Genomic DNA, 288358 nt, shown 5'->3' with positions numbered 1-288358 from the left:
GAAGAAGAAGAGAGGCCAAACTGCAGAAAGTGAGGCGAGTAAACAAAGTCAAGCCAGAGACGTCAGCGCCTCAGGTATCTGTCACTAAGGCCCTTCAGTTCTGACAGGCACTCCTCCAGGCCCTGAATGTGTAGCACTTCTTTAAGCCAATCTGTAACTGTCGGAGGGGACAGAGACCTCCATCTTCTAGGTATAACTCCCCTAGCTGCTGCCAACAGTAGACCCGTCACACCTCTCATCAGTGACCTAGGAGAACTAGGGAGCATCAAAAGTAAGAGAATCTGGGGTGACTGATCCAACCTAACCCCCGTAATAGTGTCAATAAGGGAGTAAACATCCCTCCAGAAGGCACTTAATAGTGGGCAGGAGAGCCAGATATGAATCAATGTGCCCCCCGCTTGACCACACCGCCAACCTGTGTCCTGAACAGCAGGGTAGAACCGGTGGAGCAGGGCTGGAACCCTGTACCAACAAGACAATAATTTATAATTGGTCTCCTGCAGAGCAACAGCTATCAAGACCTTATGACACATCAGAAAAGAAGTGTCCCAGTCCGAGGCGGTGGGGGTGTGGCCAGAGCCAGCAAATTTAATAAAACATGTGTTCAACCGGAGTACCCCTTTAATTCACGTTTGTTACTCATTCACAGTGGTTGAATTGGCACATGGCTAGCCATGTGAGCAGTAACGCCACGTCAAGGCTTCAACCAGTGTTACTGACCATTCACCCACCTTTCATATCTCCCATACAAACTAACATCCACCTACCTTTCATATCTTACATTCAACCAACAATTCACCCACCAAACTTAAGTCCATTCAAAAAATACCTTACCTTGCATACCATCCTGTAAATCTTAAAGCAAAAACATTGACAGGTTAGCAGAGGAAGGAAGAAAAGGTACACCAAGTTAAGAGGGCACAAATAAAAAGTGACCGCACATGATGGTTTAAAGGGGTACTCCACTGCCCCAGCTTTCAGAAAATTTAGGTCCAAAACCTGAGTGTGTGGTTGTGATATCACGGCCAAGCCTGCTCAATGCAAGTCTATGGGAGGGGGCGTGGCAGAAATAAATGGGCTTTTGGAACTAAATGTTTTAAACACTAGGGCAGTGGAGTAACTCTTTAAACTCTCACATGACAGACAAGTTGTTCTACTGCTATTTGTAGATTGAAGGCTTCTTACCACCAAAGGCACCACATTCTTCCAATTTCAGTGCATCAGGTAGGTCTCAGAGAGACCACGGCAGAGGCAGGCAGAGGGAACAGAGATTAAAGAAAGCCAGAGAGTTAGAAATTTTTTTTTTTTTTTTTTTTTTTGGGGGTTCTTTTTTTTATTATTTTTTTTTGGGGGGGGTCTTTTTTTTCTTTTTTTTTTTTGGGGGGGGGGGGGGTTAACAGTTTAAACTGAACAGAAAACACATGGCAACAGGACAATATTAAAGGGGTATTCCAGTCCAAAACTTTTTTTAATCTGTCAACTGGCTCCGGAAAGTTAACCAGATTTGTAAATGAATTCTTATAAAAAAATCTTAATCCTTCCAATAGTTATTAGCTTCTGAAGTTTTCTGTCTAACTGCTCAATGATGATGTCACGTCCCGGGAGCTGTGCATGATGGGGAAAATATCCCCATAGAAACTGCACAGCTCCAGGGACGTGACATCATCATTGAGCAGTTAGACAGAAAACTTCAGAAGCTAATAACTATTGGAAGGATTAAGATTTTTTTTATAAGAATTCATTTACAAATCTGGTTAACTTTCCGGAGCCAGTTGATAGATTAAAAAAAGTTTTGGACTGGAATACCCCTTTAACTAAATAGAGTGAATAAATGTCAACAGAGCAATATATATATATATATATATATATATATATATATATATATATATATGCAAACAAGGCTTCTAAGAAGCCAATAGTATGGTACATCAAATGCACATTAAACTATGTTAAAACAAAATATGACATGAGAGGCAAAGCCAATAGTAAAGAAAAAGGGGGGAGAAAAGGAGAGGAACAAAAAAAGGGCGGTACAAGAAAAGAGAAGATCACCAGGTTTATCCAAGGGGAGGACATAGAGCATCCTTCAAGTCCAGGAAATTCTTGTTCAGGTTTTCTCCCTATAAAAAAATAATAATATCATAATTAAAAGTTTAAGAGAATCCAAGTACAACTAAATGATTTGACTGTCATCTTATAATGAATTAATACATTTCTTGATATATTTTATGTATTACTAACATGGAATACAGGAGAAGGGAACTAGCTATGTCCATCCTTGCTTTTTTAACAAATTCAGAAGATGTCTCCACCAGTGTCACTGGAATGTTCAGCAGATAGTGCTTTGCAAACTGTGAAAGAAAAAAAATTTGTAAATGCTACTATGAAACGTAAAAAAAAAATAAAAATAAAATCAAAAAAATTATAAGGTTTTCTACCATCAATATCAAAACGCCACAGCTACTAGAATCCTTCTGCTTCTTGTGCTTCATCTTCTTAATTTCCCACTGGTTTTCCTCTTCCTGCTTGGCATACTTACCCAAGAATACACTTAAAAAAAAAAAAAAAAAAAAAGAATATATTATATATATGAAAAATATTTTTTTTTATTATTTAAAAATAAAATATATAATATTAATAAAAAAATGAATAAAATATATAGTAGAAACTGATAGATATTATATATCTCACTCTATATATATTACATTTTTTAATTTTTTTTTATTTTACCTCCAGTTTGGTTTAAGGATGGACGCATAGTAATCTTCATTGCCGAGTGGATCCATCAGTAGGAGCTCCTTTTGTGACTTCCTTACGATCTGAAATATTAAAGTAACAAAATTTAAATTCTGGAGCCAGTTGATATCTAAAAAAAAAGGTTTTGCCTGTAATAACCCTTTAAGATAGACCATAGCATCTGATTGTTATACTTTAAGATGCAGCCAAATTATGGGTGCTGCATCAGTATCAGTTTGTATAATAACAATATGTTGCCATTTTATTACATATATTAAATATTGAAAAAAATTATCTACCATCAAAATCCAATGACTCTTGTGGTTAAATGGGCAAATCCACATATCCTCTTCTGGAAATGGCATCTGTTAAAAAAAAAAAAAAAAGTATATATATAACAACTTAGGCATTTCTTTAACCATAAAGGACATTTGTTTGTCATTGAAATATATTAAATTAGGACAGAACAGACAACTAACCTTTCCAAGTCTTGCAATTTCACCCATAAATAAGGATGTAGCAGCACAGGCGCATATCTGGTGAACCGGTAGCTGTTTGAAACGAATTAAAGTGAGAATACTTCATTATAGTGCAATGAACATATAAATTAAACATACAAGCACGTTACACTTACTTGATAATGTGAAATTACATGCCATATGTATGCATCAATGACCTGTAAAATAAAATATTTATTAAAATATTACTATTAAATATATTTAACTCATTTCTATTAATTAGTCGTAATCCCTTACCTCATCAGAAAGCCACTCTGTCCCATGCAGAGTTTTAAAAGACGACACATACAGTTTGTATGGCCCCACCACTGCTTCCTCGGAGTCCTGATCTTCTGAATTCCACAGCGTTTTAACTTTTTATTAGTTATTTTTTAATGGTGGGGAGGGGGGTGGGGGGTGGTAGAGAAAAATAAACAATGTTAAAATCCATGTATGTTATTGTACCTTTCTGAACTCAACCTAATACAGGCTCCTTTCTGATAGAAAAAATGACAGGTTCCTTTCAATGATGGTGTAGTGGCAGGATAACTTGAGATTGAAGCTAACTGAGGATGTAACGAGATGTGACAAGGGATTGGAAAGATCAGTTTGTAAGATTTATTTTGAAGTCCGATAGTGAATTCTATGTAAATTTTTTGGTTACATTATATACTATGTTACATCAGATAACCTACTACAACATCATTGTTGGAGTTACACTGTAGACAGACAAAACAACTGAAAAAATAAGATAAAATAGAGCATTATGCCAAACGGTGGCAACGTCTAACTTAATGGCCAGCCAACAGGGCACGGCAAAACAAATGACCCAACTTGCAAAATAAATGTTGGATTAAAAAAATAATAATAATTTCTGCCAAGCAGTGGCAACGTCTAAATAGCCAGCCAACAGGGCATGGCTAAACAAATGACCAACATGGTCAAACTTGTAACCTTAAATACCGACTAATCGCTACCTCTTTCTTCCATGCTTTGTTTGGAATTCAAAGCTGAATACACCTTTAAGTTACAACATAATTGAAAATCAAAAATTAAAACAGTTCACTTAATATGTAACTTTATAAAAGTTGTAACTTTTTTTTTTTCAAAAAATTTATTTTCAGTGTCTGATTGACATTGTGAAGACTAAATCTTACTTTCTGCTAAAATAAACTGTATTCTATTAATTAAACAAAAATTTGTAAATTATTTAAAAAAATATTATTGTTTTATATATACCGTATATACTCGAGTATAAGCCAAGTTTTTCAGCACGATTTTTCGTGCTGAAAACACCCCCCTCGGCTTATACTCGAGTGAACTCCCCCACCCGCAGTGGTCTTCAACCTGCGGACCTCCAGAGGTTTCAAAACTACAACTCCCAGCAAGCCCGGGCAGCCATCGGCTGTCCGGGCTTGCTGGGAGTTGTAGTTTTGAAACCTCCGGAGGTCCGCAGGTTGAAGACCACTGCGGCCTTCAACATCATCCAGCCCCCTCTCACCCCCTTTAGTTCTGAGTACTCACCTCCGCTCGGCGCTGGTCCGGTCCTGCAGGACTGTCCGGTGAGGAGGTGGTCCGGTGGGATAGTGGTTCCGGGCTGCTATCTTCACCGGGGGCGCCTCTTCTAAGCGCTTCGGGCCCGGCCTCAGAATAGTCACGTTGCCGTGACAACGACGCAGAGGTGCGTTCATTGCCAACGTACTTCTGCGTCATTGTCAAGGCTATTGTCTATTCCGGGCCGGAAGCGCGGAGAAGAGGCGCCCCTGGTGAAGATAGCAGCCCGGACCACCTCCTCACCGGACCACCTCCTCACCGGACAGCCCTGCAGGACCGGACCAGCGCCGAGCGGAGGTGAGTACTCAGAACTAAAGGGGGTGAGAGGGGGGCTGGGTGATGTTGAAGGCCGCAGTGGTCTTCAACCTGCGGACCTCCGGAGGTTTCAAAACTACAACTCCCAGCAAGCCCGGACAGCCGATGGCTGCCCGGGCTTGCTGGGAGTTGTAGTTTTGAAACCTCTGGAGGTCCGCAGGTTGAAGACCACTGAGGGCGAATGATGAGAAGAGGATGATGAAGGGGGGTGTGGGGATGATGAAGGGGGGTGGGGATGATGAAGGGGGGGGGGTGTGGGATGATTACAAGGGGATGATGAAGGGGGGATGTGTGGGATGATAAGGGGATGATGAAGGGGGGATGTGTGGGATGATGACAAGGGGATGATGAAGGGGGGATGTGCGGGATGATAAGGGGATGATGAAGGGGGGATGTGCGGGATGATAAGGGGATGATGAAGGGGGGATGTGTGGGATGATGACAAGGGGATGATGAAGGGGGGATGTGTGGGATGATGACAAGGGGATGATGAAGGGGGGATGTGTGGGATGATGACAAGGGGATGATGAAGGGGGGATGTGTGGGATGATAAGGGGATGATGAAGGGGGGATGTGTGGGATGATGACAAGGGGATGATGATGAGGATGTTAATGACGGGTCTGGATGATGACAGGGGGGGATGAGGTATTTCCCACCCTAGGCTTATACTCGAGTCAATAACTTTTCCTGGGATTTTGGGTTGAAATTAGGGGTCTCGGCTTATACTCGGGTCGGCTTATACTCGAGTATATACGGTATATATATATATATATATATATATATATATATATATATATATATATATATATATATATATATATATATATATACACAGCGACAGAGAGACATAAGGGAGAGGGGGGAGAGAGAGAGAGGGGGAGAGAGTCAAAGACAGAGACAGAGAGAGAGAGAGAACCTAATTAGTCACAAAAATGAATATATTGTACCTCCATAGTATCGTTAATGAAATTGATAATAGAGACACGATGTTTTGGGCAGGGTGGACTGTCCTCAATCTTCTCAGGCAAGGGTGGACTGTCCTCGATCTTCTCAGGCCAGGGTGGACTGTCCTCGATCTTCTCAGGCCAGGGTGGACTGTCCTCGATCTTCTCAGGGCAGGGTGGACTGTCCTCGATCTTCTCAGGGCAGGGTGGACTGTCCTTGATCTTCTCAGGGGACTTTTCTTCTTTTTTGACCACGAGGGCTGAAGTTTTGAAGCTCCTTCGGAATGGTTTAATGTGGTCCAAGCTTATTTTTGTTTTTAAAGTCTTCCCATCTGAAGTCGCTAACTTTACAATTTTTCCAATCACCTCCTGGATGGTATAAGGCCCCGTGAAGTCTGGCTCCATCCTTCCTCCTTTTCTGCCACGCTTTCTCATGTTATAGAGAAGGACCTGTTAAAGTAGTATGGAAAATCTGTGTTAGATATATAATTAGGGCATACTGACATTGTTTACAATTTAACACAGGTTGGAATGTTGGTGTGTTCCTCTTATATTTTACTTAAACATAAAAATTATTATTTTTTACTAACCTCATCACCAACATTGTAAGTTACATTTTTATACTTTTTTAGCACTTTCTTAGCGTGAGCCTCCTTTTGCTTTGTTTGGGCCTTCTCTATATTGGCCTTAGTGGCTTTGTGCAGCAACACTTGGCCAGCTTTCTTTTCTTCCACAAATGTATCACAGCTGTCCTCAGTGTGAAGAATGATGTTCGAAAGCTGAACAAAAAAATATAGCACAATGAATAAAAAAATAATAATAATGTAAACCTGGCATTGTATTAATGAAAATGTAAGATGTGGAAGAAGGACTAAATTATTACACAGACTATGGGCAATAGGTAATATTTTTCTTTAATTTATCAGATACTCACTGGAAGATCAAGTGGAACCTCAGACGGAAAAATTGCTTCCCTCCCGTACATAAGTAGAAACGGAGAGTACTTCGTTGTTAACTGCATCTTTGATCGCAAGGCGAATAATGTTGCACGGAGATAGAAGTCCCAGTTATTCTGCCTGTCATTAACAAGCTTCGCAAGTGCCCTGTAATAAAAACAAACACATTTTTTTAGAGTATCAAACTAGACATTAAGTTTATAAAAACACAGGAAAAAACTTACCTCTTGATGTTTTGATTGGTTTTTTCATCAAGTCCGTTAGTCTGAGGGTGGTAGGCAGCAGTAACACTTCGTTCTACTCCCAGGATAGAGCAGATCCCATTGTTGAGCTATTATAAAAAAAAAAAAAAAAAATTGGTACAGATAACATTTTTATTTACATTTTTTTTTTTCATATTTGTACTTTTAGAATACTTACTTGGTTGACAAACTCTCTACCCTGGTCCGAAAGAAACCTCTTGGGGCAACCATGGCGATAGATCAGGGAACAGATGTGCCCTGCCACCTCTGGAGCAGATTTTGTCTTCATAGGATAGGCTTCAACCCATTTCGAAAAATAATCAGTTGCTGTGAAAATGTACTGATAGCCTTCCACCGTTTTGGTTAAAGGTCCTATCAAGTCGATGCCAACAAGTTCCCAGACTGCAGACACCTAATGTGATTTGAAAAAATAATTAGTAAAATATTTTAATAAAGTCTACGTAAATAATCATTTCCTACCATACTGCACAAAAACACACACACACACACCTTAAAAAATACACATGAAAACGCTGGTATTGCCAAGACTAAAGAGGCATTCTTAACTTATCTTCTAAAAGCACACTTAAAAATAGCTTTGAAAAGCGGAGTGCGCAACATCATACAACTATATTGTATTACAGTATGTGATATATAATTTATGTTACTGCTATGAATTTTATGCATCTGGATTTATACAAAGCATTAGATACGTTGCAACATTATAGGTGAGTACATAGAATGAGAAGGAATGGGCTGGGGGAGAATGTGTGTACGTAGGTTGGTAAACAGAGGGTGGTTAATAATGGTACTTATTGGGTGACTGTTACCAGTGGGGTACATTAGGAGTAAGTCTTCGGTCGTATTCTATTTAATATATTAATTAATGACCTTGTAGAGGTGTTGAATATTAAAGTTGCAATCTTTGAAGATGAAACTAAATTCAGTAAAATGGTTAACACAATAGAGGACAGTGAACTGTTACAAATGGATCTGGATCGGTTGGAGGTTTGGTCTGGGACGTGGCAGATGAGGTTCAACACAGATACATGTAAGGTTATGCAAAAATGGGGATAAAAAATCCAGGCTGGTATTATGTACTAAATGGGAGAACAATTGGAACGACTGACATGGAAAAGGACTTAGGAGTCTTAGTTAACAGTAAATTTAGCTGTAGTGACCAGTGTCAGGCAGCTGCTGCCAAGGCAAATAAAATCATGGGGGGCATCAATAGGGGCATAGATGCCCACGACAAGGAAATAATTCTACCGCTGTACAAATCACTAGTCAGACCACACATGGAATACTGTGTACAGTACTGGTCAGACCACACATGGAATACTGTGTACAGTACTGGTCAGACCACACATGGAATACTGTGTACAGTACTGGTCAGACCACACATGGAATACTGTGTACAGTACTGTTCATAGCACACATGGATTAACTATGTGCATATAAGTTAGATATGCACATTGGGTTTAGGTGTATGATAAGTTTACCTTAATGCACTGTAACGGTTGCGTTGAAATGAGGGGCCTTCCAACCTTTTGGCACTTCTCGCATTCCATAATCTGTGGGAAAAAATTATATTACTACCAATACACATTTAATTCTGTAAAAAATATGTAAATCATTAATACATACCCAGTTTGTGACATCTATTGTCATTCTCTTCCAATACCACCTGTTAGAGAGAGTAGAACAAGTTTTTTTAATACCTGAATGACCACCTATGGGTAATGCATGTACCTCTTTGAATAAGGCGAAGGCTTCCTCCTTTGATTTCACAAGCTTTTTTGTCCCAAAGTAGACCTCGCCATCTGGAATAAAACATACATTAATGAAAAATCTATTTATTTAAAGCCATTTTGAAAAACAAGTGATATATTAACGGTTTTAGATAGTCACCCTTAAGAGAAAATCTGGCACAGGACCGTTTAAAGTTGAATTTCTGTGCAGTGTTGAATCCGGATGGTGTTTCACCAGTGGTGAGGAATTTGTAGATATGTTCATATGTCTCCTCCATGTCTATAATATTGAAATGCACATTTTATGCTATTCATATTTCAATCTTTGAAAGCCATCCATAACTCTGGGAATGCAATTTTAAACATCAGCTCTACCTAAATAATTATCATACAAATATAAAAAAAAATATTAATTTTTTCATAACAATATTAAAATAAAAAAACATAGTGTAATGTATCCAAATACTTAACCCTACAATGTTATGTATGTTAATAAACATAGGAACATGTCAAAACAATAGAGATTTTACTCACCGACTTGAAATATCTAAAATACAAAGCACTGATATAGATGAAATCAAATCCTAAAAATATGAAAGTAAAAATTATTTTCTTGATAAGAATAGTTACATACATTGTGCCTAGGGAAGATTATATCTAATATGATACAGTGTGTGAAAGTGAATTCAGAAGATACAGCGTCTGGCAGCATTATATTAAAGGGGTATTCCAGGCAATAACATTTATTCTTATAAATCAACTGGATACAGAAAGTTAAACATATCAGTAAATTATTTATATAAAACATTCAAAATCCTTCCAATAGTTATTAGCTGCTGAAGTTGAGTTGTTCTTTTCTTTCTAACTGCTCTATGATGATGTCATGTCTCAGAGCTGTACATGGAAGGAGCTAATCTCCATATTAACTGTATGGGAATTTGCCTGAAATACACCTTTAATTTTTCATATAGAGGGTCAGCATCCGCCAACAAAGTGAGGAGCCATCTGGCCATCAAGTTCTACACAGAGAAGATTTACCTTGAACAAGTCACAGTTGTATGTACCCTCTTAGACTATAGAGAACACATGAAGAATTGTGAGTCACTTATATCATAGTGAATTCTCCTCACGATGTCCTATCAGAGCTGTAGTCACTTATCATGGTGTATTCTCCTCACTATGTCCCATCAGAGCTGTAGTCACTTATCATGGTGTATTCTCCTCACTATGTCCCATCAGAGCTGTAGTCACTTATATCATTGTGAATTCTCCTCACGATGTCCTATCAGAGCTGTAGTCACTTATAATGGTGTATTCTCCTCACTATGTCCCATCAGTGCTGTAGTCACATGTAAATTCTGCAGTGATGATGGGTAAAACCACAACTCCTAGCATATCCTTACCACTAATTAGGTGATACTGTGAGCTGTACTCTAACATATTAACAACTACTTTAGCCCCGTGTGTTTAATTTCAAAATGGTACTTTTGATTATTGCATCCATCAATCACAACAGGCTTGAAAATGACTTGGGGAGGGGGGCATGCTGGTTGTTAGAAATATTAAGGACCAGCATGCCCTGAATCAGACTATGGTTCTGCAGCTTAACCAAAACAACAACTTTAAGCATGTTGCACTAAATAATAGTATAATAAGGGTTATAGTGGGGTTATAGTGCTACATGCTTGCTGTAATCGTTTTTGCCCTGAGTCAGAGCTATAGGCTAGATCAAGGAATGCTTACAGTTGAAGTTACTAGCTACAACGCCTAGCATGCCCTTATACCGCATATACCGTATATGGGCTTATACTTTAGCTGACCAAAACTACAACTCCAAACATCTTGCACTATATAGTAGTTCAATTTAGATTATGTTGAAACATGATGGGAGTTGAAGTTTTGGTTTGGGGCAGCTGAAGAACCATATGCTAAATCAGGGCATGTTTGGATTTGTAGTAAGTTAGTAACTAACTGCAGCATCCAGCATTCATGCCAAATTACAGCAAATAAAATTAAGTATGAAATGATGCACAAAAACTGGAACAACAAAAATTGTCTGAGTCCTTAAGACCAAAATGGGCTGTTTCCTTGAGATTTAATGGTTTTTCCTATATTTTCTTTATTATATGTGGGTGGAGCATCTGTATAGGTGTGACTTACATAAGGTTGGTGACACAGGGGCCCCGTCATAATCTTTTGCCCGTGGGCCCTATGATACAGCCCTAAACAAAATGTTACATTTTTACAAGGAGTAATAGTGGAAAATACCCCCAAAAATGTGTTACCCCATCACTTCTGAGTAAGGAAATACCCAATAAGTGGACGTCAAGTGCACTACGGGCGAACTACAATGCTCATAAAAGAGGGATTGCCATTGAGCTTTTGGAAAGTGAATTTGGCCATATGCATTTACAAAGCCCCCCGTGGGGCCAGAACAGTTGACACCCTCACATATGACCCCATTTTGGAAACTACACTCTTCATGGAATTTTATAAGGGGTGCAGTGAGAATTCACACCACAATGGCATTTGACAGATTTTTCGAACAGTGGGCTGTGCAAATTAATAATAAAAATTTTCATTTTCAATAAATACTGTTCAAAAAATCCGTCAAACACCTTTGTGGTTTTAAATTTCTCTATACCCCTTGTTACGTTCAGTGAGGGGTGTAGTTTCCAAAATGGGATCACATGTGGGTATTTATTGTTTAGCGCTTATGTCAGAACCACTGATAATTCAGCCACCCCTGTGCAAATCAATCACCAATTTGGCCCTCAAATGTAAATGGTGTGCTCTCCCTTCTGAGCCTTGTAGTGCGTCCGCAGAGCACTTTGCGTCCACATATGGGGTATCTCTGTACTCAGAAGAAATTGCATTACAAATTTTGGGGGGCTTTTTTGTCTTTCAATGCTTGTGAAAATTAAATGTATGGGGCAACACCAGCATGTGAGTGAAAATTATTACTTTTTTTTTTTATACACTAACATGCTGCTATAGAACACAGCTTTCTTTTCTTAAGGGGTAAATGGAGAAAATGCCCCACCAAAATATGTTAGGCAAATTCTCCCAAATATGGCGATACCCCATATGTGGCCCTAAACTGTTGCCTTCAAATACGACAGGGCTCCAAATAAGAGCTCCATGAGCATGAGATCTAAATTAGGGATTGCATAGGGGTGGACATAGGGGTATTTTACGCCAGTGATTCCAAAACAGGGTGCCTCCAGCTGTTGCAAAACTCCCAAATACTGGGAGTTGTTGTTTTGCAACAGCTGGAGGCTCCATTTTTGAAACAGTGCCATTCCAGACATTTTCAGTTTTTATTGGGGATGGGGCTGTGTGGGGGTATGTGTATATATAGTGTTTTGTACTTTTTACATTAGTGTAGTGTAGTGTTTTTAGGGTACAGTCACAGGGGCGGGGCGGGGCGGGGCGGGGGGGGGGGGGGGGTCACAGTAGTTGCCCGCTGAGAGTTTGAGCTGAAGCTAAAAACTTGCTGCATCTCCAACTTTCAGAGCGAAACTCAATGTAAGCCCCTGCCCATGTGAGTGTACCCTGTACATTCACATTGGGGGGGAGGGGGTCAAACATCCAGCTGTTGCAAAACTAAAACTCCCAACATGTAGGGTGTATCAGTGAATGCTGGGAATTGTAGTTAGTTATGCAACAGCTGGAGGCAGACAACTAAAACTCTCAACATGTGCTTTGGCTGTCTCGGCTTCTTGGGAGTTGTACTTTTCAAACTGTAGCCCTTAAGATGTTTCTAAACTACAAATCCCAGCATGCCCAGACTGTCCAGGAATAGGCAGTGAGTTGTAGTTCTGCAACATCTGAAGAGGCAAATGTTGCAGAACTACAACTCACAGCATTCCTATACCGTGGCTGCATCTTTAATTGCCACAGCTGTCCGAATACAGTCAACCCAAAAATCATAGGAGGGAGGGTCATAGACTTGCTTGAATCGGTGTGGAGGTAATAGGTGTGTGGGTCACCTGCTAGGTAGAGGCCTAGCAGGTGACCCACACACCTATTACCTCCACACCGATTCAAGCAAGTCTATGACCCTCCCTCCTATGATTTTTGGGTTGACTGTATTCGGACAACTGTGGCAATTAAAGATGCAGCCACCCCAAAATATGTACCAGCCCGATTCACTAACAAAATATTACATACATGAACCCAGCGTCATACGCTCGGGCAGGTCACTCACCACGCTACAGCTTCTCCAGGTTATATGGAAGATGCAGACTGCGCATGGGCAGCTGGCCTCCCTACGCAAATTGCGTATGGAAGGACAACTGAGCATGCGCAATACTAACTTTACCCCTACGCTATTTGCGTAGTGCTGCGCCTGCGCAGTACCAACTTTAGCCCTACGCTATTTGCGTAGTGCTGCGCATGCGCAGTACTACTTTACCTGCGCCCGATGCTCTACTTTCTGTTCCCCGCTCCCTGAGCGTTAACGGGGGACGGGGAGTAGAGCTGCGGGCGTGGGGCGCTCGCGGGGAGGCTGAGTGATGACAGCGCCATCGGGCATAGAGATCCCGATAGCGCTGTGGATCGCTCCCTGAGCGTTTTAATGGGGGACGGGGAGTAGAGGTGCGGGCGTGGGGCGCTCGCGGGGAGGCTGAGTGATGACAGCGCTATCGGGCATGGGGAGTAGAGCTGCGGGGGACGGGGAGTAGAGGTGCGGGCGTGGGGCGCTCGCGGGGAGGCTGAGTGATGACAGCGCCATCGGGCATGGGGAGTAGAGCTGCGGGGGACGGGGAGTAGAGCTGCGGGCGTGGGGCGCTCGCGGGGAGGCTGAGTGATGACAGCGCCATCGGGCATGGGGAGTAGAGCTGCGGGGGACGGGGAGTAGAGGTGCGGGCGTGGGGCGCTCGCGGGGAGGCTGAGTGATGACAGCGCCACCCGATAACGCTGTGGATGAACAGTACATGTCATAATACTGTAAATGTATATGAGGCAGCCGTATGAGCTGCGTACATGTGTGAACTTCTGTCGGGCCACAGAGGCCATGAGAGCTCCGTACAGCTTCACCTATCACAGGGTGTGGAGATCCTCTCCCTGTGATAGCCACACTGAGACTGCTGTGCGCATCGATGCGTGACGTTTAAATATGTCACGTGACAAGAGAGAGCCAATAGGATGTGATGGAGGCGGACCATCTCATTCTATGGCAAATCTCATTCCACGGCAATGCACCGGTCCTTAAGGCCAAAATGGGCTCCGTCCTGAAGGGGTTAAAAACTGCAGTAGTTTGAAAATGACAGTAGTTTGGTAACAGCAGTGTTTTTTTTTTCTTGGTAAGTCCTTGTTTTCACTAATCATAAATATGTGTGGTTTGGTGCAGTGGAACACTTGTTTGGCTTCTGTTTTCTGTAGTTTTCTGTTTGTAGTTTATATGGTAAAAATTTCTTGGCTTCAGTCTTTAGTCTGTACCCTTCAATTTGAAGTGGTAAGACTATTCCAACCAGTATGTCCTGTCAAGTAGCCCTGTAAACAGCCACCAGTTCCACAGAAGGTTTATGTGGACAACAGTTGTTTCAGCGAGATTGCAAGTAGTGCAGCACCAACTTAATAATTATAATAATACTAAACATAGGGGGAGATTTATCAAAACCTGTCCAGAGGGAAATCTGGTGTCTGGGGTATTGCAACAGTGTAGCAGGGTCTGATGGTATTAACCCTGTGGGGTAAGGTGTTATTAACCCCTGATTTGTCTTGATGCCAGGATGTGGTTGTTTTCTGTAGAAGGCCCTGCCGACAACCAACCCAAAACGGCAGGAAATAGCGGAATATCCACAGCAAGAATTATGAGATAACTTAAACTTCTTATAGAACAGTCTTTACAATTATGCCATTTCTCTAGAGGCAACCAGGATGCAGGATACCTCACAGGCTTGCTGGGACTTGTAGTATTAAGATTTATGCAGGCCACTGTGCTACTACTTGTATGCTTGAGTTGAATAGTAGTCACTAGGAATTTGTAGATAGAGCTTGGTAACTCACGTTTTAGTGGCTGCAGGATCCTTAGGCTTTGGCCTAGATGAGATTAATTTAGTATATGCTGATTGTGCTTGCTTGAGTGCCAGGAACAAGAGAGCAGGAACAAGAGAGATAATCTAGAGACTACAGACCCTTATATAGTAGGGGGGATGGACTAATCCCATTGGTTGTCAAGCCTGGAGGTCCTGTACCCAGGAACTCTGGGTGCATCACATGACAGTCTCACATGACCCAGGAAGGTCCTATACATTTTATACATTTGTACATCCTTTATACATACTGAACAATATGTACAATACACTTACAATGAATTTATATAAGCAGTTACTGATGAATAAGGGGTGGAAGCCCTGCAGGAGAGCCCTGTGGACTGCAGGGACTCTTCCTGAGGGGACCTAGGACAGAAAAAGGACAAGGTTGTGTACCGGGACACCACAGAAAGTTGTCCAGTTTCCCCTAGCAACCAATCAGATTATTTCTTTCATTTTGCAGAGGCCTTGTTAAAAATGAAAGAAGCGAGCTGATTGGTTGCTATGGGAAACTGGACAACTTTTCCTCTGGACAGGTTTTGATAAATCTCCCCCTATAGTGTCAACATCCTACAAGCAATCATGAAAGCTGTGACTTTGTACAGATAGGGGACTCTGTGCCTGGTGTGGGAGTGGTGAGTCAGAGGCAGGTATTATTATTTTTTTTTATTATTGTTATTTACTCTGTGGAGGGCACAAAGAGCGCTATCTACTTTGTGGGGGGCGCAAAGTATACTATCTGCTGTGTGGTGGGTACAAAAGAAGCTATCTACTGTGTGTGTGTGGGAGGGGGGGGGGGGAATTGGCACAAAGTAAGTTCTATTAGCATGTGGGGCTTTATTGCCATTTGGGACACTATGGGTGGGAAAAATCTGAAGATGATGCAGGAAATAAGTAAAGCCTAAGACTTTTGTCTGGCAAGTTCTGCAGAGACATGGCTGGAAGAGGTCATCATGGCCATCTTGGCTGGATGTAGGGTAAAAGAAAGTGAAACAGAATAAGTCCATAAAAACGTCACCTGTGAGGCACTCACAATCACATGCCTGGTTCAAAATATTCCCCGTGACCCCTAGAACTCTAGTTATACCCTTGTACAAGCCAGATGCCATGGATACGACAAAGATAAATTTCTAGATAAAAGCAGAATTTGTCTTCTAATCCCAGACAACTATTTTAATATGACATATTTGGATTAATATGAACCATTATATATTTTATGAATGCTGTCTGGAGTATACAGAGAAATAATTACTTCTCCAATATAAGAACGGTGACTAGAAAATTACATGAAGGATTTTACAATCTGAATATATGGTACTAAAGGAAAGTCGTCTGCCAGCTCAAATAATTGTGTAAAGGTTGTTACTGTGAAAATGGCCCTGGCAGTACAACAATTTTATAATGATGTTGTGCACTGTATAATATTTAGTTTAACAGCAGTTTACAGAATACATTGTAAATTCATGATGACCAAGAATGGTTTTCCTGATACTTTTCCATTTTACTGGAAAAATATGCTCTGTGCTGAATAGATTCAGTCTGATATCACAGACTGTTAACTGTCTCTAGTACTGCAACCACTCTCCATAGTGCTGTGTTATGTAACTATGGAAATTTATGAAATGGGCCTTTAAAAACTCAAAAATATGATTTTAGCCAAGATGTTATCTGAATGTTTAGAAACAAACAGTTACTGGCATCTGTAAAACTCACTTGTTCTCCCAGCCATTTTGTATTAAATGTCTTGTATTCGATATGCACAAAGGGGAATTGAGAAGACTGTGAGAATGACTGGAAAGTTGCATGAGAAAATGACACATCTGGACTAACTGCCTTAGTAGAAATTCTAAATGACTTAAAAGTAAAAAATAAAAATATATTATAAATATAAATATATTTTTAACATAAATATATAAAAAATAATATATATACAAAAAGAAGAATATTTTAACTGTTATTAAACAATAAAATAAAACAGAACAACAATTAGATTATACCCATGAATGGACCCAAATATATACAAGGAAAAATATACACAAGCAGGAGAAACTGACTGCACAGAGGCACATTCATAGTGTCGAAAGAAAAGTGGAAGGGGTCCAGCTCCTGGGTAGAAGTATCCAATAAAACTTAACCTTTAATGGCAACTATTAAAACATGGAAAATCGCCACTAGGTGGCAAGTGACATGTCACTTAAAAACGAAACAAAAAGAGGGTGAAACGCTGACGCGTTTTGAGAAGTTGCTCTTAGTCATGGCGTTGGTCCCTTGTCACACGGGGGTTTAAATACCCACTGGCATATGGTCGGGTCCCACCGTGGAAAAAACTCCCCGCCTCCGTCAAACAGGATGTGACGTGGCATATGGAAGGTAGCCAAAAAAGAAAAGCGGGTGCAGCCAGGTAAGATCTAATTAAGTCAAAAAAGATGGCCGATTAACCCATGAATACCCTGTTTGTCATGTGAATATACGTGTAATAACGCCTAATATATACAAACAGTACAGCATTACTTCACAAAGACCTCTCGTGGGGCATATCAGAGAGGTTGTGCATATTTAAATTGGTACGGACTGTTATAACATAGTCAAAAAGGGGAAAAACCCCGAGCACAATAAAAAAAGATATAGTAGTAGATAAAACGCATGTTGTGAACCCCAACCTATATGTGCAAAAACTGCATATGAGTATAATGATATACATGAAAATCTATCCCATAGCAGAATATGACAGTTGATACTTAGAAAGATATATATTTAGATTAGGCGGGTTAAATGCTCGAATATCTGATTTGCAACCAATATGGACCGTATAACAGTCCAGACACAAGGATAAAGAAATGAAAGATTTTTTATGTAAAAATGTAGATAAGCAATAAATACAGTATAAATGAATATGTAAAAATGTGAATAAGCAATAAATACAGTATAAATGAATATAGTTATAGTTATAAACAGAGACGCACAAAACGCACAATGTGTATGAGACCACAGATAGAGAAAATACATATGTACATATACCAAGGCTATCATGAAAACGTGTTCTCGGAGACACAATATTTCAGTATACAGGCACACGGAAACCAGCAGGTAAGCATGTATCTCGAAACATAAAATACTAGCATAGTATAATATTCATTTATACTGTATTTATTGCTTATCTACATTTTTACATAAAAAATCTTTCATTTCTTTATCCTTGTGTCTGGACTGTTATACGGTCCATATTGGTTGCAAATCAGATATTCGAGCATTTAACCCGCCTAATCTAAATATATATCTTTCTAAGTATCAACTGTCATATTCTGCTATGGGATAGATTTTCATGTATATCATTATACTCATATGCAGTTTTTGCACATACAGGTTGGGGTTCACAACATGCGTTTTATCTACTACTATATCTTATGCACAACCTCTCTGATATGCCCCACGAGAGGTCTTTGTGAAGTAATGCTGTACTGTTTGTATATATTAGGCGTTATTACACGTATATTCACATGACAAACAGGGTATTCATGGGTTAATCGGCCATCTTTTTTGACTTAATTAGATCTTACCTGGCCGCACCCGCTTTTCTTTTTTGGCTACCTTCCATATGCCACGTCACATCCTGTTTGACAGAGGCGGGGAGTTTTTTCCACGGTGGGACCCGACCATATGCCGGTGGGTATTTAAACCCCCGTGTGACAAGGGACCAACGCCATGACTAAGAGCAACTGCTTGAAACACGTCGGCGTTTCACCCTCTTTTTGTTTCGTTTTTAAGTGATATGTCACTTGCCACCTAGTGGCGATTTTCCATGTTTTAATAGTTGCCATTAAAGGTTAAGTTTTATTGGATACTTCTACCCAGGAGCTGGTCCCCTTCCACTTTTCTTTCTTCAGTTTCACGGGGAGTGGCGGCTCCCTGCCTCCGTGCTCCGGGACTATTGCCTGATGCTTGACACATATGGACTTTGGTGAGCTGATCTATCTCTTTGTTGTTTCTCTACATTCATAGTGTCACCTTACCATGGTGGGATGGTCTAAACAGTGAGTGAAGCACCTCAATTATTCATTGTAGCAATATAGCATTTCATGATTTATCTGTATCTTTGTTCTAACAGTGTGCATGGACCTGGCCATGCAATAGTTTGGTATCAGTATGTTTTAACCAAGTTATCCTTTTTTGTGTTATACATATGAGGTGAGTGGCTACCTCCATGTTGGTTCCTGCACCCCACCCATCTTATAAGGTGCTGGATGTCTCAGACCTTACAAGCCTGGTAACTGACTGCACAGAGGCACATTCATAGTGTAGGGGCCATCCCAATGAGGTCCCTTTACCGTGGTGGGATGGTCCAAACTATTTGGCCAAATGGTGAGCGAAGTACCTCAATTTTTCATTGTAGCAATATAGCATTTAGTGTTTTATCTGTATCTTTGTGCTAACAGTGTGCTTCTGTATTCTCCTGCTTGTGTATATTTAGCCTAGCAGCATGCACCTGTATGCCGGGTCCATGCAATAGTTTGGTATCAGTATGTGCTGGCGAACTTATACTTTTTTGTATCTATCTATCTCATATCTATCTACCTATCTATCTATCTACCTATCTCATATCTATCTATCTATCTATCTATCTATCTACAAGCAGGAGAATACAGCAGCACACTGCTAGCACAAACATATATATGAAATATGAAATGCTATATTGCTATAGTAAAAAATTGAGGTACTTGGCTTACCATTTGGCCAAATAGCGTGTACCATCCCACCACGATAAGGTGACCTCATTGGGATGGACCCTACACTATGAACAGCCTCTGAGCATTTAGGATCTATCTATCTATCTTATCTCTATCTATCTTATATCTATCTATCTATGTTTGATTCATTTGAGGACATTGGCCAGGTATGAGTAACCAGTTTATTCTGTAGTTTATCTTTTCCTGAGCCCAGTAATTTACTCATGTAGTTCACCAAATGTGTGAGATTCCAGGAGAAGTATTTCAGCTGGACCTTTCAAACTCAGGAAATACTTAACCTCAGAGGCCATATCTTTGGAATCCCAATGGGTTCCCTCTACATCTATCACTGGTTCTTACCATATTGAAGCCATCAGGTTGCCCTTTACCTAACAACTAGCATGAACTCTAACATCATCAGAAGAAAGTTCAAGAAATAAACCCAGCAGAGGGTCTGTTTGTAATGATTCTTACTGCATATCAAAGGAGGACAAGAAAAGTTACCCTAAATACTGGTTCTTTCTTACTACTGTTGTTAAATTATATATTGTGACAGTGAACACATGTATAATAAAACCATCTTATTAAAGTCTAGTTTTGCTGACAACTACCACCATGTATTTTGGTTGAAACTGAAATATACCATCTTAATATACAATTTAGGTTATAATGCTGCATAAACACCAACAATCTTTAATCTGAGGTTAAATTTAAAAAAAAAATTACTTTGGGGGAAAAAAAATCCTCTAAAACTGTCAAAGATGTAAGCGCCAATAAGAATAACAGATATTTATATGTCACATAACAGGGTTGCAGATAACTGTTTTGGTACGATAATCATTGTTGCAATCTACAATGCTAGACGTAGTGGTTGTCAGAGCTCCTCCTACCCAACCTTCTGACAATACTATCCAAAAGGAAAGTCTAGAATGAAATTGTCTTTTGGCTCTGGATCTAGTTCGCCTTGGCTAACCCTGGAGCCTTATACTGTAAATGTAACAATGTAGTTTAAATTCAAATGAAATAGAGAGTCATTCTAAAGAATCTCATGTTCATTGAGGGGGTCCTTATTTTTTTTTTTAAACCTCCTAGCCAGAACAGACAAAGGAGCCACATAGAAGACCTTTTACCATAGAGGACCTTGACAAGTCTATACTTCCTGCATGCTAGTGGTCTCAAATTGTGGCCCTCCAGGTGTTGCAAAACTTCAACTCCCAGCAAGCCCGTTGGCTGCAGCCAAAAGCTCTTTGGGCATGCTGGGAGTTGAAGTTTTGCAACATCTGGAGGGCCACAGTTTGAGACCACTGCTGTACACAGACATCAGTAAGCGATATTTACTGCTGCCCTTCTTAGTGGGTGCCAAACTGCAACTCCCAGCCTTTGGCTGACTGGGCATGCTGGGAGTTGTAGTTTTGCAACATCAGGAGGGTCACAGTTTGGAGACCACTGTTACAGTGGTGCCCAAACAGTAGCCCTTTAGATGTTGCCAAACTACAACTCTCAGCATGCCTAGACAGCCCAGGCATGCTGGGAGTTGTAGTTCTGTAACATCTGTCCCTTCAGATTTAGCAATTTTCATTACATTTTTTTAAATTGCTGCTCTACTTTGAAGTCCTCAAATAAAAAAAAAAAAGTTAAACTATGTCCATTTTATGATGCCAACATAAAGTGGACATATTGTATTTGTGAATAAGAATAGAATGTATTTGGAATATCCATTTTCCTTACAAGCAGAGAGCTTCAAAGTTAGAAAAATGCAAAATGTTCAAAATTTTCATGAAATTTGGGGATTTTTCACCAAAAAAGGATGCAAGTAACGCCGAAAATTTACCACCAAAATAAAGTAGAATATGTCACGAAAAAACTATCTCAGAATCAGAATATTCGGTAAAAATGTTTTAGAGTTATTAATGCGTAAAGCGACGGTGGTCAGAATTGCGAAAAAGGGCTCAGTCCTTAAGGTGAAAAAGGCTGCGTCCTTAAGGGGTTAAGGACCAGAGCGTTTTTTGCACATCTGACCACTGCCACTTTAAGCATTAATAACTCTGGGATGCTTTTACTTATGTATTTGATTCCAAGATTGTTTTTTTCATGACATATTCTACTTTAACATAGTAGTAAATTTTCATCGATACTTGCATCATTTACCATTTAACTTTGAAGCTCTCTGCTTGTAAGGAAAACAGACATACCAAATAAATTATATATTGATTCACAAATACAATATGTATATTTTATGTTTGCATCATAAAATTGACGTGTTTTTACTTTTGGAAGACATCAAAGGGCTTCAAAGTTCAGCAGCAATTTTCCAATTTTTACAAAATTTTCAAAATCAGAATCTTTCAGGGACCAGTTCAGGTTTGAAGTGGATTTGAGGGGTCTTCATATTAGAAATACCCCATAAATGACACCATTATAAAAACTACACCCCTAAATGTATTCAAAATGACATTCAGTAAGTTTGTTAACCCTTTAGGTGTTTCACAGGAATAGCAGAAAAGTGAAGGAGAAAATTTAAAATCTTTATTTTTTACACTCGCATGTTCTTGTTTTTGAATTTTTACAAGGGGTAAAAGGAGATAAATCCCCCCAAAATTTGTAACCCAATTTCTCTCGAGTAAGGAAATACCTCATATGTGTATGTGAAGTGTTCGGCGGACGCAGTAGAGGGCTCAGAAGGGAAGGAGCGACAATGGGATATTAGAAAGTGAGTCTTTCTGAAATGGTTTTTGGGGGACATGTCATAATTAGGAAACCCCTATGGTGCCAGGACAGCAAAAAAAAAAAACACATGGCATACCATTTTGGAAACTACACCCCTCAAGGAACGTAACAAGGGGTTCAGTGAGCCTTAACACCCCACAGGTTTTTGACGACTTTTCGTTAAAGTTGGATGTGTAAATATTTTTTTTTTCACAAAAATGCTGGTTTTCCCCTAAATTTTACATTTTTACAAGGGGTAATAGGAGAAAATGCCCCCCAAATTTGTTTGTCTATTTCTTCCGAGTACGGAAATACCCCATAAGTGGCCCTAAACTGTTGTCTTGAAATACAACAGGGCTCTGAAGTGAGAGAGCGTCATGTGCATTTGAGGCCTAAATTAGGGATTTGCATGGGACGGACTTGGATGCAAGAATTAGACTTACCTTCAATACCAAAATTACCGTACGGCAGTGTTTCCCAAACAGGGTGCCTCCAGCTGTTGCAAAACTTCCAGCATGCCTGGACAGTCAATGGCTGTCCGGCAATACTGGGAGTTGTTTTGCAACAGCTGGAGGCTCTGTTTTGGAAACAGTGTCATGCGGGACATTTTTTATTTTTCTTTGGGGGGGGGGGGGGGGACTGTGTAGGGGTGTGTGTATATGTAGTGTTTTACTTTTTATTTTGTGTAAGTGTAGTGTAGTGTTTTTAGGATACATTCACACGGGCAAGTTCGCAGCGAGTTTCCCGCTGGGAGTTTGAGCTGCGGCAAAAAATTTGCCGCATCTCAAACTTGAAACTCTCTGTAAACCCAACCATGTGAATGTACCCTGTACATTCACATGGGGCGGGGGGCAGGGGGGACCTCCAGCTGTTGCAAAACTACTACTCCCAGCATGTATGGTCTATCAGTGCATGCTGTGAGTTGTAGTTTGCCACAGCTGGAGGCACACTGGTTGCGAAACACTGAGTTAGGTAACAAACTCTCAGTGTTTCACAACCAGTGTGCCTCCAGCTGTTGCAAAACTACAACTCCCAGCATGCATGGACAGCCAAAGGACATGTTGGGAGTTGTAGTTTTGAAACATCTGGAGGGCAACAGTTTGGAGACCCCTGTGCAGTGGTGTCCAAACTGTAGCCCTCCAGATGTTGCAAAACTACAACTCCCAGCATGCCCAGACCGTCCAGGCATGCTGAAGGGCCAGATGTTACAGAACTACAACTCCCAGCATACATGGACTGTCTGGGCATACTGGGAGTTGCAGTTTTGCAACATCTTAAAGGCTACAGTTTGGACACAGTGGTCTCCAAACTGTGGCCCTCCAGATGTTGCAAAACTACAACTCCCAGCACGCCCAGACAGCCTTTGGCTATATGGGCTTGCTGGGAGTTGTAGTTTGGCAACTCCTGGAAGGCAGCAGTGAAGGTCATTTACCTTTACTGCTGCCTCCGCCGGTCCCGCCGCTGCCTCCCGTGATTGCCCTGCCTCCATCTTCCCTCCACTCTGCAACGACATCCAGGGGTGGGCAGAGCAGGGATTTCAACTTTGACCCCCCGCCCCCAAACGCCGACCAATGACAGAGGATAGGAGTGAGGTGGCACCGCTGCCACCTCGCTCCTATCCCTTAGGATGATCGGGGCTGTCTCTGACAGCTCTGATCATCCCTATTTTCCTAGCGATCGGGTCACCAGAGACCCGATCAGCCTGGAACCGCCGCGAACCCCGCAAGTCCTTGTCCTTGGCCGGTCACTTACTGACTGGCCAACGACAACGATCGGCAGCAGGGGGACCATTCTGTTTCGTCCCCTGCTGCATAGTGTCATCGGTCAGCTGTTCAATAGCAGAATCAATAAATGTTTATATTTTGTACATCTTGGCCAAACAATAACTCTTCTTATATACTTTATAATAATGTTATCATCTTTTTATAGAAATCATGGCTTATAAAAAGGCTTATAAAAAAAAAGACCACTAGGGGTCCCCATGCCATCCAGAACATAATCCTGTCCAGCTGCAGCATCATCTTTGTCCAAGTTGAAGCACAGGCTGGGACAAAGCCCAGAAAGTAAGGGTGGGACTAGCACTCATCTGTGCTCACTCCTGTCCTGTCCTGTGTATCAGACTTCAGTCTGAAAACTGAAAGGAACAGGTTACAGAGCAGCCGCAGTGATTGAAGTAAGAGACCCAACACATCACTCAGGGCAGGTGGGCAGAGCAGATTCAGAGCAGATGTGGATGCATGATGAGTGAGGGAAGGCTCAGTGCTTGCCTTAGACATGCCCCTTTCTGAGCAGTGGATGTCAGAATGAATGAGCAGCAGAGCAGAGGGATTTGTGAGCCAAATACAGAAGCCAGACACATATACTAGACACGTAAAGCATCTGCATGACCTAGTGAGTAAGTGAGTAACATATATAACCATTATGGCTTCTGTGATAAGGCAGCGTGCTTTTGTGTGATTAACCCCTGACAGAAGGTTGTGTTGTCTTTTCTGTTTGCTGTTGTGTCCAATCAGTTTTCCTCCTGGTTTGTTTCCTCCTTTTTAGCTCTGCCTCTCTTTGTTTTTGTAGTGGCTGGAGAGCCTTCTCTTTCTCAAAGTGCATTTTCTCCTTTTTTTGCGAGGGAATTAAGGCGTCTACTACTCTCCCTTACGGCTCAGAAAAATGTAATGTTCCTTTACTCCCGCTAATTTCCCCCCTTTTTAATGGACAATTTTTTACATGAGGATTTTCCTCCTGCTCCTTCTAGGGTGTCTGGAGAGTGTAGTCTATTTGCCAGCACTAGGACTGCTACCGACTCTCTACCACCCCACCAGGGAGCATAGGTGTAGTTTCCATTGCTCCTCCAATAGGCATAGGAGGCAGTCCCGCCTACTTTAGGAAGCTCCCATTTTTCTACTCGGTCCTCTCGCTGGTGTTCTACAACTCCATCATCATCAGAGTTTTCCAGCTCTTCCAGTTCTTCTGGTGGTCATTTCAGTCATTTTGATCAGAGAAAGGAGGGTTTCAGTTGTTAATAGGCGGTAGGCCGGCCTTCCTCCCACGCCCCTGGTGGTGTTGTTAAAGTCCCCTTAGCATCCTTTACTGCTAGTTCTACTTCTGGTATTGCTGAACACTGTTTTTCTGGGGCCTGGGGGTCTGATTTGGCATAGTCCCAGTATTAAATGTAGCGAAACAGCTACAGCCGAGGTCAGGAGCAGGACAGGTTTATTTTTTTCTATACTGCAGAATGGCCATTCTTCAAGAAACTAAAAAAAACTCTCCCACCAGAGAACCCCTAACCCTTTAAGGACACAGCCCATTTTGGCTTTAAGGACACAGGCAATGTTCATTTTTTCGTTTATTCCTGCTTACCTTTTTAGTTCCATATGAGGGCTTTTTTATTATGCAACCAATTGTACTTTGTAACAACACCTTTATTTTACCATAAAATGTGCCACAAATCTAAAAAAATTATTATTTGCAAGGTGAAATTGAGAAGAAAAGCTTTTGAGGAGTTTGGTTTTTACCCAATTTATATAAGTTTTCTATTACTGTACTACTTTAACCCCTTAGGGACGAGCACCGTAAATGTATGGCGCTGTTAAGTGTCACTTAGCACACAACACCGTACATTTACCACGCTGCGTACCGTGACCAATGTATCTCCAGATGCGGTGATCAAGCTGGCATGGCTGCTATTATCTAACAGCAGCCATCATGACATTTTGCCCAGGGAGGTCCTGAAAATCCCCCCTTGTCGGCGATCGCCGTGATTCGCCGTCCAATTCTGACCGACGAATCACAGCATTTCTGGGCCAATCAGGTCTCTGGTGACCCAGTTGCCCAGAAAATATGGGCTGTTGGTGCTGTCCGAAAAAGCACCAATTACCTCTATCCAGCAGGAGTGAGGTGGCACTGAGGCCACCTCACGATCTCCGTGATTGGTCGGCCCCTGCTGGGAGGTGCACCATCTCTGCCCCAGTCTGGAGAGCAGGTGCCAGAAAGATGGGACTAGCGGAGGGACTCACCGGCAGTGGCAGGGACTTGCCGGTGACGGGAGGATTCGAGCAGCAGCAGGAGGTGAGACCTGAGTGCCTCCTGCTGTTGCAAAAGTGCAACTTCCAGCTTGCATAACCAAAAGGCATGCTGGGAGTTGTAGTTATCCAACAGCTGGAGGCACATAACTACAACTCCTATCATACCCTTTGGCTGTCTGTGCATGCTGGGAGTTGTAGTTATGGATGAGCTAGTGGCACTTTTTTCCATTAGCTCTTGCATAACTACAACTCCCATGTACCACATGCACGGACAGCCAGAGGGCATGCTGGGAGCTATAGTTGTTTTCCTTCAGCTTTTGCATAACTTTAACTCCCTTCAGCTGTCCGTGCAAGCTGGGAGTTGTAGTTTTGCAACAGCAGGAGGCACACATTTGATAGAAAAAAGTCCAGCTTTTGCATAACTACAACTCCCAGCATGCCTGAACAGTCAAAAGGCATGCTAGGCATTGTAGTTGTGCAATAGTTGAATGCACATATCTACAACTCCCCTCATGCCCTTTGGCTGTCCGTGCATGCTGAGAGTTGTAGTTATGCAAGAGCTAGTGGAAAAAAAGTGCCACTAGCTCCTGCATAACTAAAACTCCCAGTATGCACGGACAGCCAAAGGGCATGCGGGGAGTTGTAGTTATGTGCATTCAGCTCTTGCATAACTACAATGCCCAGCATGCCTTTTGACTGGCCGTGTATGCAACAGCTAGAGCACATGTACGAGTTTACAGCAAGTTTCCGGCACCGAGTTTGAGTTGCGGAAAATCTGCCGTGGCCGTGGCTTGTAGTGGGAAACTCGGTGTAAACCTGACTTCTCCCACCGGTGCCATCAATTTTAAAAACAGCTTGTATGGCACTGTTTTTTGAATGGAGCCTCCAGCTGTTGCAAATCAAAAACTCCTAGCATGGTCAGACAGCCATTGTAGTTTTACAACAGCTGGAGACACCCTGTTTGGGAAACACTGCCATAGGGTATGCAAATCCATATGTCCTCTCTCACTCCGGAGGCAACAGTTTGGGCCACATACTCTGGAGAAATTGTATTATGAATTTTGTGGGCTTTTTCTCGTTTTGCCCCTCATAAAAAGGAAAAGTTGGGGGTTACACCAGCATGTTAGTGTAAAAATGTTTACATTTTTTACACTTACCGTATATACTCGAGTATAAGCCGACCCGAGTATAAGGCGAGACCCCTAATTTCAACCCAAAATCCCAGGAAAAGTTATTGACTCGAGTATAAGCCTAGGGTGGGAAATACCTCATCCCCCCATGTAATCATCCAGACCCGTCATTAACATCCTCATCATCATCCCCTTGTCATCATCCCACACATCCCCCCTTCATCATCCCCTTATCATCCCACACATCCCCCCTTCATCATCCCCTTATCATCCCACACATCCCCCCTTCATCATCCCCTTGTCATCATCCCACACATCCCCCCTTCATCATCCCCTTATCATCCCACACATCCCCCCTTCATCATCCCCTTATCATCCCGCACATCCCCCCTTCATCATCCCCTTATCATCCCACACATCCCCCCTTCATCATCCCCTTGTAATCATCCCACACCCCCCCTTCATCATCCCCTTGTCATCATCCCCACCCCCCTTCATCATCCCCACACCCCCCCTTCATCATCCTCTTCTCATCATTCGCCCTCAGTGGTCTTCAACCTGCGGACCTCCAGAGGTTTCAAAACTACAACTCCCAGCAAGCCCGGGCAGCCATCGGCTGTCCGGGCTTGCTGGGAGTTGTAGTTTTGAAACCTCCGGAGATCCGCAGGTTGAAGACCACTGCGGCCTTCAACATCATCCAGCCCCCTCTCACCCCCTTTAGTTCTGAGTACTCACCTCCGCTCGGCGCTGGTCCGGTCCTGCAGGAATGTCCGGAGAGGAGGTGGTCCGGTGAGGAGGTGGTCCGGGCTGCTATCTTCACCGGGGGCGCCTCTTCTCCGCGCTTCCGGCCCGGAATAGAGGCGTTGCCTTGACAATGACGCAGAAGTACGTTGGCAATGAACGCACCTCTGCGTCGTTGTCACGGCAACGTGACTATTCTGAGGCCGGGCCCGAAGCGCTAAGAAGAGGCCTCCCCGGTGAAGATAGCAGCCCGGAACCACTATGCCACCGGACCACCTCCTCTCCGGACAGTCCTGCAGCACCGGACCAGCGCCGAGCGGAGGTGAGTATTCAGAACTAAAGGGGGTGAGAGGGGGCTGGATGATGTCGAAGGCCGCAGTGGTCTTCAACCTGCGGGCCTCCGGAGGTTTCAAAACTACAACTCCCAGCAAGCCCGGACAGCCGATGGCTGCCCGGGCTTGCTGGGAGATGTAGTTTTGAAACCTCTGGAAGTCCGCAGGTTGAAGACCACTGCGGGTGGGGGAGTTCACTCGAGTATAAGCCGAGGGGGGTGTTTTCAGCACGAAAAATCGTGCTGAAAAACTCGGCTTATACTCGAGTATATACGGTATATGCTGTGTTGCCTCATACTTTATATTTTGTAAAATATAAAAGGAGAAAAAAAAATTTGTACCGCAATTTCTCTCAACTTCGAATATACCCCATGTGGACATAAAGTGGTCTGTGGGCGGACAACTCAGGAGTTAGAAAGCGCCATTTACCTTTGAGTCCTAAATTGGCGATTTGCACAAGGGTGGCTGATTATTGCAGCAGTTCTGATATAAACACAGAACCCCCCCTCATGTGACCCTCTTTTAGAAACTAAACCCCCTCATGGAATGTAATAAGGGGTGCAGTGAGCATTTACAGGTGTCTGACAGATTTTTGGAACAGGGGTCCAAGAAAAAGAAAATAAAATAGTTCATATTCACAGCCTACTTTTACAAAAAATTGTCAAATGCCAGTGGGGTGTAAATGCACACCTTGTTACATTACATGAGGGGTTTAGTTTCCAAAATGGTGTCCCATGTGGGTGGTTTCCACTTTCTAGGCACTATGGGGGCTTTATAAATGTGACATGGCCCCCAAAAACTATTCCAGCCAAATTCTCTGTCCAAAAGCCAAATGGCGCTTCTTCCCTCATGAGCCCTGACGTGCGCCCCCGGAACACTTTACCTCCCCATATGAAGTATTTCCATACTTGGGAGAAATTGGGTTATACATTTTGGGGGGCATTTTCTCCTATTATTCCTAGTACAAATGAAAAATTAAATTACACCAACATTTAAGTGTCAAACATCTGAGGGGTGTAAATGCTCACTGCACCCCTTATTACATTTTCCAAAGGGTTGTAGTTTCCAAAATAGTGTCACATGAGGGTGGTTTCCACTGTCCTGGAACCATGGGGGCTTTGTAAGCCCCCAAAAACTATTCTGGCTAAATTCTCTCTCCAAAAGCCAAATAGCGCTTCTTCCCTTCTGAGCCATGCTGTGCTCCTGCAGATGTCAAGATATGGGGTATTTCCTTACTCGGGAGAAATTGGACTACAATGTATTTATTTATTTATTTATTTATTTTTGGGGTGGGTTCTCCTATTATCCCTTGTAAAAATGAAAATTTTATTGAAAACAAATTTTAGTTTTTCATTTTCATGTCCCACTTTAATGAAAGTTCGTCAAACACCTGTGGAGTATTAAGGCTCACTATACCCCTTGTTATGTTCCTTGAGGGGTAAAGTTTCCCAAGTAGTGTGCCATGTTTTTTTTTGCTTTTCTGGCACCGTGGGACATGCCCCCCAAAAACCATTTCAGCAAAATTCTCTCTCCAAAATCCCATTGTCGCTTCATTCCTTCTGAGCCCTTTAGTGCCCACACAGTACTTTACATCCACACATGAGGTATTTCCTTATTCACATGAATAGCAGCAAAGTGGAGGAGAAAACTCAAAATCTAATTTTTTTTACACTAACATGTTCTTGTAGTCCCACTTTTTTCATTTTTACAAGGGGTAAAAGGAAACCGTTCCTGGTCCTGTTTGTCCAGTTAAGTCAATATCTCTGTAAGAACCCGAAGGGTTAATCAGCATTGAGAGCTTTTGTTTATTCTTGTTGCTGTGGTTACACCTGACTGGTCAGCTGACTTTGATTTGAGCTGGCAGTCTGCTCTCACACCTTGCCTGCAAAAGAGCTCATACTCCTAGCTAGCGTTTGTACTATAGCTTGTATTTCTGGCATATTTGACCCATCGGCTCCGCTCTCTGACTCCACTCCTGTTTCTCTGATTTGGCTTTTCTGTTATCTCTTGGTATTGACTTGGTTTGTGTACTGTGACATACTTTGTGTGTATGTTTAGTTATTATTTTTGTTAGTGTACAGTGGGGCAAAAAAGTATTTAGTAAGCCAACCAATTGGGCATGTTCTCCCGCTTAAAAAGATGAGAGAGGCCTGTAATTTTCATCATAGGTATACCTCAACTGAGAGACAGAATGAGAAAAAAAATCCATAAAATCACATTGTCTGATTTTTTAAGAATTTATTAGCAAATTATGGTGGGAAATAAGTATTTGATCAATAACAGAAGTTAATCTCAAAACTTTGTTATATACGCTTTGTTGCCAATGGCAGAGGTCAAACATTTTCTGCAAGTCTTCACAAGGTTTTCACACACTGTTGCTGGTATTTTGCCCCATTTCCCCATGCAGATCTCCTCTAGAGCAGTGATGTTTTGGGGCTGTCACTGGTCAACACAGATTTTTAACACCCTCCAAAGGTTTTCTATGGAGTTGAGATCTGGAGACTGGCAAGGCCACTCTAGGACTTTGAAATGCTTCTTACGAAGCCACTCCTGCGTTGCCCGGGGTGTGTGTTTGGGATCATTGTCATGCTGAAAGACCCAGCCATGTTTCATCTTCAATGCCTCCTTTGCTGATGGAAGGAGGTTTTCACTCAAAATCTAATCATACATGGCACCATTCATTCTTTCCTTTGCACAGATAAGTCATCCTGGTCCCTTAGCAGAAAAACAGCCCCAAAGCAAGATGTTTCCATCCCCATGCTTCACAGTAGGTATGGTGTTCTTTGGATGCAACTCAGCATTCTTTCTACTCTAAACACGACAAGTTGAGTTTTTATCAAAAAGTTCTACTTTGGTTTCATATGACCATATGACATTCTCTCAATACTCTTCTGGATCATCCAAATGCTCGCTAGCAAACTATAGACGAGCCCAGACATGTACTGGCTTAAGCAGGGGGACACATCTAGCACTGCATGATTTGAGTCCCTGGCAGCGCAGTGTGTTACTGATGTAGCCTTTGTTACTTTGTTCCCAGCTCTCTGCAGGTCATTCACTAGGTCCCCCGGTGTGGTTCTGGGATTTTTGCTCACCGTTCTTCTGATCATTTTGGATGAGATCTTGCGTGGAGCCAGTGGCGTTGCTAAGGTTGGTGTCACCCGGTGCGATATAAAATGGTGTCACCCCATACCTACCCCCCCCCCAGTAAGTTTTTAGCCTGTTGTGATGGCGCCACTGATGTAGAGCAGTGTGAAAAATTCCAGTATAATAATCAAATATACCAATTGCCAAAGAATGGGAAAGCGCTAAAAAAGGTTTCACCAATTAAAACTACAGCTCCCAGTGTGACCTAAGCAGTGGTGAGGTTATGCTGGGAGCAGGCCCGATGCTGTCATAAGGCAAACCATGAGTCCGCTTGAGGGCGCATGGACTCGCAGCTGATGGGGGCGGAAAAATAAGGACTTTTTTTTATTCTAAGAACCCCACTTGTGCGCCCCGCCGCCGCACAGCAGAGGTCACTGCTACCACTCCACCCTCTCTGGTTTTATTGCTGCGGCCCACCGAGATTCCCAAAATGGAGCTTCGCTTGTGTAGGCAGAAATCCTTGCAGCGGCCCTGGCTGGGAGTTGTAGTTTTACTCATCACAACTGCAGAACTTACAAGTGACTACAGCTCTGATGGGACATAATGAGGAAAATACACAATAATATCAGTGACTACAAGTGACTTCTCTATAGTCTTTCCTTATGCACCCTCATCATACATAAGGAGGATCATCCTCCTGCCAGTGGCACCCCCATCATCCAGGATGGTGGGGGTGCTACTGGCAGAAGGATGATCCTCCCAATGGATTATGAGGGTGCTACGGTCAGGATGATGGGGCTGCTACATCTGCAGGAGCATCCTCCTGCCAGTAGCACCCCCATCATCCCGGAGGATGATCTGCTGATGGATGATGGGGGTGCTACTCACAGGAGGATGATCCTGCTGATGGATGATGGGGGTGCAGCACCCCCATCATTCATCAGTAGCACCCCCATCATACATAAGGAGGATCATCCTCCTGGCAATGGCACCCCCAGAGCCTCTCAGCACCCCCTTTCTCCCTGTTACATTAAAACATTAAATCAGTGTTTCCCAACCAGGATGCTTCCAGCTGTTGCAAAACTTCAACTCCCAGCATGCCCGGACAGCCAAAGGCTGTCTGGGCATGCTGGGAGTAATAGTTTTGCAACAGCTGGAGGCACCCTGGTTGGGAAACACTGCATTAAATACACAGTTTTGCAGAGAGGTCTCACCAGTCTCTTGTCTTCACTTTCTCCTCTCCCCGGGCGGCTCCAGGTCCAGGAATGTCCGGGGGTTGGGGAGGAATTTATCACCCATGAATCCTTAGAAGACGCGGAGCACATGAGGCAGGGACACGTCGGGGGAGGGAGCAGACGTGCGCACGGCACTTCTGTTCCCAGAAAGCATTGCAGGTCTTAAAGAGGCAGCTTCCTGGGGCTGGGGGATAGGATTGTGTCGGGGGCTGAAACTGGAGTGCGGCAGCCTGCAGGTCATGAAAGAAGCCTCTTCTGTCTGGGGATGCTGCAAATACCGGCTGAGTTGAGTGACGGTGTGCAGGTTGGGGGGGGGGGGTGCTGCCGGCCATGGTGTCACCCCTCCAGGCTGGTGTCACTCGGTGCGCTCCGGACCCCCCACAACCGGGTCGCAACGCCACTGCGTGGAGCCCCAGATCGAGGGCGATTATCAGTAGTCTTGTATGTCTTCCATTTTCAAATAATTGCTCCTACAGTTGATTTCTTCACACCAAGCTGCTTGTCTATTGCAGATTCAGTCTTCCCAGCATGGTGCAGGTCTACAATTTTGTTTCTGGTGTCCTTTGACAGCTCTTCGGTCTTGGCCATAGGGGAGTTTGGAGTGTGACTGTTTGAGGTTGTGGACAGGTGTTATTACTACAAGTAATGAGTGGAGGACAGAGGAGACTCTTAAATAAGAAGTTACAGGTCTGTGAGAGACAGAAATCATGCTTGCTTGTAGGTGACCAAATACTTATTTTCCACCATAATTTGTAAATTCTTTAAAAATCAAACAATGTGATTTTATGGATTTTTTTTCTCTTATGTCTCTCATAGTTTAGGTATACCTATGATGAAAATTACAGGCCTCTCTCATCTTTTTAAAAGGGAGAACGTGCACAATTGGTGGCTGACTAAATACTTTTTTGCCCCACTATATGTGATTCCATACAGTGTCCTGACCTCCATCTGTATTGTAAATTAAATTTTTTGACGTTTTACTCCCTGCACTTATTCAGGCAGGGACTGTCACTGTGGTTGTGGACCTATCGCCAAGGGCAGGTACGCAAGTAGGCAGGACAAGTGGGAGTCGGTGAGTTCAGGGCTTCAGTTTTCCCTGCCCATACGTGACAGTCTCTATTTGCATCTGTTCACGTGGCAGCCACCAAGGCTGCCAGGGCAGGTTTACTTGAATCTGAAAATCAATGTGTTGGAAGGTGGCATTCTGCATGTTTTGTTCACTATTTTAGGCTGGAGTTGCTTTTGGGCATTTAATTTTATTTTCAGGTTCTACTAGACCACTGGAATGGATTCTAGGCCATTCTTTCTTATTTGGGGCTGCTCAACAAGCAGTAGTTCATCCTGGTGGTAGAATCTTAGGATTTTGATGAGTTGATGTCATCTGCTATTAGTTGGTCAGTTTTTGGACCTGTTGTCCTAACCATACATACAGGAAATTATTTCTATCATCTTAAACTAATAGAACTCTTAACCATTGCCTTGTCTTTTTACCTATTAGGAGAATGGGATGTTATTTAAATTTTGGTATGCATTTTATTTTATCAGTCAGAGATGTTTGCTCTGTAGGTGTCCTTCCATGGAGCTAAAGCTCTTCTATTCTGCTGATCAGTTCAGTCCTAAACCATCAGTTCAGTCCTAAAGATGAAAGGGGTATTCCGCCCTTAGACATCTTATCCCCTATCCAAAGGGGGCCCAGCACCCCGGCGTTATGAACACTTATGTTCAGAACGCCAGGTGTTCTGGGCTTGGGCAGCCGTGGTCATCACTCCCCCTCCATCAATGTCTATGAGATATATATGGAGGGGGCGTGATGGCTGTGGTCGCTGTGGGTGGAGTTCGCTCCAGTAGATTACTGGGGTGTCGGCCTGAGATCATTTTGGAAAGGGAATACGATGTCTAGGGGTGGAGTACCCTTTAATGACCTATCCTAAAGACAGGCCATCCATCCCATTTATTAAAACTATATTATTAAGTTGGGCTATTATTTCGTCATAATCCTATCTGTCATAGTTTTACTGTGTAGAAAATTTGCTGCAAATGTATCTTGTTTTGTTGGAAGACAAATAAAGTCATGAATATACATACAGAATTCTTAAGCAGTATCACCAAAGTCAATGAATTCTTTCCATGTGCTATCATCAGTTCTGGCTGTAACACATCTGGAAAGTATGATACATATAATACGTAACACTTTTCTTCATTCAATGCAGGAGAAACTTTAAACCTCAACAAGGATGTGTGAGAAATTTTCCACTGATTTTTTACCTTTCAGCGTTTCCAAAGAAATGTGTCTTTCCTTTCTTTTTCCTGCATGAGGTGTACAAATTGGAATGATAATGGGAATAGCTGAAGATAGATATTAGGAGGGTGACAATTTCTGAATTGACAATGGCAATGAACTGACAATGGTCTTTGCGCATTCTTGCTTTCAAAACATCATAAAGCTAATATTTACCCCTTAATGACGCAGGACGTATATTTACGTCCGGCGCCAGCTCCCGATATGTGAAGCGTGCTCAGGGGCTGAGCGTGCTTCATACCCGGCAGGTCCCAGTTGCTATAGTCTCAAGCAGCAGAGCACCGATAACACTGATCAATGCTATGCTATGTCAAAGCATTGAACAGTGTCTGCAATGAAAGGATTGCATGTAATAGTCCCCTATGGGGACTAAATAAAAGTGTAAAAAAAGTAAAACAAAAATGTTAATAAATGTGATTTAACCCCTTCAGTGTTAAAAGTTTGAATCACCCCCCTTTTCCCATTTCAAAAATAATGTAAATAAAAATAAACATATGGGGTTTTGCCGCATGTGTAAATGTCCGAACTCTAAAAATATAATGGTAATTAAACCGCACAGTCAATGGCATACACATAAAAAAATTCCAAAGTCCAAAATTGCGTATTTTTGGTCATTTGTATTCCCTAAAAAATTTTATGTATAAAAAGCGATCAAAAAGTCCCATCAAAACAATTATGGTACCAATAAAAACTTCAGATCATGGTGCAAAAAAATTAGCCCTCATACTGGCCCGTATACAGAAAAATAAAAAAGTTATAGGGGTCACTAGATGACAATTTTAAGATAACTAATTTTGGCACATGTTGTTATAATTTTTTTAAAGTAGTAAAATAAATTAAAAAACTGTATAAAATGGGGATTATTGTAACCGAATGGACCTACAGAATAAAGATAAGGTGTCATTTTTACCGAAAAGGAAAGTGGAAAAATGAAAAAACCCTGCAGGACCGGTCACTTGATATCTATCAGCAGGCACCTGGCGCAAACCCCTGGGGGGGTCCTGAGAACCCCCCCCCCACCCGTCAGCGATCGCTACAAATCGCCGGTCAATTCAGACCGTTGATCCGCAGCGATTCCGGGTCATACAGGTGTCCGGTGACGCGGTCCAAGACACCAACGATCCCCCGGAAGGGATAGGAGTTATGTGGCAGGGGTGCCAACCCTCCTATCCCTGCTATTGGTCAGTCAGAAGCGACCGACCAATAGCAAATCGGGGGCGGGTTAAAGTTCGGTTCCCCCGTTCTGCCCACTCACGGTAACTGTGAACGGGGGAACTGTGGCCTGACCGGCGGCGGTGATGGAGGTCCCTTACCTGGCAGCGATCGGCAGCGGCAGGCGGCGATCCTTTCCCTGGTGCATCGTGCTTCAGACTATGAAAGCTGGGGAGTTGCCTAGCAACATATGGAGGGCTACAGTTTGGAGACCACTATACTGTGGTCTCTAAACTGTAGCCTTCCAGATGTTGCAAAACTACAACTCCCAGCATGCCCAGACAGTTGTTTGCTGTTTCGGCATGCTGGGATTTGTAGTTTTGCAAAAGCTGGAGGGCTACAGTTTGGAGATCACTGTGCAGTGGTCTCTAAACTGGCCCTGTAGATCTTGCAAAACTACAACTCCCAGCATGCCCACACAGCAGTTTGCTGTCTGGGCATGCTGGGATTTGTAGCCTTGCAACATCTGGAGGACAACAGTTTTGAGATCACTGTGCTGTGGTTTCTAAACCGTGGCCCTCTAAGTCTGGCAAAATTATAACTCCCATGCACAAACAGCAAACGGCTGTCTCACCATGCTGGGAGTTGTAGTTGCGTACCTCCAGCTGTTGTATACCTATATCTCCCAGCATTCCATTCGGCGATCAGTACATGCTGGGAGTTGTAGTTTTGCAACAGCTGGAGGCATACTGGTTGGAAAATACTGAGTTAGGTAACAGAACCTAACTGAAGGTTTTCCAACCATTGTGCCTCCAGCTGTTAAAAAACTACAACTCCCAGCTTGCACGGTCTGTCAGTGCATGCTGGGAGTTGTAGTTTTGCAACAGCTGGACGTTTGCCCCCCCCCCCCCCATATGAATGTACAGGGTACATTCACACGGGCGGGTTTACAGTGAGTTTTCTGCTTCAAGTTTGAGCTGCTGCATATTTTCTGCCGCAGCGCAAACTCCTAGCAGCAAACTCACCGTAAACCCCCGCCTGTGCGAATGTACCCTAAAAACACTATACTACACTACACTAACACATAATAAAGGGTAAAACACTACATATACACCCCCTTACACTGTCCCTCCCCCCCACCCCAATAAAAATGAAAAATGCATCGTAAGGCAATGTTTCCAAAATGGAGCCTCCAGCTGTTGCAAAACAACAACTCCCAGCATTTCCGGACAGCCACTGACTCTCCAGGCTTGCTGGGAGTTTAGCAACAGCTGGAGGCACCCTGTTTGGGAATCACTGGCATAGAATACCTCTATGTCCACCCCTATGCAATCCCTAATTTAGTCGTCAAATGTGCATGGCGCTCTCTCACTTTAGAGCCCTGTCGTATTTCAAGGAAACAGTTTAGGGCCACATGTGGGGTATTTCCGTACTCGGGAGTAATTGTGTTACAAGTTTTGGGGGGATTTTTCTCCTTTTATCCCTTGTGAAAAGGAAAAGTTGGGGTTTACGCAGCCTGTTAGTATAAAAAAATGAAAACATTTTACACTAACATGCTGGTATTGCCCCATACGTTTTATTTTCACAAGAGGTAAAAGGAAACAAAGGAGTGAGAGCACACCATGTACATTTGAGGCCTAAATTGGTGATTTGCACAGGCGTGGCTAATTTTACAGCGATACTGACATAAACACAAAAAAATTAATACCCACGTGTGACCCCATTTTTGAAACTACACCCCTCACGGAACGTAACAAAGGGTATAGTGAGCCTTAACACCCCACAGGTGTTTGACAAATTTTTGTTAAAGTTGGATGGGAAAATGAAAAACATTTTTTTTTTTTTTAGAAAAAAAGCCCCCAAAAATCTGTAAACCCATTTCTTCTGTGTAAGAAATCCATATGTGGATGTAAAAGTGCTCTGCGGGATAACTGCTCAGAAGAGAAGGAGCCCCATTTCTTCTGAGTAAGAACATACCCCATATGTAGATGTAAAGTGCTCTGCTGGCGAACTACAATCCTCAGAAGAGAAGGAGCGCCATTGGGCTTTTGGAGAGAAAATTTGTCAGGAATTGAAGGCCACGTATGTTTACAAAGCCCCCCGTGGTGCCAGAACAATGGACTCCACCCACATGTGACCCCATTTTGGAAACTACACCCCTCACAGAATTTAATAAGGGTCACAGTGAGCATTTACACCCTATTGGTGTTTGACAGATTTTTGGAACAGTGGTCCATGAAAATGAAAAATGTAATTTTTCATTTGCACAGCCCACTGTTCCAAAGATCTGAGTCCACTGTTCTAGTAGCATGGGGGGCTTTGTAAACGCAAAAGGCTCCCCGGCTTCCATTCCAACCTAATTCTCTCTTCAAAAGCTCAATGGCGCTCCTCCTCTTCTGAGCATTGTAGTGCGCCAGCAGAGCACTTGACATCCACACATGGGGTATTTCCATACTCAGAAGAAATGGGGTAACAAATTTTGGGGGGCATTTTTTCCTATTACCCCTTGGAAAAATGTAAAATTTGGGGGAAAACACGCATTTTAGTGAAGAAAAAATAATTTTTCATTTACACATCCGACATTAACGAAAAGTGGGGTGTTAAGGCTCACTGTACCCCTTGTTACATTCCTTGAGGAGTATAGTTTCCAAAATAGTATGCCATCTTCTTTTTTTTTTTTTTGCTGTTCTGGCACCATAGGGGCTTCCTAAATGTGACATGCCCCCAAAAAAACATTTCTTCAATATTTGCTTTCCAAAAGCCAAATTTGACTCCTTCTCTTCTGAGCATTGTAGTGCGCCCACAGTGCACTTGACGTCCACACATGGGGTATTTCCATACTCAGAAGAGATGGGGTTACAAATTTTGGGGGACATTTTCTCTTATTATCCCTTGTAAAAATTTAAATTTTGGGGGAAAAGCAGCATTTTAGTGAAAAAAAAAATTCATTTACACATCCAACTTTACCGAAAAGTCGTCAAACACCTGTGGGGTGTTAAGGCTAACGGTACCCCTTGTTACATTCCTTGAGGGGTATAGTTCTAAATAGGGGTTTAATTTTGCTGTTCTGTCACCATGGGGCTTCTTAAATGTGACATGCCCCCCAAAAACCATTTCAGAAGAACTCACTCTCCAAAATCCCATTGTCGCTCCTTCCCTTCGCAGCCTTGTAGTGCACCAATAGAGCACTTGACATACACATATGAGGTATTTCCTTACTGGAGAGAAATTGGGTTACTAATTTTAGGAAGATTTCTCTCCTTTTACCCCTTGTAAAAAATCAAAAACTGAAGATGAAGATTTTGAATTTTCTCCTTCAATTTGCTGCTATTCCTGTGAAACACCTAAAGGGTTAACAAGCTTTTTAAATGTCATTTTGAATACTTTGAGGGATGCAGTTTCGATAATGGGGTCATTTATCGGGTATTTCTATTATAAAGGCCCTTAAAATCCACTTCAAAACTGAACTGGTCCCTGAAAAATTTCGATTTAGAAAATTTGGGGAAATATTAGAAAATTGCTGCTATACTTTGAAGCCCTCTGATGTCTTCCAAAAGTAAAAACATGTCAACTTTATGATGCAAACATAAAGTAGACATATTTTATATGGGAATCAAGATATAATTTATTTGGAATATCCATTTTCCTTATAAGCAGAGCGCTTCAAAGATAAAAAAAAATGCAACATTTTCAAATTTTTTCATCAAATTTTGGAATTTTTCCACCAAGAAATGATACAAGTATTGACGAAAATTTACCACTATCATAAAGTAGAATATGCCACGAAAAAAAACATTCTGGAGTCAGAATGAAAGGTAAAAACATCCCAGAGTTATTAATGCTTAAAGGAGTAGTCCAGTGGTGACTCAGTGGTGAGCAACTTATCCCCTATCCTAAGGATAGGAGATAAGTTGCAGATCGCGGGGGGGTCCGACCGCTGGGGCCCCCTGCGATCTCCTGTACGGAGCCCTGACAGCCCGCGGGAAAAAAACTGTGTAGAAACCTACTCTTAAGCTGTGTTTTCACTGGGCAGTGAGTATATGTCTTGCTTTGGCCAGCTTTCGGATAGTTTACATACAGTTTTTTTTTTATAGAAATGTAATAATGTTATGTGCCAAATTTAATTTTTTAAGTCTTTGTATAGAAATAGTAAATTCTCCTCTACAGCCTTTTCTTAAAGGACATTTGCAGCAAAAAACAACTTATCCCCTATCCATAGGATAGGGGATAAGTGTTTGATCGTGGGGGGACCGACCACCGGGACCCCCCCCGCGCCATCTCCCAAATGGGGCCCCGCATTGCCGCACTATGTGAGCGGCTATTGCATGTAGCGTCGACCTCTCTCTTTTAGTGCTCTGTTCACACTAACTGACTGGCTACTATTAGCTTTTCAGTTGTTGTACACACCAGTGCTGCAGCATACAGTCACTGTGTTCTACACCCAAATTTGCACTTTCTCTCTCAATCTCACTCCCTTCCCTATCAGTTCTTCTAGACTGGATTTGGGCTTGTGGTGAATTGCTGCTGTGAGAAAGCTTTTCTGTGCAACACACTGCTCTCTGTTCCTTTCTCTCTGTAATAGAACGCTGATGTGACACTGACATCACAGGGGTGGCTGGCTGCTGATAGGCTGCATTCTGCATGTGATTCAGGGTCATACCGCCGACCCTTGTTCCCTCCTTTCCAGGATTCCTTGTCCCATGTCCTCCCATGTGGATCCGCCATCTTAGATGCTCTGGAGCCTGGTCCGCACTAAATGGAGTTTAATTAAATGATTCACGAGATCGAATCGCGGCAATCTTCGCATTCGTTGCAAATCTAATTTTTCCTGAAATTCGTAACAAATTTGGATTTGTCAGATTATATTCGCTCATCCCTAGCAGTGACCATGACATTTTTATTTTATTTTTCAATAATTAATTAAACAACAACTTTCCCCAAAAAATAAGAAAAAAAAAACTACAACCATTTCTGGGATTTCTACACTAGCAAAAAGCTGGTGTGAAATTTTTGATGAAAAATTGACTCTGACCCCTGAATATCATGCAACACATGAAATTTAAATAGCCACATCCACTTTTGCAAGACTGGTGTGACTAGTGTAAATCTTAGATAATTCTCTGATGTAAACTTTTTTGTGGCAAAATTTTGGCATGAAACGCTGAGTTTTTGATGTGAAGAGTTTTGAATATGATTAACCCTACCATAGGTAACTTACCCAGTCTTATCTGTGTTTGTTAGTACTGGATGGTACACTGGACCTTGGTGACCACCAGTATGCTTACCACTTTTTAATTCCTGTGACTTTTCTGACCGATCCTGACCCCAATAACTCAGACCCCTGACAAATCCATGATAGTGGAGGAAATGCGTAGGGTAATAGCATAGGGGATAACAGTAAGAGTCAGAGGTGTTGATACGGACAGGGGCCGCCCTTTCAAAGGCAGGAGCCCAGACAGACCTTATGCAAGAAGGGATAGCCTCACCACATGGACTTTTAGGCATGGTTGTATAGTGGACATTGTAGAAGGTTGTGCATATTCAGCCCTTTCTCGCTTCTCTGAACAGAAATCCCTAAGTTCAAAAGTGAAGAAAGATGGGCGTCACTCACCGGTCTATAGGTAACGGAATTCTTTATTAAAGTGCAGACTTTACGAGGTGCAAACATGGACAGATCTTCAGGGTACACCGTAGGTCAGCAACAAGTCAGGTGACAGCTGTTTGCGCGTTTGTCCGCACGCATCCCCGATGAAGCGTGCGGACGCATGGGCGAACAGCTGTCACCCGACATGTTGCTGACCTGCAGCGTACCCTGAAGATCTGTCAATGTTTGCACCTTGTAAAGTCTGCACTTTAATAAAGAATTCCATTACCTATGAACTGGTGACTGACGCCCATCTTTCTTCACTTTTGAATTTGGAATTGTTGTTCTGGGGCATTAGAACCATGGTCCATGGAGCTTATCGGTCTCACAGAAGTTGGTAGCCTTGTTTCACCCATGGGCTGTAGGGAGCATGCTTAAGTTTAGAAAGTTTGGGGGTAGTAGTGCCAACTGCTTGTTTCTTTTTTGTTAGAAATCCCTATGTACTGGAGTACTCTCAACACTCAAGTTTACTATCTCGCTGCAAGCAAACCTGCAAGATTAGGTGAGAACTCCTTCCTTATTATGTTTTTGTTCTTTGTTACTGTAATTAGGGGGCATATCTATTACACCATTACATTGCATCTCAGGGACGTAGGTGTGTGTTTTTTTAGTGTTGTGCACACAGGGGAATTTTTTGACATGTGTGGGCATGTGGGCATGGACAAATGTCCTTTAGTGCACAATACCCTAACTCCTGTGTGGATATAATCAGGGGTCAAGTCCTGGAAGAAAAAGTGTGGGAACTCTTCCACATAAGGGCTGGTCCTGCAGGACTCCTGCTAATGTGAACGGTGTTCTTGCTGTTAAGAAAGTGCAATAACTCGGTTCCCACATGTTCCTGCTGGACTTGAGCCCTGGATATAACACTTTGTACTGTATGTTTGTTGGGTACTTTTAAATGAACGGATTAAAAGTTATGCTTCTGGAGCGTACACCCCTATGTGAAATATTGATATATAAAGTGACCAAAAATACACAATTCTGGACTCTGGTATTTTTTTACGTGTACGCCATTGATTGTGCAGTTTAATAATAATAGATCGAACATTTAAGCACATGCCAATACCACATATATTTATTTTATTTTATTTTTTTATACTTTTTAATTTAAAAATAGGAAAAGATGGGTGATTCAAACTTTTATTAGGGAAGGGGCTTATTCACATTTATTAATTTTATTTTTGTTTACATTTTTTACACTTTTTTTTATAGTCTCCATAGCACAGCATTTATCAGTGTTATCAGTGCTCCATTGCTCCTAGTTGCCATGACTCCCTGAAGCATTGGAGCGCAGTTCGGACAACGAGGACCATCTGACTGAGACAATTTGTTGCGGTTATCGCTATCAGCTGACTGAGCTACGTTGGGTGAGGTTTTTCCCGTCCTTGACACCACGATCCTTAAAGGGGTACTCCGATGGAAAACTTTTTTTTTTAAGACAACTGGTGCCAGAAAGTTAAACAGATTTGTAAATTCCTTCTATTAAAAAATCTTAATCTTTCCAGTACTTTTTTTGGGCTGCATACTACAGAGGAAATGCTTTTCTTTTTGAATTTCTCTTCTGTCATGACCACAGTGCTCTCTGCTGACCTCTGCTGTCCATTTTAGGAACTGTCCAGTATAGCATATGTTTGCTATGGGGATTTTCTTCTGCTTTGGACAGTTCCTAAAATGGTCAGCAGAGGTCAGCAGAGAGCACTGTTGTTGTGACAGAACAGAAATCCAAAAAGAAAAGCAATTCCTCTGTAGTATACAGCCGCTAATAAGTACTGGAAGGATTAAGATTTTTTTTAATAGAAGTAATTTGCAAATCTGTTTAACTTTCTGGCACCAGTTGATAAAAAAAAAATAAAAGTTTTCCACCGGAGTACCCCTTTAAACCCTTAAGGACCAAGGACTTTTCGGTACGTCCTGGGTCCTTTCCCTTTCTAACAACGTCTGGGACCCATGGCTAATAGCACGCGGCACTGATCGTGGTGCCGCGCGCTATTAACTCTTTAGACGCGGCGCTCAAAGTTGAAAGCTACGTCTAAACTGAAAGTAAACCAATGCTCAGGGAGCTGTTCGGGATCGCCGCGGTGAAATCCCGAACAGTTGTAGGACAGCAGGAGGGTCCCCTTACCTACCTCCTGTTGTCCGATCGCCGAATGACTGCTCAGTGCCTGAGATCCAGAATCATTGATTAATGGTTTCCTATGAGAAACCATAGATCAATTTAAAAGATCAGTGTGTGCAGTGTTATATTCCCCTATGGGAGCAATAACATTGCAAAAAAAAGTGAATAAAGATCATTTAACCTCTTCCCTAATAAAAGTTTGAATCACTCCCCTTTTCTCATTTAAAAAAAATGTGTAAATAAAGATACAAATAAACATATCTGGTATCGCCGTGTGCGTAAATGTCCGAATTATAAAAATATATCGTTAATTAAACCGCACATACAATGGCGTATGCGCAAAAAAATTCCAAAGTCCAAAATAGTGTATTTTTGGTCATTTTTTATATCATGAAAAAATGAATAAAAAGCGATCAAAAAGTCCGATCAATACAAAAATGGTACCGATAAAAATTTAGATCATAATGCAAAAAAATCAAAAAAGTTATAGGGGGTCAGTCGGAAGATGACAATTTTAAACATATAAATTTTCCTGCATGTATTTATGATTTTTTCCAGAAGTACGACAAAATCAAACCTATATAAGTAGGGTATCATTTTAATCTTATGGACCTATAGAATAAAGATAAGGTGTAATTTTTACCGACAAATGTACTGCGTAGAAATGGAAGCCCCCAAAAATTACAAAATGGTGTTTTTTCTTCCATTTTGTTGCACAATTATTTTTTTTTCTGTTTCGTCATTGATTTTTGGGTAAAATTACTGATGTCATTACAAAGTAGAATTGGCGGCACAAAAAATAAGCCATTATGTGGATTTTAAGGTGCAAAATTGATAGAGTTATGATTTTTTAGAGGTGAGGAGGAAAAAATGAAAGTGCATAAACGGAAAACCCCCTGGTTTTTAAGGGGGGGGGGGGGGTTAATCTTCTATAGTAAATATTTTAAACATTCATTACAGGGGTGGGCCAGAGTGGGGAATATGGAGGAGGCAGGGGAATGAGGTAAGCCGGATCCCCGCCTCCATTGTGCAGGGCCGTGCAATGCAGCTGGAAGATTAAAGAGCTAAAACCCCACAATACTTCATTAATACAAATAAGTGACCCTGCAATTTAATGCTGTTAATGTGCACTATAACCCAGTATATTGGGTTTAGTGCAAGTAAACAGCCTGTCAGTTTCACTGTAAGGGATTAAAAAAAGAATCTCTAGATTTATTTATTTTTGCCAGGAGACCAGATGTGGCATCCTACCAATGCCACAGAAATGCCAAAATTTCACTATCCCGCCCTATGCTCCTGATGGCCCAGTGATGTATTATGTGATATGCCCATGTACAGGGGTGTAATCATAAGAATATGCTTTGAAGCACTGTTAAAATTCTTTCATTTTAGCGACAACAGCCTGTGCCCTTCCCCTAATGACCCCACCCAGGGAGCAAGTGCAGGTATACCCTACACAAAATAATGCCTTTAATGAGTCACTTGTGCTGTTCAAGACAGGTTTGGGATTCTGGTAATATTTTATCAAGTAAACACACTAGATATGGAATCAAAATGTACAAGCTCTGTGAGAGTGGTACACAAAGTGGGTACACTAACAGGCAAATTAGAACCCGTGCCAGTGTCCAATACTAGGTTCTGGCCAAAGGTTTAAGTTTTCTGGTGTTTGGCTGAAGAGTCATGTGTTGCTGTGACATTGCCCAGACCAATCACTCCCTTCCACGTCCACACCCTTCTCAGGTCGATATTAATTCCCCACTAGCCTGTCATTCCTTTCTTGTGTTTGTATCTGTGCTTGCTTTTGTTTGGCTCCTGGCTTTTGCTATCCTGTGTATTTTTGACCTTCGGCTATTGTCATCTGGCCATTTTCCTGTCTTCTGTACCTGTACTGCATTGTTCTCTCAGACAAGCCCTGCCTGTTAGACTCAGATTTTACGTTTGATGTGCATTCCTTGTTGGTCTTTTGTTTTTGGTTCTGTGCCTGTTTATCCTTTGTATCCTGATCTGTTCCACTGACTTAGGTATAGTTCTGTTTATTATTTTGACTTGTGACGCCCCTGTACTTAAATCTAGCGCAGAGACGGACATCTGGATATGGATCCACTGTCCAGGGCGAAGTAGAACAGGAAAGTTGTTCTGGGTGAGCACAGAGCTGCACTATTTCCTGCTCTATGTGACACCAGTACTCAGCTTTCCTTAGATCCTGACCATTTGCCTTGTTCCTTAACTCTGACTTTGGCTGCTTTTTTGGACCTGGCTTTACCCTACTGGTTTAACCTGCCTATTTTGTATGTATGTGTTTTCTGTTTCTGATTTTGTCCTTTAGGTTCCCATTTAGTATCTGTCCTGTCTCACTTCTCCCTGTGCACATAGTAAAGTTTAGGCTCCTTCGTCTTGTTGAGGGCTGTCTTTAAGGGTACATTCCCACACAGCGTATTTGCTGCTGCGTATTTTATTTTCTCTGTTGAAGTCAATGGGTAGGAAAATACGCAGCACCAAATACGCAGCAAATACGCAGCAAAATACGCTGTGTGGGAACGTACCCTTAGGGCAGATTATCCAAGTAGGTAGGGACAAAGGCTGAAGTGAGAGCAGGGTTGCATTGTTCCCTACATACCGTGATAAGATAGTAGAAAATGGTAAAAATGAATACAGCATTGCTAGAAGATCCACATTTTGCATTCAGATGATTATGCTGTTTCATGATTCCTTTTAGAAAAAACTTTCCAAATCGTATTCCAAACAGATGGTGGCGTGTTCAGAGAAGCATCTGTGCAGTGCAGGTGTTAGCAAATTGCAGATAAGGGAATTCTTTTTTATCCAGAGACTTTTTGAGCAAACATCTAAAGCACAAAGCAAACAGACCCTGATATATCTATATGATGGCACATTTTATCAGGAGTGACTATACAACCAAAGTACCAAAATTAAAATGCAAAGCCAATTAAAAAAAGAATAAGAAAATAATAATAATAATAATAATAATAAAAAAAAAAATATATATATATATTTTTATACATATATATATATATATATATATATATATATATATTGTGGCAGTGTGGCAAGGAAAGGGTGTATTTCGCTTGCTAACTCTGGAGAATGCTCCACCTGTGGCCTGATTAATGAGGTATCAGGAAGAGAAAGTGTGTTTAAAAGGAAACAAAACAGAATAGTTGGGGCTCTCCCTTGGTAACAGTATGCTGGCTGTTAGATGGGGAGACACAGGGGCCCTGTTTAGGTAACATGCAGAAGGCGCTGCGAGTGGTCCATCAAGTGGTGTGAACTGTGAGTAACAGGTTGCAGGAGTCACATGTTTAACTGGCTAGGGTAGCTCACCAGTTCGTAGTCAGGGCATGCTGATATGTGTAGTCAGTGACCAGACGGTCTAGGACTTTATTTTGTTCCTGTTTATGTTTTGTTTTACCTCCAACCTGTGGAAATAAAGCTGGCGAGGAGCCAGCCTTGTATGCCGAACTGTGGTCTGTGGTGTTATTGTGAGGAACGTGTCCCGTGGCAAGTGACCAGGACGATCCCAGAGCTAATCTCCAACACGGGTCATCACATTTTGGTGGAGGATGCAGGCACGTCGTTGCTAAGGGCAACCCGTTGCCAAGGGCAACCAATGGGCGAGTTGGAGAGGAGCTGTTGCTAGGAGCAAGCCCCTGCAAGATTGCAAGTCGGAGGAGCCCAGCAGAGGAGTTTATGCACAGGATGGAGTCTGTGGAGGAACGTTGCTAGGGGCAACGGATCGAGATTTTTTTTTTTTTATCTGGAAAAAGGACATCGGCAGGCAGTTGCTGGGGGCAACCAACGTGGGCCACAACCGGTGGTCGTCAGGATGAAGCCGAGGTCCCGTGAGGCGTTGGTGGGCGAAATCCCACTGTGGGTGGACTTGGATGGATGTAAGACTGTGTCTCAGATAATGCCGGAAATAATTCCCTTTGTGAAGTCCCGGCCGGAGCCCGGTAAGACTGTTCAAATTACCTTTGATACATGTTTTGGGACAGTAAGCCATATGATGGAGGTATGTGCAGAACTTACAGATAAAATTGTACTGGGCAGAGACTTTCCGTATTTCTGGCAGCTGTGGGATGCTGAGAGTGCACCTGAAAGTTCGCACACAAAGGTTCCGCAGGTAGTGAGGACTGAGGTGTCTCTACTGGACTGTGTGAATGGTGCTGTATATTGTGAACCCATGAAGGCTGATAATGTTTTTCTTGAAACACTTATGTTAATGTGTTCTGATGTAAAGAGTACTGTTGCCACCTCTCGCAGGGCAAAAGAAAACCTGTGTGAGCTGGAAATAGAAAGTAAAAAGATGATGGTTTTGTTAGATCCAAAATGTGTAATAAGTCTGGTAAAGACCAGCTGCAGAAAGCCAGACCCTGCTGTAATGTCTATACAGGCCGGTATTTGGGGTTATAAAAGAGTTAATGTGTGTATATCTACTCCCTATGGTACCATAAGTCACAAGGTTGCAATAGAGCCTACCTTAGAGTATGAAGTAGTGCTGGGGAAGGATTTTCCATTTTTTCAGCAGTTGTGGGAAGGTAGTCAGGTGACTAGAGCAGGAACACCTGATAGGCTCACAACACTTGGTTTTCACCACATAGCAGGGGACAGTAACTCGGCAGAGGCTGAGGACGGGGAGTGTCAGCAGACCCTAGGTATATGTCAGGTGGGAGTGTGCCAGACCACTAGGGGAGTTGAAGAACAGTCCACGAGTCAAGTTAAAGAGGAGACTGGAATAGAAGCTACGTAGATGGCTGTGGAAAAATCTGGAAGAGAGTACCAGTGGAGCTGGGGGCTGTGCTTACGATCACAGACAGAGTCCTAAGTGAAGGAGACTGTGACAAGGCAAAAGAAAAGTCTGCCAAGAAGCCGAGAGACAGTTCAGAGGAACTGATCGGGAATCCCCCTGACTCGCTGGTGCCAAGAGCCATTGAAGTTGTTGCCAGGGGCAACAAACTTACCACCAAGGGATTGCCGGTCCGACGGGAGTGTTTAGCAAGAGTCTCCAGAGTTGCCAACGTGGTGGGAGAGGAAGAGTGCCAGGTGTCTGTGGCACCTGTTGTTGATGATAATAACTAGGCACAAGTGGCCGCAACCTCGAAAAAGGGGGAGACTTCATCTAGAGATAGAGAAGAGCTGGGTTGAGTGTCTGACAGAGGACCAGAGGATGTCAGAGGAGGAGGTCTAACAGCGAGAGTGAGGAGACCGCTGTCAGTAAAAGGTCTCGGAAAAGACGAGCTGGCCTTGGGAAAAAGCTGGAGCAGATCCAGAATCGGGAAGAAACCCTGAAGATGGTTTCTATGAAGTTGATGGAGAAAAAAAAAGAGGTACATCGCTTGACAGAGGAGAAGGACAAATCGCTTGCTGACTTTAAGAAAGAGCAAGAAGCGACGCTTCAGCTGGAAAAAAGTCATGGAGCACCACAGAAGTGAGTTCGTGGCTCTGCAGGATGAACTGTCCCACTCCCAGGGTATTGTGATCAGCAAGGAGAGTGAAGAGGAGAGTCTGGACCAGCGGATGTCATTCCAGGAAGAAGAAGGGAGTCTTCTACATGGTGCATATCAGGCTCTGCGGCGTGATCACAAGGCTAGGCTGGTAGCCATGGAAAAAATTGAAAAAGAGAAGAATGAAATGAAGATGGAAGTTGATGCTCTTGCCAGCAATCTGGAGAGTGTCTCTAAAGCTAAGAGACAACTTGAGGAGGAAGTCAAGGCGAAGAATGCTCTTGCACATGCTCTTCAATCTGCTCGTCTTGACAATGACTTGCTCCGTGAGCAGTATGAGGAGGCCCTGGAACAAGTTGAGACTCTGAAACATGAAAACAAGAATTTGCAACAGGAGATCTCAAATCTATCTGAACAGATTGGTGAGAGGGGAAAATCTATCAATGAGTTAGAGAAGACCAAGAAACAGTTGCTGGACAGTGAGAAGATGATCTCTGCAAAGCTCAAGAGTGAGCAGCTGAAACATAGAAAGCTGGAAGATGACATGAAGATCTTAAAAGAGAGCCTGGAAGCGCAGAATGAAACACGCAGAAGGTCCCACTTAGCTGCCTTGGTTTTTCTGGGAGCACAATTCTACGAGCAGGTGACTGTGCTGGCGGACAATGAACAGTTGAGGAAACAATTGCTGTCTTTGGAAGATACTGTCAGGGACTTGACAGAGTTACTTGACAGTGAGAGGATGAAGTCCGCTAAACTCCAGTGTAAGCTGCGAAAATGTGAGAAAAAGGAAGAGGACCAGGAAGTTCTAAAAGAGAGCAAGATATGGTGGAATTGGCTCAAGAAAGGCTTCTGGGGCAGAAGTTACGGGATACAGGGATGCTTTCTCTGAAGCCCGGTAAAAAGTCCTCCAATGCTAAGATTGAGGTGAAGCCCTGTAAGAAGTCCTCTGAAGCTAGGACTGAGCTGAAACCTGGTGTGAAGTCCTCTGAAGTGGAGACTAAGGAGAAGTCAGGCGGGAAATCCTCTGAACCTGAGCAGACCAAACATTCTGAAGGTAATGCTGAGGCAGAGAAATCCTCTGAAGCAGAAGCTAAACCAGAGTCAACCTCAAAAGCTATGAGTAAAGAGAGTGGCACAACTGAAGCTACAGGTGAAGAGAAGAGTAAGCCTGAAGAAGCTGCAGAGAAGAGCCAAATAGTAGTAGAAGCTGATTCTACACAAGAATCTGAAGGAGCCAAAGACTCTGAAGCGAAACCTGAGGAAGCTGGTGCCCCTGAAGAGAAAGCTGGAAGGGATGAGGTGAAACCCTGTGAGAAATCCACTGAAGTCAAAACTGTGGTGAAACCAGGTGGGAAGTCCTCTAAAGTTGAAACTCAGATGGACCCGTGTCGGAGTTCCTCTGAAGCTACAGAGAACAAGACAGTGGTTGGTGAAGCAGAGGCAGAGGTCCGGCAGGCCAGAAGAAGACAAAGGTTAGAAGCATCGGTCCTCTCTGTCCTTGATTTCAAGGACCCTGGCCACACCAGGGTGAAGAACCTGGTACTGGAGAGGTGTGACCGAGAGACTTGCAATTGGTGGCTGGTAAAAGTCCGGAAGAAAAAAGTCAAGGACTTCAGAGACTGTGGGACAAAAGATGTCCAAGAGAAAGGAAAGGCAGTTGGACTCTGCCTTTTGAATACAAGTGCTCCTTACCGGTGGTCTGAGCAAAGGGGGGGGGGGAGATATGTGGCAGTGTGGCAAGGAAAGGGTGTATTTCCCTTGCTAACTCTGGAGAATGCTCCACCTGTGGCCTAATTAATGAGGTATCAGGAAGAGAAAGTGTGTTTAAAAGGAAACGAAACAGAATAGTTGGGGCTCTCCCTTGATAACAGTATGCTGGCTGTTAGATGGGGAGACACACGGCCCTGTTTAGGTAACATGCAGAAGGCACTGCGAGTGGTCCATCAAGTGGTGTGAACTGTGAGTAACAGGTTGCAGGAGTCACATGTTTAACTGGCTAGGGTAGCTCACCAGTTCGTAGTCAGGGCATGCTGATATGTGTAGTCAGTGACCAGACGGTCTAGGACTTTATTTTGTTCCTGTTTATGTTTTGTTTTACCTGCAACCTGTGGAAATAAAGCTGGCGCGGAGCCAGACTTGTATGCGGAACTGTGGTCTGTGGTGTTATTGTGAGGAACGTGTCCCGTGGCAAGTGACCAGGACGATCCCAGAGCTAATCCCCAAGACGGGTCATCACAATATATATATATATATAAATATACAAGAGAAGGGTGTATTTCCCTAGCTCACCCTGGAGAAACCTCCACCTGTGGCCTAATTAATGAGGTAGCAGAAAGGGGAAGTGTGTTTAAAAGGAAGTCAAACAGAATCATCTGGGCTCTTCCTTGAAGACAACAAGATGGCTGTAGGGAGAGGCAGGGGTCCTGCTGAGGAACACACAGCCCAAGCTGTGAGTGACCCCAAAGAGTAGCGTGGACGAGACACACAGTAAAAGGACAGCCTTTTTTTGTCCTAATTGAATAGAGATGCTCTCCAAGAGCATCTCTATTCAATTAGGACAAAAAAGGCTCACCTCGTGTTATTGATCATATTTGGGAAATACATAAAGGAGACCCCTCAGCCTTACAGTTTTTCGGGATCGAGAGAGTGCACAACCGAGATGGTATAGATAGACGCAACGCCCTCCTTCAAATGGAGGCGCGCTGGATTATACATACAGATGCTCAAGGAAAATGAGGCTTAAACAATAAATTAGATTTAAGTATATTTGTTTAAATTGTAATGCTTTGCATAGTATTATCTACCAGCATAACTTTGATTTTAATCTATTTTAATCCACAAGTGCACTGTATATGTTTTGGTGACGCTACAAGCTTGTAGCTCCCGTCCCCTGGTGAGGTCATTCAGGTACTTAACCTGGGCCTCGCCAGTGGGTGTGATGGTCTGACGAAGTACGGAACTACGACACAGCTGTTACCTGCACGCTGAGGCCCTCTGCGTTCCTGTCCATTCACCTGTCTGACACCGCCACTGTGTTTATAAAATAAGGAACTTTTGAAGCTACTATCCTGGGTGAGTGCCATCCTCTATTCTCACTTCATTTATTGCTAGATTTGTAAATTACTTCTATCTTAATTCTATCTTAATTCTTCCAGTACTTTTTAGGGGCTGTATACTACAGAAGAAATGCTTTTCTTTTTGGATTTCTCTGATGTCATGACCACAGTGCTCTCTGCTGACCTCTGCTGCCCATTTTTGGAACTGTCCAAAGCAGGAGAAAATCCCCATAGCAAACATATGCTGCTCTGGACAGTTCCTAAAATGGACAGCAGAGGTCAGCAGAGAGCACTGTGGTCATGACATCAGAAAAATCCAAAAAGAAAAGCATTTCCTCTGTAGTATACAGCCCATAACATGTATTGGAAGGATTAAGATTTTTTAATAGAAGTAATTTACAAATCTGTTTAACTTTCTGGCACCAGTTGATTTAAAAAAAAAAAGTTTTCCATGGGAGTACCCCTTTAAACAAGGTGACATATTCTGTTAGAGTAGTCCTAAAGACTAAGGAAAGAAAAACTCTTGTAGGTCCTCAGTGGAGTTAACTTGACAACTATGACAGTATGTAGTCATTTTTTTACATTCCACACTTCCAGATGGCAGTTCGTAGTAAAAGCTTATTATATAAATACAAAGAAAGAAACTTAGATCATTGGACTGCACATACAAATTGTACGCAGATAATGTACAGGCTTACTTGGGAGCTTTTCAGTTTTCTTTTAGACTGTTTTGATAAATAAAGATATTTATGGACATTTATCAACGGGTTTAGTCAGGTTTTCTTTACTATAATTGTCGCAAAATTGTCGCAACTGCGACTACGTGATTTTTCGTGCGGCATTTTGACTGGAGAGCGAGAAAAGCAAGTTTTCCCAAAATTAACTACGTAGTAATAATTTTAAAATGGACTACGGGTAGTCAGGTATTTATTAACTGCGACAGTCGCAACTGCGCAAAAAAAAGTCGCAACAGGGTTAAAAATTGACTAAATTTACTCCAGCTCAAACATGGAGCAGAAAAAGCTACTACCAAAGTAAAAAAGGAAAAATTGCTTATGTGAAAGAAAATTATCAACAGGCTGAAACCAGTTGATAAATAAGTCACACATAAGCAAAAAAAAAGTAAGAAAAAAATTACAAAAAAAAAGAATAAATAAGCAAACATTGATAAATGTCCCTAATTGATCTAGGGATTTATTTTATTTGCCATATTTGGAGGTGGGGAGGAATTCTAAGCTTCAATCTTTTTATATTCTATGAAGTTTAAATCCAGGAAATATCTTAATAGTGCCTAATATTTTTTGCACCAGTTAACCAAAGAGTTAAAGATGAATTGTTGTCCCTGTCCAATAACTTTTACCATCTGTTGATGAATCATGAGGTTCTGCAGCAATAACTCATACCAAGGGAGGTCATAAAAACCATTACCATTGTTACTGATTATAAGCATATTTGGCTAGAGTTTTAAAAACTAAGTTTTGTTCCTTCCACCTCCCTGAGCAGAAAACCCAAACCACTCTCCACTGAGTTAATGGAAAAAGCATCTTAAAAGAACTCCCATACATAGAAATGATTAAGTGTGAGCATCTCTGCTTATGTATTTGAGGATCATAGGGCCTCCCCATCTTTTCATATTATTTGCTTTAGTTCTGTGGCTGCTAATAGATGAGTTGAGTCGGAACAGAGTCAGACAGGTAATGGTTCCTGTGGTTCTCCTGTGGGTCTGTCATATCCAAACTTAGGGTATGTTTACACAGAAAAATATGTGGCAGATATTTAAACCTTTAAGGACATAGCCCATTTTGCCCTTAAAGGGGTACTCCGGTGTGAATTTTTTTTTCAAGTAAACTGGTGCCAGAAAGTTAAACAGATTTATAAATTGCTTCTATTTAAAAATCTTAATCCTTCCAGTACTTAGCTGCTTTATGCTACACAGAAAGCTCAGAAACTGTGCAGAGCAGGAGAGGTTTGCTATGGTGATTTGCTTCTACTCTAGATAGTTCCTGACATGGACAGAGGTGTCAGCAAAGATCACTGAGATCAGACTGAAAAGAACTCCAGAAAGCACCCAGGGCGAAACGTGTCGGAAGGGTGGTTGGTGACTGGGGAACCTCTGTATAACTGTTTTCTAGCTGGTCTTGGACAGCTTCTTCTTTTCCCAGCTATTTGCTATTTCTCATTGTGTTTGACACTGGTTTGGGAGACCATTCCTATGTACTCATATGTATTTATTTGTCACAGTGCACTTCTCTTGCATTTTTTGCACAATTGCACTTATCTATATTTCTACCTAGTCCTGCCATACACATCTGTGTGGGACTACTGTAGTATTATTTTTGTTTTGTATAGCTGCCCATGACTTCTTATTAGTACTACATAGCCATTATCATATTTGATTCTGTACCCCTCCTTTCCCTAGTCCCCACTTTTTTCTGTGTCAATTTCTCTTGCTTTTAACTTATTTTTTGTATAATTTTCATAATAAAGATGAACTATTTTTATATATGGTCCATTTTTGAGTGGTCTTTAACCCCTTAAGGACCAGGCCATTTTACACCTTAGGACCAGAGCGTTTTTTGAACATCTGACCACTGTCACTTTAAACATTAATAACTCTGGAATGCTTTTAGTTATCATTCTGATTCCGAGATTGTTTTTTCGTGACATATTCTACTTTAACAAAGTGGTAAATTTTGTGGCAACTTGCATCCTTTCATGGTGAAAAAGCCCAAAATTTGATGAAAAAAATGAAAATTTAGCATTTTATTAACTTTGAAGCTCTCTGCTTGTAAGGAAAATGGATATTCAAAATAATTTTTTTGGGATCACATATACAATATGTCTATTTTATGTTTGCATCATAAAATTAATGAGTTTTAACTTTTGTAAGATACCAGAGAGCTTCAAAGTTCAGCAGCAATTTTCCAATTTTTCACAAAATTTTCAAACTCACTATTTTTCAGTGACCAGTTCAGTTTTGAAGTGGATTTGAAGGGTCTTCATATTATAAATACCCCATATATGACCGCATTATAAAAACTACACCCCCAAAGTATTCAAAATGACATTCAGTCAGTGTTTTAACCCTTTAGGTGTTTCACAGGAATAGCGGCAAAGTGAAGGAGAAAATTCAAAATCTTAATTTTTTACACTCGCATGTTCTTGTAGAACCAATTTTTCAATTTTTGCAAGGGGTAAAAGGAGAACATTTTTACTGGTATTTGTAGCTCAATTTCTCTCGAGTAAGCACATACCTCATATGTCTATGTAAATTGTTCGGCGGGCGCAGTAGAGGGCTCAGAAGCGAAGGAGCGACAAGGGGATTTTGTTGAGAACATTTTTCTGAAATGGTTTTTGGGGGGCATGTCACCTTTAGGAAGTCCTTAGGGTGCCAAAAAAGCAAAAAAAAAACACATGGCATACCATTTTGGAAACTAGACCCCTCAGGGAACATAACAAGGAATTAAGTGAGCCTTAATACCCCACAGGTGTTTCATGACTTTTGCAAATGTAAAAAAAAAAAAAAAAAAATTTACATAAAATGATTGTTTTCCCAAAAATGTTACATTTTGTAAAAAGGGTAATAGCAGAAAATACCCCCCCAAAATTTGAAGCCCAATTTCTCCTGATTCAGAAAACACCCCATATGATGGTGAAAAGTGCTCTACTGGCGCACTACAGGTCTCAGAAGAGGAGTAGTCACATTTGGCTTTTTGGAAGCAAATTTAGCTCTGGGGGCATGCCGCATTTAGGAAGCCCCTATGGTGCCATGACAGCAAAAAAATCCCCACATGGCATTATATTTTGGAAACTAGACCCCTTGAGGAACGTAACAAGGGGTAAAGTGAACCTAATACCCCACAGGGGTTTCACGACTTTTGCATATGTAAAAAAAAATATATATATTTTACCGAAAATGCTTCGTTTCCCAAAAACTTTTCATTTTTACAAAGGGTTAAAGCAGAAAATACCCCCCAAAATGTGAAGCCCAATTTCTCCCGATTCAGAAAACACCCCATAGGGGGGTGAAAAGTGCTCTGCTGGCGCACTACAGGTCTCAGAAGAGGAGTAGTCACATTTGGCTTTTTGGAAGCAAACTTTGCTCTGGGAGCATGCCGCATTTAGGAAGCCCCTATGGTGCAAGGACAGAAAAAAAAAATAAAAAAAAAACCCACATGGCATTATATTTTGGAAACTAGACCCCTTGGGAAACGTAACAAGGGGTAAAGTGAACCTTAATACCCCACAGGGATTTCACGACTTTTGCATATGTAAAAAAAATATTTTTTTTTCACTAAAATGTGGGTTTCCCCACAAATATCACATTTTTGCAAGGGTTAATAGTAGAAAAGACCCCCCAAAATTTGTAACCCCATCTCTTCTGAGTATGGAGGTACCCCATAAGTGGACGTCAAATGCACTACGGGCAAACTACAATGCTCAGAAGAGAAGGAGTCTCATTTGCAAACTTTGCTGAAATGGGGGGGGGGGGGGGGGGGACATGTCGCATTTAGGAAGCCCCAATGGTGCCAGGAAAGCAAAATACCCCCCACATGGCATACCATTTTGGAAACTAGACCCCTTGAGGAATGTAACAAGGGGTAAACTAAGCCTTAATACCTCACAAGGGTTTCACAACTTTTGCATATGTAAAAAAAAATATTTTTTTCACTAAATGTGTGTTTCCCCCAAAATTTTACATTTTTTCAAGGGTTAATAGCAGAAAAGACACCCCACAATTTGTAAATACATTTCTTTGGAGTAAGGATATACCTTATTTTTTGATGATTTAGGCTTAGCGGGTGCAAAGCAGGTCTTGCTTGAGTGGGAGCGCAGTCAGGGACCTTGAGCTTGATATGGAGCCAGGATGTGGGACCCCCCCTCAAGGAGCATTAATGGGGGGAGCACTGAGCCCTAAAATAGGGGAAGACTATGGGGGACAACGGGCCGTAACTGGGGTAGACAGGTGGGATACAGAGGCCAGTAATATGGGGTACAGTGGGCCAGAAAATTATAAAACAGGATATGTTCCCAGAAGGATGACCCAGAGCATAGCCAAAACAAAACAAAATATTCCTGCCCCAAACCCTATGCTCTGAATCATCATTCTGGGAATGTGATGTGTGTGGCCGTCCCTAACCTGTTGCCTCAAATGCGCACCCGCTCAGGTGGAGAGAGAGCGCTGCACATTTGAGGCCACATAAAAAAGTCCCCGATGATAGTGACTCAGTGACATATGACCCATTTTTGACAAAACACCCCCAGAGGTCTTATCAGGTTATTTTTTTTAATTTTTTAAAGTTTTTTTTATGGGGATTATATTTTGGAATGTACTCTGGACTTGGTACATTGGTCAAATTATGAAAAATTCTAATAAAAAGGGAAAATTTAGGGCTCCATGGAAGTGTGATACTCCCTGAAGCAGCCTATGCAGAGGCCCGGATTATCTGGGCAAGTGTCACACTGAATGGTGGTGTCCCTCCATCTCCCCTTCCTGTAGCACACTCTGCATTTTTTCTGGGATTGTTCCTTCTTTCCACTGGGGGGGGGGGGGGCTCACCTGGAAAGTGTTGGCCTGGGACGATCCTGGCACCTATAACTCCAGACCCTTGGGAAGTCCGGCCTGATCTTTCCCGGTCAGCAAAGATCAGGAACCTTAGGACTTCTTCTTGGTACTGGAGGAATGTCCCTGTGTTGCCAGCGTACTGGGATTGTACAAAAGCGTTGTACATGGCAACCTGCACCAAGTAGACCGCAACTTTTTTGTACAATGCCTGTGTTTTCCGCATGGCGTTGTATGGCTTGAGGACTTGATCTGAGAGATCAACTCCCCCCATATATCGATTGTAGTCCAGAATACAATCAGGCTTGAGGACCGGTCCCACGGTACCTCGCACAGGGACAGGGGTGCTGCCGTTCCCATGAATAGTGGTGAGCATAAGGACATCCCTCTTATCCTTATACTTCACCAACAACAGGTTATCATGGGTGAGGGCACGGGACTCACCCTTGGGGGATAGGCGTCTTAGCAAAATTTAGAGGGAGGCCCCTCTGGTTCTTCCGCACGGTCCCACAAGCGGACGTGGATCTTGCGGAAAGGGATTTGAACAGAGGGATGCTGGTATAAAAGTTTTCCACGTACACGTGGAAACCCTTATCCAGCGATGGGTGCACAAGGTCCCAAACGAGCTAACACCCAGAGTGGGGGGACATTCTGGGGGTTCAATACGGGAATCTCGTCGCTCATATACTCTAAACTTGCAAGTGTACCCGGAGGTACTCTCGCAAAGTTTGTAGAGTTTCACACCATACTGCGCCCGCTTCGAGGGAATATACTGGCAGAAGATGAGTCTCCCCTTAAAACTGATGAGAGACTCATCTACCGAGAGGTCCCTGAGTGGTACGTAGGCCTCCAAAAATTTGGCCATAAAGTGATCGATGACCAGCCTCACTTTGTAAAGCCGGTCATGGGCAGGATCACCTCGGGCGGACATGCCGCATTATCTGCATAATGCAGGCATTTCCGAATGGCCTCGAACCGCCTCTGTGTCATCGCCATACTGTAAATCGGGGTCTGATAGAGGACGTCCCCGCTCCAGTAATGACGAGCACTTGTTTTTTTGTCCAGGCCCATATGCAGCGTGAGGCCCCAAAATGTCCTCATTTCCGCGGCATCAATGGCGCGCCATTCATTGGGCCTGGCCAAAAGCGAATCGGGGTGGTGGGCAATGAACTGCTGGGCATACAAGTTCATTTGCTCCACCATGTGATTGACCAGGCTGTCACTGAAAAAAAAAGTATGTAGTGTGTGGTGCTTGGTTTAAAAAGTGTAATGACAGTAATAGAAAAAGAAAAAAAAAAGCTGCGGCCAAAAATAAAAGGGGTGGCAAACGCAGCTCCCTGAACCCCTAATAGGACCCGGGGTAAGGGATCAGACCCTAATAGGACCCTGGGGGACCTATTAGGGGGTCGGGGACTTTTTTTATTTATTACTTTTTTTAAACTTTTTTTTTACTTTATTAAATCCTACCTATCCCTGCAATCCGCTGTCCCTATTCTGAGGCTCCTGAGGGGGGCTCCGGAGCTCTGAGGGGGGATCCACGGTCTTCTCCTCACTGCTGCACCCGCTGACTGAACACAGAGAGCGGGTGCAGCAGCGGGAAGGGACCGTTAACCCCTCCTCTGCCGCACTGCTATTGGCTGGACGATCGCCGGCCAATAGCAGCGTTGCTGGGGCGGTGACAGTATTGTCACCGCTCCCCAGAAACGGCAGGTGATTGGCGGTGAATTGTACACCGCCAATCACCATTTATTACCGGGTCATCGGGTCACAAGTGACTCGAATGACCCGAATCACCAAAGATCGCTTGCGTGATTTTGCAAGCGATCTCCGGCGATCGCCGACATGCGGGGGTCCCGGGACCCCCTTAGGCATTAGCTCGGCATGCCTGCTGAAAGATTACAGCAGACATGCCGTTCCGATCTCTGCCTGGCGCGCGGCAGAGACCGGAGAAACACTAGGACGTTCTGGAACGTCCTTGGTCCTTAAAGCCCAGGGTGCGGGGACATTCCAGAACGTCCTTGGTCCTTAAGGGGTTAAGGTTGATAGGTTATTACACTTACAAATCTGTTTAACTTTCTGGCATTAGTTGATGTAAAACATTTGTTTTCCACCGGAGTACCCCTTTAAGGACATTTTTTTCATTTAAAAAAATGCATAACTCTTTTATTTTTCCACCTATAGACCCATTACATGACCAATTGTACTTTGCAATAAGATCTTTCATTTTACTATAAAATGTACTGCAAATCCCTCCAAAAATATTATTTGTGAAATATATAAGAAAACTGCAATTTTGCTACTTTTTGGGGGTTTGGTTTTTACGCAGTGCACTTTATGGTAAAAATGATATATCATCTTTATTCTGAAGGTCATTGTGAATAAAAAAATATACAATATTATAGTTTTTATTGGTACCATTTCTGTTTTGATGACACTTTTTGATGGCTTTTTATAATTATTTTTTCTGATATATAATGTGGGATCATAAACATTAAATTTTAATAGTTTGGACAAATACACGCCAAAATACCAAGTATGTTATTTATTTATTGTTTGTAAAATGGGAAAATAAGGGTAATTGTATTTTAATTTTTTTTTTATTAGGGGAGGAGGTTTTATATAATTTTACAAAAATTTTTAATTTTTTTTAATTTACACTTTTTAAGTCCCTATAGGGGATTAGTATATACTATCATTAGATTGCATTCACTGTATAATACTATGCCATAGGCATAGCATTACACAGTATGATTGACGATCAACTGGATAAACCAAGCTACATTAGCGGATCTGTGATCGGCAGCAGGAGGCAGGTAAGAAGACCACCCTCCGCAATTTTAGCTCACGGAATCCCTGTAATCACGTTGCGGGAGTTCCATGAGCTCACTAAATGACCATCAGTGGTGGGATTGCTGCTTCCAGTCATTAACACTGAGTGTCTGGCTACTGATAGTAGCTGACACTCACTGCTCTGAAGCGAGCTCAGCTCCTACACACATGTAAAACCTGCTTAAGGATTTACGGTGTACGCCCTTTCTCGTTAGATAAATAGTGTAGTGGAATATAACTTATCCGCTATCTGAACAAGTTATAGATCGTAGGGGGTCCAACTGCTGGGACCCCCCATGATCTTCTTTATGGGCTGCAGCAGTCTGCTGGAAGAGGGCGTTCTGTCCCCGCATGATGAGATGGGCGACACGCCCCCTCCACGTATCCCATAGAGATACATTGAGGGGGCGTGTCTGCAACAGTTTCCTGCTGGGGACGGCACAGCGCTTCCTGCTGCGGCCTCGTACTGGAGATTGCAGGGGATAAGTTATATTACACTACAGTACTCCTTTAAGTACCAAGACACAAGGGCCTACCTGTACGCCCGATGTCCTAAACGGGTTATGGTGTGTTCTCAGATGTCTGCCACATAATCATGCTCTATTGGCATGAATGTTTAGCCCCATTCAATTCCACATATTGGCCACCCATGTTTTCCCACATGAAATAAGTGATATTTTTCTTATATATTTTGATTTAAAAAACATGGCAGATAAAAATACACTTGTACTAAGAAATTGTCGCATCCAGACTGAACAGTGGCTGGGTCTTTGTAAACTTCAGCTGCAGCATTGCCATGCCTGTATCATAATAGGGTGCATTCCCATCACAATTTTGCTATATGGTTGCTGTATATGGTTTTGTGTTAGAAAAATTGTATACAACCATATACCAAACTGTATACATTGATGTGGTGGTGCAGTACAGGAGATATTACACCGTGCTCCTGCTGTCCTATCAGGCAGCCTCCTTCAGTGTCCCCAAGGCCCCCTGCACTTGTTTCCCCATTGTAAATATGTTTTACCATGTAAAGTGTTATAAAATGTAATGTTGCTTTAAGAGTTATACCATGTGATATGTCATGTGATTGTTACCCAGGAAGTACCTGCTAGTCTCCCCATATAAGACCTGGGTGGATCTAGCTTCTCTGTTTTTTTTAGTTCTGCTCTTCTGCTAAGCTGAGGTCCAGTGCAGTCGTGCCTAGTGTGTGTGTCCAGAGTGTTGGAGACCTCAATGTCAAGTTCTGCAGCCACGAGGAAGTGACGGCGGCATGAGCTAGGGCCGCGCGCTCCGGGGCTCCGGCCCCGCCCCCTGAGCCCTCGGGACGGACGTGGAGCTGATGCCGACCCCAGGATGCCGGGATACTCACAGAGTAACGCCGCCAGCACTATTTGCCAACCCGGATGCCCTGTGAGAGCTGGGGGCGCTGGATTCGGTCGCGGGAGGAGGGAGGAGCGAGATGGTGGTGGCGCGACCCGTTGCTGGGCAGGACGGGAGGCAGAGGTGGCAGGGTGGAGGTCTTCTCCCCCCCACGTGTGCTGCGGAGGGAGACGCCGGAGATGAGGTGAGAGAGAGGGAGGTGTGGACTTTCGTGGCCAGTAACAGAGAGGAGTTTCGGGCCTGCTCCGGAAGCCCATATATGGTGGCACCTGCCTCACAGCGCGGTGTAGCGGCGTGGAGGTGGTGAGGGGTACATGTGGTGTTCCGCTACTCCTTGCTGGGACTAGATCAGGCCGGACCAGATCCCTTTTTTTTGTGGAAAGGAAAGAGGAATTGAGAAAAAGACCTGATGCTACATGTGATAATTATCTTAATAGCCGTTAAGCCGGTGAGTTATCGCTTCCTTTTTGGGAGCAGGACACTTAAGTAGGCAGTCTCCCTGGATGGAGGAGTCTAATATGGGGAAACTGCTATGAAACCTACTCACGGATTTCCTTTAATAGGTGAAACCAGCTATTAATACCTCGGCAATATTTTGAACAGCAGCAGCCCCCAGCACTGGTCCCATGTGGAATAGAGAATACTGGACGCCAGACTCCCTGCCTGGTCACTCCTTCTAGCGACTTGGTGAGTGATAGCCGTGGCAATGGATATGACCAGGTCCCCCCCTTCTCCCCCCTGTGGTGGTTGGTAGGGGGGGTTACTTGGTTGCTACATATGGGAAGGGAGTTACAATATTCCTAACTACAGTGGGAGTGATGCTCCTGTCCTGCTTATCTGGGCTAAGCCCTAATGGACAACCGGGGGCTTGGGGAACTGAATGTATTGAGCGTTGTGGGACTGGCGCCCCCCTCCCTCCTCCTTCTAGGCATCCTTTGCTCTTAACCATGGAAATTCTTTGCCCATAATGAAAATCTGCATGGACTTTGAGGAGTATGGGCGGTATAATTATGGCCACGCAGATGCATCTACGGCCTATCCTACTGCTAAACTGATGTCTTTAGAGGACTTATTCCTCCCTCTCTCTCTTATACAGGAGTAACCTGGACTCACGGACTAAATCGAACAACTTTGCCCTAGCAGACCCGCTCTTCCATGGAATTGGACCCTCTCCCTGGACCCACTAAGCTCAGTGACTCTGGGGGGATATCGGACTGTCTATCAGGGGGAGCGTGAACACGCTAACGATTTTTTAGTGGCATATTAGTATGCTATATCTGGTGGTGGATACTGCTAGATCAGGCTGTGGTATCCTCTGCTCAAAGCGCACCCCAGAGCTGTGTGGGACTACGAATCCTCACCCTTGTATGTTGTAAATAATTGGATGTAAATTACTGGGTGGGTGGGGCCTATGGTGCATAAAGTCGCTAAGATAATAGGTGGCACCCTGGTGGCGGTATGTACACCTCATAAATATAAAGCGAAGAGATAAAGCAGGAGAAATGGCCCCCAAGGTGAACCCCAGAAGATCAGGGGGTAGCTCGCCACAGAAAGATAAGGGGGCTGTGGGTAAACTGGATAAAATATGGAAGTCTCCAGCTGTGGGTATTAAAACTAGAACCCAGAAGGATCTCTTCCCTAGTAAAACCGGCTCTAGGTACTCGGTACTGGAGGTGGAAGAAACTGAGGATAGGCAGACTGTGCCCCCTATGGGAACTCAGATGTTGGAGGAAATCTTGGGATTTCTCCTGGGAGACCAAGAGGAATAGGGCATCCTTTCGGGAGATAAAAAGGCGATTAAAGAATGCGGGGGTCCCCTTTTCTCTTCTGTTTCCAACGAGACTCCGGGTAGAGCATAAGGGAAACGTAATAATATTTGGAACCTCACAGGAGGTCTCGGATTGGATGGATAAAGAAGGCATGTAGTATAGGATATTATTGCGGCACCAGTTGAGTACTAATCCTGCGTCTGAGGGGGGGGGGGTGGGGGTGGGGGGTTTGCGGGGTGTCACTAGGATAGAAATGCATAGTAGAAATACGGTGCATTATTGGGAGGGAGGAAAGGGGGGTGTGGGTGGGGGGAGGAGGGGAGTGGGAAGGGGGAGGGATGGCGCGGGGAGGCGGGGGGGGGGGTAGAGAGAGAGGGGGAAGGGGAAATAATTTATTTATTTATTTTTTTTCTTTTTTTTCTCTCTCTTAGATTAATATGTCTTCGTTTAAGATGTTAGCCTGGAATGTGCGAGGCATGTCGGATAGAATTAAAAAGTGTGCAATTTTTGATTATGTTAGGGGGTCCCTTCCTGCTATTATATGCTTGGTTGAGACCCATAGGTCAAGAGATGAGCAGATATTACCCAGGAGGTGGGCTAAGGAAGAATTCCACTCCAGATTTTCTACATACTCTGCGGGAGTCTCAGTATATGTTCATAGGAAGGTACCACTCGAAATAAAAGATTCAAAGGTAGATAGGTATGGTCGATACGTATTTCTTTATGGAATGTGGGAAAGTAGGGCTATTATCTTGGCCTTTGTATATATTCCTCCACCCTTTAGAGTGGATGTTCTGAGGGATCTCGTGAGTTATAACGAAAGGAAGACATATGCGGCATTATGGATAGTTGGGGATATGAATAACGTAATGGACCATAGTATGGACAGATACAAACTAGGTAGGAATGTAGGGGGGAGTGAAACAGCATTGGCGAGGTAATGTGGAGAGATGAATTGGGTTGATGGGTGGCGGAAACTAAACCCAGGAGTAAGACAATACTCATGCTTTAGGACTTCATATAACACTGCTTCCCGAATTGATCTCTGTCTTTGTGATAAGAACGCAATGATCTGGACCAGTAGAGTGCAGTATAGAGCTAAAACCCTGTTGGACCACTGTCCAGTGGTGGTGAAAATTGGTGGTAAGGCAATGGATGGAAAAAGGCTGGGCTTTCGGCTCAACCCCCAGTGGATAGAACTAGTGGGAGACCAGGACTGGTTTAGACAGGAAATGGAAGCATTCTGGGAGATTAAATATAATTCTGCGAGTCCTCAGATAGTATGGGATGCCATGAAGGCATTCTTGAGGGGCCTATATATAGGGCGAATTAATAAAAAGAAAAAGGAATTTGCCCAGGAGGAATCAATGCTGAATAGTAAAGTGGTAACGTTAGAAACTGGGATAGACGAGGACAGCGGGGGTGAACGGCTGCTAGAGTTGAAGGCAGCCCAAGAGGATTACAAAGAATATCTACTTAAAAAGGCACAAAACAAACTATTCTTTAGTGGGCAATTTAACTTTTTTTGAGAAAGGGAAACCAAATAAGACATTGTCAAGATTACTTAAAAATCAAGGTGAGGAAGGTGGTATTGTCGCTCTGAGGAGGGTGGATGGTAGTATAACTACAGAGAGAGAAGAAATAGCTCAAATGGTCAGCTCCTTTTTCTCCAATCTCTATATAAGTAGCAATATTAATAGGGCTGAAGTAGTGGAATTTCTGAGAGGAATTAATATTCCAAGTTTAACAGAGGATGCCAGAGATGCTTTGGATGATCCAATCTCCCTCCAGGAATTGGAGGACGCACTGGCATCAATTCAGGGGAATACATCCCCTGGGTCTGATGGTATTCCATTTCAGATATATAGGATATACTCAACCCTGCTGCTTCCAAAACTGCTGGGTATTATTAATGAATCCTGGAGGGGGGGTGTTCTCCCTAAATCAATGTGTGAAGCTAACATCAGACTTATTAGGAAAAAAGATAAAGATCCCTTGGATTTGGGTTCATATAGCCCCATCTCCTTGCTTAATACGGATATAAAGATAATAGCAAAGGTATTGGCAAGGAGATTAGATAAAGTGGTGGAGGTAGTGGTGGGGAGAGTCCAGGGGGGATTCAGGGCAGGAAGAATGGTCCACGACAATATCCACCAGGTATATGAGGCAATCCAGAGTGGATCCCGGGGCCCCCGCTCCATTCTGTCACTGGATGCTACTAAAGCCTTTAACAGGGTGGAGTGGGGATACCTTTGGGAAGTTTTGAGGAAGGTGGGGGTGGGCCCGAGATTTTTGAGTTATATTCAGTTATTGTATATTAATCCGGAGGTGAGTGTAGTGGTGGATGGAATTCCCTCCTACCCATTTAAACTTAGTAGAGGAACAAGACAGGGCTTCCCCCTCTCACCCTCTTTATTTTTAATTTATGTTGAATCCCTAGCGGCGTGGATAAGAGCTAATAATTTCTATGAGGGATTTGGAGTAAACGGAGAAACAAATAAGATCGTGTTATTCGCAGATGATATCCTCCTTTTTGTAACTAACCCACAAGAAAAAATACACCGGATTATGAAGCTGTTCAATATATTTGCCCCTTTATCCGGGTTGGAGATAAATTGGAATAAATCTACTATGCTCCCCCTAGATGAAGATATGGGGGAGACGGTGGGAAGATTATCCGTGTTAAAAAAATGAATGTTTCCCTTATTTGGGAGTAAAAATTGCAGCCATAAACGATAGATTTGTGATTAATAATTTACTCCCCTTATTAAATAGTCTAGTGAAGAGAGTAGAAGTATGGATTAAAATGCCTTTCTCGATGTCAGAAAGGATGGCGATGGTAAAGATGGTGGTCCTCCCACAGAACCTGTTTTTCCTTAGTGCCTCGCCAATGTGGATTGGCAAGGGTTGGTTCCGGAAGATAGAAGTGATACTGGACAGATTGCTATGGGGAAGAAAAAGGGTCCGTTTGAAGTACAGATATTTTATGGCCCCCGGAGATAGGGGGGGACTGGATATGCCCAACTTTCTTGTTTACTATTTGGCTGCGCAGTTGGTACGAATTGTGAACTGGAGGAATTCTAGATATCTGGAGAAGATTGTAGTAGATAAGGAGAAAGAGAACATATATGAGGTGTTGGAATTGGATGAGTATGATGAGAATGGTTCAGATAACACGGTGTTATTGCACAAATTTAAAAAAGTATGGGAAAGATTAAAAGAAGAATTACATATAGAAAATAGTTTTGGGTTCACACCTTTATGGGCTAATAACAAATTTAAAGAATTGGTTAATTGTGAGTCAACTTTTTGGGATAGTAAGGGTATAAAACAACTGGAACAAATATTTGATAAAGGACAACTTTTTTCATTTGATCACATAAAAAGGGTGTATGATATTAATGATAATGATTGGCTGTATTATTGGCAGGTTAGTCATGCAGTCCATAACACGATAGATAAGGAGGTATATGTAACACAGAAACACAACTTTATAGAAGCACTAATCCAAAAAGAGCACTTTAAAAAAAAAGGAATTTCAATTTTGTATAAGAAATTAAATAAGGTTATTGGAATAAGGGGGATTGATAGAATTAAAGAAAAATGGTCTCGGACAGTGGGTACTGTGTCTGAAGATGATTGGGACATTATGGCCCAAAATATAAGTAAGGTTTCTCGTAATATGGAACATAAAATCACACAATTTAAGATATTACACAGGACCCACTACTCCGCGCTTCATTTATATAGGATGGGGGTGAAGATTACGTCACAATGTGTTAAATGTGGTTTGGATGAAGCGGATTATCTACATAGTTTTTGGTCGTGTGAGAAGATATTGGTTTTCTGGGAATCTGTAATAAAAGAGGTAGAAACTAGAATCCCTGTGAAGATACCTCGTACGATAGAGTTTATACTGCTGGGAACTATTGGTAATACGGGAAAATACGAGTGTCTGTTACAACGGACTCTGTTCTTCGCTAGATTGATCATACTAAGGAACTGGATATCCCCTAAAGAACTGCAGATAGAGGAATGGAAGGAGGGGCTAAAAATCATGAAAGATAAGGAGTTTAGATGGATGAGGAGTAAGCGGGGTCAAAGAGAATGTAGAAAGATTTGGAATATATGGTAGACTTGAATCTAAATTGCGTTTCCTTTTTTTTTTTTTCTCTTCTCTTCTTCTCTTTCTCCTTTCTCTCTCTCTCTCTCTCTCTCTCTCGGGGCCAGAAGGTGGGGTGGGGGGTGGGGTATTAATAATGAGTAGGTATACTTTTTCGGATGCAGACTAGTATAAGTATGGCTATATGGCCTTCTTCTTTTGATTGGTGTTGTTATGTATATCTGAATCGTATACTGTATTTTTGTAAATTTTATAAAAGATATTTTCAAAAAAAAAAAAAAAAGTCCTGCAGCCACCATCAAGTCAAGTAAGCTAAAGTCACAGCTTTATGAGTCAAGTCAAGTTAGTCCCTGTCATCTATCAAGTCAGCGTGGTCTCCATTCAATTGTCCAGTCCTACTACAAGTTCCAGCAAGCCCTTAAGGTCTCTGCATCACTGGTCACCTCCTTGGGCCCTGGCTGAACTGCATAGACTTTACCAATTGTCTACCCTCAGTAAAGCTACCATTGTCCGTAATTTGGCATCGGAGTCTTTATTGCCCCCGTGCCTAGCCCAGAATCCAGCGGTATATCTTTGGATGGATGTGGGCTAAACTACGCCCTGGCGTCACGAATACAAGGGGTTAATGCGATCTGCCCCTAGGGTAACAACATCTGCCCTGCACCACATACCCCGCCACCACATTGACCTCCCATACAAAAATGTACACAAGATGGTGTGTCCGGTTCTGTACGTTTTTGTCAAAAACCAATCCCAGTGGGTAATATGAAGTTACAGTGCAGAGATTTTATATTCTTCACATCACTGGCTGGCTGGGGAGCGAAGTGGCATGCCTTCGGCTTCACAGGCTTATAATTTTGGATGTCACCGGGTCTCAGGAGTGAGATCTGCTGAGATCGGTCCTTCAGAACCTGTACTACTACTCCCAACATGGAACAGACTATGTTTCATGATGGGAGTTGTAGTACCCATGCTCCCACAGAGTCACCACAGCCACCCACAGATTCCTGCAGCCGGAGGATGTGCAGGAGCTGCACCTCAGTGCTGCGGTACTATTACTTCTATCATGAAACAGAGTCTGTCTCATGATGTGAGTAGTAGTTGTACCACAGTACTGAGGAACAGTTCCTGCACATTCCCCGGCTGTGGGAGTCCTCAGCAGCTGTGGAATGGATTTTTGACATTTATAAAAAAAAAAATTATAAACATACAATTACATATAGTTTTGTAAGTTTTTTGTTTCCTGTTTTGGGAAAAAAGGTACAAAACTGTACATTTAAAACGTGAATGTTATCCATACGTTGTCAAGAAAGACTTGGCAAAAATGTTGTGAGTAAATGCTACATGTTGCATTTGTCTTAATGTATTGAAAGTTTATCATGACAGTTGTACCCCATAGACGCACGTAAAAGAACAAACAAAAAATACATGCCACAGTTTAAAATGTACAAATAGGACACATAAACATGCAGTTTTCTGAACATACCCTAAAGCAGCATACGGGTCTTCCAACATTTAGAGTGGAAGAAATATTCTCCATAGAGCTACCTCCACTATCCACACAATCTTACCTTTACTAACCAGAGCTTTCTTAGTTTAGGCTTTGTTTATGTCTGTGTTACAACACAAGCTAACACTCTGTGATAGATCTGTTTTACAACAGACCCCATTGACTTATAAAGGGGCCCCTAGAGTTCTGCCGATGTGTCTGTTGGATTCATTTTAGTGATGAACTAAGGACATTATGTGAGTTCAAATAGTCATAACAAAACCCTGTCACAAGGATATGGCACATTTATCAAGGGGCTGAGGAGCTCTGTAAATCCCTGCAAACCTTTTAGTCTACTCCAGGTCAGGGCGGTGCTGAGCACTTTATTAGGGCTACTCTACAGTAATGCTTATCAAAGGATTTTTGGGTAGAGAATGTGCCAAAGGGGTTTTTCCCCTTTGCCATAGTGATACATTCTTGCATTTAAACCTCATAAAAGCAATTGATGGCACATCCTAGTGACAAGACAGGCCTTTATTAGGTGTGAAAAGTACTTTCACACATATTTAAAGAGTTACTATCACTAAATAAACTATCCTAAAGTAACTTAGGCTATGTTCCCTAACTACACCGCTCTTTAAAAAAATTAAGAGCTTTAAAAAGCTCTGTATCTTACCTGTGTCCTTGCTCACAGAGCACAGAGCTGCCAGCAGGACGATGTGGGCGTGTCCCAGCAGGCGTGACATCACGGAAGCCTGCTGGGGGGACCACTTCCCTGGTTCCCGCTGGTGTCCGGAGCAGGGGAGATGCAGTAGAGAAGCTGCAATCCGGCTGATAGAAGGTGAGAACTTCTTCCATAGCTCTGTCACCTGTCTCCAGCTGGCCATTGCCACCATTGCTGCCGGCACAGCACTCGCTCCTGCCGGTCTGATTGACAGGCAGGGAGCAGCACTCTGCTGGTCATGTGTCCTGGCTGCAGTCAGATTTCAGACTCAAGCCAGGTCAGCAGCATGAGTCCAAAATCTAGCGGCCAGGACATGCAGGGAGACCTATAGTGGTGGGTTTTCCCAAGTTAAATTAAGCATTTTTTTTTATAACATATATTTAGAAAGTTATTAGAAATAGCTTTAACATACAAAAACTTTTAATGATAGGTACCCTTTAATATAGGTTCAGAAAGACAAAATTATCTTGAAGCTTCAACCTAAGACCTCTCTGCAAGGAAAAGCAAAATAAAAACCTAAAATCCATAGAAAGAAATGTTGTAATAAGTAATAACACAAATGATCAAAAAGGCCTTTGTCAAAAACATTATATAAAATGTCTTCCTTTAATTCCTAAAGGCCCCATTGACTACAGGATACACTTACTGATAAGTCTCATTACTGGGTAAATCTTCCGTCCACCTTTACTGTCTCCAGATTAGTGAAAGGAGAAGAAACAACTGTGGGTCACAAAATGACTTCAAGTGTTTGTTATATTGTGCTGCCGAGATAATTTGTGTGTAGGTTAACTTGGGGTAAGTTAGGGTAACCAATATCCTGAATGTTATTTCAATAGTTTAAAGGAAAACTGACAGCAACATCACCCACACTAACATGCTCATACTAGTGCAGGTGATGCTGATTCCAACAGTGTTTCCCATCTTTCGATCAGTGGCCTGATTCCTGAGAATACAAATATGTGAATTACCTTCTCAGTGCACTGGGGGTATTTCCAAACCCCTTGTTGTAATGTCTGCCCATATAGACCACCCAGGCCTTGTGATATAGAAGATACATGCTGTACCTTGACTGCACTGAAGCCGCCCTGCTCCCGGTCTCCAGGTGTAGCAGTGAAGAGGCTCATGCACAATCCATGTATGTGCCATACATCATGCCTATGTCACAGCATATATCTGCTGCAGAAAGCCAACCAATTTATGAAGGGTGCTATATCACAGGAGCAGAGCAATGCACCAAGAAGGTAATTTACAAATTTATATTTCTTTTTGTGTATAACTCGAGAATGGAGCCACCAATAGGAAAACGAGAAACGGTTTTGGAATCAGCATCACGTGCACTATTACTCCACATAAGCAGGTTAGTATGGGTGATGCTGTTGTCACTTTCCCTGAAAGTGTTAATGTTTTTAGAAACAACTTTAATTTAACACTTCTTTAGAAACTAAGCATTTTCTTCATTTACTTCATAAACATATTTGGTTTTTAAAGATGTGAAATAAAAAAAAAACAGCCAATAGGGGTCTCTGTCTCTTTAATTTTGCAAACAAATGCTGGTATACAAGCCTTTTTGGTCCTAGCAAAAATAAATTTGGACACATTTGCTAAGGGGAGGAGGGAAGGGGAGTGTGGTTCCCTGCTGTGCCTCAGTGCGGTACATAATCCAGCTTTCACCAGTGTGAGCTGAAACTCTGGGAGATCCAGACAGCTTGCAGCTATTTCTGAAGAGGAGCATTCCCATGCACAGTGACAAGCAATACAAGGTGCTAAATTATTATTTATATGCAAAATGATTTCTCTTTGGTCATTTTATGAACTAATTTTTTTGTGTATTTGCACCACATAGGTTCTACATGGCTGCTTTTTGGTTATATAAAGCATGATTTTTTGGCACAAAGCTTTGCAAATGTAAAAATCTTTATTTTTGGCATAAAATGCAGGTTTTTCTTGTGTGTGTGCACCATATAGATACCACATGGCTGTATTAGAGTTATAAAAAGCATGCACTTCAGGCACAAAGCTTTGCAAATGTTTAAAATGTTTTTGCAGACCTCATGACAAGAGAGAGAGGGGGAGAAGGGGGAAGTATAGGAGCTCATCAAGTTCATCATGCATTTGAAGAAATGCCCACAGCTTCTAAGAGACTGAGCAAGTAAAATATAGACCAAAAGGTATTTTACAGTAAATTATTATATTATGCATACAGGTCTTAGGGCACATTACTACACTGACTTGAGCATATTTTGTAAAATTTTCTTATTAATGACTGTAACTGTTCCACCACTGCCTTTAGCAGGAACATACATAGAGCCCCGCACCCCCCAAACACAAACACACACACACATATATAAAAATCTAGCTCCACTACCTCTTTTGATAGACATATGGCACTTTTACTTGCATGAGAGTACTAATGCAGTGTTCCACAGCAAAGTCATCTTTGGCTATTCTGAACACAGTTTGGGTGGCTGTTGCCTCTTAACCTCTTAAAGACTTAGGGCGTACCTGTACGCCCTAAGCCCGGTCCCGGTGTGAAAAACGGGGTCACGCCTTGACCCCAGATCACACTGGGTAGGTCCCGGCTGCTAACGATAGCCGGGACCCTGGGGTAACAGCGCGTGGCATCGATCGTTGTGCCGCGCGTTGTTGACCCTTCAGACGCGGCGATCAAAGTTGACCGCCACATCTGAAAACAAAAGTAAACGGTTCCAGGCAGCTCAGTCGGGCTGATCGGGACATCACGATAAAATCGTGATGTTCCAATCAGCTGGGACGCAGGCGGAGGTCTCCTTACCTCTTTCCGCGGTGTCCGATTGGGGATTGATTGCTCCAAGCCTGAGCTACAGGCTTGAGCAATCGAGCCCCTATCTGACTGATCCCTGCAAAGCTATGGCTTTGCAGGGATCAGCATAGGAGACCAGTGTGTGCGGTGCTATAGCTCCCTATGGGAGCTATAACACTGCAAAAAAAAGTGGGAAAAAAAAAGTTAACAAAGGTCATTTAACCCCTTCCCTATTAAAAGTTTGAATCACCCCCCTTTTCCCATAAAAAAACAAACAGTGTAAATAAAAATAAATATGTGGTATAGCCGCGTATGAAAATGTCCGAACTATGAAAATATATTGTTAATTAAATTGCACGGTCAATGGCGTGCGCGCAAAAAAATTCTTGGTCATTTTGGTCAATTTTTATATCATGAAAAAATTAATAAAAAGCGATCAAAAAGTCAGATCAATTCAAAAATGGTACCGATAAAAACTTCAGAACACGGCACAGAAAATGCGGCCCGCATGCGGAAAAATAAAAAAGTTATAGGGGTTAGAAAATGAGAATTTTTAACATATAAATTTTCCTACATGTAGTTATGATTTTTTTCCGAAGTACAACAGTATCCAACCTATATATGTAGGGTATCATTTTAACCGTATGGACCTAGAGAATAAAGATAAGGTGTTATTTTTACCGAAAAATGCACTGCGTAGAAACGGAAGCCCCCAAAAGTTACAAAATAAAAAATTTTCTTCAATTTTGTCGCACAATGATTTTTTTTTCCGTTTCGCCGTGGATTTTTGGGTAAATTGACTAATGTCACTGCAAATTAGAATTGGTGGCGCAAAAAATAAGCCATAATATGGATTTTTAGGTGCAAAATTTTAAGCGTTATGATTTTTAGAAGGTGATGAGGAAAAAATGAAAATGCAAAAACTGAAAAGGGATTAAGGTCTCCTGCTGTATCTCAGGCTTATACCTTTAATATATATATATATATATATATATATATATATATACACATCCATGTTTTACTATATCTTTATATGTTTTTTTTAGCATGCATTGAGCTTGATATAAGTGAAAGGGGTTAACTGTCTTCACCCAAAATCCTTATCTTCCCCAGTCAATTAGGGCCTAAGGGCCTTCCTGTGTCCACCCAAATCCCCAGGGGATAGGTAAGAGCCAAGAGCACCTGTTAGGAGCCTAGTCCTGGCCTTTGGTGAGTGAACATCTGAACAGCTGCTCGCACACCTTCAGAGAATTTTCCCAACAACAACATTATCAGCACAAAGCAACAATTCTTAAACTTGTCCCGCTACAGGGATAATACCATCACAAGTGGATGCTTTGGGGACATGAGTAAAGCTGACGGGTCCTCTAGCAAAGAAAGGAGTAGGTTCGGGTATCTTCAGGGCTGGCTTGTCCAAGCAACAGACTAATTTCTGGGTATTACTTTTGGATATCCTCAAAGATAGTTGTTAGTGGGAACTTTTATTTAATCATGAGGTTGTATCACTTCTGCCATGTGACGGCTGGAACCCTCATTATCCACCATTTACTGAATCACAACCCTACTTTTGGCATCAGAAACCTGACAAACTGCCAGCTAAGTATCCTTCACATTGTTTTCTTACCACTGGTAGCCACAGCAGCATGGTCTGACACCATTATTTTATAGCCATATTAACTTCAGTGAGCCTTTCGGGTTTAGGACTCTGTCACTATTTACTGGTTGCATTTTTAGTTGGTACTAACTACTGCATACTGGGAATACCCACAAGACATAGGGGGAATTTATCATTGTTTTTACAGTTTTTGTGTTGTTTACAGACTTTTCATTGCGACTTTTGCTTTAGATGCTTTTTCTAAAATTATGTAGCTCTGCCATAGTCTACTTTACTTTTTGCAGTGATCATGAATTTATCATAGGTGATTTGCCACACAATTTGTCCACAATCTACACCAGCCTAGACCTGGCTTACAAAACTAACTAAGGGCAGCATTTGTAAAAAGTCCCACATTTTGGCACAATGGGTTAAAGAGTCACAAAAAAGTTGCTGAGGAGGAACTGTAGAAAGTGGCGTACTGAAGTGTTATTTCAAAAAAATGTGAACAAGCACCATATTTATCACATTACCACCACACAAATTAAAGGTGTAGAAAAATAATTTACCTACACCACGCTTGATAAATTCCCCCCATATTATTTTGAAGGTGCTTTGACTCATCAAGTGCTCCGAGTCGTCAAGATATCCAAATTTTGCTCAGTTCTTCACAATTGCAATTTCTCCAATACTGTACATCAACTTTAAAAACTGTCAGGTCATGCACTAGCTTGTAATGTAAAGGGGTACTCTATCCCCTATCCAAAGGATAGGGGATAAGATGCCTGATCGCGGGTGTCCCGCCGCTGGGGACCCCCGTGATTTTGCACGCCACACCCCGTTATTATCAGTCCCCGGAGCGTGTTCACTCCGGGTCTGATTACTGCCGATCACGGATCAATGCAAGCCTATGGGAGGGGGCGTGACAGACCCCTTTAAGGGCATGCAGGACCCTTTTGAAGTTGTTCAATGAATCAGCCATACTTCCATGGTCTCACTGCTCTTACAGTAAAGAATCCCCATCTGCTATGATAGTAAAACCAACGTTCTTCTAGAGGATTGTAGAGGATGCCCCTTTGTCATGGTTACTGGCCTAAGTAAAAAAAGATTATGAGGTCTTCACATGTTGGGTTTTTATGTTTTGACTGATCAGTGTAGAAACTAAGATAAATATAGCATTGTATAGAAAATAGGAGAGGCTCCTATCTGCTAGTTGCCTTGATCCAAGCAACTCAAATGGCACCTATACCCACGGTGTCGGAAAGTAAAGTGATTAAAAGGAAAATTGAGGCTCAGGATCTTGAATACTGGCTAGACATTTATTAATTAGATGCGACCACCTATAGCAGATCGGGGGCGGGGGGGGCTAACTTTCCATTTCCCAGTTCTGCCCACGCACAATAGGCGGGGCAGAACGGGGAACCGAAGGGGGCTGGCGCCGAAGATTCACTTACCTGTCCGGAGGCAGCGGCGACGGTGAGCGGCAGGCGGCGACGTCGTGCGGCAGAAGAGGACGGCTCCCTGGATCCTACGGAAGCCGGTAAGTTGCCTAACAACATCTGGAGGGCTACAGTGGTCTCTAACCTGTAGCCCTCCAGATGTTGCAAAACTACAACTCCCAGCATGCCCAGACAGCTGTTTGCTGTTTGGGCATGCTGGAATATGTAGTTTTGCAACAGCTGGAGGGCTGCAGTTTGAGACCACTATACAGTGGTCTCTAAACTGTATCCCTCCAGATCTTGCAAAACTACAACTCCTAGCATTCCCCAAACAGCTCTTTGCTGTCTGGGCATGCTGGGATTTGTAGTTTTGCAACATCTGGAGGGTCACAGTTGGGAGATCACTGTGCAGTGGTCTATAAACTGTAGCCCTCCAGATGTTGCAAAACTGCAAATCCCAGCATGCCCAAACAGCAAGCAGCTGTCTCGGCATGCTGGGAGTTGTAGTTGCGTACCTCCAGTTGTTGCATAACTGCATCTCCCAGCATGCCCTTCGGCGATCAGTACATGCTGGGAGTTGTAGTTTTGCAACAGCTGGAGGCACACTGGTTGGAAAATACTGAGTTAGGTAACAGAACCTAACTGAAGGTTTTCCAACCAGTGTGCCTCCAGCTGTTGCAAAAGTACAACTCCTCAGTCAGTACATGCTGGGAGTTGTAGTTTTGAAACAGCTGGAGGTTTGCCCCCCCCCCCCATGTGAACGTACAGGGTACATTCACACGGGCAGGTTTAGAGGAAGTTTCCTGCTTCAAGTTTGGGCTGCAGCTAATTTTTCACCGCCGTGCAAACTCCTAGTGGGAAACTCACCATAACACGCCAGTGCAAATGTACCCTAAAAACACTACACTACACTAACACATAATAAAGGGTAAAACACTACATATACACCCCCTTACACCCCCTTACACTACATATACACCCCCTTTATCTCCCCAATAAAAATGTATTGTATGGCAGTGTTTCCAAAATGGAGCATCCAGCTGTTGCAAAACAACAACTCCCAGCATTTCTGGACAGCCACTGACTGTCCAGGCATGCTGGGAATTTAGCAACAGCTGGAGGCACCCTGTTTGCAAATCACTGGCGTAGAATACCCCTATGTCCACCCCTATGCAATCCGTAATTTAGTCCTCAAATGCGCATGGCGCTCTCTCACTTCAGAGCCCTGTCGTATTTCAAGGAAAAAGTAAAAACATGTCAATTTTATGATGGAAACATAAAGTAGACATATTGTATATGTGAATCAATATATAATTTATTTAGAATGTCTATTTTCCTAACAAGCAGAGAGTTTCAAAGTTAGAAAAATTCAAAATGTTCACATTTTTCATAAAATTTTTGATTTTTTCACCAAGAAATGATGCAAGTATCGACGGAAATTTACCACTAACATAAAGTAGAATATGTCTCGAAAAAACAATCTCGGAATCAAATTTAAAAGTAAAAGCATCCCAGAGTTATTAATGCTTAAAGTGACAGTGGTCAGATTTGCAAAAAAATGCTCCCGTCCTTAGGGTCATAATGGGCTCCGTCCCCAAGGGGTTAATCAAATATAGCATTGTATTGAAGTATACATATTCACATATTTCTGTATAATGAACCTTTACAAAAATGAAAACTATGCGTTACTATACTGTGACATTTGGTATCTGAGAGCAGACTTATGATGAAGCGTTTCTAAGTACTATTAAATTCCAGTCTGCAGAATTATCCGGCCAAAGAAAACAAGCATTAAAAGACTGTGGCTATAAGATTTTACAACCATTTGTATTTATTGTGTGTTTGTTTTACTAAGAAAAATACATTATTTATGGCATTTTAAAGCAATGGTTTTACTTTAAATGCCTATTAATTTAGTTAGCTTTGTAAACATGTATTTATACAATAAAAAGTTTTGTACTGTCTTAGAGAAAAAATCTGTAGAAACATCAAAAACAATACTTTTGTCCATAGTAACCAATCATAGCCGTTTTCATATCATAACAGCTCTGGTAAAATGAAAGCTGTAATTGATTCTTATGGGCAAAACCAGACTGATTTTGTTTTCCGAGCTATTATTTAACTCCCCCCAATCCAACACACACACACACACACACTGTCCTGCTATCCATACATTTCTAGGAGGAATAACAGAGGAACTGTACAATGCAAAGTTTTAATAAAATATGCTACAAAATTATTTTAGAATGAGGAATACAATAATATACAGTAATAAAGCAGACATGTCTGGAAATCTGTCATGTCCTCCTTAAACCTTTGGCATTTCAGTGTTCTTTTCATATATTTTTTACTGCTGCAGTTTGTTACGAGCAACAAAAATGTCATGGCAATGAGACTAGTTCAACAGAAATACTAACAGAGAATAAAATAACAATAGGAACATAAATTTAATTAACAGCTGTTTATTAAAAATAACATGAGACAAAGTTTAAAATAAGATAAAATAACACAAACATTTATCATAATCATATTGTGGTTCAGTTTAAATGGAACAATACTACTTGATATGAAATGAGATAATTTTCTAAATGTGCCCGGAATATAATGCACACTAAAAGAACTGCATATGTATGGTATGTATTACACATTAAAGGATAGGTGTCATGCAAAAAAACATATCCCCCTATCCAAAGAGTGTCCGACCGCTGGGACCCCCTACGATCTCCTGCACGGGGACCCCCGCCGGGAACAGAGCGTGTTGACCCTCGCAAGAAGCATCGGCAGACAAGCCCCCTCCATGTATCTCTACGGGAATGCCTGAAATAACTAAATGGCTCTCCCACAGAGATACATGGAGGGGACGTGTCGACATGCCTCCTTCCCGTGAGAGCCGGGGCCCCCTGTGCAGCAAATTGAGGGGTGTCCCAGCAGTCCAACCCCCTGCAATCTAAAACTTATTCCCTGTCCTTTGGATAGAGGATACATTTTATTGCATAATATATCTCTTTTAAAGTAAAGTCTCTCAATAGAACACACTCGGCACTACTATGTTGTGTGCACAGATTAACCATGGATGACCGACACAACCACTTCCATATCCTGGATACCACAACTCTGCAGCCTAGGGTGCTTCACTGATCACAAAGTAAAGGCAACGTCACGAAAACTGTCCGTAAGAAAGAATGATCATGATACTCACCACTGCTGCTAGGTGTAGTTTATTGAAGATCCAGGTGACACATACATGAGCGAGACAGACAAACGCTAAGGCAGGGGTGCTTATTTGGGCGACGGTGTCCTGAGAGAGCATGCATGCTCATGAATGCGATGCAATAAAGGACGCTTAGTTTTACTCCTGTAAAATCTGGGTCCGGTAGGAATTAATGATAGGACAGAGCTGAATGTGTTATTGTAATTAGAGATGGGCGAAGTTACAGTGATTCGATTCGTCATGAACTTCTCCGCTCGGCGATTGCTGACTTTAGCCTGCATAAATTAGTTCAGCTTTCAGGTGCTCCGGTGGGCTGGGGAGTCTCCTAGGACTGTATCCACCTTTTCCAGTCCACCGGAGCACCTGAAAGCTGAACTCATTTATGCAGGCTAAAGTCAGCAACTGCCGAGCCGAGAAGTTTGTGACGAATCGAATCACTGTAACTTCGCTCATCTCTAATTGTAATGTCTCTCTGCATTGTTTTTAAGCTATGTTTTAACTTGTACGTCAGTTGCTGATTTGATTGTTTACTGTTACCATGGCAACTGGGGTCAGGGGTTATTTAGACATATCTGGAAGCATCATGACGTGTGGACCATTCAAAGTGCAAGTTTGCTTGAAACGGCACCGTCGCCCAAAGAAGCACCCCTGCCTTAGTGTTGTCTGTCTTGTTCCTGTATGTGTCACTTGGATCTTCAATAAACTACACCTAGTAGCAGTGGTGAGTGCCATGATCATTCTTTCTTATGGACAGATCTCTTTTGAAGTGTTGTCATTCTTCAAGATCTTCCCCATTACTTCTTAGCACCATTAAGAAGCATCTATGAATAAAATAGGAGGAAACTAAAAAAAAAAAAAAACACAGGGGCACTTATTTGTGTATTATATAAAATTGGGTACGAGCCCACCACACCAAAAGTGCTGTACTAACCTTATAGAGTTGTGTTAGGCACGAGGATTTAGAAGGGAAAGATGGGCACGACTCTATAGAAGGGAAAGAAGTACACAGTATGCTGCTCATATGACCCAATCCGTTGGCCCACAGGTACAGATATAAAGACACAAATGAACAAGGGGCAAAAAGGAGATCTTGTATATTTAACAGGAAGAATTAGCCACCACAGTTGCACAGGACTGGATTTATTGAAGATGAATAAATATTTACTTACCCAAGACGTCTTCCACTTTTATTATGTGTTTTATTGCATGTTTTAAGTATGATCTAATTATTTGTTCCTAGCTTTGGTTTTTACCCTTCTTTTGGCACATACATATTTAGATTGAGTTGTGCTTTTCTATTCAGCCTATATATTGCTTATTTATTATGTTTTTTTCTTGTTTGTTCTGCTATTTTAGCAGTATGTACATTTGATCTTTTAATTTTTTAAAGTTACTGTAGTGCTATTACATTTGACCTGAGGAAGGAGTATGTGAACGCCAAAATGGGTTGTCCATTCTTCTCTCTTTTTTTTAGTAAACCCAGTCCTGTGCAACTGTGGTGACTAATTCTACCTAATAAATCTACAGCAGCGCTCAACAAGACTTCTTTTTTGTCCACACTTTTCTGTCAGTAACCTATACTGCAGCTATGCTGAATGTTATCTATGTATCTATTCAAAATGGCTGTTCATAAAAATGTATTAGGGGTTGTTCCCTAGTTCAACCCTTTTAGAATACATTGGTCAATCATTCTTCAAAACTTGATCAGTCAAGGTCATCACTGCAGCTCCAGCACTCAGACTTGTTCACATACTTGCCAACCACTCACACTCATTCATGCCAGTGAAATTTGCCAAAATAAGCACTAAAATAACAAAGATTTCAATTGAGTGTACAGGAGCAAAAAAATTATACAGCAATTATACTCAAAAAATTGGTGACATATACACTTTAAGATGTGACTACAAAGGGGAAGAATCTTTTTATAAAAGACACAGATAGTTAAATGTGAGTATTGATGGCACATATGGTTAGATGTAGCACATAGGTATTTATATATAAAAAAAAATACAATACTTACGTATTTTCTTATAAAACATTCAGATGCTTTCGGACATTGCAGTCAATAAATTCCCATTTTAAAGCATATGAGAAATTATAAGATCTCCATATTCTTACATGAAAATATTTCATGCTAAGTTACTGTAATTGGTTTACAGTTTTCTCTTAAGAGTCTTGTATGATGAGTTTATAAACGAAGCTGCTTATGTCCACATATAGCTCTACTCTTGTCTTTGGGCTGTTTCTGGTATTACACTCAGCCTTATTTATGTGCAATACTAGAAATGCCCTATAGACAAGAGTAAAATAAAACAGAACTGACGGCTCTCCTCAGCTGAATGCTCACACCTGCGCCCGGATTGACCGGCAGTGTTCCCAGTCCACACAGGAGTACAGAAGAAAGAATTTCCAGCACAGGATACAATGCAACAGGTTCTTTATTACGGATCACATGGAATACACAGATAACACCAACGTGTTTCGGGTCAAGCTGAACCCTTAGTCATGGCAGGCCATGACTAAGGGTCCAGCTTGACCCGAAACGCGTTGGTGTTATTTGTGTATTCCATGTGATCCGTAACAAAGAACCTGTTGCATTGTATCCTGCGCTGGAAATTCTCTCTCATAGACAAGAGTAGCACTGTTTCTGGAAGACTTGGCCGTGTGTATAAACTTATTTAGTGCTATCTTTAATCTGAGACAGTTTTGATAATTCATTAGACCCAATAAGTTCATGCCTTTTCAATACTAGGAATGAATGCTGTATTTTAGAAGATGTTTTCATCTGACAAGCAACATATTTCTGTCCCTGTAAACCTTTTGTGGTGAAATACATGACAGACGTGCACTAGGTTTTGCTAATATTATGTTGGACCTATATGACATGTCTCCAATTAAATGTATTATTCAATGAAATACAAAATGTCCTGAAGTTCAGAGCCATGTCATTCATGATGTTAGAACACAGTAAAAAGCTGCTCCAAGCACATTTTCAAATATTTTTTCTGTTACATTAACGTTTACCTTTTTTTTTTTAATCCCAAAAGGAAAAACTTTAGGAACCATATCCACTTCACTGCCAGTGAACCATATTTACTTTACTGTATTGTCCTTCCATGGATAGGTTTTCATCCATTCCACGCCTTCATACAACACAAACTATGATGTGTGGAATAGTTCAGTCGGTTTTTAAAGGAAATATGCAGATGCAATGTTACACAGAATCATATATCCCTCAAACTTGAGCAGAGACAGCTCTGTCATACATGCGCTCCAGAATGCGATGAATGCTCGCAAAACTTGGACGATCAGTAGGCATCTTGCTCCAGCAGAGACGCATAAGATTGTATAATTCTAGTGGACAGTTTTCGGGGCATGACAAAATGTTACCATCTCTAACAAAATATATGACTTCTTCATGAGCCATGCCATAGTAAGGCTGCATGCCATAAGAGAATATTTCCCACAAGACAACGCCATAAGCCCAAACGTCAGACTCAGTCGTATATCGATTGTAAAATATGGACTCTGGAGGCATCCACCGGATTGGTATGGCATCATTTTCATTAGCTTTATAATAATCTGCTGAGTAAATATTCCTAGAGAGACCAAAATCAGCTATTTTAACCACCATGTTCTCACTGACCAAACAATTCCTGGTGGCCAGGTCCCGATGGACAAACTTCCGCTCTGAGAGGTAGGCCATGCCTGCTGATACCTGGCGGGCAATATGGAGCTGATCAGTACAAGACAATGGTGCAGGATTTAGGTCAGAGAGTCTGACTTTTGTTGCAAGACTGCTGTGGCTTAAGCTGCTCAAAGCACGTGGTGATCTATGTCGCAAATACTCATTTAAGTCTCCATGGGCCATATATTCAAAAAGAAGACACATTGGTTTTCCAACAGCACATACACCTAAAAGGAAAAATGAAAGACTGTGTTAATGATGCGTTTTACTTATTTCATACGTATAAATGTATGCATTAATCATAATTGTACATTATAATATACATTTCTTACAATAATAATAACAGTCACACTATAAGAATACACAACCAATATAGTAATGTATATAAGATAAAAGTTTTAGCAGTTATCATGTCTGAACCATATTAATCAGGCACTGTCATTTCAACAAGCTCTGCATAGCTCAATAATACATTCAAATATATATCTTATTAGACAAAAATGCTTCTTTCTCCTGTTATCAAACTATTTCCCTCTCCTGTGAGACTGTATTCCACTCTAAAAATCAGCTAAGTTTTGTACTTTGTCTGCTCAGTGCTTTGTCTTTTAGCTTACACAGGGATCAAATTGCACGCAAAACAAGTCTATGGAGGGGGAAAAGGGAGGATGGGGATAAGAGGTAGATTGCCTGGGAACATATACAGGTTGCAGAGAGACAAAAAAGAGAACACAGATGGTTATGTAAGTAAAAGATCTCACTCCAGGGCTTTATACACAGTTTACGCACATCACTACTGGTTTCGTGCCTTCCAGGCTGCAGCTACTGTTTACAAAAAAAACAAGCAATGCTAAAAACCAGATAGCACTTAAATCCAGCTTCAAATATGTTTAAAGTGTATATTGGGAAAAATAACTCACCAGGTGTGTATGGAAGGCTGGGAGAATTACTCACTAGCCCACCACAACACATTGGCTCCAAGATAGCTCAAGTAATCACACTGCTTTTCCTTTATCCTCTGCAATATCCAAAATCTGTTTGGAGGGCGCTAACAAAAAATCCCAGGTCCAATATTATGGTCCATATATATACAACCATACCAAAAAAATAAAAACATATATGCCAGCACTCAATGGAGCTTGAATGTGTTTTGAATGGGTCCCCGACAGTCCGCAATAGTGTCAGATTTGCGTACTGTCCATGATCCCATTCAAATGAATGGTAGCGTAACTCGCAAGTGTGTTTTCCACAGTGGGAAACCCACTGCCAGTTACTAACATGTGAACGCACCCTTAAGCGGTACTGAAGAGAGTAACCTACTCTACTTTAGGGGGATGTAGATCTAATCTGCTATCCCCCTCCATATAAAGAAAATAAATGTAGCACTAACTGATTTTGTCACTTCAGACTGAAGTACCGGAATCGGTGAGCACTATGTCTATGTGTATGATTGACATGGACTGATTCTTGAACATACTGCACCACCAGAGTTACCTATTGGGCTTAACAGCAGTCTATCAGTAGTGTCATAGGGAAATCTGAGCAGCTGTGCCCAAACCTCTTCTAGCAGGATTGTGCCAGGTAATTAACTAGTTACTGGGCTTACCTGTTTTATACAAGTGACCCAGAAGGTTAACAAATCCAAACTCCTTTCTTTGAGCATGGATATGTTTGTTTACATTTTTTTGTATGGCAGCTGTTTAGTCTGTGGTCAGAGAGATAAAAGTGCAAGATTTCCTCTGTGTGTGCAGGGTATGGCAGACACCATAGACATTTGACTTCACTCACCAGATCTGGGGGAACTGAAAATTAAAGAAGACTGAAGAGCAGGCTATATACAAGGTAAATAATGGCCAGTTCTTTTCCTTATGTACACATACAAGGCAACTTATCCTGAAAAGTCACCTAAAATGACAGGTATGCTTTAACATGTATGATCCCCTCATTCCAAAGCGGGGGTCCAGTAATGCCACAGAAATATCAAATGTACTGTAACATGAAGTATAGGATTCTGAAGTAAATCAATAACTGCAACAAGACAGGCAAGAAGTAAGAATATATTGCTGGTGGATATCTCAGCTTACTCATCTGCCATATTACCTATGATTTATAGGCATTATTCTGAGTAGAGGAATCTTCAGGATTTCTTTTGAGCTTCTAATGAGCATAAAATCATTGTAATTTATCAGTGACTAACAATGAAGTTGAGACTCTACTGGGACCTGAAGTGTACTCACCAGAGTATGGTACTGGGTGTAGCATGTCAGAAAATGTTGTTGGACCTTTCCAAAAAACAATGGATTGGCCGAAAGTAATCTTAGGGGTTAGAATGAGCTGGAGAAACCATGCTGTGGTTGGTGGTTTTTGTGTGGTGGTTGGTGCCTAGCAAACTATATTAGTGTTTTTAAAAAGGTGAAAAGCCTTATAGAATGGCACTAATCCAAAGCGGGAACCTCAACCTTGAGTCCTATTAAATTATAGCTGTGCACACTGGACCGCATGTGTGTGTCCCTCACTAGCCAAAATAGAACTAAATATTAAAGGCTGCATCATGCATCTGCTATTCTTGCCCAATGTCTACATCCGCCCCCATTAAATCTTGTGGTGGCTAGCCATTCGTTTTCACAGACTCTGGATCAAACTATCTAGTGGTGGTACCTTAGAAAGAGGTGGCTACCTCAATTATCCAGCTTCAGCAAAATCCCTTGGTCCTAAAGATGAACCCAGTCCTCAAAAAAGTCTCTGATACATGAACTACTGCTGTCACTTCAAAGGCCGCATGCTCATACAGTTAACATAATATGGGAGCAGACAATAACAAGCCAAGGCTGGAAATTGTCCATGAACTTACTGAGGAACTGGCTGTACCTCAGGGATGATGCAGATCACACAAAGACAACTCCACACAGGCTGTCACTTAGTGTCCCTTATACTGGGATGATGTAGCTGACGATTTCACAAAAGATGCATCAGGTCTCCATGTTTCAAGACATTCCTAGCTGCAGGTTTTTTCTTGCCCACTTATTCATGATCCCTTCTCTATTTTTCTCTTGTGGAGAGCTGCCACCAGGCTGCACATATTGCAGTGGCAGACAAAGACAAGGAAAAACTGTCAAATAAGGTAGCCATACAAAAATACATACAGCCCAATGATACAATTACACACTTACATCTCTACATATGGGCAGCTTTACCTATGTCCAGTACTTTCTGCTTCTGAAGCACAACCCATCCCATACTCAGATCATTGTTCTCTGCTATCTACAAGACAATATCCACCCTCCTTTCATACCTTGAAAGGTTTTTTTATCGATTATCTTACCCCTATTTTTTTTTAGTGTGAACTCTATGGATGAATACATCTACTATGGATGTCCCAGAAAAAAACTGTATAGATTAGCACCTGCAGTCGCTAGATGGCTTATTTGGGAAAAGCATTCTCTCAGCACAAAAAATGTAAACTGAAAGTTCATCCTTTAGTGATATACAAGCGTCATCAGTATTGGTTTTGTAAAATTGCCAAAGCTGGTGTAGAAATATATGACATGCCTGTCCAGCTGCTGTTTTCGGGTCTCAAGGGGAATGACAATGGTAACAGGACAGCTGACCACAAACAATGGAATGTGCCTGATCAAATTGCAGAGTAATACAAAATGCTGACCTTTCCTGATGAGTTATTCTAATAAAGGTGGCAGCTGAATATTTATCAGGGTTTATCAGGACTTGGCAGCTATTCAACTCTCACAACAAGTTGGAAATGAGAAGTCAGGACATTACCATTTAAATGAGTTATCCCAAAATTACAACTCATCACCTTTCCACAAGATAGGTTGTATCTGATTGTTCAGGAAACAACCTATACGACCCCTGCCATCTATGAGAACAAGGGGCTCTTGTCCCCCGAGTGAACAGAGCAGCAGTGCACATGCTCAGCTGGCAGTCTATTGATTCGCCATGGGACTTTCAAAGATGGCGGAGTGGCTACATTCACCCTTAGTATAGAGACAATAAATCCAGTAATGTCACAGTGCAGGGAAATAAACAGTTATGCCACTACACAGAGAGAATAAACACAGTGATGGAACAGTACAGAAATAGTAAGCTTAGTAATGTCACAGTACAGGCAGAATAATCCCAACCGTGTCGCAATACAGGGATAATAAACACAGTAATGTCACAATACAGATATAATGAACACAATAATGTCCCTGAAAAGACAATAGAGCAATATCACAGTATGAAGATTATAAACACAGTTATGGGTGACAACCTTAGCTTCTCTTTGACAGCACAAGGACTAAGAATGTAGCTTTGCTATAAATACAGTAGATTTCATGGTTATGTTAGAAAATGCCTAGTGTGACCGCATGCATTCAGTCACTGGGTGCAACTTCCTCAGGGTGTTGCGCACAGCATCATATTTTATGGAGTCCTTGTGTGGCACATATGTCCACGTATTTCTCCTAAATTCTACTCCCCTCAGATCCCTTTCTTGTATATGTAGTTACTCTGATTTGACTGGGTATTTATTCCCACCTTCCAGGGACTTTGTGAGTGCCAATTGCTTTTCTTTGTTATTACAGCATTTCATTGTATTGGAGGATACGTAGGATTACATCTTCAGTCTGCTCAGCTTATTAGCTGTATATATTTATGTATTTGTGTGTCTAGTGGACTATTGTTAGTAGGAAAATATTCATTTTTTATCTTGTATACTCTCTCTTTGGACATGTGGCATCCTGAAGTTCAGCTCATGTGCTCCCTTGTTACGGCAGAGGGGAAGTGGATCCGCTGAACCTGTGTGGATGATGACGTGGGCCATACCAGGGAGCTGAGTCTAAGCTGCCGCTGGTTTTCACCAGAGCCCGCCACAAAGCGGGATGGACTTGCTGCGCCAGGCAGCATCTAGGTCGCTACCCCTGATACGACTCGTCCACACAGGCGGCCGAGGTGTGAAGTGGCACAGGAAGGAAGAGCCAACATGAAGTCAGAACAGGCAGAAGGTCAGAGCTGGTGTCACAGTGGCAAGGCCAGGTCACGTAGCTTGAGGTCAGAAGGCAGGCGGGCACAGGAGCAAGGTCAGGATACGTAGCAATGGGGTCAGATACATGGCAAGGCAAGACACAAACTGAACACTTTCTCTAAGGGAATAAGGGCACAAAGATCTGGCAAGGGTCAAAAGGAAGTGCTAGTACTTATAGGGTCATGGAGCAGCGAGAACCAATTAAAGGACAACTGCAGTGGCAAACATTTATATATGCCAGGGCCTCAAAAATAAACGAAATAAACTAGTACATACCTTCCTACGAGCCCCCATTGGTCCGGCACAGGCCTCACGGTCCGGCATTGCTGATGTCATTCCACTTCCTGGGGACGGGGACGCCGCAGAGCCGTCGGCGTATCACCGGCCATGGCGATGTCCCGCCCTGGCCTGTGATAGGCTGAGCCCATTGGCATGTAAGGAGCTCTGGCCGGCTTCTTACATGACAGTGGGCTCAGCCTATCACCGACCGGGGCGGGACATCGCTGCGGCCGGTGATACGCTGACGACTCTGCGGCGTCCCCGTCCCCAGGAAGTGAAATGGCATCAGCACTGCCGGACCGTGAGGCCAGTGCCGGACTAACGGGGGCTCGTAGGAAGGTATGTACGAGTTTATTTTGTTTATTTTTGAGGCCCGGGCATGGGCATATATAAATGTTTACCACTGCAGTTGTCCTTTAAGTGACTACTGGCCCTTTCACAGAGCCAGCGCGCGCGTGCCCTAGGAGGCACAGACGTGCCGGCAGGTAGGCAGAACAGAGGAGACACAGGGCCGATGGGGGAGGTAAGGAGCAGTGGGCTGAATACAATCGCATCACGGGATGCGAATCGCAGTGCGGACTGCACCAGGGGTCCGCGGCCAGCATGTCTGAATGTGGCATGACTCCTAACATCCCTTTTGTAGTCATTATTCTCTTTTGAGCTTTTTAAAAGTTTTTAATCTGTAATGTTTTGATATTTTGTATGTTAATGAAGTGATCTAATGTATTAGATTTGGGTGTTTACTATTTTGGTGTCTTTCTCTTTCTATTGTGAAATGATGCAAATCATAAAATGTTGCAGTATCTTGTAATACCTTTTTTATTGGACTAACAGCATTTTGTAGAGACAAGCTTTCGGGATTCCTTGATAAAGGGAGGAATCCCGAAAACTTGTCTCTACAAAATGCTGTTAGCCCAATAAAAAAGGTATTACAAGATACTGCAACATTTTATGATTTGCATCTGCATCACTGGACTAATACGGCTACTCAAATTTACTATATTGTGATATGAGAAAGTCTGAGCAGGACCTGTCCACACCGCTGTGGCCAGTTATCTGCTGCAGGTGTTTTTTTTTTACTGGAATACCCCTTTATATAGTTTGAACAGAACATGGTCTGTGAATATATCTATCCCAAGGTAAATAATAGCTAATAAATATTGTAATGTTACATTTTCAAGATAACAGTAAGCACCCTTTTACACGGTCAGATAATTGCGGGTTATAAACAACAATCCATGATATGGCAAAGCGGTTGGTTCTTTTGTAGCACCGCATCTACACAGAGCAACTGTCAGGGGAGTAATTGTTTTTTTTTTTTTTACAAACAGTTACCGTAATTGGGCCAAAAATCAACACACGTAAGAGGGCCTCAACCCCTTGAGGACCCAGCCCATTTTGGCCATGAGGACACAGCCAATTTACTCTTTCTTTTTTGTTTACTTCTCCTTCCCTTTTAAGAGCCTTAACGCTTAACCCCTTAAGGACTCAGCCCATTTTGGCCTTAAGGACTCAGACAATTTAATTTTTACGTTTTCATTTTTTCCTCCTCGCCTTCTAAAAATCATGACTCTTTTATATTTTCATCCACAGACTAGTATGAGGGCTTGTTTTTTGCGTGACCAGTTGTCCTTTGTAATGACATAACTCATTATATCATAAAGTGTATGGCGCAACCAAAAAACACTTTTTGTGGGGAAATTAAAACGAAAAACGCAATTTTGCTAATTTTGGAAGGTTTCCTTTTCACGCTGTACAATTTATGGTAAAAATGACATGTGTTCTTTATTCTGAGGGTCAATACGATTAAAATGATACCCATTATTACATACTTTTCTATTATTGCGCTTAAAAAAAATCACAAACTTTTTAACCAAATTAGTACGTTTATAATCCCTTTATTTTGATGACCTCTAACTTTTTTATTTTTCCGTATAAGCGGCGGTATGAGGGCTCATTTTTTGCGCCATGATCTGTACTTTGTTTTTGATACCACATTTGCATATAAAAAACTTTTAATACATTTTTTATAATTTCTTTTTTTAATAAAATGTATTAAAAAAGTAGGAATTTTGGACTTTTTTTTTTCCGTTCACGCCGTTCACCATACGGGATCATTAACATTTTATTTTAATAGTTCGGACATTTACGCACGCGGCGATACCAAATATGTCTCTAAAATTTTTTTTTACGCTTTTTGGGGGTAAAATAGGAAAAAATGGACGTTTTACTTTTTATTGGGGGAGGGGATTTTTCACTTTTTTTTTTACTTTTACATTTTTTTAAATTTTTTTTTACACTTGAATAGTCCCCATAGGGGACTATTCATAGCAATACCATGATTGCTAATACTGATCTGTTCTATGTATAGGACATAGAACAGATCAATGTTATCGGCTATCTTCTGCTCTGGTCTGCTCGATCACAGACCAGAGCAGGAGACGCCGGGAGCCGGACAGAGGCAGGTGAGGGGACCTCCGTGCGGCGTTCTGAATGATCGGATCCCCGCAGCAGCACTGCGGGCGATCCGATCATTCATTCAAATCGCGCACTGCCGCAGATGCCGGGATCTGTATTGATCCCGACACCTGAGGGGTTAATGGCGGACGCCCGCGAGATCGTGGGCGTCAGCCATTGCCGGCAGGTCCCTGGCTGCGATCAGCAGCCGGGATCAGCCGCGCATGACACGGGCATCGCTCCGATGCCCGCGGTTATACACAGGACGTAAATATACGTCCTGGTGCGTTAAGTACCAACGCATCAGGACGTACATTTACGTCCTGCGTCCTTAAGGGGTTAAAAGGGAAGGAGAAAGGAAGGCGCCTTAAAGGGGTACTCCGGTGGAAAACATTTTTTTTAATCAGCTGGTGCCAGAAAGTTAAACAGATTTGTAAATTACTTCTATTAAAAAAATCTTTATCCTTCCAGTACTTATTACCGGCTGTATATTACAAAGGAAGTTCTTTTGTTTTGGTATTTTTTTTCTGTCCACAACGCTCTCTTCTGACACCTCTGTTTGTATCAGGAAATGCAGCATAGGTTTGCTATGTGGATTTGCTCCTGTTCTGGACTGTTCCTAATACGGACAGAGGTGTCAGCAGAGTGCACCGTGGACAGAAAAAAAAAAAAGAAATCCAAAAAGAAAAGAATTTTCTCTGTTGTATATAGCAGCTAATAAGTACTGAATGAATAAATATTTTTTTAATAGAAGTAATTTACAAATCTATCATGGACAAAGAGATGTGTGAACATTGGAGCACTAACCTCAGACACCAGGTAATTTCTTGCGAAGATGCTTTATTTCATGTTGCTGTACACAAGGTAGCAGGGAGGTGGACAGGTGACTCATCGGATAGAGATGAGCGAACTTTTAAAAAATTTGATTCGGCCGATTCGCCGAATTTTCCGAAAAAGTTCATTTTGATCCGAATTTTTATATTAAAAAAGGCTATTTCTAGCCTACATACAGCCTCTATAGGAGTATAGAACACTTTGCTGTGTTCTAAAACGCATATGGAGTGTGCTGGGGTAGTGAAATAATACTGTTATTCAGAATAACATGCAGATTACCAGCATCGATTTTAGAATGACAGAGCCTGGTGGTGGCATCAGTGTCAGGAGACCATATAGTGACTGAATGACATAGCGTGGAGGTGTTGGCAGCATGAGGACACCATATAGTGGCTGAATGACACAGCTTGGATGAGGCTGAAGCATGAGGACACCATATAGTGGCTGAATGACACAGTGTGGAGTTGTTGGCAGCATGAGGAGACCATATAGTGGCTGAATGGCACAGCGTGGAGGTGTTGGCAGCATGAGGACACCATATAGTGGCTGAATGACACAGCTTGGATGAGGCTGAAGCATGAGGACACCATATAGTGGCTGAATGACACAGAATGGAGGTGTTGGCAGCATGAGGACATCATATAGTGGCTAAATGTCACAGAATGGAGGTGTTGGCAGCATGAGGACACCATATAGTGGCTGAATGGCACAGTGTGGAGGTGTTGGCAGCATGAGGACACCATATAGTGTCTGAATGACACAGCATGGACATGTTGTCAGCATGAGGAGACCATATAGTGGATGAATGACACAGCATGGAGGTGTTGACAGCATGAGGAGACCATATAGGGGATGAATGGCACAGCCCGGAGTTGCCAGCAGCATGAGTAGGCACTAGACCTTCACAATCCCTAAGATTAAAAGATTAATTAAGAAATTTAAACCGAAGATTTTGGATAGCGGGTGCTACCTATGTGAAAATTTGAAATTACCAGACCCAAGCCCAACAGCGGCATCAGTAACCCATATATTGCCTGAATGACACAAACTGTAGTTGGCTGATGCACAAGTACACACCAGGGCTTCACAATCCCCCCCAAAAAACACCACAATTTTAGAAATTTTTGGAAAAGATTTTGGATAGCGGGTGCTGCCTATGACAAAATTTTAAATTACCAGACCGAGGCCCCACAGCGGCATCAGTAACCCATATATTGCCTGAATGACACAAACTGTAGTTGGCTGATGCACAAGTACACACCAGGGCTTCACAATCCCCCCCAAAAAACACCACAATTTTAGAAATTTTTAGAGAAGATTTTGGATAGCGGGTGCTGCCTATGACAAAATTTTTAATTACCAGACCGAGGCCCCACAGCGGCATCAGTAACCCATATATTGCCTGAATGACACAGCCTGGAGTTGGCTGATGCACAAGTTCACACCAGGGCTTCACAATCCCTAAGAAAAAAACACCACAATTTTAGTAATTTTTGAAAAAGATTTTGGATGGCGGGTGCTACCTATGAGAAAATTTGAAATTACCAGACCCAGGCCCCACAGCGGCATCAGTAACCCATATATTGCCTGAATGACACAGCCTGGAGTTGGCTGATGCATGAGTTCACACCAGGGCTTCACAACCCCCCCAAAGAAAAACACAATTTTAGAAATTAAAAAAAAAAGATTTTGAATAGCGGGTGCTGCCTATGACAACATTTTAAATTACCAGACCCAGGCCCCACAGCGGCATCAGTAACCCATATATTGCCTGAATGACACAGCCTGGAGTTGGCTGATGCACGAGTTCACACCAGGGCTTCACAACCCCCCCCAAAAAAAACACAATTTTGGAAATGTTTAAAAAAGATTTTGAATAGCGGGTGCTACCCATGAGAAAATTTGAAATTCCCAGAACCAGGCCCAGCAGCGCCATCATTTTTTTATTTGAAATTTAAAACAACCTTTGCGTGTGCCGGACCCCAGCGTGTGGGTACGAAGGACCAAATCCAACAAGCCCACACAGGGCTCATGTGGCCGTGAGATTTAGGTGAAACGTCTCCATTGCCCTGACCGAAAATGTGAAATTCCCAGACCCAGGCCCAGCAGCGCCATCAGTAAACCATATATTGCCTGAATGACACAGGCTGGAGTTGGCTGATGCATGAGTATGTACCAAAGCTCCACAATCCCTAATAAAAAAGACAAACATTTTTGACTAAAAATGTTAACGAAAATTTAGGACAGCGAGTGGTCTCTGTATATTACCAGAATGATGCAGCCTGGAGTTGGCTGCAGCATGAGGAGACCATTGAAATTTAAATCAAAATTTGTGTCCCGGACCTGAGGCTGGGTACAAAGGACCGAACCTCACAAGCACCCACAGGGCTCATGTGGCTGTAAGATGTAGGCGCAACGTCTCCACAGCCCTGACCGGCCATTTTTGTACCTTTGTTTAAGAACAAGCGCATATCCAAGAGTCCAGAAGACTCTATAATGTAGGATGGTGGATCACCAAAAAACATTCTTCTATAAAATATTTTTTATGAAATAAAGAAGCAGAGTTCATCCCTCTGCGTATAGTTTTTTGAAAATCTTACTTAAAAAATCACACACAACAATCGTTCAATGGTGTTATGGTTATTATTGTGGAAAATTCAAGTTTATTACTGTCATAATTATCTGAAAATTTGAAAAAAAACACTACCCATGAGTGTTTAATAACCCCATATATTGCACCATATATGTTGAAATTTAAATTAAGCATGTATGTATGTATTTCAAAAATCCTAAAATTAAAGGCCCAAGCCCAGAAGCATCATGAAGTCAAGTAGTTCCTGAAAGACACAGGAGCAGTCAGGAGTAGGCATCAGCAGTACCCAAGAGGCTTTAATAACCCCTTACATTGCACGATCACTCGCGAGATCAGCAATAACAGGTGTGTTGTGCCCTCAGATGTACGGGGCTGCATGCGCGCTACACTGAACGGACCAGCGTGTGTCTATCTTTCACCGACAGGTGCGGGTAACCCGCTGAACCCCCGTCGCGATAGGGAACAGGGATTGCAATTATTTGCCAGGAAAGAAGAATCACAACTAAGCGCCGGTCATAAGCTCGGGTTCATTAAGTCCCTGCCCTTTGTACACACCGCATGTCTTTACTACCGATTGGATGGTTTAGTGAGGTCCTCGGATCGGCCCCGGCGGGGTAGGAGAAGGCCCTAGCAGAGTGCCGAGAATTTAAAGATCATTGTTGAAATTAGCATTAAGCATGTATTATCTACTGCTAAACTTCCAAAAATGTAAGGCCCAAGGCCTGAGGCATCAGGAGGCAATTATTTCCTGAAAGACACAGAATGAGTCAGGAGCAGTCAGGAGCAGTACCCAAGAGGGTTTCATAACCAACCCCTTACATTTAAAGATCAATGTTGAAATTTGCATTAAGCATGTATTTAACTACTGCTAAACATCCAAAAATTGAAGGCCCAAAGCCTGAGGGCAGGGAGGCAAGTAGTTCCTGAAAGACACAGAATGAGTATGGAGCAGGCATTCGCAGTACCCAAGAGGGTTTCATAACCCCTTACATTTAAAGATCAATGTTGACATTTGCATTAAGCATATATTTAGCTACTGCTTAACATCCAAAAATTAAAGGCCCAAGGCCAGAAGCATCAGTGAGGCAACTAGTTCCTGAAAGACACAGAATGAGTCAGGAGCAGTCAGGAGCAGTACCCAAGAGGGTTTCATAACCAACCCCTTACATTTAAAGATGAATGTTGAAATTTACATTAAGCATGTATTTAGCTACTGCTAAACATCCAAAAATTGAAGGCCTAAGGCCTGAGGGCAGGGAGGAAGTAGTTCCTGAAAAACACAGAATGAGTATGGAGCAGGCATTGGCAGTACCCAAGAGGGTTTCATAACCCCTTACATTTAAAGATCAATGTTGACATTTGCATTAAGCATATATTTAGCTACTGCTAAACATCCAAAAATTAAAGCCCAAGGCCAGAAGCATCAGTGAGGCAAGTAGTTCCTGAAAGACACAGGATGAGCCAGGAGCAGGCAATCGCAGTACCAAAGAGTGTTTCATAACCCTAATTGATAACCCAAGAGGGTTTCTTAACCAACCATAATTGGGAAATGTTGGTGCAGCAGCATGGTCAATCTACTCTGAGGCATCTGGCATTGGTGGCTGGAAATCCTGGCTGATCCCTCCCTGATTCATCTTGACAAACGTCAGTCTCTCCACATTTTTGGTGGACAGACAGGGTTCGCCTTGGGGTGACTATGGCCCCGGCCGCACTAAACACCCGCTCTGATGGCACACTACTGACCGGGCAGGACAGCTTTTCCAGGGCAAACTCTGCTAGTTGTGGCCATAAATCAAGTTTGGCTGCCCAGAAGTCCAGCGGATCTTCAATGGTTGTTGGCATGGCTATGTCAAGGTATGCCACCACCTTCTGGTTCAGGTCCTGCTCCATGTCTACCTGCTGCTGATGAGTTGCTTCACTATGCGGGTGAAGAAAGCTACTCCTCAGCAACTGTAGACCCAGGCTGCTGCTGATTGAGCTGGTACTGCTCGGCTCAGCACAAGCCATCAATTCTATGAAAGGTGCAGAGTGCACCACTTGAAAAGGGAGGGACTGCAACACCAGCAACTTGGACAGGAGCACATTCAACTTCTGTGCCGTTAGATGAGTGGGCGCATACTGTTGTCTCTTGGACATGGCTTCGCTGATAGATTGTTGGCGGAATGGCTGACCAAAAGTGGGAGAAGCAGGAGTGACAGAAGGAGGGTTTGAAACACAGCTCGCTTCGGCTTAGGTGGTGAAGCCTTGGCTGGATGAAGGAGGGAGCGGATGGCCACTGGGTGATGCAGCAGGTTGGACCACTACATCGGAGCCACGGTTCTCTTATGGTGGCGAAGCATGTGTTGACGCAGGGCCGACATTGGGACCCTGGCCACGCTTCACCTTCTGCCGACAGATCTTGCATGTGGCTATGCGAACCTCCTCCGGATGCCTTATGCAAAACTTCCACACCGCCGAGTAGCTGATTTTCCCACCTGCAGTTCGCACTAATTGACTGCTACTGGTGCCGTCTCCAGGAACCTTTGTTCCACTACCTGCCGCAAAGCAGGTGGTCTCCCCCGGGCACGTTTGGCTCCTGAATTTCCACTCCTGCCACCACGCTGACTACCAACCGTGCTACCGCCTTGCTGCCTCAAGGGCAACCTGCAACTCTCTTCTCCTGATGATAATGAAGCCCCTTCTTCACCCGGCTCCCAATTGCGATCAGCTTCATCATCATCAACAGTTGTGTGCACGTCACTGATGTCCTCCTCAGGTTCCCCAACAGTGTCTGCTTCAGGACCCTGAACACTTGCAACACCGCCTCCCATGTCACTCTCCACATCACTACTTGGCCGCCTAGCGGAGCAAGCGGCGCATGACTCCTCCCCTTATTGGCTGTCCAGTAGCTGCTGACTGTCCTCTATTAGATCGTCCTCAGTAAATAGTGGAGCTGAACCAACAGCATGAGATACTTCTTTAGGAGAGGGAACAGCATAGGACAAAGGCAATGGGAGGACACGGACTGCTCCCGGGCCATGCCAACTGAGGTTGTGTCTGAGGTACCCACCGACTGTTGCCTGGGGGTGTCAGATGTCACTTGTGATGATGTGGATGAGCGTGTTAACCAATCTACGACAGCAGATGGGTTGCTGGTGAAGACACGACCGCTGGCTGATAACGGGAGCTCAGGCCTCTCGCTGCGACTCCTGCTGCCACTCGCCCCAAGTCTGCTGCCAACTCTGCCTGAAGTATTTAGGCCTCTGCCACTCCTCTCTGCACGTCCTGGCACTTCTCTGCCTGACATAGTGCGTTTATGAGGGTATTACAATACAGCAGCTGGTGATTACTTACGGCCGTCCTTGAACAGTATGTAGGCCCTTTACAGATTAACAGGTACTAAATGGTACAATACTTGTAGGTACCTATGCGGTATGCACTGATGAGGGCAGTAATATGCCTATTAGCAGAAAAAAAATCTGTATTTTTGTAAAACACCAGCCGGTGGATACTATTGTTTGGACTTTGACGGTATGGAGCACCTTGACAGCTTAACAGGTACTAAATGGTACAATACTTGCATGTACCTAAGCGGTATGCACTGATGAGGGCAGTTATATATGCGTAACTATACGCAGAAAAAACAATTAAAAAAAAATAAAAAAAAACAGCCGGTGAATAGTATTGTTTGGACTTGCACAGTATGTAGCCAGCCCCTTGACAGATTAAAAGGGACAAAATGGTACAAATGCACTACAGTCCTGCCTTTCCCTAATGCTGATGTGACTAGCAATTGCAGTGTAACGCTGTGGTATGAGCTATTCACACACACGCAGTCCTGTCCTCTCCATCTGAGTGCATAGATGAAATGAAGAGAGGCAAGATGGCTGCCGATTATATAGGGGCTGTGACATCACAGGGGTCAGTGAACACTGATAGGCTGCATCTCACATATGATTCAGGGTCAGCCCGCCTACCTTCATTCCCGCCGCTGTTTCCTACCCTCCCATAATCCCTTACCCCATGTACACACATGTGGATCCGCCATCTTAGGTCTCCAAATAGCCTGGAACGCTGTAAAATGGAGTTTAATGAAGCAATTCGCGCAATAGAATCGCGGCGATATTCGTATTCGCTGCGAATCAAATTTTTCATGTATTTCGTAACTAATTCGGGTTCGTCAACTTCGATTTGCTCATCTCTACTCATCGGCTCACCGGCTCACCGGCTGCATCCACCCGCATGCTTGTCATCTGTCCACCTCCCTGCTACCTTGTGTACAGCAACATGAAATAAAGCTTCTTCGCAAGAAATTACCTAGTGTCTGAGGTTAGTGCTCCAATGTTCACACATCTCTTTGTCCATGATACGTCTGAAGTCTGCATTAGATTGTGAAGCACAACTTACACCACGCAAATTCAGTGCTGGCTGCATAATCACCTGTCCGCCAACAGGTGTCTCCTCCTGAGAGATACCTGAATCTATACAGTGCCAGGTCTATCCTGTTTTGTGATGTGATAATTTACAAATCTGTTTAACTTTCTGGTACTAGTTGATTTAAAAAAATAAAAATAAAAATTCCACCGGAGTACCCATTTAACTTTTTTCCATGTACAGACCCATATGATGAAATTTTTTTTTGCCCAACCATTTGTACTCTGTAAAAAAAAGTCTAACTTTTTAAACAAAATACGTACATTTTAAATTGCTGTATTCTGACCATATAACTTTTTTATTTTTCCTATATGGGTTGGAATGAGGGCGCATTTTTTTGCACCGTGATCTGTAATTTTTATTGGTTCCCAGATTGTGCATATTTGACTTTTGGATTGCTTTTTATTACATTTTTTGTTACATGTGATGTGGACAGTTTTGGAATATGCTATTTGCCTTAGGGGACCATAAACTTTATGTTTCAATAGTTTCTGCACACAGAGATACCAAATAAGTGTTTTTTTTTGTTTTGTTTTTGTTTCTTTGTTTTAATTTGAAAATAATAGGAGCATGTACAGTATCTCACATAAGTGAGTCCACCTCTCCCATTTTTGTAAATGTTTTATTATATATTTTCATATGACAACACTCGAGAGATTACACTCTGCTACAATGTAAAGTAGTGAGTGCACAGCCTGCCTAACAGTGTTAAATGTTGTGTCCCCTCAAAATAACTAAACACACAGCCATTAACGCCTTAACCTTGGCAACAACAGTGAGCACATCCATAAGTGAAAAGCAACATTAACAGAGTAACATTAACCCCTTAAGGACCCGGGGTTTTTCCATTTTTGCATTTTCGTTTTTTCCTCCTTACCCATAAAAAATCCTAACTCTTTCAATTTTGCACCTAAAAATCCACATGATTGCTTATTTTTTGCGCCACCAATTCTACTTTGTAATGACATCAGTCATTTTACCCAAAAATCTACGTCAAAACGGAGAAAAAAATCATTGTGCGGCAAAATTGAAAAAACAAAACCCCATTTTGTAACTTTTGGGGGCTTCCGTTTCTACATAGGAAATTTTTCGGTAAAAATGATACCTTCTCTTTATGCTGTAGGTCCATGCGATTAAAATGATACCCTACTTATATAGGTTTGATTTTGTCGTACTTCTGGAACAAATCATAACTACATGTAGGAAAATTTATACCTTTAAAATTGTCATCTTCTGACCACTATAACTTTTCCGCTTATAGGGTGGTATGACGGCTAATTTTTTTGCGCCGTGATCTGAAGTTTTTAGCGGTCCCATTTTTGTATTGATAGGACTTATTGGTCGTTATTGAATAGTGAATGATTATTCATTTTTTCATGTGTAAAAAGTGACCAAAAATACATTATTTTGGACTTTTGAATTTTTTTGCACGTACGCCACTGACAATGCAGTTTAACTAAGGATATATTTGTATTATTTGGACATTTCCGCACGCGGCGATACCATATATGTTTACTTTTATTTACACTGTTTTTTTTTTTTTTTTTAAATGGGAAAGGGGGGTGATTCAAACTTTAATTAGGGAAGGGGTTAAATGATCTTTATTCACTTTTTTTTTTGCAATGTTATAGCTCCCATAGTGGGCTATAACACTGCACACACTGATATTTTACATTGATCAGTGGTTTCTTATAGGAAACCATTAATCAATGATTCTGCCACTTGACAGCTCATGCCTGGATCTCAGTCACTGAGCAGTCATTCGGGGATCGGACACCAGGAGGCAAGGTAAGGGACCCTCCTGCTGTCTCACAGCACGCCGTGGCCCCGTGTTATACAAGGGGAGCGGACTCATGACATACCGGTACGCAGGTCCGTCGCTACCGGACCGGCAAACCAAGCAATTGCTTGGGGCCCCGAGCTGGCTGAGGGGCCCCGAGCAGAGCTGGTGCTTGTCCGTCCTGTAGCGACGGGGCGCTTCGGGGGGCCCGCACATTTCACCAAAATTACCTGTTTTGGGGGGCGCGGGCCCCTTAAGAAACAAAGCAGGGCCGGCACCGGACAGGTCAGGGGATGATTGGAGTAGAAACGTCACGTGCCCCGCGCAGGCACGCTCGTCTACGCCAATCACCTGACCTGTCCCTGCTTGCGTCCCCGCGGCAACCTCCAGCATCCTCCATACAGTGACAGGAGCAGCAGCAGACTCCCGCCTCTGCAACGATCCCCGGCAGGGTAAGTAAACTGTCGTGGGGGGCGGGAGGGGAGGATTGTATGGTGGTTAGGGGACTGCAATGGTGATGAGAGGTGTGTGTGTGTGTGTGGTCTGTGTGGTCTGTGTGTGTGTGTGTGGTCTATGTGTGTGGTCTGTGTGTGTGTGTGTGGGGGGGGGGTGTTATGGGGGTCATGAGAGATGCAGGGGTGTTGTGAGGTCATGAGAGATGCATGGGTGTTATGGGGTCATGAGAGATGCAGGGGTGTTATGGTGGTCATGAGAGATGCAGAGATGCAGGGGGGTGTTATGGGGGTCATGAGAGATGCAGGGGGGTGTTATGGGGGTCATGAGAGATGCAGGGGGTGTTATGGGGGTCATGAGAGATGCAGGGGTGTTATGGGGTCAAGAGAGAGATGCAGGGGGGTGTTATGGGGGTCATGAGAGATGCAGGGGGGTGTTATGGGGGTCATGAGAGATGCAGGGGGGTGTTATGGGGGTCATGAGAGATGCAGGGGGGGTGTTATGGGGGTCATGAGAGATGCAGGGGTGTTATGGGGGTCATGAGAGATGCAGGGGTGTTATGGGGTCATGAGAGATGCAGGGGGGTGTTATGGGGGTCATGAGGATGCAGGGAGGTGTTATGGAGGTCATGAGAGATGCAGGGGGGTGTTATGGGGTCATGAGAGATGCAGGGGGGGTGTTATGGGGGTCATGAGAGATGCAGGGGTGTTATGGGGTCATGAGAGATGCATGGGTGTTATGGGGTCATGAGAGATGCATGGGTGTTATGGGGTCATGAGAGATGCAGGGGTGTTATGGTGGTCATGAGAGATGCAGAGATGAAGGGGGGTGTTATGGGGGTCGTGAGAGATGCAGGGGGGTGTTATGGGGGTCATGAGAGATGCAGGGGGGTGTTATGGGGGTCATGAGAGATGCAGGGGGTGTTATGGGGGTCATGAGAGATGCAGGGGTGTTATGGGGGTCATGAGAGATGCAGGGGGATGTTATGGGGGTCATGAGAGATGCATGGGTGTTATGGGGTCATGAGAGATGCAGGGGTGTTATGGTGGTCATGAGAGATGCAGAGATGAAGGGGGGTGTTATGGGGGTCGTGAGAGATGCAGGGGGGTGTTATGGGGGTCATGAGAGATGCAGGGGGTGTTATGGGGGTCATGAGAGATGCAGGGGGTGTTATGGGGGTCATGAGAGATGCCGGGGTGTTATGGGGGTCATGAGAGATGCAGGGGGGTGTTATGGGGGTCATGAGAGATGCAGGGGGGTGTTATGGAGGTCATGAGAGATGCAGGGGGGGGTGTTATGGGGGTCATGAGAGATGCAGGGGGGGTGTTATGGGGGTCATGAGAGATGCAGGGGGGGTGTTTTGGGGGTCATGAGAGATGCAGGGGTGTTATGGGGTCATGAGAGATGCAGGGGTGTTATGGGGTCATGAGAGATGCAGGGGGTGGTGTTATGGGGGTCATGAGAGATGCAGGGGGGTGTTATGGGGGTCATGAGAGATGCAGGGGGGTGTTATGGGGGTCATGAGAGATGCAGGGGTGTTATGGGGGTCATGAGAGATGCAGGGGTGTTATGGGGGTCATGAGAGATGCAGGGGTGTTATGGGGGTCATGAGAAATGCAGGGGTGTTATGGGGGTCATGATAAATGCAGGGGTGTTATGGGGGTCATGAGAGATGCAGGGGGTGTTATGGGGGTCATGAGAGATGCAGGGGGGGTTTTATGGAGGTCATGAGAGATGCAGGGGGGGTGTTATGGGGTCATGAGAGATGCAGGGGGGGGTTGGGGGTCATGAGAGATGCAGGGGGGTGTTATGGGGGTCATGAGAGATGCAGGGGGGTGTTATTGGGGTCATGAGAGATGCAGGGGGGTGTTATGGGGGTCATGAGAGATGCAGGGGGGTGTTATGGAGGTCATGAGAGATGCAGGGGGGTGTTATGGGGGTCATGAGAGATGCAGGGGTTGTTATGGGGGTCATGAGAGATGCAGGAGGGGTGTTATGGGGGTCATGAGAGGTGCCCCCCCCTGCACCTCACCTCATCTAAGCCCCCCCCCCCTGGTTATAATAGTGATGCGGAGAGGTGTGGGTGGGGGAGTTATAGTAATGACGAGGAGAGGTTTGGCAGGGGGTTATGGGGATGATGAGGACACAGAGGATAAGAGGGGGTGTATATGTATATATGATGTGTATGCATGTGTGGCAGCATTGTATTCAGTGGATACAGTGTGGAGCAGCATTATATTCAGGCTACAGTGTGTGGCAGTATTATATTCAAGGTACAGTGTGAGGCAGCATTATATTCAGGGTACAGTGTGTGGCAGCATTATATTCAGGGTACAGTGTGTGGCAGCATTATATTCAGGATACAGTGTGTGGCAGAATTATATTTAGTGGGTACAGTGTGGGGCAGTATTATATTTAGTGGGTATAGTGTATAACAGTATTTGATTCAGGGTACAGTGTATGGCAGTATTATATTCAGGGTACAGTGTGGGGCAGTATTTTATTTAGGTTACACTTTCTGGCAAGGTTATAATGATTACTGTCTTCATGCAGAGGATGAGGATCTACTGACATTGAGGAGCCAATGATGTCTGGATGTCAGACTCTGCAGAGAAGACGGAGCTGGGGGAAGACCTGGTCTCTGGACCAGATGAAGAAGAAAAGATAACAGAGAAGATATCACTCAAGTCAGAAGACGTCATTCAGGTCACTGATATCATTGTGTATTCTCCTGACTGTCCCATCAGAACTGTAGTCACTTGTAAGTTCTGCAGTGATGATGGGTAAAACTGTGTCCAATCTGTGTCTCTTCAGCTGTTACAAAACTACAACTCCCATTGCAAGAGGCTCTCCAGACATGATGGGAGTATTAGCTTTCCAACAGCTGGAGAACCACTTTAACCGAGGTGATCGGTGGGGGTCTCAGCAGTCAAACCCCCCCAACAAAAAAAATGGCTCTGGGGGGGGGGGTGTCTGGACAGGGGGTATGGGTAGGGAACACTGCTGCACCTAATGTGGGGGGAACACTGCCTACCTAATGTGGGGGGAACACTGCCCACCTAATGTGGGGGAACACTGCTGCACCTAATGTGGGGGGAACACTGCCTACCTAGTGTGGGGGGAACACTGCCTACCTAATGTGGGGGAACTCTGCTGCACCTAATGTGGGGGGAACACTGCTGCACCTAATGTGCGTCGTATCGACGTTCACTCACGTTGCGCTCCCAGAATTCAAGGGCCGGCGTTACTATGTCCTGACGCCGGCCCTAGAGCGTGACGTGCGTCAACATCAAAGGGGGGGGGGGGCCTCCATGTCCATTTTGCTTGGGGCCCCCAAATTCCTTCAAACGGCCCTGCCGGTACGTCATGGGTCCTTAAGGGGTTAAACATTATTATACAGGCTGTGCACTCACTACTTTATATTGTAGCAAAGTGTCACTTTTTCTATGTGGTCATATGAAAAGATATAATAAAATATTTACAAAAATGTGAGGGGTATACTGTAAGCCCCCTTTCACACTACAGTAACCCCCCGACCTACGATGTCCCCGACATACGATAATTTCAACATACGATGGCCTCTCAGAGTCCATCGCATGTTGAAGGCAGCATCAACATACAATGCTTTTGTATGTCGGGGCCATCGCATTAACAACTATCCGGCAGCGCAGACTGCTTCAGCTGCTGCCGGATAGCCATTTAAGGTGCCCCGTGTGGTCCAGTGACAATCACTTAAATGTCCCCGGCGCTCCGGACCATACTCTTCGGGATCCCCTGCACAACTCTCCATTGTCGTCATCACGTCGCCGCGCACACCGTCCAGTCATCCAATAGGAGCGGCGTGTGTAGCTACATGATGACGGCAATAAAGAATGACGATCACAGGCAGCGGAGATGCCCTGGAGCGGCAGGGACACCACAGGGATGCGGCGACATCGATGGACGGTGACATCCAGGGCAGCGGTGACGGTCCGGAGCGGTGGGGACAGGTGAGTACACCTTCCCATATTTAACATTGCACAGATCCCTCAATGTACGATGGTTTCAACAAACGATGGTTCATTTGGAAGGAATTACCATCGTTTGTTGAGGGACCACTGTATAAAGTTGCTCCGTTAAAAGATCCGTTAGAAACGTCCGTTAGAAAAGCCATGTTAAATGGCCGTTACAAAATCCCATTCAAGTCTATGGGATTTTTTAATTATTCGTTATGACCCATTATAGCCCGTCATGAATAACGGACGTTAGTTGTGACTGAAGAAAAAAAGGCACATGCACTAATTTTTCTTCCGTCACAAGAAACGGTAAATTAACGGCCATTATTTTGAACATTGAAGTCTATGGCAAACGGATGAGCCTTAATGTCATCCGTTTACACCTGGTTTATAATATCCATTATTACCTCTGAGCATGCTCAGAAGAGGTGACATCAGCAGACTCCTGAAGTGCTGAGGGACTACTACTACTCCCATCATGGAACAGACTTGTTTCCATGATGAGAGTAGTAATTCCCCAGCTGCGGGAGTTTGCCGGTGGCTGGGGAGGCTACATTAGTGTTTGCACTACTACCCCATCATGGAACAGACTCTTTTACATGATGGGGGTTGTAGTACAGGGGCTGAGGGATTGATCGCACCAGGTCTCACTTCTGAGACCCCATGCGTTCAGAAGTTATTAAGCAGGGGAGCGGGCGGCATGGTCTGCAACACTGCGATGTATCGTGTGTTTTTACTTTCATTTTTAAATGCTCCGCCGGGAGCACCTGAATGGCTGGTACCTAGGAGCCATTCAGGGCTCCCTGCGGGGTTTTTAAAATGAACATTGTGAGTGGCAGCGGGGGCCATATGTATATTAAATATGCTGTGGGGGCAAAAAATATAGTGCTGCGAGGGGGGGGGGCAGACATATAGCCTATATATCTAGCCCCCCAGCACATTTATAATATGGCCCCCCTGCAGCACATTAATATAAGATATGACCCCCGCCGGTGCATTAAAAAATATATAACCCCCTCGTCGGTGCATTAATAAAGATATGACCCCGCCGGCGCATTAATAAAGATATGAACCCCTGCCAGTGCATTAACCCCTTAACGACGCAGGACATAAATGTACGTCCTGGTAATGTGGTACTTAATGCACCAGGACGTACATTTACGTCCTGAGCATAACCGCGGGCATCGGAGCGATGCCGGCATCATGCGTGGCAGGTCCCAGCTGTGGATCGCAGCCAGGGACCCGCCGGTAATGGCGGACACCCGCCATCCCGCGGTTGTCCGCCATTAACTCCTCAGATGGCGTGATGAATACAGATCACGGCATCTGAAGCATCGCGGTCACTTAACAGGATGATCGGATCGCCCGCAGCGCTGTCGCGGCGATCCGATCATCCTGAACGGCAGACGGAGGTCCCCTCACCTGCCTCCGCTGCCTTCCGTGAGTCTTCTGCTCTGATCTGCCTTCCCGCAGACCAGAGCAGAAATGACTGATAATGCTGATCAGTGCTGTGTCCTATACATAGCACTGAACAGCATTAGCAATCGAATGGTTACTATAAATATTCCCCTATGGGGACTATAAGAGTGCAAAAATAAAAGTTAAAAAAAGTTAAAAAATAAAGAAAAAAAAATTTGAAAAACAGGGAAAATGGGACAAAAAATGTGAAAAACCCCCAAAAAGTGTAAAAAAATTATTTTATATACATATTTGGTATCGCCGCGTGCATAAACATCCGAACTATTAAAATAAAATGTAAATGATCCTGTTCGGTGAACGGCATGAACGTAAAAAAATAAAAAGTCCAAAATAGCTGCTTTTTTATAACATTTTATTCGAAAATTTTTTTATAAGAAATGTAATAGAAGTTTTGTATAAGCAAATATGGTATTAATAAAAAGTACAGATCATGGCGCAAAAAATGAGCCCTCATACCACCGCTTATACGGAAAAATGAAAAAGTTATAGGTCTTCAAAATAAGGGGATTTTAAATGTACTAATTTGGTTAAGTTTGCGATTTTTTTAAGCGCAACAGTAATAGAAAAGTGTATAATCATGGATATAATTTTAATCGTATTGACCCAGAGAATAAAAAACACGTCATTTTTACCATAAATTGTACGGCGTGAAAACAAAACCTTCCAAAATTTGCAAAATTGCGGTTTTCTTTTTAATTTCCCCACACAAATAGTATTTTTTTGGTTGCGCCATACATTTTATGGTAAAGTGAGTGATGACATTACAACTGACAACTGGTCGCGCAAAAAACAAGCCCTCATACTAGTTTGTGGATGAAAATATAAAAGAGTTATGATTTTTTGAAGGGGAGGAGGAAAAAACGAAAATGTAAAAATAAAATTGTCTTAGTCCTTAAGGTCCAAATGGGCTGAGTCCTTAAGGGGTTAAAGGGGTTATCCAGGAAAAAAAAATGTTTATATATCAACTGGCTCCAGAAAGTTAAACAGATTTGTAAATTACTTCTATTACAAAATCTTAATCCTTTCAGTACTTATGAGCTTCTGAAGTTAAGGTTGTTCTTTTCTGTCTAAGTGCTCTCTGATGACACGTGTCTCGGGAAACGCCCAGTTTAGAAGCAAATCCCCATAGCAAACCTCTTCTAAACTGGGCGTTTCCCGAGACACGTGTCATCAGAGAGAACTTAGACAGAAAAGAAGTAATTCACAAATCTGTTTAACTTTCTGGAGCCAGTTGATATATAAAATAAAGTTTTTTCCTTGAATACCCCTTTAATAAAGATATGACCCCACCGGCGCATTAATAAAGATATGACCCCGCCGGCGCATTAATAAAGATATGAACCCCCGCCGGAGCATTAATAAAGATATGACCCCACCGGCGCATTAATAAAGATATGACCACCCCGCCGGCACATTAATAAATATATGGCCCCCCTCCAGTGCATTTATAATGTGCCCCCCGCAGTGCATTTGTCATAAAATGCCACCGCAGCGCTATATGTGAAAAGTATATCTTTGAGCAGTGCATCGGGCCGGCAGCTTATTTTTCATACATAGCGCTGCGGTGGCATATGTATATTGATGTGCTGTGGTGGCCAGTTAACGCTATATGTCTGCTCCCCCCCAGCGCATCTATATACATATGCAACTGCAGCGCTATGTATGAAAAGTATTTACTTATTATCATGCCTCTCATTAAAATAGTGGATAGAGCTCAAGTCAATTCAGCCTGTCTTCATACTTACTGCCCACTGGCGCTAGAGTCCATCTACCCAATTTACCTAACAGCCACTAGATGAGAGAACATGGTTTAGACTTACTTGGGCACTTGCCCTGCTGGGAACCGCCCCCTGAGCACTTGAGCCTCATTTTCATACAAACAAAAAGGCTTATATCTCAGTGCTAGATATTACTATAGCTGTGAAGAAAAGTATGCCCGAAATTACGAAAGCTAGCACTATCTAGCCATGAACAATTTTTTTGTGGCCCACATATCCGCTTTAAGTTCTAACCACAAGTACAAATGTAATCCAAACAGAATATATCTTGATTGGAGCTTAAAATATTGATAAATACTAAACTTTGGCCTCATTGCTAAATCCAGAAATTGTGCCAAAGTGCATTGTGCCAAAGGAAGTATTCTGAACAGATTGTTCTGAGCAATACACTGAGGAATACAGTACAATGTCATCTCAAGAAGAATTTGTGGAAATATGTGGTTAAAAGAGATGTTTAAGCTTTTTTAACAAGGGAAGGAAAAAGCTTAGTTTAAACAAGCTAATGTTTGTTCTGAGCAGCAACAACAGATTTACGATCTCCATTAATATTCCAGATACTGCTGACCCGTAATCCTGTCGCATACTCCGAGATAACTGCCTTAATATTGGACAATGATGGTTCTGTATTATTTAACATTATAATCACCAGACAAGCTCTACTTTTCCAAGCATGGTGGCTGCGATAAAGGATATAATTGTAATGCTGATGTGATTATCTGGTCAATTCAGAATTTAAATAGCACATCGTTATTCTATATACAAGTATTTCCCAACCAGTGTGCCTCCAGCTGTTGCAAAACTGCAATTCCCAGCATGCCTGGACAGCCGAAGGCTGTCCAGGCATGCTGGGAGTTGTAGTTTTGAAACAGCTGAGGGCACATTTGTTGGGAAATATTGCTATATACAATGCAATGTGCAAAAAGGATCTCATTTACAGGTTATGGAATCAACACCATCAAAACTAATAGACCAATATGGCCTAAGGTTGGTATATTTGAAGGGGTTATCCAGGATTTAAAAAAAAAAAAAAAAAAAAAAGTGCTGATTTATTCCAAAAACAACACCACACCTGTCCTGTCCATTTTGTACCATGTTCTAAACAAAAAAGCTTACCTAGGAGCTTTACAATGTTAGGGTGATCAAACTCCGCCATAAGCGCCGCCTCTCTTTGGAAGTCAGCCTGCATATCAGCAGAGGCTTCTTCTTTCAGCATCTTTACTGCTACCATTGTAAAAGGTTCATAAGGAAGCAGCCCTGGCGCCCTAAAAAGCAACAAAAAAATTGTTACATTTTTCAACACAATGGTGAAGTAGTATTTAATAATGCATGTAAGCATTTTCATAGTTTTAAAAAATGTGCAAAAAAAAAGTCTTTCTACTGCCATGTATAGGTAGTTATCACGTGTGTCAATGTATGAGCCATAAAAGCGCACTGAAACATGATTAGGGGCATCAGCCAAACATGAATTATTTTGATGTCAGGACTCCGCCCCGTGTGACATCACGCCCCCTCCCATAGATTTGCAGTGAGGTGAAGGGGTGTGACGTCACACGGGGGAGGAGTCCTGACGTCACAAACTTCCATTCCCGTGGTCGCGACTGAGATTCCCTCCAGCGCTTCCGGACAAGAAACAGGTGGGTGCCACACATAGGCGTGCGCAGCCTATTGCATTAGGGTGTGCACCCTAAAGCACAAACTCACTCCGCGCACGCGTGTGTATATATATATACACACACATACATATACACACACACACACGCACTCCTGCTTGCATAGTGTAGGAGGATTGGATCCAGGGCCAGTTTTAGGCTTAGCGTGGCCCTGGGCAAAATCAGAAGTGGGGTCCCAAAAGTCGTAATAGTGCACTAATCAGATTAGCACATTTTTGGTCACTTCAAATACCATAAAAAATATCTAAAAAGCAAAAAAAAAAAAAAATGGTACCGATAAAAACTACAAATCACAGCGCTAAAAATGACCCTCATACATCCCCATATACAGAAAAATAAAAGTGCTATAGGGATCAGAATAGTACAATTTTATATTTTTGTATTCACATTAGGTTGGCAGCATAAATCTCCCACATTAGGATGGAAATATATTTTCCCCACATTAGGTTGGCACTATAGTTCCCCCACATTAGGTGCAGTATAGTTCCCCCACATTAGGTTAGTAGTACAGTTCCCCCACACTAGGTGCAGTACAGTTCCCCCACATTAGGTTGACAGTATAGTTCCCCCACATTAGGTTGGCAGTATAGTTCCCCCACATTAGGTTGGCAGTATAGTTCCCCCACATTAGGTTGGCAGTACAGTTCCCCCACATTAGGTGCAGTACAGTTCCCCCACATTAGGTGCAGTATAGTTCCCCCACATTAGGTGCAGTATAGTTCCCCCACATTAGGTGCAGTATAGTTCCCCCACATTAGGTGCAGTATAGTTCCCCCACATTAGGTGGAATATAGTTCCCCCACATTAGGTGGAATATAGTTCCCCCACATTAGGTGGAATATAGTTCCCCCACATTAGGTGGAATATAGTTCCCCCACATTAGGTGGAATATAGTTCCCCCACATTAGGTGCAGTACAGTTCCCCCACATTAGGAGCAATATAGTTTCCCCACATTAGGTGCAGTATAGTTCCCCCACATTAGGTGCAGTATAGTTCCCCCACATTAGGTACAGTATAGTTCCCCCAAATTAGGTTGGCAGTATAGTTCCCCCACATTAGGTACAGTATAGTTCCTCCACATTAGGTTGGCAATATAGTTCCTCCACATTAGGTACAGTATAGTTCCTCCACATTAGGTGCAGTATAGTTCCCCCACATTAGGTGCAGTACAGTTCCCCCACATTAGGTGCAGTACAGTTCCCCCACATTAGGTGCAGTATAGTTATAATTGTAGGGAGGAGGACAAGTCTAGAATTTACCATGAGGCTTACGGGACTAATTCTACCGCTGATCTTATATTTGCCAAGGGGTTCAATGGGCGGAGCCAAAGGGTTGTCAAAATTAGGTTTTGCCTAGAGTGTCAAAAATCCATGCACCAGCCCTGACTAGACCTCCCACTTGTGTGTATGTTGCTGGTGTTTATAGGGAGGCATTTCATGTGGATTTGAAAAAAAAATTGTAAGTTGAATGGTAAAACTCATGTTTTTCTTTACTTGGCAAACAGAAGAACACTTTTACTATAAGATGGTGGCAAAGAGGGGGGAATATTCCAAATTACATTTTTTTTTTGCACCAGATTGGTTGAAAAAGTCTGCAGCTGACCCAAAACTAGGACTCCCAGCATGTTGCACCATAATCTAAATTGTACTCCTATATAGTGCAAGATGTGTGGAGTTGTAGTTTTGGTCATCATAGATTGTATCAGGGCATGCTGGGAATTGTAGTTGGTAACTGCACCTCCCAGCATTGCATTCCTTGAAGGAATGCAATGCTGGGATTTGCAGTTACCAACTACAATTCCCAGCATGCCCTGATACAATATATGGTGACCAAAACTACAACTCCCATTATGTTGCACTATACTATAGTATAGGTTATATGGTGCTACATGCTGGGAGGAGCTGTAGTTTTGGGTCAGCTGCAGAGATATAGGCTGGAATCCGGATCAAGGAAATTTCTTGATCCAGATTCCAGCCTATATCTCTGCAGCTGAACCGAAACTACAGCTCCCCCCAGCATGTAGAACCATATAACCTATACTATAGTATAGTGCAACATAATGGGAGTTGTAGTTTTGGGTCAGCTGCAAAACATAAGCTGTATCAGGGCATGCTGGGCATTACAAATAGTAACTGCAACTCCCAGCATGCCCTGATACATTCTTGGTCTGCTCTGCAGCTGTCCCAAAATTAATTGCATTGCTTCCCCAGGACTCAAGAGTATAGTGCAACATAATGGGAGTTGTAGTTTTGGGTCAGCTGCAAAAGCATAGACTGTATCAGGCTGATGCAGCCTATGGTTTTGCCGCTGACCCAAAACTAATTTTGGGACAGCTGCAGAGCAGACCGAGATTGTGTCAGGGCATGCTGGGAGTTTCAGTTACTACTAACTAGGGATGCACCAATATATCGGCGGCCGATACATATCGGCCGAAAATAGCTATTTCGGCAAAGCCGAAAAAACTAAAAATCTGCCGATAATGACCCACCTCCCCTGCCCGCCCACAGCACAAGTGACAAACACTGCCAGTGGCAGAGGCACTCGTGGGCGGTCCTTTAGTGGTAAAATTTCGTCAATAAATGCATAATTTCTTGGTGAAAAATTCCAAAATGATATATTGATTCACATATACAATATGTCTACTTTATGATTGCATCATAAACTTGACATGTTTTTACTTTTGGAAGACACCAGAGGGCTTCAAAGTTCAGCAGAAATTTTCCCATTTTTCACAAAATTTTCTAAATCTAAATTTTTCAGGGACCAGTCCAGTTTTGAAGTGTATTTGATTGGCATTCATATTAGAAATACCCCATAAATGACCCCTTTATAAAAACTGCACCCTCAAAGTATTCAAAATGACATTCAGTAAGTGTGTTAACCCTTTAGGTGTTTCACAGGAGAAAATTCAAAACCTTCATTTTTCACGCTCACATGTTCTTGTAGACCCAGTTTTTGAACTACAGTAGAGAAATCACCCTAAAATTTGTAACCCAATTTCTTTTGAGTAAGGAAATATCTCATATCTGTATGTCAAGTGTTCTGTGGGTGCACTAGAGGGCTCAGAAGGGAAGGAGTGACAATGGGATTTTGGAGAGTGAGTTTTTCTGAAATGGTTTTTGGGGGGCATGTCACATTTAGGAAGCCCCCATGGTGCCAGAACAGCAAAAAAAAAAAAAGTAAAAAAATAAATAAATAAACACATGGCATACTTTTTGGGAAACTACACCCCTCAAGGAATGTAACAAGGGGTCTAGTGAGCCTCAAAACCCCACAGGTGTTTGACGACGTTTAGTTAAAGTTGGATGTGTAAATGCATTTTTTTCACTAAATTGCTAGTTTTTCCCCAAATTTTACATTTTTACAAGGGGTAATAGGAAAAAATGTTCCCCAAAATTTGTAACCCCATCTCTTCTGAGTGTGGAAATACCCCATGTGTGGACGTCTAGTGCATTGTGCTCGTACTACAATGCTCAGAAGAGAAGGAGTCACATTTGGCTTTTGGAAAGCAAATTTTGCTGAAATGGTTTTTGGGGGGCATGTCACATTTAGGAAGCCCCTATAGTGCCAGAACAGCAAAAAATAAAAACCACATGGCACACTATTTTAGAAACGAAACCACTCAAGGAATGTAACAAGGAGTACAGTGAGCCTTAACACCCCACAGGTATTTGATGACTTTTCAGGGGGGGGGGGTTACTGTAACCCCGCCCGTGCCAGTTAGAAGATGATTTGCATATCTTGAAAAATGAAGATATCAGGCGAATGGCTGGACGGATCCAAGCATCATAGGCTTCATATTGATCAGCATCCCCCGCACTACCAGCCAGTACCTCTGGTTAGTGAGGGGGGATTTGGTGACAGTTTTCCTTTAATGTGTCAGAGCAGGAGGTCAGTTCAGAGTTCTTACTTCCTGTGAACTACAGGATGACATCATCACCTACCAGATCCCTCTCACTAGCTACCAGATCCCTTTCCACCCTTCCCAGCTCGGTTTGCTATCTCAGTGGGGTTAGCATACATAGTAGTTATAGTACTTCCCTGAGGCTGTGTTCACACATTGGATTTTTTAATGATTTTTCAAATTGTTCAATTGTTAATTGTTCAAATGTATTAATTTTATTTATTTTGGAAAATCACAGTAAAACATGAAAGATGCCTAAAGACATTAAATCTTCATAAAAACCTTGATTGTGATTATTGATCAAATAACTTTTGCCTCATGGCAATATTTCTCTAAAAAATGCACTTTAAATAAGAAAATGCATCAAAACTGGCAATAATGTATACTGACCTAAATCCATTTAACAGTCTAATAAGTTCACCTGGGTAAACTCAGCACTAGCTATACATTATTCTCCAATAATAGTCTATGTTGCACTATGTAAGCAAAAAATAAATAAATTCCTGAATGATTCTCTACTGATTCTCATTATAATAGGCACTGTCGCTTTAAAAAAAAACTTTTAGTCGGTCAGGGTCTGAGTGTTCAGACCCGCATATATGTTACAATGAGTGGGGAAAAGCAAGTCAAACTTGAATGTAAATCTATAGGATTGTCTTGGTCAGCCTTGCTTTTCTGCACCTTCTTTCTACCAATTGGTCTGGGTCTGAACACTCAGACCCAGACCAATCAAAACTTTTGACATGTCTCTAGGACTTATCAAAGTTTTTTTAAGTGACAGGTAGAAGGAGTAGATTATGCAAATATTCTCTAATTCAGAAGGAATAAACTGCCTCTCTAGTGCTAAATATAGGTTTCGACGCCACAATCATCTCATTGTACAGCTATATATTTAATACCTGTTGCCTATTTAGCACCAACATATTATGCATGGTAGAAATATTTCTCATCATTCTATTCCTGTCTCTTATAGAGCTCCAATCCAATTCCCTTATGTAAGACTAAACCTTACATCATCTAATGTATGTAGACTAAACATTATATAAGCAATAAAGACTGCTTAAAGGGGTACTCTGGCCCAAAGGATAGGGGATAAGATATCTGATCATGGGGTCCCGCAGCTGGGGACCCCTGCAATCTTGAATGCAGCACCCACCTGTGGGAGCTCCATGCATTGCTGCGGCCCCCGAGTCTGCCGAGTCCCGACTACAGGGCTGGAGTATCGTGACGTAACTCCCTGCTCCCGTGAGGGGGCGTGACGGCCGTCAGACATTTTGACGGACGATCAGACATCTTATCCCCAATCCTTTCTATGGGGGATAAGATGTCTTTGGGCCGTAGTACCCCTTTAAGATGTTATTATAAAAATGGATGCCTTGGTATATATCAGTAGTGTAGAACATCAAATCACATTCCATTAATCTTACAGAGTGCACCCCCATCTTCTACCCATACAACAATATACTGAATATGAACATTCCTGCCCTCCCTCCGCACTCAGTAAATGGCATGACCCTCATTTCCTGCATTGACAAACTCCTTCGATGTATTCAGACTTAAAACTTAAACAGAATAAACAGAATGCAGTTAGTTGACATGTTATTGGCACTAAACAGATAATTATGTCTCAAGGGCTGAATTATAGTACTAGGGAAGAGGAGGAGGTTGCTAAGTTTAGGAACAGGCATGTGTTTAACATACGACAAGACAAATATTTTAATAAGAGCAGAAGGAGATGTTTCAGCTTGTGTTGATACAAGTCACGTTTCATGGAGATGAACATATGGTAGAACAGTGATACAAGATAAATCCACAGCTCAGTAACAAACAGTCTGCGTGTCAGCAGAGGATGGGGATATATGCCACTCTGCCTTTCCAATGGGAAATGATGGATAGTAATAAAAAGAGCATTTATCATGGATTCAAAATAATAAACATGGTATGGGATAAACAGGAGAAAATAACATTTGTTTACCTGGCTTGAAAGACTCTTCCAAAAGCTCCTTCTCCAATGTCCCTGACATAGTCAATATTATTCCTGGGATACTCCAGACTTATGAGTTTAGCATTGAGGAGAAGAGGCATTCTCTGATACATGGGGTTTGGATGTAACCTGTCCAGAACAAGCTCTGACGGAAGAGCTGTAAGTGTTGGAGACGTATTTTCTCTGGAAGGAAACAAAAACTAACTTTCAACTATTATATTTTATCACAGTTTTTACATATAAAAAACAACATTGTATTTACACATTTTTTAAAAATGAGAATATGTAATACATAGAGATGTATCTTTCGTTACCTTTCCTCATAGCTCAGCGTATCACAACATGTGGGTCACAAGATGACCAGCTTAGAAATAACCATATCATCATACTTGGTAGAGAGTTACAAAGAAAGAAATGAGTGGCACCGCTAGCAACTCTAGGGTCTAATGTTCCAAAGGATACACACTGGAGGTGTACATCAGACAGGTATACTCGTACAGGTAGGTCCCATCAGTGGTGCTAGGTGAAACAGACCAAAGTCAAAGAATAGCATAAGAAGAAACAAATGCACACCTGCACTCACCGCAAGGGTACCGCAACTCCGGCCTCACTCGTCCAGTGCCTCCAACTAACGACCGGGCATTTCAGATGTGGAGCGCTCCACATCTGAAATGCTCGGTCGTTAGTTGGAGGCATTGGATGAGTGAGGCCGGAGTTGCGGTACCCTTGCGGTGAGTGCAGGTGTGCATTTGTTTCTTCTTATGCTATACTTGGTAGAGTGATGTTTGTGCTATATGTAAGGACGGCCGGTGGTTTTAATGTGGGTTGTAGCTTGTTTAGGATTTTGTTAGCACATTGTGATAGAATTTGTATAATGAGAAATTGGAATCTTTAACTAAACTAAATGAGAGGTAAGGGTGGACCCATCTATAAATATGGTTAATGGTTAAATACTCAGTCAACGTTGTATTCATTTACTCTCAATGATAGCTAAAATTGATAAGTAATGTAATCTTGAGCCACAAATCATTGTCCAGGATGTTTTTTCAGCTACCCCTGGTTCGTTCTGCTCATATGCTGCAAATTATTTCCATGACCATCAATTTGATGTTTACTTTGTAACTGGTTTGACATTTCCATTTAGAAGTGTATACACTGGGGATCAAAAGTTTGGGCACCCCAGGTAAAAATTTGTATTAATGTGCATAAAGAAGCCAAGGAAAGATGGAAAAATCTCCAAAAGGCATCAAATTACAGATTAGACATTCTTATAATATGTCAACAAAAGTTAGATTTTATTTCCATCTTTACACTTTCAAAATAACAGAAAACAAAAAAATGGCGTCTGCAAAAGTTTGGGCGCCCTGCAGAGTTAATATCTTGTACTGCCCCCTTTGGCAAGTATCACAGCTTGTAAACACTTTTTGTAGCCAGCCAAGAGTCTTTCAATTCTTGTTTGAGGTATCTTTGCCCATTTTTCCTTACAAAAGTCTTCCAGTTCTTTGAGATTTCTGGGCTGTCTGTCATGCACTGCTCTTTTAAGGTCTATCAATAGATTTTCAATTATGTTGAGGTCAGGAGATTGTGAAGGCCATGGCAAAATCTTCAGTTTACCCTCTTGATATAATCCCCCGTGGATTTCGAGGTGTATTTCGGATAATTATCCATTTGTAGAAGCCATCCTCTCTTTAACTTCAGCTTTTTCACAGATGGCATCAAGTTAGCATGCAAAATTTGCTGAAATTTTATTGAATCCATTTTTCCTTCTACTCGTGAGATGTTCCCTGTGCCACTGACTGCAATTCAACCCCAAAGCATGATTGATCCACCCCCATGCTTAACAGTTGGACAGAGGTTCTTTTCATTACATTCTGTTCCCCTTCTCCAAACATACCTTTGCTCATTCCGGCCAAAAAGTTAAATTTTTACCTCATGGGTCCACAGAACTTGTTTCCAAAATGCATTAGGCTTGTCTATATGTTAATTTGCAAAGTTCAAATGCTGATTTTTGTTGTGAGGACGTTGAAGAGGTTTTCTTCTGATGATTCTTCCATGAAGACCATATTCGTACAAGTATCTCTTTATAGTGGAATAGTGTACCACAACTCCAGTGTCTGCCTGATCTTTCAGGAGGGATTGTGCAGTCAAACGTGGGTTTTTCTCACAATCCTGCAAGCTGTTCTGTCTGATATTTTTCTTGGTCTTCCAGATCTTGCTTTAACTTCCACTGTTCCTGATGACTGCCATTTCTTAATTACATTCCGAACAGAGGATATTGACATCTGAAAATGTTTTGCTATCTTCTTATAGTCTTCTCCAGCTTTGTGAGCGTCAACTATTTTCAGTTTCAGATTTCTAGACAGCTGCTTAGAAGAACCCATGGTGCTAATTGTTGGGGCAAGGTCAGATGAATCTGGGCATTTAAAACCTTTGAGATTGACATCATCATGGTCTTCCCAGATGATGATTGAGAACAATCCATGACACTTGCAGGTCTCAGCTTTGCAAAGGGGCAGTGCATGCTATAAATTCTGCAGGGTGCCCAAACTTTTGCAGATGCCGTTTTTTTTGTTTTCTGTTATTTTGAAAGTGTAAATGATGGAAATAAAATCTAACTTTTGTTGACATATTATAAGAATGTCTAATCTGTAATTTGATGCCTTTTGGAGATTTTTCCATCTTTCCTTGGCTTCTTTATGCACATTAATACAAATTTTTATCTGGGGTGCCCAAACTTTTGATCCCCACTGTATATAGAAAGGCTTTATAACAATGGTGACTGGTCCTTGTACTTCCTGTCATATATAGCCCCTGTCTCACCTGTAGTTACTACCACCTTACCACCTCCAAGGCTGCTCCTGCTTTGCACACTTATGCTTTACCCATTTGGGTAGGGTCACACATGCCGTATTTTCCTGCATATTTGCTGCTGCATATTTTCCTACCCATTGAAGCCAATAGGTAGCAAAATATGCAGCAGCAAATATGCAGAAAAATACGGCATGGGTGATCCTACCCTTATAGTGGCTGTGCATGCATCTAAAACCTGTCCCCCACCTGTCCTGCATTAGTACTCCTTATATAAGCCTGCCCTGTAAGCCATGGTGTAGTTTTCCATACTGGAGGTCTGTTGTATTTTCAGTGAATCTGTGTGATTTTCCAGTGTACTGACCTGTGACTGGTCTCCTGATTCTGCCTGTAATACTGTGTTTACTGTACCATGTATGATCTGGACCTGACTATAAGCCTGTGCCACCTGAGACATTCCTCCTTCCTGTTCTTGACTTCGCTACTCCCACCTACCCATGACCCATACGCGACAGAAACCTGCCTTTGCCAAATTGCTCAGTACTTCACACCAGATACCTCTTCTGATCCACTGGCCAGCAGCTTTCCATGCCAGGAACATTTTTAGAAAGCCACCAAGTACTATTTAACAGATTGTTCCAGCTTCCACATCCTGGAATGTGATAAGGGTGAAAACCTAGAGGGTATTCCTACTCCACTTCTGAGCATGGCCAGAAACCAAACCAAGGATGTTTCCTCACTTACTCTTACCTCCCAATCTTTCCTTGACTGATGTACACGGCTCTCTACATCAGCTAAATAGGGGCTGGGAAGTAAGAGCAAGCAAGGAGATGTGCCAGGTTGTGGCACTGAAACAGCTCATCCCTACCTCCTTGACACTTGGCTGGAAAATAAAAAGGTAGTTTCGCAAGTTTGGCAACCACTATCAGCTCCTGGAAAGGTACATTTAACAGTGTCTGTAGCCCTTAGCAGTAGCCACAGCTCATAGACTCCCTTTAAGGGTGCCTTCACACACTAGTAGCAAGTTTCCAGCTATGGGAAACTCGCTGCGAGTTACGCTACCATTGATTTAAATGGGTCCACGGACAGTCCGCAAATCTGACACTATTGTGGACTGTTTGTGGACCCATTCAAATCAATGGTAGTGTAACTAGCAGAAGGTTTCCCGCAGCCTGAAACCCGCTGATAGTAATATTTATTTTACAAACTGTGAATTGCTCAAGCAAATTGATTCTGCCATGTCCCATTCAAGCGGTTATTTGGGGATTGTGGTTGGTATTATAGCCAAATTTCCACTATTGACTGCATAGGTACAAATGCAGTGCCAGTATTTTCACCTTCGCCTACTGTTCCTGTAAGTCAAGGTGCCTGTCCTAAACCATTTAAAAAAACGGTTTTTAAGTGGTTAAGGGCAGGCACCTGTATTCATATTAATGTAATCATAAAAATGCATAGATAGGTAAACACAAAATACTAACCTGTTTATGTTTTTCATTTTCTTCTGTCTCCGACAACACACAAGGGCAGTTATTATCAGTAGTATTAAGCCAGCAAAACTGCATATTATTGATATGATGACTGTCATAGAGTGTGTTGGCGAGAAAGATGATGATGTAGATGGCATAACAGGGGGCCCGTGTGCTGTTTTTATTGTGGTTGGTAAATGCAGTGTACCTTTAGAGAAGAAAGAAAATAATTGTTAAAAGACAGTTGTACATAAAAGGTCAAAAAGCTAATTATATAAATTATATCCATCAATATAATGAGTGATGTCTACTAATTCATCATCTTACATACTGTAATGCTGGGTTCACACTGTGTCAAATGTGTTGCATATTTAATTTATACACCAATTTTCTCAGAAAATGAGGCTACAACAGTTAAAGAGGTACTCTGGTGGTAAATGTGTTTTTGTCATCTTAAGTTACCCTTGTCTTTATTTCCTTTGTGTCTTGGTTGCTATTTTTCGGTTCTCTGTTTTTTTTTTTGTCTGCAAGTTGATGTTTTTTTTTAGCTTTTGCTGTTTCCGTTTTGTTGCTTGGCTCCAAACTACAAATCTCAGCAGGAAACATGCCCTGTTTTTTTAGTTTGGGGCTTGTACTTTGCTCTCGTTTGGGTTCCGCCCGGCTTGCTATATGTCCACCTCAGTACTTACCCTTTGTTTTTTGTTGATGCCTTCTGTTTAGCATTCTGTCTCTCACGTCGCTAGTAGTGTTGAGCGGCATAGGCCATATTCGAATTCGCGAATATTCGCGAATATATGGACGAATATTCATCATATATTCGCGAATATTTGCATATTCGTAATATTCTCGTTTCATTTTCGCATAAGCGAATATTCGCGTGTGCGAAAATTAACATATGCAAATTTGCATATACAAAAATTAGCATAAGCGAAAATTCGCATATGCGAAAAGTCGCATATGCTAATTTTCGCATATGCGAAAATTCGCACACCAGTCTCACACATTAGTATTAGAGCCTTCTTTACACCACACAAGCTGGAAGCAGAGAGGGATGATCACTGTGATGTTTACTGTGAAAAAAAAACAAAAATGAATATTCGTAATTACGAATATATAGCGCTATATTCGCGAATATCCGCAAATTCGTGAATATGCGATATTCGGGAATAAAATTCGAATTGCGAATATTCGCGAGCAACACTAGTCGCTAGGTGTTTGGTTGCGATGTTGCCCTGTCAGTGTTTGGCCAATACCCTACAATTGTAAGCAATCAGGAGTGTCTGTTGCACATGACACACACACACATAAACATACACGCACACATCAGTTGTCATCCTTTAGTATCAGACACACATAAACACACACGCACACATTTTCATCCATTAATATCAGCCATCTGCAGACTCCTGCAGCCGGGACTACTACTACTCCCATCATGGAACAGACTCCTTTCCATGATGGGAGTAGTAGTTCCCTGGCTGTTGGAGTCTGCAGGCTGCTGGGAGGCTAGATTAGTGTTTGTACTACCCCCATCATGGAACAGAGTCTGTTCCATGGTGGGGGTAGTAGTACAGGGGATAAGGGATTGATAGCACAGTTCTCGCTTCTGAGATCCAATGCAATCAGCAGTTACAAAGCAGGGGAGTGGGCGGCATGCTGCGCTCCCCTGCGATGTCTGTACATTGTATACTTTCATTTTTAAATCCCCCATCGGGAGCCCTGAATGGCTGGCACCAAGGAGCCATTCAGGGCTCCCGGCGGGGTTTTTAAATTACTACTGCATCAACCCCAAATTTATGCCCCCGTGCATATTTATAATAAATTACTGGCCTAAGTGTGCAAAATAAGTTTATTCCCCCCACAGTGTCCTTATGCACCTCTTTCCTTATTCTCGCCCCCCCCCCCCCCCTTATCTGTGAGAGCTCACCGCCGGGACCAGAGCGCACTGTGTCCATATCACTATCCTTATCTCCCGCTGCCTGATGCTCCTCATCTTCTTGGAGCAGGGCAGTAGTGGGGACATGTCGGTCGACGGCGACAGTGAATGAATGAAGCCAACATGTCCTGCATGTAGGCTCCAATAATTTGCCGCCGCCCATGTCCTCACTGCCGTGCTCCTAGCAATCAGACCTTTCTATTCTCTGCTGCTCATCTCCAAATAAGGATATGGGGGCATAAGGACACGGGGGGGGGGGGGGGACATAAATGTTTTTAGCACATTGGGGCCAGTAATTTATTATAAAAATGCACAGGGCATAAATTTCGGGCTTACACCGGCTGAGCAAAACGGAACACCAATCAAGGCAGCCCCGGCGAACAGACAACATACATATTCATAAGGGGGCGTGTGAAAGAATGCCCACTCTCTGATGCGGGCAAAGAAAAAAAAAAAACAGCTACGTGTTGTCCACAGCATGAAGCGAACATGGCTGCCAGTGGACATCAGTCACAGATACATTGAAAAACTACAGAACATCCGGCCAAAGATGCAAAACACAAAAAAATCACACATATCAATTAATAAAACCTTCACAATAACAAAAGGGAGCTACTTCACTAACAAAATTAGCCACCAGAGTATCCCTTTAAATTGCAGCCACATTTTGTGGGATATCTGCTTGTAAAATAAAATGTGAGTAGACAAATTTACAGTGTATACATCCAGACTAACACTACCATGACAGATATGCAAGGAGTACATAAGAACTTTAAAGATTGCCAAGACCCTGAAACTGAGCTGCAGCATGGTGGCCAAGACCATACAGTGGTTTTACAGAAAAGGTTTCACTCAGAACAAGCCTCCCCATGGTTGGCTAAAGAAGTGCACATGCTCAGTGTCATGTCGAGAGGTTGTCTTTGGGAAATAGATGTATGAACGCTGCCAGCATTGCTGCAGAGGTTGAAGTGGTGGGGGCAGTCTGTCACTGCTCAGACCATATGCCGCACACTGCATCAAATTTGTCCGCATTGCTGTCTTCCAAGGACGAATCCTCTTCTAAAAATGAAGCACTAGAAAGTCCGCACACAGTTTGCTGAAGAGAAGCAGACTAAGGACATGGATTACTGGAACCATGTCCTGTGGATTGTTGATAAATTTATTTGGTTCAGATGGTGTCAAGCGTGTGTTGTAGCAACCAGGTGGGGAGTACAAAGACAGGTGTGTCTTGCCTACAGTCAAGCATGGTGGTAGAAGTGTCATGGTCTGGGCCTGCATGAGTGCTGCGGGCACTAGGTATCTACAGTTCATTGAGGGAACCATGAATGCCAACATGTACTGTGACATACTGAAGCAGCGCGTGATCCCCTTTCTTCAGACTGGGCTGCAGGGCAGTATTCCAACTTGATGACCCCAAACACACCTACAAGATGACCACTGCCTTGCTAAAGAAGCTGAGAAAATGTGATGGACTGGCCATGCATGTCTCCAGATCTAAACCCTACTGACCATCTGTGGGGCATCCTCAAATAAAAGGAGGGAGAACACAAGGTCTCAGTGATTATATCATGAAGGAATGGAAGAGGACTCCAGTGGCAACCTGTGAAGCTCTGGTGAACTCCATGCCCATGAGGCTTAAATCGGTACTGTCAGATTAAAAAACTTTTTATGTGTTGTACATCTTGGCAAAACATTAACCTTTCAAATATACTTGATAAGAAAATGCTATTTCCTTTTTATAGAAATCATTGCTGAAGTACAGGAATGGACAAAGTCTAGTGAGAGTGGGCTAGCTCTCCTCTGTGCTCTCTCCTGTCTGATAGTATTCCTCTCACTTCTTTTATTTCTCAGAGGGCTTGTTAAAACTGAAAAAAAGCGATCTGATTGGTTGCTATGGGCAACTCAGCAAGTTTTCCTCTAGACAGGTTTAGAAAAATCTCCCCCATTGTCTTTGCATCCAATGTGAAAATCAGAAAAGGTGTTTGAGTGGAAGTTTTTTTTAGATGTAATATAATAAAATGGAATACAATTATCTGTATCACCATTTACAATGTTATTAAACCCAGACAATATAACATGGAGTATTACCTTCCTTGCATGCTGGAATGTTGCAGTATTCCCATCTTACATAAGGGTCGGTTGTATAACACCATGGACGCTCATGTTCTCCATCAGGGTTTCTACAATAATTTTCTGCATTGGACAGCTCTTGAAATACCGCAGGCATCTTTCTGTGCAGGTGAGGTAGCTGGAAAAACAAAACAAAAAGATTCTTAAACATTTTAATAAGTGTCTGTGCCCTTAATGTTCAAGAAAAAAAAATCAGATAATATATACGTTTCCAAAATATTCCGTACCACTGTATTATATAAGCAACTGCATCATAAATGCCTATATATATATATATATATATATATAGCTTTGGGCCTATCAGACTACAATTTTTGGACTGTGGCAGGGAACAACGACAAAAACCTCCTAAAACAAGGAGATGGGCTTGCATTTATCATTGTGTGTACACCTTTTTTTAGGCCTACATCAGGCACTATTAAGGCGCTAGTGTCTCTTTTTGTGCCTATTATGCGCCATTTTGTTTACACATTTCTGCTGAATTTTAATCTATGCATGATATTTACGGGTTTTATCAACTGCACCTTTTGTCAAATGGAGCAAAACCACCAAAAAGTCTCTAAACTACACCAGCCCAGACTTAGCTTAGCTTTTTGGTGTATGTGAAGAGAGAAATTTCAGAAAATGTGACCTGCACAAAATTTATCAAATGCCCTTTGGCCATTTAATACATTTGGTGCTCCTACACATTAGCAGCACACACAAAAAAGGTGTAGACAAATGCTTCACTTACACCTACAATGATGAATGCCCCCATGGTACTTTCTTCAGAAATTAGCCATGGAAAAGCAGGATTTTCAGCAGTACTCCCTTGTAGCACAGAATATGAATCTGAGCGCATCAGTTGCTTCATGGATTTTGTAGGTAATAAGGGTAAAAAGTTTGTGTATACACCTATCAGTCATAATATAAAGACCACTAACAGGTAAAGTGAATAACATTAGTCATCTTGTGACAATGGCTCATGTGAAATATATTATGCAGAAAATGAACAGTTATTTCTTTAAGTTTACTAAAGCATGACTTATGACTTTGACAAGGGCCAAATTGTTATAGTTAGAGTGCCTCCAAAACTGCAGATCTTGTGGGGTGTTCCCAGTATGTAGTGGTCAGTATCTATCAAAACTGATACAAGGAGTGAATTGGCAACAGAGTTGTGGGCACCCAAGAGTCACTGATGAGGATGGGGAGCGAAGGTTAGTCCTTCTGGTTTAAACCCAGAGCTACTGATGCATAAATTGCTGATACAGTTGATGCTGGCAATGATAGAAAGAACACACAGTGCACTGAGCTTGCTGTATATGGGGCGGAATAGCTGCAATAAGGATTAGAATGCCTCCTGTCTTATGCCAAAATCAACTACTATAGGCACATGACCCTCAAAATTGGACTATGGAGCAATGGAAGAAGGTGGCCTGGTCTTAAGAAAAATTGTTTATTTTACAGCTGCAGACACTGTTGAATAGCTGTAAGGGTATGAAAGCAAACTACTTTTTTTTCTGGAGCTTATGTTGGTTGAAAAACTTATAAAATTAGCTATTTTATTCTTCAGCAAAGGGTCAAGGAGGTGGAACCAAGCTGCTGAAGTGCCACAGCATGCCACACTTTTTTTGCACTTACCTTTCAACACCTCCTTAACTGAAGTACAGGGCTCTATGTCAATCAAGGAGGGTCTGGAAGGTAAGGTCAAGCAAGGAGGCACTCCAGGCTGTGGTACTTAAGCAGTTTGGCTCTACCCCCTTGACACTTGGCTAAGAAATAAGAAGGCAGTTATAAGTTTGTAACATATAAGTTTAGCAACTATCATAAGCTATTCAACTGTATCTGCAACTCTCAGCAAATAAAAATAACTGGTTCCCTTTAAGCAACCTAAGGCAAGTGTTGCCATTTTAAAATATTAAATATAAATGGGCCATTTTCTTCAGAAATTGTTTTAAGGAGTTATAGCTTCATACTGCAGCTGTACAGACTTCTCTATTCTCACAGCTCTTGCAGAGATTTTGTTTATATCTCAAGTTTCTCATTTTAAAACCAAATAAAGCATTTGGAAATCTGGCTCTGGTTTGGCAGAGGAAAATACAGGTGCCTGAATGGAATAGTAAATACTTTTCAAAGGTCTCAGCTGAATAAGAATTTGTTTTATTAGACCTGATCCCATATTAAGATAACACATCTTAAACCTGACATTTCTCCCAAGAGCAGCAAGGAAATTTTTTACAAATGTTCGTATCAAGTTCTGGTCTGTTCTTGATGAGTTATTTTGGTTTCCTGGGTAGTATAATATAATATTTATTACACTGTTAGATATGTTACCTGTTGACTCCATTTTTGACAAGGAATTCCTGATGCTGTCACGTTGACAGTCCCCTGGTAATGTCTGCCATTGCCTTTATAACATATTTCTGAAAAACAAAGGATTATCTTTATTAAATATTGCTTTTACATTTTCAATTACAAATGAACCCACCGATACTGTATATAATGCATTCAGAAAGTCTTCAGACCCTTTCTCTTTTTTTCCTATATCATTCTGCACCCAATATCCCATAATGACAAAGCAAAAACTAAAGTATTGCATTGACATGAGTATTCAGACCTTTTACTCAGTACTTAGATGAAGATTACAGCCTCCAGTCTTGGATATGATGTCACAAGTATGGATGAGCGAATCAAATCTGACGAATCCGAATTCATTACGAATTTCAGGAAAAATTTGACTCACAAGGAATGCGAATATCGCCCCGATTCGATCACGCAAATTGCTTCATTAAACTTCATTTAGTGCGGTCCAGGCTCCAGGGCATCTAAAATGGCGGATATATGTGTGAGGACATGGGGCAAGGAATCCTGGGAATGCGGGAACAAGGGTAAGCCCGATGACCTTGAATCACATGCAGAATGCAGCCTATCAGCAGCCAGTCACCCCTGTGATGTCACAGCCCTATATAATTGCCAGCCATATTGCGGCCAGTCACTTCAGTCTTTCACTGAAGAGAGATAGATAGGGACAGACAGCACTGTGTGTTACACCGAAAAACGTTTTTCCAGTAGCGATTCACCTCCTAGTAAAGTCAGCGTTCTGTTGCACAGAGAGAGGGACAGAGAGTAGTGTGTGTTTCACAGAAAAGCATTTTTCACCTCCCAGTCACTACAGCGTTCTGTCACATATGGGCAGGGAAGGAGTTCACTCTATTCTCGCCCACTCCCCTGTCCCAGCCTACTTATGTGCCTGCCCTATATGACAGGTCCGTAACCACAAACACAGCCCCTTCCTATATACGTGAGGGGCGTAAATGTCAAAATAATAAACTACAATGACACAGTCTTAGGTCCTGGGAAAGTAGCAACAGACAGACTAACAAAGAAAGACTAAACACTCACACAATAAGTCCAATGTCAACTATCTGCATCTGAAGCCAGGAGATGTCACAGTACAAAATCGCTAATACAAGAGAGAATAGTCAGAGAGAGGAGCCAAAAGTTCAAAAAGCCAGATATTACAAATACAGAAGACAGCTAGCTAGAGTACAAACTGAGTTCTATAGCAAACACTGACTGGGAGTAGACTGCCAGCTTAGATGGAGCCAGAACAGGTGCTCCAATCAAGGTCAGCTGACCAGTCAGATAGCCGGGCATAACCCAGCAACAAAAAACAACAAAGAACCTGTCAGAACCTTTTAAGCCTATAGGTTCTGACAGTTCTATTGCAGAGAGGGACAGAGAGCAGTGTGTTGCACAGAACAGCAGCGATTAAGCTGAAGCACAAATCCTGCCTAGAAGCACTGATAGGGAAGAGAGTTAGATTGAGAGAGAAAGTGCAATTTTGGATGTAGTACATAGCGACTGTGTGCTGCAGCACTGGTGTGAACTGCTGGTTTTGTGCACAAATATTTTAAGCATACTGTAGTGCATTTTTCTCCCCTCATAAGTGCATACCACATACATACAGCTAAGTGGTGTACTATTTTGTACCTGTTAAAGTCTCAAGGGCCTAGATACTGTGAAAAGCCAGGCAAAAGTACTCACCTGCTGTGTTGTGAACAAATACTTTTTTAAGCGTACTGTAGCGCATTGTCCTCCCCTCATAAGTGCATACCACATATGTACATCTAAGTGGTGTGCTATTTTCTTCCTGTTAAAGTCTCAAGGGCCTAGATACAGTGAAAGACCAGGCAAAAGTACTCACCGGCTGGTGTTGTACACATATACTGTTTTAAGTGTACTGGAGCGCATTGTCCTCCCCTTATAAGTGCATACCACATACGTACATCTAAGTGGTGTACTATTTTGTTCCTGTTAAAGTCTCAAGGGCCTAAATACAGTGAAAGGCCAGGCAAAAGTACACACCTGCTGGTGTTGTAGACAAATACTGTTTTAAGCGTAGTTCAGCGTATTGTACTCCCCTCATATACAAACTAAGTATGTCAGGCAGAGAAGTGCAAGGACGTACACAGAGGAGTGGCAGAGGCCTAAATTCATCAGGCAAAGGTTGCAGAAGACTAGGGGCAAGTGGCAGCAGGAGTTGCAGCGAGAGGCCTGAGCTCCCTGTATCAGTGTCTTGACCAGCAACCCATTTGCCGTCATTATTTGGTTAATTCGGTCATCCACTTCATTCCACGTGACATATGACACCCCCAGTCAACAGTCAGTAGGTTCTATAGCAATTATTTTTTAAATTATATTGAGTGTTAAGGCTAACGCAGTTAGCCTGATTTTGTGGGAGGGGTGGGATGACTAAGAACCCACGGCTTCCTGCCGTCAGACGCCGCAGGTTCTTCACGTCATCACTGATCAACTGACTGGCGTGTCAGCTGACCGGAAGTCGTCAGGCAGCATCGGCGTTGGTAAGTGGCTGGGACTGACTGAGGCGCTCGGCATCAGCATCCTCCCTGCTCCGAAGGTAAGCTGTAACAGCGGGGAGTCTCGGTCCAGCCCCCTATGTATCTTATGAGGGCACAGTTATTTTATTTATTGTGGTGCCACATCACGTGTGCAACAGCAAGGTTGCGGTCATGCGGCCCCATGATAAGGACACGTGCGCAGCATAACCCGACATTGAGGAGTTCTCTAACTGCGCATGAACTCGCCAGCCGTCACTGAATCACCCACTCGTCGCTATTCTCGTCATCTTATGTTGTCAGCCATCATGTTATGCAAGCAGGGGGGTTCCGGGGGACCACAATGCAGCACACAATGGCTACAATACACTCGTGAGACACTTCCTACTGCGGAACACTGCTGCATTCCAGTATTGATTGCAGGCTCACTGTCAGATTTTGAGAATCAGCTGGAGCACACTGCAGAAAAAAAAAGAATAAATAAAAAAAAAGGGGGGGGGGGGAGTGTTCAGGAATTAAGCTATATAGATGAGTATATATAGGCATGTGCATGCAGGTGTTTCCCTCATCGCAGTACTTATCATACCGCATTTCACACAGTTTTAAATATGTATCTCACACATATTGTACAGTCATTACAGTCATAACACGATAATGCCTTTCCCCGATTACTTCCTCGCTGTTAATTCTTTTGGCTGGCGCTCATAGTCACGTTTATTTCTGGGTGATAGTTAATATAATATTATTCACAGGTCCAGTTCGATCAAATGAGCTTTTCGCATAATTACCGGCATAATATCACGGCTTCGCAGCTTTCTTATATTTACATGAAGGTTGTAAATGAACTTTTCCTGTTTAGGTACCACAGTCCTTTGATCAAGTTGTCTGATCAGGGATTTCCGATAACAGTCCTATCAGCAAGGTTGGTTGATGGTAGTTAGGGTGTGTTACTCAGGGTTAGATTCTGGCTTTGACAATAGATCATATCATTGTTACAGGTGATTTCAGTTTCAGGATAACTGCACGGCACTTATTCAGGTAAGCGTTTATGGTCGTTTTATGTAGTTCGACTAGGTATTGACCTAATTATTTCACTTTCAGAATTCATATTGGCTTCTCATTAGGACTTAGTCGGGTTCGAATTGAGCACAGCATAGCTGCCTTGCACGTATCTATTGTGAATTTTCAATTTATTTTGGTATTACAGATCATTTATATTCACGAAAAGGTTGTTAATGAAATTCTGTCTAGGTGCCACGGTCCCTTAGGTCAGTTGACTGGTCTTGAGTTTCTGATAACAGTTTCATCAGCAAAGTTGGTTGATGGTAGTTAGGGTTATAAAGGGTTAGATTCATGCTTGACAATAGATCATATTATCATTATAGGTGATTTCAGTTCCAGGATAGCTGTTCGGCATTATTCAGGTAAGCGTTTGTGGTAGCGTTTCATGTAGAAGATTAGGTGTTGACTTATTTTATTTTCAGAATTTATACCGGATTCTAACAGGGAATTAGTTGGGTACGAGTTAACTACAGCACAGCTGCCTTGCACGTATGCATGGTTCATCTTTATTGCTAGTTGGTAGCACGAATTGACTCTCGGGCACGTATTCCATGGCGTTCTATATCAAAGCTTCTGAATTGGTAGGTACATGGAAGCCATCGTGGTATTATTTCGGGTTCAGAGCTAATTATTTGTCCCCATAGCAGTTGAAAAACTCTGGGGGTTGCTGGTATTCCTTTTCCGAACTCAGTTGTCAGTTAGATTGCGTGTTGACCATTAGTTGGTAGGAGATATGAAGATAGTCAACCAGTACTAGTGCTGCTGAATGGTATTAATGGTGTGTGTTACTATTTAGTTCCAGATAGGTGAATATTCGTTAAGTAATCGCCTCATGAATTTGACACGTCTTTGGTTTGCGATTACTTATATTCTGTTACGGTGCACCTCTTTTCCACATTTAAGTTAGTTACGTACTCCGTAATTGTTACAGGGTGTAATATTATTTATATAGATGTTGGTCATATATTGCGCAGTCAAGTCCCTGTCACGTTATTAGACATCTAGGGCCTGTCACGTCTACAGGTCGTTTTGAATTCACGGGTACATTCTGACACGTCTTCGGTACATTCAAGTACGTTATTTTCAGGTTTGTTCAGGCAAGTTGGTCGAGATAAGTCACGTTATATCTTGGTGGTTAGTAACAGTAGGGGTTGCAGTATTGATTCTTAAGTTATGATCTGGTAGGTTTATACAGTATTGGTTTTGAATGTTTTCTAGAATGTCGCACGCATCTGATGTAGAGGAGTCTGCTTCGGTATTGGAGAATGTGGCCAGGACTTCAGAAGACGCTAGTGTCTCCTCGCTGAGGAGTTGGACTGTACCTAAACTGACCGCAGAGTTGGTCAGGAGAGGCATTCCCTTTCCGGCCTCTGCCCACAAGGAAGAATTATACAGGCTGTTGAAGGCCGATTCTACTGGTCATAGTAGTGAGGAAGTGTCGATGAATACTCTCCATACATCATTGACACAACTCCACGCACTGATCAACAATATGTCATCTAATATGTCTGACATGCAGTCAAGGGTTGAAGCCCTTGAGAATAGGAATGCGACGGTTGCATCAACTACGGCTATACCATCTAAACCAATCCGCAAGTTAGTGTACCAGGCATTTCCTCTGTAATTCCTAACATAGCACCGGCACACTTTTATTCTGGCACACATCAAAAAGGATATCCTGGATGGCAAGGACGTGAACTTAGCCTCCTTGCTCATAGCAACCCAGTGAAAACAAAAACAATAGCTTGTGGTAATGTATCAGTTGTCCTTAAGTCAAAAGATGTCAGGCTGAGCAGGAAATTATCATTGTCTGATTTAATAATGGCATTCAGCATTTACTGAGACATAATCTGTACCGTAAGGGTCTTCACCTAAAATTGCCATAATACAGATCTGTAGTGTATGTATTTGTAATACAACACTAACTGAAATCTAGTGCCCATATTGTACCAACATTTATGGAGGTATACAGCACCCCCATATTGAAGTAACTACAGCTCCATAATTTGGAACCATAAAGACCATGTGTCACCACACAGGCTCTGAGCACACAACGTTGTCATGTGCATAAGGGATTAATTGTAAGGTTTCTGTACTTTCGTCTTCCATATTCACCTTATTAGATTTTAGGCTAGTTAATAGAGGTGGATTCCAACTGCAATAATAAATATACCCAAATGCATTAAGTAATAATAAAAGTCTAGGGTTGAAAGAAAAACAAAGGAGTTGCCATGTCATTTCTCTAGTAGGCATGTTAACTTAATAAAAAAAAGAATCCAAAGCTTAGGACTCCCTGTGGAGGTCCACTGAGAACTCATTCAAGTAAATGATTTAAGCTAACTGGAAAAACAAATCTCCAAAATCCAAGATTTTATGAAAATTGAGTAAATACGGGTCTTCCATTGGGATAAATCTTGCTTTTTCATTTGGAAACAATAAATACTTAATTTCAACTTACTGGTAATATTTTCCTTGTGTAACTCTGGAAAGAATAGAAAACAGAAAACATTTTAGACTTGCCCATTATACATTCAATTTAAAAAACCATGTGGCATTAAAGTGTTCTTTTAATAAAGTTTTGATTGGTTAGGGTCTTAGTGATGAGACCCCCATGGATCAGTATAACAAACAGGTAGGAGTGTGCATTTAAGCACTTCACTCCCTGGCTTACAGCAATCGCCACCCTCTGCTTCTTTAAACAGCCAAATAAAATTATCATGGGGCTGCCGGATGTACATGTGAACCAGGGAGTGAATCGCTTAAGCACACAATTCCCGCTCATTCTACTCAAAAAAGGGGATTTTAGTACTGAGAAATATCTCTGTGACATGTTAAATTCTTATTTAATTATTTATTTATTTTTTAATGACAGGGAGACATTAAATAATGAATCCAATAAAAATATTATTTTTATAACAGTTATGAACCATCATTTGATGATACAGAAAGTAACAATCAAAGAAAGATTAGAATAAAAAATGAAAATAGATGTCACAGCAGATATTTCAATACTTATCAATACATAAAACCTCAGTTATCACCACAGGTATTATCTCTACTGTCTATCATTATGGCTTCTCAATCTTTTTACATTTATATGTCTAAGTATATCTATAAAATCTAAACGTCACATTAATATCCAATGATATTTCATATATCATCATCATACCAAAGTATGGAATCTTTATGCAGGCTCCAGGGCTGTTATGCAGGCTTGGAAGCTGTTCACAATCAGAAAGTGTTAGCAGCATTAATCCAGGTTTATAAATTCCTTTCCGTGAATTTTCCTCAATGGACAGCCACTCTTTAAAACAGTACAGATCCTTTACTGCAAGGCAATGTTCCCTGAAAAATAAAGCATAGGAAACAAAATTTGTGATTTTTACAGCATTACTGTTCTTTAAAAAAAAACGTCACACAGACATCCTCGAAAAAATTTGACAGCATCGAAAATAATGAAAAAAAAAGTTACATGTTTATTTAGTCTATAGTTACATAAGGCACCACATTAATGTGTCAGTGCTTAATTTCCTCCTCAGCAAAGGCCTCTTTCAACAGTCCAGCAATTAGAAGAAACTCATGGCACTCTTCCATATGGTAAACTTGCTTTTATTGTAGAAAAATCATCTGGTTACTGACACAGCATGGCCGACACAGCATGGCCTTTGTCAATGTCAAAGGCGCTTAGTCGTGACCTTTGACATTGACCCCTCCCTTATATACAACAACTTTATTAGTACAACACCATTAAAAACCTATCTTATACATAAAACCGCTTTCAATCAGTGCTGAGATCCTTACTGACCTCTATAGATACGGCAGTAAGAAGCACAAGGATGTACATCTCATTTCCTAGCTGGTAGCCCGATCCAATTGCAGGAAAAGAACTGTAATGGAAGTCTATGGACCCCATCCGCCATTAGTCAGATTGGATAGAGAGCCTGGAATATATCTAAGGGCCACTTAAGGTCTTGGCACCCTGACTGATCAAAACTTTTGACATACCTGTTTGAAGTTTTTTCAAATGGCAGATATGGTTTACGGAAAAATAGATAACATGATCTAACAAAAGTTATGAGTAACACATAATACAGATTAGCTCTTCTAATAGATTCCCCTTTAACCCCTTAAGGACGCAGCCCTTTTTCACCTTAAGGACGCAGCCCTTTTTCACCTTAAGGACTGAGCCCTTTTTCGCAATTCTGACCACTGTCACTTTAAGCATTAATAATTCTAAGATGCTTTTACTGAATATTCTGATTCTGAGAGTTTTTTCGTGACATATTCTACTTTATTTTGGTGGTAAATTTTCGTTGATACTTGCATCCTTTCTTGGTGAAAAATCCCAAAATGTCAGGAAAATTTAGAAAATTTAGCATTTTTCTAACTTTGAAACTCTCTACTTGTAAGGAAAATGGATATTCAAAATAAATTTTATATTGATTCACAAAAAAAATATGTCTACTTTATGTTGGCATCATAAAATGGATATATTTTTACTTTTTTGACAAAATTAGAGGGCTTCAAAGTAGAGCAGCAATTTTCAAAATGTTCATGAAAATTGCAAAATCTGAAGGGACAGATGTTACAGAACTACAACTCCCAGCATGCCTGGGCAGTCTAGGCATGTTCAGAGTTGTAGTTTGGCAACATCTGGAGGGCTACTGTTTGGGCACCACTGTAACAGTGGTCACCAAACTGTGACCCTCCAGATGTTGCAAAACTACAACTCCCAGCATGCCCAGACATCCAGGGGTGGGCAGAGCGCGGGGTTTCCATGGCAACCCCCTGTCGTGCGCTGCCATTGGTCAGAATTCATTTCTGACCAATGGCAGGGGTTTGGAGGAGATCACAGCACTGCAATCTCGCTCCTAACCCTCAGGATGATCGGAGCTGTCACTGACAGCTCCAATCATCCCTATTTTCTGGGCGATCGGGTCACCAGAGACCCGATGAGCCCGGAATAGCAGAAAATCGCATGTCTGAATTGACATGCGATTTTCTGCGATCGCCGACATGGGGGGGGGGGGGGGGGTCTCAGGACCCACCTCGGCGATGTGCCAGGAGGCCTGCTGAATGATTCCCACAGGTATATGCATACGCCCTACATCCTTAAGGACTCGGGATGCAGGGCGTATGATAACGTCCCACGTCCTGAACAGGTTAAAGGAGTACTCCGTTGGAATTTTTTTTTTTAATATCAACTGGCTCGAGAAAGTTAAACAGATTTGTAAATTACTTATATTAAAAAATCTTAAACCTTCCAGTACTTATCAGCTGCTGTGTACTCCACAGGAAGTTGTATAGTTCTTTTCTGTCTGACCACAGTTCTCCCTGCTCTGGAGAGTTCCTGACATGGACAGAGGTGTCAGCAGGGAGCACTGTGGTCAAACAGATAAGCATACAGCAGCTGATAAGTGCTGGAAGGATTGAGATTTTTAAATAGAAGTAATTTACAAATCTGTTTAACTTTCTGGCACCAGTTTAAAAAAGAATTTGTTTTCCACTGGTGTACCCCTTTAACCTATTAAGGACGCAGGACATACAGGTACACCCTTGCGTCCCAGGCCTTAAGGATGCAGGGCATACCTGTATACCCTGGTCCCCTTACTGTGGTTTAAAGCATGCTCACGAGCTGCGCAGGCTTTAAACTCAGTGGGTCCCACTGCTATCAGCAGCCAGGACCCAGGGTTAATGCCGGGCACTGCCGATTGGGCCGATGCCAGGCATTAACCCTTTAATGGCGGGCAATTTTTTTGCCACATCTAAACCGATAGTTAAATGATCCCAGCAGCATAGCGGAGCTCATCGGGACCATCGTGGTAAAACACTTAATTGCCTCAACACCCTGCAGGCTGGAGCAGCAGGACACTGATAACACTAATTAAATGCTATGCTATGGCATAGCATTAAATAGTATATGCAATCAAATAATTGCATGGTATAGCCCCATATGGGGGGGCTAATAAATAAATAAAGTGTTAAAAAAAAGTTTATAAAAGTGAATTACTCCCTTCCAAAATAAAAGTGTGAATTACCCTCTTTTCCCATTTTTTTTAATAAGATAATATAATAAAAAATAAAAATAATCATATGTGGTACCGCCACATGCGTAACTGTCTGAACTATTAGAATATAAGGTTAGCTCAACCACACGGTCGATGGCGTACACGTAAAAAAATACCAAAGTTAAAAAATGTGCATTTTTGGTCACTTCATATACAATAATTTTTTTTTTTATAAAAAGCGATCAAAAAGACCCATCAAAACTAAAATGGTACAGATAAAAACTACAGATCACGGCACAAAAAATTAGCCCTCATTTAGCCTCGTATGCGGACAAATCTAAATCAAATGATTGCATGGTATAGCCCCATATGGGGGCTAATTAATAAATAAAGTGTTAAAAAAAAGTTTATAAAAGTGAATTAATCCCTTCCATAATAAAAGTGTGAATTACCCTCTTTTCCCATTTTTTTAATAAGATGATATAATAAAAATTAAAAATAATCATATGTGGTCCCGCCACATGCGTAACTGTCTGAACTATTAGAATATAAGGTTAGCTCAACCGCACAGTCGATGGCGTACACGTAAAAAAATATCAAAGTTCAAAAATGTGCATTTTTGGTCACTTCATATACCATAAAAAAATTATAAAAAGCGATCAAAAAGACCCTTCAAAACAAAAATGGTACAGAAAAAAACTACAGATCAAGGCACAAAAAATGAGCCCTCATTTAGCCTCGTATGCGGAAAAATAAAAACGTTATAGGGGTCAGAAGATAACAGTTTTAACCATACTAATTTTGGTGCATTTAGTTCTAAATAATTTTAAGTGGTAAAATAAAATAAAACCTAAATAAATTGGATATTCTTGTAACAGATTATGTTATATAATAAGTGATGTCATTACAAAGTACATGCAAAAAACAAGCCCTTAAATGGGTCTGTAGGTGCAACATTGAAAGCATTATGATTTTTAGAAGGGGAGGAGGAATAAACTGAAGTGCAAAAATGAAAATTGGATGGGTCCTTAAGGGGTTAAGTGGCCAAGCAAGAGCCCTGACTTGGAGAGGCCTAAAAATAGCTGTCCACTAAGTGTTCCCATCCAAGCTAAGAGAGGTTCTTGCATAGAAGAATGGTAGAAAACCCGCAAATCCAGGCATGCAAACCTTGTGGCATCATCCCCAAGATTTAATTTTAGCACAGGGCTGTAACATAAAAAAAAATGTGCACTGCATGCTTGCCAAACACATTCTCCATTTACAGTAATTTGGTCTTGATGACATAAAGTAAACTTTATTTGTTTGCCTGCCTGATACTGTGTAAAGGTGTTTAAAGGTGCTTTCCATAACAGTATTAAAAATAATATCCTGAACACATTGTTTTACTGATAAATATTGTAATATGGAAGGTAAGCACTGTATACTATTATTATCATTTTTTTTTTCAATGGTGTGTTAGGTAACTCCGGTATAGTGATTTAGCTATGCACATTGCTATCTCCACTGCAGTGTTATGTATGAACACCACTTCTCATTAAATCCTCATGACTTATACAGTGTCTTTGAGGAATGCTGAGAAAGTATTAACTGACGTCAAGACCCATGACGTGTGACTTCTGACCATTCTTTGTCCTCTATTCTGTTGGCTAGATATGGTTTCATGGTCATGGGTGTAATACTTTCAACAATCAATAGAACAACTTTCTCACAGGCAAGAAAACACCATAAAAATGTAATCTTAAAAAAGAAGTCCCATGCCTAGAAGTACAGAAAAATGTATCCCCTATCCACAGCATAGGGGATAAGTTTATGATCCCGGGGGTCCGACCGCTGTGGCCCCCCCCCCCCCCCCCCCGCTATCCCCTGTACGGAGCTCTGGGAGGCCACAGAGCAGCATGTCACAAGCCCTACCTGAAGTGGGGGTCACCACGTCCCCTCCATATATGTCTATAGGAGAGCCATTCGGCAATCTTCGGCTCTCCCATACAGATATATGGAGGGGGAGTGACGTACAGGAGATCGCGGGGGGCCACAGTGGTTGAACCCCCCCACAATCTAAAACTTATCCCTTATCCTGCCGATAGAGGATGCGTTTTTCTGTACTTCAAGGCATGGGACTTCTTCTCCTGATTTCTTGGGGTCCCAGAAGCAGATAAAACTGTGATAAGTGTATGGCCAGGTTACATAACAAATAAACAAAAAGTGTCCAAAGCTTTTAGCTCCTTTTTGTTGAACTCCACTTTTAGTGCCCCTATAGACATGTCACTTCAGTGTAGTCTCCAGACACATTTCAAAAGAGAATTTTAAGGGCATTTCTAGAAGAGGCTTCAGTGATAAATGAAAGGAAGGGAAGGACAACCAGGATTAGATTGGTATCTGTCATCCATATATCCTAATTACAGTCATGACCGTAAATGTTGGCACCACTGACATTTTTTTAGAAAATGAAGTATTTCTCACAGAAAAAGATTGCAGTAACACATGTTTTGCTATACACATGTTTATTCCCTTTGTGTGTATTGGAACTAAACCAAAAAAGGGAGGAAAAAAAAACAAATGGACATAATGTCACACCAAACTCCAAAAATGGGCTGGACAAAATTATTGGCACCCTTAACGTAATATTTGGTTACACACCGTTTGGAAAAAAATAACTGAAATCAGTGGCTTCCTATAGGCCATCAATAGGCTTCTTACACCTTTCAGCCGTAATGTTGGTCCCCTCTTCCTTAGCAAACTGCTCCAGGTCTCTCTTATTGGAAGGGCGCCTTTTCCCAACAGCAATTTTTAGATCTCTCCACAGGTGTTCACTGGGATTTAGATCTGGACTCATTGCTGGCCACTTCAGAACTCTCCAGCGCTTTGTTGCCATCCATTTCTGGGTGCTTTTTGACGTATGTGTGGGGTCACTGTCCTGCAAACCCAGCTTTCTGACACTGGGCTGTACAGTATGCCCCAAAATCCATTGGTAATCCTCAGATTTCATGATACCTTGCACACATTCAAGGCACCCAGTGCTAGAGGCAGCAAAACAACCCCAAAACATCATTGAGCCACCACCATATTTCACTGTAGGTACTGTGTTCTTTTCTTTTAAGACCTCATTCTGTTTTCGGTAAACAGTAGAATGATGTGCTTTACCAAAAAGCTCTATCTTGGTCTCATCTGTCCACAAGATATTTTCCCAGAAGGATTTTGGCTTACTAAAGTTCATTTTGGCAAAATGTAGTCTTGCTTTTTTATGACTCTGTGTCAGCAGTGGGGTCCTCCTGGGTCTCCTGCCATAGCATTCCATTTCAATTAGATGTCGACGGATAGTTCACGCTCACACTGATGCTCCCTGAGCCTGCAGCACAGCTTGAATATCTTTGGAACTTGTTTAGTGCTGCTTATCCACCATCCGGACTATCCTGCTTTGACACCTTTCATCAATTTTTCTCTTTCATCCATGCCCAGGGAGATTAGCTACAGTGCCATGGGTAGCAAACTTCTTGATAATGTTGTGCACTGTGGACAAAGGCAAATCTAGATCTCTGGAGATTGACTTGTAACCTTGAGATTGTTGATATTTTTCCACAATTTTGGTTCTCAAGTCCTCAGACAGTTCTCTTCTCTTTTTGTTGTCCATGCTTAGGGTGGCACACACAGACAGACAGTGCAAAGACTAAGTGAACGTCTCTCCTTTTTATCTGCTTTTACGTGTGATTTTTATATTGCCCACACCTACTTGCTTGCCCCAGGTGAGTTTAAAGGAGCATCACATGCTTAAAACAATCTTATTCATCCACAATTTTGAAAGGGTGCCAATAATTTTGTCCAGCCCATATTTGGAGTTTGGTCTGACACTTTTTTGGTTTAGTTCCAATACACACAAAGGGAATAAACATGTGTATAGCAAAACATGTGTTACTGCAAACCTTTTCTGTGATAAATACTTCAATATCTTGAAAAATTTTAGCGGTGCCAACATTTACGGCCATGACTGTATGTGGGCATTGTTTAATAGAATCATAATTGAATCATATTATGAAAGAATCACATGACTTGTCAGGAGAAAAACGCTGGGGAAAAAAGCCACATAAAAATGCCTACACTTTATTTTGAGTTACTGTCTGTTTAGTTTTTGCTACTTTCGATAATATATATATATTATTTTTTTCTTTTTAATCTCCAGTCGCTCTCCAGTTATAAGTTAAAGGGGTACTCCGTGGTCAGCATGTTTTTCAGTTTTTGACTTACCCTTTTTGTTTTGTTTCATTTCTATTCTTGTTGTTTAGGCAACTCTATTTCCGTTCTTTGTTGTCTTTTTATCCCCCACTTTGTTTTCCTCTCTTTGCTTCTATTTCCTGTTTCTTGCTGTGCTGAAAACTACAAACCCTACTATTTCCCCGGATCAGCCCCCTTATACACAGCACACTAATATAATCAGCCCTGGTTGGGATACACTGGCATACACACACAAAAGGGACTACAACTCCCAGCATGTGTCATTCAGGAGTCTTCAGTCTGTGGTATAACACCAGCTTGCTGCCTCTGTAGTCTCCTGGGAGTTGTAGTTCACCACACCTCTATAGGGCATACACCAGTGTTTCCCAACCAGGGTGCCTCCAGGTGTTGCAAAACTACTACTACCAGCATGCCCAGACAGCCAAAAGCTGTCTGGGCATGCTGGGAGTTGTAGTTTTGATACAGCTGAAGACACCCTGGTTGGGAAACAATGCACTTTGTTTGCAATATACTGAATTGGCTAGGTCAGTGTTTACCAATCAGTGTGCCTCCAGCTGTTGCAAAACTACAACTCCCAGTATGCCCAAAGGCTGTCAGAGAATGCTGGGAGTTGTAGTTTTACAACAGCTGGAGGCACACTGGTTTTAAACACTAGCATACACACACATAACAGGGACTATAACTCCCAGCATGTGTCATTCAGGAGTCCCCCCCTTCACACATAGAAATCATCCCCAGTCCGGGATTTATTCCCCTGCAGTCTATACATCCCCAGCCCGTGCACTTTGTTATCCTCCCCTTCAGATAACACAGACCTGCGTCCTCAGAAGACAGAGCAGGGGGAGGGGAGATGAGGAGCTGTGTATGTCCTCTCTCCCCCTTGCTCTGGCTTCTTGCTCTCATGAACCTGCGACCACCTGGAGGGAGAGATGAGGGGGCGTGGCTTATCTCTCTCATGCAGTTCTGAAAGAACAGAGAAAAAAAAGCCATGACATGTTGTCCCCAGCCTAATCCTAACATGTTGACAACAGTAAGAGATCCAAACACAGAACTACAGAACTTCCTGGCCTACAAACAGGTAAGGAAAAAAGACACATGCAACATAAACATATAATACAATATAATACATGTCAATTGCAAAAAACATTAAACATTAAAAGAAGATGCAATATAGACCTAAGGTACTTGTCATGGAAGGGGAGCAGGGAGTTAGTGAGCCATAACTGTCTCTACAATCGCTGTCCCTTCCTACTGCCCATCTGCCCTAAACGACAGATCGACAACCACGAAGAAGGACCCCATAATGCACTAAAGTGCATGGGCGTAAGTCAAAAAAAATAAATAAAACAAACTGTACATGTTGGAAAACAAGTTAGGAACATAATGGGAATACTACAAAGCTACAAACAGATATAGCAGGCAGGATATAGCTTACTAACGTACACTTCAAGAACCAGGATCAAGATTTACGGCAAATATGAAAATACTGTATGAACAAGACTAGATGTAAGGATTAGTATACAGCAGATGAAACCAGGAGATGCAGGGGATGAACAGGAATGTCAGAACACTAAACGGGTCAGGAAATCAAGACCACTGTTCATACTGGACTCTGAACAAGGAACACACTAGACACTCCACTCCAATCATGGAGGGACATCCATACTAAAGCCAAATAGGTTCCTAGCTAGTGGGCACACTCCACAGTGTGAACAGGATAATAGCCTAGGAGGAAACAAAAATCCTTAATACAAGCAAACAAGGGTACTGACACAAGGCTAACTCATTCCTAGATAGATGGATTAGCACAAGGCTCAGAGAAGGATCTCCTAGGAGATCCAGCATCAAAGAAGGGTCAAAACAGGACTGGCAAACGCACAGTGTGAACACAGACTAGGCAACACAAGGCAGAAAAAAACAATATAAGAATACTAAATCTGACAAAGCTACTAAAACAAGGCAAGCTAAAATCTATAACAAATAACTAGGACATGGAGCCATGGCTAACTAAAGACATAAGTGCACACACAGACAGGCATAGCAAAATAATGAAAACTAGGTCTGAGTAACAGGTGTAATTACCAGCCCAGAGTTGCACCTGAAGAGGCTTTATATACACTCAGTGCTGAAGGGCTTGAAGGTTAACTCTTCCCAAACCAGGGAGAATAAACACAGAAACTGTTCAAACATAATGTCTGAACAGGACCTGAAGCAGAAAAATGGAAAATACAGATAAACGGACATTACAGTTCTAACCTACCTAGAACCTAAAAATAGAAACCTTTTAAAATAAGGCCAATTTAGACAATTTATATTTTCTTATACTTCCTAATAATGTGATATCTCTGATATCTTCTGATGTCTAACTAAGCTATCTGCAAGATACTGATGGGATCTGATGTACATAAGGGGATCCTTTCCTACTCCTCATTCTTATGTTATCTTGAAAGGTTTCAATTGTAACCTTGAACTTTGTTTTACTATTGTTTTCTGATTCATGTTTATAGGTTTTGCATTATGGAATTTTTTTTCTATAAAAGCTATAAATAAATAAATATATATATATATATATATATATATATAAAAATGCCTACACCAGTCCACGTTTTTATGGGGGACAAAATGACACAAAAACTGCATCATGGAGGACAAAAAAGGGGGCAGTTTTAATGTTTAACCTCTTAAGGACATAGGGCGTACCTGTGCGCCCTACTCCCAGTCCCAGGATTTAAAACGGGGTCACGCCATGACACCGCGTCATACCGGGTTGGTCCCGGTGGCTAATGATAGCTGGGACCATGGGCTAATAGCATGCGGCACTGATCATTGTGCCGCATGCTATTAACCCTTTAGACCCTTTCAAAGCTGATCGCCGCATCTAAAATAAAAGTGAACGCTTCCCGGCAGCTCAATCGGGCTGATCGGGATTATCGCGATAAAATCCTGATGTCCCGATCAGCTAGCACGAGAGTGGAGGTCCCCTTACCTTGCTCCGTCGCGTCCGATTGGCGATTAATTGCTCCAAGCCTGAGATACAGGCTTGAGCAATCAACCGCCTATAACACTGATCCCTATGGGAGCTTAAACACTGCAGAAAAAAGTTAATAAAGGTCATTTAACCCCTTCCCTAATAAAAGTTTAAATCACCCCTTTTGCTATAAAAAAAAACTGTATAAATAAAAATAAACATATGTGGTATTGCCGTGTGCGGAAATGTAAATATATATATTTATATATATATAAAAATATATAGTTAATTAAACCGCACGGTGAATGGTGTACGTGCAAAAAAAATCCAAAATAGCGTATTTTTTGTCACTTTTTATATCATGAATGAATTTTTTTTTATAAAAAGCGATCAAAAAGTCCAATCAATACAAAAATGGTACCAATAAAGACTTCAGATTACGACGCAAAAAATGAGCCCTCATACCGGCCAGTACGTGGAAAATTAAAAAAGTTATAGGGGTCAGAAGATGAGAATTTTTAACATAAATATTTCTGCATGTAGTTTTTTTTCAGAAGAACGACAAAATCAAACCTATATAAGTAGGGTATCATTATAACTGTATGTACCTACAGAATAAAGTTAAGTTGTGATTTTTACCGAAAACTGCACTGCGTAGAAAAGGAAGCCCCCAAAAGTTAAAAAATTTAATTTTTTCTTCAATTTTGTCGCACAAGGAATTTTCTTTACATTTCGCCGTAGATTTTTTGGTAAAATGACTAATGTCACTGCAAAGTAGAATTGGTGGCGTAAAAAATAAGCCATCATATGGAATTTTAGGTGCAAAATTGAAAGGGTTATGATTTTTAGAAGGTAATGAGGAAAAAATGAAAATGCTAAAAGGGTAAAAGCCTGCATCTTTAAAGGGTTAAAAAAAACGCTGAACAAATTTTGTGTCTGAAGGAAGTCTCAACAGAACAGATTTTGGGATCATTAAGCTGTAGTTCCCAGTCATCTTTCAGAACTGAATGTGGCTCACTAGATTTGGGACCTCTGATGTACAATGACTTTAACCTGAGACAAATCTTCAAAAGGACCATAACTCAATCACATTCTCATCAGCTTTTCTTGCCCATGTGATAAAGTTTTAGGAAGCAATTACACCTAGTTAATCTTTTGCATCACAAACTACACTAGTACATTATTCACGCCCAAGAGTCCCATTTATCACTCTGGAAGACCTGACTAGAGTGACAGTGGAAAACCCAGATCACCATCCTGACAACAAAAATAAACTGTTACATAAAGATTAGTTGAGCTTATAAATGTACCCACTGTACTGTGCCAGCTTCCGTGGTAAGCAGCATTATATTCAGACTGCAGATGAGTTCCAACTTTAGGATCCAGTGCTCACAAAATCAACAATATTATATGCCCCTGAGGTCAGGAACAATCATTGCAATTTTACTTAGAAGCATGTACTGACAAAAATATTGATTCTGTCACTTTTTGCTATATGAATTTTGTGATGGATTTTATCTGTGCTGCTTTCACTTCCTCTGTTACAATTTGTCGATCCTGCCAAGGAATACTCAGACACCAAGATTTATTTACCACTGGGCCGGCTCCTTAGTCAACTATTACAATTCCTGAGGTCTACTTTTAAGGTCGCCCTATTCAACGCACCTAAGCCTTTAAAGTAGAATCCAACAGTTTTAACTGTGTGGGGACTGGATCTTAGAAGAAACAGCTAATGATGTCATCAAGGCACTTCCACTTCCTGAGCTGTGGAGGTGCTAGACTGGGAACAAGAGGAGGGGAGAGTATGGGTTGCATCTATTTACATAGTACATAAATATTTTCTATCTTTGATGTACAGAATGTAATAGGTGGGAGACTCAGCCACTCAGGAATAGTTATGATGGTGGACACAAGAAGGGGCGGGTGAATCATTCATGATCTGGTTGAGGAGAGGCTGGTATATTATACAGCAGCTAAAGATTGGCTGTATAGCAATCTGAAATTTCAATGGCTTGTCCCATATTTACAAGTTGACCCTTTAGGGTTATAAGGTCCAGCTAGCTGATTGCAGGGGATCTAACTACAGCCCCCCCCCCCCCCCCACAATCCTTGTAATCTCAAGAACGGGGACCTGTGTCTTACATCAGAATGGAATAGCAGGATCCTATTAGACATTGTCGTTCCATTCATCCTTTATGAGATCTGGCAGAGATAGCCAAGTACAATGTCCGGCTATCTTGGTGCCCACAGAGAAGGAATAGAGTAGCAACGTGCATGCATGTCCCACTGCGCTGTACTGATGAAATCTCCAATCCCCATTCCCATCATTGTGGAGGATCTAGTAGTCAGCGCCCCTGCACACAGATATTTATCCCCTATCCTAAAGTCCGTCAATGGACACATTTCTGTGTTTAGTATGTCCCAATCCCAGCTTACACCACAGCTGGTGCTATAGAAGCAAAGAAAGTAGTGTTCCATTAGTGCAAATGATGTGAAAAGTGTGTGTGCCATTAAATTATGAAAACTTCCTTAAATCACTTTAAATATTCTATAAACTCTTGGGCCGGATTTGCCATCCTATGCAGTCATGGAACTCAGCCCACTGACCAATTGACTGACATCAACACCTCATTTCATGAAGGTCAAACAGCAGCTGTCAACATTAAAATATAAATGCACTCAGCATCACATTAATCTAAGGCTTCTTGTTTTGGCTACTCATAATATTTCAAATAGCTGCCTTAATGCGTTAAGGAAAAGTTCAAGAACTGAATAAAAAGGATAAGTCTCAGAAGGACCTTGAGAAGTGGTTCACTGCATCTTTATAGCTGGAATGTTTTAACAGCAACTATATCAGTCCAAACGTTTCATGCAAGTTTTATTTCAAATTGAAAAAGACAGAAACCTAACAAGCCATATTTCAGTCCACCGTAGACTGATCTAACACATCTGATATGAACTTGTGATTACTGCCAACATTTTATAGGGTCTTATCCTTGGAGCCTCATCATTGTCTCTATAGATGCAGGTTCTTGACCTTTGCTGGAGTCCTGGCAGCTTAGGAAACACAAAATGCTGCTGACATGAGGGATCAATGCTGAATACTGTAGCGTCTGCCTCAGTCATTCAGCATTTTCTTCTCATGGCAGTCACAGAGGAGGATTTTAGGTACCGAATGGAACTGAGAGTTTTGGCTTCAATTCTGACCAAGAACTACAGAATGAGTAGGGACTCATCACAACCAGTGTCATGTAGAACTGAAAAGGAGTATTAAGAAAGCCCCTGTAACAGACAGCCTGAGAGAGGAGGGGGTCCATGACAGGGGGGCTACATGGGAGCAAAAGAAGTGGAGTTCTGAGTTTAGGGGTTAAGCCAGGATGGTGACAAAAGGGGGTAGCTTTAGGAAGGGGTTATAAGAGGTCTGTGGGGATGCAAGAGGAGTCCGTGAAAAGTGCAGGGAAAGAAATGCCCCCCGCCCTGCCCGATTTGGGTTTAACAGTTGTTTTCACAATGTGTTTTTATTTTCTTTTTGTCACAGTGACAGGAGCTAGAGGGGGACTTGGAGGCACTCAAGAGAATGATTTGGAGCAGCAAAGACATGGTATAGTATGGTGGAGCTGGAGAGGTTACCCAGCCAGAAGGGGTAAATCCCTGTGGGTATGGTGCCCTTGGGACAGGTGAGGGGCAACCAAGGGCAAAGTAGGAGAGCTGAAGAAGCCAAGCTGCCTTAAAGTCCCCCTACTGCCAGATAGTTGTGACATTGTTATTACACTTTAAAAGGTTTAATGGGTTATTTATATGATGTTTTATATGGTATATTGTTGTTATATAATAAAATTGATTCCGCTGTGGCCTTTACACCACAAGTCAAGTCAGTGGTTTTTTATGGGTAGTTTGGATGGGGTCATTGGTAGTGGATTACCGCAGATCTATACAATCCCCTAGTTATGGCTCGAGTTGTCTACTGTGTGCGTAGTCAGACTGAATTTTTCTAATTATGTCAAATCTCCCAAATTATCAAATGCAGAAAACAAAAACATCCTTTTTATAGATGACCTGACATCCTCATACTTTACCGCATAAAATATTCTTCTTTGTAAACATTATTCATTAACAGCTGACAGCTCTAAGTTTTGGCCATCAGACCCATGGTCAGGCCAGGAATTGTGACAGTAATACAGAGGCAAAAATGTGGCTATATTACGCCCATGTGAAATCGGTCACAATTTAGATTCTTAGGTGGTCACTTTTCACATTAGTACCTGCATAATGGTTTTGGAGCTGGACCATCTGCTGCATGGTTGCATTCCTGGAAAAAGTTGTTGCAGAGCAAAGCTTCAGCTGCAGGTCGGCAAAATGGACTCACAGTTTTTAGTTCAGTCCAAGCTATTTGAGCTAGCATCTCCTGACTTTCTTCTGGTTCAGCATTAGATGTGTTGAAGAAAACCAAGGAATCCTTAGTGAGCACCATGTTGCATATGTCCCCCTTGTAGGTGCTGCAGTAGCCAACATCACCTTTATAAAGCCTAATAAAAGAGTTTAAGAGACATTGTTATATCCATGGCAAATAAGCAGAAATATATTAAACCACAGGATGCTAAATATTGTACAAATAACACAGTCACATACAGGGAACTCAGGAGACACTGCATAGAGAGCTGGAGTGCTAATCTCCTAGTGCTTCTAGGGGCATTGCTGGAATTGTAAAATATTTGGGGCACAAGTCGAAAGGTCTATGTCCCCCCAACACACACAAAAAATGATTTACGTACATACTGTATATAGTTGTCAAATAATACTGCCATACCTGGATTATATATTACCATCACACTGTAACTAAATATTAACTCCATACTTTAACTTAGCAAACACCCTATAGAAATTCAATGTGGCCAAATATAATACAGTCACAAAACAGACAATGACACCTCTAGGACCTACAAAGTAATTGTGCTTAACTTAATAGTGTCTACCTTGGTGCCCCTTACAAAGTAATAACATCACATGTATGCCTCTTAGACAGTTATAATGTGGCCTTGACTGTAATACAGCCCCCTTCTAGCCCCAGCACAATAATTATGACCCCAACCAACAGTAAACATTCTTACTTTTGCATGCTCTATAAAGTAATAATTTTTTCAAGAACTGTTATTGTATAAGGAGTGTATGGTACTTTTGTTTGGGTACAGAAAGGGGTATTATTATTAACAATATCTCCATTCTGCCCCAAGCAATAATAACAACCAGATTTGCACCTTGAGGTAATAAAAATGCTCACTTTTATGCCCTCTAATAGGTAACAGTGACCCCTATTAAAAATTTGTGTCCTGTAATAGGTAAAAAATGTACCCCCAGAAAATAATAAACTAACTTATCCTAACTTAACCACAATTTGACATGCTGAGGCGTCTTCTAACCAGTATATTTAGCTACCCCCTCACTGTACCAGCACTGTGACACTGATAACTTGTGTTTGGCTCTGCCATATTGTAAGCTGCAGGTCTAAGGCTACCGGTGGTCTAAACAATGATGATGAGGAAGGTAGCTCCCTTCTTTGCCATAGATCAAATGGTATGGTGTTTTAAGGACAAGGATACAGTGAAATGTGCAGCAACCTTGTGGCCTGAGACCAAAAGTCTAGCGCACGGGAAAAGGGGGCGCTTTGGGGATGGGAGACTTGAACAATTGCGCTCTATGCAAATGAATAACTGACCATGTAATACATGGGCAACTCAGGTTGGCCAATGCATGAGTTCCCCTATGCTAGTCACTCTAGTATGGATCCTAAATTCAGGTTCTGAGTGGAAACTACCTTGTTATGATCACCATTCCAGCTATTCATAAAATGGGATTATGATGGCCAAGGTGGTGACTGGCTGAGCAGGCATTTCTTGCAGGAACAACATGTTATAGAAAGCAGCAGTAAACATCAGGGACAGGAAACCATCAGAACAGCAGATCAGGGAAGGTGAGTATGCTTGCTAACTTTCAAGCACCGCAAGTCTACTATCCACTAGCATTTAAGGGATTTAGGTTCACTACCTTGGTAATGAGAATTGGGGGAAGGTGGGGTTAATGCATCTATGTTATCTTCAAAGAAGTTGAAGTGACATGATAGAAGAGAACATAAAGTAGAAAATTCACCAAAGTAGCAAGCACAAAAAGGGTAATAGTCTATTTCTCTGTTAGGATGTATTTATACAAAAATGTAGATTATGAAATGCAAAGCTAGCACAGATTTCAGCAGACATTCAAGGTATAGATACAGCTGTGTAACTTGAAGTAGAGTCTTCTCTCATGACAGAGGAACTGCATGGTCCCTTAGCCGGTTCTCCCGGTTTGCTAAAATAACAGCCAGTTTGGCAAACTGGTGTCAAAATGGAATCCTGTACCGGTGCATAGCTGTAAATCAATTCTAAATGCATCCTTAAGATACATTTACAAATGATTATCAGTAGTTGTCATTATACAGGAGCTGCAGACTCCCACCACCACGACCACTCAGCAGGGGAACAGTGTGTGGCAGGGTTATATTCAAAGGGTACAGTGTATGTCAGAGTTATATTCAGAGGGTCCAGTGTCTGACAGTGTTATATTAAGATGGCACAGTGTGTGGCAATATTATATTCAGAAAGGACAGTGTGTGGCAGAATCATATTCAGAGGGGACAGTGTGTGGCAGAATTATATTCAGAGGGTACAGTGTGTGTGGCAGGTTTATATTAAGATGGTACAGTGCCTGGCAGGGTTATAAGCAGTGGGTTTAGAGTGTAGTAGTTTTATATTCAGGGGGCACGGTGTGTCAGGCTTACATTCAGAAGGCACAGTGTGTAGCAGTGTTATATTCAGGAGTATAGTGTTTAGCAGGGTTCAGAGTTATATTAATTATTGTCTTCATATAGAAGATGAGGAACTGCTGAAAAAGTGAAGAGCTAAAGATGTTTGGGCATCAAACTCTGTAGAGGGAAGATTTAGCTGAAAGAAGTCACAGTAGTCTTGACCAGATGAAGAATAAATAAAAAAAGACATCACCTGTGAGTCACTGATATCTTTGTGTATTCTGCCTATGTTAATCAGTGCTGTTGTCACTTGTAAGTTCTGCAGTTCCCAGCATACCCTTACCACTACTTAGATCATACTGGGAGCTGTAGTACAACCTGGTAAAAAATAATTCTTTTGTACTATCCCCTTACTTGGCAATTGACTGGTTCACTCTCCTGTATGTAATCTTTCCTATTTATAAAATATTGCTGTACCACTGATGGAAAGTAAGAGGGAGGAGTCTCCTAAATCTAACGCTCTCTGCCTATCTCTATCCCCTCCCAATCAATTTTAGCATAGCCCCTGAAATAGATAATTGTGATTCACTTAACTATGAGTAAAGTCTGTTTTAGTATCTACATCACAGTTAGTCAACCAGTCAACAGTTAGTCAACAGTTGTTAAACCTTGTTCTCAAGTTACATCTGTCTGGATTATTTCTATTGCACACACCATCATGGGTACTCCACCAAGTGTACCCCGGGGTCAGAAGTTCCTATCTTGTGCAGATATCCTATTTACATAAGTTGCAAGAGCTCAAAGAGGGACCAACATGGTTAGCAAGCCACAAAGCCATCTGTGCTACCACTATACACTTTGCTCAAGGGTCTTCAGCTGCCCTTGACCATTCCACCCATCCTTCTCGTGGGCATCACAAATGTGTGATCTACCAGTCTGCATTTTATTAATAACAGCCACTGAAAACTATGGCTTAATTTTTAAGAATTAAAAAAATGTCCTACCTCCATTCTTCAGGAATAATCATTATCCGGGTGCAGAATAATACCATTTGGAGAAAAAAAAGATGAAGTTAGCAACATATGAATGTATAATCTTGAGTATTTCTTTCATTATACTTTGTTCCAGGCTAAACAGCTTACTGTAATGTGAACACCGGATGATGTTAACAATCCACTTGGGATGATTTCTCATATTTATGCAAGGAAATCTGTCAGATGGTTTATACAGTGTAAATATGCAAATGCCAGGTAGGAGTAAAAAGCACTGCTGCTTGTGAGCTGAGTAGTTTGTGTTCATTTCACACATGCAAATGAGCAGCAAGTGCCCACAGGGTGGGGCGATCACCTCAGGTGGCAAGCATTTCCATCCCCTATCACTCTTTGACTCCTTCTCCTACATATGATTGACAGCTCCTTTGCTGTGTGCTGTAGGGGACGGCAATGCTTGGCACTTGGGGTGATCTGTCTTGCTCTATGGGCACTTGCTGCTCATTTGCATATTTGCAAAAACACAAGCAGAAATTTGCACATCCAACGGAAGGTTTGTGACGGTATATACCTGAAGCTGTGGTAAGTTAAACTGTGTGAAACCATCTGAGAATTTCCTGTGTGTGAAATTGAAGAGTCAACATATAACATTGTATCAACCTCATTTAACCAGGCTAAAGGTTCTACAACTTTTTGTATATTACATTATAAAGTGTGTAGTACCATAACAGGCAGTATAAATTGCATATTATGGTGCAAATACAACTATCTGCAGGATGACCAAATTGACTTGGTAGACAGCAGGTTGGTTTCTGTAGAGGTAAATACTATTTGTTTCAATGGATTAAAGGGGTTATCCAGGAATAGAAAAACAGAGCTAATTTCTTTCAAAAACAGCTGCACGTCTGTCCCCAGGTTGGATGTGGTATTACAACTTGGCTTCATTCCCTTCAATGGAACTGAGCTGCAGAACCACACCCAACCTGGAGACAGACAGGGAGCGTTTTTTGAAGAAATTAGCTTTTTTTCTATTTCTGGTTAACCCCTTTAAGCTGTACAATTCAGCAACTATTAAATACAGAGGGGCAAAAAGTATTTAGTCAGCCACCAATTGTCCAATTTCTCCCACTTAAAAATATGAGAGAGGCCTGTAATTTTCATCATAGGTATACCTTAACTATGAGAGACATAATGAGAAAAAAATCCATAAAATCACATCGTCTGATTTTTAAAGAATTTATTTGCAAATTATGGTGGAAAATAAGCATTTGGTCAATAACAAAAGTTAATCTCAATACTTTGTTATATCCCCCTTGTTGGCAATGATAGAGGTAAAACGTTTTCTGTAAGTCTTCACAAGGTTTTCACACACTGTTGCTGGTATTTTGGCCCATTCCTCCATGCAGATCTCCTCTAGAGCAGTGATGTTTTGGAACTGTCGCTGGGCAACATGGACTTTCTACTCCCTCTAAAGGTTTTGCATCTTCCATTTTCTAATAATTGCTCCCACAGTTTGTTTCCTCACACCAAGCTGCTTCCCTATTGAAGATTCAGTATTCCCAGCCTGGTGCAGGTCTACAATTTTGTTTCTGGTGTCCTCCGACAGCTCTTTGGTCTTGGTCATAGTGGAGTTCGGAGTGCGACTGTTGTGGACAGGTGTCTTTTATACTGATAACAAGTTCAAACAGGAGCCATTAATACAGGTAACAAGAGGAGGACAGAGGAGACTCTTAAAGAAGAAGTTACAGGTCTGTGAGAGCCAGAAATCTTGCTTGTTTGTAGATGACCAAATACTTATTTTCCACCATAATTTGCAAATAGATTCTTTAAAAATCAGACAATGTGAATTGTTTTTCTTATTATGTCTCTCATAGTTGAGGTATACCTATGATGAAAATTACAGGCCTCTCATCTTTTGAAGTGGGAGAACTTGTACAATTGGTGGCTGACTAAATATTTTTTTGCCCCACTGTACATAATAATAATTATGATGATAATAATATACAATTAAATTCATACCAATTTTTTTTTCTCACAGAAAGGAACCATGGTATAGCAACTTCAACACCATCTAATCTTCGCAGGAGGAATAGCTTTTTCTTTAGCTATTTGTTTGCATACAATTAAATCTGAACATTAAAAGCATTCAATGGTGGTTCCATTTAGACTGCCTTAAAACAATATTTAAATTTTATAGATTCAACAAACAAACATGCACAGACATTTGTGATACACAGATACACAGAACAAACATCACGCAAAACTTTAAAATGACTGCGACTGCACACAAATGGGTTTGTGTCTTACTGTAGTTATCACCAGGGTATGCCATTTATATACCCTACTTTGACTCAATTAACATAACCTTTTCCCAGTATACTGTATGTCAGCAACAAGGTCAAAAAGGTATGTCAACACATGTTGCACTGCCAGCAGCCTCATTTCACCTCATGGGACCTGCAGATGGCATATTAAATTGCCACTCAGCCAATCACTGGCTGAGGAGGGACACCATTGCAGCCAGTGATTGGATAAGCGGAGATGTGATGAAGGGCACTGGGCACCAAGACGAGAGGCTACGGGGGATAGAGGGAGTTAAGTAGAGGCTTTTTTGTTGTGGCTTCATTACACATTCTGGGCTCATTGTTTTAAATAAATTTTTGCGAGAGAACCTCTTTAATAGACCAAACGTAGTTAACTAGTAGCTATAACCAGAAGTGGAACCAGCACTGGATTAAAATAATTCCATTTATTTAAAACATCATTAAAAATCCATAAGGAGGTGGGGAATAAGCACAAGGACAAAAGTGAATCAATGCATGATCGTGAGGAATACACCTCAAAGAGCTGACGCATTTCAGGTCAATCGACCTTTAGTCATGGCATACATGTTACCTCTTAGAAGCACTTATTTATACAGAAAGAGCACTGGCTCCAACTCCCCAAAGGAGGGCGGATCCAGCTCATTACAAGACAAAAAAACTTTATTGTCCTCAGTGCAGAATAAAAACAAAACAAAAAGGTGTATAATATAACAAAAGAAACAAGGAAGGAATGGGAATAAAATTTAAAAGTTATTTCTAAAAAGCCAAAAAACAATCAATAATGCCTAATTAAATCCGTTCTGTTATTTAAATCCAAAAGGATGGATACTGTTAAACAAATAAATCCACATTATTTCTCTATTGCTTAAATGTCGTACATTATCACCTCCCCTTTTTTGGGGGACAATTCTTTCTATTGCTGAAAATGTTAGTTTAGCAACAGCTCTACTGGATCTGTGTACCAGGAGGAAGCCAATTGTGTGTGCACTCGCTTGAAACAGCGAGGCTACCCGAATTGGATCCTAAACAATGCTCGCAGACGTGTGGATCCTTTGAATAGATCATCTTTATTGAAAGATAAAGATCACAATCAGGTTAGTGAAAGTATTACCTTTGTTACCACCTACAGCCCTGAGTTCAACAAGATTAGGTATATTATATCTAAGCATCTCCCTCTTTTACATTCCAATCCTGCCCTCAGTCACATTTAGCAAAAAGTTGTCAGATTTTCCACTCGTAGGGCCCCTACATTATCTAACTTTCTTGCTCCCAGCACAGTTGTTGACTGTGGTACAAATGATTTTGATGATGATTTTTTAATTGCTCAAAAACCAGGTGTGTCGTATGTAAACATGCAAAAAAATGTATGGTTGTTGAGGGCACCATTGACAATAAAAAACACAAGATTTGCAATTTTATTAATTGTAACTCTAAACTGGTAGTGTACAAAATTGTATGTTCAGAATGTTCACTTACTTATATTGGTAGTTCCAAACGTTCTCTGAAAAAACAATTACAGGAATATATTTGGCAATCTGCAGGTCCCCTCACCAGCAGTATGTCCAATGTATCTAAACATTTTTTTTTAAGTACACAATGGTGATGTTGCTTAACTTACATTTTCAGCAATAGAAAGAATTGTCCCCAATAAAAGGGGAGGTGATAATGTACAACATTTACAACATTTATGCAATAGAGAAATTATGCGACTTTATTTAATTAACAGTATCCATCCTTTTGGTTTAAATCACAGAACGGATTTAATTCAGCATTTTTAACAGTTTTTATGGCTTTTTGGAACTAACTTTGTAACTTTATTCCCATTCCTTCCATGTTTCTTTTGTTATTGAATACACATTTTTGTTTTGTTTGCTTTTATTCTGCGCTGAGGACAATAACGTTTTTTATCTTGTAATGAGCTGGATCCGCCATCCTTTTGGGAGGTTGAGCCAGTGCTCTTTCTGTATAAATAAGTGCTTCTAAGAGGTAACATGAAAGGTTTATTGACCCGAAACGTGGCGCCCCAGTCAAACTCCCCTTCTGCTCCACCGGAGGTTTCTGTCCTCCCTGAGCTCGCCTTAGGACATCTGCGTTACGGTTTGACAGGTGTACCGCCCCAGTCAAACTCCCCACCTGCGACTGTCCCCACAGTCCTCACTATCATGCATTGATTCACTTTTGTCCTTGTGCTCTTATTTCTCGCCTCCTCATGGATTTTTAAGGATGTCTTAAATAAATGGAATTCTTTTAATCCAGTGCTGGCTCCACTTCTCCCTCTTTGTTTCTGCATTGAATCAGAGGCTCTCCGTGCATGGCTGAAACAGGTGAGCTTAAAATCCCTACTCTTTCCATGTATTAACTAGTAGCTATGTTTAGTCCACTTCTTGAATGATTATACTCACTGACCCAGATGCATCACAACTGTCTGATTTGACCATAACAACCAATCACAGCTCAGATGTTTGTTTTTCAACCAATATGGATGCTTTAAGATTAAGATAGCTTGTGGTCATTTGATCATACTAGATATGCAATTGGCTAGACAATTTAAACAAGTTAGACAAGTACTTTTGGACACACCTGATATACTTATTGTTGCTGCAGCTTTTGCTGTGCCAAAACTCCCACTATGTTTGTTATCTGCCATGCACATAAACAGGCCTGGTCTGGTTGCTATAATGTGCAAATTGGAGAAAATGACTCCATCCTTGATGTTTTCTTCAACAGATTCTGGCGAAACCTGGTTAAAGAATACAATAACTTGCAGCTTTTGGTTTCACATTACTATTTACAGATGAGCACTATATACAGAGTTTCATAAGCAGAACAAGAGATATATCAAGTAAACTTATGCATTAATGGCTAAACCCCATATTCCCCATTACATAAAAATTGGAGCTGTCCTACTCCAAAGAATTGTTTGCTGGCTTTTTGTGGTCACTGACATGCATAAATACGGTATGTGTGATGTATTGTACTCAGTTAGGTTAAGTTCAGACTACGGAATCTCTGGGCAGAAAATTTTCGCCCGGAGATTCCGAGTGCGGCCTGCGCCGACTGAATCAGTCGGCACTAGGACCGCGCGGACACTGCAGTCTCCATTAGACTGAAATGTGTTCCTTGAGTATTTCCGCCTGAAGAATGAGCACCGCCATTCTTTAGGTGGAAATTTTCAAGCGGATTTTCCGTTCACCATTTCCACAATTTTCAAAGCGGAATTGCAGGCGGAAATTCCGTAGTCTGAACCTAGCTTTATACTTTACCTTACATCTTGTGGCTGGTTGTGGTACATGGTGGCACTGCCATAGATTTTTAGAATAGCTTGGCAGCAGAAATGACATCTCATACAGCCTCCTCGACACTTAAGATTTAAACATGATCTAGAGCTGACAGATTCCCTTTAAGGATTTGCACCAATGCAGAGATACTCTCCATTTCAAAACGTTACATGGTAGCACTATGGGGCCACCCATCAGTCCAAAATACAGAAGAGTAAAGAGTCCCTGATTTGATGTGCAGACCATCAGAGTATGTTTTTTTGTACTGATAATCTTAAAGTACAGAGTTTTACCACTACCACAGCTGCAACATGACTGCAGCAAAAACTAAATGTCAAATTTGCAGCAAAACTAAATTAGAAAATATTGAGATATTATAGAATTTCTAGTTAACAAAATGTTACAATTGCTGGTCTTTAAAAAAAAGGGGGTATTCTGGCTAAAAACATCTTATCCCCTATATGAAGGAACTACGCTCCGTGCCGGATGACTGATGACTACAGCCGCGCCCACCCCCTCCATTCATGTCTATGGGAGAGGGCATGAAATTTATGTACTAACCGTCATTCCCCCTCTCAGACATGAACGGAGGGGCATGGCGTGACGTCCTGAACATGGAAGCTCAAAGCTTCCTTTGGATAGGGGATAAGATGTTTTTTGCCAAAGTACCCCTTTAAAGCATTTGTGACAGTGGTATCACTAAGGTATGTATGATTGATTTTATCCTTTATAATGTAACAGATATGGATGTGAATAAATGTAAATGTAAGAGGTAAGTAGTTCAAAATAAGTAATGTATACTCACAGGTTTTCCATTTTCAAACCACCTGATAGAAGGAACTGGAATACCAGAAGCTGTACACCTCAGAGACACTTCCGAACCAAATGTTACATTCTGTGACTCCGGTGCTTTTATGATCCTGGCAAGAACTGTGTAGAAAAGATTTGTTCCACAAGGTCACACAACTAATGCGTCTTCTTAAATGCCATTCAAACACTTGTGTTGTTACTGAGTATTAAATCTAGATTTTTTTATAATCTCAGTTTTTTCCCCACTTATTTCACAAATGCATTATTTAGTTGGTATTTACAGTTTATATATAGACCTACATTAGAATTATTTAGTAAATACATAGCTCTGATTATCTTATATACTGTAAATCATGATCATGAGAATACGTGCAGAGGTACAGAAGTGGCAGTTGCACCCAGGTTTTGGTGTTTGAGAGGCCTCAAGGACCCTATGCCACATAATGACACCAGTATTATAAATAGCACATGGAAGAAGTACAGGCCTTGTTACAGATTTTCCTTTGGCATCCAGGATCTTTGGCTACAGCCTGGAGTTTTGTCCAGAGTTGCATTCATAATTCTTAGTGTAAGCTTGGTCTACACACTCTAAGAATGTGCCAGAATTAGCACGGGCAAATAAAGTTTCTTTAACACATAACAAATGGGATGCACGAAATGTGTGCCTCTTTTTTGACTGTGCGGCCTCTTTGTATTTGACCTCTGGGGTGGATTTATTATAGTCTAGCGTTTTACATGTTGGTTTTTCACAGCACAGTAAACTGCTACAAAATTAATTACTTCCATGGAAAACTTTTAAAAAAATAAAATAAATCAACTGGTGCCAGAAAGTTAAACAGATTTGTAAATCACTTCTATTGAAAAATATTAATCCTTCCAGTACTCTTTAGGGGCTGTATACTAAAGAGAAATCCAAAAAAGAAATGCATTTCCTCTGATGTCATGACCACAGTGCTCTCTGCTGACCTCTGCTGTCCATTTTAGGAACTGTCCACACGTCTGTGGATATTCCAGCCTGTAAGAATAAAATAGTGGTGCACGTGTCTTTTGAACAGAAACGAATATGTAAAGTGCAGAATTGTACTGTTCAATGCGCTGTTTGTAGAATGAGTGGTATCCGTTGGCAACAATGTAACAATTATTGCATGGTAATAATGTAGCAATGTCTGGTATACTAGCAGTGTTTATGAGCTAACAGTAGCAATGTTAAGTACACTTGCAGTACTGAAGAGCTGAAGGATAGATCGCCGCTTAGAGACTCGGCCGTCTCATATGGATAGCGGTGATAGTGGGCTTCAATGAAGGGGACTGCAGCGCTTCAATGAGCCGTGAATTTCTCCAAGTTGCGTAGAATGCGCGGAGAGAATGTTCAAATTCACGGTCCTATTATGTGTGGCATATGCTGATAGAGACTCAGCCGTCTCAGAAGTTGCAGCAATAATGAAAGATCCCGTTTTTTTGAGGCTGTACAGGTAATCCCCAATGCGGTCAGAGGGTATGTGGCCTCCTCATGGCTGTGGCAATGCGCACAAGTACCTGGGGCTTAGCGGATGCTGTATAAGCACAATAGCTGTATTCCAATATAGAGGCTGGATATATGTGGCCTTAGTAGCGGAGCTGGACACGTTTCAAGTCCTCCATAGGACTTTTCTTCATCGTGACCCTGTTTTAAACACCGGGTCTGGGCGCAGGGCGTACAGGTACGCCCTGCGTCCTTAAGAGGGTAAGAAGTGCAAGCCCCATAATAAATGTGTTGCATCTCTGGCTGCCCATGTGCCACAGACTAAAAAACATAATTTTTTTTACACCAGAACTGATGCACTATGGTGATTTATTCTCATTCGGTGTTGTTTTGAGATGGTAATAAACAAGTACTTAAAGTGTACTGCTGTTAAAGTTATAAGTTATAGTTTAGAAACTATTTTGGGCATAACAGTCCCAATAGAGTCAATGGAAGTGCGGTCACTTCAGAAATATAGATATATTTGAGATAAAAGCCTAGAAAACATTATAATCAGTGCCCTTAAGTGTCTAAACTTAAAACCTAGAGAAGTCACTATACACATAGATATAATAGTAATACTCATCATTTGTTTGAATATTTAAAACACTCCTTTTTTGCTTTTAGAAACAATTGCATTGCTAACATTTATTGTGGTAAAAGAAAGGAATGAACTTTAGAATTCTCTTGCACATCACTAGCATATATGAGCCAAGCCCTCTAGTCTTCTGTAATTGTTCAATGAGGTCACTTGGTTGTATGTAACTGTCTAAAGTCATTTCCTGAAAGGAACATAAATAAAACATCTGGAGTGTTGTCATAATGAAAATCAGGGACTCTGGCAATCTGAAAATCTACACCACTCCTTTCCTGGAGACCATGTGCTTCCCTTAACCTTTTGGTGCCAACAATGTAACAAAAAAAATCATGGAATGATTGAGCTGCTTTGCATATTCCCTCTTCCCAGAATCCACAGTGGAGTGCTAATGGCATACGAATCTCCACACACTGTTAAGGGTGTTCTTTAAAAAAAAAAAAAAAAAAAAAATCTTACCCCTTTGACCTACACCCACAGGCCCCTCACAGCTAAGCCAGAACACCGTGCTCTGTACTGATGAAGGGCAACACCTCAAAACAGCTGTCTGCAAATGGGTCTTCTTCCCTTCTTTTTCTTCCATGTGATCTGTACCATATTTGTCCAACCTCTTTAGATGCCATTTATAGTGGATGTGCATTTATCTGCATTGGAAGCATGTGTGTACTATGTATGCATGTACATTGTGATCATATGTGTTTTTTATGTAAACATAATGGCCCTCATTTACTATTGTAAACCCGACTTGTTTTGTCTGGTATTTTTGGCGCATCTTTGTCTGCGCCATGTCGCAGACATCGTGCGCCAGTCTGCGACACGATGCAACATTTTTTCCCGACGGACCCGATGTGGATTCTCCCAAACCCGAAAAAGGGGCGTAACAGTTCTGAGCTTTCCCACGTATTTATAAAGGTTTCCAACCCGAATTTGTTGAATTGTTGTGGATTTTTGCCCGACAACTCAGAGGAGTTGGAAACCAAAACCAACAAAACCCACGTGCGACAAACAGGATGCGACATAATAATAAGTACCAGGCGAAAAAAGCAGTCGGGTAAGAAAGCAAGATAGACTTACAACCCGATTTTCTAAGTAAATGAGGGCCATTTATCAATGTTTGCTTATGTATTCTTTTTTTTAGTAATTTTTTCCTTACTTTTTTTTGCTTATGTGTGACTTATTTATCAACTGGTTTCAGCCTGTTGATAATTTTCTTTCACGTAAGCAATTTTTTCTTTTTTACTTTGGTAGTAGCTTTTTCTGCTCCATGTTTGAGCTGGAGTAAATTTAGTAAATTTTTAACCCTGTTGCAACTTTTTTTTGCGCAGTTGCGACTGTCGCAGTTAATAAATACCTGACTACCCGTAGTCCATTTTAAAATTATTACTACGTAGTAAATTTTTGGAAAACTTGCTTTTATCGCTCTCCAGTCAAAATGTCGCACGAAAAATCACGTAGTTGCAGTTGCGACAATTTTGCGACAATTATAGTAAAGAAAACCTGACTAAGCCCATTGATAAATGTCCATAAATATGTGAATATACAGCGGGTTAATTGAGTATTGAACGTGTCACCATTTTTCGGACTAAATTTATTTCTAAAGGTGCTATTGACATAAACGTTTCACCAGATGTTGGTAACAGCCCAAGTAATCCATAAATACAAAGAAAAAAAATATAAGCTCAGAAATTAAGTTATGTATAACACATAACACCTGAAGGAAGGAAGTTGCAAAAAGGCATAGAAAGCCAGGACTAGAGCTGAAATCTATCAGCAATTTAAAAGTAATCCATCCCATAGTCCGTACAAATTAATATCAGCTGGTTTACTCCCAACTGATGGCCTACAAAAAGGTCTCATTGCCAATGTGTCACACAAGGCACAACTTATGATGTGTAAAAGCAACAGCTGTATGATGTGTGTGTGTGTGTGTGTCTAATGTGGATTACACATGTATTTACTATGTTGCAATATGTAATGTAGGTGTGCATATACAGTCATGGCCGTAATTGTTGGCACCCCTAAAATTTTTCAAGAAAATGAAGTATTTCTCACAGAAAAGGATTACAGTGTCACATGTTTTGCTATACACATGCTTATTCCCTTTGTGTGTATTGGAACGAAACCAAAAAAGGGAGGAAAAAAAGCAAATTGGACATAATGGTACACCAAACTCCAAAAATGGGCTGGACAAAATTATTGGCACCATTAACTTAATATTTGGTTGCACACCCTTTGGAAAAAAATTACTGAAATCAGTCGCTTCCTATAACCATCAATACGCTACTTACACCTCTCATCCAGAATGTTGGACCACTCTTCCTTTGCAAACTGCTCCAGGTCTCTTATTGGAAGGGCGCCTTTTCCCAACAGCAATTTTAAGATCTCTCCACAGGTGTTCAATGGGATTTAGATCTGGACTCATTGCTGCCACTTCAGAACTCTCCAGCGCTTTGTTACCATCCATTTCTGGGTGCTTTTTGTAGTAGGTTGGGGGTCATTGTCCTGCTGGAATACCCAAGATCTCGGACGCAAACCCAGCTTTCTCACACTGGGCTGTACAGTGCGACCCAAAATCCATTGGTAATCCAGATTTCATGATGCCTTGCACACATTCAAGGCACCCAGTGCCAGAGGCAGCAAAACAACCCCAAAACATCATTGAACCTCCACCATATTTCACTGTAGGTACTGTGTTCTTTTCTTTGTAGGCCTTGTTCCGTATTCGATAAACAGTAGAATGATATGCTTTACCAAAAAGCTCTATCTTGGTCTCATCTGCCCACAAGACATTCTCCCAGAAGGATTTTGGCTTACTGAAGTTCATTTTGGCAAAATGTAGTCTTGCTTTTTTATGTCTCTATGTCAGCAGTGGGGTCCTCCTGGGTCTCCTGCCATAGCGTTTCATTTAAAGGGTACCTCTCATCAAAAAAACTTTTGATATATTATAGATTAATGTATGCAGAATAACTTTACAATTGCATGTTATTAAAAAAATATGCTTCTTTCTATTTAATTTTCCACTTTGAAGAAATGACCACTAGGGGTCTCCCTACCAGTCCTGGCAGCAAGCATTTCAGACTCATGCTGGAGTCCTAAACACTACGAGCTGCCAGTCTGCTTTGTTCACAAAGGAGAATACTCAGAACTGCCAGCCTGCTTTGTTCACAGCCTGTTTGGCTGTGAACAAAGCAGGCTGGCAGCTCTGAGTGTTTAGGACTCCAACATGAGTCAGAAATGCTTGCTAACAGGACTGATCAGAAAAAATACAATAGAAAGAAGCATATTTTTCATTAACATGCTATTGGAAAGTTCTTCAACATTCATTAATCTAAAATATATCAAAAGTTTATTTGATGAGAGGTACCCTTTAATTGATTGTCGATGAATAATTCGCACTGACACTGATGCTCCCTGAACCTGCAGGATAGCTTGAATGGCTTTGGAACTTGTTTGGGGCTGCTTATCCACCATCCGGACTATCCTGCCTTGACACCTTTTATCAATTTTTCTCTTCCGTCCACGCTCAGGGAGATTAGCTACAGTGCCATGGGTTGCAAACTTCATGATAATGTTGCGCACTGTGGACAAAGGCAAATCTAGATCAGTGGAGATGGAGTTGCAACCTTGAGATCGCTGATATTTTTCCACAATTTTGGTTCTCAAGCCATCAGTCAGTTTTTTTGTCCTCTTTCTGTTGTCCATGCTTAGTGTGGCACACACAGACACACAATACAAAGACTAAGTGAACTTCTCTCCTTTTTATCTGCTTTCAGGTGTGATTTTTATATTGCCCACACAGGTTACTTGCCCCAGGTGAGTTTGAAGGAACATCACATGCTTGAAACAATTGTATTCTTCCACAATTTTGAAAGGGTGCCAATAATGTTGTAAAGCCTGTTTTTGGAGTTTGGTGTGACAATATGTCCAATTTGCTTTTTTTCCTCCCTTTTTTGGTTTAGTTCCAATACACACAAAGGGAATAAACATGTGTATAGCAAAACATGTGTTACTGCAATCCTGTTCTGTGAGAAATACTTAATTTTCTTTAAAAATTTCAGGGGGACCAACATTTACGGCTATGACTTTATGTGTTTGCAAATGTTTTTGAGCATGTGTAAATATTTACTGTATGGTGCAATTATTTGTAATGTGTGTAATGTGTAGGTGCATCTAATGTATTTGTAAAAATATGTGCGCAAATGTTTTTTTCCTATACATTGTTTCAATTGTCCGCATTGTTTCAACTAATTTTTCAGAAATCATCAGTGCAAGTTCATAAAAAAATGTTATGAAAGAAAAATGCTTCTTTCCTCTTCCACCACACTAAACTTTTATTCACTCTAAGAAAAAAAATTGCTAAATTCTGTCCTGTGTTTACAAGACAGTCCTGTGGCTCACTGAGAGATCAATTATATTCTGCCAAATACAGGGATGGTTGAGAAGTTAAATGAGAGGGGCAATAAGTTCAGAGCCCAGTGGCAGAGAGGCACAAGAGAGAATGCAAAGACACTTCATAAGTTAATAGTAATAATGATAGCTCTCGTCCCAGGGATTAGTTCACAGTTTAAACTGTATTCATAAAGTGGAGTAGGTGAACATCATTTTACTCCATTAATTTATGTGGTAAAAACTGTGTACCTGCACCAAATTTATTATATGGCACAAGGCATGTGATAAATATGGTGCTGATCACATTTCTTACTTCAGTACTCCACTTTGTATGATGCTTCCACCGACTTTTTGTGCAACTTTTTAACCTGTTTGACAAATGTGCGACTTTTAAATTATGCTGTCCACAGTCAGTTTGTAAGCCAAGTCATATCTGGTGTAGATTTGCCCCTCAGTTAGCGCAGTCACGCCAAGAGATGCAACAAACTGAAAAGTCTTCTAAAGCAAAAGTCGCAATGAAAATTCTTTAAACAGCATCTAAGACAATTCTTTAAACAGCATCTGAGACAAACCCGTTGCGACAAATTTACCCCACAAAGCCAGTGTAAAAACAATGATAACTTCCCGCACAGATTTGGACTGTGCAGCATTTAAAAAAGTTAAATTTATAAGTGCAGTTTATGGAAACATTATTGACACTGTTTTGACATTACATTTTCACTGTCTCCCCACTGAAGGGATTTTCTGACATACCGTATAGTTTTGTGTTTACTATGTGCCTCTGAATAGATAAAGGTAGCAAACTATGCCTTCTTATGCAGAGAAAAAGAGGTGTGCTGCTGCATACTGACCTGGCATATTACAAAGTGTTACTCTTTTGGCTTAAAGTGGTACTCCGCTGGAAAACATTTTTTTATAACCTTTTTAGGACGTAGGGCGAATGCATACGCCCTGCATCCCCAGTCCTTAAGGACGTAGGGCGTATAAATATGCCCGTGGGAATTCCGGTTCCCGCCGCTAGCCGGTTGGGGACCGGACCGGGATGCCTGCTGAAATCATTCAGCAGGCATCCCGGCACGTCGCCGAGGGGGGTCCCGAGACCCCCCCTGTCGGCGATCACAGAAAACCGCATGTCAATTCAGACATGCGATTTTCTGCTATTCCGGGCTGATCGGGTCTCTGGTGACTCGATTGCCCGGAAAATAGGGATGATTGGAGCTGTCAGTGACAGCCCAGATCATCCTGAGGGATAGGAGCGAGATTGCAGTGCTGCGATCTCCTCCTATCCCCTGCCATAAGTCAGAAATTAATTCTGACCAATGGCAGCGCACGACAGGGGGTTGCCATGGAAACCCCCCATTCTGCCCACCCCTGGATGTCAGGCAGAACGGGGGGGAGAAGATGGCGGCGGGTACCTGATCAGAAGAAGCTGTGGGGACCGCCGATCATCGTTGTAGACTGCGGAGATCAGCGGCGCAAGTAGGGAAGCAACGGTGGGAGGAAGGTGGCAGTAGAACAATCTTTACTGCTGCCTTTCTAGTGGTTGCCAAACTGCATGCTATTACAGTGGTGCCCAAACGGTGGCCCTTCAGATGTTGCAAAACTACAACTCTCGGCATGCCTAAACTGCCCAGGCATACTGGGAGTTGTAGTTCTGTAACATCTGTCCCTTCAGATTTTGCAATTTTCATGAAAATTTTGAAAATTGCTGCTATACTTTGAAGCCCTCAAATTTTTTCAAAAAGTAAAAATATGTCCATTTTATGATGCCAACATAAAGTGGACATATTGGGGAAGATTTATCAAAACCTGCCCAGTGGGAAAGTTGCTGAGTTGCCCATAGCAACCAATCAGATCCCTTCTTTCATTTTTGAAAAGGCCTCAGCAAAATGAAAGTGATCTGATTGGTTGCTTTGGGCAACTCAGCAACTTTTCCTCTGGACAGGTTTTGATAAATCTCCCCCACTGTATTTGTGAATCAATATAAAATTTATTTGGAATATCCATTTTCCTTACAAGCAGAGGGCTTCAAAGTTAGAAAAATGCAAAATTTTCATGAAATTTGGGGATTTTTCTCCAAGAAATGATGCAAGTAACGTCAAAAATTTACCACTAACATATGTAGAATATGTCACGAAAAAACTATCTCAGAATCAGAATAATCTGTAAAAGCATCTTAGAGTTGTTAATGCTTAAAGCGAAAGCCGTCAGAATTGCGAAAAAGGGCTCAGTCCTTAAGGTGAAAATGAGCTGCATCCTTAAGGGGTTAAATCAACTGGTGTCAGAAAGTTAAACAGATTTGTAAATTACTTCTATTTAAAAATCTTAACCTTTCCAGTACTTATCAGCTGCTATATGCTCCACAGGAAGTTCTTTTCTTTTTGAATTTCCTTTCTGTCTGACCACAAGTGCTCTCTGCTGACACCTCTGTCCATGTCAGGAACTGTCCAGAGCAGGAGAGGTTTGCTATAGGGATTTGCTCCTACTCTGGACAGTTCCTTAAATGAACAGAGGTGTCAGCAGAGAGCTCTGTGATCAGACAGAAAATAAATTCACAAAGAAAAAACTTTGTGTGGAGCACACAGCATCTGATAAGTATTGGAAGGATTAAGATTTTTAAATAGATATAATTTATAGATCTGTTTAACTTTCTGACACCAGTTGATTAAAAAAAAAAAAAATATTCATCGGAGTACCCCTTTAACCCCTTAACGACGCAGGACGTATATTTACGTCCTGCGCCAGCTCCCGCGATATGAAGCGGGATTGCGCCACGATCCTGCATCATATCGCATAGGTCCCGGCGCTCATCAACGGCCGGGACCCGCGGCTAATACCACACATCGCCGATTGCGGCGATGTGCGGTATTAACCCTTTAGAAGCGGCGGTCAAAGCTGAACGCCGCTTCTAAAGTGAAACTGAAAGTGACCCGGCTGCTCAGTCGGGCTGTTCGGGACCGCCGCGGTGAAATCGCGGCGTCCCGAACAGCTGATCGGACACCGGGAGGGCCCTTACCTGCCTCCTCGGTGTCCGATCGACGAATGACTGCTCCGTGCCTGAGATCCAGGCAGGAGCAGTCAAGCGCCGATAATGCTGATCACAAGCGTGTTAATACAAGCCAGTGATCAGCATAGGAGATCAGTGTGTGCAGTGTTATAGGTCCCTATGGGACCAATAACACTGCAAAAAAAATGTAAAAAAAAAGTGTTAATAAAGGTCATTTAACCCCTTCCCTAATAAAAGTTTGCATGCGTAAATGTCCGAACTATAAAAATATATCATTAATTAAACCGTACGGTCAATGGCGTACGCGCAAAAAAATTCCAAAGTCCAAAAAAGCGTATTTTGGTCACTTTTTATACCATTAAAAAAATGAATAAAAAGTGATCAAAAAGTCCGATCAAAACAAAAATCATACCAATAAAAACTTCAGTCCTCAAATGAGTCCTCATACCGCCCTGTACGTGGAAAAATAAAAAAGTTATAGGGGTCAGAAGAGGACATTTTTAAACGTATACATTTTCCTGCATGTAGTTATGATTTTTTCCAGAAGTGCGACAAAATCAAACCTATATAAGTAGGGTATCATTTTAACCGTATGGACATACAGAATAATGATAAGGTGTAATTTTTACCTAAATATGCACTGTGCAGAAACGGAAGCTCCCAAAAGTTACAAAATGGCGTTTTTTTTTTCGATTTTGTAGCACAATGATTTTTTTTTCTGTTTCGCCGTGCATTTTTGGGTAAAATGACTAATGTCACTGCAAAGTAGAATTGGCGACGCAAAAAATAAGCCATAATATGGATTTTTAGGTGGAAAATTGAAAGGGTTATGATTTTTAAAAGGTAAGGAGGAAAAAACGAAAGAGCAAAAACGGAAAAACCCTGAGTCCTTAAGGGGTTAATGTGGGTTCATGGTGGTATAGACATGCCAAAAGGATACATTGAAGCATATTCCCATTATATTTTTCAAAACAAGATAGAACTAAATGTAAATGTAAAGATGTAAATATAGACAGTTGTATGTCCATGCCAATTTCTACACTGGGCCCATTTACCCCGATCTATAACTGTCAGCAGCCATGTTTTATGTTATTGCTTCTCTTTAGAAAAATATAAAGTGTTTATTGAAGACTGTTGACAAGAACATACTGTTACATTTTATCTGTTAAAATATCAATGTGCACAACAGAAATTGTAAGATCTTTGGATGTAACCAGAAGTTACAAAAATAATAAAACACAGCTGTTAAAGTATAGTATAGACATATTAATGTGAGATTGCCACATGTTATTGTTATTAGATTAGAACATTTTCCATACTTTGCTTGAGCTGTATTTTAGCCTTGAGATAAAATATTTTTTTTAATTTTTTAATTGTTAAGACAGATATGACAGACAGGAGTTCATGCAAGGTTTACAGCCTAGTAGTCATTAATTTCTGGAAAAAAGGCATCATTGGCACAGTCGTATGGTGGCAGTGTTACAAAGGTTTCTGCATGAATTCCTGCTGGAATTGATTCTGTTTTTCTTGCTATGTTTTTACCAGCACTCATGTTCAGAATAGGTAATGGTTGGTCTTGGTAATAAGCCACTGGTTTGATAAATCTACGAACATTTCTAGATTACTATCACAAGAAGTTATGAACCTGTAAGAAAATTTAAATATGGCTAGACGCTTAAAGCAATGGAAAAAACTAGCCTATAAACTAAGTTACTAAATCATCATTGTGTACTTATAACTTTGTGTACTGGTGAAGTTATAGAGGGGTGAGCCTCATGGGGAAATAAGGGCCCATAACCAAAATCATAAATAGGAGAATGGGTGTCACGTACGGGCAGGGAAGGAGTGCACTCTAATCTTGCCCGCTCCCCTATCCCTGGCTACTTAGGTACCTGCCCTAAATGACAGGTCCGTAACCATGAAGACAGCCCTTTCCTGAATATGTGAGGAGCGTAAATGTCAAAACAATAAACTACTAGGAATTTACCCAAAAATTCGCAAAAAATGTTGTTGGCCAAATTCTGAAAGACTGCAGGTTCATTACTGAGACCAAAAGGCATTACCAGATACTCAAAAGGGCCCTCAGTGGTATTAAAAGCAGTTTTCCATTCATCACCCTCTTTTATTCTGATCAAGTTATAAGCCCCTCAAAGGTCTAGTTTAGTAAACCAGTTTAGTAAACCAAGATGCCCCTCTGTAATTGATTAACCCCTGAAGGACCCAGGGCGCATGGATACCCCCTGGGTTTTTGATCGTTAAGGACCCAGGGCGTATCCATACGCCCGTGGGCATCCTGGTACCCGCAGTGCGCCGGGCAGGGACCGGACTGGGATGCCTGCTGAAATCATTCAGCAGGCATCCCGTGCAAATGCCCCCCCCCCCCCCCCATGTCGGCGATAGACGGTGTGAATTCACACCGGCGATTTGCACCGATTCCAGGTCATACGTGTCTATGGTGACCCGGGGACCTGGAATATAAGGGGATTGCGGTTGTGCAAGACACCCACGATCCCCCTGAAGGGATGGGAGTGAGAAGACAGGGGTACCACCCCTCCTATCCCTGCTATTGGTCGTCAAGAAGCAACAACCAATAGCAGACTGGAGGCGGGGGGTTAACTTTCAGTTTCCTTGTTCTGCCCACCCACAATAGGTGGGGCAGAACGGGGAAACCAACAGGGACTGGCCCCGAAGTCGACTCAGCCATCAGTAGAAGAGAACGGAGGCAGTGCCATTGGAGGCAGAAGAGAACGGCGATGCGGCTCCCTGGATCCTATGGAAGCCAGTGAAATGCCTAACAACATCTGGAGGGCTGCAGTCTGAGACCACTATACAGCTGTTTGGGCATGCTGGGATTTGTAGTTTTGCAACATCTGGAGGGCCACAGTTTGGAGATCACTGTGCAGTCGTCTCTAAACTGTTGCCCTCCAGATATTGCAAAACAGCAAATCCCAGCAAGCCCAAACAGCAAACAGCTGTCTCGGCATGCTGGGAGTTGTAATTACGTACCTCCAGCTGTTGCATAACTACATCACCCAGCATGCCCTTCGGCGATCAGTACATGCTGGGAGTTGTAGTTTTGCAACAGCTGGAGGCACACTGGTTTGAAAATACTCAGTTAGGTAACAGAACCTAACTGAAGGTTTTACAACCAGTGTGCCTCCAGCTGGTGCAAAAGTACAACTCCCAGCATGCACGGTCTGTCAGTGCATGCTGGGAGTTGTACTTTTGAAACAGCTAAAGGTTTGCCCCCCCCCATGTGAATGTACAGGGTACATTCACACAGGTGAGTTTACAGTGAGTTTTCTGCTTCAAGTTTGAGCTGTGGCAAATTTCCGCAGCACAAACTCCTAGCGGGAAACTCACCGTAAACGCCCGCCAGTGCGAATGTACCCTAAAAACCACTACACTAACACATAATAAACGGTAAAACACTACATATACACCCCCTTGCACTGTCCCCACAATGAAAATGAAAAGCGAATTGTTTCCAAAACGGAGCCCCCAGCTGTTGAAAAAAAACAACAACTCCCAGCATTTCCGGACAGCCACTGACTGTCCAGGCATGCTGGGAGTTTAAGTAAACAAATAATAGAGCTATAATGTAATATATTAAGTATACCAAGTATAACTAGATACATATATGTATCAGAGCTCCATATAGTAGATTAGCATTAATGTATGAACTCCCAATAATATAACAAAACACAAAAGCACACTGGAGTCACTTATGAAAAGTGACTCCAGTGTGCTTTTGTGTTTTGTTATGCTGGGAGTTTAGCAACAGCTGGAGGCACCCTGTTTGGGAATCACTGGCGTAGAATACCCCTATGTCCACCCCTATGCAATCCCTAATATAGTCTTTAAATGTACACGTCCCTGTCGTATTTCAAGGAAACAGTTTAGGGCCACAAATGGGGTATTTCCGTACTTTTACCCCTTATGAAAAGGAAAAGTTGGGGGCTACACCAGCCTGTTAGTGTAAAAAAAATAAAAATTTTACACTAACATGCTGGTGTTGCCCCATACAACGGTAAAAGGAAAATAAGACCCCCAAAATTTGTAACGCAATTTCTCCTGAGTATGGAAATACCCCACATGTGGGCATAAAAAGCTCTGCGGACGCACAACAAGGCTCAGGAGTGAGAGCGCATTATGTAAATTGGATGCCGAAATTGGTGATTTGTACAGGGGTGGATTATTTTACGGTGGTTCTGACATAAACGCAAAAAAAATAAATACCCACATGTGACCCCCTCTCGGAATGTAATAAGGGGTATCCTTAACACCCCACAGGTGTTTGAAGAATTTTCATTAAAGTTGGATGGGAAAAAAAAAAAAAATATATATATATATATATATTTTTTTTTTTTTCACTAAAATGCTGGTGTTACCCTAAATTTTTCATTTTCACAAGGGAAATTTTTAACCCCATTTCTTCTAAGTTTATAAATACCCCATATGTGGATGTAAAGTGCTCTGCGGGCGAACTATAATGCTCAGAAGAGAGGGAGCGCCATTGGGCTTTTGAAGAGAAATTTTGTCAGGAATTGAAGGCTACGTGTGTTTACAAAGCCCCCATAGTGCAAGAACAATGGACCCCCCCCCCACATGTGACCCCATTGGGGTGTAAATACTCACTGCACCCCTTATTAAATTCTGTGAGGGGTGTAGTTTCCAAAATGGGGTCACATGTGGGGGGGGGGGGGGGGTCCACTGTTCTTGGACCACGGGGGGCTTTGTAAATGCACATGGCTCCTGACTTCCATTCCAAACAAATTCTCCCTCCAAAAGCTCAATGGCGCTCCTTCTCTTCTGAGCATTGTAGTGCGCCAGCAGAGCACTTGACGTCCACACATGGGGTATTTCCATACTCATAAGAAATAGGGTTACACATGTTGGGGGTCATTTTCTCCTATTACCCCTTGCAAAAATGTAAAATTTGGGGAAAAACCAGCATTTACACATCAGACTTTAACAAAAAGTCAGCAAACACCTGTGAGGTGTTAAGGCTCACTGTACTCCTCACTGTAAGGCTCACTATTCCTTACGGGGTGTAGTTTCCAAAATAGTATGCCAAGTGTTTTTTTTTGCTGTTCTGGCACCATAGGGGCTTCCTAAATGCGACATGCCCCCCAAAAACCATTTCAGCAAAATTTGCTTTCCAAAAGCCTAATGTGACTCCTTCTCTTCTGAGAGTTGTAGAAGAGATGGGGTTACACATTTTGGGGGGCATTTTCTCCCATGCCTCCCAAAAACCATTTCAGCAAAATTCACTCTCCAAAATCCCATTGTCGCTCCCTCCCTTCTGAGCCCTCTACTGTGCCCGCAGAACACTTGCCATACACATATGAGGTATTTCCTTCCTCAAGAGAAATTGATTTACAAATTTTGGTGGATTTTTCTCCTATTACTCCTTATAAAAATAAAAAAACTGGGTCTACCAGAACATGCGATTTTGAATTCTCTCCTTCACTTTTCTGCTATTCCCGTGAAACACCTAAAGGGTTAACACACTTACTGAATGTCCTTTTAAATACTTTGAGTTGCGCAGTTTTTATAATGGGGTAATTTATGGGGTATTTCTAATATGAAGGCCCTTCAAATCCACTTCAAAACTGAAATGGTCCCTGAAAAATTCAGATTTTGAAAATTTTTAGAAAAATTGGAAATTGCTGCTGAACTTTGAAGCCCTCTGATGTCTTCCAAAAGTAAAAACATGTCAACTTTATGATGCAATCATAAAGTAGACATATTGTTTATGTGAATCAATATATAATTTATTTGGAAGGTCTGTTTTCCTTACAAGCAGAGAGCTTCAAAGTTAGAATTTTAATTTAATTTTTTCATCAAATTTTTAAATTTTTCACCAAGAAATTATGCACGTATCGACAAAAATTTACCACTAACATGAAGTACAATATTCACGAAAAAACTATCTCGGAATCAGAATTAAAAGTAAAAGCATCCCATAGTTATTAATGCTTAAAGGGACAGTGGTCAGATGTGCAAAAAATGTCCAGGTCCTTAAGGTGAAAATAGGCTGGGTCCTTAAGGGGTTAATCAAGTCTGAAATTAAAGGCAATGGATATTGATTTTTGACTGTGATCTTTTTCAGACTCTGATAATCAATACAAGGCCTAAGTCCTCTCTCCTTCTTTGCTACAAAGAAGAATCCTGCTCCCATGGGAGAAACGGATGGACGAATATGAACCTTTTGTAAACTTGACTGAATATAATCCGTCATAGCTTCCCTTTCAGGATCAGACAAATTATAAATTTGCCCCTTAGGATACTTGGCATCAGGTACAAGTTCAATAGCACAGTCATAATCTCGGTGTGGGGGTAAAGCAGAGGAGGCCTCCTCAGAAAAAATGTCACAAAAATCAGAAATAAATTTGGGTAGATTACTTTGAACAACATAGAGAGTAGCAAGAGATATAGTAATGCATTTATTTGTACACTCAGACCCCCACTTGATGAGTTCCCCTGTAGTCCAATCAAAAACAAGATTATGTTTCCTTAACCAAGGTAATCCCAAAATCACATTTACCGACAAATTTTCCAGAACATAACATTTTATTTTTTCAAAATGCAGAGAACCCACCAGTAGCTAACAAAACCCCCTGACAAGGGTGTATTATCAACCCCAGCAATGGGAATCGGGCCTTCCAACTATTTCAAGGGTAAATTCAAAGACTAAATAAAATTCAGATCAACAAAATTAGCAGCAGAACTAGAATCAACAAAGGCTTTACCATATATTTTTCCTTTTTTTAAACATATTTGAGCGGGTAACAAGATTTTAGAAGACGATTTCGGAGGTACCTGTGCGCCCAAATGACCTCCCCGATTGTCACTTAGGCGCTGGTGTTTCTCGGGTGCTGATATTTGGCGCAACTCTGGACCTGATGTCCTTTCTCTCCACCAGTTGTTTTTCTTCCAAATATATCCTCTCTGCTGGGAGGACAATCTTCCTATTTGCATAGGTTCCTCAGAAGAAACATGAGAGGTTGAAAATGAAGGAAACACGAAGGAAGGAGAATGAGGAACAGAAGAAAGTGTCCGTTCTCGACTTCTTTCCCTCATATGTCTGTCAAGTCGTACTGCTAAAGTCATGGCATGTTCTAATGAATCAGGTGATGGATAACTTGCAAGAACATCCTTAATAGCATCAGATAAACCAAGTCTGAACTGACACCTGAGGGCTGGATCATTCCAACCAGACGCAATACACCACTTCCGGAAATTAGCACAGTACTCCTCAGTCGTTTTCTGTTCCTGCTTAAGATTAACGAGCTGCGATTCTGCAACGGCTGCGCGGTTAGGTTCATCATAAAGAAGGCCCAAAGCAGAAAAGAAAGCATCCACAGAACTTAACCCCTTCCCGACCTATGACATACCTGTACGTCATGGGTGGCAAGGTGTTCCCGACCCATGACATACAGGTACGTCATGAACATTACTGCCGCTACTCGCGGCACCCCCCAGCGCCCGCAAAGATGGTGGCTATCACTGATAGCCAGCCATCTTACCGTGCGACCACGGGGGGTTTCATCCCCCACCCCCCCCAGCGATCGCTGCTATCAGCTGGTCAAATCTGACTAGCTGATAGCAGCGTTTCGCTATGAAAATACTTAGCAGCGCGGTGTGTGAGTCCCGATCACGGGGATCGGGACACACACCGCTCTGCTAAGTGTCCCTGACCTGTCCCCCGGCATCACTTACCCGACCAAGCGGTGTCCCGAGCGGTCCCGGCGGTCCCGGCATCCTCCATGCGGTCCCGGCTGCGCTGCGTCCCGGAGGTGAGTTTCCGGCAGCAGTGCGGCATCTTCATTGGCAGCAGTGAGATCGCCGTAAAGCGATCTCACTGCTGCCTCTGAGAGTTTCAAAACTGCAACTCCCAGCATGCCCAGACAGCCTTTGGCTTTCTGGGCATGCTGGGAGTTGTAGTTTTGCAACATCTGGAGGCCCACAGTTTGGAGACCACTGTATAATGGTCTCCAATCTGTGCTCTTCCAGATGTTGCAAAACTACAAATCTCAGCATGCTCAGTCTGTCCAGGCGTGCTGGGAGTTGTAGTTCTCCAACATCTGGAAGAGCACAGATTGGAGACCATTATACAGTGGTCTCCAAACTGTGGACCTCCAGATGTGGCAAAACTACAACTCCCAGCATGCCCAGACTGCCCAAGCATGCTGGAAGTTGTAGTTCGGCAACATCTGATCCTTCAGATATTGCCGAACTACAACTTCCAGCATGCCTGGGCAGTCTGGGCATGCTGGGAGTTGTAGTTTTGCAACAACTGGAGGCACACTAGTTGGGAAACATTGTCCGTTTCCTCCCTCAGTGCCTCCAGCTGTTGCAATTGTTGCAAAACTATAACTCCCAGCATGCACTGACAGACCATGCATGCTGGGAGTTGTAGTTTTGCAACAGCTGGAGGCACACTGGTTTGGAAACACTAAGTTTGGTTGCAAAACACTTGAAAGTTTATTACTTAACTTAGTGTTTCCAAACCAGTGTTCCTCCAGCTGTTGCAAAACTACAACTCCCAGCATGCACGGACAGCCAAAGGGCATGCTCGGAGTTTGCAACAGCTGGATGTTTGCCCCCCTCCCCCCAATGTGAATGTACAGGGTACACTCACATGGGTGGAGGTTTACAGTGAGTGCTGCAAGTTTGAGATGGCGCAAATTTTGCGCTGCAGCTCAAACTTCCAGCGGCAAACTTGCTGTGAACCTCTACCCATGTGACTGTACCCTAAAAACACTATACTAACACTAACCTAAAATAAAAAGTAAAAAACACTACATATACACATACCCCTACACAGCCCCCCTCCCCCCAAAAAATGAAAAACGTCTGGTACGCTACTGTTTCCAAAACGGAGCCTCCAGCTGTTGCAAAATAATAACTCCCAGTATTGCCGGACAGCCATTGACTGTCCAGGCATGCTGGGAGTTTTGCAACAGCTGGAGGCACCCTGTTTGGGAATCATTGGCATAGAATACCCCTATGTCCACACCTATGCAAATCCCTAATTCAGGCCTCAAATGCACATGGCGCTCTCACTTTGGAGCCCTGTCGTATTTCAGGGCAACAGTTTTGGGACACATATGGGGTATCGCCGTACTCGGGAGAAATTGCCTTACAAATTTTGGGGGGCTTTTTCTTCTTTAACCCCTTATGAAAAGGTGAAGTTGGGGTCTACACCAGCATGTTAGTGTAAAAAAATAATTTTTTTACACTGACATGCTGGTGTTGCCCTATACTTTTCATTTTCACAAGAGGTAAAAGGGAAAAAAGACCCCCAAAATTTGTAACGCAATTTCTCCCGACTACGGAGATACCCCATATGTGGGCGTAAAGTGCTCTGGGGGCGCACAACAAGGCCCAGAAGGGAGAGTGCGCCATGTACATTTGAGGCGATTTGCACAGGGGTGGCTGATTGTTACAGCAGTTCTGACAAACGCAAAACAATAAATATCCATATGTGACCCCATTTTGGAAACTACACCCCTCACGGAATGTAATAAGGGGTGCAGTGAGCATTTACACCCCACTGGTGTATGACAGATTTTTGGAACAGTGGTCTGTGAAAATGAAAAATAAAATTTTTGATTTGCACAGTCCACTGTTTCAAATATCTGTCAAACGCCAGTGGGGTGTAAATGCTCACTGCACCCCTTATTAAATTCCATGAGGGGTATAGTTTCCAAAATGGGGTCACATGTGGGGGGGGTCCACTGTTCTGGCACCATAGGGGCTTCCTAAATGGGACATGCCCCCCGAAAACACTTTCAGAAAAACTCACTCTCCAAAATCCCATTGTCGCTCCTTCCCTTCTGAGCCCTCTACTGCGCCCGCCGAACACTTTACATACGCATATGAGGTATTTCCTTACTCGAGAGAAATTGTGTTACAAATTTTAGGGTGATTTCTCTCCTTTTACCCCTTGTAAAAATTCAAAAATTGGGTCTACAAGAAAATGCGAGTGTAAAAAATGAAGATTTAGAATTTTCTCCTTCACTATGCTGCTATTCCTGTGAACCACCTAAAGGGTTAAAACACTTACTGAATGTCATTTTGAATACTTTGGGGGGTGCAGTTTTTATAATGGGGTCATTAATGGGGTATTTCTAATATGAAGACCCTTAAAATCCACTTCCAACCTGAACTGGGCCCTGAAAAATTACGATTTTGAAAATCTTGAGAAAAATTGGAAAATTGCTGCGGAACTTTGAAGCCCTCTGGTGTCCTCCAAAAGTAAAAACTTGTCAATTTTTTTATGCAAACACAAAGTAGACATATTGTATATGTGAATCAATATGTAATTTATTTGGAATATCCATTTTCCTTTCAAGCAGAGACTTTCAAAGTTAGAAAATGCTAAATTTTCAAAATTTTCATGAAATTTTTAGATTTTTTACCAAGAAAGGATGCAAATATCAGTGAAATTTTACCAATAACATAAAGTAGAATATGTCACGAAAAAACTATCTCGGAATCAGAATGATAAGTAAAAGCATTCCAAAGTTATTAATGTTTAAAGTGACAGTGGTCAGATTTTCAAAAAATGCCCAGGTCCTGAAGGTGAAAATGGGCTGGGTCATGATGCGGTTAAAGGGGAACTCTGGTGGAAAACTTTTTTTTTTTTTTTTTGGTATGAACTGGTGCCAGAAAGTTAAACAGATTTGTAAATTACTTCTATTAGAAAATCTTAATAGTTTCAGCACTTTTTAGCAGCTGTATACTACAGAGGAAATTCTTTACTTTTTGAATTTCTTTTATGTTGTCCACAGTGCTCTCTGCTGACACCTCTGTCCATGTCAGGAACTGTCCAGAGCAGGGGAGGTTTGCTATGGGCATTTTCTCCTGCTCTGGACAGTTCCTGATACGGACAGATGTGTCAGCAGAGAGCACTGTGGACAACACAAAAAAGAAATTTCAAAAATGAAGATTTTCCTCTGTTACATACAGCTGCTAAAAAGTACAGTACTGAAAGGATTAAGATTTTTTAACCTCTTAAGGACCAAGTATATACCGGTACGTCCTGAGTCCTTTCCCTTTCAATAACGGCGACGGCCACGGCGTTGAAAGCCGCATCTAAAGTGAAAGTAAATCACTGGCGGTTAGCTCAGGGGGCTGTTTGGGATGTCCGCGGCGAAATCACAGCATCCCGAACAGCTTTGGATGGAGGAGGAGGAGGGAGGAGTGAACCAAAAATCTTCATGACCACTTTTTTGGTGACTGAAAGAAATTTGTTATATGCAGGGAGAGTTGTAAGCTGTGCTTTTGCCTGAGACCACTGTCTAGAAGCACAGAGGTCCAGAGAGTAGGACTTATGTCTTCATTTCAAGGAGATCCCCAGGAGTGGGCATTCTCTTTACCTTCCTCAGCTCCTAAATTAAAGGGGTACTCCGGTGGAAAACTTTTTTTTTTAAATGAAATGGTGCCAGAAAGTTAAACAGATTTGTAAATGACTTCTATTACCCCTTAAGGACCACAAGGAGGGTCTCCTACCTTGCCTCCTGGTGTCCGATTGCCGAATTACTGCTCAGTGCCTGAGATCCAGGCATGAGCAGTCAAGCAGCAGAATCATTGATCAATGGTTTCCTATGAGAAACCAGTGATCAATGTAAGAGATCAGTGTGTGCAGTGTTATAGCCCCCTATGGAAGCTATAACACCGCAAAAAAAAAAAAGTGGAAAAAAAGTGAATAAAGATCATTTAACCCCTCCACTAATAAAAGTTTGAATCAACCCCCTTTTCCCAATAAAAAAGAATGGTGTAAATAAAAATAAACATATGTGGTATCGTCGCGTGCGGAATATATCATTAATGAAACTGCATGGTCAATGGCGTACGCGCAAAAAAATTCCAAAGTCCAAAATAGTGTATTTTTGGTCACTTTTTAAAACAGGAAAAAATTAATAAAATGATCAATAAGTCCGATCAATAAAAAATGGTACCGCTAAAAATTTCAGATCATGGAGCAAAAAATGAGCCCTTATACCACCCCATATGCAGAAAAATAAAAAAGTTATAGGGGTCAGAAGATGGCAATTTTAAACGTATAAATTTTACTGCATGTAGTTATGAGTTTTTTCACAAGTATGACAAAATCAAACCTATGTAAGTAGGGTATCATTTTAATCATATAGACCTAAAGAATGAAGAGAATGTGTCATTTTCACCGAAAAATGTACTACGTAGAAATAGAAGCCCCCAAAAGTTACAAAATGGTGTTTTTTGTTTTTCAATTTTGTCGCACAATGATTTTTTTCCCGTTTCGCCGTAGGTTTTTGGGTAAAATGACTAATGTCATTACAAAGTAGAATTGGTGGCGCAAAAAATAAGCCATCATATGGATTTTTAGGTGCAAAATTGAAAGAGTTGTGATTTTTTCAAAGGTAAGGAGGAAAAAATGAAAGTGCAAAAACTGAAAAACCCCTGGTCCTTAAGGGGTTATAGAAGTCATTTACAAATCTGTTTAACTTTCTGGCACCAGTTCATTTAAAAAAAAAAGTTTTCCACCGGAGTACCCCTTTAATTTAGGAGCTGAGGAAGGTAAAGAGAATGCCCACTCCTGGGGATCTCCTTGAAACGAAGACATAAGTCCTACTCTCTGGACCTCTGTGCTTGTAGACAGTGGTCTCAGGCAAAAGCACAGCTTACAACTCTCCCTGCATATAACAAATTTCTTTTGGTCACCAAAAAATCGGTCAGGAAGATTTGTGGTTCACTCGAAACAGCTGGAGGACAGGCCACTGGTTGAATATTAGCTGTTTCCTGAGCCTGAACCCTTTCAGCAAGGGATTGTACTACATGTGTTAATCCCTGCATTTTCTCTACGAAAGCCGTCATTGATTTCATCTTGGCAAATGCAGGTATGTTTGGGCCTGTGAAAATGTCACGTATGGGCAGGGAAGGAGTGCACTCTAATCTTGCCCGCTCCCCTATCCCTGCCTACTTAGGTACCTGCCCTAAACGACAGGTCTGTAACCACAAAGACAGTCCCTTCCTGAATATGTGAGGGGCATAAATGTCAAAACAATAAACTACAATAAAACTGACTAAGTCCAGGATCAGTGGGGAATACAGACAGACTAACAAAATATAACTAAACACACACACACAATAGTCCAGAGTCAACTAACCACGTCAAAGCCAGGAGAAGTCAGAAGTACCAAATCACTAATATCAGAGAGAAGTCGAGAACAAAGCCAGTAGTCAAAAGATGCCGGATATACAGGAGAAACAGGGAAACAAGCTAGTTACTGGAGCTGAATAGACTCTTTCACAGGCGCTGACTGAGAGCCAACTGCTGGGTTAAATCGGTAACCCACAGGTGCTCAATCAATCAGTCAGCTGAACAGCCACACAGCTAGGTGTATCCCGGCAACAAGACAAAGAACCTGTCAGAACCTATTAACCCTGTAGGTTCTGACAATGGGAAACAGAATCTTTACTACCAGAAAGAAGGTTAAAAGTACCATAAAAATGAGCTCTGCTGAGTAAGAGATGTGAAGAGTTAGGCTTGTGTGGTAGCCCTTGGGAGGTGTTGGTAGTGGGAGTATTGTTTCGGTAAATGAGGGGTTAATGTTAACCCTATAGTTCGTGACGCCAGGCTGAGGGCTAGTATGCTGAGGTAATTCTCCGGCCTATCGCCGCCCTTCCCAGTACTGATAGATGCAAGTAATAAAATGACTGAAGATCCACAAAGTAGTTGAACTTTAACTTGAAGAACTTTACTTAGATGTTTGCGGTACATCCAATGAACAACAGTCTCAGGCAAACAGTCTCTATATATCTCAATGACTGACAATTGTTGCGGACCTTGAATGAAATTTAAGTCTCTGAATTTAGGGCAATTATTGCAGATCCGTCCGGATTTAGGGAATAGATAAGGTCCATTGATCATGCAGAGTGCTTGGGGATTGATACACTCGCGATCTTGAATAGATCAGCCGTTGCCGCAAGGCTCAGGCCTAACTCACTGCGATAGACCGCTTTGCAGATGCTGCTCGTTTGACAGCACGGGAACAAGAGAGATCCTTACTGCTTGGCTGCGCAGGAACAAGAGAGAACAATGGCCGCCGCTCCCTTATATGGGCAGGGACGGGGTGAATCTGATTGGTCCGAACATCCGTCATTCACTGTTACACAGTGTGATGGGATTGACTACGTCACAGGGACCTCCGAAGGTCCTTAAGCAGAAATACTATAGAGTTTACCTGACTCCGTGACCCGCAGGTCCTGCTACGCTATAGACAGGTAATTAACTATTTATAGACATTGATATCATATTTACATGCTTCCTAAATAAACTATTAGTGCAATAACTTTCTGGATGAGAGGTGACCAGGGGTGAACTAGACAATGGGGACCCTGACGTCCTAGGGACTCTGGCTAAGGGGACCCACACATGCAGGTACCGGATAGGATACGGTACCTGGACACCACTCTTGCATATGACTTGTTACAGTAAATTTACTGCATTTTTTACTGTTTTGTCGCTGGCTGTTGGACATGGCTGAGTTTTTACAGGCCTTATGACGTGCAGAGTCTAAAAGCTTCTATACATATTAGAGAGATGATGGAAAAACTTTTAGAGAGACCATCAGTCAACTGTTTAATGTGCATGGGGGTCTCTTAAATGATTTAGGAAAGTGTTCTTCAAACTGTGGACCTCCAGATCTAGTAAAATTACAACTCATGCCCAACACATGCCCAAACAGCTGCCCAGGCATGTTAAGAGTTGTAGTTTTTCAATATTTGGAGGGCCACAGCATGGAGACCTAGAGCGTAGGGGAAGAAAATGATCAAGCATGTTGAATATTAATTCCAGGGGCTTTTCCCTAGAGGCAAGCCACGGCCAGAGATGTCTGGAAGTGATTTTCTATCCTCTCCCTATTAAAAAACATCATATTGGCTGAGCCAGCATTGGGACCCTAGTTGTCAGTTGAATTAACGTTTTAGCCAACAGATTTGATTATATATGGCAATGATACAGTGTTTAAAAATGTGGGCTTAAAGACTCCTGAGGTGTTGGGCTATGTTTATACATTATGAAATTAAAGCAAAAAAAAAAATGCCAAAAATTTGTCTAAAAAAAAAAAAATCCAATAATGTGTTTTAAATAGAGATTATTTTTTTAAAAACCACTGGCTTCTTATAATCCATTCTACGGACATATTTTTGCAAAAATACGGGTCATTTTACAATGTGTAAATACTGACAAAATCTTGCATTGTCCATAATAATTATATAATAATAATAACAATAAGAATTATCATTTAGCACAGTAACACAAACTGTAGATGATAGTATTGACAGACATGACTTATTGAGTCTTGTCACCATATACTATGCTAAAATTATAATTTTTATTTATTCATGACTAAGCAGAGAGAAAAGTGTAAGCAGATAGTTTGTATCCGGATTCAATGTATGAAACCATTTCTATTCGAACTCTTTTCTATATTCAGAAATACTGGCCTATGGTCTATATTGAGCAAACTGACATTCCAATGCAAAACGGAAGGTCATGTCATTCCAGGACAGTGTGGCATCTTCTGTCTCTTTCCGTTCTACCTTTAGTGAAACTTTATTCTCCCATGAAATGTCAAATACTGACTGTAGTGATTTGGGCTGTGAATATCAGCGCACCGCTCTTTTTTTTTTTTTTTTTTAGCCCTGAAGCTGATTACATGACGACAGAAAAATGCAAAATTATGCTCATAAATCCAGTAAGTAACTGATTATGTTAATACATTGCTGTATATCAAGAGATGCAATGCTGCATTTAGTTTTACAGCTATAAAGCTTACATAGCACAGTATCACTATGATCAAAACATTCCTGAGGGAAATGGAGCAGAACAGGTTGCTTGGGAAAAAAGATAACTTAGAAAACATTGGGTTCACACATCATGAAATCATAACATTTTTTTTTTAATGCGTCCATAACATTGGAATAAAAAAAGGCCATATTTTTTACCCTTTAATGATGCCACCTGTTTTGGCCTTAACCCTTTAAGGACGCAGGGTTTTTCCACTTTTGCATTTTCATTTTTTCCTCATCAACTTCTAAAAATCATAACGCTTTCAATTTTGTACCTAAAATTCCATATTATGGCTTATTTTTTGCGGCACCAATTCAACTTTGAAGTGACATTAGTCATTTTACCAAAATATCCAAGGCAAAGCAGAAAAAAAATTCATTGTGCGACAAAATTGAAGAAAAAATGCAATTTTGTAACTTTTGGGGGCTTCCGTTTCTACGCAGTGCATTTTTTCGGTAAAAATGACACCTTATCTTTATTCTGTAGGTCCATATAGTTAAAATGATACCCTACTTATATCTAATTTTGTATTACTTCTAAAAAAAAAATCATAACTACATGCAGGAAAATGTATACATTTAAAATTGTCATCTTCTGACCCCTATAACTTTTTATCGGTACCATTTTTGTATTGATGGGAGTTTTTATTGCTTTTTATTAATTTTTTCATCATCTAAAAAGTTACCAAAAATACACTATTTTGGACTTTGGAATTTTTTGGTGCGTACGCGATTGACCATGTTGTTTAATTAATGATATATTTTTATAGTTTGGACATTTCCGCACGTGGCGATACCACATATGTTTATTTTTATTTACACAGTTTTTTTTATGGGAAAAGGGGGGTGATTCTTACTTTTATTAGGGAAAGGGTTAAATGATCTTTATTAACTTTTTCACACTTTTTTTGCAGTGTTATAGCCCCCCCCCCCCCCGTGCCTATTACACTGCACACACTGATCTGCTACACAGATCATTACCGTTCATTGACACGGCTAAGATCAGTGTTATTGGCGGTCGATTACTCAAGCCTGGATTTCAGGCTTGGAGCAATCAATCGCTGATCGGACATGACAAAGGCAGGTAAGGGTACTTCCACTCGCGTTCTAGCTGATCAGGACATCGCTATTTCACCGCGATAGTCCCGATCAGCCCAACTGAGCTGCAGGGAAGCTTTCAATGTCATTTTACACACAGAGATCAACTTTGAAAGCTGCATCTAAAGGGTTAATTGCATGCGACACAACGATCTGTGCCACGCTCTATTAGCCCATGGTCCCGGCTTTCATTAGCCGCTGGGACTGACCCCGTGACCCCGCGTTATATACCGGGCACAGGGAGTACAGGTACGCCCTGCGTCCTTAAGAGGTTAATGACTGGACTCATTTTCATTTTTGTTTTTTACCTCTTCACCTTTCAATAGCCATAAGTATTTCAATTTTCCACCTATAGGGCCATATTAGGGCTTGCCTTATGCAGGACCAAACTGTACTTTGTAATGACATCAGACATTTCACCACAAAGTCTACGACAAGGCCCAGAAAATTAAAATATTTGTGGGGCAAAATTATGAAAAAAGCTGCAATCTTGAAATTTTTTTGTTTTTGTTTCAAATGACATGTTATCTTTATTTTGTAGGTTATTACAATAACAAAATAATTTAAATAAGTTTAATTTTGTTTTACTTTTAAAAATGTAACTTTAAAAAAAAAAAAAAAAATTTGTAAGAAAATGAGTATGCTTAATATTGTCTGACCCCATAACATTTAATTTTCTGTATAAAGGGCTGTATGAGGGCTAATTTTTTGTGCCATAATCTTTAGTTTTTATCGGTACCATTTTTGTTTTGATGGGACTTGTGGTTTGCTCGTTATTCCTTTTTTTCTGTTATATGAAGTGACCAAAAATATGCAACACTTGGTATTGTTTTACGATCACGCCATTGACCATGCAGTTTCATTAACATTATATTTTAAAAGATCGGACATTTACATACATGACAATACCAAATATGGTGCAAAGAAACAGCAAACAGCAAAGGCAATTGCAGTGCTTCAGCTCACCCCAGGTGCGGCATGGACCGGGCGTGGACAACACCCAAAGTGGAACAAAGGAAAAATGAAAGAAGGTCCAGGGCAGAAACTTGAGGAATACTGTGGTTTATTTGCATGCCTTATGGAACATCACAAAGAAACGAGGTGCACCTACACCTCGTTTCTTTGTGACGTTCCATAAGGCATGTGAATAAACCACAGTATTCTTCGAGTTTCTGCGCTGGACCTTCATTCATTTTTCCTAAATACCAAATATGGTTATGTTTATATATACTATGTAAAGATGGAAAAATGGGGGTGATTTAAATGAGTTATTACAACATTTTTCAATTATCATTTTCACAATTTTTTTTGTCCTCATAGGGGACTATTTTCATGCAATCTTTTGGTTGTATACCCTGTTAGATGTTTTGCCATAAGCTTAGCATTGATCAGTGTTATCAGTGCTCTGCTCTGCCAAGGCTGCCTGTAACTTCAGAGCACCAAGCGGACGGCGTGGAGGCAGGTAGGGACCTTCCGGCCATCACCACAGGACCTCCCTGTTAGCTCCCCCCAAACAGATGAAATTATTTTCTTTTTGGAACACAGAGCTGTTTGCTGACCTCATGACCACAGTGCTCTCTGTTGACACATCTGTTCATTTAAGAACTGTCCAGAGTAGGAGAAAATCCCCATAGAAAACATATGCTGCTCTGGACAGTTCCTAAAATGGACAGAGATGTCAGTAGAGAGCACTATTGTCATGATGTCAGCTGAGAGCTCTGTGTTCCAAAAAGAAAAGAATTTCCTCTGTAGTATTCAGCAGCTAATAAGTACTGGAAGGATTAAGTTTGTTTTACTAGAAGTAATTTACAAATCTGTTTAACTTTCTGGCACCAGTTGATTAAAAAAAAAAAAAAAGTTTTCCACCGGAGTACCCATGTGCAGTTCTTATTTTTCATGTGATGCTTGGAAGCCAAGACAGCATCTTAGGGGGTAACATCTGTTACAGGACCCCCAATTTTGACTTTGTTTATAGTACTGATCTCAAATGCAGCAGATGGACCTTTTGGCCCCCACGGGCTCTAAAGAACTAGTCCCACTGCACCCCCTTTCATAATTCCCCTGAAAAGTTCTGCATTACTTTTCTTCCATTAGTCCCAAAAGGCTCTCACCATTTTTATTTTTAGAGATCCGAACTGATGTTTCTGGATCATGTAACTGTGGAAATTTCCAAGAACTAATAAAATGTCCATTTATTAACACTGACATTCTTAACAAGCTGTTACAATGACACTTGAGAGAGACATTTAACAAAGAGTTTCTGACTTGTATCTGTATAATTTATTTTTCTAATTGAGACCTATTAATATACAGAGAACTAACCCTTTGTAGTGTACCTGCTTTGGCAATTCAGGATTTATTTTTACAACTGCCAAAAGCTATGGCTCCATACATATCAATGTATACCATGGCTTACCCTCAGCAGATACACTGACATAATGGACCTAATTTAGCCTACTGGTGACTATGTTTAGTCTACTTCCCAAATGCAGAATTTCTTTTTTGCAGGACTCAAAAGCATAGCCTTCCACGCTTTTAAGTCCTACAAAAAAAAAAAAAAAAAAGAAGGATACGCTAGAGAAATACACCAAACACAGTCCTAAACTATGTTTTGACCAGTAAAATCGATGGCCTCACTGAGAGGATGCTGCAGTGTACATCAGCATAACCTGTTTGCCGGCACGCTGATGTAAACACGCAATAGGGCATGAAGCGTCATGTAAATGTGAATAGGGCCTTACAGAGAAAAGTTTGCAGTCATGAGAATGCAGTTTCATACAAGGAGCTCCTTGTCATGTATCATTGACCCATGTAGTTTCATTGTTTACTAATAGCCAAATATACCGGACGTTGAGGGTAAAAAGAAATGTAAATGTAAATATTGTCAATCACTACTAATCTGCTGTCTGTCATTTACTAGTTACCACATTATTCTTATATGGTACTGCAGGATTTTTTATTTAAAATGTTTTAACTGTTTCCAATGAGAACAAGCAGAATTGCACATATTGCCCTGGAATACCATTCAGGTTGACTTTCAAGATCCGTGCAACATAATTTAAGACGCATATTTAGTTCATTATGTTTTTATGATGAATATATCTATCTATCTATCTATCTATATATATATATATATATATATATATATATATATATTATTTTTTTCATACAGTATATTAACAAGGTGGTCTGCTTATATTAATGAGTAATTTCAAATTTTTTTTGTAATGTGCGTTTTCTATGCCACTCTTTTATGGAGGTGATTTGCACATTTGTAAAGGGTTTGTGCCAAATTTTGCACCTTTTTAAAAAGTTGCATTTTCATAAATTCCTGACCACTGCAAAAGCCGACTGAAAACACACATACTGCCACCAAGGAAAGGAATGTGTGTAAATGGAAAAGGCACAACAAAAGGAGCAAAAAACGCACTGTGCCAAATTTTTGCTCAAAATTAACCCCAGAAAACAAGGGTAAAGTGCTTCATAATTACCCCCTCCCCATGGTCCTTCCATATCTCACATTATTATAGAGAGAAAATTTGGTAATTCAATGTCCGATGGAACATGCCATGATTTGTGATTATTTATGTAAAGCATAAAACATGTCTGCAGGATTACTTATTTGTTGCCTAAAGACACTTATGTTTGTGTAAAAGCCACTGTGCAACATTTCAATAAAGACTATTTGCAGGTTTGCACATTTTTTTAATTAGACACATTGACACAATAAAACCAATTGCTGTAAACATTTACAGATCCTTCAACATTTTATATTTCTATTCTAATGAAAAGAAAGTAAAAGTTTTCACTTGTATTATACAACGTAAGCTGTAAGTAAATAATGGTTTGAGTAGGTTTATTGCATAGGATGAGCAAGGTGGTATTCCAAATGGGCACTCCACCATTGGCTTCCATGACATTTCGGAATGGGTGTGAGGACTTTGGCAGGAATAAATAATACATTTGCATTTCTATTGTTTAAAGGGGTATTCCAGGCCAAAACTTTTTTTTATATATCAACTGGCTCCGGAAAGATTTGTAAATTACTTCTATTAAAAAAATCTTAATCCTTCCAATAGTTATTAGCTCCTGAAGTTGAGTTGCTGTTTTCTGTCTAACTGCTTTCTGATGACTCACATCCCGGGAGCTGTGCAGTTCCTATGGGGATATTCTCCCATCATGCACAGCTCCCGGGACATGACATCATCATTGAGCAGTTAGACAGAAAACTTCAGAAGCTAATAACTATTGGAAGGATTAAGATTTTTTAATAGAAGTAATTTACAAATCTGTTTAACTTTCCGGAGCCAGTTGATATATAAAAATAAGTTTTTGCCTGGAATACCCCTTTAAAGAAACCAAAGCTATTGATCTACAATGACGAAGATCATTCAGTCATTTTATTAGCCCTGGCAATCTCAGGACCTAAGCTGCTTTCCTAACATGGTTGCAGCAATGTTAGAACAAAGGCTGGCAAAACAGGCACAAGCAGGGTTTATTTGCGCCATTTTTTGTGCCTTTTGGTTTACACATTTCTGCTGATTTTGAGTTGCAGTCCCCCGATTTTGGCAATACACACGATATGGACGGGTTTTATGAACTGCACCTTTTTGTGAAAAGGCGCAAAAAAGGCGCAAAGCCACTGAAAAGTCTCTAAAACTACACCAGCCCAGAGTTAGCTTAGCTTTTTGGTGTATGTGAGGAGTAAAATTTCAGTATATGTGACCTGCATAAAATGTATCAAATGCTCTGTGACCATTTAATACATTTGGTGCTCCTACACATTACCAACACACAAAAAAAGGTGTAGAAAAATGCTTCACTTACACTACAATGATAAATGCCGGTCAAAATGTATAAGAGGGGAATCTGTAGAAGAGCTCAAGTAATTTAAGACCTTTTCCTTTCTCTTAGTACTTTATTATTAGACTTACATCAATAACATATTAGCCACATTTTCCTGTTGTGGTCTGTGAGATCTTGGTTTTTCAGCCATCTCACTTTCACTAAAATATTGCTTTCCCCCATATTAGATGGAATATGTCACATACCCCTTAAAAAATTCACTTTCTCAACATGTTCTATAAAAAAGACATATTACAGTCTATAGCTAGATTTGTAAACAGGTTTTCCCACTAATCTAAATAAAGGCATATAGCATCAAAGTGCTTCAAACTCTGGGATTTCCTCCAAACTATGGAATGAAGGGGCTGCACAATAAAGGTGTCCATATACCATGGACTAAAGTGGGCCGAACCCTTCTCCTTTGGCGGGTTTGACCAACTGTCTCAGGTGTATTGTGTCTCCTGACTCCCCACTGACAGATAAAGTTTGTGCAGAGGGTTGTGTGTATTGTTCTGGGACAAATCTTCTCTTTAGTGACAGGACATAAATGTATTCAGGGGTGTAATTGTAGGGGCTGCAGAGGTAAAAGTCGCCCCGGGACCCTGTGACTAAGAGGGCTTTAAGTCCCCATAAGAAGGCACCAGTAGCAAAATCAGGGCCTATGACCACCAGTAGCATAAATGGCACATCAATCCTCTATCTAACTATCATCTGTAAACCATGTTTTGCTACACCCCTGGCAGGTACTGTTTAAATGGGTTTTATATACACTGTCCATCTTTGGGACCAAAACATTAACTTTGTGGCATTTGGATCTTATGGTCAAACTCGAAATAAGACGCTGGCTCAGTCATCTTTACAACTTAAAAAATTCTGGAGAGGACCATGAGCAACCTTAATCTATTTCCGGTTAGAAGCCATTTTATAATCACAGAAAGGAAAGCCTGAGACAGGAAACTTAAAATTCAGTAAGAAGTGACCTGGTCTTAATAACATACAATATCTACTGTAGAGTACAGTCATCCTGTCAAACATGTCACACAATCCTCCCTAGTATACGCAGCCTATTTCTATATTATTATTTTTTCCTGTGTAGTTATTTTATTTTTTTTGACAAAAAAAAAGTCAATGTTACCTTCCACTTCCAGCAGTGCAGGTTTGGAAATTGCAGTTCCAAGGCTATTCATAGCTATACAACGGTATTGACCAACATCTTCTCTTTGTACTTTCTGAATTCTTAGGCTTCCAGAATCTAGAATAGAGATACGAGCATTCTCCTGCAAAAATTACAATAAGCAATGATACAATTGTTCTGTGTGTTTAGTCATATCTGTACTGTAAACATCAACAATATTATAACTCAACCGTGATAACTAGTACCGTAATAAGGTTTAGTGACTATAGGTTTATGGACATTGTGAATCATGTTTTGTTGATTTTCAGGTTGCATCTTGCATGGATATTTGGTCAACTTCAAAAAGAGAAGATATATAATGTCTGTGCAGCAGTAAGATATTATGTCTTACTATTTGTAAAGTACATATGTATATATTCTGGAGGGTGATTTTACACCTTTGCAGCATACAGTGAGGTCTCCCAGCTGTGTTACAAAACCTTATTTGAAGGGAACATTTAAAACGTCACTTTTATTATTTTCTTATTAAAAATTATAGAACACGTGGTATTAAATACCGAATGTGACAACATCCGCCACCAGTGTATTGTGACCACAGTCTATTAAGTAGTGCCAGGCTTTGTCATTCCACACTACGTATCAAAATGAGAAGGTGCAGTTCAGTCAGTAGATGAATGGAGTGGTCACTAAGTCCACGGTTTTGTTTGTGCCTGCTTACGGCACTGCGTATTAGTCAATAATGCTGTCAAAGTGCTTTAGTGTTTGAGAGATTGCACATTGTCCCAATTACAGCATAGATTAATATATTCCGTTATCAGCTGTATCATAAAATGAGGGTGCATTTGTTGTCAAAAATTGCACATTGTCCCATGTATGGCACCATATAGTCCATAGATCTTAACCTCTTAAGGACGCATGGCATACCTGTACATCCTGAGCCCGCTTCCGCGAAATAACGCGGGGCCAAGCGGTGACCCCACGTCATATCGGGTCGGTCCTGGTGGCTAACAGTAGCCAGTACCCGTGGCTAATACCGGACATCATAGATGGCGGTGATGTCCGGTATTAACCCCTTAGATGCAGCGATCAACTTTGCCGCGTCTAAGGGGTTAATACATTCCAGCAGCTCTATGGGGCTTATCGGGACCACTGCGGTGAAACCGCGGTGTCCCGATCAGCTGAGAACACATGAGGAGGGTCCCTACCTTCCTCCTTGGCATCTGATCGGTGATTGATTGCTTCAAGCCTGAGATCCAAGCTTAAGTAATCGTCCGCTGATAACACTGATCAATGCAATGCTATGTCATAGCATTGATCAGTGCCTGCAATCAACGTACTGCATGTTATAGTCCCCTATGGGGGCTATAACATTGCAAAAAAAAAGTGGAAAAAAAAGTTAAGATCATTTAACCCCTTCCCTAATAAAAGTTTGAATCACCCCCCTTTTCCTATTTAAAAAATAAAACTGTGTAAATAAAATATATAAACATTTGTGGTATCGCCATGTGCGTAAATTTCCAAACTATAAAACTATATAATTAATTTAACTGCACGGTCAATGGCGTACACGTAAAAAAATTCCAAAGCCCAAAATAGCATATTTTTGGTCACTTTTTATAACTGGAAATATTTGGTATTCAACAATAGGTAAAATGTAACTGACAACCCTTGGGGGAGCTGTGATGGCAAGCATATTGGTTGTTATCCCACTACTATTTCAGAAAGATATATCTAAGAAGATGAATACAATACAATATATTGTCTTCCAGAATTTTCATTACTGCATGGCAAAGTATTCTTAACAGAATTTATTAATCTGAATCTTTTGCATTCCATTTTTTACCTTAACAGCATTTTCACCTTTAATCCATGAAACGGATGGTTTGGGGTTTCCTAGGGTATTGCAAGGGAGAACTGCTTTTACTCCTTCTATAAGCTTTGCATTCGTTGGTGGACGTGTTATTTTTGGTTCTAAATACATAAATAAAAGTAAGTAGGACTTACAACAGATATCAATCACATAAAAAATAGCTTTATCTTCACAAAACATGTATAGGATATACAGTGACCAGTCATAATGTTGTCTTTTTACATAACAACGTGTAGGATGTCTTAGGCAGCAAATGAACAGTCGGTACTTGAAGTGACTGACAACCATTGTGGGAGCTGTGATGGCAAGCATATTGGTGTTATCCCACTACTATTAAGTTGATGTATTGGAAATAGAAAAATAGCAAGTGTAAGGATCTGAGCATCTTTATGAAGGGCCAAATTGTGATGGCTAGACGAGTGGGTGACAGCATCTCTAAAATGGCAGGTCCTGTATGGATTTCCCAGTATACAGTTACAAAAAAGGGTCCAAGGAAAGACAAGTGGGGAACAAGGGTCGGCAACAGGGTCTTGGGTGCCTAATGCTCAACGATGCACATCTGGTGCCAAGATTGGCCCATCTAATCCAATCCCACAGAAAGGTTTCTATAGCAGAAATTGCTGAAAAAACTACTGCTGGCTATGTGACAAATGTGCCAGAACACACATATACTACTGTGTATGGGACTAAACAGCTAGCTGGTCTGATGAATCGTGTATACTTTGACATCATATGGATGCCCATGCCTGGGAAAGAGAAACTAGGATATATTAAATGATGAAGGCAACTAGGTAGTGAAGGCCCATATGGTTTTTATTTTGTTTAGCTTTGGAAAACTTTGAGTACTGGCATTTATGTGGATGTTACTTTGACATATATCACCTACATAAACATTGTAGCAGAACAAGTACACTTCTTCATGGCAATGGTATTTCCTAATGGCAGTTTATTCTTTTCGCAGTATATTGCAAAAAATATATAAATTTAAGAATGGTTTGAAGAACATCTCAAAAAGTTCAAGGTAGATTTGGCCTTCAAATTCCCTGGATCTCAATTCAACCAAGTATCTCAAAATGTCTATTTGTCATTTCCTTAAAATGTATAGAGTATGTGCCATCTACAGCACACGCTTCATACTGAAAGCTTGAGTCATAAGGAATGTCAATAGGGGATAAGATAGTTTTCACAGGTCAACCCCTTTAATTCATTCATTTAAATAAAAGCAGGCCTGTCATCTGAAAAAACAGGGGTCTAAATAAGCCCAGGGCTTAATAGGGCTTCTTATAAGCTTTCTGGATGTACATTTTATCTCCATTGTCCTTTCCAGTGCTGAGATATAAGCCTTGTGGTAATATGTAAATGAGGTTTGAAAGCCCAGTAGGAGTTCCCAAGCATGGTAAAGGACTAGTTAAGTCGAGCCCATGTCCTCTTATTCATTGCCTCTTGCATCCACATGCTCCATTTCACTGACAGCCATTAGATCAAAAGAACATGGGATGGACTTATATTTCACTTGCTTTGAGAATGCTCCCTGGGCTTTTAAAGGGGTATTCCAGGAAAAAAACTTTTATATTTCAACTGGCTCCAGAAAGTTAAACAGATTTGTAAATGACTTCTATTAAAAAATCTTAATCCTTTCAGTACTTATGAGCTTCTGAAGTTAAGGTTGTTCTTTTCTGTCTAAGTGCTCTCTGATGGCACGTGTCTCGGGAACCGCCCAGTTTAGAAGAGGTTTGCTATGGGGATTTGCTTCTAAACTGGGTGGTTCCCGAGACACGTGTCATCAGAGAGCACTTAGACAGAAAAGAACAACCTTAACTTTAGAAGCTCATAAGTACTGAAATGATTGATATTTTTTAATAGAAGTAATTTACAAATCTGTTTAACTTTCTGGAGCCAGTTGATATATATATAAAAAAAAGTTTTTTCCTGGATAACCCCTTTAACCCCTTAAGGACGCAGGACGTAAATGTACGTCCTGGTGAGGTGGTACTTAACGCACCAGGACGTACATTTACGTCCTAAGCATAACCGCGGGCATCGGAGCGATGCCCGTGTCATGCGCGGCTGATCCCGGCTGCTGATCGCAGCCAGGGACCCGCCGGCAATGGCCGACGCCCGCGATCTCGCGGGCGTCCGCCATTAACCCCTCAGGTGCCGGGATCAATACAGATCCCGGCATCTGCGGGAGTTCGCGATTAAAATGAACGATCGGATCGCCCGCAGCGCTGCTGCGGGGATCCGATCATTCATAACGCCGCACGGAGGTCCCCTCACCTTCCTCCGTGCGGCTCCCGGCGTCTCCTGCTCTGGTCTGAGATCGAGCAGACCAGAGCAGGAGATGACCGATAATACTGATCTGTTCTATGTCCTATACATAGAACAGATCAGTATTAGCAATCATGGTATTGCTATGAATAGTCCCCTATGGGGACTATTCAAGTGTAAAAAAAAATGTAAAAAAATGTAAAAGTAAAAGTAAAAAAAAAGTGAAAAATCCCCTCCCCCAATAAAAAAGTAAAACGTCCGTTTTTTCCTATTTTACCCCCAAAAAGCGTAAAAAACATTTTTTATAGACATATTTGGTATCGCCGCGTGCGTAAATGTCCGAACTATTAAAATAAAATGTTAATGATCCCGTACGGTGAACGGCGTGAACGAAAAAAAATTTAAAAAGTCCAAAATTCCTACTTTTTTAATACATTTTATTTAAAAAAAAATTATAAAAAATGTATTAAAAGTTTTTTATATACAAATGTGGTATAAAAAAAAAGTACAGATCATGGCACAAAAAATGAGCCCCCATACCGCCGCTTATACGGAAAAATAAAAAAGTTATAGGTCATCAAAATAAAGGGATTATAAACGTACTAATTTGGTTAAAAAGTTTGTGATTTTTTTTAAGCGCAACAATAATATAAAAGTATATAATAATGGGTATCATTTTAATCGTATTGACCCTCAGAATAAAGAACACATGTAATTTTTACCAGAAATTGTACGGCGTGAAAACAAAACCTTCCAAAATTAGCAAAATTGCGTTTTTCGTTTTAATTTCCCCACAAAAATAGTGTTTTTTGGTTGCGCCATACATTTTATGATATAATGAGTGATGTCATTACAAAGGACAACTGGTCGCGCAAAAAACAAGCCCTCATACTAGTCTGTGGATGAAAATATAAAAGAGTTATGATTTTTAGAAGGCGAGGAGGAAAAAATGAAAACGTAAAAATTAAATTGTCTGAGTCCTTAAGGCCAAAATGGGCTGAGTCCTTAAGGGGTTAAGCCTCATTTACATTCAGACAAAAAAAGCTTATATCTTGGAAATAGAGGTATAAAAGGTAGGTCCAACATCTTTATAAAAAGCCTTATTTACATCCCTGTTTTCTAGCTGGCAGATTTGCTTATTGAATGGATATGAAGGACATATCCAGGGATATCCTTTTTATTGGTGTTGGGACAAACTATAGTGAAATAAAAATTTAAGTGAGGTTTTAATAGTAGGTATAAAGGGATTTTATATTTTTCCCATGACTTCTACTTCTAGGTTCCATGTTTTCTTATGGTGTTCTATTATGGTGTTTTGTTCGGGTATGGGCACCTTTCTGTTAACTCTATTTCACGGGTAAAAGATTTGTTACAGAAACAAATGAAAGCAAATGATTTTGAGTTGCAGAAAGATCTACTATAAATCTGCCTTATTATATTTCACCCTAAAGCACACACATTCTGTTGTATCATGTACACATGCTGGAAGGTTGACTGTCTCAAATATGGCTTCCGCCAGGTCTGAGTTTTAGAGATAAACAAAATAAGAAACAATATCTCGTCTACATACTTAAATGTAATGAATTAACCTACAATTACATTGTTGACGTGTTCCTCTTAGTTGTGCCAAAAACTCTGCTAAACCAATTAAACTTAAATAGAAACGGAAGGAAGAAATCTCTTTCTTGCTTGATGCACACATTTGTAGAGCTGGATCAATTCTAGATGCTTTAGAAGCATTCACGGACTAACAGGCGTGTTAATTGGGTTATAAGGAGTGAACAACTGTTGGCACAGACCAAGCTCATTTTTTATTATCACTGACACTTACTCATTTTCACTTGCAAAGCTCCACAGCTTTTTGCTGGATCTCCGACACCATTTTTAGCCAGGCAGCAGTAAACACCATCATCACCTTCCTCCACGCTGAGAATGGTCAGGAGTTGCCCGTTTTCTCGAATGCTGTAACGTGTGTCAAACAATCTGTAGACATAATATCAATTCTACTGGTTAATATAAAAATTGTTTTTCTTACTGCAGCACGCTTTTATTATTAATACATAAAATATAAGACCTGGCACAGTGATTGTGGAATAACTATTAGATATAAGGAGTGTGGGAAAAATGGGGGAGATTTATCAAAATCTGCATAGACTGAGATAGATGCAGTTGCCCATATGAACCAATCAGATTGCTTCTTTTTTCACTTTTAAAATGACCTGTAAAAATAAAAGAAGCAATCTGATTGGTTGCTATGGGTGACTGCACCATTCTTCCTCTACACAGGTTTCTTAAAAGCATCTATAGCAAAAAACAAAACAAAAAATGCATAGATACTGAAACAAATGTATACCAGTCCTTTGCACCCTTGGTACAAAACATATGCACATCATTTTAATATACCTAAGGAGCCTTATAATTCTTCAAATATATACCAAGTGGTATGTTGAAATGGAGCGTGGGGCATAATATGACATCTCTTATAAGAATCTGGTAGAAATTGTATGAACCGTTTCCACTTGCAAAATAACTTTTGGCTGTATGTTTCTTGTCTCTAAGTTCCAAGTGTAAAACCTCAATCATGGCATTGGTCACCTCTGTAGTAGATGGAAGGGAAGGTTTCAGCCAATTACATAATAACTGTCAGGAATAAATAAATAAACTGCAAGGTTTAAATGAAGTCATTAAAGGGAAACTGTCAGCTTGCTCCCCCTGCACTAACCAGCGGTACTGGCTGGTAGTGCAGGGGACGCTGATCAGTTTGATGCATACCGTGCCCGGGACTGCCTCGCTGTGCGGCCCTAATCTTCTATTTTCAGGATATGCTAATGAGGTGCTATCTGGCACCGGCCGGGCTAACTGGCACTCTGACGTCAGTGCTGCCTGCCGCAGCGCCACCCAGCTCATCAATATTCGTCCCCTCCCTCCGCCTCTCCCTCTTCTCCCGAATCTGTAATGAATGCACTACAAAAAAATAAAAAACGAGGAGCGGACACACCTTTCAAACAGAAAAAAATCAGTGCAACTTGCATTCGATATTCCATGCACTTACTTCACCGAGGCGAGCTATCCCTCTTCTTGCTCCCCTCGCGCCGGTATGCTGATCTCTCCTGCTTCCAGTGATTCCGTTATTGCACGTGCCCAGTTCCAGCTGTGGGCACGTGCAATGTCGGAATCACTGGAAGCAGGAGAGATCAGCATGCCGGCGTGAGGGGAGCAAGAAGAGGGATAGCTCCCCTCGGTGAAGTAAGTGCATGGAATATCGAATGCAAGTTGCACTGATTTTCTTCAGTTTGAAAGGTGTGTCCGCTCCTCGTTTTTTATTTTTTGTAGTGCATATCTAATCGGGTGGAGAAAGGATTCTCCACCAGAAGAGAGTGTAGCGGCAACCAAGTGGAATATTATTAATTTTGAAAACGTCTAAGTACAGTTGTGAGTGGTCTCTTTTTTAAGGACCACTCACAGAGTGTAAGTGAGAAAATTTGGATTGTATATAAGGTTCTAATATTGCCGTGTTGAAAGTGAACTGTACCCGCTCCCAAGTTTTTTTCTCTAATTCTATTTTGAATCTGTAATGAAGAGAGATGGGAGTACTGACGGCCAGCGGCACTGACGTCAGAGTGCCAGTTAGCACCTCATTAGCATATCCTGAAAATAGAAGATTAGGGCCAAGCGGCGCGGCGGATACAGGCATGGTATGCATCAAACTGATCAGCATCCCCTGCACTACCAGCCAGTACCGCTGGTTAGTGTGGGGGGAGAAAGCTGACAGTTTTCCTTTAAAGGGGTACTCCTCTGGAATTTTTTTTGTAATTTGTGAATTAATTCTATTTAAAAATCTTAAAGGGGGTACTCCACCCCTACACATCTTATCCCCTATCCCGCTGTGGCACCCCGCTATCATTACAGCACAGAGCGAGTTCGCTCTGTGCGTAATGACAGGCGATATAGGGGACGGAGCCGCGTGACGTCATGGCTCCGCCCCTCGTGACATCAGGGCCTGTCCCCTTAATGCAAGTCTATGGCAGGGGGCGTGACGACCACCGCGCCCCCTCCCATAGACTTGTATTGAAAGGGGCGGGCCGTGACGTCCCGAAGGGCGGAGCCGTGACGTAACGATGCTCCGGCCCCTGTATTGCGCGTCATTACATGCATAGTGAACTTGCTCTGTGCTGTAATGATAGCGCAGTGCTGCAGCGGGGATCCCGGGGCTCCCCAGCAGCGGCACCGCGGTGATCTGACATCTTATCCCCTATCCTTTGGATAAGGCAGGGGTCGGCAACCCGCAGCTCCGGAGCAGCATTCGGCTCTTTTACTCCTTTGCCGCGGCTCCACAAGTCTGTCCCGGGTCCTGGTCACCCTCATTCCGGGACAATGCAGTGTCCCGGAATGATCTGAGCCCGTGAGCCGCCGTCACGGCGTCGTCGGTTTACTTACCTGCCCTAGTGCCATCTGAGCGGAATCTCTTCTTCCGGGGCCGCGCGGATCCTCACTGTCATGTGACAATGTAACGTCACATGACAGTGACGTCGCCGGCCTGCGCCTCAGTCGAGGAGCGCCGCTGGGAGAGGAAGACGCCACGCGAGGAGCTGGTGAGTATGTAAAGTACATTACTCACTTGACAGCGGGGCGTTAACCGCTCACCCCACGGCAACGTTAATGCTGCCGCGGGGTGAGGGGTTAACGCTACTGCTCCCATGGGGTGAGGGGTAACATAACCCCTCACCCCATGGCAGCGGCAGCGTTATCGCTGCCGTGGGGTGAGAGGTTAATGCTGCCATGGGGTGAGGGGTAACTTAACCCCTCACCTCATGGCAGCGGCAGCGTTATCGCTGCCGCGGGGTGAGAGGTTAACGCTACCGCTGCCATGGGGTGAGGGGTAACTTTACCCCTCACTCCATGGCAGTGGTAGCGTTATCGCTGCCGCAGGGTGAGAGGTTAACGCTGCTGCTGCCATGGGGTGAGGGGTTAAGTTACCCCTCACCCCATGGCAGCGGTAGCGTTAACCCCTCACCCCGCGGCAGCATTAACCTTCCTCTCCCTAGTACATTACCCCCTCTCCCAAGCCCACCCCAGGCCTGGGCCCAAAAAAAGCCCACCCCAGGCATGGGCCCCAAAAAAGCCCACCCCAGACCTGGGCCCCAAAAAAGCCCACCCCAGGCCTGGGCCCAAGAAAAGCCCACCCCAGGCCTGGGCCCAAGAAAAGCCCACCCCAGGCCTGGGCCCAAAAAAAGCCCACCCCAGGCCTGGGCCCAAAAAAAGCCCACCCCAGGCCTGGGCCCAAAAAAAGCCCACCCCAGGCCTGGGCCCAAAAAAAGCCCACCCCAGGCCTGGGCCCAAAAAAAGCCCACCCCAGCAAAAATATATTTTACATTGTTAAGTGAAAGTCCTTTTTTTCTTCAGATTGACAGCTGACTGCATGATCCTGTATATATAGCATTAATGTAAGAAACAATATATGCAGTGTTATATTTGTTTTAAATGTCGCAATGGTTTTGTGGCTCCCAGCTTTTTTTTTTCTTCGGAAACGGGTCCAAGTGGCTCTTTTTGTCTTAAAGGTTGCAGACCCCTGGGATAGGGGATAATATGTCTAGGGGCGGAGTACCCCTTTAATCCTTCCAGTACTTATCAGCTGCTGTATGCTCCACAGGAAGCTCTTTTCTTTTTCAATTTCCTTTCTGTCTAACCACAGAGCTCTCTGCTGACACCTCTGTCCATTTTAGGAGCTGTCTAGAGTAGGAGCAAATCCCCATAGCAAACATCTCCTGCTCCAGACAGTTCCTATAATGGAAGGTGTCAGCAGAGAGCACTGTGGTCAGACAGAAAAGAAATTCAAAAAGAAAAGAGAAAAAACAGATTGCGAATCGGTGCTGGTACATCTGACTGCCCTTGCTTGCCGGGTAGGGACCATCCACCGGCTTTCTGCCAATATATGACTACACGTCGGTGACAGCCTGCCAGCCTGGGACAATTGACCGAGTGAGAGATCCGTTATTTATCTTTATGTTTTGGTATTCAAAAAGAAAAGAACTTCCTATGTAGTATACAGCAGCTGATAAGTACTGGAAGGTTTAAGATTTAAAAAGTAATTAACAAATCTGTTTAACTTTCTGGCACCAGTTGATTTAAAAATGTTTTGCAGTGGAGTACCCCTTTAACAGCTACACACTGTGACCCAGATTTATCAAACTGTGTGGAGAAAAAGTGGAGAGATTTTCCCACAGCAACCAATCACAGCTCAGCTAATGAGCTCTGGTAAAGTAACACCTGATCTGTGATTGGTTGCTGTGGGTAAAATCTCTCCAGTTTTACTCTCACATGTTTTGATAAATCTGGGCCTGGGTGTGGTCAGTAGAGGTCAGATTTGGTATGTAATGGAAAAAGGGGGTCCAAATAAACATCAAATGTTCCAAATATTAGTTGTTTGATTTGCATCCACAAGTGCACAACCCATGGACACTGTCAAAGTCAATGAAAAGGGTCAGCCTTCTGTGAATTACATTTTGGACATGCCGTGAATAGGTTTAAAGAAGCGGCACACAAGGGAAAATGAAAGTGTATGTCACTTTAATAAAGGGGTTATCCTCCATAAGGTGATTTTAGTACTTACCTGCCAGACAGTAATGGACATGCTTAGGAAGGATCTGGCTTGTCTTGGGGCTAAATGTTGTGAGATAACTATAACATTGCTGCTATCATTTTGTGAAATGGCTATTTCCTGTTGGAGTTCCCTCCCTAAAAGTCCCAAGATTCCTTGTTTGTAAGTGTGAGATCACTTTTCTCCCTCCCAAACATCAGCCACCCCACCCATTGAATATAAGTATGACAAGGAGAGATGTGCTCAAACTTATTGGAACATCCTTGTACAGCATAGTCCTGTGTTAGAGAACCAAAATGAGTGTGCAGTTAAATATATAGTCACTGGTGGCTTTAAGGAAGAGCAAATTTGGTTTGACCTGTTTTATCATCAAAAAATCCCTAAATAAATGAATACCCTTTTATTTCCAACAGATATGGCCATGCCATAGAGGGAGATATTTTGAGAGGCTATGCAGTAAGTTAATACATTTCCTTACTTACTTCCAAGTTAGAAAAATGTGTCTGCATAAAGAATGTTATTCCTAACGGAGCTACTATAGATAAGTCTTTAAATTTAGTCTGCACTAATGCGGTTAATAGCCGACGGAAGGTAAGTTGACTTTTCTGTGTAATATTAGAGCAGTGGCTAGTAGTCTATATCTAGTTTTTAACATGTCTGAGTGGTGAAATTATAAAGGCAAGTGTGCAGCATTTGCATGCCACCTTCTTATTTTGGGAGACAAAAAATATTATATGCCACAGATTGTAAACAGTTTCTGAAGCTTATGTGTATAAGGAGAAGTGGGTAAAGAAGTTTTGGGAAGGTGACCATTTGGATCAAGTGCATCCTTACTATCAAAGAGGTAAGTCTGCCCACCTATTTTATATATTAGGGGCGGATAATTTTACTTATAGTGGGATAATGGCGTGCATCCTATCTTAATGACCAAATATGTTATAAAGTATTTGGTCGTTTGAACAGAGGAAGAAGAGGGTAAAAAGGAGAACGAGAACTTAGATAAAGTAGCTGGCAATTGTCCACATTAATCCAGTAACCTGAGAACAATTCAAAAGAACTTTTAGGATCTAAAGTGGGTTCAAAATAAAAATGTGTCATCCGCAAAGCATGCAACTTTATTTCAGATATACACATATAAGTGGAGGGCTGTATAAGATAGTGAGCTTGGGGCTCAAGGGCTAGGTTAAAAGGAGGTGGAGGGGGCAGTCTTGCTTTGTTCCTTTTTTGGAGGGGGAAAATGTCAGATAAGATGCCTGGTGTGTGTATTCTAGCCTTGGGTGCCAAGTATAAAGTGGTATTATACTAATGTAAAGCTCCCTCCATACTGAATGTATCAAGATTGAGATCCAACCAGGCCCAATTAATATTATCAAATGCTTTTTCTGTGTCTAATGTGAATAGGGCTAGGACCTAGTTAGAGCATGTTCTTTTGGCCACCTCACTCTGGGCTGCTATGGTTGCCCTCAGATTTGTTACCCCAGAACGACCTTTAATAAAACCTACTTAAAGTGGGCCAATGAGGTGGGGTAGAAGGTGCGCCAAATGAGTAGCCAGAATCTTAGAGACCAATTTGATATCTAAATTGATTAAGGAGATTAATTATTAATATAAGCTTGGGAGGGTCGGATATCTACCTGTCTTGTGTATGACTTTCATGTGCACTAATGCAGAGATTTATCAAAACTTGTCCAGAGAAAAAGTTGCCCAGTTGCCCATAGCAGATTGCTACTTTCATTTATAACAAGGCCTCTGCAAAATGAAATAAGCGCTCTGATTGGTTGCTGTGGACAACTTGGCAACTTTTCCTCTCGACAGGTTTTGATAAAACTCTCCCTAAGTGGCCAGAAAGCAGAAGAGTTTTACCATGGTAATGATATCATTAAACACTGAGAGAAGTGTTGGAGCTATACCTTAATATAATATTTTGTAAAACTCTGTTGAGTATCAATCAGGGCCCCGTGCCTTGTGGTTCACCACTTGTTTGATAACAGAGAAGTCTTTTTTTTAAAAAGTGATAGGGCTATTGAGACGTTCTAAAGCCTCTCCTGTAAAAGTTGGGAGAGTCAGTGAGCCAAAAAATCTGCACAAAAAATTAGTACTCAAGGGAGCTTGGGCATAAAGGGACTTTTATTAGGTATGTAAAATATAATTTACTTATTTTGGGGTTCGATATGAGAGATGGCATTGGAATCTTTCATAGACCTAATGAGGGCTGGTTTCTGCTTCCCCTTCACCAGAACTGCAAGCAATCTACCAGATTTGTTGCCAAATCTATAAACACGTGCAATGGAATGGTCCCTATAAAATGTATCGATCCTCTCTTGTGCCACATTAAAATCAGTCTGAGCCTGAACCCACTTAGTTTTATTACATTTTATCTGATCATTAAAAAAAAGCCTGTTGGAGATATGAGTTTATGCATTTATGGTAGCCTGAAGCCTTCTGTTTCTGAGAAGCAACATACATGTATCCAAGAAGAGAAATGGAGTCCCCACATGTTGTGCATTAGAATCAGCAAACTCAAACCTATGTAATAGCTATGTAATAGTTGACGAAACATCTCATTATCTGCTAGGTAAATGGGAAGCGCCAGACCATATTTGACTCTGGCAGGAAAACATCAGCAGTGTCCAGACTAAATGGAGCATGGTCTGACATTGGGACTCGGCAACCCAACTCTTCTGCATCCTGTGGAAATCAACATTTAATAAACGGGTCTGCTTTAATAGCAATATATCTGCTTCTACATTTTTCAGATCATGGATGATTCTATGCTGTTACACTGGTGACCTAAGAAAAAATCATCATAATGTATAACACATAAAAGGGCTGTAAAGAAAATGAAGCCAGGAGCTCATCATATAAGACACGAAGTACCGGGGGTTAGCAGAAAGAGGTGTCACATCAGCTTAGATAAGGAAATCAAAGATTCCATCCATGTGTTAGAGAAAACCAAAGTAACAGAACGTTCTAACAACATAATAATAGCTAATAAGAGGAAACAGATCATGGCAACGAGTGAACCTATGACAACTCCCTAACTCACTAAACACAAATAAGCAATATGAAGATAGAAAATAGAGAGAAAAAGAAAAACTGAGCAAGACAGGAGAATTGCCCCTTTAAAGAGAACTTTCCTAAGTAAGTTGAAAAGACCAAAAGCCCCTTACACGCAGACCGGCTCAGAGAGAGAGAAAAAAAAGCCAATGGAGGTATAGACACAAAGGATTGCTGGAAAGTGAAGGGCAAACTTAATTTGCTTTTTGGCCAGATGGGAGAAGGCTTGCACAAAAACCTTCCTGTTTTTTTATTTTTCATTTTTGTTTTTTTTTACTATATCAGCGTGAGTAATCATTGAAGAGCAATATTTTATGACCTTTGGTAAGATCAAATCACAATTACTGCTTGTATTATGGTGGACTTGTCTGCAAAATTGAGATATTTAGTAATGACTATAATAATAATAGTAACTATAATTGTAATTAGGGGCCCCAATCTGTGAGCTCATTTTACAAGGCTCTGCTAAGACTTGGGGCAATTCCACTGCACAGGTATCATGCAACTGTGCAGCCAAGACAGATTATGGTAAGCCAGCAAGGTGGAGGGTGCTAAGGTGTGATTTATTTTTATTTTTAAGACCGTCTGTAAGGCTTTAGGATTTTCAGAGATTGTTGCAGCTTGTTTTTTAGTGTGAGCTAAGTGCAGCTCCAGCGAGCTTCCAACTCCAATATTTAACAGGAGTGAGTAGCAAGGTCTCATTGTATCTGAACTAGGGAGGCTGCTATATTGGTATAAAAAAAGTACAGATATCAGGCAGAGAATCTTCGCCACTTCAATGGCAAGGACCCTCCAGGATGTGTTGAGGCCTGGTATCACAGCCTCCCCTTGATCGGAGACCAACTCCCGAGAAGAGGGGAGGATAGGACTAGCCTGATGCTGGGGATCAGTCACCGCTGGAGTCTGCCTTTCTTAACTCCCTTTAAATAGCTGCTGTGAGGAGGATATTGCATGTGTCCCTGCCGCGGTGTATGAATTGCTTCATCAAGTGAACAATATGCATAAGAGCAAGTGGTGAGGAGGGCAAAGAATGTTATGGCTGTTTTAGTTGTGGGGATGCTAAATGCAGGGGAGTCTGGCACAGAGCTCTTCTCCTTCACTTCTTACATCTGCGCGCCAGAACTGAAAGTGGGACAGATATATTATTGCAAATACGCCAGGATTCTGATGTAATTGTCAAAAAAAAAAAAAACTTGTGTCACATTTCTTTTGAGTTGTAGGCTCTTTTTACATACTTTCTCCTGTTTCCAATTAAAGATGGCCACTGTAAAAGGGACATGGCTTAATTAAAAGGGTGTGGCTTAAAGAAAACTGTCACCAAATCCCCCCGCACTAACCAGAGGTACTGGCTAGTAGTGTGGGGGACGCTGATCAATATGATGCCTACCATGCCCGGATCCGCCCACCATTCGCCTGATATCTTCATTTTTCAAGATATACAAATCATCTTATAACTGGCACGGGCGGGGTTACTGCCTTCATTTGGCACTGTGACGTCACCTCTGCTTGGCCCGCAGCACCACCCGACTTATGCATATTCATGCCCTCCCTCCGAATCTCCCTCTACTCCCCGGTCTGTATAGAACTCCACTGCGCCAAGGCCGCTTCCGGGTGCACACAGGAAGCTGGCACATGCGCAGTGGAGACAGAGCGGGGAGGAGAGTGAGATACGGAGGGAGGGCATGAGTATGCATAAGTCGGGCGGTGCTGTGGGCCAAGCGGAGGTGATGTCACAGTGCCAGATGAAGGCAGTAATCCCGTCTGTGCCAGTTAGAAGATGATTTGCCTATCTTGAAAAATGAATATATCAGGTGAACGGCTGGATGGATCCTGCCATGGTAGGCATCATATTGATCAGCGTCCCCGCGCTACCAGCCACTACCTCTGGTTAGTGCGGGGGGGGGGGGGGTGGATTTGGTGACAGTTTTCCTCTAATATGTGACTTGGTGTGCCAGAAATGTGATGAATTCTGGGTTATACAGTCTAAAAATAAGTCTGCACAGTCTAATAATCAAATACTGAGACAACAGTATACAATTTTGATAAATTTGGTGCATTCTTATATTATCTAGCCCAAGTCTACACCAAAGATGGGGCTTGTAAAAAATATTTGCGCAAAATCTGCTGATGCAAAAAGATATTAATTCCGACCATTGTGTTGTTTCCATGTGAAATTAGATAGATCTCTAACATATCTATCTAATTATCTTTAGTTTTATGTAGCTCTATCTATCTATTTCATCTATTTATCCATCTATCTATCTGTCTGTCCAATTATCCATCCATCTATCTACCTATCCCATATCTATCTCTTGGTCTATCTAAAACCACAGGATAGGCAGCACAACCGTAAAGGTATCCTCAAGAAAAGGGGTGCAGGCAGCAAGACACGCAGTCCCAGTAGCCGACCATGTACATAGATTCCAAACATATAGATTCCGCAGCACACCCAAAGATATCCGGTGCAAAATAGCAGAGCTTTATTGGCCCATGTTCACAGTCAGCGGACACTTAATTAATGTACTGTATCTTACACTTTGATGAATGATGATCGGGATACGCACACTATTGTATCATATTGCACTGAACTTGCACTTTATTCTATGTTATTTTATATGATGGATATATATGATATTGGCAATTTTTTAATGGATTTTTTGTATATTGGTTGTTCGTCTGATGAGATGTTACACCCTATATAATGTTACTCTTAAGCACTTGTATACCATTCTTGATAAAGACAGTGTGATACTGTCAAAACGTTGTGCTGTGGACATGGGCCAATAAAGCTCTGCTATTTTGCACTGGATATATTTGGGTGTGCTGCTGAATCTATATATTTGGTATCTATCAGTCTATCTGTCTATCCGACTGTCTGTCTAATATCTATCTATCTATCTATCTATCTATCTATCTATTTATCTACTATTTATTTATCTAATATTTATTTATTGAGTGTTCCTTGTTTGCACCAGATTTTCTTTTTATTTCAGTCGATAGCTCTGTTATTGCACCTTTCAGTAATACACAAGTGATGCTTGATCTGTGTGTAGACTGTGTCATGTTCGGAAACAGTGAAATAGGATAGGATATCTTTACATTTATACACATCCCTCAGCTCCTAGTGATATGGACACTTCTACTTAACTGTTTTGACAAGTAGAAGGTGAGCAAACGGAAAATGTTCTGCTCAGCTGTTCTGTGCAAGCACAATTTAGATAAACTCATTGGAAACACATGTACGTGCTGACAAGAGCCAAAAATGTGTTTGATGAACTTGATTTGATTTTTTTTTCCATTCTAAGAGAAGCTTTAGAAATAAAATGCACAATAAACCAGTTTGTATCTATACATCTGTTATCATTGTTGTTATCATGATACAGTTTTATTCATCATTTTGTATATTTATTTATATGCCATTTGATGAACAGGGGGTATGCAACTATAGGGTGCTTTTGCTTATTAGATTGTCCCAGGAAAAGATGCAAGACAGACATCCCGCTGTTCTCGAAGATTGTTATGGCATTACAACATACAGCAATTCTGATTGCCATATTGGAGTTGGGTTAGGAATTTTGGGGGTGGAGGGTTGACTTTCTCTGGATCTACACAGTTGGGATTTAGGTGAATTTGATGGACTCTTGTGTGGCACTTTGCTCCATTATAAATAGTTCATAAGTAATTTTTTGTTAAAAAAGAGAGATTTCTAAGAATTTTTTGCAAGGTCTTGGTGCATGTAACCAACATTTTCTTTTTCTTCCTAGCTAAGATCGAAGCACAATGCACAGAAAAACCTGGCAGACGGACTAGACTCTTTTGCACTCAATAAAGGCAGAAGGGATCTGCAGTGACCTACCCCTTGGTGCTGTATGTGAAGTGGCAGTCTATGTCCCCTGCTAGTAAAGTCCCCTGCTAGTCAGGAACTGTCCAGAGCAGGATAGGTTTGCTATGGTGATTTGCTCCTACTCTGGATAGTTCCTGACATGGACAGAGGTGTCAGCAGAGAGCACTGTGGTCATACAGAAAGGAAATAAAAAAAAACTGTGGAACATGCAGCAGCTGATAAGTACTGGAAGGATTAAGATTTTTAATATAAGTAATTTACAAACCTGTTTAAAAAAAATAAAGTTTTCCAGTGGAGTACCCCTTTAACCTGTTAAGGACCAAGGGCGTACCTGTACACCCTGAGTCCATCATGGCCCCACGTCATAGCGGGTTGGGAAACGTCCGGGACCCTTGGCTAATAGCACGCGGCACTGGTCGCGGTGCCACATGCTATAAACCCTTTAGACGCGGTGTTCAAAGTTGATCGCCACGTCTAATGTGAAACTAAACTACCCCCTCAGGGGGCTGTACGCGACCGCTGTGGGGAAATTGCAGTGTCCCGTACAGCTGTAGGATACGAGGAGGGTCCGAATCATTGATCAATGGTTTCCTATGAGAAACCATTGATTAATGTAAAAGATCAGTGTGTGCAGTGTTATAGCCCCCTATGGGGGCTATAACATTGCAAAAAAAGTGGAAAAAAAAGTTAATAAAGATCATTTAACCCCTTCCCTAATAAAAGTTTGAATCACCCCCTTTTCCCATTTAAAAAACAACAAAAAACTGTGTAAATAAAAATAAACATATGTGCTATCACCGCGGAAATGTCCAAATTATAGAAATATATTGTTAATTAAACTGCATGGTCAATGGTGTACGCACAAAGTCCAAAGTTGCAAATTTCAAAGTCCAAAATAGCGTATTTTTGATCACTTTTTATATCATTAAAAAAATGAATAAAAAGCGATCACAAAGTCCGATCAATGCAAAAATGGTACCGCTAAAAACTTCAGATCACGGCGCAAAAAATTAGCCCTCATTCCACCCGTACGCGAAAAAATTAAAAAGTTATAGGGGTCAGAAGATGACAATTTAAACGTATACATTTTCGTGCATGTAGTTATGATTTTTCCAGAAGTACGACAAAATCAAACCTATATAAGAAGGGTATCAATTTAATCGTACGGACCTACAGAATAAAGAGAAGGTGTCATTTTTACTGAAAAATGTACTGCGTGGGCTTTATGAGAGGCACTTGTAAGAGAGTTAGAAAACCTGAGAGATTGAAAGCAGGAGTTTGAGATCGCTGTGAGTGTCACTTTAATTACACTGTAGAGACTGTAACTCAGAAGGTCTACAGAGAATTTATTTGTAATATTTACTGTCCATTTTTGGCTTTTAATCTGTGAAATCCCCATAACTAGTATGGCCTCCATGTTGGAAAACGCAGTCCGGTGCACATCCTGTTCAATGTATGCAATCCTTGAACAGCAGTTTGAGGGTGCATATTGTTGTGCAGGATGTGTGCGAGTTGTTCATTTGGAAGCCCAGATCCTGGATCTAGTGGAGCAACTGGCAACACTGAGATGCATTGACAACTTGGAGAGGAGTCTCCTGCTCACTGAGAAAGTACTCTCTAGAGGTGGGGGAGGATAGTGGGACGGAGGTGCAGGACAGTCAGGCAGTTAGCTGGGTTACAGTAAGAAAACGGGGTAGAGGGAAAAGTGTCATGGAGGTTAGTCCTGAACTGGCACACCCCAACAAGTTTGCCCGGTTGGCAGATGAGGGGGATGCCTTTTCAGAGCTAGCAGTACTGCAGCAGGACTCTGCATCTGACTGCCAGAGGGGGTCTGCTCCAGTAAGGAGGGAGGGAGCAGTGCAGGGCAGGCCAGACAGGTACTGATAGTGGGGGATTCAATAATTAGGGGGACAGACAGGGCGATCTGTCACAAAGACCGGGATTGCTGAACAGTGTGTTGTCTTCCTGGCGCTCGAGTTTGGCACATCACAGATCAGGTTGACAGGTTGCTGGGTGGGGCTGGAGAGGACCCAGCAGTCATGGTACGTATTGGCACCATTGACAAAGTAAGAGGTAGGTGGAGTGTCCTTAAAAATGATTTCAAGGACTTAGGCCACAAGATTAAGGCCACGAGCCACACCAGACAGGCAGCAGGATATTAGGGAGCAACTGGCTCAGAAGCTGGTGTAGGAAGGCGGGGTTTGGGTTCATGGAGAACTGTGACAACTTCACTGTTGGTTACCGGCTCTACTGTAGGACAGGCTACCCCTCAATGGGAAGGGTGCAACTGTGCTTGGGGAGAAGATGGCTAGAAGAGTGGAGGAGTGTTAAAACTATGGACTGGGGGGAGGGAACCTACAATATAGAGGGAGAAGATAGTGTAGATAGAGAGGGGGAACTTATTAATGTACCTGGGAGTGGAGCTGAGCGAGAGGTTAGTATAGTTAATAGGGATAGGCTTCATAGAAGAAAAAAAACATGCACCATTGAATTGCATGTTGACTAATGCCAGAAGTCTGTCCAATAAAACTAACAACTGGAGTTGATAATGTCTGAGGAGGATTATGACATAGTGGGTATAACAGAGACTTGGTTGGACGATAGCTGTGACTGGGCGTCAACATACAGGGTAAGTCTATTCAGGAAGGATCGGACAAAACAGAAAGGGGGAGGAGTTTGTCTTTATGTAAAGTTGAGTCTGAAGGCCGCACTGTGGGAGGATATATGGGAGGGAAAAGATAATGTAGAGTCATTATGGGTAGAAATATATTGGGGGGGGGGGGAATTCTGATTCTGGGGTTTGCTACAAGCCACCAAACATTATGGAAGAGGCAGAGGATCAATTACTGAGGCAAATAAACAAGGCAGCAAATCAAAATGAGGTGATAATAATGGGGGACTTTAACTATCCTGATATAAACTGGAAGACTGAGACCTGTGAATCTCATAAAGGAAACAGGTTTCTGACTATAGCTAAAGACAATTATCTGTCCCAAATGGTGCTGGGCCCGAACAGAGGGGGCGCCCTACTAGACTTAATATTAACCAACAGACCTGACAGAGTAACTAATGTGCAAGTTGAAGGACACCTAGGTAATAGTGATCATAATATAATACATTATAACTTGTTCTTCAATAAGGGAATCTCGCGAGGGGCCACAAAATATAATGAACTTTAGGAAGGCAAAGTTTGACCAACTCAGAGAAGTCCTTAACAATATAAAATGGGATAATGTCCTCAAAAACAAGAATACTGACACTAAATGGGAGATTTTAAAAATATCTTAAACTCTCACTGTAAGATGTATATACCTTATGGGAATAAAAGGGTCAGAAATAAAAAAATCTATATGGATGAATAAAAACATTAAGGGGGCAATAAATGACAAAAATAAAGTATTTAAACTACTAAAAGAGGATGGCAGTGAAGAAGCATTAAAATGCTATAGAGAAAAATGTAAAATATGTAAAAGACAGATAAAAGCCGCAAAAATGGAGACAGAAAGACTCATTGCCAAAGAGAATAAAACTAACCCTAAATGTTCTTTAACTATTTAAATAGCAAGAAGGTCAAAAATGAAAGTGTAAGCCCTTTAAAAAATGATGAGGAAGAAATTATAAACGGGGATCAGGAAAAAGCAAATATATTAAACAAATTCTTCTCCACTGTATTCACCGAGGAAAATGAAATGCCAGGTGAAATACAGTGTGATAAGGTAAACTCGCCAGTACAGGTCGCCTGTCTAACCCAGGAAGAAGTACAGTGCCGCCTACAAAAAATCAAAATAGGCAAATCACCAGGTTCAGATGGCATTCACCCCCGTGTTCTAAAGGAATTAAGTACTGTAATAGACAGACCCCTATTTTTAATATTCAAGGACTCTATAGTGACAGGGACTGTTCCCCAGGACTGGCACATGGCAAATGTGGTGCCAATATTTACAAAGGGGACAAAAGGTGACCCCAGGAATTATTGACGTGTTAGTTTAACCTCTGTTGTATGTAAATTGTTGGAGGGCTTTCTAAGGGATGCTATTTTGGAGTATCTTGGTCTTGATAAAAATAAATGTATGACTCCATATCAGCATGGCTTTATGAGGGATCGGTCCTGTCAAACTTACCTGATCAGCTTTTATGAGGAGGTGAGCTCCAGACTGGAACAGGGGGAATCGATGGATGTCATATATCTGGATTTTTCCAAAACATTTGATACAGTGCCACATAAAGGTTGGTGCATAAAATGAGAAGGTTTGGGCTTGGGGGAGAATGTATGGAAGTGGGTAAGTAACTGGCTCAATGATAGGAAACAGAGGGTGGTTATTAATGGTACTTATTCTGATTGGGTGACTGTTACTAGTGGCGTACCACAGGGGTCAGTCTTGGGTCCTGTCCTATTTAATATATTCATTAATGACCTTGCAGAGGGGTTTAATAGTGAAGTAGAAATCTTTGCAGATGATACTAAATTCTGTAAAGCGATAAACACTGTAGAGGACAGTGCACTGTTACAAATGGATTTGCATAGGTTGGAGGTTTGGGCTGGGAAGTGGCAGATGAGGTTCAACACTGATAAATGTAAGGTAATGCACATGAGGAAGAAAAATCCGGGATGGTATTATGTATTAAATGGGAGAACACTTGGAATGACTGACGTTGAAAAGGACTTGGGAGTCTTAGTTAACAGTAAATTTAGCTGTAATGACCAGTGTCGGGCAGCTGCTGCCAAGGCAAATAAAATCATAGGGTGCATCAATATGGGCATAGATGCCCACGACATGGAAATAATGCTACCGCTGTACAAATCATTAGTCAGACCACGTACAGAATGCTGTGTACAGTACTGGACACCACTGCACAAGAAAGATATAGTGGAGCTGGAGAGGGTTCATAGACGGGCAGCCAGGGTAATACGGGGAATGAGAGGACTACAGTACCCAGAAAGATTATCAGAATTAGGGTTCTATAGTTTAGAAAAAAGAAGGCTTAGGGGAGACCTAATAACTATGTATAAATATATCAGGGGGACATACAGAGATCTTTCCCATGATCTATTTATACCCAGGACTGTATCTATAACAAGGGGGCATCCCCTATGTCTAGAGGAAAGAAGGTTTCTACACCAGCACAGAGGGGGTTCTTTACTGTAAGAGCAGTGAGACTGAGGAATTCTCTGCCTGAGGAGGTGGTCATGGGGAACTCTGTAAAATAATTCAAAAGGGGTCTGGATGCATTCTTGGAGAATAACAACATTGATGGTTATAGATACTAGATTTTTAGGGACAGAACGTTGATCCAGGGATCTATTCTGACTGCCCTATTTGGAGTCAAGAAGGAATTTTTACCTCTAGTATGAGGGTTTTTTGCCTTCCTCTGGATCAACTCAGTAGGGACTCATTAGGGATATAGGTTGAACTTGATGGACTTCAATTTTGTCATACAATGATTTTTTTTCCCTTTTTGTCATAGATTTTTGGGTAAAATGACTGATGTCATTACAAAGTAGAATTGGTGGTGCAAAAAATAAGCTATCATATGGATTTTTAGGTACAAAATCGAAAGAGTTATGATTTTTTAAAGGTAAGGAGGAAAAAATGAAAGTGCAAAAACCCCCTGGTCCTTAAGGGGTTACGGCTGGGTTCACACAACCTAAAATTCAGATCATGTTTTATTTTGTCTACAGATTTGTCATGAGATATCCATATATAAAATAACTAAACCAGAATAAGAACAAGCTAGCAACTATAAAGTGATGCACACCAAGAAATGTAAAACATGAATATAAAAAATATATATTTTATTCACAAATCCAGCAGGTGAAGCCCATTTCTCTTATACATTACATATAAAATAACTACACATGCTGAATATTTTACGTTGTGTGAACTCAGCCTAAGGCTTAGTTAAAGGGGTACTCCGGTGAAAACCTTTTTTCTTTTAAATCAACTGGTGGCAGAAAGTTCAACATGTTTGTAAATTACTTCTATTAAAAAATCTTAATCCTTCCTGTACTTAGTAGCTGCTGAATACTACAGAGGAAATTCTTTTCTTTTTGGAATGCTCTCTGATGACATCACGAGCACAGTTCTCTCTGCTGACGTTATTATAATATCACTTTATTTATTGTTGTCCTTAGGCAGCAGTGCTAACCACTGAGCCACCACACTGCCCTTAGCATATATCTGCTATGCATGGTTGCTAAAATGGACAGAAATGTCAGCAGAGAGAACTGTGCTTGTGATGCCATCAGTGTTCCAAAAAGAAAGGAATTTCCTCTGTAGCATTCAGCAGCTAATAAGTACTTGAAGGATTAAGATTTTTTAATAGAAGTAATTTACAAATATGTTGAACTTTCTGCCACCAGTTGATTTAAAAGAAAAAAGGTTTTCACCAGAGTACACCTTTAACATTTGCATCAGAGCTCCGTTCGGTAGGCTCCATTGCAGAATCCAATTTAAATAATCTGCAAGCAGTATTTTTCTTTGTCTAGTCAGATCCTGATAAACACCAATGAAGAAAAACCCTACAACTAAGTAGGTTACTGTGCAATAGAACTAGCACCACCGAACCAAAGAAGATAGGTGCACAGGACCATAATAAAGTATAAAAAATATAAATTTTATTGAATTACACTTGAAAAAGCAACATAAAATATATATACCGTATTTATCGGCGTATAACACGCACTTTTTAGGCTAAAATTTTTAGCCTAAAGTCTGTGTGCGTGTTATACGCCAATACACCCCCAGGAAAGGCAGGGGAGAGAGGCCGTCGCTGCCCGCTTCTCTCCCCCTGCCTTTCCTGGGGTCTAGAGCGCTGCTGTCGGCCCTTTTCACCCCCTGGTTATCGGCACCGCTGCCCGTTCTGTCCCCCTGACTATCGGTGCCGGCGCCGATAGCCAGGGAGAGAGAAGCGGCGCCGACAGCCAGGGGAGAGAAGGGGCAGCGGCACCCATTGCCGGCGCCGCTGCCCCGTTGCCTCCCCCCATCCCCGGTGGCATAATTACCTGAGTCGGGTCCGCGCTGCTCCAGGCCTCCGTCGAGCGTTCCCGGCGTCATTGCTATGCGCTGAACGTGCATAGCAACGACGCTGGGGACGCACGACGGAGGCCTGGAGCAGCGCGGACCCGACTCAGGTAATTATGCCACCGGGGACGGGGGGAGGCAACGGGGCAGCGGCGCCAGCAATGGGTGCCGCTGCCCCTTCTCTCCCCCTGGCTGTCGGCGCCGCTTCTCTCCCCCTGGCTATCAGCGCCAGCACGATAGTCAGGGGGAGAGAACGGGCAGCGGCGCCGATAACCAGGGGGTGAAAAGGGCCGACAGCAGCGCTCTAGACCCCAGGAAAGGCAGGGGGAGAGAAGCGGGCAGCGACGGCCTCTCTCTCCCTGCCTTTCCTGGGGGTATATCGGGGTATACACGCGCACACACGCACCCTCATTTTATCATGGATATTTGGGTAAAAAACTTTATTTACCCAAATATCCTTGGTAAAATGAGGGTGCGTGTTATAGGCCGGTGCGTGGTATACCCCGATAAATACGGTATATATGTTTTTTATGTTGCTTTTTCAAGTGTAATTCAATAAAATTTATATATTTTATACTTTATTATGGTCCTGTGCATCTATCTTCTTTGATTGGGTGGTGTCAGATCCTGATAAGTAAACAGACACCAGACAAAAACCCATGGGCCCCACTAAAGTCAGTAGTAAAGTCATTGGTGTCAGTTGTGCAACAGATTGTCCTGCATTTTTCATCCTTGAATGGAATCTGTGACGGAGGCCCTAAATGGAGCCTCAATGTGAACAAGGCCTAAAGCTTTGCCACATTTATATTGTTAAGTACTATAATTCACTACATATTGTGAAACCAATAACTTTTTTTTCTGTTGATGGAACAGTTGTAAGGGCATTTTTATCCAGGGTCAGCTGAAGCTTTTTTGAAATTGCGTTTAGAAGACAGGGATTTTTTCATTGAGCTGACCTGCAAGCATTAAAGGGGTATTCCAGGAAAAAACTTTTTTATATAAGGGGTATTCCAGGAAAAAAATCAACTGGCTACAGAAAGTTAAACAGATTTGTAAATTACTTCTATTAAAAAATCTTAATCCTTTCAGTACTTATGAGCTTCTGAAGTTAAGGTTGTTCTTTTCTGTCTAAGTGCTCTCTGATGACACGTGTCTCGGGAACCGCCCAGTTTAGAAGCCAATCGCCATAGCAAACCTCTTCTAAACTGGGCGTTCCCGAGACACGTGTCATCAGAGAGCACTTAGACAGAAAAGAACAACCTTAACTTCAGAAGCTCATAAGTCCTGAAAGGATTAACATTTTTTAATAGAAGTAATTTACAAATCTGTTTAACTTTCTGCAGCCAGTTGATCTATATAAAAAAGTTTTTTCCTGGATAACCCCTTTAACTGTGTTAAATTCGGCAACCGATGCAGCCACTCCCCCTCCGCTTCAAGTTCCTCCCACTCCCAGCGTGGTGGAAATGATCCAAATGTCACATAATTTTTGAGCAAGCATTTTCCTTGCACAAAAATGATGGGACTTTTGGATAATTTTTGCCACAACTGCAATAATAAATTTCCCCCTAGCATGAGGTTCCGGGTAAAACATTGCAGCTTTATTGAAGATATATAAAATTTTGACAGACATGAATGTGCAGGCAAGTTTGAACATCCAAGGCATTTTAGCCATCTTACTGGCCTTAGGTTAGTCATGATCCATGAATAAGGCCAGTAAGGTGGCTGAAACGCGTTGGCTGTTTCAACTTGCCTGCACCTTCATGTCTGTCAAGATTTTATATATCTTCAATAAAGCTGCAATGTTTTACCCGGAACCTCATGCTAGATTATCCTGTTTCTTATATCCATTCCTATGACGGACTGACTCACCGTGTTCCGTGCATGAGTATGGGTATTGTGGCTTGAAAGCTGGTCATTTCCTCCACCTTCCAGTGGATTGTTTGCAAGTAAATTAAAACATGTCCTTTTTTTTGTTCTGTTAAAACTGTCATCTAACTTTTTTTTATTTATTTAATAGGATACTTAAGCTCTAGGAGATACTATCCCTAGTACTAGTACTGTGGCAGGATATATGGGGGACTTGGGAATTTCATTAGGCACAAAATCATACCAGTCTTCCACCACATACCAACACACTCAGGAGGAAACCTGCCCATGTTTTGAAAGGATGGGGGCTACATGTGACGGCAATCAGTCATATACTTACACCAGCTCCAATCAGCTCCTATCTAATGGGGACGTTCACCTCCAAACCCTATTGTTCTGGAAGTTTTAAGCTGTCGCCAGAGCAGTCTTGCTGCGACTTACTCCTTCCCTTCCCATAATGGAAACATGAATGTTTGAACTGCTGAAGTGTACAAAGAAGGGTTCTGGTTGGCTAGATAGAGGGAGTATACTGAATACCACTAAAGAAATCCAGTGGAATATGGAGACTTATTTTCCAGGCAAATATCTATGAAAAAAAGTATGCAAATAAGCTCTTCTTCAGAAGATTGAAAACTATCTCATACTAACTAAACCAGAGTCTCCTCCAATAGGAAGAGTCACAAAAATAATTATTCAACTATTATTTCTCTCTATTTAGCCTGTGAAGGCCGTTTACAATCATTTACAAAATAATAAAGAATAAATAATATAGTATAATAAATAATATAATAATGCACCAAGAAGGAGCTGTCAGTCAAATGAAACTATTTATATGTGAATGCAATGATGATATATGTAAGTGATTACAATATTTGAGTTAAAGGATATGTACATTGGGGAAAACTGAACAATTGAAAGGAAGCTGTAGTGTCCTGTTGGGCTGTTAACTGGGCAAAATGTCTTCAAGCATGTCATAGAGACTTGTCTAGCAGTCAACAATCTTTCATCACAAGGTATACTACCCAAAAGTAGCCTCTGAGAGCATTTTTTATGGGACAGACGGAGGAGTACTTCTACGCCCTCTTGTGACAAGATCTAGTATCTAATCAGACCACATCTGTTTTTATTTACAGACATAACTGCATGTTAAGTTTAGCAGCAATTCTAATTTTGTTTTGTCAATGAGTTTAAATTTGCGGCTGTGAAGGGGGGGGGGTGTATTCATATGGCTGACACCATGTACTTATTCATCTAGCCCATAGATGTGTTACACAGTAATAATCTATGGGTTATACCATTCTAGTTATATGAGAAGATTTTTAAATGCACACACAACTGTTTACTGTACATACAGTCAGGATCCGGGCTGGTAGCTGGTAGCGGAGGCTGGTAGTGGATCCGCTGTGCCAGAGAGGTGATGACGTGGGCCGTACCAGGGGAACGGAGTCTAAGGGGTTACTGGTTTTCACCAGAGCCTGCCGCAAAGCGGGATGGACTTGCTGCGGCAGGTAACCCCCATGTCGTTCCACCCAGTAACGACTCAACCTCTCTGGCTGCTGAGATAAGGCAAGGTACAAGAGGATCAGGCAAAGGCGAAGTCAGACGGAGCAAATGGTCAGGGCAGGCAGCAACGGTTCACAGGCTGTAGTCGGTAGCAAAGGGTCAGCAACAGGCAAGGAATACACAGGAATGCTTTCACAATGGCACAAAAGGCAACAAAGATCCGGCAGGAGACTGTGAGAGGGGAAGGTATTTATAGGTAGTGCACAGGGGCAGGCCATAATTAAGTCCAAACAGCACTGCCTCTCACAAAGCTTAACCCTTAATAACCACTTTTGGGCCAGGCACCAAATCTAAGAGCGCTGCCTGGGGACACATGCTGTAAGCGCTCCGAGGCCAGCAGGGGGCCCGGAGCGCTCAGCGTAACACATACAATACATAAAACATCACGCACAACAGATCAGATGAAAGATGGAGGATAACAAGAGGAATTACAACCATTGAGAGACAGCACATTAAACTAGAGAATCCAGTTTACACTAAGCTCCATAAACATTAACAGTTAGCACAGTGCCATCTGCTGTCAGCTCAATATACTTCCTCCAGCATTTAATAAGACTTGGAGCTGTTGCTCCTATTTCAGTACAGTGCTGTAAAATACTTTACAGCTCTGCATGGGTTCCCCAGTGATATCGAATGTTCACCCTAGCACACATGAACTGCCGGTATGAAGTTAATATGCAAACCAGTATAATTTTATAAGAAGGGTTTAAATTGTATATGTTATTTTGCAGGATTATATATATTTTTTTATAAATGGACATTTTGCATATCAGAAACTACTCAGTGCCACCTTTGTCTATTCTGACAAGACGCCATATCAGCGCCTATGAATGAAAGGCATAGTAAGCAATGACACTACACATGCTTCACAGGTTTAATAGTCCTATTTAGTTGGAAAAAAAACAGTGTCAGAAACATTTTGCAGGGACTTTATAGCATATTACCCATATAACCAAACAGATAATAAATGGCAGAATATATAAACTCTCACTAAACATACAGTTTTCTTATCTTTATTCTATCTCTTATATTGGAGGAAGAAAGAGTGTTGGGTCCATTCCAACCTTTCTACCATCCCTTAAAAGAAAACTTTAGGATCGACTTAAATCCACGCAGTCCGCTCCCTCATGCACCAAGCCCCGCTTGCATGAATAAAGAACCCCCTGCTTCAAGATATCATGGTCAGTGTTACGTCTTTTCCTTTCTTTAGTTCTGATTGTCGGAATTCTATTATATTTTTGTTAATCTTGTACATAATCTGTTGTGATTACATTAAATTACAGTTGTGTTCTTTTAAACAGGAACCATACTTGAGAATAAGTAAACCTTACAGGTTGTAAACAGGACACTCCTTAGTTACATATCGATAAGGAAAATTTCACGTCTGTGATGTTATTAGAACCGTGGTAAGTCTGAGATTTGTGGCTATAATAAGGATGTAAAAATGTGTCCTTATTACACTAAAGTGCAGCTAGTCAAAATATATTGCTTAAATGTTAAAAGTGACAATGCTGTTTTTTATAAAAAAAAAAAGAAGAAAATGAAATTAACTTGTGAGTCTGTTTTTTTTTTAACAATTGTGCTTCCTTGAAACTAGTCATTACCCTTTCCACATTTTCCTTCCCAGGATTGTATAGTGGAGTCAGCATTCGGCATTACATCACCAGAAATGTCTACTCCAAAGACTCCAAAGCATTGCAAAATGTTTTGAGATCACTTAGGAAAACATTAAAAGCTTCACATTTTCAGGATCATTCAAAATATGATCCATGACAGATCGGTGGTAATTTGCTATAACAATATAATGCAGAGAGCAAGAGTAGGAAGATTTAATGCCAAATGTTTATCCGTTTCATAAATAATCCAGCGGCTGTTAAGAGTAATCCATAAAGACAACATCTATTGTTGGGATACTTATAAATAGAAGCGTTGGCAGATTTACACGCTTTTGTAAAGGTAGACTGGATTAAGAATCCCTTACCCTATTTGACACTTAAAACATACAGTAAAGACCTTATATCCCTTTGGTGTTGTATGTGACATGTCAGAAAAACCTATTAAATTATGTTCTTAACCTAATAAAATTGTAGATTTTTCCTAAAAGGCTTATTATAAAGTATACATACAGACAGGGACATAAGTAAGCAGTGGTTTCACACCCCCTTGGGTTTGCATCAGCTACATGGGTTAACATTACTTTTAACGGTAAGCTTGTCCAAACGCACTTATTTAAAAGGAGCATTCATTCTCTATCTGTCAGGCAGCTTTACGCCTGCACTTTAGATATGTAGGTTGGATGACGTCACTCATTCTGTGGGTGCCCAAAGCAAAGGAAGACACACTCCTGCCCACCAGTGGCTTCAGGCATAAGGGTGCCTGCGGCGTAGAAGATGAAGAGGTTAATGACTGTGGGAGAGCCAGGAGAAGGTATGTTTTTTTTATTTTTTTGTCGTTAAATCTTAACAAAAGGGCCTATCAAAAGGGGAAAACCACCTACTTGGGGGGGGGGAGGTATCAAAAGGGGAAACAACATGTTGGAGGCTTATCTACAGGGGACAACTACCCACTGGGGGCCTATAAAAAGGGGAAGCAACCTACTGGTGGGGGGGGGGGGCTATCTAGAGAGAAAAACGACTTACTGGGGCCGTCTACTGGGGAAACTATCTAATGGGGGCTTCTCTACAGTGGGAAACTACCTACATGAATTTTCTAGGCTTCTCTACAGGGGAAAACTACCTACATTTTACTGGTCCTCTTATATATGGTTATATATTAAAAACTGTTCATTTTAGACAGCCTATACAGTATTTGGATGCAATAGTTTGCTTTTATTTATACATGCTGTAAATGTTCCCCTCTCTCCTTGTGTGTGTGATCAGAGTTCCCCTTTGTGTCTGGAATGGCCCACCACTTGTATGGCAGATGCAAAATGAAGGCTGATTAGGTCAAAGTCCACAAACAAATAGTATTCAATTACAATCCAAGTTTGTAGTAGCATAGGGTTGTTTCTGATAATATATATTTACAAGTTTTGGTCCTCCTGGCCTTTATTAACATAAACTAGAGAATGTTATAGTCACAAAAGTAGATACTTATGTCATGTGGTCCCAGTAACCATATGCCTTAGGTATGTCTTGCCTGACAGACAAGACATACCTAAGGCATATGGTTACTGAGACACATAATAGTAGTATCTTAGTATCTTCCATTCTCCAGTTTATGTTGATAAAGGTTAAGACAAACCAAAAGTTCATCTATTGGCATATCATCAGAAACAATCCTATACCAAATGAATAAATGTATGTACAGATCAGCAAAGCCCTATGGATAATGGGAATTATATACTTGATAAATAAACAGACTTTAAATACAACCTTGGCGTGCCATTAAACAACCTACCCTTTGATATCTGCGAATGTGTGGAGCTGTTAGCTCAGACAGCAGTGAAAGAGTCTGTATGCTGAGGTGTCTAAAGGTATGTGCACAGGGCAAATACTGTGAGTGACTGTAGAGCGCACTTCCAGCTGCGGCCGGGTAGCTCTGTGCATCTGCTCGTAGAGGCGCATTTCCTGTGAAATATGCTGTGGATACATCCCCTTTGACCTTGCCCTTAGAGTAAAGATTAAATTCAACAGTCAGAGTGTTCAACCCCCCCCCCCCCCCCCCCCCAATTGCTAGAAAGAGCCAGGAGAAATGCACAGCTGAGTTATTCACCTTTCAGGTCACTGTTCTTTGCATTTTATATTATTTACTCCATATTATTAACATTATTGAGAGTTTCCATACATGAAAGACTGTTACAGACCTGATACCAATGTTATTGCGTGTCCATATGATTTCCGACTGAGGATATGAATCAACTGTACACATGAAAGTGGCGACATCTTCCACTAAAGCATCAAGTGTTTCAAGGGGAGTAGTGATGAAAGGAGCTGAATAGAGAAAAAAATAACAATTAATCTCATATATATGAATACAATAGATATCCTAGAATACAAAAAGCCAAGCTGCCATGAGTCATGATGTAGATTTTTAAAATACATTTACTGTCCCACTGTTTTTAGCAACACACAAAAAAGCACATAATGTGGCTACATTTAAGCATCTGTATTACAGCCATATAAATCATCCATCAGTAGTTCTAGAAACAAACTTAAACACTATAGAATTATATGGTAATTTATCTTTATGTGCAGCTGCATGAGATCTGCCAATATGGACATTAAATTGGTTATTTCACAATTAAAATGTATCCCCTTTCCATAGATAACTAGCTGATTGGTGCAGGTCACCAATCAAGAGAAAAGTGAAAATTGTGCCCAGAATAAATAGAAAGCTCAGTCATTCTCTAAGCTAAATTCACAGTGGGTTAAATAAGTATTGAAGAAGCCACTATTTCTCTCACTAAATGTATTTCCAAAGGTGCTATTGACATGAAATTTTAACCAGCTGTAAGTAACCCAAGTAATCCACACACAAGGAGACCAAAACATATAAGCTCAAAAATTAAGTTATGTATAATAATGTGAAATAACATAGGAAAAAAGTTATTGAACACATAAAGAAAGGGAGGCGCAAAAAGGCATGAAAAGCCAAGACAACAGCTAAAAATCTATCAGCAATTAAAAAGAAATCCAACCACTTGTCAGTGTAAATTAATGTCAGTTGGTTTGGTCTCAACTGATGTCCTACAAAAAAGTCTCATTGCCAAGGTGTCACACAAGACACATCTCATGATGGGTAAAAGCAAAGAGCTGTCTCAAGACATTCACAACCTAATTGTTGTAAAGCATAATAATGGTGTTGGTTACAGGTGCATTTCTAAGCAAAACAGTAAGTAACTGTATGCACGCTCACCACACATGGCTCCATTACTGAATAAAAAGCATGTTAAAGGGGTTATCCAGGAAAAAACTTTTTTTTAACCCCTTAAGGACCAGGCCATTTTATACCTTAAGGACCGGAGCGTTTTTTGCAATTCTGACCACTGTCACTTTAAACATTAATAACTCTGGAATGCTTTTAGTTATCATTCTGATTCCGAGATTGTTTTTTCGTGACATATTCTACTTTAACTTAGTAGTAAAATTTTATGGTAACTTGCATCCTTTCTTGGTGAAAAATCCCCAAATTTGATGAAAAAAATGAAAATTTTGCATTTTTCTAACTTTGAAGATCTCTGCTTGTAAGGAAAATGGATATTCAAAATATATATTTTTTGGGTTCACATATACAATATGTCTACTTTATGTTTGCATCATAAAATTTATGAGTTTTTACTTTTGGAACACACCATAGGGCTTCAAAGTTCAGCAGCAATTTTGAAATTTTTCACAAAATTTTCAAACTCACTATTTTTCAGGGACCAGTTCAGTTTTGAAGTGGATTTGAAGGGTCTTCATATTAGAAATACCCCATAAAAGACTCCATTATAAAAACTACACCCCCTAAAGTATTCAAAAAAACATTCAGTAAGTGTATTAACCCTTTAGGTGTTTCACAGGAATAGCAGCAAAGTGAAGGAGAAAATTCAAAATCTTCATTTTTTACACTCGCATGTTCTTGTAGACCCAATTTTTGAATTTTTGCAAGGGATAAAAAGGAGAAAATTTTTACTTGTATTTGAAACCCAATTTCTCTCGAGTAAGCACATACCTCATATGTCTATGTTAATTGTTCGGTGGGCGCAGTAGAGGGCTCAGAAGGGAAGGAGCGACAAATGGTTTTTGGGGGGCATGCCGCATTTAGGAAGCCCCTATGGTGCCAGGACAGCAAAAAAAACACATGGCATACCATTTTGGAAACTAGACCCCTCAGGGAACGTAACAAGGGGTAAAGTGAACCTTAATATCCTACAGGTGATTCACGACTTTTGCATATGTAAAAAAAATATATATTTTTTTTTACCTAAAATGCTTGGTTTCCCAAAAATTTTACATTTTTAAAAAGGGTAATAGCAGAAAATACCCCCCAAAATTTGAAGCACAATTTCTCCCGATACAGAAAACACCTCGCATGGGGGTGAAAAGTGCTCTGCCGGTGCACTACAGGTCTCTGAAGAGAAGGAGTCACATTTGGCTTTTTGAAAGCAAATTTTGCTCTGGGGGCATGCTGCATTTAGGAAGCCCCTATGGTGCCAGAACAGCAAAAAAAAAACACATGGCATACCATTTGGGAAACTAGACCCCTCGGGGAACGTAACAAGGGGTAACGTGAACCTTAATGCCCTACAGGTGTTTCACGACTTTTGCATATGTAAAAAAAAAAATTTTTTATTACCTAAAATGCTTGTTTTCCCAAAATGTTTACATTTTTAAAAAGGGTAATAGCGGAAAATACCCCCCAAAATTTGAAGCCCAATTTCTCCCGATTCAGAAAACACCCCATATGGGGGTGAAAAGTGCTCTGCTGGCGCACTACAGGTCTCAGAAAAGAAGGAGTAACATTTGGCTTTTTGAAAGCAAATTTTTCTCTGGGGGCATGCCGCATTTAGGAAGCCCCTATGGTGCCAGAACAGCAAAAAAAAAACACATGGCATACCATTTTGGAAACTAGACCCCTCAGGGAACGTAACAAGGGGTAATGTGAACCTTAATACCCTACAGGTGTTTCACGACTTTTGCATATGTAAAAAAATATATATTTTTTTTACCTAAAATGCTTGGTTTCCCAAAATGTTTACAATTTTAAAAAGGGTAATAGCAGAAAATACCCCCCAAAATTTGAAGCCCAATTTCTCCCGATTCAGAAAACACCCCATATGGGTGTGAAAAGTGCTCTGCTGGCGCACTACAGGTCTCAGAAGAGAAGGAGTCACATTTGGCTTTTTGAAAGCGAATTTTGCTCTGGGGGCATGCCGCATTTAGGAAGCCCCTATGGTGCCAGGACAGCAAAAAAAAAACACATGGCATACCATTTTGGAAACTAGACCCCTCGGGGAACGTAACAAGGGGTAATTTGAACCTTAATACCCTACAGGTGTTTCACGACTTTTGCATATGTAAAAAAATATATATTTTTTTTACCTAAAATGCTTGTTTTCCCAAAAATTTTAAATTTTTTAAAAGGATAATAGCAGAAAATACCCCCCAAAATTTGAAGCCCAAATTCTCCCTAGTACGGCGATACCCCATATGTGGCCCTAAACTGTTGCCTTGAAATACGACAGGGCTCCAAAGTGAGAGCGCCATGCGCATTTGAGGCCTAAATTAGGGACTTGCATAGGGGTGGACATAGGGGTATTCTACGCCAGTGATTCCCAAACAGGGTGCCTCCAGCTGTTGTAAAACTCCCAGCATGCCTGGACAGTCAACGGCTATCTGGCAATACTGGGAGTAGTTGTTTTGCAACAGCTGGAGGCTCCGTTTTGGAAACAGTGGCGTACCAGACGTTTTTCATTTTTATTGGGGAGGGGGGTTGTATAGGGGTATGTGTATATGGAGTGTTTTTTACTTTTTATTTTATTTTGTGTTAGTGTAGTGTAGTGTTTTTAGGGTACAGTCGCACGGGCGGGGGTTCACAGTAGTTTCTCGCTGGCAGTTTGAGCTACGGCAGAAAATTTGACGCAGCTCAAACTTGCAGCCGGATACTTACTGTAATCCTCCGCCCATGTGAGTGTACCCTGTACATTCACATTGGGGGGGGGGGGGGGGGGACATCCAGCTGTTGCAAAACTACAACTCCCAGCATGTACGGTCTATCAGTGCATGCTGGGAGTTGTAGTTTTGCAACCGCTGGAGGCTCCGTTTTGGAAACAGTGGCGTACCAGACGTTTTTCATTTTTATTGGGGAGGGGAGGGGGGCTGTGTAGGGGTATGTGTATATGTAGTGTTTTTTACTTTTTATTTTATTGTGTGTTAGTGTAGTGTAGCGTTTTTAGGGTACAGTCACACGGGCGGGGGGTTCACAGTAGTTTCTCGCTGGCAGTTTGAGCTGCGGCAGAAATTTTGCCGCACCTCAAACTTGCAGCCGGATACTTACTGTAATCCTCCGCCCATGTGAGTGTACCCTGTACGTTCACATTGGGGGGGGGAACATCCAGCTGTTGCAAAACTACAACTCCCAGCATGTACCGTCTATCAGTGCATGCTGGGAGTTGTAGTTTTGCAACAGCTGGAGGCACACTGGTTGTGAAACACCGAGTTTGGTAACAAACTCAGTGTTTTGCAACCAGTGTGCCTTCAGCTGTTGCAAAAGCTACAACCCCCAGCATGTACGGACAGCGGAAGGGCATGCTGGGTGTTGTAGTTATGCAACAGCTGGAGGCATACTACTTTGGCTGGGGATGCTGGGGATTGTAGTTATGCAACAGCTGGAGACACACTGGTTTGCTACTTAACTCAGTGTGCATTCAGCTGTTGCAAAACTACAACTCTCAGCAGTCACCGACAGCCAACGGGCATGCTGGGAGTTGTAGTTATGCAACCACCAGATGCACCACTACAACTCCCAGCATGCACTTTAGCTGATTGTGCAAGCTGGGAGTTGTAGTTACACAACAGCTGAAGGTACACTTTTCCATAGAAAGAATGTGCCTCCAGCTGTTGCAAAACTACAAGTCCCAGCATGCCCATAAGGGCATGCTGGAGTTGTGGTGGTCTGCCTCCTGCTGTTGCATAACTACAGCTCCCAGCATGCCCTTTTTGCATGCTGGGAGCTGTTGCTAAGCAACAGCAGGAGGCTGTCACTCACCTCCAACGATCCTCGCTGCACCAGGTCAGTCCCTCGTCGTCTCCGCCGCCGCCGCTGCTCCTGGGGCCCCGATCCCAACAGGGGCGCCAGGGATCGGGGTCCCCAGCACCCGGGGTGCACGTCCCGCACCCGCTCACGTCCTCCGGAAGAGGGGCGGAGCGGGTTGCGGGAGTGACACCCGCAGCAGGCGCCCTGATTGGTCGGCCGGTAATCCGGCCGACGAATCAGGGCGATCGTGAGGTGGCACCAGTGCCACCTCACCCCTGCTGGCGACCCGATTGACCCGGAATCCGCCGCAGATCGCTGGACTGAATTGTCCAGCGATCTGCGGCCATCGCCGACATGGGGGGTCATAATGACCCCCCTGGGCGATATGCCCCGATGCCTGCTGAACGATTTCAGCAGGCATCGGGGACTGGCTCCGCTCCAGATGGTTGCAGGGGGCCGGTAAAACACATGACGTTCTCATACGTCATGTGTCCTTAAGGACTCGGAAATGGAGACGTATGAGAACGTCATGTGTCCTTAAGGGGTTAATATATCAACTGGCTCCAGAAAGTTAAACAGATTTGTAAATTACTTCTACTAAAAAAATCTTAATCCTTTCAGTACTTATGAGCTTCTGAAGTTAAGGTTGTTCTTTTCGGTCTAAGTGCTCTCTGATGACACATGTCTCGGGAAACGCCCAGTTTAGAAGAGGTTTGCTATCGGGATTTGCTTCTAAACTGGGCGGTTCCTGAGACAGGTGTCATCAGAGAGGATTTAGACAGAAAAGAACAACCTTAACTTCAGAAGCTCATAAGTACTGAAAGGATTAAGATTTTTTTTAGTAGAAGTAATTTACAAATCTGTTTAACTTTCTGGAGCCAGTTGATATATAAAAAAATTTTTTCCTGGATAACCCCTTTAAAATTTTCTGCACAACATTTGGAAAAGCCAATGAAATACTGGGAGAATAAAGTGTGGTCAGATGAGATCAAAATTGAGCTGTTCAGATGCCATCATACACACCATGTTTGGAGGAGAAACAGCACCCTACAAACACCATTCCAACAGGGAAGTTTAGAGGTTAGAACATCATGGTGTGGGGTTTCTTCTCAGCAACTGGTACTTCACATAATTGAAGGAACAATGAATGAGCAAATTTTCCTAGACATTCTAGACAAAAATCTGCTGCCATCTACCAGGATGATGAAGATGAAACAATGGCAAACATCAAAACCTGTCCAGAGGAAAAAATGCTGAGTTGCCCATAGCAACCAATCAGATCGCTTCTTTCATTTTTCAGATTCCCTTTTAAAAATGAAAGAAGCGATCTGATTGGTTGCTATGGGCAACTCAGCATTTTTTCCTCTGGACAGGTTTTGATAAATCTCCCCCACTGATCCCAAATACACAGCCAAGGAAACTCTAAAATGGTTTTAAAGAAAGAAAGAAAAAAAAGCTGCTAGAATGACCAAACCAGTCACCTGACTTAAATCCCATTGAAAATCTTTGGAAAGGCATGAAGATCATGATTCATAGAAGAGGCTCACAGAACCTTCAAGATTTGAAGACTATTTGTGTGAAAGAATGAGTCAAAATTCCACCAGAGTAATGCATGTAACTAGTTTCTCTATATAAGAGGCGTCTTGAAGCTGTCATTACCAACTAAAGCTTTTGTACAAAGTATTAAATAAATATCATTATGTGTTCAACACTTTTTTGTGTTGTGTTCAATGCTTTTTCCTCTCATTTCACATTATCATACATAATACTTTTTCCCCGTCATTTCACATTATCATACATTTCTGAGCTTATTTGTTTTGGTTACTTTTTTTATTTGCATGGATTACTAGGGTTGTTACCAACATCTGGTGAAACGTTTTATGTCACTAGCACCTTTGAAAATATATTTAGTGAAAAATATAGTGACATACTTATTTCACCCACTGTATGCAGGTTGTAATAAGTGCAAGTGAAACTGCACTGCAATACATTACAATGTACTGTAGAACTAATAGCCCATCTAATCTGCCCCTATATTATTTACTCCTTATTTTTAACTTAGGTTAGAGATGTGTTTATCTCAGGCACATTTAAATTTACTTAGTGTGGATTTGACAACCAATTACATTTGCTGGAATTCTAATCACTCTCTCGTTTTTTTTATACTATCTAAACTACCAAAAGTAGCATGATATGTATTGCTGCCACTTACATCCCAAAAACATTAAATCAAAAAGTCTCTTTTAACTCAAAATGGTATCCATAAAAAGTACAGCTTACCATGCAAAAAACAAGCCATCATACAGCCCCATAGATGTTAAAATTTAAAGAAATTATAGGTGTCAGAATTTAGTGAGCAAAGAAATTTTTGAAAAACCAAAAACCAAATAAAAAACTGTTTTTTTTCCCTTAGAGGGGTATTCCAGGAAAAACTTTTTTATATATATCAACTGGCTCCAGAAAGTTAAACAAATTTGTAAATTACGTCTATTAAAAAATGTTAATCCTTTCAGTACTTATGAGCTTCTAAAGTTAAGGTTGTTCTTTTCTGTCTAAATCCTCTCTGATGACACCTGTCTTGGGAAACGCCCAGTTTAGAAGAGGTTTGCTATGGGGATTTGCTTCTAAACTGGGCGGTTCCCGAGACACGTGTCATCAGAGAGGACTTAGACAGAAAAGAACCACCTTAACTTCAGAAGCTCATAAGTACTGAAAGGATTAAGATTTACAAATCTATAAGAAAAAAAGGGGGGGTACCAAATGCCTCTAGACTAATACCATAAAATGGTACATGATGATGGAATTACAGAAAAAAATATAAATAAATCGGACTGTGCTTCACTTTAAATGATGTACAAATTTAATATAAAAAATATTACAAATGAGACATAAAATAAATAATGCAAATCTAATGCATAAATGCCTCCTACCACAGGGCCCTTGTGGGGAGGTATGATATTTGAATACAAAGCATATATTAAACATTTAAAAATATAGCATGTGAATTACGTTCTACCGCTATCCCAATATATTGCAAACCGACATAGTGTACTTTTGTGCGGTACACTCCGTTCTCATGTGATTTAGAACAGTTCACAAAGTGATAGTTACCAACTCCTAAGGGTAGTTCTGGCTGGACGTCCGAGAAATGGATATGTGAGGGCTGTGTCCAGCGCTAGCGTGCGCATACGGTGACGGGCCCGGATGCCACAGGCCAAAAAAGGTCACCGGTCACGGAGTAATTTGCAGGCTCGATGGCAGATGTAATGGAGGCTGTATCCAGCGCTGGCATGCGCTTGCGGTGACGGGCCCGGTTGCCGCAGGCCGAAGAGAAGTCACCGGTCACGGAGTGGCTCCGGAGGTGTAGATGTACTCGGAGATAGGTGGATCTTACTCCGGAAACAAGGAAAGGAAAGCCTCGTGGAAAATCTCTCGGCGTCTGGTGGAATGGCGGATGAATTACAGCCAGGTGTAGAATCAGCAGATGATGGAGTGGTATCGGAGGTAAGTAATGGCGTTTTGTGGATTGCGGTGGTCATGCGGTAAATATTTCTTTCTCTAGACGCGTTTCAGGGTACTTTATAAATGACCCTTTCCTCAGTAGAGATATCTTTAAAAGTGAAGCTCAAAGTCCTTTTATACATGTTACCTGTCTAATTGTTACAGGTGTGTTTCTGTTTAGATCTTCCGCAAATAGCGGAATGGAACGGGTGGTATCTTTAATATAAGATTTGGTACTTTGTACTATATCTTGTAAAAATTTGTCTACATATTGGGACAGGTTTGAAGTTATAGACCCAATCCCAGATATGATAGGTCTACCCGGAGGGCTTTTTTAGATGTGGAATATGCCCCAACTGTATGAAAGTGAAGGGCCCTAAAAAAACGACAGAAATTTCGTCATGTACTACTGACTTTAAATGGACCATTAAAGAACACATTTCGTGCCACACAAGTGGAGTACTATATTTGATACAGTGTGGATGTATGAAACAATACATTGGGAGAACAAAAAGACCATTAAAGACTAGAATTGCTGAACACTTAACAAACATAAAAAATGGAAACCTAAAACACCCTTTATCAGCCCATTTTGCAAAATTTCATAATAAAGAAATTACTACCTTCTTCTACACAGGCTTACAAACTATTAAGAAAGATTGGAGAGGAGGCAGCTTCATTGTTAAAATGTCTAAGGCTGAAAGTCAGAAGATTTATGAATTTAATTCTCTAGAGCCGAATGGCCTGAACTCGAATTTTGAACTTTTTGGATTTCTGAAGAGTGTGTCCCGCTCTCCCCATGGGGGCCCCCTTTTCTACTTGGGGGCCCCCATGGAGGGGTCGGACCCACTCTATTTTTGTTCTGCGTGACTAGCCATCTTTCAACCTTCCTGTACACTAATTATTTTTATTTTTATGTAAATCTATAGCATTTTATTTTACTTATGCACTTATTTTTTGCTTTTTTCTATTTTATTTTTATTTTATTTTATTTTTATTTTTATTTTTAATCTTATTTTCATTTTCATTTATTTCTACTTCTATATTATATTTTTTTTATATTATTATCATCCTTATTTTTATTATTATTTTTATTTTATTTTTATTTTTATATTTATCATTATTATTATTATTTTTTATTTATTCCTTTTTTATTTATTTTTATTTTTATTAATATCTCTATTTCAGTATTATATACTCTATCTGTACATCTCACTGTGTGCTATACGTACCATTCCAATGTTTACAATATATATAATACTATATTTAAATAAGAACGCATACATACTGATTCTAAATGTGAACACTGCTTTATCAAGATGAAACAACCCCATGTTTCCCGTTCCATTCCGCTATTTGCGGAAGATCTAAACAGAAACACACCTGTAACAATTAGACAGGTAACATGTATAAAAGGACTTTGAGCTTCACTTTTAAAGATATCTCTACTGAGGAAAGGGTCATTTATAAAGTACCCTGAAACGCGTCTAGAGAAAGAAATATTTACCGCATGACCACCGCAATCCACAAAACGCCATTACTTACCTCCGATACCACTCCATCATCTGCTGATTCTACACCTGGCTGTAATTCATCCGCCATTCCACCAGACGCCGAGAGATTTTCCACGAGGCTTTCCTTTCCTTGTTTCCGGAGTAAGATCCACCTATCTCCGAGTACATCTACACCTCCGGAGCCACTCCGTGACCGGTGACTTCTCTTCGGCCTGCGGCAACCGGGCCCGTCACCGCAAGCGCATGCCAGCGCTGGATACAGCCTCCATTACATCTGCCATCGAGCCTGCAAATTACTCCGTGACCGGTGACCTTTTTTGGCCTGTGGCATCCGGGCCCGTCACCGTATGCGCACGCTAGCGCTGGACACAGCCCTCACATATCCATTTCTCGGACGTCCAGCCAGAACTACCCTTAGGAGTTGGTAACTATCACTTTGTGAACTGTTCTAAATCACATGAGAACGGAGTGTACCGCACAAAAGTACACTATGTCGGTTTGCAATATATTGGGATAGCGGTAGAACGTAATTCACATGCTATATTTTTAAATGTTTAATATATGCTTTGTATTCAAATATCATACCTCCCCACAAGGGCCCTGTGGTAGGAGGCATTTATGCATTAGATTTGCATTATTTATTTTATGTCTCATTTGTAATATTTTTTATATTAAATTTGTACATCATTTAAAGTGAAGCACAGTCCGATTTATTTATATTTTTTTCTGTAATTCCATCATCATGTACCATTTTATGGTATTAGTCTAGAGGCATTTGGTACCCCCCCTTTTTTTCTTATATATTATTTTGTACTAGTATTTTTTGGTGTAAATACTTTCCATTTAGCCTCGATTAATTTATATTGTGAGCTGCACATACCCCAATTTTTTTCGATTTAATTTACAAATCTGTTTAACTTTCTGGAGCCAGTTGATGTATAAAAAAAAAAAGTTTTTTCCTGGATAACCCCTTTAAGGCCTCTTTCACACAAGCATATTTGTTCATTTTTCACAGCCATAATATACTAAAATATTCACATGGCTATATAAAATACCCGTGTACTGTATTTTTTGAAATACTGGAATTAAAATATGGCTGCATCTATATTTTCAATTATTTTGCATCCATTTTTCAAAGTATAATTTAATTTTCTGCGTAGATGACAGTTCATTAGCATTTAACAGAAAAACGGATACAAAAATAATACATTCTTAGGCTGGTTTCACATGGCGGTATTAGGCTTAGTATTTTGCACCAGTATTTGTAAGCTAAAACCAGGAGTGGGTCCAACACACTGAAAAGGTATGTTGCATTTGAAGGGTTTATTCCAGGCAGTAAGTCCCGGCTGCTGATATCCCTTCATGCAACTGACTGCGACCAGGGCATACCTGTTCGCCCAAAGAAGCAATATTATTGAGGAATTCATTTATTGTATGCATCTCAGCTTATACAATAAACATGAAGGGAACAGATGCTAAATTAGACTGTACAGGTAATTTAGAGAAGGTTGCAAGGGAAGGTGAGGGCTCGTAGGGGACTGATGCTAGTAAAGATGTGCTAGTTGTTATATCATTGAGCCATGCTATAGAAGTGGTGCCAATACAGTGTGTATGGTTTACCCATGTGAGGTGTCTAAGAAACCTGCTATTGGTCTGTGCCTAGAACATATCTATAGAACCTAAAGTACCTAGGCCAGAACCTATCTGCATTTTTAGGTGTGAGTAATGGTGCATTGACATCATGATTGTGTGATACGGCTACCGGATCCGCACAGCATCCCAATCATTTAAAGGGGTTATCCAGGAATAGAAAAACACAGCTACTTTCTTTCAAAAACCACTCCACATCTGTCTGCAGGTTGGGTGTGGTTCTGCAGCTCAGTTCCATTGAAGTGAATGGAGCCAAGTTGTAAAACCACACCCAACCTGGAGACAGATGGGGAGCGGTTTTTGAAAGAAAGTAGCTGTGTTTTTCTATTCCTGGATTACCCCTTTAAATGAGCCGAACGGAGTCAGATAGTCACTCTGGTCGGCTCATTTTTGGATGGTATCAGTTTTATTTCTGGACTAGAAACCGTAACAGACCACAGTTTTTAGTCCGGCAACAAAACCTGATACGGTCCTAAAATGAGCATGCATACTGTTTGATTAGGTAGTTTGCCCAGCACCTTATGACTGCTCTGCATCATGATGGGGATAGGTTTTAAACCACTCTTTCCAGTAATTTTGAATGTTTTTTTCAGTGATTTTTCTGTAACATTATTTTAGGGACACACAAGACATTAAGGACCCTTGATGTGGGTTGCGAGCTTGCATATTTTGCCCAAAATATCAACTAATACCTCAATTTTATCATGACTAACATTTTTATTTTCAGAATGCAGTTTAGCCTTGTGATGCTGGCGAAGCCCAGGGTGCTAATGTTTTGTGTGGCACACATAGATGGTGCTGGGCAATCCCAATAGTATGGTAGTCCATTAGTATGTAATAGACCAGAAGGTGCTCTACATTTCATCATGTAACTGGCATTGATCAGAGCTGCGGAGCTCGTATACACATAGAACAGAGCCAGAAGACGAAAGCCCCATACATTGTGGCCATGCTGAATTATTGCAGCCCTGCATAATGACTGTGCAGGGAGGCATAGTAGCTACAGAGGGGGCATAATGACTGTACAGGACGGCATAGTGGCTACAGAGGGGGGCATAATGACTGTACAGGAGGGCATAGTGGCTACAGAAGGGAATTATGACTCTACAAGGGGGGCATAATGACTGTACAGGATGGCATAGTGGCTACAGAGGGGGACATTATGACTGTACAGGGGTCATAGGCGCACTTTCTACGTAGTTGCCATTATGACTGCAAAGGGGGGCATAGTGGCTACAGAGTGGGCATGCCCTCTCTACAGCCACTATGCCCCCCTTTGCATTCATAATGACAACTATGTAGCCAGTGCCCCTGTGACCCCTGTACAGTCATAATGTCCCCCTTTGTAGTCAGTATTCCCCTGTACAGTAGAAATGCCCCCTCTGTAGCCAGTAATACGCCATCTGTACTGTATAGAGGGCATATTACTGGCTACAGAGGGGGCTTTATAACTTTGCAAGGGCAAAAATTTAGCTCAGTTTATTTGTTTTTTTTTTAAGGAAAAGGTGGCATAACATTACTAATCCTGTACAGATCCTGAGTTTTATCCTCTATTATACCCCACAGCTGTACTCACTATTCTGCTGGTGGGGTCACTGTGTACATACATTACATTACTTATCCTGTACTGATCCTGAGTTATATCCTGTATTATACTCCAGAGCTGTACTCACTATTCTGCTGGTGAGGTCACTGTGTACATGCGTTACATTACTTATCCTGTACTGATCCTGAGTTATATCCTGTATTATACTCCAGAGCTGCACTCACTATTCTGCTGGTGAGGTCACTGTGTACATACATTACATTACTTATCCTGTACTGATCCTAAGTTATATCCTGTATTATACCACAGAGCTGTACTCACTATTCTGCAGGTAGGGTCCTGTGTACATATATAACATTATTTATCCCAGGGGCCTACAGCTATATACGGAGCACAAAGTGGCCTACAACTATATATGTGGGAACTATTACTGTGGGGATATACAAATGGGGGGTTCGTATAGAGGTGAGGGTTGTGCTGGAGAAAGGAGCCTAAAATGATTGTCTGGCAGGTTCTGTGAAGACGAGTCATGGTCGGGAGAAATCATTTTGATGGTCTTGGCCACAAAAAGAAGAAAGGGAAAAGTAAACTCCTCCGATCAGAGAAGACGACCCCTGTGAGTCTATAATATTATGCTGTTTTCTCCTGATTGTGTCGCATCAGCACTGAAGTCATTTGTACATTCTGCAGTTATATTTTGTGAAACATCAACTCCCAGCATTCCCTCACCACTGCTTATATCATACTGGGACTTGTAGTTTCACTTGGTTAAAACATCTTTAGCACTTTTCTCCTTACTTGGCAATTGGTATATTTGATTACGCCAAGTAGGGAACCTGTTAAAAATTGAAACTCCCTGCTGCTGCTGTCACCTGATCCCCACCTCATCTTAGAACATAAAGGAGCCTCACCTTATACATCCGTGCTGTAATGTTCCTCATTGGCGCTTGTGTTCCCTGGCTTGAAGTAGCATCTGCAGACAGCCAATAAGATTAACCCCTCTCTCTGACCCCTATGCGTGAAGCAAAATTTGTATGGTCATGCAACATTGAGTGGCCCCACCCCTTGGCTCCTCCTTTTTGTGGCTCTGCCCTCAGCCACGCCTATTGCCCGTGCCACAAATATTTTCGAGACCTAGCAATGCCCCTGGTTTTAAGGCCTGCCTACCAACCTCATGGCGCACACAGGGCTACGGCGGGTTGCCCTGTGTGTTTGTTCATAGGAGAATGCGCAGCGCATTTCAAGCTGCACAGCAGATTTTTGGCATCATGAAATGCGCTACATACCATATTTTTCGCCGTATAAGACGCAATTTTTCTTCCCCAAAATTGGGTGGGAAAAGTTGCGTCTTATACGGCGATGACACACCTATCGCGGCGGTTCCTGTATTAACCCTTCAGACGCGGCGATCAAAGCTGATTGCCGCATCTGAGGGACCTTACCTGCCTCCTCGGTGTCTGCTCCGTGCCGGGATCCCCTGCATGTCCGGCTGTCAGGCCCAAGGCCTGATTATTGAATCCTACATGTGTATTATAATTGTATCTGTGAGTAATGTATTATCCAAGACATGGGTGAGGGGTCATTCAGACGGTGTATCCTTTGTTTTTGTGTATTGCGTTTTATTGGGGGTATCTCCTTTGAAGTTATGCGCTCTGGTCCCATCATATAATCAAACAGATAAGGGGTCAGGAAGAGAGATGCCCCACCTGGTGGGATCAGAGGGGAGGGGGGGAATGGAGTTTCCCTCCAAAGAAGCAGAGATAAGATTTAAAATGTTGGACTCAACTGTTGTTCAAGGCTGTGGCAAAAGCTGACAAGAGCTGGACTCTCACTCACATGGACTGCTATATCATCATGCTGTAAGAACTTCATCTTTTGTTTTCTGAACTTGCCTTGCTAAACTCTTTCATATTTTTGTAACTGTACTGTCATTTGTTTATTTTTATATAAATATATAGCACTGTGATACCTTTTATCAGATTAAATGTTTAATTAATCAGCTCTGGTCTTTGATCTCTAAATATATGAGCTCACCTTTCTGAAGGCAGCTCTGGTGGAAACACCTTTATCTAAGAGTTAATTTGGTGAGTTGCTGGGACTAGTAGTGGATACCCAGAGGTCTGGTGGCCTTAACCCTTGCACATCCCACTCTCTCTAATGTCTTGGCTGGACCGATAGGATGTGATCGTGACACCGGCGCTCTCTTTCATCATCATCACGTCGTCGCACACGCCACCCTGTCATCCAATAGGAGCGGCGTGCGTAGCGGCATGCGTAGGGGCATGCGTAGCGACGTGTGGCGGCGACGGAGAGCTAGGATATCGGGCAGCAGAGACGTTCCGGAGCGACGGGGACACCCCGGGGACGTGGCGACAGCGATGGAGGACGACATCCAGGGCAGCGGTGACGAGCGGTGACGCGTCCGGAGCGGAGGCGACATGTGAGTATTGCCTCCTATACCAGTGGTCTTTAACCTGCGGACCTCCAGATGTTGCAAAACTACAACTCCTGGCATGCCCGGACACCCACCGGCTGTCCGGGCATGCTGGGAGTTGTAGTTTTGCAACATCTGGAGGTCCGCTGGTTGAAGATCACTGTGACCAATACTTTACATTGTATTATAGATTTTCCTCATTTAAAATTGGGTGCGTTTTATATGCCGGAGCGTCCTATAGGGCGAAAAATACAGTATACGCTATGTATGATCCTACCCTAATAGTGAAATATCTGATAAACGCCCATTATAAAAACCTATTTTGTGACGGAAGATAGTAGCGGGAGAAATAGTGCATGCACTATTTCTTCCGTTACTATCGCCCGTCACAAAATAACGGCCGTTATTAATAATGGGCGATAACGGGTTAAAACGGCTATTAGAAAAATCCCATAGACTATAATGGGATTTTCTAACGGCCGTTAGGGATTTTCTAACGGCCGTTAGGGATTTTCTAACGGCTGTTTAATGCCCGATTTTCTAAATTTTTATGACGGATGTTTTATAGTGTGAAAGGGGCCGAAAGAAGCCGTATGGGCTTAGGCCCTGCAATACAGGCTGCCATGTACATTAGACTACCTTATGATAAATTTGATCAATCTAATAACATCCTATATCTAATTATCTTCGTAGTTTTTCTAAAACACATTCACATTAAATTACTCTAAAAGTTTCATGTAAGGGCAAGCTGTCAGTGATCTGTGTTTCCAAATGGATTTTACTTGGAGTTTAAACATTTGCACATGTTTACACAAAATGATATCTGAGCCTGGAGCAGTTTATGCAAGTGTCATATCTTTTAATATGCATCTGGAATAAGTAAATAGCTCCATTTACTTGTGATTTGGGAGATTTGGTTTTATTTTCAGGTCAAGAAAAGAGCCCAGAACAAATCATCTTAAAAGCTGAATAGATTGTAATGGGGTATTCCAGAAAAAAAAAAAAAAACATTATCTTTTTTTTTTTAGATCAACTGGCTCCAGAAAGTTAAACAGACTTGTAAATTACTTCTATTAAAAAATCTTAATCCTTCTAATAGTTATCAGCTGCTGAAGTTGAGTTTTTCTTTTCTTTCTGACAACAGTGCTCTCTGCTGACACCTCTGTCTGTCTCAGGAACTGTCCGGAGCATAAGAGGTTTGCTATGGAGATTCGCTCCTACTCTGGACAGCTCCCGAGACAAGTGTCATCAGAGAGCAGTTAGACAGAAAAAACAACTCAACTTCAGCATCTGATAAGTACTGGAAGGATTAAGATTTTTTTTAATAGAAGTAATTTAGAAACCTGTTAAACTTTCTGGAGCCAGTTGACATATAAAAAAAAGTAGTTTTTTTTCCTGGAATACCCCTTTAATTTCTATTTATTCTAATGTCTGCAATCATAACTGGGATTATCTCCAGCTGCAATTAATGCATAAGTGAATCAGACTGGTCAAACATTTTTAACAATTTTCTGGGCAGAGCTCTGCAGTTAAAATGGGTCTGTAAAAAACAAAATCTGTAATATATTTCATTCATATAAATAAGTAAGTTACAGTTTTGTTCCATTTAAACTTAAAGGGGTATTCCAGGCCAAAACTTTTTTTTTATATATCAACTGGCTCCGGAAAGTTAAACAGATTTGTAAACTACTTCTATTAAAAAAATCTTAATCCTTCCAATAGTTATTAGCTTCTGAAGTTTTCTGTAACTGCTCAATGATGATGTCACGTCCCGGGAGCTGTGCATGATGGGAGAATTTCCCCATAGGAACTGCACAGCTCCCGGGGACGTGAGTCATCAGAGAGCAGTTAGACAGAAAACAACAACTCAACTTCAGAAGCTAATAACTATTGGAAGGATTAAGATTTTTTAATAGAAGTAATTTACAAATCTGTTTAACTTTCCGGAGCCAGTTGATATATAAATATATATATATATATATATATATATATATATATATATATATATAAAAAAAAAGTTTTGGCCTGAAATACCCCTTTAACTTTTAAACTACAGGCTTTCCTCATAGGACAGATTATTCCATCAGAAAAAAAATATTGAGGCTTTCTGACAGAAATCCAGACAGCCTTCATATACTTACTATAAAATCCATCTCCTGCAGCGAGACAGGGACAGAAGCCATTGGCTAAGCGCTTCTTCAGGCTTATTTTAGCTATCGAGGGGGTCTGAACACCCAAACTCGACCAATCACAACTGTTGTCATGTCTCTGTGATATGTCAAACATTTTGTTTAATGATAGTAACACTTGAAATGGCACTGTCAGAATAAAAAACTATTTATACGTTGTACATCTTGCCAAAACATTAACCTTTCCAATATACTTCATACGTTTTTTTAATCTCCTTTTTATAGAAATCATGGCTTAGAAAGAAGACCACTAGGGGTGCCCATACCATCCAGAACATAATTCTGTCTGGCTGCAGCATCATCTTTGTCCAAGCTGAAGCATAGTCCAGTAAGTGAGGGTGGGGCAAGTACTCCTCTGTGCTCACTCCTGTCCTGTCTATCAGACTCCTGTCTGAGAACAGAGAGGAGGGGGTTACAGAGTGTCCTCCAGTGATTGGATGAAAATACACAACACAGAACAGCAGACTCATGGAGGAAGTAAAGGCGTAGTAAGTGACTGCTCAGGATTAATTAACCCGGCACACTTGCCACACACAGCGCATGGCTCCCAGCTAGGAGCCATATGCGGCCTGTGGCAAGTGCGCCAGGTTCATTAATCCGTGTGCATCCACACAATAAACCACTTTCAATCTACCAGCACAGGCTCCCCAAACCTGGAAGAAGACTGGCTCTGGTTGTGCTGGCTTGAGTATAAAAGTGCAGCTTTTGGATATTAGTGTGGAGTTTTAAAATCAAGAGTAAAAAAAAACACGATTTGGAAGCAGGAGTTTGTCAGGGAAGCAGGGTTGTCGGCAAGGTTTATGGACAGAAGGATTGGAAATTTTCTTAAGTGCACAATGTGCCATATGTATACACCTCTGGAGCGGCAACTTTAGGGTGAATACCACTGAGGCAGATGTGACTAGTTTGCTCACCTGGAAGCTCGTATTAGAGGTCTGGAGCAGCAAAATGCAACACTGAGGGCTATAGACATTCTTGAAAGAAGCATGCTGCTTACAGAAAAAGCAGTTGGGGGGGGGGGGGTGGGGGGTGGTAGACATGGAGGTTGGAGAAATTAGCCAGGAGGTCCAAGTAGGGAGCTGGGTTAATGTAGTAAGAGGGACTGTAGGGGCTGTAAAGGGTGCAAGGAAAAGGAAGGCGACTTCTGCTTCTGATCTCCCAAGAAAAATTGCCAAGTTGGGTGATGATGTGTGGGCCTCAGTATTGGAAATGACAACCCTAATGGGGAACAGTCCAACAAGTAGTACGGGGGATGGTAACGCAGGTAGGCCGAGACAGATAGTGGTTGGAGGGAATTCTATAATCAGGAAAACAGAATAATTTATCGTGAAGACCACCTGAACCGATGGGTTTGCTGTCTCCCTGGACAAATTACTTAGGGGGAGGGGGGGGGGGGGGGGGACTGGGGATGATCCAGCTGTCGTGGTTCACAAGGGAACCAATTACAGAATACATGGTAGGTGGAGGTCCCTAAAGAATAAGTATGAAGAACTAGGTGCAAAGCTGAAGGGAAGGACCTCTATGGTTGTATTCTCTGGAATGCCATGTGCATCACAAAAAATACAGCAGGGGCTTAGGCAGTAGCCCCAATAACTAAAAAAAATCCAATTAGCCCCAAGAACTCAAAAAATACCATTAGCCCCCAAAAAATCCAATTAGTGATATTGAATGTATGAAACTAGATGGCAGCAAAGTGTATGTTCACAAACGCCAGAAGTCTAGCAAGCAAAATGGTGCTTTAGGTGGCCCTTGATACTGGGGGAACACATTGATATTGTTGGGATCACTGAGACATGGCTGGACTCCTCACATGACTGCGTTGTCAATCTGCAGGGGTTTACATTGTTTCGCAAGGATAGGGTAAACAGGAAAGTTGGTATGAAAGTCAGTGCGAATGATGCCATAGTGTGTGATAATTCTGAAGATGTAGAATCCTTGTGGGTAGAATTACAAAAAGAGGGAAAAAGTGAAAAGACAATTTATGGTGCAGTCTATAGACCCCAACACCACTGAGGTGAGAAGGTCAGCTGCATATGGGTACAGTGGTAATCATGGGAGATTTTAACTATCCAGATATTGGCTGGGGTCAGGGTTCAACTAAAACATCAAAGGGGAGACAATTTCAACTTTATTGCAGAATAATTTTATGGGTCAGTTTGTTGAGGACCCAACAAGAAGTGATGCTTTGTTGGATCTGGTCATTTCTAACAATTCAGAGCTGGTTGGCAATGTCACAGTGGGTGAAAACCTTGGTAAACGCCACCATAATATAGTTACTTTCGGCTTAAAGTGTAGAAAACAAAGACATGTAGGGAGGACAAGAACATAAAATTTCAAAAGGCAAATTTCCTTGGGCTAAGAGCTGCCCCTCAGGATAATTTCTGGTATAGACGATAAATGGGACATTTTCAAATCAACATTGAATAACAACAATGCTAAATTTATTCCTATGGAGAACAAGTATAAACGATTAAAACTAAATACTACATGGCTGACAACTGATGTTAAAAGGGCAATAGACAAAAAAAATTGCATTTAAAAAATACAAATCTGAAGGGTCAGATTTAGCTTTAAAAATTACAAAGAGCTTAATAAAATCTGTAAAAGTGTAAAAAAAATTCACAATAAAAGGCAAGTGGCCAAAGAAAGCAAAACAAATCCCCAATTTTTTTTAGATATATAAATGCAAAAAAAAAAATGACAGAACATGTAGGACCCCTGAATACTGATAATGGGAGGTGGTCACTGGCAATCAAGAAAAGGCAGAGCTACTAAATGGGTTCATTAGTTCTGTATATACAAAGGAAGAGGGAAGAGCTGACGCAGGCAGGGCCACTGCTGGTAACACATCAGGTAATGTACTGAACTGGCTTAATGTAGATATAGTCTGAAGTAAATTAAGTAAAATAAATGTAAGTGAATGTCCAGGACTGAATGGATTACACCCAAGAGTTCTTAGAGAACTAAGTTCAGTAATTTCTGTACCCTTGTTCATGATACTTAATAATTCTCTGGTGTCTGGTATTTTACAGAGGGACTGGCACATGGCGAATGTGGTGCCAATCTTCAAAAAGGGCTCTTGGTCTTCCCCAGGTAATTATAGACCGGTAAGCTTAACATGCATTTGGGAAAATTGGTTGAAGCACTCATAAGGGACTACATACAGGAATACTTAGGGGATAATAGTATTATGAGTGATAGCCAGCATGGGTTTACTAAGGATAGAAGTTATCAAACCAACCTTATTTGCTTTGATGAAGATGTGAGTAGAACACTTGACAGAGGAATGGCTGTGGATATTGGGGGAGATTCATCAAAACCTGTGCAAAGGAAAAGTTGCTCACTTGCCCATAGCAACCAATTAGATTGCTTCTTTCATTTTCCAGAGGCCTTGTTAAAAATGAAAGAAGTGAGCTGATTGGTTGCTATGGGTAACTGGGCAACTTTTCCTTTGGACAGGTTTTGATAAATCTTCCCCATAGTGTTCTTGGATTTTGCAAAAGCATTTGATACTGTCCCTCATAGACGTCTGATAGGTAAGTTATGGTCTTTGGGTTTGGAAATTTTAGTTTGTAACTGGACTGAAAAAAGCCAACTTGGATAGACTAATTGGGGAGATTTATCAAAACCTGTCCAGAGAGAAGTTGCTGAGTTGCCCATAGCAACCAATCAGCTTGCTTCTTTCATTTTTGAAAAGGCCTCTAAAAATGAAAGAAGCGATCTGATTGGTTGCTATGGGCAACTCAGCAATTTTTCCTCTGGACAGATTTTGATAAATCTCCCCCAGTGTGTGGGCATCCACTTGGCAAATGAGGTTCAATGTGGATAAATGTAAAGTTATGCATCTGGGAGAGTCATTGGTTAATAAGGATTTGGGTGTGCTTCTAGATCATAGACTACAGAATAGAATGCAATGTCAGGCAGCCACTTCTAAGGCCGGCAGGATATTGTCATGTATCAGAAGAGGCATGGACTCAAGGGACAGGGACATAATACTACCCCTTTATAAAGCATTGGTACGGCCTCACCTAGAATATTCTGTTCAATTTGGGGCACTAGTTTATAAAAGGGATGTTCGGGAGCTGGAAAGTGTGCAAAGATGTGCAACTAAACTATTAGGGGCATGGAACATCTTAGGCTGATTTCAAACTATTAGTTGCTCGTTTTTAAAGACCCGTTATAATGTCTTGTTAAGAAGACCCTTAAAGACGGCCGTTAAATGACTGTTACAAAATCCCATTCAAGTCTATGGGATTTTTTGATAATCCGTCCTCACCTGTTATATCCAGTTATGAATAATGGACATTATTTGTGAAGGGAGTAAAAAACATACATGCACAATTTTTTGTGCTATAACGGGTGAAAACGGATAATGTAAAAATCCCACTGAATGGGATTTTGTAACGGCCATTTTTAACCCCTACAGGACCCATGAAGTATCGCTACGTCATGACACCCTGGGTCTTAAGGACCCATGACGTACCGGTACGTCATGGGGAATTCCGGACCCCGCCCCGCACCGGTGGGGACCAGACCAGGGTGACTGCTAATATAGATCTCAAGGTACCCTGCGCAAATGCCCAGGGGGGTCATCAGACCCCCCATGTCGGCAATCACCGCAAATCGTCGGCGATCACCGCAAATTGCGACTTGCACAATTCCGGGTCATACGGGTCTACGGTGACCCAGAAAATAAGGGGAATCGGAGTTGTCTAAGACTCTCACAATCCCCCTGAAGGGATAGGAGTGAGGTGGCAGGGTTGCCACCGTTCCTATCCCTGCTATTGGTCGAATAGAAGCGACGACCAATAGCAGATCGGGGGCAGGGTGGGTTAACTTTCATTTTCCCCATTCTGCCCACCCACAATAGGGGAAACCGACGGGGACCGGCGCCGACGTCAACTTACCCATCGGCGGCGGAGGCGACAATCGATGGTGGAAATCGGCAGCAGCAGAGGACGGCAATGTAGCTCCCTGGATCCTACGGAAGCCGGTGAGTTGCCTACACAGTGGTCTCTAAACTGTAGCCCTCCAGATGTTGCAAAACTACAACTCCCAGCATGCCCAGAAAGCTGTTTGGGCATGCTGGAATTTGTAGTTTTGCAACAGCTGGAGGGCTACAGTGGTCTCTAAACTGTAGCCCTCCAGATCTTGTAAAACTACAACTCCTAGCATGCCCACACAGCTTTTTGCTGTCTGGGCATGCTGGGATTTGTAGTTTTGCAACATCTGGAGGGCCACAGTTTGGAGATCATTGTGCAGTGGTCTCTAAACTGTAGCTCTCCAGATGTTGCAAAACTGCAAATCCCAGCATGCCCAAACAGCTGTTTCGGCATGCTGGGAGTTGGAGTTGCATACCTCCAGCTGTTGCATAACTACATCTCCCAGCATGCCCTTCGGAGATCAGTACATGCTGGGAGTTGTAGTTTTGCAACAGCTGGAGGCACACTGGTTGGAAAATACTGAGTTAGGTAACAGAACCTCACTGAAGGTTTTCCAACCAATGTGCCTCCAGCTGTTGCAAAAGTACAACTCCCAGCATGCACGGTCTGTCAGTGCATGCTGGTAGTTGTAGTTTTGAAACAGCTGGAGGTTTGCCCCCCCCCCCATGTGAATGTACAGGGCAGATTTTTCGCCACAGTGCTAACTCCTAGTGGGAAACTCATTGTAAACCTCCGCCCATGTGAATATACCCTAAAAACACTACACTAACACATAATAAAGGGTAAAACACTAAAACACGTTTCCAAAACGGAGCCTCCAGCTCCCAACAACTCCCAGCATTTCCGGACAGCTACTGACTGTCCAGGCATGCTGGGAGTTTAGCAACAGCTGGAGGCACCCTGTTTGGGAATCACTGGCGTAGAATACCCCTATGTCCACCCCTATGCAATCCCTAATTTAGTCCTCAAATGCGCATGGTGCTCTCTCACTTTGGAGCCCTGTCATATTTCAAGGAAACAGTTTAGGGCCACATATGGGGTATTTCCATACTCAGGAGAAATTGCACTACAAATTTTGGGGGGCTTTTTATCCTTTTACCCCTTATGAAAAGGAAAAGTTGGGGACTACACCAGCTTGTTAGGGGTAAAAAAATAAAACATTTTACACTAACATGCTGGTGTTGCCCCATACTTTTTATTTTCACAAGCGGTAAAAGGAAAAAAAGACCCCCAAAATTTGTAACACAATTTCTCCTGAGTAGGGAAATACCCCATATCTGGGCGTAAAATGTCTGCGGACGCACAACAAGGCTCAGGAGTGAGAGCACACCATGTACATTTGAGGCCTAAATTGGTGATTTGCACAGGGGTGGCTGATTTTACAGTGGTTCTGACATAAACGCAAAAAAATAAATACCCCCATGGGACCCCCATTTTGGAAACTACACCCCTCGCGGAATGTAACAAGGGGTATAGTGAGCCTTAACACCCCACAGGTGTTTGAATTTTTTTTGTTAAAGTTGGATGGGAAAATGAAACAAAAATTTTTTTTCACTAAAATGCTGGTGTTACCCTAAATTTTTCATTTTCACAAGGGAAAATAAGAAAAAAGCACCCCCAAAATTTAAAACCCCATTTCTTCTGAGTAAGAACATAATCCATATGTGGATGTAAAGTGCTCTGCGGGATAACTACAATGCTCAGAAGAGAAGGAGTGACATTGGGCTTTGTAAAATAAAATGTGTCCAGAATTGAAGGACAAGTGTTTACAAAGCCCCCATAGTGCCAGAACAATGGACCCCCCCACATGTGACCCCATTTTGGAAACTACACCTCTCATGTTATGTAATAAGGGGTACAGTGAGCATTTATGCCCCACAGATGTCTGACAGATTTTTGGAACAGTGGTCTGTGAAAATGAAACATTTAATTTTTCATTTGCACAGCCCACTGTTCCAAAGATCTGTCAAATGCCAGTGGGGTGAAAATACTCATTGCACCCCTTATTAAATTCTGTGAGGGGTGTAGTTTCCAAAATGGGGTCACATGTGAGGGGGCCCACTGTTCTGGCACCACGGGGGGCTTTGTAAACGCACATGGCCCCTGACTTCCATTCCAAACAAATTCACTCTCCAAAAGCTCAATGGCGCTCCTTCTCTTCTGAGCATTGTAGTTCACCAGCAGAGTAGTTGACATCCACACCTGGGGTATTTCCATACTCAGAAGAAATGGGGTTACAAATTTTGGGGGTCTATTACTCCTATTTCCCTTTTTAGCATTTCAGTAAAAATTTTTTTGTTTTTTTTCATTTACACATCCAATGTCGTAAAACACCTGTGAGGTGTTAAAGGGGTTCTCCGGTGCTTGCACATCTTATCCCCTATCCAAAGGATAGAGGATAAGATGCCTGATCGCGGCAGTCCCGCTGCTGGGGAACCCCGGGATCTTGCCGCCGGCCTGGTGCTCGTCTGTAATCAGACCCGGAGCGTGTTCACTGATTACAAACAGGGTGCCGTGTGCAAGATCCCGGGGGTCCCCAGCGGAGGGACTCCCGTGATCAGGCATCTTATCCCCTATCCTGGGATAGGGGATAAGATGTGTAAGCACCGGAGAACCCCTTTACGGCTCACTGTACACCTTGTTATGTTCCTTGAGGGGTGTAGTTTCCAAAATAATATGCCATGTGGGTTGTTTTTTGCTGTGCTGGCACCATAGAGGCTTCCTAAATGCGACATGCCCACCAAAAATCATTTCAGCAAAATTTGCTTTCCAAAAGCAAAATGTGACTCCTTCTCTTCTGAGCATTGTAGTTCGCCCGCAGAGCATTTTACGTCCGAACATGGGGTATTTCCATACTCAGAAAAGATGGGGTTCCAAATTTTGGGGGGCATTTTCTCCCATTACCTTTTGTAAAAAATGGTAAATTTGGGGAAAAAACTGCACTTTAGTGAAAAAACTTTTTTTTCATTTACACATCCGACTTTAATGAAAAGTCATCAAACACCTGTGGGGTGTAAAGGCTCACTGGACCCCTTGTTATGTGTCTTGAGGGGTGTAGTTTCCAAAATGGTATGCCTTGTGGGGCGGTTTCTGCTGTTCTGGCACTATAGGGGCTTCCTAAATGTGACATGCCCCCCACAAAAAAAAATTCATCAAAATTCACTCTCCAAAATCCCATTGTTGCTCCTTCCCTTCTGAGCCCTCTACTGCGCCCGCCGAAAACTTGACATACACATATGAGGTATTTCCTTACTCGAGAGAAATTGGGTTACAAATTTTGGGTGACTTTTTCTCCTATTACCCCTTGCAAAAATTCAAAAACTGGGTCTACAAGAACATGCGAGTGTAAAAAATTAAGATTTAGAATTTTCTATTTCACTTTACTGCTATTCCTCTGAAACACCTAAAGGGTTAACACACTTACTGAATGTCATGAATACTTTGAAGGGTGCAGTTTTTATAATGGGGTCATTTGTGTGGTATTTCTAATATGAAGGCCCTTCAAATCCACTTCAAAACTGAACTGGTCCCTGAAAAATTCCGATTTTGAAAATGTTGTGAAAAATTGGAAAATTGCTGCTGAACTTTAAAGCCCTCTGATGTCTTCTAAAGGTAAAAACATGTCAACTTTATGATGCAAACATAAAGTAGACATATTGGCCCTGAGTTACTAAGAGTGGAGTGTTTATTCTGGAGTGATTTCAAAATCACTCGTCTTTTTTTTCAGGCTTATTTACCATTTTGTCGCACATGACGGTTATTTTTCTGTTGCTCCTTTTTTGGTGTCGCACTAGTCAATTGTGTCGCACAAACTTCGAGCTAAAGAAATTTGTTGTGTGAGTCAATATGGTTTAGACTTGTTTGTTTAAAAATGTTTCCATGAATCAAAAGTATTCATGTGTTAGAATTTTTCAAACTATTACAACAATTATCCTTGTTTATCAGCTTGGGTGTTAAATTGATTTAAACCTAATATTGCAAATGAGTTAAAAAGAAAAAAATATATATAAACATTAACTATCACAAAAGTATTCAATATTTTATTCATAAAAGTGTTGAACTGTACAAAATGTTTTCTGGTTATAAAACAAGTTACTTTCAAGTTACTCAATGGCAAACGGTCCCTTGTTAGAAATCACTCCATTTTTGGAATTTCACTCGGCCTCTTGGCTATCGGTTGTTGGGTAAGGCAAACTCACACTTTTTCTCGAGTGCTTTTCGAAGTACTCCGAGTATTTTTTGTTTTTTGTAGGTAAAACGCCCATTTTTGCATAAAACACGCCCATTTCAGAGTGAAAAAAAACACTCCGAGTGTTTTCTAAAGTGTCAGTTGTGCGACTAAAATTTGGTCGCATAAAAAGTCGCACAGATGTTGCGACTAAAATTTAGGTGCAATAACCGAGAAAGAGAGTCGGTTGGACTTTAGCAGATGAGGGCCATTGTGTATGTGAATCAATATATAATTTATTTGGTATGTCTATTTTCCTTACAAGCAGAGAGCTTCAAAGTAAAAAATTTCATCAAATTTTTGAATTTTTCACCAAGAAATTATGCAAGTATTGACAAAAATTTAAAGTAGCATATGTCACGAAAAACAATCTCACAATCAGAATGAAAGGTAAAACCATCCCAGAGTTATTAATGCTTAAAGTGACAGTGGTCAGATGTGCAAAAAATGGCCGGGTCCTACACTGAAATATGGCTGGGTCCTTAAGGGGTTAAGAGTTTTCTTAATGAAACATTATAACGGGTCTTCAAAACTGAGCAACTTATAGTGTGAAAGCAGCTTTAGCTATGAGGAAAGATTAGAAGAATTACATTTGTTTAGCCTTGAGAAGAAACGTTTTAGGGGGATATGATCAATGTATATAAATGGCCCAAACAAAAAATTTGGGCAAAAACTGTTCCAGGTTAACCCCCTCAAAGGACAAGGGGGCACTCCCTCCATCTGGAGAAGAAAAGGTTTGGTCTCAAGAGGTGACACACCTTCTTTACTATAAGAACTGTGAATTTATGGAACAGTCTACCTCAGGAACTGGTCACAGCAGGAACAGTTAGGGCTGGTTCAGGGCTGGTTCACATCACGTTTTCTCCCATACGGGAGCGCATACAGCAGGGGGGGAGCTAAAACCTCGCACTCCAGTATGCTTTTGTATGCGCTCCTGTATGTAATCCATTTCATTCAGCCGGACGGAGTGAAAAGTTCGGTCCGGTCGGCTCATTTTTAGGTCCGGAGAAAAAGCACAATACAGCGCAAAAATGAGCCGACCGGTCCAAATGTTTCACTCCGGAGAAAACGTGGGAGAAAACGTGATGTGATTAATGCTTATGCAGAAATATAGAATTAAATCCCTTCCTCTTCAGCCAACTAAATCCCATCCCTTCAATTCCTTGGTCGCACTAATTATGTAACTATGTATTTATCTTCTGACGCTCCTCATGACTGAACATTTGAGGTATATTTGTACTTGCTGTATGTATTAACACCTCATGTATCCTACCTTACCCTACCTAATGGTCCCCTGAGGATAGCTGCCTACGTAACTTGAAACGTGTATGGATTTATACTATAGGGTTTTATAGGTTTTGTTTTCAATGGGCTAGATCAGGGCAGGGGTTGGTCTTTTTAGGGCAAGTGCCCTGCTGGTACCTATGTGAGCAGGTCAGTCTCAGAGCACTAACACCCAGGGATTTCCAAGGACTTTACAATGTGTCCTCTACCCATGTTTTATTTATTACCTCTTCCTGTTCTCCTGCTGGACCTATATATGCGGTTTGACCACGCAGACTTCATAAACCTGATGACAACTACTGGCTCAAGGTGAGAACCCTATATTTCTGTTTTGAGCACTGGTCCTTTAACGCCACAGCAATATACCTAGGGTCTGTTGTTTGCTCAATCTTGCAACATATCTTTCCTTTATTGGCTTGCCTTTTGAAAGGCTCTGTTGGGTTGTGTTTTTTATAATTTATTCTAATAAATATAACATTTTATCAGGCAGTGCACCCTTTGGAATTTGTACCTTTATAAGTACCCTAGAAGTGCCTGCAAGGAATCGGAAAGTCTGATTTTCATGTATTTTTATAGAATCTAACATAAAGTTTAATGAAAAACTAACAATTTTTAAATAGTGATGAGCGGCAGGGGCCAAATTCGAATTCACAATTTTTCGTGAATATATGGACGAATATTCATCCTATGTTCACGAAATTTGCATATTCCATGTTTGTTCTTTTTTTTCCATGCAAAAAATCGTTATGAAATTTGCCTAGTGCGCATGTGCAATTATATCTCACCAAAAGAAGGGAGGGAGCAGTGTCCAGTCTGGAAGTGCCGATATTTGCATAAAAGTTTGCATTAAAATTTGCATTAAAATTTGCATAAAAAAAAATATTCGTCAATACGAATATATATCACTATATTCTAAATATTTGCAAAATCGTGAAGTGCCGATATTCGCGGTAATAATTTGCATTTCGAATATTCGCGTTCAACACTGTTTTTAAATTGGCACTGTCAGATCCAATTTTTTCTTTGATATGTTGTGAGTAGTAAAATTAAATAAACCCTATATAAATAAGGTTTATTTGTAAACCTATGGACCTGCAGAATAAGGATAAGGTATCTTATATGGATCTGTAGGTGCAAAAATTTAAAGCGTTATCATTTTTAGAAGGGGAGGAGGAAAAAACTAAAGTGCAAGAACTAAAATTTGCCTGGCTCTTAACTCCTTAAGGATGCAGGGCGTACGTCCCCCGCCCACTCCCGCACGACCTCGCGTCATATCGGGTCCGTCCTGGTGGTTAACGGTAGCCAGAACCCGGGGCTAATATCATGGTGATGTTCGGTATTAACCCTTTAGACTCGGCGATCTAAAGTAAAAAAATATATAGCATTGGGATCACCGCAGCTAAGACGCACCAGGAGGGTTTTTTGGGGGTTTTGCCATAGATTTTTGGATAAAGTGGCTGATGCCATTACAAAGTAGAATTGATGGCGGAAAAAGTAAGCCATCATATGGATTTTTAGGTGGAAAATTGAAAGGGGAATGATTTTTAAAAGGTAAGGAGGAAAAAATGAAAATGCAAAAACTGAAAACTGCTGAAATGGGCTTGGTCCTTTAGGTGTTAAAGTCTTTTTGTAATATGGTTGTTTAAAAATGTTTGAATATTTTAATAAACAAAAACGGCTCCTAAAAATCCAACCACTAGAGGTCCCCATACCTACTGGAACACTAACCAGTACTACAGCATCATCAGGCTTGTCCATGAGTTATGGTCAAGAGATGACTCATGGACAAGGCTGCATTAGCAGACACACCAATCACCTCCCACCACCACATGAGAGGGACACGCCCCCTTCCCTTGAGAGGATTTCTAAAATTGTGAGCTAATTAAAAGAGGGGTTTTTATAGGTGATAGAAGCATAATAATTAGATATGAATGGTCAGGATTAGGTACTGAGTAACATATTAATTCTTTTTTTTTTGTGGACTCTGACAGGTAAGCTTTAAAGGGGTTATCCACCATAAGGTGATTTTAGTACACACCTGGCAGGCAGTAATGGACATACTTAGGAATGATCTGCACTTGTCTTAGTGCTAAATGGCTATGTTGTGAGATTACCATAACACTGTGGCTAGCTTTTTGTGAACTGGCATTTCCTGTTTGACTTTTCTTTTTTTGCCTACAAATCCCACAATTCCATTCCCCTCCCCCCTCCCACACATCACCGCCCCACCCATTGAAACATAAATGAGTTGCATCCATTCAAAAAAAACTGTGGTTTTCAATCAGGGTGCCTACAGCTGTTGCAGATTGATCTCTCTCCCACCAAGCGATCCCTCCACCCATTGAAGCAGACAGGCTCCCTGTCATCAGCTGACTAGTGAGTCAGGTCTCTGCCGCATTGCAAGCTAGGAAAAATCTGAGACAACAGTCATTTTGTATGCTGGTAAAAAATAAATATTGAAGTGAAAATCACAGAAGAATTGTGAGAAAACCATCACACACAGGTACAGACACTATATTATGAACTACACTAACTTTACAGCCCCTGTAGCATAGTCAAAGAAAAAAAATTCCTGGAATACCCCTTTAGGCTTGTCCCTTACTGTGTATCTGAAATGTTCAGGAATATGTGTCACATTATGACCGTAAAGATATACTTTACTAAGAGGTGATTTCTCATCAAGTGATACAGCTGTATCCCGCAATCCAAGGTGGTATTGACAACCTGCTATGTAAAATATTGCACAGATGGTTTGCTATTTGAATTCATTAACAGTGTGTTGCTGGACTGGACATTCCTGGAATATCCATTTGATAATTATTCCATGACTAGGAATATGTCAACTTCAAAAGGGGAAGCAATATTTGTATTCACAATTTGCTTTTAAAGTTTTACCCCCCCACACACGATTAATTCCTCCCATCACATTCGGGACATCCCTGTGTCCCGAAAGATCTTATCAGGACACAAGGATGTCCCGGTTACCTTTCTCCAGACCCGTGTTAACTTTAAACACACAGGGGCCGCCGGGAGGTAGCGCACGCAGGGATGTCACTGACATCCTATGCGTGCACCCATAGAAACAGAGCAAAGCAGCTAGGAGGAGGACATGCACATGGTAAGTTACCAGCGGCACGTAGTCTTCAGGGCTCCGACCACTGCTCCTCCTGTCCCGGGACCTACTGCTATGGCCTATAGGCCATAGCAGTAGATTATGACCCCTGACCGGAGGAGCGGTGGTCGGAGCACTGAAGTGGGGCAGTACACATACATGCAGCCTCCAGCCATACACTGTATATGGCTGAAGGCTGTATGTCTGTGGGGGCCACTGCCTACCAAATGTGGTGGAACTATACTGCCAACCTAATGTGGGGGAACTAACAACCTAATGTGGGGGAACTATACTGTCAAACTAATTTCGGGGGGGGGGAACTATTCTGTCAACCTAATTTGGGGGGAACTATACTGCCAACCTAATATGGGGGAACTATGCTGAAAACCTAATGGGGGGGGGGGACTATGCTTACAACCTAATGTGAGGGGAACTATACTGCCAACCTAATTTGGGGGGATCTATACTGCCAACCTAATGTGGGGGGAACTATGCTGGATAACCTAATACGGGGGAACTATGCTGACAACCTATTGTGGGGGAACTATGCTGACAACCTAATGTGGGGGAACTATGCTGACAACCTAATGTGGTGGAACTATGCTGACAACCTAATGTGGGGGGGGGAGCTATGCTGACAACAAAATGGGGGGGAACTATGCTGACAACCTAATGTGGGGGGAACTATGCTGACAACTTAATGTGGAGGGAACTATGCTGATAACTTAATGTGGGGGAAACTATGCTGACAACTTAATGTGGGGGAACTATGGTGATAACTTAATGTGGGGGGAACTATGCTGACAACCTAATTTGGGGGGAACTATGCTGACAACCTAATGTGGGGGGAACTCTGCTGACAACCTAATGTAGGGGGAACTATGCTGACAACCTAATGTGTGTGTGTGGGGGGAAGGGGGGAATATGCTGACAACCTAATGTGGGGGGGGGGGGAACTATGCTGACATTCTAATGTGGGGGGGAACTATGCTGACTACTTAATGTGGGGGGAACTATGCTGACAACCTAATGTGGGTGGGAACTATGCTGACAATCTAATGTGGGGGGATGTCACGATTCGGCTTACAGGTAGTGGATCCTCTGTGTCAGCGAGGGATTGGCATGGACCGTGCTGGTGGACCGGTTCTAAGAGGCTACTGGTGTTCACCAGAGCCCGCCGCAAAGCGGGATGGACTTGCTGCGGCAGTAGCAACCAGGTCGTATCCACTAGCAACGGCTCAACCTCGCTGACTGCTGAGAAGGCGTGGGACAGAAGGACTAGGCAGAGGCAAGGTCAGACGTAGCAGAAGGTCGGGGCAGGCGGCAAGGTTCGTAGTCAATATGGATAGCAAGAGATCAGGAAACACAGGCTTGGACAACACTAAACGCTTTCACTGGCACAAGGCAACAAGATCCGGCAAGGGAGTGCAGGGGAAGTGATCAGATATAGCCAGGGAGCAGGTGGAAGCCAATTAAGCTAATTGGGCCAGGCACCAATCATTGGTGCACTGGCCCTTTAAGTCTCAGAGAGCTGGCACGCGCGCGCCCTAGAGAGCGGAGCCGCGCGCGCCAGCACATGACAGGAGGGACCCGGGACGGGTAAGTGACCTGGGACGCGATTCGCGAGCGGGCGCGTCCCGCTGTGCGAATCGCATCCCCGACGGCCATGTCAGTGTAGCGCTCCCGGTCAGCGGGACTGACCGGGGCGCTGCAGGGAGAGAGACGCCGTGAGCGCTCCGGGGAGGAGCGGGGACCCGGAGCGCTAGGCATAACAGGGGAACTATGCTGACAACCTAATGTGGGGGGAACTATGCTGACAACCTTTTGTGGGGGGGGGGCTATGCTGACATTCTAATGTGGGGGGAACTATGCTGACAACCTAATGTGGGGGGAACTATGCTGACAACCTTTTGTGGGGGGGGGGTGACTATGCTGACATTCTAATGTGGGGGGAACTATGCTGACAATCAAATGTGGGGGGGAGCTATGCTGACATTCTAATATGGGGGGAACTATGCTGACAACTTAATGTGGGGGGAACTAGGCTGACAACTTAATGTGGGGGGAACTATGCTGACAACCTAATGTGGGGGGAACTATGCTGACAACCTAATGTGGGGAAACTATGCTGGCAATCTAATGTGGAGGGAACTATGCTAACAACCTAATGTGGGTGGGAACTATGCTGACAATCTAATGTGGGGGGAACACTGCTGACAACATGATGTGGGGGGGGGACTATGCTGACATTCTAATGTGGAGGGAACTATGCTGACAACCTAATGTGGGGGGGAACTATGCTGACATTCTAATGTGGGGGGGGGAGGGAACTATGCTAACAACCTAATGTGGGTGGGAACTATGCTGACAATCTAATGTGGGGGGAACACTGCTGACAACCTGATGTGGGGGGGGGGACTATGCTGACAACCTAATGTGGGGGAACTATGCTGAAAATCTAATGTGGGGGGAACTATGCTAACAACCTAATGTGGAGGGAACTATGCTGACATTGTTATGTGGGGGGAACTATGCTGACAACCTTATGTGGGGGGAACTATGCTGACAACCTAGTATGGGGGAATTATGCTGCGTACATAAAGGGATACTCCACTGCCCCAGCATTCTGAACATTTTCTTCTGAAGTCTGGGTGCGGGCTGCGGGGGTTGTGACGTAACAGCCATGCCCCTTGTGACATCACGCCATGCCCCCTCAGTGCAAGTCTATGGGAGGGGGCGTGTCGACCACCACACGATACTCTGATAGTGCTCCTCCCGAGACTAGACTCTGCATCCGCCCCTGATTTATATCAGTGTTTTTCAAACAGTGTGCCCCAAGCTGTTGCAGATCTACAACTCCCAACATACCCAGGCAGCCTTTGGCTGTCTGGGCATGCTAGAAGTAGTAGGTTAGCAACAACTTACTAGTTTTGCAAGTCGTAGTTTTGTAACAGTATTTTGCAAAAAAAGATTTTTTTTTGTCTCGTGCATTATATCTCCCCCTTAAGAGCTGTTCAATTGTTTCTACAGCTTTAGGGTCTGTTCACACGTACAGTATTCTGCGCAGATTTGATGCACAGGTTTAGAAGCTTTATTCAGTCATTTAGTTTACATTGAAATCTGCAGCAGAAAATCCTGTGCATCAAATCTGCACAGAATACTGTACGTGTGAATAGACCATTAAGCAGAAAATAGAGCTGACAGATTTCCTTTAACCAGTAAAATTCTAAATTGTTTATACATTTTTAATAGTATAATACACAAGACAGCATTACTCATTACAAGCACTCAAACACTGTATATTACAGCAAAATTGGGCAAATTTTATATTTTTATGTGCATAATTTGTGTTCCGCAAATAAAACATATGCTTACAAAAGAAGCAAACATAGTCCGTGTCTGTGTCAGGAACTGTCCAGAGCAGGATGGGTTTGCTATGGGGATTTGTTCTTACTCTGGACAGTTCTTGACATGGACAGAGGTGTCAGCAGAGAGCACTGTGGTCAGACAAAAAATAAATTCAAAAAGAAAAAGGACTTCCTGTGGAGCATGCAGCAGCTGATAAGTTCTGGAAGGATTAAGATTTTTATATAGAAGTCATTTACAAATATGTACAACTTTCTGGAGCCAGTTAATATGAAAATGTTTTCCACAGGAGTTCCCCTTTAACCCCTTAACGACGAAGGACGTATATTTACCTCCTCCGCCGGCTCCCGCGATATGCCGCGGGGTCACGCGGCTAATACAGGACATCACCGATCATGGTGATACCCTGTAATAACCCTTCAGACGCGACGATCAAAGCTGACTGCCCCGTCTGAAGCGAAAGTGAAAGTATCCCGGCTGCTCAGTCAGGACAGCAGCTTACAGGACACCGGGAGGGCCCTTACCTGCCTCCTCGGTGTCCGATCGGCGAATGACTGCTCCGTGCCTGAGATCCAGGCAGGAGCAGTCAAGCGCCGATAACACTGATCACAGGCGTGTTAATACATGCCTGTGATCTGTGTAAAAGATCAGTGTGTGCAGTGTTATAGGTCCCTATGGGAGCTATAACACTGCAAAAAAAATGTAAAAAAAAAAAAGTGTTAATAAAGATCATTTAACCCCTTCCCTAATAAAAGTTTGAATCACCCCCCTTTTCCAATAAAAAAAAGAAAACAGTGTAAATAAAAATAAACATATGTGGTATCGCCGCGTGTGTAAATGTCCGAATTATAAAAATATATTGTTAATTAAACCGCACGGTCAATGGCGTACACGTAAAAAAAATTCCAAAGTCCAAAAAAGCATATTTTTGGTCACTTTACATACCATTAAAAAATTATCGAAAAGTCCAATCAAAAAAAAATGGTACCAATAATAACTTCAGATCAAAGCGCAAAAAATGAGCCCGAGGAAAAATAAAAAAGTTATAGGCGTCAGAAGAGGACGTTTTTAAACGTATACATTTTCCTGCATGTTGTTACGATTTTTTCCAGTACGACAAAATGAAACCTATATAAATAGGGTATCATTTTAACCATATGGACCTACAGAATAAAGATAAGGTGTATTTGTTCCGAAATATGCACTGCGTAGAAACGTAAGCCCCCAAAAGTTACAAAATGGTGTTTTTTGTTCGATTTTGTCGCACAATGATTTTTTTTTCATTTTGCCGTGGATTTTTGGGTAAAATGACTAATGTCACTGCAAAGTAAAATTGGTGACGCAAAAAATAAGCCATCATATGGATTTTTAGGTGGAAAATTGAAAGGGTTATGATTTTTTAAAGTTAAAAAGAAAAAAACGAAAATGCAAAAACTGAAAAACCCTGCGTCCTTAAGGGGTTAAAGGGGTGCTCGCTGCAAAATTTTTTTTTAAATCAACTGGTTCCAGAAAGTTAAAGAGATTTGTAAATTTCTTCTATTTAAAAATCTTAATCCTTTCCAGTAATTATGAACTGTTGTATGCTCCACAGGAAGTTCTTTGCTTTTTGAATTTCCTTTCTGTCTGACCACAGTGTTCTCTGCTAACACCTCTGTCTATTTTAGGAACTGTCTGGTGCAGGAGAGGTTTGCTATGGGGATTTGCTCCTACTCTGGACAGTTCCTAAAATGGACAGAGGTTTCAGCAGAGAGCACTGTGGTCAGACAGAAAGGAAATTCAAAAATAAAAGAACTTCCTCTGGAACACACAGCAGCTTATAATTATTGGAAGGATTAAGATTTTTTAATTAAAGTAATTTACAAATTTGTTTAACTTTCTGGCACCACTTGATCAATGATCAATGAAGACACAACCACATGTTCATGCAAATCACAGCATATACTGTTCTCTCTACAGCCAGGCTGGTGTGTGCATAGCGTTGCAGAAAATACTAGGTATCACTAATGCAAAATCTTTATTCTGCACACAGACACTGGCCCAAAGTTAAATTCCTTAACCGACTGCCTAGAAATGTATAGATGGGTGCTCAGAAAAAGAAACACCATGCGCATTACAGGATTTGACATTAGTGTCTTGTTATCCTGTAACCTATATACTTTTTATTTAAGCTAAACATATACACATACCTCCAAACCTCAAAATATATTATAAAAAGGACACAATCTTCTCAGTATATGCTACATTGACCCAAGACATGTTATGAGCCTAGACTTAGAAAAAGTTTTTTAAATAGATAAAAAAAAAAAAAAAATTGCTCAAGTACAGGTATGCCAATGAATGGACTATGTAAACATTGCAGGCCTATGGCCTATGCGTCCATAAAGTGCAAGATGGTGGTGGTCACATGAAGTACCCACATGACTGTTTTCTCTGCTGTCCTTGGTCGCATCTTTTTCACTGTAGGTGCTAATCCATAACTGAACACATTCAGCACACATTCAGATACAGACAGCAGAATCTTCACTACCTGAACATCCACAAAACACCTGCACAGAAGAGGCTGCAGCCAGGAACTGCAAGAAATCACCGTGCATACTGTGGAGTCAGAAAGTGCAGAGATTCTTGTAATATTACAAAGGTCTTTTTTTCTTAAAGGGGTACTGTCCAGAGCAGGAGCAAATCCCCATAGCAAACCTCTCCTGCTCTGGACAGTTTCTGACATGGATAGAGATGTTGGCAGAGAGCACTGTGGACAGACAGAAAAGAACAACTAAACTTCCTCTGTAATATACAGCAGCTGATAAGTACTGGAAGGATTAAGATTTAAATAGAAGTAATTTACAAATCTGTTTAAAGGAGTACTCTAGTGCAGAGTATTCCTGCTCTGTCCTGCCCGGGCTGCAAAATAAATGAAAATGAACCATCACTCACCTCCCTGGGTTCCCGCGGAGCGCCACTACAGCTGATCGGTCCTCCGGTCCATCCTCTTCATACTTCCGGGTGTAACGAAGCGTCACATGGCGCTTAGCCTATCCTCGGCCGAGGCAGAACATTGTGGCGGCCGGTGATAGGCTGAGCGCCATGTGGCGCTTTGTTACACCCGTAAGTATGAAGGAGATGGACCGGAGGACCGAGCAGCTGTAGTGACGCTCCGCGAGAACACAGGGAGGTGAGTGATGGTTCATTTTCATTTATTTTGCAGCCCGGGCAGGACGGAGCAGGAATACTCTGCACTAGTACCTCTTTAAATCTGAAGAAATTTGTGACTATTTTTAGAGGTAGAACCACAATAGGGAAAGGAAAGGGTATGTCCAGCACCGCTAGTCTTGAAGGTGAAAGACGGTGGTAGGATATTGGCAAATACTGTCTGCACCTGTAATGACATAGTGATGTTCCTCATAAGGTGGTGCAGTAATCCATGGACAAAAGCAACACAAGCATATACTGGAAGAAGACAAAATGGAAAACGCACTCACCGGGCAAGTTGCTGAGATGAACACTTTCTTTATTCACAGCGTTCTGTACAGTTAAGACAGGTGCACAGGGAGCTTAGAGATGGTAACAAGCAAGGGGCATGCCGGGGGGCGGCAACTAGTTTAGCGCATGTGGGCGAAACTAGTTGATTTGTGCGAGCCAGAGGAAGCGCCCGCGTGCGCAAAACTAGTTGCCGCCCCCCTGCACGCCCCCTGCTTGTTACCATCTCTAAGCTCCCTGTGCACCTATCTTACCTGTACAGAACGCTGTGTATAAAGAAATGGTTCGGTGAGTGCGTTTTCCATTCTGTCTTCTTCCAGTATATATTTTTAGAGGTAGGAAAACCTCTTAAATTATTCGAACTGATCACGCATGCATCCACAACGTTTTACAATGTTAGAACGTGGCACCACAAAGTATATGGAAATATATAATGAGAACTTAGACCTAAAACCAGCATGGAGTACTGGACAGCAGTGTGTGTCATGGAGTTATTTTGATAACTATGGGTTGTTTTCAAAACTCAATAAATAATGTGCAGTTATATGTCTGTATTACAAAACTTTGAAAACAAATCTTTTGCTGTTTTTTTTTAAATCAGAAGCAGCCTGAAAATATTCAAAAATAGCTTTGACCCGGATTCATCATTAGCCCCATAACAAACAAACCATCAATGACATGCTTACAAATTTTTTTGTAATACAGGGTTATCTTATTATGCAACAAAGCTTGTGAACAAAATGCAGCTTTTCTTGTGATGAAAAGGCAGAAACCATTAGTATAGTGATATAGTAGTTAGAACAGCTGGTTTGCAGCACTATTTGTATGTACACATGGGCAAGAGCCTCATAGTGCTGCACTATGGTTCTCTACTAACTACAGACAGTGTGGTGGGGTCCTGTCAAGAAACTCCCATTATTTTTAATGGGGCTTCAAAGTGAGACTGCATGGAATAAAGTCACTTATATTTTTTCATGCAGTATCATGTCTCCCACTTAAATCAATGGGAGATTATTTTTAGGTGATACTGATGGGTTTTTGATGCATTAATTGGCATGGCTTCCACATCAAAAACCACATGGTTTTTGGCTTCAGAAACATGGGTACAAATTTGACTAGACCATCATGTTCCTATATTCATCTTCCATATTTTATAGTTTAATTGCTCAGTTCTAAAACATTAGTAGGTGATATTTTTAGAACTCTCAACCAACTCTCAATCTTCACTGTGGACCAAGTTGGATGGATGGCCATCAGCGGCACTATGCTACCCATGTATGAGACAGTCTTTTTTTAACTTCACATCAGCACTCATTTACAGAGATTTTACATGGCTCTAGCAATGTGCAGGGAGGGCTGCACAAACAATTATTTTGGTTCATCATTTGTGTGGCCCTTTGCTGCCATCAGTCATTGGTTGCACATCCCCCAAAATACTACAAAAATGCCATTAAAAATACTAATGAGAAACACCATGAGAAATATTTAAAATTTATGGCATTTATTATATTAGTGGGTTGAAGCCATTACAGTTGTTACATACCTGCCCCATTATACTGGAGATTCTAAGTAACGTATACACTCGAGTATAAGCCGACCCGAGTATAAGCCGAGGCCCCTAATTTCAGCCCAAAATCCCAGGAAAAGTTATTGACTCGAGTATAAGCCTAGGGTGGGAAATACATCATCCCCCCCTGTCATCATCCAGACCCCCGTCATTAACATTCTCATCATCATCACTGCCTGTCATCATCCAGACCCTCATCATCATCACCTGTCATCATTCCCTTGTCATCATCCCACACCCCCCCTTCATCATCCCCTTGTAATCATCCCACACCCCCCTTCATCATCCCCTTGTCATCATCCCCACCCCCCTTCATCATCCCCTTGTAATCATCCCACACACCCCCCTTCATCATCCCCTTGTCATCATCCCCACCCCCCTTCATCATCCCACACCCCCCCCTTCATCATCCTCTTGTCATCATCCCACACCCCCCTTCATCATCCTCTTGTCATCATCCGCCCTCAGTGGTCTTCAACCTGCGGACCTCCAGAGGTTTCAAAACTACAACTCCCAGCAAGCCCGGGCAGCCATCGGCTGTCCGGGCTTGCTGGGAGTTGTAGTTTTGAAACCTCCGGAGGTCCGCAGGTTGAAGACCACTGCGGCCTTCGACATCATCCAGCCCCCTCTCACCCCCTTTAGTTCTGTACAGTACTCGCCTCCGCTCGGCGCTGGTCCGGTGCTGCAGGGCTGTCCGGTGAGGAGGTCGTCCGGTGGGATAGTGGTTACGGGCTGCTATCTTCACCAGGGGCGCCTCTTCTCCGCGCTTCGGGCCCAGAATAGAGGCGTTGCCTTGACGATGACGCAGGAGTACGTTGGTAATGAACGTACCTCTGCGTCGTCATCAAGGCAACGTGACTATTCTGGGGCCGGGCCCGAAGCGCTTAGAAGAGGCCTCCCCGGTGAAGATAGCAGCCCGAAACCACTATCCCACCGGACGACCTCCTCACCGGACAGTCCTGCAGCACCGGACCAGCGCCGAGCGGAGGCGAGTACTGTACAGAACTAAAGGGGGTGAGAGGGGGCTGGATGATGTCGAAGGCCGCAGTGGTCTTCAACCTGCGGACCTCCGGAGGTTTCAAAACCTCTGGAGGTCCGCAGGTTGAAGACCACTGCGGGTGGAGAGTTCACTCGAGTATAAGCCGAGGGGGGTGTTTTCAGCACGAAAAATCGTGCTGAAAAACTCGGCTTATACTCGAGTATATACTGTATATACAGGTACCTTTAGAATAAAGTATTTATACATAAAAGGAAAATATATTGAACCTTATGTAAAAATGTGTGTATTTCCCTATGTTTTCTAACCTACTTATGCCTGCACTAACATTAATATGAGGTCCATTGTTTAGTTTATTCAAATTATAGAAAGGATAAAATATGTAACAAATGCAACAGGTGGCTCATTACAAGATTTTAACTCTTTCATTCTGTTGATTGGTGAGTGTCCTAGAAGTCATGTCCATATCAATAAAATATTGATATCTTATCCGAGGAGCATTACAAGGTCAAACATTCTGGGCCTGTGTCCCGAATGTAAAAACCAGTGCCCCAAATATCAGCTGGCTGCCCTCAGCTTGTGCTGACACAATTTTTTTTAAAACTGCTCGTCTACACGCCGCATGGAGGAACCAGACGGAGGTCCACCCTCAGTCATTCCTTCAGGCAGCCACTACCGCCCTTTAAGAGTTAAGCAGTGGCTGCCTGAGAGAAGAGCCAACGTCACACACCAGTGACAAGCAACGTGATTGCAGGAAGAGGGGGCTGCTGTGCTGCTGCTAAGTATCAAGACTAACCACCCGACGTCCACAGTCCATCTGAATCTGGTAAGCTACCCATCCACCTACCGAAGCCCATCTACCTACCCACCTACCTACCTAACCCCCCCACCCATCTACCTAACCACTCCCACCACCACCTACCTAACCCCCACCTACCCTTCCACCTACCGAAGCTCATCTACCTACCTACCTAAACCCCCCACCCACCTAACTCCCAACTTACCTAATCCCCGTATCCTTAAGGGGTTAGTTCATAACCTCTCATGGATGCAAGGATTTTTCATTGTTTCACTTTTAGTTTTTCCATATTGCTTTAAATTTTCCACCTACAGACCCATACGAGGGCTCATTTTTTGCGCCACCAATTGTACTTTGTAACAACATCACTTATTTCATCACTAAATCTATGGTGAAACAAAAATTTATTATTTGTGGGGAGAAATAAAAAAAAAATTTGGGCTCTTCCATTTCTATGCAGTGCACTTTTTTTTTTTTTTTTTTTTTTTTTTAGTAAAAATTACATATTATATTTAGAATAATAAATAATTGATATAGGTTTTGTTTTATTTTAAACTTTTTGTATGAAAATTTGTGTATTTAAAATTGGCCTCTTCCAGCCCCTATAACTCTTATTTTTCCATATACGGTGATGTATAAGGGCTAATTTTTGCACCGTGATCTGTAGTTTTTTTTATTTTTTATTGGTATCATGTTTGTTTTTGACAGGACATTTTCATTAAATTTTTTTATGGTAAATGAAATGATAAAAAATACACAATTCTGGACATTTACGCCATTGACCATGCAGTATAATTAACATTATATTTTAATATTTCTGACATTTACTCAAGCAGCGATACCATACACAGTATGTAAAAAAAATTAAGATAATTTTATTTAAAAAGTGGGAAAATAGGGGTGATTTACATTTTTATTAGGGAAGGGGCTTATTCACATAATTTTTTTTGTTTTTTTACATTTTTTTCACTATTTTTTTTACGGTGGTCCCGATCAGCTCCCCTGATCTAACTGGCAATAGTTTTTAACACATTTAGACTACACTATCATCTTTGATTTTGGCATTTAAATGGTTTATGGTGGACATTAAACTGGCATTATCGGATTGGCTATAAAGCATGCTCAGCTATTGAGAGTGCATCATAGATTGGGAATGGGCACAGGGTGTAATTATTTACATCCTGAGTTCTTTGAGCACAACTATCTTGAATTTGAACCCCCTTAAACTAAAATAGTGTGTAACAGGTGTGAAAAATAGTAATGCAGCCAAACCATTGGCTGCATTCTAGCAGTTTGTATGATCATAAAAATTGCTTTTAACAAGGGTCAGCCCACAGTTGGATGGCGTGGCCAGGTTTTTGCAATGCCCTTGGGCTGCCATAACTGTCTCATTGACAGAAGCACTTGTTATGCTGAAGGTGATGTGTGCTGCGTTCACCAGAGGCAGAGAGTGAACGAGCTCTCTGCCTCTAACATTACACATCTGCTCTGAGCAGACAGGCAATGTTACCGCTCGCTCAGAGAACTCACTGTGGGCATGTCGGACCGATGGAGGAAGCATGGGCTGGGACTTGGGTGTCAATCACACAGCAGACCCAACGCTAAGTCAACAAGATCATCGTGATGGTTCTGAGGCTCTGCAAACCCCTGGCAGTGCCTATCCCACTGTGGGTGACTCCTGTTAAAAACAACTTTTATGATCATACAAACTGCTAGCATGCAGCCAAAACTATGGCTGCATTACTATTGTACGCACCCGCTATACACTATTGTTAGGTTAAGGGGGTAAAAATTTGCAACAGTTGCATAGGGTTACACAGAGGGCATCTGCAGCATAAGAGTGAGTCTCCTGCCGACAAGAAATCCACTGCTACGAGTGAACACACAGAGCTACACAGCCGCAAGGGGAGAATTGAAAGAACACCATTTTAAGGGTTTTGTTATTACACTGTTCACTTTACTATCATTGTACAACTTTAGAAAAAAAAAAAAAATTTTTTTAAACAAAATAGTTTTTATCGTTACCATGTGGGTAGGCACATCTGCTTAAACACACTCCTCACATTGCCAAGGAAGAGCAGCCAGGTGGGAGAGACACATCCTTTTCCTGTATTATACTCCCACAGCTGTACTCACTATTCTGCTGGTGGGGTCAGTGTATACAAACATTACATTACTTATCTTGCATTTATCCTGAGTGATATCTTTTTATATATCGTATTATACTCCAGAGTTGTACTCACTGTTCTGCTGGTTGTCTGTGTTTACATGAGCCGTCATCTGTGTTTACATGAGATGCAGCATTATTTCTGGCCATTTTATGACTATCATATGACATTTCCCCAATTGGTTACTCCCCTTTAGGCTCCATCTTTGTGGCAGCTTACCCTGTAGAGTGGATACAGAGTAGACGTCATTGCTCACTATCACTGCTCATTGTAAATGTTCTTTCCAGACTTTTTACATTGATGGTCTGTCCTCAGGATAGACCATCAATGTCTGATCAGCAGGGGGCTGAGACATGGCTGATCAGATGTTCGTGCAAGTTTCGGATCTGGCAAACATACAAAATGATCATGGCTGTAAGCCATTGTGAAGCAGTGGCACTGGGTTACTGCAGTTCCGTTCCCATTGATATGAACGTGAGCTGAGCTGCAATAACCCTTCACCACCAATATACAATGAACGGTGCATGGCTTATGTTCCCGTAAATTTTTTTTAAGTGTCTTAATGTTCTGAGCCTTTGAGATTGCTAATATCTTGTATTTGAGATTAAAATTGGTTATTTGAGTATGTTGACTTGTGTTATACTTCTTATTGAGAATGATGGAACACACTGGACCCGTGCCCCGGATGTTTTAGGTCCCTAGCACACCACTGGCTTATCCTATGGATAGTTAAGCAATATTGAAATCCCAGAGAATTAATTAATTTGTCAGACGAATGTCAGATTGTTTTAGATAGTGTAACTACTCACATTTGAAATTGTCTGCCGTGAGTCAAGTATTTATTATTATTTTATATGTGTAGCAAGTACCCAGAGGGGAGGGCAGATTGCCTCAAGTGCCCAGCATTTTCATCCCTTATAGCACACAGCTAAGAGGCTTTCAAGCAAGGAAGAAGCAAGTAGTGATATAGGATGGAAATGCTGGGCACTTGAGGCAATTGGCCCTACCCTGTAGGCACTTGTTGCTCATTTGCAAAAGAAAATAAATGCTTATTTTTCAGGTCCTTAGCACTACCATTTTAAATAACAGCTCTAGTGCCAGTCCACTCTTCTTCCCAGCGACATAATCTGTCGGAAAATTAGGAAGCCTCCATACACCTTAAACAGTCAGCTTTTCCCACCGGCATTAAAACTCTGCCTGGACCTGTTATTAATTAGATATGCTATGTGAATCTATCCGACAAATTATTTTTAATTACACAGTCTTTGTCTTCAAGCATATACAGGTTTATTTTATATCCCTTAGAAATTCAGCATTGATATACTTTTGAAATTTTATAACTACTTAGCTCCATATCTGTAAGCATTTTGTGGATGGAAAATTCTGAATTGTAAAAAAAATAAAAACGAGTTGGCATAGACAGAAAAAAATAAATAAATTTAAGCCAAGGTTGGGTGCAGCTCACTTTGCCTATATATAACCGAGGTTGATAGAATGGTAAACTCCAATATCCAAGGAGTGTTTAATAAAGGAAAATAAAAATAATATTTCAGTCCTCTAGGTTATATATTTAAAATGTATTAAAGATAAAATATAATATAAAATAAGTAGCGTTTTAGCTTGTGTGGAATCGCAGGGCCCTTGTGTCCCACAACAGCCTGTGTATTACATAAAAGTATTCATCTAATAAACTGTAAGATAAAAAATAGTATAATAAAATATAATGGTTTAGTATAACTATATCCCTTTCAATGTATAACCAGTAGATGTACTTAATGCAACCATTTATATTCTTCTTGCTCTGCTGTGACCTACAGTCCTCCAAACTTTTGTACCAAATAAAAAGTAATAGTCTCTGTCAACAGGGTTTTGTGAATAAAGAGAGGATAGGTGTAGTCTGGGATGTTTTAGCCAATGTTGTATAGTTCAGTGGATCCGCTCGGACCGAGCAGATGAGCAGGCAGATATTAGCAGTAATGAGCTGTATGTGCTCTGTGCATCCCATGCATGGAACTCTGTTGTAAGTTGGCAGCGCACGTCGCTTTATAAGTTCTGCTGATGGGCAGTGTAGGGGTGAATTCCTGCTTGCGATGTGAGCCTAGACAATAATGTCTGTAGGGCTTGTGGTCTCCTGTATGGAACGGGGTCTGTGCAGGGGCAAGTAGTTTCCCCGTCCTATTATCTGGTAATCCCTGCTGTGCAGGTGTGGGAGGGTTACCTCCTCATGGTTCCGCGGTGGGAATCCTGGTTTGTAATCACTGGCTAATTGATATCAGTGTGATATTAGCCCTTAGCTGTACGCGTTTCAGCATACGAATCCTTTCCTCAAAAGCTTCAAATGGATTTAAAATAATAAGTTAATTACTTTTAAATCCATTTGAAGTTGCTGAGGAAAGGATTCTTATCCTGAAACACGTACAGCTAAGGGTTAATATCCCACTGATATCACTCAGCCAGTGATTACAAACCAGGATTCCCGCCGCTGAACCACGAGGAGGTAACCAGCTAAAATGGTACTTATGTTATATTATATTTTATTAAATATTAATAAAGAGTTTAAATCTGTACTGCAAACAATTCAAACATTGTCTATTTGTGAACACAGCTGTCGAGGCCTAAAGGAGCCTCTCGAGTTTGCTCATTCCATAGCAGAAATGCAGGTGCATGTAAATAAAAAAAAAAAACAAATAAGAAGAAAAATTGATGAGGAACTCACCAACACATGTACAAGTAAAAAACAAATGTCTTTACATTGTTCTATTAAAACCAAGGGGATGTGAAGGGACAGAGGCCACTAAGGTGATGACTATTTCACGTCCCTGACAACCATGACGCTTTTGAAAGTCCTTTCACGTCTACATGACCTGACTTGGATTTAAAGGGGTTATCCAGGAAAAACTTTTTTTGATATATCAACTGGCTCCAGAAAGTTAAACAGATTTGTAAATTAAACTAAAAAAGTAGCCAACCCCTCTAGGCTAGCATCAGTTGCCTGATACAGTGATGTAATGGTAAAAATGATGACTGGATCGTGCTTCAATTATAATATGAAAGTGCAAATTTACTACACAATATAAAATACATAAAAAATATTTTGTAAACAGTAAATCCTCGAAACACAAGGGCCCTTGTGCCGAGGAAAATTACAATATAAAACTTATACAAACACCGATAGCTATCATTAAGAATTTTTGCAATGCAATGTTACTTTAAATCCGGCCTCCGATACTCTAAAAATGAGTTTAGTATTGGAGGCCGGATTTAAAGTAAAATTGCATTGCTAAAATTCTTAATGATAGCTATCGGTGTTTGTATAAGTTTTATATTGTAATTTTCCTCGGCACAAGGGCCCTTGTGTTTCGAGGATTTACTGTTTACAAAATATTTTTTATGTATTTTATATTGTGTAATAAATTTTCACTTTCACATTATAATTGAAGCACGATCCAGTCATCATTTTTACCATTACATCACTGTATCAGGCAACTGATGCTAGCCTAGAGGGGTTGGCTACTTTTTTAGTTTTGTTTCCCCTATTACAACACCAGGTGTAGGTGTATAGCCCTCTTACCTTGGCTAGTTAATTGTGAGCTGCACATCCCTAGTTTTTTACAGATTTGTAAATTACTTCTATTAAAAAATCTTAATCCTTTCAGTACTTATGATGACACGTGTCTCCGGAACCGCCCAGTTTAGAAGAAGTTTGCTATGGGGATTTGATTCTAAACTGGGCGGTTCCCAAGACACGTGTCATCAGAGAGCACTTAGACAGAAAAGAACAACCTTAACCTCAGAAGCTCATAAGTACTGAAAGGATTAAGATTTTTTAATGGAAGTAATTTACAAATCTGTTTAACTTTCTGGAGCCAGTTGATATATATATAAAAAAAAGGTTTTTTGTGGATAACCCCTTTAATGTAATGAAATAAAGGAACACATTTTTTACTCGTACAGGTTTGGGGGAGTGCCCTTCATCAATTTTTCGATTTGTTTTCTGATGAAAAAAAGCTATGTTGAAACAGCACTTAGATAGGTGCATGTGAAAAAAGCCGAAGGGACTTCTACCCCTTCATTCAGGTAAGAAGTAAGGGTTCCCAGAAGTTACCGTTATGCCATCACTTCTTATGACCAAAATGTCCCTTTATTTAAAGGGGTATTCCAAGCAAAAACTTTTTTTTTTATTTATCAACTGGCTCCGGAAAGTTAAACAGATTTGTAAATTACTTCTATTAAAAAATCTTAACCCTTCCAATAGTTATTAGCTTCTGAAGTTGAGTTGCTGTTTTCTGTCTAACTGCTTTCTGATGACTCACGTCCCGGGAGCTGTCCAGCTCCTATGGGAATATTCTCCCATCATGCAAGGGATATTCTCCCATCATGTACAGCTCCCGTGACGTGACATCATCATTGAGCAGTTAGACAGAAAACTTCAGAAGCTAATAACTATTGGAAGGATTAAGATTTTTTAATAGAAGTAATTTACAAATCTGTTTAACTTTCCGGAACCAGTTGATATATAAAAAAAAGTTTTTGCCTGGAATATCCCTTTAATGTTTACTGTTTAAACAGCCTAGAGATTGTGGCAATATTAAAATGAGGAGAGATACACATGTGTAAATGACAGGATCAGTGAAGGAGTTGCAACTTTGTATTTAAAAAACTAGGGAGGTGGAATAAAGTTTATGACATGCTAAATAAAAAAAAAAAAAAGTACTTAAAATAAAATCTACTTTGCATTGCCATATTCTGAAACTTAATTTTATTTTTCATTGACATGGCCCTGTGTGAGGCTAGATTTTTGTAGGATAATTACCCACTTCTGGCAAACGATAAGGGTAACCAGAACCCACTTTGATATATAGAACCCTTGGTGAAAATATATTTATTTGTACCAACTGAAAACCACCAATGAGGCTAAGATATAAAATAAAAATTTTACTCAGGTAATAGATAAAAGACAAAAATTAGGGTACACAAAACTGATATGGGTAAGCGAAAAGGGCAACGCGTTTCACCCCTCAAGTCACAGGGGCTCATCAGGAATAAGAGGAAACCACAATCTTATAGATATAATTAGAAATAGTGTACCGTGCATACAATAATGTTTCCGACAATATAACTCCTAATAGTAAAGTAGATCAAAATAGAACTTTGTAGAGCAACATCATTTTTATTTGTTATATATATTTTTTTCTTTTGACATTTACTGTACATGATAAATTACCGTATTTATCGGCGTATAACACGCACTTTTTAGGCTAAAATTTTTTGCCTAAAGTCTATGTGCGTGTTATACGCCGATACACCCCCGGGAAAGGCAGGGGGAGAGAGGCCGTCGCTGCCCGCTTCTCTCCCCCTGCCTTTCCTGGGGTCTAGAGCCCTGCTGCCGGCCTTTCTCTCCCCCTGGCTATCGGCGCCGCTGCCCGTTCTGTCCCCCTGACTATCGGTGCCGGCGCCGACAGCCAGGGGGAGAGAAGGGGCAGCGGCACCCATTGCCGGTGCTGCTGCCCCGTTGCCTCCCCCCATCCCCGGTGGCATAATTACCTGTTGCCGGGGTCAGGTCCGCTCTGCTTCAGGCCTCCGGCGTGCGTCCCCTGCGTCGTTGCTATGCGATCCATGGCGCGGCGCATGACGTCAGTGCAGGGGACACACGCCGGAGGCCTGCAGCAGCGCCGGCACCGATAGTCAAGGGGAGAGAACGGGCAGCGGCGCCGATAGCCAGGGGGAGAGAAGGGCCGGCAGCAGGGCTCTAGACCCCAGGAAAGGCAGGGGGAGAGAAGCGGGCAGCGACGGCCTCTCTCCCCCTGCCTTTCCTGGGGGTGTATCGGGGTATACACGCGCACACACGCACCCTCATTTTGCCATGGATATTTGGGTAAAAAACTTTTTTTTACCCAAATATCCTTGGTAAAATGAGGGTGCGTGTTATAGGTCGGTGCGTGGTATACCCCGATAAATACGGTACATGACATTTTAATAGTTTAAAGTGTACCTGTCATTAACAAAAAACTTTTCATATAATGTAGATAAAACTATTATATGCATATTTGCAATATACATTGGTTTCAAATTTTTTTATATTTTTGGGTGAATAAATGCTGTCCCTGCAGCTATTGCCTGTGTGTCTCTATGAAGAAACCAAGTACAGGAAGTGAGGGAGGGACAAGCAGGGCTCTGTGCAGGCTCCTGGCTTGACAATAATTCTAATGTTAGAGCCAGGATCCTGTCACAGAGCCTCAGTGCATAGTTCCCTGCTTGTCCTCACTGCACAGAGTCCTGCTTGTCCTCAGTGCACAGAGCTCTGCTTGTCCTCAGTGCACAGAGCCCTGCTTGTTTTCAGTGCACAGAGCCCTGCTTGTCCTCACTGCACAGAGCCCTGCTTGTCCTCACTGCACAGAGCCCTGTTTGTCCTCAGTGCACATAGACCTGCTTGTCCTCAGTGTACAGAATCCTGCTTGTCCTCACTGCACAGAGCCCTGCTTGTCCTCAGTATACAGATCCCTGCTTGTCCTCACTGCACAGTCCTTCTTGTCCTCAGTGCAGAGCCCTGCTTGCCCTTAGTGCACAGAGCCCTGCTTGTCCTCAGTAATCAGAGTCCTGCTTGTCCTCAGTAATCAGAGTCCTGCTTGTCCTCAGTAAGCAGAGTCCTGCTTGTCCTCAGTAAGCAGAGTCCTGCTTGTCCTCAGTGTACAGAGCCCTGCTTGTCCTTAGTGCACAGAGCCCTGCTTATTCTGAGTAATCAGAGTCCTGCTTGTCCTCAGTAAGCAGAGTCCTGCTTGTCCTCAGTAAGCAGAGTCCTGCTTGTCCTAAGTGCACAGAGCTCTGCTTGTCCTCAGTGCACAGAGCCCTGCTTGTCCTCAGTGCACAGAGCCCTGCTTGTCCTCAATGCACAGAGCCCTGCTTGTCCTCAGTGCACAGAGCCCTGCTTGTCCTCAGTGCACAGAGCCCTGCTTGTCCTCAGTGCAAAGAGCCCCGCTTGCCCTCAGTGCACAGAGCCCTGCTTGTCCTCAGTATACAGATCCCTGCTTGTCCTCACTGCGCAGTCCTTCTTGTCCTCAGTGCACAGAGCCCTGCTTGTCCTTAGTGCACAGAGCCCTGCTTGTCCTTAGTACACAGTGCCCTGCTTGTCCTTAGTGCACAGAGCCCTGCTTGTCCTCAGTGTACAGAGTCCTGCTTGTCCTCAGTGCACAGAGTCCTGCTTGTCCTCGGTGCACAGAGCACTGCTTGTCCTCAGTGCACAGAGCCCTGCTTGTCCTCAGTATACAGATCCCTGCTTGTCCTCACTGCACAGTCCTTCTTGTCCTCAGTGCACAGAGCCCTGTTTGTCCTTAGTGCACAGAGCCCTGCTTGTCCTTAGTGCACAGAGCCCTGCTTGTCCTCAGTGTACAGAGTCCTGCTAGTCCTCAGTGCACAGAGCCCTGCTTGTCCTCAGTGCACAGAGTCCTGCTTGTCCTCAGTGCACAGAGTCCTGCTTGTCCTCAGAGCACAGAGCCCTGCTTGTCCTCAGTGCACAGAACCCTGCTTGTCCTCAGCGCATAGAGCCCTGCTTTTTCTCACTGCAAAGAGCCCTGCATATCCACCCACACTTCCTGTGTCTTCCTCACAGAGACACACAGACAATAGCTGTAGGGACAAAAATATACATTTTTTTTTTTTAACCAATGTATATTACGAAAATACATATAACGATATGATCTACAGTATATAAAAATTTTTTTTACGTTAACAACATATACACTCTAAATTAACATGTGGATACCATTTATGTTTTTTTTTTAAGTTAAATATTTCAGATACTTAATGGTAAAATAAGGTGTTTTGATTTTTTTTTTATATTTATGTTAGATTTATAGTTCTCAAACAGTCACTTAAAGGGGTATTCCAGGCCAAAACTTTTTTTTTATATATCAACTGGCTTCGGAAAGTTAAACAGATTTGTAAATTACTTCTATTAAAAATTCTTAATCCTTCCAATAGTTATTAGCTTCTGAAGTTGAGTTGTTGTTTTCTGTCTAACTGCTCTCTGATGACACGTCCCGGGAGCTGTGCAGTTCGTATGGGGATATTCTCCCATCATGCACAGCTCCCGGGACGTGACATCATCATTGAGCAGTTAGACAGAAAACTTCAGAAGCTAATAATTATTAAAAGGATTAAGATTTTTTAATAGAAGTAATTGTCACGATGCCGGCTGGCAGGTAGTGGATCCTGTCACGATGCCGGCTGGCAGGTAGTGGATCCTCTGTGCCAGAGAGGGATTGGCGTGGACCGTGCTAGTGGACCGGTTCTAAGCCACTACTGGTTTTCACCAGAGCCCGCCGCAAAGCGGGATGGTCTTGCTGCGGCGGTAGTGACCAGGTCGTATCCACTAGCAACGGCTCACCTCTCTGGCTGCTGAAGATACTGAAGATAGGCGAGGTACAAGGGAGTAGGCAGTAGCAAGGTCGGACGTAGCAGAAGGTCGGGGGCAGGCGGCAAGGTTCGTAGTCAGGGGAGATAGCAAAGGTACTGGTACACAGGCTATTGAACACACAAGGAACGCTTTCACTGGCACTAAGGCAACAAGATCCGGCAAGGGAGTGCAAGGGAGGAGACTAGATATAGCCAGGGAACAGGTGGGAACCAATTAAGCTAATTGGGCCAGGCACCAATCATTGGTGCACTGGCCCTTTAAGTCTCAGGGAGCTGGCGCGCGCGCGCCCTAGAGAGCGGAGCCGCGCGCGCCAGCACATGACCGCAGGAGACGGGAACGGGTAAGTGACCTGGGATGCGATTCGCGAGCGGGCGCGTCCCGCTGTGCGAATCGCATCCCCAACGGCCATGGCAGAGCAGCGCTCCCGGTCAGCGCTGACCGGGGAGCTGCAGGGAGAAGGACGCCGTGAGCGCTCCGGGGAGGAGCGGGGACCCGGAGCGCTAGGCGTAACAGTACCCCCCCCTTAGGTCTCCCCTTCTCTTTATCGGGTAACTGCCTCCCCTGGGATGAGGACACCGGGAAAGGATGGAGGGATTCCTCAACGGCAGGCAGAACCGCAGGAGTAGGAATGGGGAGAGAGGGCAGAGGGCGAGACCTGGCACGGGGCAGTGTGACACCAGGACGAGGGCCATGAGGGGACACAGAAGCTTGCCTGATGGAACTGGGAGGGGGGGAGGGGCATTTCCTGTGGCAGGCAGAGTCCTTAAAGACCTTAGGGGGACCGAATACAGGAGGAACCACAGAGTTACGGCAAGGGTTACTGGGAACCGGTTTTAGACAGTTCTTGGCACAAGAGGACCCCCAACTCTTGATCTCCCCAGTGGACCAATCCAGGATTGGGGAATGAAGTTGAAGCCAGGGAAGTCCAAGGAGAATTTCCGAGGTGCAATTGGGGAGGACCAAAAGTTCAATCCTCTCGTGATGAGATCCGATGCTCATAAGAAGGGGCTCCGTGCGGAAACGTATGGTACAGTCCAACCTGGCTCTGTTGACCGCGGAAATGTGGAGTGGCTTGACAAGACGGGTCACCGGAATACGGAATTTATTCACAAAGGACTCCCGAATAAAATTCCCAGAAGCTCCAGAGTCCAGGCAGGCCACGGCTGAGAGGGGAGAGCTGGCTGAAGTGGAAATCCGAACAGGTACCGTGAGACGTGGAGAAGCCGACTTGGCATCAAGAGACGCCACACCCACGAGAGCTGAGTGCGAGCGTGCGTTTCCCAGACGTGGAGGACGGATTGGGCAATCCACCAAAAAATGTTCAGTACTGGCACAGTACAGACAGAGATTCTCTTCCTTACGGCGATTCCTCTCTTCCAGGGTCAGGCGAGACCGATCCACTTGCATGGCCTCCTCGGCGGGAGGCCTAGGCGCAGATTGCAGTGGAGACTGTGGGAGAGGTGGCCAGAGATCTAAGTCTTTTTCCTGGCGGAGCTCTTGATGCCTCTCAGAAAAACGCATGTCAATGCGAGTGGCTAGATGAATGAGTTCATGCAGGTTAGCAGGAGTCTCTCGTGCGGCCAGAACATCTTTAATGTTGCTGGATAGGCCTTTCTTAAAGGTCGCGCAGAGAGCCTCATTATTCCAGGACAATTCTGAAGCAAGAGTACGGAATTGTACGGCATACTCGCCAACGGAAGAATTACCCTGGACCAGGTTCAACAGGGCAGTCTCAGCAGAAGAGGCTCGGGCAGGTTCCTCAAAGACACTTCGGATTTCCGAGAAGAAGGAGTGTACAGAGGCAGTGACGGGGTCATTGCGGTCCCAGAGCGGTGTGGCCCATGACAGGGCTTTTCCGGACAGAAGGCTGACTACGAAAGCCACCTTAGACCTTTCAGTGGGAAACAGGTCCGACATCATCTCCAGATGCAGGGAACATTGGGAAAGAAAGCCACGGCAAAACTTAGAGTCCCCATTAAATTTGTCCGGCAAAGACAGGCGGAGGCTAGGAGTGGCCACTCGCTGCGGAAGGGGTGCAGGAGCTGGCGGAGGAGATGGTTGTTGCTGCTGTAGCTGAGACTGAACTTGCTGTAGCTGCGACTGTTGCTGCTGTTGCTGTGACTGGAGCTGCTGTAGCTGCGACTGGAGTTGCTGTGTCATGGAGGTCAAGTACGACAGCTGGTGCTCTTGTCGGGCGACCAATGTAGGGAGGTCGGCGGCAGCTGGCAGAGGAACTTCAGCGGGATCCATGGCCGGATCTACTGTCACGATGCCGGCTGGCAGGTAGTGGATCCTGTCACGATGCCGGCTGGCAGGTAGTGGATCCTCTGTGCCAGAGAGGGATTGGCGTGGACCGTGCTAGTGGACCGGTTCTAAGCCACTACTGGTTTTCACCAGAGCCCGCCGCAAAGCGGGATGGTCTTGCTGCGGCGGTAGTGACCAGGTCGTATCCACTAGCAACGGCTCACCTCTCTGGCTGCTGAAGATACTGAAGATAGGCGAGGTACAAGGGAGTAGGCAGTAGCAAGGTCGGACGTAGCAGAAGGTCGGGGGCAGGCGGCAAGGTTCGTAGTCAGGGGAGATAGCAAAGGTACTGGTACACAGGCTATTGAACACACAAGGAACGCTTTCACTGGCACTAAGGCAACAAGATCCGGCAAGGGAGTGCAAGGGAGGAGACTAGATATAGCCAGGGAACAGGTGGGAACCAATTAAGCTAATTGGGCCAGGCACCAATCATTGGTGCACTGGCCCTTTAAGTCTCAGGGAGCTGGCGCGCGCGCGCCCTAGAGAGCGGAGCCGCGCGCGCCAGCACATGACCGCAGGAGACGGGAACGGGTAAGTGACCTGGGATGCGATTCGCGAGCGGGCGCGTCCCGCTGTGCGAATCGCATCCCCAACGGCCATGGCAGAGCAGCGCTCCCGGTCAGCGCTGACCGGGGAGCTGCAGGGAGAAGGACGCCGTGAGCGCTCCGGGGAGGAGCGGGGACCCGGAGCGCTAGGCGTAACAGTAATTTACAAATCTGTTTAACTTTCTGGAGCCAGTTGATATATATAAAAAAAAGTTTTTTCCTGGAATACCCCTTTAACAGTTTTTCCTTTCTTAGTATACCTAGGGAACTTGAACAGTGCATTGTACTGTAATTACTCTTCTAGTATACCCTGCCCCTACAATAAAATATAACATCTATATACAAATAACACAGGAATCACCATTCACAATAGGTGATCGTCACAGGTCACTTCCTTCCCCTGACTGCAAATGAGGGAGGGTTTTAGTACAGGTGACACATTCTCTTTAAGGCAGACCTTCAATAAAAAGATGACAAATTACTATCTTGCCGGATAATACAATTTTTTTTTAATTGCCATCTATTTGGGTGTCTAAAATGGTGGAATGAGGCACCGTACTTACAGCTCCTCGCTACCTATTACGATTCATATGAGATAGAGCTTTCCGCTAAATCCCAGCCATCCCTAAATTATATGTCACTGGGTCTCACTCTGAAGACAGCTTTTGTGGAGATGAAGCAGGAATCTCCATCTCATGATGCAGGCAGAGAATAGGGAAAACAACTCCACATTCTGGTGTTTAGGTGCCAAATCATTTTTCAAATGTCAATTTGAAAAATGATTATTGTGCACAGTACTGCAGTACAGTACAATATTCATAAAAAAAATTAAATAAATAAATTACATCACCATTAGAGGTATCCTTTAAGTAATACAAAGCATATGGAAGGTCACTAAGAGCCAAATGTGTGTTTACAGAGGTATATATATTGCAGAAGATTAAACACATACATGCAAAAATCTGATATTTAAGACAAATGGCTGAAGTACAAATACATAGCACTGAAAGGATGTCTAACATTTATCACTGATTGGTGTCAGTTTTTCTCAATTACTTAATTCTCAATACTTAAAGCATATGCCACAAATACCTAGAAAAAAAATTAATTAAAAAAATGCAACATGCGTACATGATGTTAAATAAAACAATTTAGTATAAAACGAGGGATTTTTATCTAACATTACAGTTTTTTAAGACCACCTATCCAAGTAGTGATGTAGCAGATTTGAGATTGTGATTTGTCACTACCCAACCGTCAACTGTTACCGATGTGCTATGGTAGTTACATAGACTGCATAGTACATAGTAGTTACATAAGACTGCAGGTAATACCTCTTTTATTATCATACACTAAATAAACAAAGGGTTAAGTGACTGAATAAGCTCTACTACATCTTTATTTTAAGAGAGTAAGACAGAATAATGTTCACAGGCCCTATTGTCAGTGTCACTATGTTTCTGTGTTATGTTATTTTTTCCTTTTGAAATATTGAAAAATCTATTAAACACAAGACAGAGTAAATAAATAATGATGAAATTATGTAATAATATGAACAATTAGGGTAATATATATATATATATATATATATATATATATATATATATATGTATATATACACACACACACACACACACACGCACATACATTTACAGCTGAATAACTTAGAAATATATAGCTCAATGGTAGTCTTGCAGATACTAATAACCACTGCACATAATAACAATAAACCCGCCATGATAGCAATGATAGAAATACTACCTAATAAACAATATGAACATTATATACTTCCAGCCCTCCCTCACCACTCTTAAAATGCATAGCCGTGACCAAGCTATAAGATGAAGTTGCTCAAACCTTTGGGGAGCCTCTCAGCCAAGCCGAAAGCCGCCACAATGAAGATAGAAAGAAGTGGAATGTGTGGTAAATCTTTCATGATTAATTTCCCCAAAAATTGGCGTCTTCAGAGAAACTGAGGGAAATTCCAAGCTTCTTTCATTTTAAGCCCTGGTTTGCTCAAGTACTGCAAAGTAATGACTGTTTGTGCGACAGGCCCCACCGGATCTAAGTATACTCAGGAATTCTGTGACTTGGCTGGAGTGATGGACATGGCCAGCTGGTGTACATCTACTTAGGTCAATGCAAGTACGCAGGGCTCAGGAAACAAGAGAAAGCAAATCCGCCTCGAATCCTTTTTAGTGGAACATTGTGATATACCATACTGGCAGGCTAAGGATAACACAAGGAAATAACTGCAAGCCTGTCATATGCTTGGAAGTGAGGCAACTGTTTTAGGATGAGGTGGTAGCAGGTTTATAAATATTCAGACAATATGGGTGGGCTAGAAAGTGTACAGTTAGGCTGAGGTGTGAATAGTGTCTATCACTAGTATAAAATATTATACTTGTTGGTTATAATAAATCAGCATGTTATGAATGAGAACAACACACTAACAAATACAGATTCCTTCATGTTGGTTCACTGTGTGTCACTGTAACAGTTATTGAAGTATAATTTACAACAACTCAACAAAGCAAAAGTAAAAAATAAACTAAACTAAACGTACACATAATAAATGTAATAGATTTTTCCATAGGAAGAGAAAGTCACTGGTAATGGATATTGGTATTGGTGACATATCTGTCACAAATGTCACATTGGTGCGAATGCTCTGACCCCCTAGTTATTGCTAGAAAAAATTGTCAGCAGCCATGAGGTAAGCCCTGCTGTCAGCTCTGCTCGGCTTTCTTCTGATGGTCAGTCCTGACAATCAGATGTTGGTGGCTTATACTAGTGATATCAAAAAATGGGCAAATAAACTAGAATAAAGCTGGATTCACATCAATTACTTTGAAACCAATACAGAGAAAACTATAATGGAAGGATTTTCACCTCTTTCTGTGTTTAGGACCCACTTCTGATTTTGTCTGGAAAGACTTATCAAAATACTGACCAAAACAGGGTTGGACTGACAACTTATGGGGCCCCTGGGAAACAGAGGGTCATGGGGCCTTCAGTAAATACAAGTAAATACAACATTCAGCTTACCTTCCTCGGCTTGGTGAGCACAAGATCAGAAACACAACACGAGGATCCAGCACTTCAAGATTATTTGCAGCTTTATTGGAACTTATATCAAAACAGCACACAGGTAAAACCGTTTACTATGGCATCATACGCGTTTCGAGCGCATGCACACTCTTCAACGGTGACGTCAAGGCACTCTCAGGTGGGGACTTATATACATGACACTCCGGGTGGGGTGAACAAAAAAAGCATATATGCAAATGCATATATAAGATACATAGAAAAGTAAGTGAAACATACAATTTATTGTTTGATAGATTACGAAATATTCAATAGAAAGCTTTAATAATGAAAGAGCAGCTTGCGCAGGACAGTCATGCCAAAAAGTGCACGAGTGCCCAGTGTGAACTGCCAATATGCTTCTCTATCAGCTAACTTTTTTCTAATGCAGCCTTTTCGTAAACCCACATGAAGGTGTTCAATCCCATAGATTTTAAATCCAGATGTATTTCCACCATGGACAATTTGAAAATGCTGTGACGTAGCTGATTTGTTCCGTGAATGTAATGTGCCAATGTCATTGATATACATGGAGAGAGGTAGATCAGCTCACCAGTAGTGCATCCAGTCCACAGCACAGCAGGTCTGCGGCAACACCAAACAATAGACAAGAGGAAGGATGAGCCAGCGTGGAAATGGCAGAAGGTCCCTTTATTGTTGCAAAAACGAAACACAGGTACAAGAATGCATAGTGACGCGTTTCAGGCGTAAACCGCCCTAAGGGCGGTTTACGTCTGAAACGTGTCATTATGAATTCCTGTACCTGTGTTTCGTTTTTACAACAATAAAGGGACCTTCTGCAATTTCTACGTTGGCTCAATGTCATTGATATGCTCTAAGGCACGGATTTTCAATTTGCGTATAGTGTACCCAACATACTTTAAATTACAATGTGTGCATTCAATACTATACACCACGTTATTATAATAACAATTTATATATTGTTTGATGTAAAATTTCTAAGTACCTTCAGCATTTAAAAATTCCTGAGTTGGTGTCACATAATTACATGTGCGACAAATTTTGTGGCCACATTCTAAGAAAACTTTTTGAGTCAGCCAATTTCCCCCACGAGGTTGTGATGTACTAACCATACTGGGAGATAAATGAATGCCCAATATAGGAGCTTTTTAGAAATGACAAGGCACCCATTTGAAATATTTTAGACAGAAGCTCATCTTTTCTCAAAAGATGTAAATGTTTGAGCACTACATTTTTGATGCGATTAAAGTACGAAGAGTACATTAGTGCCAATGTTGGTTTGTCCTCAAACTTTTTAGTACATTAGTTTGAAGACAAACCAACATTGGCACTAACATACTCTCCGTACTTTAATCGCATCAAAAGTGTGAAGGATTTTATACCTGTGTGCTGTTTTGATACAAGTTCCAATAAAGCTGCAAATAATCTTGAAGTGCTGGATCATCGTGTCTGGTTTCTGGTCATGGGGCCTCCCTGCTCATTGATGCCAGGTAGCCAAGCAGTATCAACCGAGGAGGAGGCTGATGCTGGCGAAGGTGTCTGTGTCCTCCTGAGCTGATGTAGGCAGTAGGGAATCTCAAGATCCAACTTGTAAAGGCGAGTCTCCAGAAAGATAAACAGATTTGTAAGTTACTTCTATTTAAAAATCTTAATCCTACCAGTACTTACCAGCTGCTGAAGTTGAGTTGTTCTTTTCTCTCTGCTGACACCTCTGTCGGTGTCAGGAACTTTTTGGAGTAGGAGCAAATCCCCATAGCAAACCTCTCCTGCTCCGGACAGTACCTGACATGGACAGAGGTGTTAGAAGAGAGCACTGTGGTCAGACAGAAAAGAACAACTCAACTTCCTCTGTAGTATACAGCAGCTGATAAGTACTGGAAGGATTAAGCTTTTTAAAAAGTAATTTACAAATCTGTTGACCTTTCTGGCACCAGTTGATAAAAAAAATGTTTTCCCCCGGAATACCCCTTTAAGGGAATTAAAAGCATTATGTGGTTGTGGCTTCCATAGGCAATCACGCCGATGCCAGGCATTAGCAATAAGTCCTGGCTGATGATAGCAACCATTATTCACCAGCTCTAACACAAGCTCTGCTTCTGAGCTTACTTCAAAGTCCTGTAGCGTCCTCTAGGGGTTCAAATATCCTTGTGATAATAAAAATTAACTATATAAATTGCATTACAAATACATATGGAAAACTGTAAGACGGTTGTGGTAGGTGGCGGAGCAGCAAAGCTCTATGGAGAACAAATTCCATATTATTTCCTCTATACAGGCTCCTCACCTTGGTCTATTATTAATGTGAGGAGCAGTAGAATTGAATAGAGATCATCCAGAGCTATTCCGCACATCATGTACAGTACAGTAACAGATCATTCACTCAGAGTGGTGTCATGGTAACAAAAGTTTTTTTTATAACCTACCTATACTGGAGGCATCGTGGGAGTAGCCTAAGGTAAGTAGAGGGTTCTCTGTTTACCTCTTATAGCCATAGGTTTTTAAATTTTCCACCTATAGACTCATATGGGGCTTGTTTTTTTTGCGCCATTAGTTTCACTTTGTAATGACATCACTTTTTTTCCCACAAAAGCAAAAGAAAAATTATATATAATTTTTATGCCGTTCACCGTGCGGGATAATTTACATTATAGCTTCATAGAAAATGTCATTATTGATGTAGCAATACCTAATATGTATATGTGTACACTGAGAGTGCAAAGAGAGCGGCGGCACCACTGGGACAAGCAAGAGACCACGGTCTGTTAAGATATCTGCACCCTGAGTGAGTCCCGATATAAGGGGTGCGTGTAACAAAGTCACAATGGCAAAACTGTATGCGAGAAGAATGAAGAACACGCACTCACCATCCCAGGGACATCAAACGGCAGCTTTTTTGGAAGAAACTGGAGACACCAGAATATGAGGAACATACAGCGTTCCTGCGCAGCAGCAAGTCAGGTGTGCATGCGAGTGGAGCACAGGTGAGGGGCGTGGTGCTGGGGCGACAAACTAATTTCACGTCATTGCTGACGCTACATCCGGCCTCAAATGAAGGCCGGATGAAGCGTCAGCAATGACGTGAAACGAGTTTGTCGTCCCAGCACCACGCCCCTCACCTGTGCTGTATGTTCATCATATTCTGATGTCTCCAGTATCTTCCAATAAAGCTGCCGTTTGATGTCCCTGGGATGGTGAGTACGTGTTCTTCATTCTTCTCGCATACTAATATGTACCGTATATGATTTGTGTTTTTTTTTTCATGATAATACAGGGCTTTTATTTTACTTCATACTTTTATTGACAAACTTTTTTATTTTTACTTTACACAGGTTATACTATTCTGCAATACATTTGTACTGCAGCACAGTATGAACTGATCATCTGCACACAGTACAGTGTTATGCCGAGCGCTCCGGGTCCCTGCTCCTCCCCGGAACGCTCGCGGCGTTCCTCTCTCTGCAGCGCCCCGGTCAGACCCGCTGACCGGGAGCGCTGCACTGACACTGCCAGCGGGGATGGGATTCGCATAGCGGGACGCGCCCGCTCGCGAATCGCATCCCAATTCACTCACCTGTCCCGGTCCCCGACTGTCACGTCCTGGCGCGCGCGGCTTAGGGCTCCTTAGGGCGCTCGCGCGCCAGCTCTTTAAGATTTAAAGGGCCAGTGCACCAATGATTGGTGCCTGGCCCAATCAGTCTGATTAGCTTCCACCTGTGCACCTGTCTATATCACCTCACTTCCCCTTCCCTTCCTGGCCGGATCTTGCTGCCATTGTGCCTTGAGAAAGCGTTTATTGTGTTTGCCATAACTGTGTTCCTGACCTCTTGCTATTTCCATTGACTACGAACCTTGCCGCCTGCCCCGACCTTCTGCTAAGTCTGACCTTGCCTCTGTCTAGTCCTTCTGTCCCACGCCTTCTCAGCAGTCAGCAAGGTTGAGCTGTTGCCGGTGGATACGACCTGGTTGCTACCGCCGCAGCAAGACCATCCCGCTTTGCGGCGGGCTCTGGTGAAGACCAGTAGCAACCTAGAACCGGTCCACCGACACGGTCCACGCCAATCCCTCGCTGACACAGAGGATCCACATCCAGCCTGCCGAATCCTAACATACAGCCTGTGCGATCCAGCTCCCTCCCTCTGTCATCGGCGATTAGTGCTACGGTCAGATTGAACGCAGCACTGAAGGGGTTAACTGTCAGGATGGGAGCGCAGCTCCTGACAGCTGCGGCGGGTGCCCCAGCTGCCGATCACCGCCCCCACGCTTGCGGCGAAGTGATCGGGAATGGACATATATATATATATATATATATATATATATATATATATATATATGCATCCATTTCCATGTCACGGGAAAAATGGACGAAAAATGGACGTATATATATATATGTCGATTTGCGGCAAGGGGTTAAAATTGTCCTCTACTGACCCCTATAACTTCTATATTTTTATGTATACAGGGCTGTATACAGGCTCATTTTTTTGTGCTGTGATCTGTAGTTTTTAGCTGTACCATTTTTGTTTAGCTGGGGCTTTTTGATCTCTTTTTATTCCTTTTTTTTTTTAGATATGAAGTGACCAGAAATCAGCAATTCTGTTTTATTTTTTCCATTTGCGACTGTACAGTTTACAGTACATTTTTATAGTTCTGGAATTTAATCCAAACTGATCCAAACTTTTATTAGGAAAGGGGCATTTATTAAGTTTAAAATATATATATATATATATATATATATATATATATATATATATATATATATATATATTTATATATATATATATATATATATATATATATATATTATTTTTTTTTTTTTTTAAATCTCCATAGGGGACTATTACATGCAATCTTTTGACTGCATACACTGATCAATGATGTGCTATAGCATAATATTAATTACTGTTATTGGAGGTGCGCTCTTTTTCTGTGGTGCATTTTATGCTTTATTTTATGTGCTCTAATCTATGTGTTAGGGAACACTGGGAGTTCAGTTAGTTACTAACTTACTACAACAACTAGCCATGCCATGATATAGCCTATGGCTCTGCAGCTGCCCCAAACCAAGTTTAACTGGTGCTGATCCTGTCTGTGTCTTACATTTTGATTTTTTAATCCTTTAATGGCTTCTAATTGCCTTGTTCATATTGCTCACACTACATGCAGTTCACTGAGGAGGGAAGGGGGATTCCTTTCTTGCCCTCATATCTCATGTGGAAACTTTCTTCCTCACCCTCATAGCTGACAACTGGCTGCTCTGTGCTCTGAGGCTCTGTGACTTGCCTCTGGTTCACATAGCAGGCTAATTGGCAAGCCGTCACTTCTTGTATTGTTTCTCAGCACAGCTGCCAGCCGAGACACCCAGGCAATTACTGCATTCCTTAAAATATTATACACTTTCAACCATTGAATAAACATATACAATTGTATTTTGTGAATGCAAGGATCGGCTTCAGGATCAGGTACTGTATAAGGGGTATAACCATGGTGAGAGGTCAACCAGCAGTGCCACAAGGATTTCTCAGAAACATAGGTCTAATTTAAATAGCCATTTAAATAGCCCAGACTGCAGGGCATGATGACACCAAGGTTGCCCATGATCGACATGAAGCCCTCATGCAGTGATTGGCCTCCCAGCCCTGTTGACAGTAAGGCCGCTGGCCAAGAGAAATGAGTGATGCCAGAAGGAATAGGGAGCATTGGATGCAGTCGGAGGCACAGAATCACTTTGGGGAAAGCATATTACAAGATATATCCTTTTATCTTTCTCTTTTTCTTTTCTATAGGCCAATGTATGTCTATGGGCAGTGTAAGTGCATGGAGTACCAATTAAAAATCAATAAAAAAATTCAAATAACACACAGTGGGGCACTGCAGGTGTATTTAGTGGTAATATTTAGATATGTTAGATAATTACAAGCTATGACTGTAAATGTAATAATTGCAGCTATTCAAAGTAATACGCTGGTCCCCCAACATATGATGGCCCCAACATACGATACTTTCAACATACGATGGCCTGTCAGAGCCCATCGTATGTTGAAGGCAGCATCATCATATGATGCTTCTGTGTCTAGGCCATCGCAAAAACGGCTATCCGGCAGCGCTGACTGCTTCAGCAGCTGCCAGATAGCCATTTAACCGGTTGCCATCCAAGAGGACAGCAACCAGTGTATGGGGTGGGCAACTGACTTGAGCCCGCACCATACCAGCCGGCCCCCAGCGGATTCATGTAGCAGGGGGCCGGGGTTAAAAGCCGACATGCGGCCGGCTATTAACCCCTTAGATCTAAAAAGACAAGTAAATGCTCCCTGGTGGTCCAGTGGAGTGGTTCCCCCCCCCCCAACACCCCCCCACACACACACACACACATTCAGCCAAAGGGTTAACATCTCTTTCCCTGGTGTCCATGGTCATCATTTGATTGAGCCTGGCTGGACCAGGCTCAACCAAATGAGCACAGATCATACAGATCAATGGAGTTCTATGGAACTCCATTGATCTGTATAAGAGATTTAATGATTCCTCCTAAAAGTCCCCTAAAGGACCAATGAAGTTTAAAAAAAAGTTTAGTGAAAGTTTAAAAACGCACACACACACATTACCCCCTTCCATATTAAAAGTTAAAATCACCCCCCATTTCCCAAATTCCATATAAAAAATATGTAAACATAATAAAAATAAACATAGGTGATATCGCCACATGCACAAATGTCCAAATTATAAAAATAAAATGGTAATTAAACCGCACAGTCAATGGCATTTGCATAAAGAAATACCAAAGTCCAAAATTGTGTGTTTTTTGTCACTTTGTATACCCTAAAAAAATATTTTAAAAAAGAATCAAAAAGTCTCATCAAAACAAAAATGGCAGTTTTAAAAACTTTTGATATGTCGTACATCTTAACAAAACATTAACCTCTCTAATATACCGTATTTATCGGGGTATACGACGCACCGGCCTATAACACGCACCCTCATTTTACCAAGGATATTTGGGTAAAAAAAGTTTTTTACCCAAATATCCATGGTAAAATGAGGGTGCGTTTGTGTGTGAGTGTATACCCCGATACACCCCCAGGAAAGGCAGGGGGAGAGAGGCTGTCGCTGCCCGCTTCTCTCCCCCTGCCTTTCCTGGGGTCTAGAGCCCTGCTGCCACCGCTTATCTCCCACTGGCTATCTGCGCCGCTGCCTGTTCTCTCCCCCTGACTATCGGTGCCAGCGCCCCATTGCCTTCGCCCATAGCCAGGGGGAGAGAAGCGGTGCCGGCAATGGGGCAGCGGCGCCGACAGCCAGGGGGAGAGAAGGGGCAGCGGCACCTATTGCCGGCGCCGCTGCCCCTTTGCCTCCCCCCATCCCCGGTTGCATAATTACCTGTTGCCGGGGTCGGGTCCGCGCTGCTTCAGGCCTCTGGTGTGCGTCCCCTGCGTCGTTGCTATGCACTGCACGGCGCAGCGCACTGACGTCATGCGCCGTGCAGCGCATAGCAACGACGCAGGGGACGCACACCGGAGGCCAGAAGCAGCGCGGACCAGACCCCGGCAACAGGTAATTATGCAACCGGGGATGGGGGGAAGCAACGGGGCAGGTTCTCTCCCCCTGGCTATTGGCGCCAGCAATGGGGCGCCGGCACCAATAGTCAGGGGGAGAGAACGGGCAGCAGCGCCGATAGCCAGGGGGAGTGAAGGGCCGGCAGCAGGGCTCTAGACCCCAGGGCAGGCAGGGGCAGAGAAGCCGGCAGCGCTGGCTGTCTCTGCACCGGCAAAGCCGCTGCAGTTCATTGATTTAAAGCGCCAGCTTTAAATCATTGAACTGCAGCGGCTTATCGGCGTATAACACGCACATAGACTTTAGGCTAAAAATTTTAGCCTAAAAAGTGCGTGTTATACGCCGATAAATACGGTACTTCAATATATATATATATATATATATATATATATATATATATATATACAGTATATATATTCTTCTTTAAATGGGCACTGTCAGATTCCAAAAACTTTTTATATGTTTTACATCTTGACAAAACATTAATCCTTCCAATATACAAAAAACATTTTTTTTTTAACTTTTATAGAAATCATGGCTTTTAGAAAACATCAGTAGGGGTTCCCATACCACCCAGAACATAATTCTGTTTGGCTGTTGATTCATATTTGTCCCAACAGAAGTAAGGGCGGGACTAGCACTCATCTGTTCTCACTCCTGTCCTATCAGACTCCTGTTTGAAGAGAAAAAAGAGCAGCCTGCAGTGATTGGATAAAGAGACCCAAGCAGACTCAGGGAGGAAGAGGAGGATATACCTCCTTCAAAGCACAGAAGGACAAACCAAGTGAGCAATAGAAAGAAGGTATTTGTGTATTTGTGAGAGAAATATAGGTGTTAGACACACCTTATATATTTTGTAATGTAAATTACTGTTAATTTGACTGACTAAAAGTATACAGTAAAACAGTATTGAATTTGTAGCTTTGTGCTATATATAGAAGAGTAA

The 288358-nt window shown here is 42.0% G+C and overlaps 1 protein-coding gene across 1 annotated transcript; it reads right to left on the bottom strand.

The window, feature by feature from the left end:
• Positions 1–82710: 82710 nt before the first annotated feature.
• On the bottom strand, positions 82711–281311 carry MUSK (muscle associated receptor tyrosine kinase). Its single transcript, XM_056563621.1, has 19 exons — positions 281250–281311; positions 279847–279927; positions 270347–270447; positions 221888–222014; positions 195964–196115; positions 191838–191965; positions 189995–190136; positions 157574–157698; positions 156071–156230; positions 151182–151188; positions 147662–147925; positions 133366–133541; positions 132655–132678; positions 126610–126698; positions 124255–124414; positions 120243–120438; positions 115948–116139; positions 109511–109659; positions 82711–83543 (listed from the first exon to the last, which is right to left on the bottom strand). Exons 1-19 carry the CDS (start codon positions 281309–281311, stop codon positions 82864–82866), a joined length of 3015 nt encoding a protein of 1004 aa, XP_056419596.1. The 3' UTR covers positions 82711–82863.
• Positions 281312–288358: the final 7047 nt, after the last annotated feature.

The sequence above is a fragment of the Hyla sarda genome, chromosome 1, assembly GCF_029499605.1.
Source record: "Hyla sarda isolate aHylSar1 chromosome 1, aHylSar1.hap1, whole genome shotgun sequence".
In the NCBI taxonomy this organism is placed as follows: domain Eukaryota; kingdom Metazoa; phylum Chordata; class Amphibia; order Anura; family Hylidae; genus Hyla; species Hyla sarda.
This window is presented reverse-complemented; position numbering and strand designations above follow the sequence as displayed.

What these genes read in the sequence shown, in the direction of transcription:
- MUSK (XM_056563621.1), bottom strand. Translation starts at nt 281,311, where the DNA reads ATGATCCAGCACTTCAAGATTATTTGCAGCTTTATTGGAACTTGTATC. An exon ending in AAGGTGAAAATGCTGTTAAG is followed by an intron (nt 190,137 to 191,837) that starts GTAAAAAATGGA and finishes TAATTTTTGCAG; the next exon opens with GAGAATGCTCGTATCTCTAT. An exon ending in CATAAAGATTCCATACTTTG is followed by an intron (nt 132,679 to 133,365) that starts GTATGATGATGA and finishes TATTCTTTCCAG; the next exon opens with AGTTACACAAGGAAAATATT.